The sequence below is a fragment of the Harpia harpyja genome, chromosome 6, assembly GCF_026419915.1.
Source record: "Harpia harpyja isolate bHarHar1 chromosome 6, bHarHar1 primary haplotype, whole genome shotgun sequence".
In the NCBI taxonomy this organism is placed as follows: domain Eukaryota; kingdom Metazoa; phylum Chordata; class Aves; order Accipitriformes; family Accipitridae; genus Harpia; species Harpia harpyja.
Window position 1 is genome coordinate 21,131,840 of NC_068945.1, and position 241,334 is coordinate 21,373,173.

General features: G+C 43.7%; 7 protein-coding genes and 1 long non-coding RNA gene across 23 annotated transcripts; 4 read left to right on the forward strand and 4 right to left on the reverse strand.

Moving 5' to 3' along the window:
- Positions 1-4,944: 4,944 nt before the first annotated feature.
- Positions 4,945-11,677, forward strand: MRPS33 (mitochondrial ribosomal protein S33). Of its 3 annotated transcripts, none has more exons than XM_052790352.1 (3): positions 4,945-5,041; positions 7,602-7,857; positions 9,607-11,677. In XM_052790352.1, the coding sequence occupies exons 2-3, from the start codon at positions 7,643-7,645 to the stop codon at positions 9,710-9,712; spliced, it is 321 nt and encodes a 106-aa protein (XP_052646312.1). In that variant the 5' UTR covers positions 4,945-5,041; positions 7,602-7,642; the 3' UTR covers positions 9,713-11,677. The 3 variants fall into 3 exon arrangements, with proteins under 3 accessions (XP_052646312.1, XP_052646313.1, XP_052646314.1); XM_052790353.1 differs by lacking the exon at positions 4,945-5,041 and adding an exon at positions 5,307-6,540; XM_052790354.1 differs by lacking the exon at positions 4,945-5,041 and adding an exon at positions 7,071-7,339.
- Positions 11,678-21,518: 9,841 nt separating this feature from the next.
- LOC128143386 (uncharacterized) lies at positions 21,519-22,750 on the reverse strand. Its single transcript, XR_008235741.1, has 2 exons — positions 22,646-22,750; positions 21,519-22,349 (listed from the first exon to the last, which is right to left on the reverse strand). It is a non-coding gene; the product is annotated as an uncharacterized LOC128143386 (long non-coding RNA).
- Positions 22,751-23,239: 489 nt separating this feature from the next.
- BRAF (B-Raf proto-oncogene, serine/threonine kinase) lies at positions 23,240-112,401 on the forward strand. 2 transcript variants are annotated; one of them, XM_052790880.1, is made up of 20 exons: positions 23,240-23,543; positions 40,459-40,560; positions 51,517-51,780; positions 68,110-68,213; positions 68,957-69,059; positions 70,360-70,508; positions 71,647-71,766; positions 80,313-80,472; positions 82,077-82,113; positions 83,531-83,650; positions 86,356-86,492; positions 87,198-87,315; positions 88,473-88,557; positions 90,871-91,047; positions 92,549-92,595; positions 93,160-93,278; positions 94,066-94,197; positions 96,872-97,006; positions 97,873-98,026; positions 104,463-112,401. In XM_052790880.1, the coding sequence occupies exons 1-20, from the start codon at positions 23,397-23,399 to the stop codon at positions 104,483-104,485; spliced, it is 2,433 nt and encodes an 810-aa protein (XP_052646840.1). In that variant the 5' UTR covers positions 23,240-23,396; the 3' UTR covers positions 104,486-112,401. The 2 variants fall into 2 exon arrangements, with proteins under 2 accessions (XP_052646840.1, XP_052646841.1); XM_052790881.1 differs by lacking the exon at positions 83,531-83,650 and having other exon boundaries at positions 23,242-23,543.
- A 700-nt stretch (positions 112,402-113,101) lies between these two features.
- On the reverse strand, positions 113,102-114,462 carry NDUFB2 (NADH:ubiquinone oxidoreductase subunit B2). Of its 2 annotated transcripts, none has more exons than XM_052790882.1 (4): positions 114,341-114,462; positions 114,108-114,252; positions 113,933-114,030; positions 113,102-113,194 (listed from the first exon to the last, which is right to left on the reverse strand). In XM_052790882.1, exons 1-3 carry the CDS (start codon positions 114,409-114,411, stop codon positions 113,956-113,958), a joined length of 291 nt encoding a protein of 96 aa, XP_052646842.1. In that variant the 5' UTR covers positions 114,412-114,462; the 3' UTR covers positions 113,102-113,194; positions 113,933-113,955. The 2 variants fall into 2 exon arrangements, with proteins under 2 accessions (XP_052646842.1, XP_052646843.1); XM_052790883.1 differs by having other exon boundaries at positions 113,102-113,466.
- Positions 114,463-114,947: 485 nt separating this feature from the next.
- On the forward strand, positions 114,948-134,654 carry LOC128142929 (uncharacterized). 6 transcript variants are annotated; one of them, XM_052789646.1, is made up of 12 exons: positions 114,948-115,169; positions 115,373-115,732; positions 116,962-117,053; positions 117,237-117,414; positions 118,561-118,789; positions 119,383-119,951; positions 120,869-121,008; positions 122,195-122,439; positions 124,036-124,199; positions 124,923-125,169; positions 125,495-125,735; positions 134,486-134,654. In XM_052789646.1, exons 1-7 carry the CDS (start codon positions 114,981-114,983, stop codon positions 120,899-120,901), a joined length of 1,650 nt encoding a protein of 549 aa, XP_052645606.1. In that variant the 5' UTR covers positions 114,948-114,980; the 3' UTR covers positions 120,902-121,008; positions 122,195-122,439; positions 124,036-124,199; positions 124,923-125,169; positions 125,495-125,735; positions 134,486-134,654. The 6 variants fall into 6 exon arrangements, with proteins under 6 accessions (XP_052645606.1, XP_052645605.1, XP_052645608.1 ...); XM_052789645.1 differs by lacking the exon at positions 134,486-134,654 and adding an exon at positions 128,062-128,815; XM_052789648.1 differs by lacking the exon at positions 134,486-134,654 and having other exon boundaries at positions 124,063-124,199; positions 125,495-126,796.
- On the reverse strand, positions 128,818-139,927 carry ADCK2 (aarF domain containing kinase 2). Of its 3 annotated transcripts, XM_052789642.1 has the most exons (8): positions 138,991-139,927; positions 138,129-138,275; positions 136,458-136,586; positions 135,706-135,801; positions 133,412-133,663; positions 131,850-131,978; positions 131,184-131,237; positions 128,818-129,952 (listed from the first exon to the last, which is right to left on the reverse strand). In XM_052789642.1, exons 1-8 carry the CDS (start codon positions 139,891-139,893, stop codon positions 129,809-129,811), a joined length of 1,854 nt encoding a protein of 617 aa, XP_052645602.1. In that variant the 5' UTR covers positions 139,894-139,927; the 3' UTR covers positions 128,818-129,808. The 3 variants fall into 3 exon arrangements, with proteins under 3 accessions (XP_052645602.1, XP_052645604.1, XP_052645603.1); XM_052789644.1 differs by lacking the exon at positions 135,706-135,801; XM_052789643.1 differs by lacking the exon at positions 131,184-131,237.
- A 1,772-nt stretch (positions 139,928-141,699) lies between these two features.
- On the forward strand, positions 141,700-203,363 carry DENND2A (DENN domain containing 2A). 5 transcript variants are annotated; one of them, XM_052789014.1, is made up of 22 exons: positions 163,196-163,359; positions 164,527-164,644; positions 165,131-165,380; positions 166,796-166,894; positions 168,638-169,849; positions 170,902-171,056; positions 174,398-174,519; positions 176,959-177,156; positions 179,250-179,343; positions 180,629-180,679; positions 183,701-183,888; positions 184,636-184,745; positions 184,957-185,026; positions 185,658-185,735; positions 186,235-186,375; positions 188,549-188,697; positions 196,677-196,854; positions 197,647-197,688; positions 199,531-199,648; positions 200,294-200,533; positions 201,620-201,706; positions 202,641-203,363. In XM_052789014.1, exons 4-22 carry the CDS (start codon positions 166,824-166,826, stop codon positions 202,670-202,672), a joined length of 3,336 nt encoding a protein of 1,111 aa, XP_052644974.1. In that variant the 5' UTR covers positions 163,196-163,359; positions 164,527-164,644; positions 165,131-165,380; positions 166,796-166,823; the 3' UTR covers positions 202,673-203,363. The 5 variants fall into 5 exon arrangements, with proteins under 5 accessions (XP_052644972.1, XP_052644976.1, XP_052644974.1 ...); XM_052789013.1 differs by lacking the exon at positions 165,131-165,380 and having other exon boundaries at positions 163,197-163,359; XM_052789012.1 differs by lacking the exons at positions 163,196-163,359; positions 164,527-164,644; positions 165,131-165,380 and adding an exon at positions 141,700-141,843.
- A 7,775-nt stretch (positions 203,364-211,138) lies between these two features.
- LOC128142667 (uncharacterized) lies at positions 211,139-238,382 on the reverse strand. Its single transcript, XM_052788896.1, is given in 20 exon segments — positions 211,139-212,372; positions 215,284-215,372; positions 215,809-215,975; positions 216,673-216,810; positions 217,631-217,745; positions 219,229-219,357; positions 220,968-221,062; positions 222,225-222,291; positions 226,523-226,582; positions 227,829-227,953; positions 229,035-229,120; positions 229,403-229,523; positions 230,077-230,203; positions 231,035-231,141; positions 232,145-232,256; positions 232,864-233,038; positions 234,359-234,473; positions 235,003-235,106; positions 238,092-238,174; positions 238,176-238,382. Coding segments are annotated over 20 exon segments (2,331 nt in total). The 5' UTR covers positions 238,296-238,382; the 3' UTR covers positions 211,139-212,176.
- Between the last annotated feature and the right edge of the window lie 2,952 nt (positions 238,383-241,334).

Sequence of the window (241,334 nt, forward strand, 5' to 3'; positions counted from 1 at the left end):
CCTTCAAATGCCCAGCCAAAGTCTGTCAGTCTCTTAATACAACACCTTATCTCCAGAGGGATTTGTACTGCTAGATGTCTCCATGGCTCAGCATGAACTGCTGCGCAACAAAATACAATTGAAGTTCACCAATTAATCATGATCACATAAAAAATGAGTAACAAATCTATTCTAAACACATATGTAGCCAATGCAGTTTTACCAAATGCTCAGAGGCTCCTTCTATTTGACTCAGATGAAGATAATTTTGTTCCCTCATGTCAATATAATAAGAAAATGTTAAGAGATCGTCTTACAGCATGAGATGATAGTTCTAGGCATAAGACTTAGGAGTGAAGTTGATTACTGTGTCATACAGCAACTACTCAGATACCTCATTTCCAAGATCAAATGAAACAAGTTCAGACTCTTCTTTCCTCTAAGTGTCAATAAAGAAGCACCAATGAGCAAACTGGCACCCTGATCTTTTTTTCTTTCTGGGTATACCTTTGCCTTCTCAGGACAAACTCACAGTGGCTCAAGTGCTGCATTTTGCCAAAAACCTACCTGAAGGCTATTCAACATTCAGTTATAACTAAAATATATACACAAGAGGAATTAACCAGATAGGGAATTCCAAATCACTACTGATCAAACGAAATAATTCCAGACCAAACTACTGCCACCTATTTGTAAAAACGTCTTCCCCGTACTTTATCATGAGGTCTCTTCCTCTTTTTTGGCTGCTCTGCACGTGCTCTGTGGCTGAATATGAGCCAGCAGTGTGCCCAGGTGGCCAAGAAGGCCAATCGCATCCTGGCCTGTATCAGGAACAGTGTGGCCAGCAGGAACAGGGAGGTGGTTGTTCCCCTGTACTCGGCACTGGTGAGGCCGCACCTCGAGTCCTGTGTTCAGTTTTGGGCCCCTCACTACAGGAAAGACATTGAGCTGCTGGAGCGTGTCCAGAGAAGGGCAACCAAGTTGGTGAGGGGCCTTGAGCACAAGTCTTATGAGGAGTGGCTGAGGGATCTGGGGTTGTTCAGTCTAGAAAAGAGGAGGCTGAGGGGAGACCTTATCGCTCTCTACAACTACCTGAAAGGGGGTTGTAGTGAGGAGGGTGTTGGTCTCTTCTGTCAGGTGTCTGGAGATAGGACAAGAGGAAATGGCCTCAAGTTGAGGCAAGGGAGATTTAGGTTAGATATTAGGAAAAATTTTTTTACTGAGAGGGTTGTCAAACATTGGAATGGGCTGCCCAGGGAAGTGGTTGATTCACCATCCCTGGAGGTATTCAAAAAGCGAGTGGACGGGGTACTCCAGGGCATGGTTTAGGGGGCATGGTTAATGGTTGGACTCGATGATCTTGAAGGTCTTTTCCAACTGAAATGATTCTATGATTCTATGATTCTATGATTCTTCACTCCCTTGATTTCTTTCCTTCACAACAGTGCCCATGCAGAGAATGCCCATATTGTCTCCCAGCCCCACGTCAACTCACTCTCCTTTAACTCTTTTCTAAGGTTTCACTTTTTTCACTCACCTGTCTGCCACTGATTTTCTTCTAAATAATTGCTGACAAGTCGAAACACTTTATTTACAACAAAAAGCTCAGAAGGATCTAACAACATGTCCATAGAATTCATCTCATTGCAAGCCCGTTCCTGTTGTCAGCCTCCGCTGCTTCCTTCCATTCCCTGTTACTACTATCCTTTAGTGCATCAAGTCTAATCTGGACTGTGAAAACCTCAGAGCGGGGACATTATGTGTCCAAAAGACTCCACACACACTTACAGCGCTACTTAAAGAGCATTACATTGGTCTAATTAGACAGGTGGATCTGCATAGCAGTGTAGATACCACCAGCTTCAGGAACTGGAGGTCTAGCTCTTGTGCACCCCATCTCCGTAACTACCCCATCTCTGTAACTACCCCATCATGCTGCACTAGGGTGAAGGTGGATGAGCTTCACAAAGATGAAGGAGTGGAACATAAATGTCTTCCACTCCTGTCACCTTCCCATGGTGACAACTAAAATAATCAGCAAAGGAATACCTTCTGTGACTAGAGGCACAATAATAAAGAGCTTGGACAGCAGTCCAGCCATCATCCTGAACATTAAGCACTAGCAACTAAAACAGGAGTGCAGCCACCAGTATACCGCTGATGGTAATTATTCGCAGGGATACATGTTACAGCACTGCTAGGCAGCCAAACTGGCCCGTCTAACCTGTTCTCACGACAGGCATCATGTCAGGGAGAGTGATTTGGACAGTGTCCTCCACAGTGAAGCACATCACCAGTGAGTTAAACTCCCCAGCAGAATCTGGGGAGACACAGTCCCTCAGATGAGGTGTGCAAGACAATTTATGGCTACACGGATTACAAAGCAGACCATGCTCCGCTTCTGCAAATTTGCAGATGTGTTGAGTTGTCACTTTGTTGACTGTTGTGACCTTGATATTCTTTCCTGAGTGTCTGTACGCTGCCTTACTGGCTAATATGCTGGCTAATGGCTGGGTGCTTTGCAAGCAATTCTCCTCATAATCACAGTAATAACAGCGATATAATAATGAAAATACGCTCTTGTGAGTGCACGTTTACTTTATTGCTGACCTCAGATTTAGTAATATTTGCATGCTATTGCACGGCTGATAGGAGAAACAACTGATTTTAGAGGAAAAAAGGCAGAAGAAATTAACTATATGCAGAGCTGTTCATACATGTGTGCTTCCATCACACCAAAAAAAGCCATGCTGGAGCCTGCAACGTGTAGGCAACAACACTGGGTCTCTGAAGAGAAAATCTTTGTATCGTGACTACTTCCTAGTGATCCAGACCTGTGATGCGTAACTACGAATGACAAAGTCAGTTTGCCTACTGCCCTGATAAGGAACAGCCATAATTCTCACATCAGCCTAATCCACTAAATGTCTCTGGCCTGAAACTCAGCAGAGTAACTTTAGACTACCAGACCCCAGGGCAATAATGTTGCAGAAATCCAGAAATGGAACCAGAGCCATGCTACTGGGTCCACTTTTAGGTAAATCAATGCTTTGAGGGAAAGAGGAAGATGTGTTTCCATGGTCTATATGCCAAATTTCTGAGTGTGGGTAAAATGCAAGAAGAATTGGATATTTTCATTGATGAGGAGAAATGAGATCAAACTGACATAATTAGTAAAGCAGGCAGCATGATTTACCAAACTGGAATATTAAAATATTTTGCCACGATCCTTTTAAAGAAATAAAGAAATTTGAAGATGTGAGAAGGTGAAAGTACATGTTAAGCCACCACCACCATTATTTTAGAGGTGCAGAGACAGTAACTTGTCCCAATTAACCCTACTAAGGAGGGGTGGAATGGAGTGGAGATGGCTACTGAAAATTAGACTGCTTATTCCTCAAAAAAATTCTAGAAAAAATGTGCTCGATTTGGAGCTGTATGAGAAAAAAACCCTAAATAACCAGCAGCCATGTCTCATTAGATTTTCCAGAACTTATTTTCTATGACAGAAGTTATTCCAGTCTATCTGGAATAAGTATTTTGGAACTCATAATGTTTAAACAATTTAATCATGGGACAAAAAAAGCGGTGGTTGCTTAGGAGCCAGCAATCACAATTTGATTATAACAAATGAAAAAGGACAGTCCCAGCCAAGGAAATACTCTCCTACACACACAGAGATGCTTCAGGAAGACTATCTCCATCAAGATGAGAGAAATGATGACAAAAATACGGTTCAAAAATAGAGGTAGAAATGTAAATGAGAATTCTTATGCTCTTACTCCATACTTTAAGTCATGACTGCATAATTAACAAAATGGCCAATTTTGGCTGAAGGACAATTTTGGCTCAGCAGCAGGGTGAAGGAATGAAACACTCAGAAGTTAAAAGCATAGTATTGCACAATGTGGAAAGGCAAAAATATAGGAAAAAATGTTCTGGAGTATACAAAAAATGAAGACTACAGAAAATGCAAGAGTAATGTGACCACAGACAATAAAATGGGGAGTGCAACAATGCTGAGGTATACGACTAGGTAGAGATGGCAAAATATCACAGAAGTGGCAGAAATGGTAAAAACTTCTATTCCCTCCTCAGAAAGATTAAGAGGCCCTTTATTATCTAGTAAAAAAAAAAAGCACTTTTCAGTCCATCAGAGAATAATGAAGATGGTAAACAACATCTACTGGAACAAACATTTTAAAATCAGGATGTTTAGAGAACTTCCGTATAACAATTTTTGAAGAACCGGCTAAAGAAATCCCAGGAATGTTAGTTTTTAATAAATCTTGGAATATGAAAAAAATTATGGAAGATCATGCCAACGTTCAGAAAGGGCAAGAGAGGTGGCCAGGGTGCCCAGGCCGCGGGGCTGATCTGCCCAGGACAAGCATGGAAAAGGTGACAGAAAATTAATCAAGGAAGGACAAAGGAATAACAACATATTTAATGCCAGTCAAGCGTATGCTCTTCCAGAAAACAGATCCAGCCAGACAAACCCGATTTCATTCTCTGATGGCGTTACTCATTTGGCTTATAAATGTAATCACATAATTGCCATTTACTCAGATGTTTGCAGGGAGTCTGATTTAGCACCTCCTGGCACTGATTAAAAATTAGCATAAATCGAGCACCGGGAAGGCTCACGTGAAGTGGGCTTGCGGGGGGCCGGGGGCCTGCCACTAAGCGGCAGCGGCGGGGGCGGGGGCGGGGGCGGGGGGGAACCGGCTGGGGACTCGGTGCCCGGCCTCACGCCTCACGGTTTTCCCGCTATTCCCCTGGGCCCCCACTCCAGGGCGAGTGACCAGGAGGCGCGGGCAGGGGACCTGCATCGCCTCCGAGCACCCCGACAAAAGGCCACAGGGTGCGGGGAAAGAAGAGACCGGTCAGCTCGGCCAGGCGGGACGCGCCGAGCGGGCGGCGGCTACCCCCGAGCCGCCCCGCCCCGCGCCTCACGGAGCCCGACGTCACCCGCCGCGACGCCTCGGCGGGGAAGCCACTGCGCATGCGCCGCCGCGGACGCCCTGCCGAGCCGTGCTGCGCCGCGCCGCTCTGCCCGCGGGTCAGCCCGGGGCGCTGCCCGCGGGTAGTGAAGCAGAAAGGGGGGAAATGGGCTCCGGGCGCTCGTCCCGGGGGGGGGAGTTCGGCCGAGCCTGCGCCGCCTCCCGGGCCCTGGGGCGGGATCCCGGGCCCCGCTGGGGCTGCCGGGCGGGTAGCGCGGGCCTCTGGCACCGGGGAGGCGCCTGGGGCCACCCCGAGGTGCGGTCGGAGCCCGCGGGTGGGTTTCCCGGCTTGCCCTCCTGGAGGGGAGCGAGGCCGCCGCGGAGCCGGGGGCGGCAGGGCTTGCTGGAGGGCGGCAGTGGGCCGTGCCCGGCTCGGGTGCCCCTCTGGCCGGGCGGCGGCCCAGGGCGGCCTGCTCTTCCCCGTGTGGGCACGGAGCAGCCAGCAGGAGTTCTGGAAGCAGAAGGTTCTCCTGGCATATGCAAAGTGAGAAGGAAGCGGTCTGAGATGAGCTAGCGGATCGAGAGGAAAAATCCCAGCCTAGGACGGGAAGGCAGGGCTTTGGGTAGCAGTAAGGAGTGGGGAGCAGGTGAAGGAGCAGCACTGCGTGGTGGTTTTGGTTTAGGGGTGTTAATTACCAGTAGGTGATCCTGAAAATATCATTGCTGTGAGTGACAAGAACAAAACTGTTCTTCTGGTAGCATCCACAGAATCAGAGGTCACCCTAAAACAGGCATTGGATAGCTCTGGCACTGGGGAGTTTGTAGCCTTCACCTTTCTTATGTCTCAAACGTTCTTAGACTGGCCAGGATTAATGGAGGTCTCCAGCCTTGGCTCGGGCTATTTGGATTCCTTTAGCAATTCCGAAGTGAAAAGCAGGTCCCTCAGACCACTAGTTTGCATTGTTTAGGAGCCAAAGGTATTTTCATTTTAAGGCTGCAGTTGGAAGAGGTTAAGCAAGCTTTGCGTCCGAGTTGAGTCTGGTGATATTTTCAGAGTGATGATGTGATGAAGAGTTTTGGGGACAATTTGTTGCTTTATCTCTGAATGTAGGAGTTAGGACTGGCTGTTCTGAAATGGATGATTTAGCAAGACTTGGTGATCATTCCCCAATGTAATAGATGTTCACATTGAAGTGCTGCACTGCAATCATTTAAGAGCTTCTATCTTCTCACACTAGGCCTGCTGCCTTAACTGGAGGTCTCTGACACTTTGCCTTCCCTTTAATTACTTTTCCCATTATTCTCTTTGACTCAGATTACTCGTATTGTTTTCATGCTTGATTTTTTTTTCCTGCTTCCTTTCTAGTGCTTTGCTAACAGGAGCAAATCTAAGTAGACAGTTGTACATCAGGTCCTCCAGTGGGCAGACATAGTGAGGTTATAAATACTTCAGATTTGTGTTACTAAACAACAGGCTCCCTGTTGTCATACTAAAATGGACTTAGCCCTGTCCTGCTGATTACTCTTGTCCCTGCTCCATGCTCTTTAATTTTTTTTATGCTCATCTTCTGGAATCAGCTGTGCAATACTTCTTAAAACGAGAATTTTAAACTTTAACGTAAGTGTAGTGCACTTGAATGAACCCCACTTAATTTCTCTGGAGACTTAAGTCATCACTTATTCAAAAAGGCACAGTACAGGCAACGTACAGCTTCAAATACAGGATTATGGGAATCTTCTTCTTGTCTATTACATCCTATTCTGCAAAGAAATAATACAGTAAAGATTAAAAGAGCAGCAAAAATGGGGAGGGCTAGGAAACCTGAGAGAAGACCCTTCATGATCCTTTAAGAGAGTATGGATGTTGTCTCTGGTGGCCTAATAACAGTGGTTTTGTCCGCAGAGCATTTTTGTTCCAGAGGTGTCTTTAGGTAGGAAGTGGCTGAAAGAGAATGGGAAGCTGCTGATGTGGGATTTTATTGGAAAAAAGAATCTAGCACAGGGAAATGATTTCTGTCTTCTCTTAAAAAGAATCAGTCAGGAGAGACTGAAAAGAGAATGGAGAAAAAGCTGATGGAAATGATCAAGGGAAGGGAGTTGAGATGGGAAAGATCTATATGATTCATATAGAGAAACGATTGATTTTATTTATTTTTACAGTTAATAGGCCATTTTTGCTAGGTGGACTGTAACAATGTTCATACTGTGTTTTAAATAGGCTGAGACATTTTCATGAGGAAAAACTTCCAGATTGTTTCCTCAATATGTTTAAATGGTGTCTTACTTTGTGCTTGCGTAGAAGTCGGAGGCATTGCAGTTGGCACCATTTTTGACAGAGTTCACACCATAATTTTTCCTGTGGCTGGAGTTTAAAGGTAGCCTTAAGCAAGCTGAGTGGGATCTGCTAATAAACTATGGTAAATTATCTTTCAGTGTAGATACTTTTATAGTCCGTATTGCTGTCTGTAGTGTCCTAGTTAGGCTGGTAACTGTACCTTAGTGTAGACATTCTTTATATGCAGGATTATGTACTAAGAATTAGACTGATTTCATGCAAGGTGTGTGTGACTTCAAACATGTGATCAGTGTACGATGAGTTGTTTTGTTTGCCTTAATTCTGGGATACCTTGCAATATCAGTCATCTTAGAGTTGTGGTTCCCTTGTGTTTCCTTTTGCAGTAAGGTCCATCTGTCTATGTGTGCCTGCTCTTCCTTGGGAGATGTCTAATGTTTCCAGTTATGCCCTTCGAATGGCCCGGCTGAGCGCTCAGATATTCGGAGAAGTTGTCAGGCCAACTGACTCAAAATCAATGAAAGTAGTGAAGTTATTCAGTGAGCAGCCTTTGGCCAAGCAGAAGGAGGTCTACAGCTGGTATCCTCCTCACAACACCTACTATGCCCTCATGAAGAAACTCCGTTACTTTGGTCTCTACAGGTAATATCTGTGCTTGTAGGGTGGGAGCAGGACTGAGGGTGGGAAAGGGGTGGGTGTGAGTTCCGTTACAGTTTTTTTTCCTTAAAGGAAAGGGGAACATAGAAAAGAGTTTAGTTAGAATATGGTGCATATGGCAAGATGCACTTGATTGTTGCACTGAGGGCAAGGAGAGTAAAATAAGTGACTACTGTCTAAGTAACTTTTACCATAATTAGAACCTTTTGTGAGAGACTTTGTATAGTTATGGGCAACCAGTTATATCAGAAATAGTTCTTGCTTTGGCTTTGTGGGGAAGGGTAAGAGAGCTTCCTCGTATACAAGAGATGGGTCTGTAGTTCTGAATGTGGCAAATGAATGTGCTACAAAAAGACGATGCTACCTTAACTCAAAAATTGCGCGAAGACAGTCTTACCATATATTCCTCAATCACTTAACAGCTAATATCTAAAATTTAGAAGAGAAGGAAAGTCTGTGTTAGGCTGGAGGAGCTTTTTATCCTTTAAAATAAATTAAGTTAAATTAAATTCAAATGTGATTTAAATAGCCTTGTTAATTCCAGCTTCATCCAAACCAGTTGTCTTAATTTCTAAATGAATTTCCACAGTCTTGAGTAGGAAAAACTGCTCTGCTAAAGGAACATCAGGAGGAGTCAAATGCAGTTCATTGACTTCAGTCAGGTAGCACTAAAGAAATCCCTTAAAAGTGAGGCTGCTGACCCTGTAAAGTCAAAACAGATTAATTTCTATTGCTCTATCACAATATTGACCATCAAGGATTGCATCCAGGATGCTCTTGGTTTAGGTGAGCATGCAGATATTTTCTAGAATAGCTGTTTGTTGATACAGAAAGCCTCAATGACATGATAACGTTCTTTACTCTTCTTCCCCTCCTAATCTCAAGTTCCTTCTCTAGCTGCTTTGTATACAAAGAGCTTGTAGAGGATCAGGTTTGCTGGTCAAATATATAATGAAGAGTCATAGACTAATAGGGGCTGATAATAATGCACAAGCTTTTTGTTTCTTTTTAGTGAAGTTGTGTTTAAAAATAGCAGTGCAGCATCTTAGGCTACTTAGGATGCAGGTGTGATTTTTTGAAAAACACCTTAGCACTGAAAAATACAGGGACAGAGATTAAATAGAATTTATTAGAACATCGTTGAGGATTCATTATCTCTGCCAGCCCCTCTATCTTCCTTCCTGTTTTATTCTTCTGTTAAGATTCTACCAGTAGCTGATGCCTTCTTCATAACTCATTCTTGAAGTCACCTGAGAGCAGTGTCATGTACTGTAATTACTGCTCAGTGTGCCCCTGTTTTCTTAGAAGCTAATGACCTGAACTTACTATCTAGCACAGAAACACAATGTGCTATTGCTAGACTGCTGAGCTAGATGAGGAGGGGGAAATTCTCATTCTTGTCTTTTTGTGATTTTTATATTTTACTGCTCATTCAAACACAGTGGATCGATAAATGCAATGGAAATAATATATATATGCACACACCATTTGTTGCTGAAAAGGGCAACCTTGTTAGTTCTGAAAGTAGTGGAGGAAATCTTTCATGTTATTCAGTCCAGAATTACTGCTAGCAGTAACATTGAATACATTGCAGTGGGTTTCAATATGGACTTCACTGTTAGAAAAAGTTTTGAGGGTTTTTTCATTATTATACAGTTCAAAGAACCTTTCACATCTAGGTATTCCAAGAAATAGAGTAAACTTTTTTTTTTCTCCCCCCCCCCCCCCCCCTAGGGATGAGCATCAGGACTTTAAGGAGGAGATGAGGCGATTGAAAAAGCTCCGTGGGAAGGAAAAACCAAAGAAGGGGGAAGGAAAGAGAGCTCTCAAGAAGAAATAGTACCACTTGGGCAATATAATGAACTACTCTGGAAATGCTGGAGAACAGCTGTAACTCAGGCTTTCTGTTCCCAGCTGGAGAGGGCTTGGCATGTGAGCTGTGTGTGGGGCACAAGAAACTGAAATACTGGAGTCCATCTTGGGAGTGCACTTGGGTCTTTGTGGTTTTATTGGTTTTGAACTTCTGTAATTTAAATATACTGTATATTGTAGCATGTAAGAGCCCTCTCTTACCCAAGTAGTAAAAACAATAGTAAAAAAATAAGTGCTTAGTGTTTTTCTTGCAAACACCTGTAGCTGTTTCAGTTTTCTGGATCTGGAAGATTGTTTGATTTTCATTGTCTGTTTTACTTTCTTGGATTAATATCAACACTGTTTTGCATGTGGCCACAAAAAATTAAGGTTTCCTACTTCTACTGCTGCTTGTCATCTTGCCTATTACAATGAGTTTCACTTCAGGTAGCTTTAGTGGGGTTTCTTTGTTTGGGTTTTCTTTTTTTTTTTTTTTTGAAATTGCTGTTAGAAACTATTGTTCTGCATTCTACACTGGACAATACTTCATGCTCCATCGCCTGCCCACAGCACTTTCATTGTACCTTGAATATTTAGATACTGCAACAGAAGAGGGTGAAATATGAAGGCTCAAACTGTTTTCCAGGTTGAGACCACCCACTAATTAAAATACAATATTGTAAGTTTACTGTAATAAAAGGATTTTGAATTTATTTTGATTGCCTGGAGGACATGTGTGAAATACTTCATAAGGTGATGAATAGTTTTACTGGTGTTCAGTATATGGTTTTATCACTAGGCTCCTTCAGTGTTGCTAATATTAATGATTGTGTACATCTACCATTCTCGCTGTCAGGGAGTAGAAAGTACAGAATGCAGCTGTGCTGCTCTGCCTGGCCAAGTGTGCATCTTGCCTGTGTATGCCCTCAAACAGCATCTTATAATTTCCAGACATGTAAGCTTAGAGGAACATCCTTGAGGTAGTAAAGGAGAGCTATTAAAAATGTAGATTGACTGGAGCAAAAAGTATTGCACAGTTATCTTGCAGTATGCTTGATTTTTGTGTACAGAGGCATTCTGAAGTAGGGAGGAGTACTAACCTACTGACGTTTCTAAACCAAGCTTGTTCAAATGTAAGTGTATTTGAAGGGATCTGTGATCATTGAAATGAGTGGATCTACATAAATTTGTAACAGCTCAACAACTGTACTTCACCAAGGTTATTAATTGAAGAGGTGCTGATTGTATTAAAGATGTTTCTGGTGGGCTGTGTAGTTCTTCATGTTCCTTAGTGAGTGTCACCTGGTTTTCTAAGCTCTAAGAGAAGGTGATTTTAGGTGATCTGTGGTGTTGTGAGAGAAGCACCTGAGTTCTTACCACTACAGTACAGAGCAGATATATATTTTCTTAACTTCCATAGCATTTTGTTGACTGTGGTAAGATTCTCTTTCTAATTTAAAATCTTTTTAGTAACTTAAAACTTTGCTCAACTCTAATGTGCCTATGGCATTTTAGTGTTCCATGTGTTGTCTATGCATTGTGACCTGACTGGTACTGAAGTATACAGAGCCTGTGATGGGCCCTCTGAGAAGTACTTGGTTCCTGGGATGTGTGCGCGCAGCCCAGGGGAAGCGGTCTGGTTCCCTTGAATTCCTCTTCAGGAAGAAGAGCAGCATGGAGCCACATACTAGGCAGGAGAGGGAATTGCCCATAATAAGAAGGTTGCTGCTGCCTGACACTGTGTTTCTGGCTATGGCTGCGACGGGTGAAGTTGCTCAGTTGCTTGCTTTGGTGGAGAGAAAGACCGGTTCTGAACCTCTTTAGCAGAATTAACTGGCAGCTTTGGACAGCTGGTGATTGTACTTACAACAGCTTTGTAGGCAAGAACTTGATGTCTTCTAAAATTAAACCAAAGATAAATAAAAATGTTTTCCCTGCAATTTAAGATGAAAAATCATCTTTTTTTTGTTCCTCTGAAACACTTAAAGCTTTGACAGCATGAACATGCAAGAGAGAGAAAGTGTGCATGCATCAAAAAGTGAATTATGGTCCTGCTCCAGTAAAGTAGGTATGCATGGCCTTAAACTGTGTGTGTGTGGAGACCTGGTTATAAGTATACATGTAATGATATATTAAAGTACAGCGTGACTGGCCATGCTTACGCTTCTGAATCCACTTTTAGCCTACTTAAGGACTGAGGATCTACGGAGCCTACTGAGGGCAGTGAATGCTACCGGTATTCTGCATCTTAGTGTGCCACCTTGCTAGACATAGATATGGACTCAGCAGTGTAATATTAGATAATTAGGCTTGGGGATCGGATCTGTTTTTCCTTGTCTACACCAAGCCACCTAGCTATTTATGGATTTTCAAGAAGTTCCTGTCGTGAACAGGAAAGCGAAAGGCTTGTTTGTCTACTCATCTATAATGATCCCCTTTGCAACCTGCCAGAGCAAACCTGCTCTAGAATCAAAGCATCACCCTGGGGACATACTTTGGGAAGATAGTTACAGGAGCATATCCAAAAAGGGAGAGAAACTGACGGAAGTGGCTGTGAAGTAAGCAGATGTGAAACAAGTGGACTGAATTGTTGATTTTCATCTCTTCTTCACAGCTTTTGCAAAAGCAAAGTGGATGGAGTAGAAAAATGTTAACTTTTTAAAAGAGCAGTATAAGTACAAGAAAGGTTCCCCTGCCTAATTTTTCATGATCCTTCTTCTTTAGTACTCATTTGCTAGAACTAGGTCTTCTCAAAAATGGCTGTTTCCCCTCCCCTGAGACTTCATAAAATAACAATGATTCAGCTGTTATTGGAGTATATCCTAGTATTAGGATAAACCATTGCTTGCTTGGAGTGTTAGTGTAACTATTTTGTTCCAGAAAATACAGCCTTCTCCTCTCCATAGGTGGGACAGAAATCGGCACTTTCCTACCAACCCGTGCTCTGTCATTTAGGAATAGACACTGCCTGAAGAAGGCCATGTTTTGTGAATTGCAGGGTCTAGACAAATTGGAAGTCAATCCTGAAACATCATGCCAGGTATTAATGCAGTATGTGTATTGAGGAGGAGAAGGAGAGGTTCAGCCATTTTCTGAGGGGTAGGGATATGCTTTACACAGCTATTGGTATAGTGGCACATCATTTTATGTACAAATTATCAAGGTCAATTAGATTTTTATTTTTGGCTTTTCCTTTACAATGATTCATTTCACCATTCAAACTCTGGTGTGTTTTGTTACAAAATTCACTCTTTTCCTGAGGGTGTGAGCTGACTGTCCTCAGCAGATGTTTAGTTTGATGTTTTAATTCTTGATCAGAATAAACCTGGTTAGCTGATCTCCAAGGGACTGAGAGTCAAAACCCTAACCTCTTCCCAATCCTGAACAGCTTTATTAAGTGCCACTGCTTCCTTATTTTATATGGCTTTATGTCTGTGTTTAATTATAGTCTGGTATAATATCATCATAGCTGCTGAGTACTGCCTTGATAATCACAAGTTGTTTTGTAAACAGGCTGACCCAGGTGCTGTATATATCCTATAGAGAGCACAGCTATTGCTAGAACCTCTTACTATTGAAAATCCTGCAGACAGGCCAAAGTTCACTTGCATATGACCATACTTTGTAGTGGTGGAAGGAAAAAAAAACCCAAAGCAGTCTTGCTTTCTGGCAAAGGAACCAGTGTGTTAAAATACATGTGCTCTGCTCAGGAAAGTATTAACTTGAAAAAAAGTTTCTCCTAATGTGGAGAGAGTTTATTCTACTTATTAAAGCAATGCACTGAGTTTACACAGGTCAGCAAAATGCACCTGAGTTACTCTATGGTTTTAGATGAATGTTTTGTCTTACTTGCCTACGTTTCCTCAGGAGTAAAATTAGAATAATGATTACTTAGTGAATAGTGTCATGAGGGTAAGCTGCTTCTAGGACAGGAATTCACCCCAGAAGAACCTTGTATAAAGAGCACCTTGTTCTTGCTATGGTAGGACTTCTACCTCTGTGTATTTCAGAGCTTTATTTCAGAGAGATGATTGTATGCAACAGTTGATGACGTTTTTAACACATAAAATAAGCTGTGGTAAGTTACTGTGTTCACTGTTCTGCTTTAGATGTTAAGAGACTTCAAATGCTGAAAAAAATCTTGATTTGGTCAGAAAGTAAAAATTGAAAAGAAAAAAATCACAGATATTTCTTAAACTGTAAAAGTTTTTTAAATTTTAAAGTATCTGTGTGCATATTTCTCTACCACTTTGAGTTTGAAGGCCATTTTAGGATCATTTTAAAAAACAACAATCAACAAAGTCTATATGTTTTGGAAAAGCTTTAGGAATCCGAAAGGCTGCTTTGATGAGGGAATAACTGTGTTTTGTATGTTTTTTCTTTCTTTTAAAGCCCAAATGATAATATGCAAAGAAAACAAGTGCTATGGGGATCTCAGATCGATTCCTTTAAACACAGTTCTCCTCTGTAACTGTTTGATTGTGACACTGCTTGTACAATCCCTTGGGAGTAGATCCCGGAAACAAAATCCTTCAAGAGGACTCTCTCTCTTCATCATCTTGAACAATACCCTTATCATAAATCCTGGTAAGAATTAAATGATGTGTGTGGGCCAGATATTTAGAAGGATCTTTCTATGTCTGCACAGCTGGGGTAGCATGAAGAAAGGCATTTTAGTGTCTGCACTTCTTTCTCCTCTTCACTTTTCCTTGTCCTTTTCCTCAAGTGTAATAATGATGTCTTGAGTATAGAGAGGAAGGAACAGACATGAAAACATCTGAAAGAATTTGCTTGTGAAGGCTGAGTCACTGCAGAGCACAGCTATAGTGTGTCCAAATGGTGAGAAGCATGACTGTAGACAGGTGTTAGAGGTATATCACCACCACGCTGGCTGAGAAATTACTTAGGGTTGTCTAAGGGGATAAATAGGAAATCAACAGTATAACAAGCATGATATTGAACTATCTTTATATATACTGCATTGAATTGTTCTGGGTGGAATACTGGGGAAAATTCCACAAAGTGAAATATTTAGAAAAATTGAGAAGATTCCCAAGAAGTGAGTTTGGCTTCTGTTGTCTGAGTCAGGCAGAGCTAGGCTGAGCCAAGTGTTATAAAACATAGCACTGGGACCACTTCTGTCCTGGAAGAGGAGGAGGCAGACTGGATGGCCTCATACATTTTCTCATATCATAGCTAGGTCTGTGAAAACAAATTTCACCAAGAGCTAAAAAAGGATTTTTATACCCATTAGGTTTTCTGTCTATGCTTGAAAGTACTTTACTTCATCCCAGGGCTCCTAAAGCTGTTTGTAAATATTTCATGGAGTTCAGAGGGTCTCTCCCACTTCAGTTGTTGCTTCTGCAGATCAGATGTTTGCCTTATGGGCTGTTTCAGTAAATAGGCTTTTAATGGTATTAGGAGCAAAAACCACCTGAGGTCCAGAAAGTCTAAAAACCATTCTAGTGCCACACACGATGGTGTGTCACTGCAAAGACGTAATTGCAAATGCATCGCATTCCTCAGTTCCCACTACAGTCTTGCCTGGATAAAAATGAATGGGATCACTTGCCCCCAGACTTTCAAAATGGATGTCCAAAATGTGATTCCACATTCAAGCAGCTACAGAAGTGGTCTAATTTTAGAAGCTGTGTGAATATTTACTATCTCCAGCTGGTATCAATGGGACTTACCTTTGAATAACAACTAGGTAAATCCTATGCCAGCATACAGGGTTGTAGTCCCCTTTAGCCTTTGGCTGATAGTGGTCTCTTCAGGACAGGACTGATGAAACATCATCTCTCTAGAGACTCTGTTATGCCTATGCATGTGATAGCTTCTTCGCCAGTGATATTCAGTGTTGATCAGAATAATATTAGGCTGTCTGGGTACCATGCATTGATTTCTGTGGAGAAGAGAGCTGCAGGTGGCTTAAGAAAAGCCTCATCCCCAAGAGAGTGGAGCAGTACAGCTGAAGTGTGCCATGCTGACATCTGGGTGATGCTGTCTTATTTACAAGCAACAGTCATTATGGACAAGGAGCAACATTTCTGATTTCTATACTTGCATGCAAAGGAGCATGTGTGTGACAGGCAGCATCAAGCTGCTGTTCAGAATATTTCTGGGGGAACAGCAGGCAATGATAGAGATAATCCAGGAGGTGTGAGGATATTGCATTCAGTATTGAGCTGGCTAGTTTACAGAGATGTTTATTATATATTGGGGGGGGGGTAATTATTTCTGAGATGTCAGAGTTTATGCTGGCTTTTTATTTAAGTAGAAGAGATATGACCGATGTTTCAGCTGATGTTACTGAGTATTATGTTTAGTTTGCAGGCACAGGAGCATTTACATGAAGGCTCCAACCTAAAGCGGTATTCAGCTGGCTTGTCCAAACTGGCACATTTGTATCGGAGAGGAACCCGTGAATGAGGCAGTGCAGATGCCACCTAGACAGACGACATTTCTCACGTGAGTGGATGGGAGGTGACTGATACACAGGCTGCATGTGAGGCAGCATGTGTTATTTCTTGGCTGTCTGTCCTGGGTGTGTTTGGTGCAACTAATGTGCAGGTGAGCATTGTTCGCAAGCTCTAAACTTCACAAATGCTTTTTGAATGACCACTATAACCCAGAAGGTATTAATTAGGCTAGGGAATATCAGAATCGTTACTGATAACTATAAAGTAACACTGCAGCCTCTTTATTTTTCTGCTTTTGCACTTAGTCATTCTGCTTATATGCTGTGACGTTTGCCAAAATACTGCTCCATTGCCTGAAACCAATACAGCTAACAGTGTGATGTGTCTCTATGTTCAAATTCAAGTTGTTTGATAGCATCATCAAGTTTATTAATAAATATTAATGCCCTCTGAGGACAGATAGTAGGGTATTGACTAGGCATGCAAACCACTTAAAAACAAGATAAAACAAAGATCTAAGCTGGAGCCTTGCAGAATTCCTCCAGAGCGCGGGTAACAGAAATTGTGTTCATTTACCAAAGCAAATGTGTCTTCTGGAGAGAGAAATCATATCATATTAAAAAGGAATAATGATGTCCGAGGGCCTTTAGCATAACCACAAGCTTCAAGCAATCCACAGCATCAAAAATGTTGAGGCCATTGACCATTGCACCAGAAATTTTGCCTTTGGCCAAGTGCATACTCGCAGGAATGATGAGAATATAGCAATGTGGTTCAGAGACTGTCCGAATTCCCACATGCTTGGCAGGCAGCTTGCCTTTATAGCAGAGACTAAATGTCTGTGAGGCTTGTGTTGTCTCGGTGGTAGTGAGGATTAAAAGACAAGGATGGATTATGAACTGTGATACTGACTCTGTCAGCAAAAGACAGTTATGTTTAAATACGTAAGATGTGTATATGTATATTACAATATAAGCATTCATTTTAAAAGGTTATCCATCCTATTTGACCTATCACTGAAGAACAATAACTCTTAAAACTCCAGCAATGTGGGATATTGCCCTGAAAAACCACGATCGGTCACCGTGTTCTCTCTGTCCCATGTCAAAGCTGCGGTTTCTGTATTTGATTCATATTATTGATTTAGCCTTTTTGGACTCTTAAAGTTTCCTTACTCCAGGCCAATACCAACCCTAATGGACTTTTTCTGCTCAGTGAAGAGGCTAGAAACTGAAAGGTGCAGTTACTATCTAAACTGTTATTAGATCAGAGATGTAGAGAGTTACCAACATGTCTGTAAAGTGCTGGAGAATAAAATTACAGCAGGTACTCAGGCCAGGGGAAGCTCAGCTAGCCTGAGTATTATGAAGGAAAATCCTAAGACTGGAACATAATTGAACAGTCATTTTCTGAACAGCAAAATAACTTGTTTGAGGTGGTATCCTTTCCTGCCCTTTCTTGGAAGTCACTCAATTGCGTTAGTGGGTTTTTGTGCCTAAACAGGATGGTTTTGAGTTATGAATGTGATTGTTCTCATTGGAATAATAACGTGAGGAATCTAAAACTATTTAGTCCTTAAAGCTGATCAGCTTATCACTGTCTAACACAAAGGACTCAGAAATCAGATATCTGAACAAGCTGAATGCGTTAAAGGAATGATGAGGAATGCCAAGGTAACAGGAGGGTCTTGACTAATCATCTCAAATGTGCGATTTGGTCCTGGTTTCAGTAAAGCACGTCAGGCAGGAAAAATCAGTGCTCCTTACTCCTTTGTTTCCCTATTTTCAACTGCTTCTCATTTCCCAGGAGAGCCACATCTCCTCCTCCAGTGTCTACTTCTACTACATTCTCTCTCCATCTAGTCTTTTGCCCCATCCCTTCCCCTCCTTTTCCACTGGCTGATACTTTTGTTCTCTTAATAGTGGTTTCAGGGCTCATGCTCTCTCTTCATGGTCCCATATATGCCACATCTGTCAGTATTTACACTACTGTTCAATAAAACAGGTAGTTTTCTCAGCTTCTCATGCTAGTAAGCGAGTGAAGACAGGAAGCCAGCGGAGAGAGAGGCAGAGCACTGCGGTGCAGCACATACATTGCTGGACCCTGAAGTCGCTACTCAGACGAGGAAGGAAACAGGTTAGCATTTTGTTCTTGTGATGCTGAACAATGTGCAGGGTACAGAAGGGACCTATATGCGAAGTCACTCCCATGTCCCAGTCCCATCACCTTTCCTGCTCCCTGCCTCCCACACATTGCCTCCAAAGGAAAATGATTTGCTTTCTACCTTCTGAAGGTTTGGGCTGTGGTTTAGGGAGAGAAGAGAAACAGCTTTATAAGTAATGACTCTAAAATAAATTACACTTGAATCAAATAAAAACTATGTAAATATTTCCAGTATCATTACAAGAAAATCCAGAATACGTTATTATTTATATATATAAAAAAAAGCATGTTAGATCAACATTTCTTTTAATGGTAGAATGAAAACTGAGTTAAGAACCTGGTGGATTCCCATTTTCTTCCTTTCTTCCTACCTCCTTTTTTCTCCTAGTCTTCACCCATCCTCATCACTTCTGCTCATGTATTTAATTCAAAGGCAAAGAACTATGAAGTCTCCATCAACTGAAAAAAAATATGAATGAGATTGTTCACCTGCCAAGTTCAAATCACTACCTGAGTATTACCTGATTTCTCACTGAAGGTATTAATGTTTCAGGTTCAGCATTGTCACAGAATGGTAAATCTCCTGAACTAGAAGTTCTCAAGAAGGTACCAAAGGAAAAAATATGTATGATCTGTACAGGAATAGTTTAAAGAAAAAAAAAAAAAAAAAGGCAGCCTTGCTTTCTCTATTGCCTCACATTGAAGCAATCAGACAGTGATCACTAGAAGTATGAAAAGATGTATAGTATATCATAAAGTGAGTGGGATAATAAGCCAAAAGGTGCTAAAGAGAAGTGAAAAAAAAAAAATCTGGGTTCTCTCCTCAAAAAATATCTTCAACATTCTTTTCCTGGAGAGCAAAGTAATTTTCTTAAGTATGTATTATTCTGACTAGTAATCAGAAAATGACTGAACTCTGGACAACAGCCTAATTTTTTTCTGCTTCACATTTTCTGGCCAAGATAACTGGGAACATGACTGTTGTCACTAGTATCTGTGTTCCATCAACATCTGTATTTCCGCTGTTAAGATTGAGGATTAATCTGATATACAAACAGTACCATTGCCTTAGACAGATGAAGTTGTGGACTTTCACTTCATACTACAGCATTTAAAAGTGACATGTGTATTTTAACGTACTTCAGAAGATCTGTAATTATTTTCTCCTGGTGCTGAATTTAATCCAGCATTTTCAAATGTATATGGCCCAAGTGCAAATGCTACAATGTATGGGACAAATACTATCTGTCCAGTGTGTGAAAAGGCTAAGCAGTTTTTGGAAATTTGGACAAATTTTAAGGGCACTTTAGACATCCTGAGTTTAAGATGTGTAGAATTTTCACACCACTTTAAAAAAATCAGTTTCTATTATCATACCAATATGCAAATTATGTAATTTTTTGATTAAGAAACTGGAAGGCTGGGGGTTTTTTTTGAGATAGTCTTCTGTTGAAAGAATATCATAAATGAGACCAATATTAGGTTTCATCTAATATCTCTTTTGGACATTCTCATTTTGGAGCATCTCATTAAGATGAATTCTTTTTTTGGGGGAAAGGATAAAGACGTGTTCAAATGCTCACAAGACAGTTGCTGTCAGGCAGCCATATTATTTTTTCTACTGACTAATTAAAACATAGTTCTCTGGAAATTCAGGTGTTGATTAGATCAGACAAATGTTCTGGTGGTGGGCAACCTAGCTGAAGAGTCTTTGTCTTTTAACAGCTGGACTTGTTTTCTGATCTGAATTAAAATAAAAAAATTCTAAGGAGGATCAAACCCCAGTGCATAACTAAGAGTTTGATGGGAGGTGGCAGGTTTTGTATTTACAAGTATGCATTACCTGCTGCAATACCAGATAAACTGGCTGCGCTGCATTGTAGGAATCAACCAGCCAGTGCCCCAAGTGGCCTCTGGATTTGATAGCAGAAACCAGCCTGTCACATCTAGGTAATAAGTTTGATTTTGACCTATGTTGATTATGAAAGCTAGTCTCTGTAAAAGATGATGATGACATCAATTATCAGTAGATGGGATTTCATATCACCAAGAAATAGTTACAGCTATTAATGATTTATCTTCCATCATGATGGATTAAGCAGAGACACCAAAGATGCCACCATGTGAAGGAGTAGGAAATTCCATTTATCACCAGGTGTGGATTCCGCCAAACAAAAGGGAAGTATAGCATATATAGTAGATTTCTGTCTCCCTCCTACACAACTATCTTTTAAAATAGTATTATGTTCTTTATTTTAGGTGGAACACTGGTTTTTATCTCATGTATTTCAGGTGGCAACTCTTCTGTGTTCCCAGTCTTGGTCATCAGTTATCAATATTAGAGTTTAGAATTGCAACTCTTCAGGTGGTACATCAAATGTAATAAGGAAGTCTAGCAAATATATTTTATGTGAATGCAAATCTTCGGAAAAAATCAGAAGCTCAGGAATAAAGGCACGCAATATTACTAAAAGCATTGGGAAAGGTATTACAAGTTACAGATTGATAGCAGTCAACTAAATCCACTGCTAGAATTATGCCCCAGACATAAATTGCTTAGGGAATAAAACAAGGGCTATGACTACATTCTGTACATTGAGACTAAATTATCCCTTGGTATAAATCTCATTGAAAAGAATGGACTTACTCTATTAGTTAACCCATATTACTCTGTTGGCTTTTCCACAACAGGCTGTGTGCTGGGAAAGCCATCTCATATTACCTCTGCCGCCTCTTCCTTCAAAGATAAGAGAAATTTGTCCCAGCGTTTAGTCCTCAGCATGTGTGTTATTTTCCAGAGTCTGTGTGCATTTTTCACTGCCATTACACATTCCCATCGCATAGCAGGAATCGCTGATAATTATCCTCTTCATTAATGTGGCTATTAGAGAGACATTTCTAAACTTGGCAAGCTGCTTAGTTTGTTCATTTGATTCTCATATATTTGTGCAGCCCTTTTGTTGACTGCACTGCAGGCCACCAGTCGTAGGAAAACCTAGGCTCCTATCTCAGGAAGGCATAGCCTGTCAGATAATCAATTAAAATCCATTTAAACATTAACTAGATTATTTTGCTTATTTCTGTGTTCAGGAGGTGTTTAATACTGCATAGCTCTCTACAGGGAAGACCCTCAGCTAAATTCATGCCAGAGGTTCCTTCCCTCCATACCACAGTGTCTGGTATTCCTGACTCCATCGTGGTTTTGCTGTGTCTGTACAGTAAATTGATGTTGCATTTATTTGCCAGTTACACTGCCAGTATCAAACTGAATTTGAAATGCTTTTACACACCGATGGCCCCAGCATGAAAGGTGAAATATAAACCTCAAATCTATCATCAGGATTATTACATTAAGAGTTATATGGTTACATATTCACAACTGAAGTGAAACAAAGATAAGGATGTTTGCACTTGCATGTTTCAACTTAGTATTTCAACTGACTACCATAAAATATATCAGGTTGACATAGAACAGCCTTTACCTTCTGTGAAATCTTGCTGCTGTTCTGGCAAGTTAGCTTTTCTTTGCAATGCATTAAGATACTGTTACCAGTTTGGCATTTATCATAAAGACCTTTTCAGCAAGGAAGCAACTTAACACACCTGATTTACTGAATGCTTTGTGTGTGTAAGCGGCATTTTGATGCATGTGGCACACAGGGATGTGACACAGGTCAATTTTTTACTTTAAACGGGGGCACTCTGCCACTTTTGGGGAAGATGGCCGTGGACACTGGGGACATGGCGGGAGCAGGCTTTGGGGGGCAGCTGTGGCTGCGGGCTTCAGCTCCTCCTCATTTCCGAGCTGGAGGGAGCAGCATTTCCCAGTGCACCCTACCTACCCCCTTGGTTCTTCCGTCATTGACACCAGAGGACCGAAGGCCACGGCAGTCCCCCGGCGTAAGCCCACCTTTTTCTCCCCGGTAAGCCAGGCTGTCGGGGAAGGCGGTGCACATCCCGTCACGCAGAGAAGGTGCAGACAGGAAGGATGCTAGTGTTCAGAAACCAGGATCCGCTCCCAGGCCTCCAGACTGGACAAGGCTGGCCAGAGGGTAAGAGAGAGGTGTTACCGAGGAGAAGGAAGAGGTCCCGGTTCCTGCTGAGCTCGCCGCCAGAACCTTCTTCCCTCGCTTGAAGCGCCCTGCGTAAACGACGCAGGAGCCTGCGGCAGCCCAAGGCCTAACTGCCGTCAATGGAAAAAACCAGGGAGGTTTCGTCAATCCTAGCGATCAGTTATCTTAGTTATTACTAGAGTAGGCACAACATTTTCAGAGGAAAATGTGACTTTTGGAAGTATCGCTGTCACTGTCGCACGGCAGGTGTTTGTAAAGATTTACCTCAAAACGGCAACGCTACTGTTCGTCAAACGATGCCAGACCGGCCGAGGGTCTGGCGGTCCCTCTCCCCGCCTGGCTATTCGCCGCGCTCCCGCTCCAGCCCGCGGTCAGCCCGCACCGCACGTCAGACCCCGCTCGCTTCTCAATTCACCCCCGCCGGCACCCGGGTCCCGGGTTTTGCCCCGCCCGCAGTTCGCGGCGTTCCCCGCGCCGCGGCTGAGGCCGCTGCTGGGAGGGACCCGCAGGGCCGGGCAGCGGTGGGATCCCGCCGCAGACTGCCTGGCGCTTTGCTGTTCGACCCCGCTCCCCCGGCTCCCGCCGGCCGCCAGCCCCCGGGCCCGCCCGCTCCCGCGGCGCCGGGCCCGGCCGGGGCGGGGGGGGGCGCAGCGCGCTGAAGCGCCGACGTTGCTTCCGCGCCGCCAGGGGGCGCTGCGGCGGCGGGGGGCGGGGCAGCGGCATGGGGGCGGAGCCCGAGCCCACGTTCGAGTTCCCAGGGCGACGGGTGGTCGCGCCGTGACGTCAGGGTGTTTCCCGGTGACGTCAGGCGGCCCATGCGCAGTGGCCGCGGCGGCGATTCTGGGTGACGTCACGGGCCGGGCGTGACGTGCCGGTGGCGCGGGCCGCTGGGAGCTGGCCGGGATCCGCGCTCGCCCCCCTCCCCCCCCCCACTACGGGTCGCGGCTGGGGGCGTCCCGGCGGCGGGGACGCGGCTCCCCCCTCCCCCTCCCTCGCCCCAGCGCTTCGATCCAAGATGGCGGCGCTGAGCAGCGGCAGCAGCGCGGAGGGGGCCTCGCTCTTCAACGGGGACATGGAGCCCGAGCCGCCGCCGCCGCCCGCGCTCGGCGCCTGCTACGCGGGGGGCAGCGGCGGCAGCGGCGACCCGGCCATCCCGGAGGAGGTGAGGCCACACGGCGGCTGCGGCGGACACCCGCCCCCCCGCCGCCGATCGCGCCCCCGCCCCCTCCGGCCGGCCCGGCCCGGCCCGGGCGGTGGCGGTGGCGGCGGCGGCGGCGGCGGCGGCGGCGCGGGGCTCGCCGGGGCCCCGCGGGGCAGGGTGAGGCGCGGGGCCGGCGGCGGGGGGGATCCCCGGTCCGGGGAGGCCCCGGCTTCCTCCTCCCCCCACCACCATCCGGCGGCGGGGACGCCGCTCGCTCCAGCCGCCGGCGGTGATGCGGTGTCGGGGCGGGGAGGCTCCGCGCCTCGCCGCGGCCTCGCTGCCGCCGCGCACCGCCGCCCCCGCCGGCGCCCGCAGGCAGCGCCCGGGGCCCGGGCCCGCGCTGTCCCGGGGGTGGCCACTGCCGTGCCGTGCCGTGTCGCCGTGAGGAAGCGGCGCGCCCGGACCCGCGGGGTTGTGGGGGGGGGACCTGGGGGCCGGGGCTTGCCCCGTCCCGCCGCGCTCCGGCCGGGGAGGGGTGGCGGCGGCGGCGGTCACGGTCTGGTTTGAGACGAGCCCACTTGCGCGGCCCTGCTGCCAGGCTGGCTGTTACCTGGCGGCTGTGGCCGGCAAGGCTTTTGTGGGGGGGGTTGTAGTCGGTGTCCCCCGACGGCTTTGAAACACTCGGAACAGATTTTAAAACCGGGGTCGGGCACGGTTGGTTGCTTTTGTGGGTGCTGGCCTGGCTCACCGTTTCTGCACGAGGAAACGTTAGCGGACGGGGCACTCTGCAGGCACTGAGGGTGTCAGGCCTCTGGTGTGTGTGTGTGTGTGTGTTTCTCTTACATACTTCCTGTGTTTTGGGGCATGTTACTTAACTTCCCAATCCTACGGAGAACAGGCAATACTACCTGTTTTGCTAGGGTTAAAGTGTAAGTTGCTAACGCTTCTGAACCCTTTTCGGAAGGTGGAATAAAATGTGCCATAACAGCACAAGGTATTTTGCAGATTCGAGAACTGTAAGCATCGAAGTCGGAACGAATTGCCAAATGCCATGCATCAAGTCTTGTTCTGGAGGTAAATACAGATGCCAGAAGCTCTGCCTTCTTGTTCCGAGCGTTAGTTGCTGAAGATTATTTTGGCTCAGCTTTCCCGAGTGTGCTTGTGTAATCGGTACAGGACCTCTCATCTGTGAGCAGAGTCTCATGGCCCTGTGAGGTGCCGAGCCTACCAGGTAACGGCTCCTTGCTGCTCTGGGGGGAGAGCCTCCAGCAGGGAGAATGAGCTGGCTTCAGTCATCAGCTCACAGAGGGGCCCAGTTTGTCTCCCAGCTCACTAGAAAAAGACTTATCTTTTTATCCATTTTGTTTATAATAGCATAGTGGATTATAGTGGAATTAATGAATTGAGGAGTTTGACAAGTACTAGATCTCATGCTGGGTAGATGACCAGAAAGGAGAAATAGGGAAGGAGTCTGCCCCTATCGATGCTAGTGAGAGGCGAGATTGATTCCCGCATCTTAAGGAGCTACTGGCTTACTTGCTGAAGGCAGGCCAAACTCAGCAGTATATATGTATTTTACACATAACCAGCAGGGTGATTAAATGCTTTGAGTAATGCAAGTCCAGTCTTAAATTTCCTGAGTAAGGAAAAACTCTCAACTGGTTGAGAAACCTGAATACCTCAAGAGTGGGGTTTAGCAAATGCTTTCTTTTAGCGGCAAGATGAGGTTAAAAAGCTTCTTGCTGACTTTTATCACCCAGATTGTACTGCTGCAGCTGTGCATGGAACTGAATTTCTGTTATTTCTGCCATAAAAACCCAAATCTCTGTGGAATTGTTTCAATAACTGGTTTATATTGTGGCCCTAGAAACAGTAATATCAATACAGCTGACCTGGGTAAATAAACTGCAGTGCAGGAGAGAGGAGAGGGGAAAGCAGTGGCAGGAGGCAAGAATTTTTTAAAAAGACCAATTTTCATACCAAGGGGAATGTTTGTGAAACTGCCATAAGTCACTTGAACTTTAGAAATATTGTAGCCTGTGTCAGTTATTAGATTTGACTCCAAATACTAAATCCGTCTCCCCCTGCCCTGAATATCTTGCATCCCTACATGAGAGATGGAGAGAGAGGCAGTCTGGCATCTGGAACACCTGCCAACCAGAGAGGTTGGTATGTTGCAAGTATGGGTGCGTATATTCAAGGTTAGGAAGCGTGTAGGGGTATTCTTGTATTATTTAACAGCAAACTTCTTATACATTGGAAGTACTGAAACACACAGGTCTAAGGCAGAGCTGGTGCTAGAATTTTTATTTTCTTATGTGGTTTAGTTCTTTAGTTAGCTAGTTCTTTCTCAAGTCGTAAGTAATTAAATCTTGTTTACTGTGTAAGTATACCCATTACTTCATCTAAACCTGTACTTTTAATAAAGTTCAAGACCAAAAAATTGCTGATACAGTTAAAATGGAAACTATCCTTAATACTGAAACAAGCCAACCTAAAGTGTAATGCAAATGCAAAGTGACATAAGTCAGAAAAATACTGAAGTGCTTCTGACTGACTCATGGCTCTAATGAAAGTACATGTTCTAGTGTTTTGTTTCATTCCTTCAAGACAAGGTAAATCTGAGCTTTAAAAGGAACCTGGCTGTGGAAGCCTGTCAAGGAGCATAACCTCACTTATTTTGAGGGGATACCTGGAACGATTTAGTTCCCTATAATCTTTCAGGAACTGCCATCCCAATATCCAGAAGGAAAACCTTCAGTTCTGTACTCAGTGTTTAGTCTTAAAAGAGAGTGGACAACAAGAATCTCTGACAGACCTTGAAGTAGTCTTACACAAACTTGTAAGTTGGAGCCCTTTGGTAAAGGAGGTATTCTATATCAAGATTGTAATCGAATGCTTCTGTGTTGGTTAAAACTACCTCAACATTGCTTATGCATTCAAGGGTTGGGGTTTTTAGAAACAAGTTTAAGCCATATCATTCAACTCATGGCCTGTTTTTAATCAAATAATGGATTTAGTTCTTCAGAAGTTGCCTCAGTACCCTAACTGCTGATGCTAAAAATCTTCTTCCCGTAACAAAGTCATTGCATAAGAGCATAATAATTGCTAAAGCATTTTTTTCTGTATTACAATTCAAGATTAGTAAGAGTAACTGCACATGAACTCATATAGTACATTTAAGAAACAGATACTTCTTGGAGGCATAAGGATTTGAAAAGGGTAGGGGCAAGTGAATTTAGCAGAAATTTTCCTCTTCTGCTCACTGTTCAGTTGCTGGTGTTAGGAAGCCTAGGATGAGTGCTGGCGTCCAGAGGCACGTAGGTTGGCTTCTTCCCCAGGATGAATTCTCAGGACAAGAGATTGTTTGGATGGAAGGCTTTCAGAGTGTTACAGGGTTGTTGATATAGTAAGGAGTTGTGTGACAGCTGGGAGGAAAGGCTCTGTTCTTGTTGCTAGAGATTATTTACACCAATATTAAATAATTCAAATGGGATTTTCTGTACTCGGACCTTTGTGCCCCGAACTGCTCTTTGGAAGACAAAAATTACTTTGAAGGCTGTGAAGTGAGGGCCTGAGCTGTTGGACAGTCGATAGTTTTCTAGATGGCAACGCTGGAATTTGTCCTGCATGAGTATTAGTTGTATATTTAGAAACCTTAATCTTATAAAACAGGTTTCAAAAGAAGAATAAAATGCATAGAATGAAAAGGTGCCTGTAACCTTATAATATGAAGTAAGTGGTGGGTTCTCATAAAGTAACATAGGTACACCGAGGAAAAACTGGCGTTGTTTTTGTTGCAGTAACATTTAGGGAACCTGTCATGCTAGGAATTAGAATAACTTTCCTTTTAAGTTTCTATTTCTCTGAAGAGTTTACAATTAAACGTGCTACTTACTTGGAAAGTTGAAACAATATAAGCGTTTTTTTTTACTTCATTGCTTTTGTAGTTTTGGGAATACATTTTATGTTGAATCTCAATTATGTTTCATTGCATTTGTGTTCAGTGATTGAGCTAACTTTATAGTCTGTGAATGACATCCTATTTAATTGTGAGGACAAGTTAAACTTTAGCTACAAGATGCTTCATAACCAGCTAATATTCTGCAGGAGTATATCTCAAAAGATAAGTTAAATAATTCTTTTGTTTTGCACAGCAGAGGAAAGGCATTAGCTGAATACTATGTCTGACTTCGGGTCACAGGTTCTGGAAGTACATGGTCTAGTAGGGGAGAGCCTAGAGAAGAAGAATAGGGGTGATCTGAAGTCTAGAATATCAGAGCTTTGAGGAAAGACTGAAAAAAAAAATGTGGTTATTTAAAAAAGAAATGGAAGTTGTCAAATCTGATGCAAAGAAGAATTCAAATTACTTGTTCTCGAGGCTTGTGGCAATTACTACCAGAAGTACCGCGTTTAAATGGTAGCAGAGGAGATGGTTGCACATTACTATTAGACCTTTTTCTTCATAGTGAAGCATGAAAATAGACTCTCTTAACTCATTTATAAAATGTCCGTTAATAGATTCCATCACCTCCACAGGCAAACATATGTCGGGAGTGATGGGGTAAAGTTGATCTAAGTGTAGAAAAGATGATGGCTTTGATAACCTCTTGTCTTTTTTTCCTTAGGCTTTTTATGATTTATTTGTGGCAAGATAGATCGAACGTTAGAACACAACCTTGAAATACTTGAGTTTAGCAGGGATATTAAAGAGATTTCTGCTTATGATGTTTTTCCCAAAAGGCAATAGGATTAACAGCTCTGTCCTGTGGTAGCTTTGATTACAGAAAACTTGCTTAATGGAGTAGTGGCTCCTTCTGAAAAGTTTTGATGTCTTGGGAGGCTTGTTTCTTGTCTCTGTGGATATCTGCAAACTGGTTGGATACAAAGTGTTTGGTACTGAGTTTCTTGTTAATTTATGTTGTTACTTAAGCCAGTAATGCTATTCCCATTTTTATTTTGTTGTAGTTGTTAAACTCAAAGACCTCTTATTTTTAAAGCTGTTCTAATAATAGCCTTCTTGACACTTGTTTAGCCAGGAAAGGCAATTCTTTTGTTGCATGCAGTTAAAAATACTGTAGACCAAATAAGATTTGGGTTTTTTTATGGAGATATCTTTTGATGGTAGCTGTTTATAAAAACAAACTGAAAAAATCCCAGATTTCCTTAAAGCTCCAATATTCCACTATGTTTTGTTAGTTTGTAACAGATCTATAGTTCAGTTTTATTTTTCTATCTATAGAAAACTTGACTGCATTAAATATTTTGGAGGGAATTTCAATTAGAAGGAAATATAATTTTATTTGTACTTCCAAGGGAAACAAAAGAAGTTTTCAAATGATCATGAAATTGCTAATTCTTTTCCAATCCAGCCTTACACAGAAGCTGCTTCAGGTTTAAGAGGTTTTTTTGGAGATACTTTTTGGCCAAGTGTAAGTTTTATGTCAGTTTTATTTTCAGTTTGAACCACTCACTTTTGGTGTAGGGTGGTGTAATGTACAATATAGTAGAAATGCTCTGTCATAACCGTAGTCGCTAACGGTTGCTCCTGCTCCCTATCCCTGCAGTTACACTGAACTCAATCAAATGGTGCTCAGCCACCCAGAGTGGGAGGTTTTGCTGTTTCCTGTGCCTGCGTCGGGCCGCTCAGCCAGATCTACTCCCTTGTGCCAAATTAGTACCACGTAGGTCCTTTCCTACGCTGATTCAACTCACTAATGCTGAAGAAAATTGGCATCGCTTTTGCCAGGTTAGTTTTCTGCAAGCTTAGCGAACTGAATCTCCTCAACATGGCACCCAATGAGCTCTATAACTCTTGCAAGGTAGGAGACAAAAAGGAATGTGGTTAGAGGGAGTAGTGGTAGTATGGTGGGGGTTTTTTCCCCCCTCTTTTTTTTTTTTTTTTTTTTTAAAGATCATATTTGTCCCATGAAACTGCACTGGCCTTCATTTCATTTTTTATATTTGAATGATGAGTCTTGTTCAGCTGAGGCTTCCTTAGCTGGGCTTGCCAGGTTTAGATCCTGATGCGTTAGATCTTTATGGTCTTGAGCTTCCCATACTAGTTTGTAACAATCTTACTTGGTCTCTCTGGATTGCTTCTGAGCATACCTTTCACAAAAATGTGATTACATGCCATAGTTTTTCCAGTGTGCCAGGGATGTGGAGGTCCTCTATGAGGTTCTTGTACAGTAAGTATAGTTTTCCAACAGCTTTGACCACATGAGAGTTCTAGGTACAGTATTTAGTTTTTTGAAGTGTGAGGTGGTTTTCATAATTTTCAACTGTTCACACATCGGTGTGTGTGAACGCAGCTACTTTCTCATAGCTAGCGCAGGACACAAGTCAGTATGCAATATACGTGTTTCTTTGCTTCAGCTTTTTTATTCCAGTTGCTCTTGATCTTTTTGGGCGTACAGTGGAATCCTCCTAATCTTCCCTTCTGTGCACAGCTTCTTTCCAAAACGATAGAATACATATTTGTGCAACTGATTTCCTCTTCTGTGGCCAGTGCTAAAGTTAAACAAGGCTGCCTGATGCAGAATTACATGCCTTTTCTTCTTTTTTTCCTGTTCGGACCCCTTGCTGCAAGTTTTTGGCTTGTTACGCCACCTTTTTAGCATTTGTGCGTTTTGAAGGAGGGGCAACAGTGCCTTTCTTTATTCTGTTTCTGATGACATTTTATGAATGTGGACCCTAGCAAAAAAAGGTGAAACAGGCAAAGGTCTAATTTTTAACCATTCAGGCAGGAGTTTTCAGGGAACAGTGCTGCCAGCTGTCATCACACCATGATACTCCCCAACCAACGTGAGCATTAAAGATCAGAAAACAGAACCTGTGCTCTTTTCAAAATGGAGCTTGTTGTGCAGTGCAGGTGTAGTGCTCGGTATCAAATGGATTCTCCACACTATTGATATTGAATTCAGGAGATCATAGGAATATGTTTGGGCACTGAAGGAAGCTTTTCGTTTTCTAAGGTTCTGATCAAGGGAAATATTTTTGTGGGTTCTCCCAGTATACCTGCAAAAAATTTAGTATGAAGAGGCAGTTCAATTTCTACATGAAGGGTACCAACTTTCTTTAAAATCTTTCTTCTAGGAGGCAAGGAAGTAAGGTTGTTAATGAACAAAATGTACTTACTGTTTGAAAATGTGTTGCGTAACTAAATGGCTAGGAAATTTTTTTACTGCAAAAAGGGGGATAGCAGCTCTAATATCTTCATCTGTTACTTAGTGAGGCTCCTTAAACAGTATAGTCATTAGTAAAGCTGTTGTTAAATACACTGATAAGTAGTAAATACTTTTCAAATGCAGTTACACTGTGTTCAGTCAACATTTTCTGACATTTGGAGCACAGACGTGGTAACTTTTTTTTTTTTACTTTATTTCAGATAAAGGGATTGTTTTGAGGGTAAGCATTTCTTAAGTCTGAGTAGTGTGTCTAGTTTTTTTTAATCTCTCTAGTGCTAGTTACTCACTAATGGTGTTTGAAAAGCACTATAAGATCAACATGAAATAAAATACATCATTATGACTTCAAGAAGTTGGTAGTATCTAGGTGTTTGAAACTGGATGGTTGTATATTGGTGCCTCAATCTTTGAACTGGTTTTGTGAAATTATGCATTAAATCTTAATAGGTCAAACATTCTCTCTAATTAGTTGTAAGTAATGTAGATTTAAATGTGTAGATTTAGCATCATCTGAGGTAGCTTTCAGAAAGGATTTCTTTAAGGAGTCTCGTAATTTTGCTAGAATACAATTTGTAAGTGCTAATAAAGTCTCTTATGACATTTTTAAGCTTATGTACATCGTTGAAAATTGATGTAACTTTTTCCAGTCTCTTGATTTGGTAGTTATAGGTTATAAGTCTTGCAGCAGGTTTTATATACTAAATAGTTCTCCAATTTGATCAGCTGAAGTTTGACTGAGTCAAAAGAAAATAGCTTTTTCAGCGGGATTTGGATTTTTTTCAGTTTTCTAAACTAGAATGTTTTCAACATCCTTCCATGGTAGCTGTTGTATCTTGGTTTGGATTTTTTTTTTCTTTAAACTCTCGAACGCTACAATGAGTGGAAGGGAGCCAATTCTACCTTTTAAATGATTTCATTTTTCATGTTGGTACTAGGGTTACTAAGGCAGCATGGTCTGCTGAGTAGAACATAGAATGCCATTTAGGAGAATGTGGTTTCTGTGGCAGTTTCTATTTGTGACTGTTTTCTGTGATTGGGAGCAAATTACTTGTGTTTTACAAATAAAAAAAAAAGTACGTTTGCTGTATTTCAGGTTTTGAGACCTGTTTGTGATAAAAATGGGATACCTCAGTTACTTTATTGGATCACAGATATTTCTGAACAAACAGAATGTATTTATACTTGCCTAACAATTCCAGCTGTCTCTTGCATTTTCTAACCGGTTGGTGGAAAACATATGCACAGTGTAGTAATAGTTTAGTGGTGGAATATTGCAAAGTGTATAACAAATTATTTTATGGATTGATAACATGAACTTTTAAATAGGTGCTGATTATCTTTTCTGGATAGTCTAATTAATTGTGTGCTCTGGCAAGGAGAGAGCAGAATAAGTTCTGTAGTTCAGCCGAGACTGAGTTTATTTGTTTTGTCATTTTAATTAATGTGACCCAAGCTGTGTAAGAGCTCTGCTCAACTAGCGTTTGCTTCTTATAGGCAATTATTTTAATTAGCTGGTTGGCTGCTTGCTTTCCATCACAAATATGACTTGTCTTTGGCTTAAGGTGTGTGGAGAAATAGTCTGGTGTGTATGCACAATAGTCTTTTTTCAAATTTCACTGCTGTATGGATTTAACACATCAAGAGTCTGTGGTGGTTACCTCTCTAAAGCAAAAGTGCATTCTTAAATAAGTTAGGAAATCTGGATAGGGGTGTTTCTCCCTTTTTTTTTTTTTTTTTTAAACCTGTGACAGTCTAGGAAGAAATTGTTAAATTCATAAATATAAATACAGTGAATTGTACAAGAACTTGATCTGTGCATGATCCTCATGACTACTGAATTAGTACCAAAGTGAATAAAAGAGACTAGTAGTAATGCAGCACAAAAGCCTTGAGGAATGTGGAATTAAAGATTTAGTTAGATCAAAGCAAGCTGTGCAACTGGTGGTTAACGATTTAAATGAAGGATACAGACACCTTTTATTTTTCACACTCTGCTGTTCTACTGTGGTAGAAAACATTTGTTAACTTTCCTTTTTATAGTGCTTGGAGGCAAATTCTACTTAGCAGCAAGCAGCAAAGATGGCAGGTGATGGAAAAAGTCAGGGAATGAAAGAGAATTGAAACTTAAACTGGAAGGCTGCTGCTTCTTCATGGTAGCCTGAATCCATCTAACTGTGGGCTGTAGAGAAGAAAGGTGACTTTTTGCACCAGCTCAGGTGGTCGCTGGGTCCTTTGCCAAGCTGTTTCAGCACATTGGACTGGCAGAAAACTAACCTTGACAAAGAGAACAATTTTCTGCTTGTTTAGTGTACTGAAATATTTCAGGCGAAGGTTTAAGTTCTGGAGAAAGAGTAAGGAAAGGAACAGGGGTAAACAGCCAAGGACAATATGATAATTGTACCCACCTTCTAGGTTGATGTCAGCTGCAAAGCAACCACTGCCTAAGACTCTTGGTGACTTTGTTTTTATAGAGAAACTGCTTGGTTATGTTACAAGGGTAGACTTTATTAAGCTTTATCCTTTACAGATTATCATTGTATTTAAAAAAATATTTTTAAACACTTGTAAGAAGTGAGGAACATTTGAAGTCTGAACTCCTTTTTTTAAAGAGGAGGCAGCCTAAGAGGCAAAGGTCTGACAGACTGAAAGGATATTTATTCTGCTTTGAGTGGAGCTGAATGATGAGTAATTCAATTTGCGTTTAGAATTAAACAAAAGAAAATAAATAGATTACTCTCAGCTGCAACTGATGGTTTGCAAATAAATGAAAGATGCAAGAATATTAAGTAAAAACTAAGTGTTAGTAATACAAGGATTTTGTGTGGTGGAAGTCCTCTGGTAAAGAAAGCAAGTCTTTACTGAATGTGTTTGTCTTAGAATCACAGACTTAGTCTTCCACTTATTTTTTCAATAGAGTTTCTGCTGCTAACTCCTCAAAGATGATACTCTGATACTTGAGCCTTAACTTGGTCAGATGTTTCCTAGTTTTTTGGCATAGGGAGAGAGTTGCTGGATGTTTGGTTTTGGTGGGGTTTTTTTGCTTAATGGGAACAGTGTCACAACAGACAGTTGAAAACCTGCATTACTCGTTACAGGAGGTTAAGAATTGGCCATTCCGTCCTAAAAAAATGTTACCTGTTAAATGGAAAATAGTTTTTATCTTAAAGCCTTTTTAATATTTTACTAGCTGCTGTGCTTACAGCAGGTGCCTGCTGATCACATTACTGTATTAGCTGACCTAGTTATGATCCTAGTCATTAGACAGGATGGTACAAAAAATGTTGTATCTTTTCTTGAGGATTTTCTTTCTTGAACCTACTATTATACATCTTCACCAAGGCCATTCTTCATCAGTCTGGAAAGAGATTTTTGTGGAAAAAGAGGTGCTGGCTCCTTTTTCTCTTGGCTACAGTAACTTCTGTGGATGTTGTTGTCAGTAACTAATTTACTGTTCTGTGATGGTAAATTTTACTGGACTCATTCTGAACTGTCTAGCTAGCCAACAATGAAAATACACTGTCAAAATTTGTATCTCAGACATCGTAAAGGAGCTGCAATAAAAATGATTCACCAACATTAATAAAAAGTTGGGGAAGATAAACTAGGAAAGGCAGCCTCAATGCTGATGGTCATGTCACTTGTGTAAACTCTGATGTGAAATCCATTGCAATCTGGTTTTCAATTCAGTAAAGTTTTTCAGCTGTTAGTATTTTTCACACATGTTTATTAAAAAGTTTAATTACACTGTTGAAAACATGGTAAGCATAAAGAGCCAGCAGAGAGTAGGAAAAATGCAAAAATTAACACAGTGGGTGTGCGAGTTGAGAGAAGCTTCCACTGAGAGACAGAGAAGAGCTAGAGCCTGAAGTATAGGAAGAAGGAAAGGACTATCCTTCCCACTGTATGCGCATGTTCCAATGGATGACTGCAGAAAATGAAAAGCAAGCTTTGTAAGAGGCAAGAGGACTAGCACCATTCAAGGTTGATGGGGGGGGTAGAATCTCAAGAAAAGATACCAAATGTGAGGAAGAGGTAACAGTGATTTTCAGCAAAGAAAATGGAAGATGCAAACTCTGCATCTTGACATGCGAATGCTGAGGTGGGGTGCTGAGTTATTCATATGTCCTCTTGCCTCTCATTCACTCTAACACTTCACTTTCAAGTTAAGACATTAATCCGGCTAAGAACGATCTCATACATGACAGCTTTCTGAAGCATTTTCTGACAAAGTGTATCCTAGCTCAGTGGACCAAACAACTGAAGTGGTTATGTATGAAAGAAGCCTGAAGGGACTGATTAGAATAGTATTGGATAGGTATTGATGATTTTGTCCTACTTATAAAACAGTTTCCAAGTCAAATGGTGAATTTTTTTTTTTTTTTTTTTTTCAAATTACCTAGTTGGTTCTATCAAAGTATTCTCCATCATCACCAAGTGTGATAATCCAAATGCAGGAAATACTGTGCCTGGACAAATAATGGCTTTTTTTTCTTTACAGAATAGATTTCAACTCTCAGATGTCTTCTACCAAATGTAAATCATACAGCTTAGAGTTGGGATGAGCTGCAAGATTTAAGTACTGATGCCAGGTGCAAAAAGTATAAAAGATAGTTTGCTTTGTGCTGTCTCAGGCACTGTGTATTTTGACAAGCAGCAAAGGATGCGAAAATAACTTTGTGGCTTATAGCCTTGCACTTGTGGAGCCATAGTCTTCCCTGAATAGAATGGATTTAGGCTTCTACTGTATCTGACTTGCCTCTGGCTTGAAATAGGTCATCATCTTTATTACATTGCAAGGGAGTGCTTATTTGCAAAATTAATGCATGGTTATCCACAATAGGCAGATACAAGTTGATATACTGGAATATATCTGGAATGTTTCCAGACTTCTGGCTGCCTGTGTCCATGTTAGCCTGCGTCAGCTTCCTTCTGTCAGCAGCACTAAAAGGAGAATCAAATCTAATCTCTTGTGAAGGAGAATAACCTTAACCTAATGCTACCAGATAGGACAGAAAAATTTATTTGAGGCTTTTTTTGGAAAAATGGTAAGGTTATCCAAGCTCTAAAGGATTCATTACTTTTTCATGGAACTACAATGAAACAGTGTGTCTCTGTCCTGGTTTTGGCTGGGGTAGAGTTAATTTTCTTCATAGTAGTTTGTATGAGGCTGTGTTTTGGATTTGTGCTGAAAACAGTGTTGGTAATTCAGGGATGTTGTTGTTCCTGCTGAGCAGTGCTTACCCAGAGCCAAGGCCTTTTCTGCTCCTCACCCCACCCCACCAGCGAGGAGGCTGGGGGGGCACAAGGAGTTGGGAGGGGACACAGGACAGCTGACCCCAACTGACCCAAGGGATATCCCAGACCATAGGACGTCATGCTCAGTATATAAAGCTGGGGAAGAAGGAGGAAGGGGGGACGTTCGGAGTGATGGCGTTTGTCTTCCCAAGTAACCATGCTGGAGCCCTGCTTTCCTGGAGATGGCTGAACACCTGCCTGCCCATGGGAAGTGGGGAATGAATTCCTTGGTTTGCTTTGCTTGTGTGCGCGGCTTTTGGTTTACCTATAAACTGTGTTTATCTCAGCCCATGAGTTTTCTCACTTCTACCCTTTCAATTCTCTCCCCCATCCCACCAGAGGGGAGTGAGCGAGTGGCAGCGTGGTGCTTAGTTGCTGGCGGGGGTTAAACCAGGACAGTCTCAAATAGCCATGCTGCTTCCTGTGGGAAGGGACTGGACTTGCATGTGGACAGTACTAGGTGCATTGCAGATTTACTTCAGAATACATTAAGATTTCTAGCAACTGTCTCTTAGGCTGGCATTGATTTTTGTTTTTCTGCAAGATACTTGGCAGTTGTGGTTTTATGGTTTTCTACAGGTGTGGAGTTTCCTAAGTGTAATGGAGTGCTCATAAGAGTAACAAAAAGTAGGTCTGTTCTTTCTTAATGACCAGCAGGTTTCCTTTTACTTCTAGAGGAAAGTGTGGATAAAGGGATTACTGTGAGATCTTGAGGAAGGAATGGTATTAGTGTGTATGCATTTAACTTGAAAAACTTGGTTTTATTCTGTCGTCTAGGAACGAGGTCTTTGGTCCAGAACTGATTGCTAAAAGGATTCCATATTTCATGTTTTTGCCGTCTCTGCTGTTAGGTTGTTCTTTGCTGCTGTCCTGGAATGCATGTCCTTATGGGGAATGAGACGCTTACTAAAATCCTAGGCAATTTTTGTACACTTAGGCTTTATTTGGACAGTTGAAAGAAACCTGTATGTCTGTGAGTGCTACTGAACTCAAGAGATTTAATTCTTAAGACCTAGTGTTTCAGGTTTTTTCCACAGAGATGATGGGGTTATGTCTTGGCTCAAAGCCTGTAAGGCTGGGCTGGTGCACATGATGCAAACTTAGCTGAGATGAGTTATCTGAACAAGCAAGTCTGCAAGGAGAAAAGACAGGCTGAAGTTGCTGGCTCTGCTGGCTGTGTAAGTGCAGCAGGTATGGTGTATTTTTTGTGAGACGGAAGCTGTGGGCACTGTGGTGTGCAGAAGCAGACATTTTCAAGTCACATGAGGTCACTTGCACAAAGCACCAGTTCCGAATTCCAGTTAGGAAAAGGCTTGAGTTCCTTCAATTGAATTGAAGTAGTCATAGGTCCTGCATAGTAGGATGCAATATATTTGCACAGGGGTTGATTGTCAAGGAGCTAGCTAGTTAAGGGTTGCTCTGGACCACAAAAAACTGTAAAAGTAAATTCACTGATATGGGAAGCCAGAAGGTAAGTTTTCTGTAAGTAAAAATAAGTAGAAGTTGCCACGTAAAGGGAAACCGTGAAGCTTGGAAATTTGCCATGGCATCTGTGTTCTTGTGCGTACTTGATTAGAGATAGAATATGCTAGTCAATACTAGATTTGTGAAAGTTTCTTCAGCTTGTCAGAAGACTTTTGATGAATATGGCACACAAAATAGGTTTTCCATTTCTGTGAGCAACAAGTAATGATTTGGTGCAATGGTTGACTTTGATAAATTTCCTTCTGCCTTCAGCGTACTTTAAACTGTGTGAATAGCGTTTCTAAGATGATAGAAATCCATATTAAGTTTGGCTGTAAGATTCACTTGTGGAAGGGCGCTTGGTGTAGTGCACAGATGTATAGCAGGTAATTCAGGGCACTGTTTTCAGCTCTTCTGAGCAATGTTGTCTTCCATTAGACTTTAATTTCAGCTTCTTCAGGTGAAGACATTTTTTACCATAGCCTGGCAGCTGGCAGTAAGTTTGACTTTTTTTTTTTCTTTCTTCATTTGTCACTCAGTTTTTGTTCTTGTCATGATATTAACTTAGCAGGAAGATTTCTGCCCTCGTTAGAGGCTGTTTGAGTCTCTTGCCAACATCTCCTAAATCACATGCTTCCGTTGTGCATATTGCTGTTGCTCAGTTATATTTGTTATTCAGTGTCTTTATTGTAAAAGAAGAGAGAAGCAAGGTTGTGGTTATGGACACAAAATAGAAAATAATGTACAAGCAAGGAAGCTATTCATTATCGATCTTTAAAAAAGTATTGGGAAACTTATCTGACAGGTTCATTCTACTCGGCACTGGTGAGGCCACACCTGGAGTGCTGTGTCCAGTTCCAGGCTTCCCAGTACAAGAGGGACATGGCTATACTGGAGAGTGAAGTCCAGTGAAGGGCCAGAAAGATCATTAAGGGTTGGTGAAAGGAAGACAGGTTGCTCAGGGAGGCTGTGGAGTCTCCATCCTTGGAGATACTCAAAAGCCATCTGGACATGGTCCCTCCTGCTTGAGGAGGGGGTTGGACCAGATGACTTCCAGAGGTCCTTTCCAACCTCGACCCTTCTGTGATTCTGGGTTACTTTGTCAGTGAAGCATCTTCCCTCCCCACCTTCCCCATTGCCAGGCATTTAAGTATAGTAAATTGTTGACACTGGTTCTGGTACACTACATGTTGAGGAAAACTTTTGGTGGGTGAAATTACCAGAATGACCAAATAATAGAAGTTGTGTTAAGTAGTAATGAAACCTGTTTCTGAAGGTAATCCTGAAGTGATTTCTTAGTTTGCCAGAAATTTTCTGTATACACGCCCAGGTTAACAGCAAGTTACCAGTTACACAGTAACTAAACATCCTAAACTCTTATAGTAAACTGATTAATTCTAGTGTTGATTCAAGCTTGTTCTTTTCACCAAGCATACTAGTCCTTGCCATCTTGGGAAAAACTAGCAAAATACAGAAATCCTTCTCTTTGCTGCTGGTTGGCAGTCCAAGCTTCAACGTGATAAATTGATTGCAAGTTGAGAAGCAAGCTGACTTCCACATTTGCCTCAAGGGAATTTACATACAGAATATGCAAATAGGACTGTCTTTGTTGGGCGTGTCCCCCTGCTCCCCTCACTCTTTGTAGTTTGGGTTGCTTGTTCCTGAGTAAACTATTTTCATATTTGATGAAATCTTTGTTCTGGTATCTGTTCTAAAACTTGGGCTAGGAGTGAATTGATTATTAGTTTACTTTAGGAAATTGCTGGCAAATAACTGATGTCTAGAATTAGAAGGGGCAAATAAGGTGGTGTGCAAAATGTGAGTTCTGTGTTTTAGAGTTTGCTTCTTTGTGAACTTCTCAAGTTACATGGTAAAACTTGTTTTGATCCAACTTGGATTGGATGCTATTATTGGTGCCTACTTTAGAATATGAAGTTATTTGCATCTTCTTTTTAAAGAGGTAGGTTGTCACAATTTGTAAATGCAGACCTGGTCTTGAGGCTGTATATATTATAATCTGTGAAGCAGAAGAGAGTTAAAACTGAAAAAGGTAAAGGGTATCTTTAAAATACCTTTGTAAGAAACACTCTTTATACTATCTTCATTTCTTCCATTGTGAGCCTAATAACTCTGACACAATAATTTTTTCCTGAGAAACAGTCTGAATAACAATACCTATGTAGATGACATTCTCCTTTCTTCCTCCCTCTTCCCCCACTATAAATTTCTGACTTTGATTGGACTGAAGTAGCTTCTTAAACAGTGTAGCATTATTGCTTTAAATGTTTGGGCTTGTGCGTCGCTGCCTTTTTAGGTATAAATTAGGGTTTATAATACTGTTCACCTACAATGGTCTTAAAGTACTAAAATTAACTCTTTCAAGATGTTGTGAAGAATGACTAACAACCTGAGTTGTTTCATAGTACAGTGCCTAGTCTTCTCTGTGCACTAGAGGTAAATGTCTTTTTCAGATTGTGTCCAAGGTCTGTAAGAAAACTTGTAGGGTAGACCAAGTATAGAAGTCAGGGTATAGAAGGTGCTCTTTAAGATCGAGACATCCTATTCCCATGCAAATAAAACACTGGATCTAGGTTTTGTGAATGTTGTTTACACAGATTACTTAAGGTTTGATAGAACTCCTTCACTAAACTTTGTAATACTGTAGAAATTGGGCTGCAAAGTCTTGCAAGGAAAATACTTAATATGATTTTGATAAACATGAAAAATAAACCATTCTTAAAAGTTGCTTATTCAATGGTTCCTGAATTTTAAAACCAGATTTAATTTTTCTCTGTTTATATCAGAAGCAAGCTGTGTATTACCGACAGTGGATGAACAGGATGGCTTTGTGCACTCTTTTACTGATAATTAAAATACTTTTATTACGGACTTCTGTTATTAAATACCAAGAAAATGGAATTTTTTTGTTTTAGGACAGATTCTCTAGGCTCCTTTTGATTATAAAAAATTTTGATTTTCTGTTTTAGGTGTGGAATATCAAACAAATGATTAAATTAACACAAGAACATATAGAGGCACTGCTAGACAAATTTGGAGGAGAGCATAACCCACCATCGATATATTTAGAGGTAAGTTTACATTCAAATCAATGTGGTTAGATTAATGGTGTGTTGTCTTAATCTTATGTGAAGTGTCTTACATTAAAACTGAGAATATCTGTAGTAGAAGAGAATATTCTCCTTGTGTATTAGAAACTTAACTCTTCCCCTGGAGATAGAAGGGAACTGTGTGGGATTCCTGATACACATCTGTAGGGGAGGATCAGTGGCATGGTCTAATAGTTATGTTGGTGCAACTGAAATGTAAAGCATCCTTTTTAGGTGTGGAGGGGGGGAAGAGTGTGTGTGTATAATAGAAAAAGGCACACTCTGTTCTTAAAAGCAAATATATACACACACACATGAAAGCATCTTCTAAGACTAACATTGCCTTTAAAGCAGTTGACTTCACTTTTTGTTCTTTGAAAAATAATCATGTAGAATCCAAAAAATGATATTGGTAGAAGGGAACTTCTTAAAGAAATACATAAAATTGTAGGGTGGAGTAAGCTGTGTTTAATTTGTAAACTAACTATAAATTAAATTTCTGTATTCTTTCATCACTCCAGATTCATAAAGTTGCATTGACATAGGACCATTAAAAGCATAAAAAAGGACTGCATGCATAAGTTATATCTGTTAGGAATTGAATGGCTATCACTTACTCCAAACCCTTGGTTCTCTCAAGTATTGAAATAACTGGAGGTCAACCAGATTTCTTTTGTAGTCTTTTTAATTGTAATTGCTGCCTAAAGGCACTGGGTAATTAAAAATAAAGATCTCATTATTTGAGGTACTTCTAGCTTTTATCTTAATATGTCAGAACAGGGCAGTAGCTTGATTATACAAATGTTGACATAAGGTCCTTAACAGTTAAGGTCAAATGAGGTCCTCTATAGTTGCTTTACTTATTGCTAATGTGAAATGGGAGTATTGAATGAGTGCTAATCACTCAATGGTATATAAACACATCTCTGTTTTCATATGAACTGGTTCATTCCATATGTCTGGTTTTAATATTGCCACATGTATGTTGGTTTCATTAGATTATATATCAAATTGCAATAATAATGAGCTTAATCTGTACTAAGTCTGGATTTGAGGTAGTGAAATTGTTAGTTCATTACAGCCATTTGTCACTTGCTTGTATCTAAAATAAACCCAAGATCTCTACACTGGAAGCTTTTTGATTATTCTGTAGTTCATTGATAGGGAAGAGGGCATTTGCAGTCGTAAATGTGTACTAGGAAATGATTATGATAGTGTAAAGAGTATGGTAAGTCTGAAATAGTTAGTGACTACGAACCATGAACCTTAAAGTAGATTTGCAAGTTCAATGGTTCCATGTGCCGCTGAGAGGAAACTGCAACTCTGGCTCATCAACATGGTAGGGAAGCCCTGCAAGATGGAGCAAGGTGTTACTCTGCTGCAGTGAGTTGTGCTGGATCGTGAAGCGGTTCTTGTGACAAGCAGTGCTGCTTTTTCAGTTGAATTATCCCATGAAACAGTGAGTCCTGTGAAGAGAGCCCGCTGTCATTGAAATGAAAAGCCTTGTTTTTCCCAGCTCTTTGCTATGTGGTTCCTCTGCTTCCTTTGTTCAGGTACTTGCAGTACTAGTAGTGACTAAGCCACTTCCAATCACTAACCTGTAAAGAAAATACTCTGATTTTGTTGGATGAGTTTGCCATCCTGTGAGTAGATTGAACTTGGTCATGATGAAGTCCAGTGAGCCCCAAAGCTGTGGTTAAAGGTTAGGGAAGGGGAAGAGCTTGCAGCTGTGAGCCAAGAACCTAGACAGTGGGCTGAGAGAGGAGAGGAGAGGAACTTTCTATTTGGATGGTCATTAGCTTAGATTAGATCATCCTCAGATGGATTGATTGAAGTGAATAGGATTAAATGCTGCAAACCTGTCATTTGTTTAGAGTGTAGATTTCCTGTGGTAGAACTAAAGTGTGAAAAAGAAGAAATATATTACAGAGTACCTGGTACAGTCAGAAGCAAGATTACCGTCTACCCTTTACTGTTCATTTCAACCCGGCAGCCGTTGTCTAGTGTGTCCTTTCTGTGCCTTTTCCCAAATTTTGGCTGCTTTTGGCTTGGTCAAGAACAGGGATTGCTTTCTATTGTCAGAATTTACTTTGCAGCAATTTACCTGAGTCTGATCTGTCACTGCTAGAGCTAACATTTTGACTTTCTGTATTCCTTTACCTGTCAGAAAAAGGACCAGAACAACCCTGGTTGCAATATGGAAGGACAAAGCTATATGTAAAAAGCTCTGAATGTAGTATGATAAAGTGTGGAAGAACACATTTGCTTCTAGGAAATGTGGAACTAAGAAAACGCAGTAGTTTTGATATGAATAAAAAGAACAGGAGAGTATGTAGAATACATGTGGGTAGCTTAAGTGATTCAATAGATCACTTGTCTGTCTGACATCCGTTAGAAATGGCAAACTCCATATGTACAGAGTTGCTGTGCGATACTGGGCCTGTTGTTCAAGTTCCATACCTGGGCATCATCACTGATTTCTATGCGTGACCCCTTTTTCCCTGCAAGCTTTCACATCCAGGCTACGTCTAGGTCTTGATGCTATGGTCTGTGTACTATCTCCAAAGTGCTTGAACAGGAAGGTAATGTAACTTATAGTCTGTCCATCCTCTTCTGATTTTTATATTTTGGTTGTTTTGCTGAAGTCTCATTTCTGGCTGTAAAGTGCAATATTGCCCTGCTTTTACACAGAATCTGTATGGGTAATTTTGCTAGTCTGCTACTTGGACTGCATCACCCTTCCCTTTGTTTCCTCTCGCTGCTCTGATCTCTTTGCATCTTCCATAAAAAGTGAGTGACTCTTAAGGGCTTCTGTAGATTGTGCCTGTTGATCATCTCTTGAGTGCTATCAGCAAGCTCTTGGCAAAAGTTGGAATTAGCCAAAGCTATTGTTAGATAAGTACCTGCGAATAAACACTTTGCTTTCGCCCATACTGCCTTTCACTGTTGTAAACATCTAGTTTGTTATTGTAATGCTTTCTGCAAAACCATGGTTTTTTGTATACCTATGAAAAGCTTGACAGCTATCCATCCATCTTCTGGTGTGTAGAGTTTCAGTACAATAGGGTTTGTTCGGTTCTTTTGTACTCCTGTCTGGCTTTATATCCTTCATTTCTTAAGCATCTAACTGCTCACATTCACAGAACTTACAGCACTCTTTGCACTGGCTCCTGTTCTGTGCAGGAGCTGCCTCTGTAGACCTGTCCAGTAAAGTTGTGGTGGAACCTGGCAACAGAATTGCATTTCAATTATAAGTGGAAAGGAAGGGGTTGGGGGAGCGGAAGCGTGCAAAGGAAAACTGAAGAATTGAACAAGAAAATTAATTCTGAAAATTGAGCATGCAAAGGATGTAGTAAAATTATTTGTGCATTGAATATAAAACATACACCTCATTTAAAAATAAAAAGGAATTTATGCCTTAGTTACAGTTGCTCAAGAAAATAGAAGCTAACAAGCTTCCCCCCCCCCCCCCCCCCCCCCCCCCGTGCTCATATAAGAGTAAGAAGACAAAATGGGGTTTTTTTGTAGTAGACACTTTTTTAATTCTGGGGGGTGTTCAATGTGTTTTACATCAAAAGAACTTTAAAACTGACAGCTATTGTCACAGCCATCATTTCAGGATTCATCAATTGACTATGAAAGAGGAATGGATTTCTTGAAATATCAAAAGTGATTGACGTGTGCTGTGTTGAATTCAGCATATATTTAATTATTCCTGCAAGATGGGGTACTCGGATTCAGGGATATCTCGCTGCCTTGATCCCATCACTCCTCAGTGATGGTCTTAAAAGGGTGACTGTAGAGGAGGGGGAGTAGAGCCTGCGCGCCTGGGTGGGCTCCTTTTTTGCAGCTGCCTAGGGTAGAAAATGTAGCGTGAAGCTGGAGGGCAGCAGGTAGCTTGTCTCTCTCCTCTCAGGGCAGGAAAGTAGAGGCTGAGGAAAGAGACCAAAGCTGCAGAGAGACTTCTGGGCGTGTGTGTAAGGGACAGGGGTAGGAAACAAAACGAACAGAAGAAAGAAAAGACCGTTTGTCATTAACCATGCAATTTTCTTCTAATTATTATAAATAGTACTAGCTTCAGGAATCTTATCAATGTTCTCTAATATGATTACAAGAAAAAGTTTTCTGTTTGTTCCATCTGGAAGAAATAATACATGTAGCAAGCAATGGCTGTATTAAAATATAAAAAATGGCTTATAGCTAACATTCTTTCTTAGGTAATCCTAGTTCTTAACTTTTTCTATCTCCTGTGTGTAAGCATGTATCTCAGATCTAACAGACTCCTGGAAATCTCTGTCAAATATTCAAAATAACTGCTTGACTCAGTAGATGTAGAAATATCACTAATAGCATTTTTCTTTTCTTCTGGAAAAGAGGCTGCAGGAGCTCCTTGGTAGGTTTTACCACACTTTTTGGAAGCACTCTGTATCACAGCAGCTGAAAACATCAATGATTTTTGTCTTCCCACATAATTTCTTAGTGCGTTATATCTGTCCTTGAAGTGCTGTTTCCCAAAATACACAGTTTGTGATTCACTGTGGAAAAACCCTTTTCTTAAGGGTTTGTCTAAGCATTGTAAATATTGGAAATCTTTACTGTGAAGAAGTCTAATATTATGATACTGGGAAAAGCTGGGGTTCAGTTAGCAAAAATGCTTAAAATATGCAGTTGCATATTCTTCTATAATGACCATCAAAATAATTTATTTTATTTAAATTTTTTTTGTCTCTACCAACAAAGTACTGATGAAAAGGATAATCTAAGTTAGGGAAAGGAGAATAAAGATCTATGCATTTCAACTTAGTGTTGGCAACAAATGCTGTTTACAAACTGAAATGTGTTGTACAGATCCAGACTGGTCAAAAGCAGTCAGTTCAAACTTAGAAAGGAGAGATTGTGCTTAAATGACTTAATCAGATTTGTTAGCCTTTGTAGACTCTTAATGACTGTTCAGGGAGGCCTTACCTATTTAAACTTCCAAAATGCATTTTGTGTCCTTGCCTCATAGTTATGTGTACAGAGAACACTTCATCTGTGAGAACTTAATTGAACGGTATTAGCCCATTCACATGTAAATAGTTCCTCACTTGGTGTGAAGTTGCATCCTGGACCTGTATGTTGTGTCAGTTAACACTACAAGAGTAAGCTGCCTGCTTTTTTTTTATTCAGACTCCACACAAAATAAAACAGTATACAAATGCATAGGTAGAATGATAGTGGTATCAAAATAAGTTTTAAAACTCAATTAGCTTTCTAGTGTTGTCCTGAAGGAATCCTCCTCCTTCCTACTCCTACTGTTGGAAGCAATTTAAAATGAGAATCGTGGGGGCAGAGGTATGTTTGTCCCCAACTACCGTGATTTTTATTTTTTTTCCCCTAGCTTTCTCTTTTCCTGGGCTATTAAACGTATTTTATTCGGCAGCCTTCCTGTTGCTATTTTTAAGAGTTTCACTGTTGAATTTCAGGAGAGTGTTTCATTCCTTATTCCTGTATATCTGAAGAATCAATGCAGGGGGTCAAATTAAAGAAGATTACCTCTTTGCTGCTCTAAAGTATGCTCACTGCAACAGCCGGCATATACAGTCTGAAATGGATCTCAGTGTCGAATCTCAGGTTGTTTCAGACTGTTTGTGGGATTCCAGGAAAATGCTAATCCTGAGTACAGGTGCTGGGAAACGGGGTGGTTCTCTGGGGAAATTCAGATTTTTACCAGGCTTCTAACAGATGCTGATCAAATATGTTGGACCAAAACTGGAGTGTCTAAAGTTAGACTAAGTACAGATTTAGGAGTCTTACTAAATGAAGAAATCCTGACGTATGTTATGTCTATCTTCAGCTCCCATTTAACTTAGCGGGATTTGCATTTGATCAACAGCCTAAAAGGTCAGACATCTTTTAAATAGAAACACAATCTCAGTTTCAAAGACCAGGAAACTGTGGTTTAGGCTTTTAAGAGTCTTGCAGTATGTGGATCTTATCTAATATTGATTGAGGAAGGGAGACAGAACGGTAAAACCAGTTGGTCTGCTTGAGTTTAGACTGGGTTTCTAACCAGATGTGGTAGGGGGCAGGGAAAAGGAGAAAGTGTATTTTGCTACTTGGTTTTGTCCCAGATTAATTTTTTAAAAAATATTTCACTTGTTGCTTTTTGTTTCCTTAGATGTTATTACTAGAATGTATAGCCTGGTTATGGCCCAAGAAAGCAAATTTCAAATATAATATAAATAATATGTAATACAAAAATACACATTTTTGAGAAAATCCCTTATCATCTTGACAGCAGAACTCTGTTGGTACATCTATGTAACATCATGCAAATTCTGTTGACTTCTGAGGTCAATGTTTATATTGTCAATCGGTTGCAACATTTAAGAAGTAACTAACTCTGATGCTCCTGAGTGAGCAGCAGTTGTATTATGGCATGTAGGTACATTGTGTATAAACATGCCAACTTCCTATGCTTTAGATGGACTTGGCAGCTTATCAGCCCTTTGTACATTTTACTTAGTTGAAGCCTCAGAGACTATATTATGTTATGCATACATACTGATGTGCATTATAATTAAAATTAACTTTTTGTTCTATTTTAGATAGCCATAGAGTTATGTGTAGATTGACAAGGTGTGTCAATTTGAATCTAATAGCCAGCTTTTCAAATATATTTTTTCCTTTAACTTCGTGAAACGCTGTAAATTCACACTAAATTGGGAGCCCTGTAGCGATACAACAAACAGATACATTTGTTGAGGATAATATGTGTTATTAAAGACAGTCTGGTTTTTTGCAACTAATGAACAAGCTGGAGGAGTTGAAGAACAGAAGCCTCATGACAAGAAGCAGCACAACAACAAAGACGAATGCGGCACCTTGCACCTGCGACAAGGCGGCTGCCCGTGGGTGCAGGCCGGCGGCTGGCTTGGCGAGCAACAAGCTGAGCTGTGGGTAACCCATCCGCACGGTAACTGCAGGCTGGGCTGCGTTAGCAAGTGCCTAGCCAGCATGAAAGAGGGACCCATCTACTCACTAGTGTGACTGCGTTCGAGCGGTGTTTAAAGTGGAGAAGAGAAGGCTAAGGAGGAATCTGCAGGGTCTTGCAACCTAAAGAGAGGGCCAGGCTCTTTTCAGACAAGCACAGCAAAAAGGGAAGAGGCAATGTCACAGACAGCATCAAGTGAATTTCACAAGAGAAAATTCTTCATTGTGAGAGTGGTTTTAGAGCCCTGGAACTGGTTGCCCAGAGGCTGTGGAGTCTTCATCCTTCAAGACTTTCAAAACATGCTTTGGCAAGACCCTGAGCAACCTGATTGAACTTAAAAATTATCTCTGTGTCAAACAAGTTTTGGACTAGATGACTTCCAGGGTTATCTTCCAACCTTTTTTTTTTTTTTCCCCCTCCTGTGATTCTCTATCAAGCTGAAAGTAAGATTTAAGGTTTTTTGTAGAACATTATGCACTTCTTCATGGGAATATGTAAACTGAATGGATTTCATTCTAGATTTCATAAACTTTTCCTTCTGAAATACCTTTAAAATCCTTAATTTAATGAATTGCTTGAATGTTCAGCTTAATCTTCTTCACGTTGTAGATGCTGTACAAACTTAATTTTGAACTTTTGTGTTTGTTTTTGAAAAACAATGTTAGAAATCAACCTTATAGTTGACCCAGAGGGCCTTGACTGATTTGAAGGTTTGTGTAGCTGTTGATGCCTGTCTGCTAATATGGCTCTGCTGCTGCAGGTCACTGTTGTAGACAGACCAACTCTATGGCATAATCTTTCTTTTAGCTAGAAATACTTGCCATAGGTCAGCTTTGCTCTTGTAATACCCTTTCAATTTAACTCCATGGTGTCCTGGTTTTGGCTGGAATAGAGTTAATTTTCTTCCTAGTAGCTGGTATAGTGTTGTGGTTTGGATTTAGTAAGAGAATAATGTTGATAACACACTGATGTTGCTAAGTAGTGTTTATAGCAAGTCAAGGACTTTTCAGCTTCTCCTACTGCCCAGCCAGCAAGGCGGCTGGAGGGGCACAAGAAGTTGGGAGGGGACACAGCCAGGACAGCTGACCCAAACTGGCCAAAGGGGTATTCCATACCATGGGACATCATGCCTGGTATATAAACTGGGGGCAAAGCTGGCCAGGGGCTGCTGCTTGGGAACTGACTGCGCACCGGCCAACAAGTGGTGAGCAATTGCATTGAGCATCACTTGTTTTGTATATTCAAATTATTTTATTATTATTGTTGTTACTATTACCATTATTTTCTTCCTTTTCTGTCCTATTATACTGTCTTTATCTCAACCCACAAGTTTTACTGGGTTTTTTTTTCTGATTCTCTCCCCCATCCTGCTGGGGGGAGTGAGTGAGTGGCTGTGTGGTACTTAGTAGCTGGCTGGGGTTAAACCACAACACATGGGATAATTCTGTGTTTTGACTTGGTGCTGTTGGCTGTGTAAGGACTATGGGTGCTAGTCATCAGCTGAAACCAATGTCTCACCGAAGTACTTAATCTTTGTGACAATGAGATTTTTTGGAGCTATTCTGTTAATGCTGCATGTACTGTTGCTCCTTCTCTGTAAAAAGAATTTATTTTTTTAAAAGAGAAGAATGTATTTAAAGTCTGCTGATGCATTTCTAGTTCCATTAAGTTTTATTATGGGATCTTCTGCTATGACATTGAGTAACAGTATAACAGTATAATACTTGAGAGCTTTTGTCTCCATTAAAAATAGAGCTTTTCATGCAGAATTTAATGGTATAGAACCCAAAGCCAGCAGCAGCTCCCAGTTTTCCATGCTCATTGTTTATTCTCTTAAGATAAATCATTTGACTTTGAGTTTGCATTAGTGACAGATTAAGCTGCCAGTGTAAACATTGTAGGATTGAGTATTTTGAAGGATGTGTTTAATTTTGTGAAGGAACTAAGCCCACAAGTATCCGGAAGCAATGTAATGTTGCATGTGTTCAAATAATATTTTGCAATGTTCATGAGAAAAGGAAGTAAGTATTTAGAAAAGTATTGGTGAAATGGTAACAGTTTATGATTCTTACTTTTTGTTTACTGAAAATAATTCTTGAGACACAGGGCTTTTACTGGAATTTACATGAAACGTTGATCCTGGAAGTAGGAGACACACGTTTGTGTTACTGTACAGCCAAAAAATGCCATTATTTGTAATTGGGTAACCTTTCAATTTACTTTTGACAGTAGAATTGGGCTAGAGTGAAAATGTTTTGGTTTTAAGTCTCTGAGTTTGGGGTCTATTTGTGAAATGCTAGATGTCTTCAGTATTTAAAATAATAGTAAGTAGTAGTTCTCAGTTTCCTGCAACTTATGTCCATTTATTAAAAATGGAACCCATAAAATTTAAAGTTTGAAATTGTGATGTTCACTGCCATTCTTTAAAATGCTTTTTTTTCTTAGTCATTTTTGTGTCAAATTATCATTCTCTTTGTTAACACTGTAGGGATGATGACACAAATTTTTAACATGGGTCCATCCTGGGGGATGCTAAACCTTCATAAAAAGCAAGGGGCCAACCGCTGTTTACTCACCTAACCCAGGCTGGTTTTGTTGAACCTGCATGTACAACCCAGAGAAATAAATTCATAGTAAAATGTAGTATTTGTGGCAGCACTACTGAATGCTGGTTATTTTTTCTCTTAACTTTGATTTTTTTTTTCACATGTAGACCCTGCAGACTTTTTGCTCGGTTCAATTCTCCTATAACTTTAATTAGCAACACATTATGCACAGAAAACTTGAGGAAAGCAAATTAAAAAAAAAAAAGTAAAAAATCTTTCCCTAACATGAATATCTTTTGTGGCATTGAAAATGTATGCAGCTTGGCATAGATCTTGGTCTTGCTGGAGAGCTAAGTAGAAAATTCTGTTCCCTACTGCTTAGATGTTAGGTTTGTAAGATCTTTGTTTCTTCTTGTCTGTAAAGGTCTAACATGTCCTTGGTTAACACTGACATGCTTATGTAGCATGAAACACGTGTTCCTTAACTGATTCAGATTTTTGAAGGTACTCTGTACTAATTTATGTGCTGAAGAAATAATTCTGATACTTGGATACAGATCAAACTTTTCTTGTTATAAAGACAAAGTTGATGGAAACAAACTTTAAACAAAAATATATACCAATTATGTATTTGTATTATAGAGTTTGGCAATGTTTAACTTGGCTACATTTAATAAAAACTTAATGGGCAAATTTAATGTTACTGGATTTTTTTTGTTTGTTTAAGAAACTTGATCAGTGTGTAATCAGGTTTTACATAAACTTGGTAGAAAATAGAATTAATCTTATACAGACATTAAAAAAGTCTTCCAAAGGGTCACTTTTACATGTTTATGGATGACTTTGTAACAGGGAAAACTTAGTTGTGTTCTAACTGAAATAAAGTTTTTTGTACCGTCTGGTATGAAAAGATGGTGCCAGAGCTGAAGGATGCTAAACAATGGGCTAGGTGAGTTGTCTGATACAGATGTTAAAAAGCAGATTTCAGCTTTCTCTTAGTTATTGCATTAGATGTAGTTAGCTGTCATTGCAAAAGAATGATAAATTTAGCTGTGGCACAGTAATTTGGCAATGCAGCTGACAACATTTATTAAAGATTGTGGTCGTCTTTAAAGTAGTTCTGAATTAGACTGTTTAGTGCAGGTGCTTTGAAACTGTGACTTACGATTTCTTTTATGCACTTATCCATTTAATCTATTAAAAAATTAGTTGTCGGTTCAGAAGTTTTAACATAATGAATTGAAAGCCATTTCTTCTTTGTGTCCTACTGAAAAATTTCACCAGACCATTTTGTTCGTATTACTGGGAAATTTGAATTAGTTTAGAATGCGTTTTGTTTCATGTTCATTCTGAATTTAGATTTCGGTTTTTGTCTGAGGCTACTACAGCATTAAAACAGCTCCTGCTCTTTCACAGGCCTATGAAGAGTACACCAGCAAACTAGATGCGCTACAGCAGAGAGAACAGCAGTTACTGGAATCCATGGGGAATGGAACGGATTTCTCTGTCTCCAGTTCGGCTTCAACAGACACAGTTGCATCATCTTCGTCCTCTAGCCTCTCTGTAGCACCTTCATCCCTTTCGGTTTATCAAAACCCTGCTGATATGTCACGGAATAACCCTAAGTCTCCACAGAAGCCTATTGTTAGAGTCTTCCTGCCCAACAAGCAAAGGACTGTGGTGAGTCAGTTTCTACTCACATACTTGTAACCTCAGTATTTCCTGTATCTCTCTCTCTCTGTATGCAAAAGTTAATTTAGGAGCTGAAAAAATACCTGTGAAGGTCAAAGAGGTCGTACGATCACTATTTGTGCTCTGCGGCACTCAGTTGTTTTGATATGTTGAATGTTTTCTACAAGATTAATACAAAGATGTCCATTATAGCAATAATACAGAATACAAAACTTTAAGGAGTTTTGTAACAATGAAGATACCTCAAGAAATATTTTTCTCGAATTGCCTTTCTCAGATAAATAGTAATCTACCATTGTACAGTGGTTAGGAGGGGGCAGGAGGCTCTGGTTCTTGTATTATACAAAATTATTGATTAGTTTAGCAGGGCAAGATGGGGGAAAGTAAGTATTTTCCATGTTGTCAAAGTTACTAGCAGCAGTGAATGCTTTAGAGCAAGCACGCAGCTAAGGAGGGCTGCACAGAATCACTTAGTTTCTTTTTTTTCTTTTCCTCCCCACTCACTGTGGTGAGTGTTTCATGTTGGGACCCTGATGCTATCAAGCCCTGTGTAGAGAACTGGCTAGGGGAGGGGCAAGAAGTGTTGCCTGCAAACTGCTCAAAAACAAGTGTTTATCAGTTTTGACAATGTTACAGTGATTCCTGGAGTCATGGAAGAAGAGTTGACACTTTTTGCTGGCTATTTAATTGTCTGTTATAGGCAGAAATTTTTTATCGATTAAGAGCTGCCAACTGAAGAGCCTTGATACGTGCTTTAGAATAATACACTGCAAACTGTGATGCATGAAATTACTGACAAGCCATAGTCTAGGCACTGTTTTGCAGGGGAGCTGTGGATCCAGAGAAAGTGGGAAATGAATGGATAGCACAGCCAGCGTCCATGTGAAACCAGTGCTTTTCATAGCAGTCGGTCAGGTATTGGCTGTCACTGGACTGTGACTGCCTGTGGAAACTGGGTTGCTGGCAGAGAGAAGAAAACCTAAACTGAGTAGTCCTGGGCATTGGGAACATGTCCTCTCCCTTCCCCTGCCGCTTTCCTTCCATCCCTCCCTCCCCCTGACCCACCAAACAAAAGAGATCATAAAACTTATAGTGGGAGCAACAGATTAAAAGGGTGGTTGTTTTCATCTGATTTTTTTTTTTTAATATTGCTTAATTGTTAAAGATACCACTAAAGATTGATGGTAGTATTTGGGTTTTGACCTAGAGAATGGGGGTTTAATATAAACTGTGACCACTGTGCAGATGTACAGTGTTAAGCAAGGTGATTTTGTTGTCTGCCTGTGAGGTATGGCTAGGCACGTAGTACCACCCATGCTGAAATTTGGAGAGACTCTGGTTTCTTCATGTCTTCTATCCCACCCTGTGTGGCTGTTGTAGCTGCAGCCCCTGTGATGGGGCTGTCCCACAAGTTGTTTTTGTTTCTTTCCTACAATGGGTCAAGCATATTGCTTCCTAGATTGTTCTGTGCATTTTCTTTTCTGTCTCTGCTGTGTGTTCTCTCGTTCTCTAAGCCGTGTAGTATATTTCTACTCTTTTCTCCTCATCTGCAATATTGCTGTTCTGCTCCTTTCCCTCTCCTCTTTTTCATCTCCTTCTCAATCCTTTTATCAGAGGTGTGGTAAGGCTTGTCTCAAGTCTAAGCTCTGTTTTGCTTTTGAAGGAATCATTTTATATAAAGAATAGTTCAGAATTATGAAATATACTACATCAGACTTGTAGGCAAGAATGAATTTTTTTTTTTACGTTCAAATGTGTGTATTTCACCAAGTTTAAGTTATTTCTGAATATGCAATTCTGATTACAAGTTAGGAAAAAGGCAGCTGAATTTCGGTGTGAGCCAGGTGATACAATTTTGGGCCAGTACAGAACTGTCTTGCCTCATCTGAGACGTGGTTTTGTGCATGTTGCTGATCCATTCTAACCAAAGTAAAAGAGGTTGTCTGCAACCGATGCATCTTTAAGTTCTTAAGTAACAGTAACAGATCAGCTTGGTATGTTCAAAAACATGTGTGATACTGTGCTTTTCCAGACTAGTATACCTTCTCACTTTTATCCCTAAGCTTTGGGGTTTTTGATGACTGTTATGATACTGTAGTATCAGTCATGCTCATTAGGAGCTTGTAGATTTAACCAGAGAGATTAAGTGCAAGGATGCCAACTTGTCTGTTGCCATGTCTTGACTAAGAGTTAACTTTCTAGCTTGAGGACCTGCTGTCATTTGATGAGGGAATTGTAACACTTAGCAGTAGTACGCAGTGACTGCCAGCAGGGCGATAGGAGTTTTTTCCAGCACCGAATCTAGATGCTCCTTCCTGGCTATGGGAGGCAAATGTGGTTTAAGTTGGGTGTAGTCAGGGAGAGGCTCTTGCTCCTGTCTCCAGCTCTCTACTGGATTCTAAACACCATTTGCCTTACCAGTCTAGCCCTGCAGCTTGTTTCCAGCTTGCTAAATGTGAGACACTAAGAGTAGAGCTTCAGGAAAATCTGTAGTCTTATGCTGTGGTAGTTAAGAAAAAAAAAAACCAAAGTGATACAGACAAAAGAGTAGGAGACAGGCTAGTGGTGGAGGGAAGGGGCACGTCCTTTTAGTCTCAAATCTGGTATAAGTGTGTCTGTACATGCACTTACATAAAGAAACAGATGCTTGCAGATTCAGGGAGGCATGAGCAACACATGGGATTGCCGGCTGGAAGCTCAGGTTGACAGGATTTGTCTTCATACACTGTATAGCAAGGTGGAAGTCAGCTCCAGTTCTGCTAGGAGACACCCATTTTTGGTTGAAATTATTATTCTAAATAAGCAGTTGGAAATACATACTCAGGTCTGGTCAGCAGATACTGCAAACCAATGGTTCAGCTTTGCTCAGGGATAGAGCTGACTTCTTTTTACTTCAGTTTTACACATTGCTTGGATCTAGTTCTGTTACTAAGTTGAACTTTTTTTTTTTTCTTTTTAATAGACCTAGTACATTATCTCTGTTTTAGAGCTGGGAGATGGTGCTTATAGGAACTCCAAGTGTTGGGGTTATTAGCCTTGGAGCTGAAGTTCATTTCTCTGAAACTTGAAACAGTGCTCTTGTTACTGAGCAAGTCAGGAATTTCTTGTATGGTGATTCTTAATGTAGTTACTCTGTTTTCAGTATTCATTGATCCTATACATAGTCTGTTGAAAACTAAGGAAATTCCAGAAACAAACCCAGTTCAGAAGGAATTGCAGCTTACAGTGCAGTTTTAACTGCAAGTAGTCAGATGATAGGCTACCTACCCAGCAGTTTTCAGTGAATACTGAGGTTACTTGCTGTAGTACACTTCCTTTGTTCTCCCAATGGATAGAGAAGTCTTGTACATGTCGTAGTCTTCCTTCATAACCTCTGGCTTTAAAACCAGACTTATGGTGTCTCACTTGTGCCCATTAACTGAGCCATTTGCTTACATAGCCATGATGGTGGTTTAGGGTTTTCAAGTATACAGCATAGCTTCAGATGTGGCGGGTTGAAGTAGGAAGGAGATTCCTTGTGAAAATACATGGTACCTGCCTTAGGGCCTCCCCCTGCCAGGTCCCCATTCCACGTGGCTGTTAAAGTAAGGATAAAATGTGTCCTACAACCAAGAGCGTAGCTGGGAAAGGAGAGTTGCTCTTAAAGTCGCAGTGTTGCCACAAGCTTCCCCCCACCCCAACCTTAACTGCTTTCAGTTAATAGCTACTTCTGAAAGAAATCTTTTTTTACTATCACAATACTGTTTTCAGTCTCTACCTCCAACCACAGACCCACTTCAGGAGGCGAGAAATCTTGTCAGATACTAGGGAGTCTTTGTATATTTTAATCTGGGAATGCAATGACAGTTCTTAAACTGACTTAATTTAAAGTGACTGGAATTAAATTGGTAATGGAGAACTACCCTCCTCATGTATCTTTGATTGTACTCTGAAGTGGTCCCAAGTACTACAACAGCCTTCTGGTACTTGTTTAGAGCTGTTAAAAATGCAGGAAATGGCGGTGGCGGGGAGTGGGGGGGAGATGCTTACATTTTTGACTAGCAACTGCCTTGTTACTTGAGAGTTGTCTCTGTTTTTTGTTTATTAGTAGTATTGTTTGTGTGTAGGATCAGGCAAATACATCTGAGCTGGCTCCAACTAGAAATACTATGTGAGGAAACTGATGGAGTACAAAGAAATAAGACCACATTGATCAGTGTGATTTTGGTGCATAGGGAGTGTAGCTAATTTCAAGTTTCTTTGTAGGTGCCATCATAAAGCAGAGTGCTGGATAAAAAATTTTTCCTAATGTCCGGAATGGCATGAAGGTGCTTCCTTGAAAGTGTAGCGAGTGAGTGGCGAAGCCTACTGCTGCTGATCAGTTAGCAGTTGAAGTCGGCATCTTGATTCAGCCGGCCACACAGCAGGCTTAGAATGTAACTTTTCTGAAAGCAAACCCAAGTTTATCCCCATAATGCAGAGAGATAAATGTCTGAAATACGTATACTTTGTCTTTCCTCAGTGGCATCATTCAACTGGCAAGTTAAATGTCCTTTGGAGAAGCATCCTACATAGATGTGACCACGATAAGTCTGTGTGGGTTTTCTTGTTTTGTTTTGTTCTAGGCCAGAGAAGGATGTTGAAATAATAAAAGTGCAAGATGGTAAAAGTCTGCCAGAGATTGTCAGTTATTTTGCAGAACAAATTGATGAGGCTTACCCAAACTGTGGGTGGGGAGAATGTAAGGAAAAAATAAGTTTAAAGCTTGTTTGGGTTAAGGATCTAAATGGCTGTGGGGTGGATAGTAACAAAACTGCTAATTAAAGGAGAGCTTTTGGATGGGAGAGGGATGTAAGAGCTCTGACCTCGAGCTGGCTGCTAGAAGTCTGCGAGATTGTTAGATGCTGAAACTTGGTTTTGGTGAAAGGGAGATGGTCTTGAATGGGAAGTGGATGGTAGTGTGTCAGCATAAAAGCAGAGGTTACATTTACCGATGAGATTTCTGAGAGAATGCATGGAGCCAGAAGAGAATACAACCTTGTGGGATACTTAGATAATTGTGTTGTGGATTAGGATTTTTTTTTTTCCAAATTACATGATTATATGATTGAAGGTGCAAGCAGAGAGAGAAAAGAAACAGAAGATACTCGTACAAATGAATGGAAGGAGGCACACAGCTGGTTGTTGGGGAGGGGTAGTAATCCAAGGAGAATGAGGATTAACAACTGATCCAGAGGTATGGGAAGAAGTCATTAAAGATCTCAGTAGGGTAACTTCAGTTTAATGTAAGAGGCAGAAGACAGTGAAAAAGTTGAAAATGAAATGAAGAGGAGGAGTTCCAGGCAATGAGCATAAACAGCTTTCTACGAGTGTAAAGATTACAGGAATATGGTATTTGCATATAGAACAAGATTTAAGCATTTTGGTGGATTGCTTCTAGTAGTGTGATTGTATTATTATTATTATTATTATTATTATTATTATTATATTTTATTTATTTATTTTTCTTTGAGATTTTGGGGGGGTATTGTTTTTTGAGCACCTGGGTAAAGTATCTTTTGCATGTCTTTGGGACTACCAATTTGAAACTGGTAGGTTTGGGATAAGGAAAAAATCCCCATTCTCAGTTGCAAGGACTGTTGCAATTTTTGCCTTCCTTTATAAAAGTTGACAACACAGTTAAAATTATTTATGAATTTCACCTATTAGGTTGCTTGGTTACTGTAAACCTTAAAACATTAGTAAGACTTTCTAGACAGGTTTCCTGTGGCACATCGCTTGTGGCTGGTCCCTTGCAGGAAAGTGTTCTGAGACCTTGGGTGGAATAAATATTTTGCGGATGTATCTGGAGTGTATCTCTGTCGCCGTGAAAGAGTACAAGAATGAGGCAGGCATGTGTGATATTTTCCCCGAGTTGTCTTCCAAATTTGTGCTATTTGTCACCCAGGAATTTTATGAGTTTAAGTGTTTTCTATGTGGTAACCCTCCATCCAGTCTCCATTAAACCATTAAATACACTATGGATACTAGAAGTTTGTGTCTTGTGGTAAGGAATTCCATGGGCATGATTATTTGTGGTGTGAGTAATCATGTTCCATGTTGCTCTTTAAATCTGCTACATGCTAGCTCTCTATACTTTATATTGGAGGAATAAAGGCTTCTGACAAAAGCCATTTAATACAAGGCCTGGTACAACAACAAATGGCTAAAACTAGTCATAACTTAGGAACAATATTAGGAGGTTTCTGATGTTGTAGTGAAGCCTGGTAGGAAAGAAGAGAATGGAGTGGAGGGGCTTCTAACTCAAGTACTTTATGAACAAGATCATATAACTTGCTTATATTTGCAGCCCTGAATGATTTTGATTACCCAAGAAATCTCTTCCAGCCAAGTACTTACAGTGTGGAAAGAAACAGTCTGAAAGCAAATGAGCAGCCCTGAATGCTGGTATGCTTGAACATGGAAAGTTAGAAAAAACTGGTGGCTAGGTGTAAGAAATGATGGGGAGTTGAAAGGCATCAGGTGGTGATGGTTCTTGCTCTTAATCTGTATGTAACCTGTTGCTGTCTGCCACACACTGCTAGCTTCTAGAGATGTTTGCTTCATGTCCTCTGACCATCAGCTGTAAGGGTGGTAAGGAGTCTCTGCTGCTCTGCTCTGTGAATTTATAGGGGTCCTTTCTCACAGCTCCAGCATGTGCTCTCTTTCTGTGAGCATGAACAAGGAGTGGATTGGGTAGTTTTGAATTTCATTTCCATCCGTAGTGGTCTGAGTAGTGACAGTGGAACTAGGAGAAAAGGGGGGGGGGGGAAGAGGAGCAGATGCTGTTCCTGCTTTGGGAAAGCTTAGCAGCCTCCAAGTACTTCAGCTGTCTGCAGATTCTGGATAGGATCAAATCATTGTGTGTTTTCACCCACCATGAGGTCTAAAAGCTTCCTATGGCAGCTTCTAAACCAAAAGTAATACTTCGGTAAAAAAAAGTTTCCTTTTCTTCTGTGTTCAACTATAGAAGATTGTGTGTGGTTTTGGTGGTTCTTTGTTTTGCTTTTTCTAAGTTTAAGAGTAATTAGAGGCGATTTGTGTGAAAACTCAACATAAATTTGGGCCATTAAAGTTATTTTCCACTTTATTATGTGTTGATATGCTTCATATAAGTGTCATAGATATATGTATTAGAAAGTTCATGAAAGTTCTCAAAATGCAAATGTGAGACTGGACTTTTCAAAGGGAGAATTTGTATTTTTAAGATGTACAGAAACTGAACAGGGTTGTGAATGCTGTGCATGGGGACAACTCTTCAGGTTTCTCACTCTTGTCACACCTTCATTAATTAGTACATCTGTCTTAATTAGACAAGCAATCATGTGGTCTTCTCTGCAGTCATGAAGGCTGGAAGAATCAGATATTTTTACCCTGCCTAAATTCTTAGCATAAATTAATTCATCATGCATGCACAACTGGGCTCCTTCAAATGTTCTGTTTTTAAATCATTACTTGATGCATTTCTTTTGACTTAAGATTTGCATCTTACTTTCTGGAGTTTATGCTGTGAGTTTGTGCCTGAAGCTTACCAGTAAGCACTGGATTTCTACAGGCATTCAAGCTGTCCTACCAGTTTCACCTGTCAGCTATAAGGAAAATTCAGAGAAGGGATGTTCAGGTGGCTGAATAAGCTAGTTTCTTGCTTCTAATTACACACCTGGTTTAACATGATTAGGTTTTTCTAATCAAAACAATTAAAAATTCTCATGTCATATCAAACATGCAGCAGAAATGGAGTTTATTTGTAGCCTGTGCCAATGGATGCTTGGTGAATGTATCTGCATGTTTTGGAATTTTATGCATCATATGAACAGACTGGTAGAATGAAGTAAGCAGTAGCTTACTTTCAAGTAAGCTTTACCTGATACATTTCTGGTTTTTTTGTTTGGTTTTTTGTTTTTAATTCTTAGAACATTGGGGAGAACTGTTGGCCTACCTGTCCTACTGCTGAAAGGGAAAATCAAATTAGAGACTAAATTACCAGTTTTCATTGGGAAGAAGTTTAACTGTGGAAGACCTCTGTTAGTCTGTCAATAAGCAAACAAAATTTTATTACATTGCAGGAGCTGTACAATGAAATACAACTTTACAGCTGCCATGAGTAAGTCCTTCATGTCTAGGAAAGCCTGAAGAATGCGTCTTTGGGAGGTGTTTAGTGAAGCAAGGTGAACAGTAGTGCTACAGCAGACTGTACCGGGGTCTTGCTTGAGTGGAGTTAATTTTCTTAACAGCAGCTCATATGGTGCTGTTTTAGACTGATGACCAAAACAGTGCTGATAACACAGCAGTGTGTTAGCTGTTGCTGAGCAGTGCTTGCACAGGGTCAAGCCTTCCCTGTTCCCACTGCTTCTCCCAGCAAGTAGGCTGAGGAGGGGGCACAGCAGGGAGAGCTGACCCCAACTGACCAAAGGGATGTTCCGTGGCATATAACATCATCCTCTGCAATAAAATCGAGGGGAGTTTTTCCAAAGTTGCTATTGCTCAGGGACTGGCTGGGCATCACTCTGCTGGTGCTGAGTGATTTTTCTGCATCACTAGGAAAATTTCTTCCCTTCACTTTTTAAATTGTCTTTATCTCGACCCAGGAGTTTTCTTGCTTTTGTCCTTCTAATTCTCTTCCCCCATCCCACTGAGGGGGGAGTGAGCAAGCAGCTGGGTGGTGCTTAGCTACCTGCTGGGATTAACCCACCACATGGGCTAAACTCAATGCTGGATAAATTCAAAGTAGTATGTGTTGAAAAGAGAATAATCTAATCTACTTCAGTTTTATTGACACACAGTCTTAGATTGCAAAGTCAAACTATTGAAAACTTGCCATTATAAAATCGATGGCTTGTCATCTGGAATGCCTTGTGCAAATGGATCACTGCTTTTTTAGAATATTCAAGTAAGGAGAGCTTAGTGATTTCTTAAGAGATGGAAAGTCTATAGAAAGTAATGAATGACAGAGAAAAATATTGTTTGGAGTGTTTCCTTTACCTCATGATGTGCTAGGCAGCCACTCGATGAAATGGAATGCGAGTCACAAATTTGAAAATAATTGGAAGAAACGTTTTAATTCCCTGTCTAGTAAGTCATACTTAAATGCATAGCTTCTTGTGTTGTTTAAGTAAACTAACCAACCAAAGCTTTAAGGTTTGTAGAGAATGTGTATACTACCTGGAGATGAAAGTGCCCGTTTGTTTTTAGGATCAGTTGCAACAGTTTAGAGAGCGATGTGAATTCTAGCCCTTCTGTGGTACAGTTTCTTGCCCCCCTGCCTTTAAAGCATTTGGACTGTGATCATCTGAGACAGGATACTATGCAACTGGTCTCTGGGTCTGACCTATTAGAAGGAGGTATTTAAACTGTTTTGTAACTTAAATTTCTAATGCATTTGGGTTTTGGTTTGGAGAGCAGCCAGCTGACTTTTTTGTCACTTGAACAGAAACCTCAAGGTCCTGGGTTTTGATTCCTATATAGTGGCTACAGATATTTTTCTAGATGAGCATTTCTCTCACGTCTGAAGTCTAAAGCCGTATTTTCCAAACTTTTTTTTGTTAGTGGGTCACTATCAATCTTCACAACTTCTGGCACTGGTATTCACCCTAACTAAAATTTTAAGATGGTGATCCTGCTGTCTACTATCACCTTACAAATAATCAGTGCTCTTCTGAACAGAGTTTGGGAGCTGTCCCTCAAAAGCTTGAAAAATGGTAGGGTGGAAGCTGCTGTTGACTAGGCACAGCAGGTTTGATCCAGTGTGGTTTAGGGATGGTGTACTTGTAAGCTAATATTTCTGTATTGACATAAATCAGTCCATTGTGTTCTACAAATGAGTACCCCTTAATTGCATTGGAGGTGTGAGTGGGTGCTGGTAACTGATGTCTTTGCAAGTTAAATGGGATGCATTTGATGGAATGGTAACAGCTTTGTAAAATGGGTAAATTCTGTCCAGCTTCCCTTGGAAACAAGATTTAATGCAATGGAGTTGTCTCCTATTTGTCTTACTAATGTGGTCCATTAAGAATGTATATTATTAAATGCTGCTTTCTTCTGGAAATCAGTCAGAGTTTCATGCCCTGAAATCCAGAACAACAGTGTCTGAAAGGCACGTTCTTCATTTTATAGAGGATGTGATGTTTAGTATCATCTTATGTCCTTTTTGCCACGGAGGGGTTTAATTTTATCTCTAAGTGCTGTAACAAGTGGCTGACTGATTTGGGTAAACATTTGTCCTTCATACCTAAAATGAGAAACTAAATGTGGATCTCATGTTTCGATTTTTACCATAAAGCCTAACATGTTGGAAGGCAAAACTAGTTATCTGGCAGAAAGATAGCTTAGCTTATTTTCCTCCCAACACATTGAATTCTGTGAGCGTGTTGCTGGCATTTTTAGTCATATAGGTACCAGGGGGAAAAAAAGTGTGATCTTTCAAGCTGTATGTGTTGAGGTAAGTAATTCAGTACTTTGAAGTGATATTTCAAAATCCATACTACTTGGAATATTCTCACTGTTGTACCCAGTACTCTTTCACTGTTTAGAATTTTTCTGAAGCTCTAAGGTATGTTACACATACCTTACATATATACATAACACTTGGCTAAAGTGAGCTGAAATACAGTGCTAGGCTGAGGAAAAAACGGAACCAGCTGACTAGTTTTGAGAACTATAAGACTAGATATTCAGAGTTGTCCGGCCTCTCCACTTTCAGAGAATACCTTTACATTGATTTTTGAAGGGCCTCTCAGTCTCTTCAGTCTCTTCATTGCTGTAAAATACTGGAAACTGAACTGGTGTAAGGAAGCATTTTTAACTTACTGAGACTATGCCAGTTTCTACTCTGATGTTAGAAAAGTGATGTAAGAGTTATTTAGGGATGTAGCCCTGAATTTCTTACTGAATCAGGAATGACCTGATTTACAGAAATAAATGATTTATTATGCATTGCTTAAATGCTTGTGGCTGCAGTACTAAATATATATCAGCAATGTTGTTATGAATACTTACTGTCCATAGAAATAGTTTACATGAGTAAAAGAAATGAGGAAATTAAGTGCTATAGTTCTGTTTAATTTGTCTAGGTAGTAAGACTGAGAATTTTTGGAATCTGGAATAATTTTCATTCATTTCCTTGGAACTTCACATTTGCAAAGTTGAACATGTGTTTTGGTGTCTTCCTGAATCACTACTTGCCTGATTGAAGATGCACGAGTATATTACTTTCTCTGGTATGTTATTAAGCTACACACTGGACACATCTTGCAGTCTGTATTGGCAGCTTCTGTACTATCCCTTAGTATTGTATAGCCCACACTCTTTCATGCTCTTTGCTTTTGAAAATTGAATCAACTTTCAAATTGTTATAAAAACAAACCTTTTCTGATCTACAAATCTTTTAAAAAGAAAACTGTTAGCAATTAGAATTTGGAAACAGATCTCCTAATTCAGTAGCATGAATTCCTAGGTGGTAACTGTTACAAAACATATTTAGATTCTCTCTTAGTTACAAAGCAAAGGGATCAAAAGATAATGGATGGACGTGGACAAAACGGCTTTGAAATAATGTTAAGCGTTCTTTGTTTCAATAAAATGCAAACTTTGTTCAGTTTACTGGATTAGTCATACAAGTGCATGTTTTGGAGTAGATCAGAAATTTTCTCATGGGGAACCGATTTTGTCAAAAAATGCTGATGTGATTCAGTTAAAATGCTCTGTGGGAATCGTGTCAAAACTCTTGATGGAATTGATAAACCCACCGGGGTTCCTGCCTGCCTGCTGTGCTGGAGCTGCCGGCTCCAGGCAGGCAGCCCAGGCGCTTGGTGGGTCGGAGGGCTGCGCCATGCCGGGGCTCCTGCTCCCTGCGTTCCCAGGCTGCGGGGGCTGCACGCCCTCCCTCTGGCTGGGGGTGAGTACAAAGCTGTTCTGAAACTTCTGCTTCAGGGAGCCTGTCTGTTAGCCGGAAAAAAATAATTTGTTTTGGTTTTTTTTCTTAAGATGGAGTCTCTCTCCAAATCACTTTCTTGGAGCGGGATTTTTCTTTAATTTTGCCACAATTTGGGTGTGAGAAGAGGATGGTGGGGGGAAGAGAAGCTTTAGAGGGAATGCTTTGCAGGGTGAGATTTCTGCTTTACAGCAGGTGCTGGTAGGGACTGAAGGAGGGTGCTGAAGGGCTACATGCACAGATGGTGATAGAGCATACTGTACCAGTCTGGGAAAATGATTAATCAATACTACAGGGATTTATTCTAGTATTTAGTTCTTTTAATTTAGCTTTGTGTTTCTCTGCTCAGGAGTTCTGTAAGAGAATGTTCTAAATGTGATGCTGATTCAGGATCCTGGTGATTTTTGAAAGTAATCAAAACAGTTCCTTAACTGCTTTTTAGCTGCATCTTGTTGCAAATGGCAGTGAAGAGAACAAATGTTCTATCCATGGTTTCTAATTGCAAGTTGCATAAATACGGCTAGGATTTTGATGAAGGGGACTTGGGGAAGTAATACTGAGGAATAGCAAATCATAAGTGAGCAAGATGCTTAATGCACATTTTTCATAGTCCTATTGCACTTGAGTTGCTGTGGGCAACCTTCATTCTGATACTTCCCAAGTTTTGAGAGCTTGCCTTTCTGACTTTATTGATCTCTTAAAAGGAAGCCTGTAACTTCATAAACCTTGTTTTCAGCAAAATTAACAAGAAAAAAAAATAAAAAATTACCTGAAGTGGCATTATTTACACCAGTGTAATTAATTAATAGAGTTGAAGCTTTTAGGTTCCTGATGCAGATCTTTGCTTCATGAGGGTGCTGGAGATTGTTATTGCCCTTTATGGGAGATCAGTGCTGGAGGAAGAAAATGTCTTCCAGTGAGCACAAGGCTCCTTCCCTTTTTCTCTTCATCTCTTCTTTAATGTTGGTCACCTTTTTACTGCTTGGCTTTCCCTCCTTGTCCTGTTCCGTTCCTTCACCCAGGTCTAGGCTCTACTACCCTGGTTTCTTTTAATACTTACTGCCTTGAAGTTTTCTGCCTATGCTAGAACCTCTCCCCTCTCTGTGCTCAGTTCTAATGCTTCTGTTAGGCACTCCCTTGCCCCTTGTGCTCCTTGTCTAAAACAAGGTGTCTTTTTTCCTAATCACAGCACGAAAGCTTCCTGATTGGGATGTGCTTCCATTGCCTTCCCAGCTGTTTAAACCAGTTCTTCCCTACATGGTAGTTCATCGTATCTTTGTTTCCTGCCTTCTGCCTCATTTAGCTCTTCAGTCCGTCTTTCCTCTGTCGTACTTGGTTGTTTCCCAGCAACCTGCTGATGGCATGCCCTCTGCCAGTATACACGTGCCTTCCCTGGTCAGTTCTTAAGTTTGTCCTGCCCCTCTCTTCCCATTTCTCCATCATGCCCAACCACTTTCCTGGCTCTCTTTGTTCCCCGTTTTCCCGCCATGGTCTGTCTGTTACCCTCTCAGTATTTGAATTTCTTCTTCCTTTGTGGATATCAGTGGTGAAGTAACTGAGGTTGCTGGAAAGGTAGACCTGAAGTGTCTGGGGGGGCTTTACTTCAATCCAGTGGGAGCTGTACGTAGAGGAAGAATAGCCTTGAGCCAAAGAATGCTTGCTTGCCTCCATTGAAATGGCTCATGATTGGACCTGATGTGTGTGGGAGGTTGGAGCACAGGTCTGAAATCCTCAGAGATTTTAGTCAAATTCTTAAAAATATGTACTCTGTATTTGTAAATACATATATGTTGGAGGCAGGGAGGACTTGTCACCCAGCACTGAGAGGATAGACAGGTTCTTTTAGGGATCCTTGGCAGAATGATGATGGTACTAAATTGTAGTTACAATTAAAGCTTTTATTTTCTTGACAGGATATTATGATTAGTGTAGCATAGAACTTATGATTAGAATGGCATAGGATTTCTACAAGCAGAATCAATATTCTACAATTTATAAGTAGCGCAATACAGAACTTGTAATACAACTTAACTTACAATTTCTAATCACCTGGACCCTCTGCAAATCAGGTCAAATCTTTAATACATGGTTTGATGTATCAATATAACAATCATAACCTAGACTTGAAATTCATATGAAAGAATACGAGTCACTCCCTCAATCCTCGGAGGAAGCAGAGGACGGCAGAGGCATCCCTGGCCACGGCAGCAGGCCCCGGGTCTCACTGTCCAGCAGCAGCTCCGGTCCAAGTTCCCGCCTTAGGACCGGGAACTGCTCGGTTTTATAGACAGTGCTCTGGGTGCTGTTACGCTTCCCTGTTCTGTGGCGGGGCCATCACCACCGCCTGGTAGCCCCGGGCACCTGGGACCTTCAAGGACAGCAAGGGAGGGAGTCATCGGCCTGGCACCCAGGAACCTTGAGGCCGGTACGGAGGGGAAGAAGAAATCCGTTTGGTTTGCTTGGTTCACAGGACCTTCAGGGCCTGATAATGAGGAGAAAGAGAGCGAATATGTGACCTGCTCGGTCACAGAGAATGGCTGCTTGCCTCCTGAAATGGTGCTAGTTATGCTAACCACATTGCCGGGATCAGGAGCAGGGGGTACTGGTCACAGAACGACCCTTTGAACAGTTGGTTTCAGTGTGAACAATGAGTTTGGTAGCGACTTAAGCAGCAGAGGGCTGAGTTTTACAGTGGAAAGTTGTTGACTATATTGATGATAATAGGTGCTCCCAGGCTCCCTCTTAATAGCGGTGACAGGCATTAGTAGCAATTAGGGTTGTTTTATGCTGGAGGAATGACCTACAAGTGATTGAAAGCCAGAATGTTAACTGCTAGGACGGGAGGAAGTTACTTAGATTAATAAAAAGATGCATTAAGAAGTAATGGAATGCGTAAAACAAAGTCACTTAAGGCAGAATATCAAGGTTGTAAAACAGTATGCTATAGGATGTTTTTTCCAAGGAATTAGTAGAAATTCTTCTTCAAATGTTTGTGTATTGACCAGATGAAATGCACAAATACCCTGTAAGAAGCACTTTCATGTTAATGGAAGATTGTGAAGCAAAATACTCCTTTAATTTGTCTCTTCTAAGAGAGCACGTTTGAGTTCTAGAAACGCAATATATAGCATAACCTCAAGTGGTGTTCACAAAGCCACTTGAAATAGACTGCTACTTTTCACTGTCATCCTTAAGTAGGGCATAGGGCCCCTAAATACCCATGGAAATCTAAGTGCAAGGAGCAAAAACTAGGCTCTGATCCAAAGCCAGCTGAAGCTGATTACGAGACTGCTTTTGGTGACCGAGGGCTCTGGCTTAGGCCACTAGCAAGCTAGAATTGAGTCTCAGGTGTTCAGACAGACTTTTTTGGTTAGTTAAGTCTGTGGGTTTTTCTTTTGATTCACATTTGAGGTGCTGTCCATGATTATAGGAGGTGTCCCAGTATGTATACCACCTAAAGTGTTACATATTTTCACTATTGAGTTTTAGAAATAGTAAGTGGGTAATACTCAACACCTTAACTACACTTAATCACCAGATTATCTATTGTTCTGTTTTTATGGCTTGACACTATACACTGTTAAATCACAGGTATACCTAGTGATGATATACTTAGTCCTTTAAGATATGCCTACAGCTAGAATAGAGTATAGGCAAGGGAAATATCTCTACTTTGCATAGTTTGCAGGTTTTTGTTTGGCTAGTTTTAGTGTGCTTCTCCATTCTTCCCCTCCTGTTAGATACTTAAACTTTTCAAATAGGGAAACGGAAGAGAGGACTATGTTTTTCAAATAGGAAGTGTCTGTAGAGTTGCAAATATAGGTTAAAGTGAGAGGTGATGGTCTGCCTGACTCAGATGATTGTTTTATTTTACTTGTTTGCATGCTTATCTTCTATTTTAGAAATAGAAAATAAAATGTTTACATTTTATCATAATGTTTTTTTGAATGCAGTCCAAGTTAGTTCCTTCATTTTATTTCCACTTGGCACGTTGCCCCACTTAGTTTTACAGCTTGGCCTGAACTTTTTATACATGTACGTAGTTATTAGTTACCTGTGTGCTGTGTCTCCACTTTCTTCAAGTTGAGAAGAGTTGGAAAGTCACTTTTGGAGCTGGGACGAGATTTCATTCCAAAAGTTAATAGAAATGAGAGCTTGTTCTCTCTTCTAGCTGAGATAAATTGCTTATATACTATTCACCAATAAGATTTTCCACAGTACAAAAAAAATTTTTAAAAACTCTTATCTAGTATTCTGTAAAGCATCATGAAAAGTGGGTTTTAGCACTTGAGGGTCAAAATGTTTGCATTGGTTTGGGGAGGATAAATTGGAACTTGTTTTAATTAATTTCTTTTATGTTCGACCTCTAGGTTCCAGCAAGATGTGGAGTGACAGTCCGAGACAGCCTAAAGAAGGCTCTGATGATGAGAGGTCTTATTCCAGAATGCTGTGCTGTTTACAGAATACAAGATGGGTATGGTTTGTGTGTGATCATTTTTGTTCTTAGAATCTTTTCTTGGAGTTACCCAGTATGGCCAATTCTATCCAACATTGTGGAAGTTGTTTCCAAAGTTCAGAATGATGTGATACTTTGCACTAAAACAATTTGCGCCTTGAAGACATGTCTAAAAAGAATGGTAAACTCCTAGAAAAAGAATTAATCACTTCAAGAACAGGTATAGTACAGAGTAATATGCTGTATAGACTGCTGGCAAAACACTCGTTAATCAAACTCATGCTAATCAAACAAGTATTAAATAGGTTTTGTTAACTTTTTTGGTTTTATTTGACTTGGTTATAGTGCATTCTTAACTGAATATAGGGTTCCTGTGGGGAAAAAAAATTGAGTTTCCAGCCCAAAAAAGTTTGTAGGTTATCTTACTGCACAAAATTAGCCATCTCTTTGGAACTCTTACGGAACAGGTGCCTTCACAAGCACTTCATTTGATCAGAAAGGTACCTGTCACCTTGGAACCAAGAAATCAGTCACTACTGGGGCTGATTGAAAAAGTGCATTTTGTTCACATAGTTTGTCCAGGGAAGGTGTGCTTTCCTTGTTATGTGCTGAGCTTAATGTCTTGCCTTTAAAGTTTCTTGCGATTAGAGACTGGGTAGCAAACCCCCACAGTGCAACTTTCTACCTGATCTCACATCTTCAGCAAGAGACCTGCAAGGGCTTGTGCACTGGTGCTAACGAAAGGCTTATTTACACTTTAGAGAGAAGAAGCCAATTGGCTGGGACACTGACATTTCCTGGCTCACAGGAGAGGAGTTGCATGTGGAAGTCTTGGAGAATGTGCCACTCACGACACACAATTTTGTATGTACTGGTTTTTGTGTGTACTGGTTGAGTAGGGTTAAATCAGCTTTGTACTTTCAAGTTCATATTAACAACTTTTAATAATATTTTGTATCTGTGGGATGTGGTGGGGGTTGCCAAAGAAGTTTTTAATCACGATAGCTTAAGTGAATTAGATAGACTAGTAATCGAAGTAAGTGATGTTGGAGTACTTGATCATCCTTAAAACTTTCACATCTGGATGGAATACACCCTCTAAAACCTATAAATGTAGGGGGTTTAAATCAGCACTGCATTGCAGAGCTGTAATAATAATCTACTATTTTTGTATTGCTGTATCTATAAAATGTATTCTGGGCCTCCCTGCTGGCTCTGCAGCAGCAATTAACTAATGAACTAACTATTCCCAGAGCGGTGCTGACATCATCAGTGATGCTATTGCACAAATATGTTTTGACCTGATAAGGCACCAAGTAAATGGAAGCTGCTAAACATAATTCATCTAAATGGTTCCAGCTACATACCAAATCCTGGAAATAATGTTTGTCACATTGAGAAGAAAGACCTTTTATTTAGATAAAAAAACCAAAATTCTATTTGCAAGCTATTTAAACTATTTTACTTAAGCTGGTTTGGCTATGGCTAGTTAGCTGAAAGTCTAGTAGGTTTAACGTTTTTTTTTTTATATCCTTCTGAAATTTTGATTATTACCTGTAGTAATACAACTATAATGTTTTTATGCCAAGTATTGCTGAATTTGAAAATGAAACTAAATCATCCCCCCCCCCCCCTAATATGGGGATAATTTATGCTCACCCTTTTGCAATTTTAAATGTTTCTGAGTTTCAGTAGTCAAAATTACAACTATATATGTAACCATATAGAAAAGCCATATATAAAAGCCATGTGAGTATTTCCAGTCCTGTGAGTGTTGAATAGAAATGTCACTTGGCTCCTGGAAAAATAAGATGATGAGATAATCTTTCAGCAGCTTTTGTTTTTATAGGCTGTATCCAATTAAATTCTGAATGTTTGTCTCTAGCATGATAATAGTGCGCTGTTTTGCTTCAGATTTGTTGCTCTTTTTCTTACTGCTAGTGAAGTGAAGCGTTCATTCTGATAAATAGTTGAAAGAAAATTTTAAAGCATGAAGACTATTTCAAAAAGGAGACAATCTTTTATGTTAAATCTGCTTGCTATATAAAAAGGTAGCTCCAGCATCAAAAAAGAGGCTTGTAGGTGTATTTGAGGGAGATAAAAGCAAATAGGCTATCTTAGGCTTACAGAAGGACTCTAATTATGGTTATTTTTGACAATGTAGGTACGAAAAACATTCTTCACGTTAGCATTCTGCGACTTTTGTCGAAAGCTGCTTTTCCAGGGATTCCGGTGCCAGACATGTGGCTACAAATTTCACCAGCGTTGTAGTACAGAAGTGCCACTGATGTGTGTTAATTATGACCAACTTGAGTAAGTAATCACAACTGGTTTTAAAGTTGAGCCTTTTATTAAGCTTACAACTGTCAGTGATTTCTTATGTTAAATCTGTAATTCAGGAAGTCGGAGAAGGTGCCTGAAAAAAATACAGGAGTTGAACTGTTCTTGTGAGACTGCATAATTCATATTCTTTCTGTGCTAACTCAGACAACCAGTTCATATTTTTTTGCTGGACTATGAAATGCTTTCTTTGAAGCATGAATGGGGTGGCTGAGCACTTGACTGTATCAGACAGACTTCTTATTGTTCACAGTTGTTATTCTTAATCAAAACTGGTTCTTTATTATGTGATGGCTAGGGCCCTGTTTAAATGTTTAGATGTGGGTTTAGATGCGGGTTTGTTCTCTTCACCCTGAAAAAAATGTTAAGAGACACTAGTTTAATATGGTGAAATTGCAGTTGGTTTTACAGTGATTGAAGATAAATCCATTAGTGAGTTTGATGCCTGGGTGAGAAACATAAGAGAGTGTCCCAAACAGTCACGTGCTCTTGAATTTAATTATTGATCTATTTGTGTAAGTCTTTGAAGTAGGTTAAGGATCTGGTGTAAACTGGCTCTGTGTTCTATTTGATCGGTTTCAGCAGAGGTATTAAGTCTTTTAAATAGACTTTCATGTAAGGAATCACTTAAAATGCTAGTTTTTCCCCCAAGAATAAATTTAATTTCTGCTTATGTCAGTATTTGTAACTGTTTCCTTGGGCATCTCTAGAGTTTGTGCTCAGGGCTTATGGACAACAGTTGTATCCATTTAGCATTTGGTTTTTGGCATTGCATCGGTGCAAACATTAAAATAAGTTTGTGTACTCAACATATAGGTATGAGTTGTGCATTCTTGAGGAACCAGATGTTTGCGATTTCAACTAAGAGATTAAAAAATTACTTTCTGCAAAAGTATGTTTAAGGCATGATCTTTTGATCCTTTGTTAAGTAATATTTTTAACAGATCTTGCAGATTAATGTTCATGTAGTCTATTTAAAATTTAGAATTTGATCAGTGAGGGGTTGTTTTTGGTTTGTTGGTGGGGGTTTTTTCAATATTTGAGTGTTATATTGTGAAGCTTCTGGGTTTTGCACAAGTTAGGTTGTTTTTGTTTTGTTCTTGTCTCACAGTTTGCTGTTTGTCTCCAAGTTCTTTGAACATCACCCCATATCACAGGAGGAGGCCTCCTTAGGAGAGACCACCCCAGCATCTGGATTGTACCCCTCAGTGCCCCCCTCAGATTCTGTTGGGTATGACCTTATTCCTGCTGTTTAATAACATAACATTTCAGTACTGTATGCTTAGAAACACTCAAAATACTGCTTTGCAACTCTCTCTACGTTTTTGTAATCTGGCTTGTTGTGCAAATATATCCACCTATGCTTAACTTCAAAGAAGGGAATGTTTTCATTAACACGAATGATATAAATCAGTAGTAACCTAAGTTAAACATGTGTATAAGTGTCTGTAGAATTGGGGCCTTACCTGTTAAACTGATTTCTTCTGCATTGTAGCTGAGACCTGGTCTAAACTGGGAAGATTTTATACTTAAAATTAATACAAACCAAAACTATATCCTCACAAATTCTTTTAGTTTGTGTTATCAAACTACAGTTTATTTGCCTTGAAGTGACATACCTCTGTTTCAGAATAAGCCATGCCACCATAAGATTGGTGTGAACAGATGCCAATTCCAAGTTCCTAATACTGCTTTAGTAGCTTTTCCACATACACATTGCTTTAGTGTCCTCCAGACCAGCCGTCTTCCTCCTATTTAGATGTTGGGATATACTCATAGCATGCGTTTGCTGCGGATCCCGGTTTTGTAAAATTAGACTATTAAAAGTTACCACAGCCTCCATCCCCTGTATTTCCAACAAAGATTCTGGACCCTGTCTCTGTGAAGAGATAAGTGATCATATTCAGATTATGTTCCCAGTAGCTAAGAGATCACTGACACCACCCAGCACTAGATAGTTGAACAAATCTCCAGGAAAGAGTAACTCAAGGATGTGTATCAAAGTCAAGAAACCTGACGCAGAGTTATTAAGAACACCAAATACAAAAGCCTTCAGAAAAACATTCCTAGGACAAGTGTGCTGCATGGAGATGAGCTGAATTTGACAGAGAGGCTCTCTTGGAATAGTGAGCATTGTGCCCCAACTAAAGCAGAAACACATCTGGAAGCTACACAGGCACCTATGGACTCTAACTAGAAGAGAAATTCCCTGGACAGCCAAGACTATTTTACGAAAGATCAAATATGATGCCTTCCACGAAAACAGACTGACAGTCCTGCAGAGGGAACTTCATTTGGTAAGTATGAAGAGAGGTGATGTTCTTATTTGTACTATTTTGTGCAGTTTCAAGTAAATTTTGAAGTGCCTCTTCCAGGTAGTGGATGTTGCCTCTACATCCCATGGATGTTAGTACAGCAGATTGTGGACAGGGCTGCTGCTGAGGTTCTCTAAGCTAAGCAGGCTCTGCCTTTCTTATGGTACAGCTGAAATTATAACCATGCTAGAACTATTAATCTGTGAAGAAACTTGTTCATAGCAACTGTTAAATGCCTGCAGATGCCAAAGGCACTATATAGCCCCAATCCTAATACTAGTATATGCTAAATTTTCCTACTTTTCAATTGCCTCTGCCTCACATTTGTGCTTTCTTACCAGTTTTCAAAAGATACAACAGGATGGATTAACTTAAGTGATACATGCACTACTTCAGGCAGTCTTAGTTTTGTGAAGTAAAAACTGAAAGGAAAACTGAGACCAAAGCTGGTTAATGCCTTAAGGTTTTTAACTTCACATATATAAAAATATTAACATCTTAATATACTTGCCAGTTGAGGTTAAGGAGCTTTTCCTAACTGTCGCATCTGTAAATGTTTGTGGTTGCAGGAGCTGTAAAAGGTTTCTAGCTTTCTACTTTTTGCTTTTTTGCCTTGCTGTACACCTCATTATTAAATGGGGAAAAAAAAAAAAAAAAGACATACATCATGCCTTCAAAATTCTGTTTTGAAAATCGTTTATGTTTATCAGCTGGTGTTCATAAGTAGTATGCATGTTACAAAGTCATGCATTTTCCCCCAGCATCTATGTTTGTAGTATTTCTTTTCCAGAAGCAGCTCAGATGCTATTGTATGAGCACATAGCACCATCCATACCTTTCTCCAGTTACCCTTTGCCTTTCTTTACTAATACGTCTCTGCTTTTTAAAGACATAACTGTGGAAATATTAATTTATCTCAATTTTTTTTAGAGTAAAAAAAAAAAATGCAGGCCTTTTCTATGAAAACATATACTTACCCATGGTTTTGTTAAAGGGTACTGCTACCATATGGGACAACAGTTCAGCTGGAATAAAAAAAAAAAAAAGGTCTGACATTTGAGGTTATCTTGTCTGGGAGGAGATTAAGGGATTGAAATTTGAGAGTTGGGCAATGGGATTGAAAATATGAGGAACTAGCGCTTTATTAAGAGTTATTAGTTTAATAATTGTTCCTTTCATTTCTCTGTTCTCCTAGCATCTTGCATGGCACAGCCCACAGAGGAAGGGATGTTACTAATCGTTTGGTAAACGTGAGGAAAGAGAAGGCAAACATCCTTCTTCATCTTTAGCCTTGTGAAGGGATTCCAGCAGCAGGCAAAGTGCTCAAAGGAAGGAAGAGTTTGTGTTGCAAGACAAGCTCAAGAGCAAAGGCATGTATGACATGCTGAGAAGTTCTCAAGAGATCAAATGGAGAAGTTGGAAAGAGAAAGGGACATAAAGGAAAAGACCATTGGACATGATGCAAAAGCTGCTAAACATGCTGGAGAACTTTGTTTCACTTTGCTCATGTGTAACATCCTAAAGCAATCCAGTCCTGTAGCCTTTCATTCTTCCAACTGTAAGCCATAGGCAGTCCCTCCAGATGTTCTTCCCCAAGAGAAGGGAGCAAATACTGTCCTGCTTGTGCATTTCTGAATCCCTTATAAAAATGTGTCCAGCCTCCACATCAGGTCTCTTGTCCCATTTTAGTTTTTTCAGTTTGCACTATCCTGTTGTGCCAAAGCAGTCATTTTAGCTATAATCTGCACTTAACTGGGAAGAATTTCTAAAGTGTAGGTCTCCCTAATAATAGCCATTTGTAATAAAATTGAAGTACGCAAACTATATATAATACATTGTATTCATTTCATTCATTGCATTATCATAAAGTTTCTTCTGTATCTTTGCTCGTAAAATATGAGCACAGATTTTCTGTGAACCCAGTTCCCTGGATCTTGCAGATATATGAAAAGGGGAGAGATTAGCTATTCAGAATATTCCAAAGTTGTCTTTTTCAACTTCCATCTGTTCTCTCAGATGTTGTGATGTTGGGCAAAACTCAGCAAACTCATGAGGCAGATGTTATGGCAGGGTAAGTAACCTGTGGAGTGGGTGGTAAGGGGGTGCATGGTCAGACTTTGAGTAGCACAGAGGCAGGTTGGACTTGATAGAAACTGAAAGTTTCTGCTTTGCTTGGGGCAGAACACTGCTAGTAAGCAGGTTGGCAACATCTTGGCTCTTTGAAAAGCAACATTTCCCAACACGCTTGATCTTCTAAATTTGAGGAAGAAAGGGGGACTGTCTGGTGCACCATTCTTGGAAGCTTGCCAGTCCCTGTCTTAGAGCAGGCTCCAGCCTGTGATTAAACACCTCTGCTTCCCTTTCTGTCTTCCAAACGTTCACTGATCATTCTGCCTCAGCTGAAGATGTTGAAATGTCTAGAAAAGCTTCTGAAAAGCCAAGGAAACAAAGACACAGTCTTACAATATTGTATTTAGTACTACAACACCATTTAGATCCCCGTATGTTTTAAGTGGTCAAAACCTTTGTGTTTCATTGCATAAAACAATTATGAACTTTTCCCCTAAAAATCCGGGCACCAGACCTTTTCCAGACCACTCAATGTAAATGTTAGCAAACTTCCTACAATATCCAGTTTGATATGCGTTCTTGCTGAGCAGAAAAGGCCTGGTACCAGAATCTTTAGAAAAATCATCTGCAGTCTGTACAGCAGGTGAAGGAAACCTCTTGGTCCCCAAGACTTTATTTGCAAAAGCATGCTAGTGAACTGCAACCTGGTTTGGAGAAGTAAGGACAGCTGTGGGGGTTCTCTTGATAGCCCCTGGTATATGAAGCTATCGGGAATTTTAGGAAAGCATTGCTAAGCTTTGATCTGGGCCCAGAGGCCAGTATAAATGCACACTGTTGTGATAATCCTGGCAGTTGTTTTATACCTAGAAGACAACATGGATGAAAACAAGTTATGGTATAGAAAAATGCACTAATCCGTATGAAGTTATGACTGTTACAGATGTGTCCCATGATGCTTTTAGACTGACTTCACAGGATGCTGTAAGAGTGATCTTCTCTAGCTTGTAGTTACAAACTTGTACTGCTATCCTTTTCCTCAAGTCAGCATTTGATTTGGGGTTATTGACAATTTCCAGGCTGCAGAGGTGGGGAAAGAAAAAATTTACTTTGTTTTCTGGCAATGTCTATGGAGTACCACAATAATTAAATTAGAACATGTTCGGCCTCCAAAATTTACAGATTACGTGCTTGCTAGTGGAGCAGAAACACCATTGTATCCCAGATCCTTAGCAGTCCTTAGAAACTGCTTGAAAATGGAAGTGCGCTGTGTTCTTCATTAACAGCAGTAACAAAAACCAAAGCCAATCATACTCTGGTGTAAACAAACAAACAAAAAAAGCCTTGGTATGCATATTAGCTTGCAATAGGTTTGGCTTTGGTATGAGTGTGCAGTCTACCAGGTGGATAGTGTGTACTACACTGAGCCCTGTGGCTAAACTGAGATGCAGTTGTTCAGACTGGGAGGTGGAGAAGAAAAATCTCAGTCCAGTAGAGATGCTGTCATTTTAAAAGGGAAATGGTACACCCTATAACTGAAGCTAGGTGAATGTGAATTTTCAGTTTAAGTATTTGCCAAACTACAGCAAAATAAAAATCCAAGCAAAAAATCTTGAAGCCTAACCAACACTCTTAAGAAAAATCTTTCCTGAGTAGACCAGCTCTTAAATGTATGAAATATCACATTGGTGAGTTAAAGGAAATTGAGGAAAATCTGTATTAAATTTTTCTTTTGTATTTGTAAAGTAAACTAACTTCTGTCATTGCGAGTTCTAAGATCCGGCAGAGGTTTTATAAAATTATTTGTTTATATATAACTTAACATGTGTGGGCACTCTTCTGAGTTACCTTCCTCTTTCCCCTGGACGCAATTTTGTAGACACATTGACACTTGCTGTGATTGGCAAGGTGTAAAAATGTACATCTGTCTGCAATTACTCTTGTCTCCTGACAAAACCTCTTTTCTATTTTGTCTTGATAAAAAGGGGGGGAACAGTGTGCTTATCCCAAATACATGGTCCAAGGAAAAAGCATGCTCTGTCATTCTAGCAGGAAAGGTTATAACATATTAAATCGAGATTTGACAACTCTTATCAGCTTGTTGCCTGGGAAGCTGAGAATCATTTGTTAAAGGAATACCCTCATCTAAGAGGCTGGAAGAAAGTGTGCAAGATGAGGTGGTATAACCTCTCTAATATGTCAGAATATTGACGTTCTTATTTGTAGAAGGTCTCCTCTAGCTAGCAGGTTGGCTGTTAACTGCTCGCAAAGGCCACAGGAGCAACAGAAACTTGGATTCTGGTATTTAAACTGCTGCTCATTTAAGCTCTGGCCTGCTGTATGTGTATGCCACAGTAAACAGTTCTTTGCAGTAGTCGTGTTCTGGTCCTCTTAATTTTTTTTTCTTTTTGACAATATGTTTGCTGGCACAATGTTTGCATAGCCTACAGAACTAGTTTTGTAACTTGACTGGAATAGACAATGTCACCCTTTTCCAAATGATGATGGTTGGTCCTTTTAGTTCCAGTGTCCCTTCTACCCTCCTGGAGTAATTAAAATTTAGGAATACTATAAGAACAGGCTTTTGTAGCTAAGAGGATTGCTGCATTCTTTGTGGTGACGTGTTTTCTGTAAATCACGATCTTGATGCAGATCAAGATACAGCTTTTGCCACACAGGTAGAGGCTGGTGGTAATCTCTTCCGAGCTTGTGATCTCAGTAGGCGACCTTGGCTAGCAAACTGCTTATGTCTTTCTCCTCACTAGTTACCTTTTTCAAGCAAAATTTCCATTTAGCAAAAATAACCTACCATTTTGTAAGTGTCCTAAGGACACCCATTAATGAAATCCTGATTGTATAGATGGAGCACACGGCTGACTGCTTATGAGATTCCCATCTCTGGATTCTTTGGTGTCTAAAGCTCAGAGATCCTCCTGATAATAGTTTAGAGACTCCAAAAAAGAGAGTTCTTTCTCAGCCTGTGATTGTTTTCTAAAGATCTGAACTTCCCCCAGTTAGAATTTAATGAGTAGAAAAAGCTATTCAAATTGTTTTCAAACATGGTATGACATAGTATGCTATCTGTGCTAGCAACATGATGGGCATGATGACCTGTGACCAGAAATACAGAAGTATTTGCAGATTCCCTTACCAGATGACCAGTTATGACTCAAAGGAGGATGTAATTGAAACAATATTTCTGCAGTTTGGTTTTCTCTCCCGTGGCTTACTCATGATCACAGAAAATCTGATTGCTTCTGGTTTTGTGTGGCAGAGCTCAAATGCTGTCTCACTGTCACTCCCAGTGCAATGATCTGATGTTTGTTGTTACACATTTCCCTTAATTTCATTATTACTGAGAGCCCTCAGGAAGTTTGAGAAGGAGTTAGCTATCCCAACAGTACTGGCCTGACTGAGACACTTTTTAGGCTTTTCTTCTGAAATCTTTCTGTGCAGCTTCTGACATGCTTGCCTTAACATGGAAATACAGTGCCTTAGAATGTCAACCAAGTCCTGCACTTGTATCTGTGCAGTGTCCCATGTCCTGATGTGGGTTCTAGTTGCATGATTTCCTTACAAAAATGTTCAGGAGTTCAAAACTTCCTCATCTACAACAGAAAAGATTTTACCCAAAGGTACTTGTTAGCAATGAATGAAAACTAGCTTATGAATATGTACATCAGCTGCATTTAAAATAATGGTTCTGAAATTCTGAGCATCTTCTGAAATGCTGGGCTGTCCAAGGCCCTCTTTCAGAGATTTGTCTATTGGCAGTTTCAGTTCATTGCTTCCCAGTATCTTCCCAATATTTATATTCTGTCATGTGACAATAGGTAACTTTTTAAAGAAAAGTTGAGCAGTGTTAAACACCCCATCTATTCTTTCCCTGCCCCACTTCCCAAACATAATCTAAGTTATTTTATTACAAGACTTACTAGACTGTTGAATTAATTTGCAAGCACTGATTTGCCATTCTCTATTGTGAAACTGTTGGCCAGGAAGGAAAAGATGACAGGAACTTAGGGTAGGGATAGCACTGAGTTCTGGGATCAGTGCCAAACTGTATAAACCCTTCAATGAAAGGTAGAGTAATTGTCTTTAAAGCAGACTGGTTTCTGAAGAAATGTCAAGAGATCCTGTTGAAAATAACAGTTGCCCCTAAAGATCTTTGGAGAGGCCAAGGAGCATTCACTTACAGGAGGCAGCACCAGGACCTATTGCTGCTATATGCTGCTGTATGGTTTATTTCTGAGGCTTCTCCCTGTGGACATTGCCTTTGTGGGCATGGTAACTAACCCATGAGTAACTGAACAACTGGAGGACTCTGCTCCTTTCCTAGGAGTTGTATTTTCTGTAAGTTCTGAAAACCTTGTTGTCAGATATCATGTATATTTTAACATAAAGGTTTTTTCCTACAAAGGTGGCAAATGTTTCTCATTGACCTTTTGCCTTATATCCATTAAATTGAGTCATTAGACTTAACAGTGACTGACCTTGACTTGAGTAAGAGAGAAATGCCAATTTATTGTATTTTAACAAAATAAATGGATAGCCAAAGAAGTGACATTCTGCCTTCTTGCAAATGAAAAAGCAACTGTTTAGATTTTCTGTCTTTTAAATATATGATTCATGTTACCATAAATTAAAGACTATCTACATTTGTGACTGGCAGCGTTTGCATTTCTTCAGAAAATTTGTCTGTATAATCTGAACGCTTATATTTCAAGTCAAATCTATTGCATTGCCTAACTGTAGCACTGTAAATAATGTTTGAAATGTTGCACTATTTAAAGTTATTTCTTAAAGGTTAAGAGGTGATATGTTTATTTTTAGTATCAACAATTCATATTATATTGGCGATAATATTAATCAATTATGTTGAGTGACCAGCATGTAATTTTTAGTCTTTCTTCATTGAACAATAATCCTATCAATACAATTTGTTTTGTGACATCTTCTGACTGTAATGTTGATGCAAGATGTTAAGCATTTTTAGTTCTTGATGGGTTGCCATTAAAGAGTGTATTGCATTAACTCTGAAGTGAGGAAACTGCAGAGTATCTTGCTATCTTCAGTGCATGTTGGGCTACATGAATTTTTCAGATCAGGATTTATTATTACTATTTCGGTATGGTAATGTTAAGGTTTTTGTTTTGTTTTAACTCAGAACACTTCACAGCCATGTAATTAGGTAGTTTGCACAGCAGAGAGTTGTTGCAATTGATCATAGGGGAGTAGAGATAGTTCATTATAAATTGTTTTTATGCAGGCCTTTAGATCAGGTTTTTTTAACGTACGTATTATTATAGTTGAAAAGGACTTACCACACCCACTATGCAGTATTTGAAGCCATTTGTAGACCTAAATCCTCTTTTTCCTTGACTTTGTTTCTCAGACCACCAATTCTCCCTAGTCCTTCTCCTTCAAAATCCATTCCAATCCCACAGCCCCTCCGACCAGCAGATGAAGACCATCGGAATCAATTTGGGCAACGCGACCGGTCCTCTTCAGCTCCCAATGTTCACATCAATACAATCGAGCCAGTCAATATTGATGTAAGTATTAATAATGTTTGGATCAGGAATAGTAGACTTGATGTTTCCCTTATGAATATCAGTGTGTTAAATTTAACATGTGTACACGAGCGCTTTGTTTCTAAGCTAATCCTTGGTGGTCTGTCAGAGTCTTCATAGATCCCACATAAGACATTTTTGCTATTGAGAGCTGTAAGAATGCAAATAACCCATTCTCCAAAAGCAGAAACTGCCTTTTGAAAGTCCTGTGCTTTCATTTTCAAAGAAACAGTCTACCACAAACGACTGCTCTTTTTTTTGTTGTTAGTCCCAAGGCTCATGCTGCTAGCTGTACCACAGCATTAAGAATATGAGAGCCAGTAACCACTCTTGCAAACCATTTTATGTGTTAAGCATATTTCTTTATATGCAAGACAGGGATTTTTAGTATTTGTAATTCAAGTAATATTCCTGGCATTGAGGAAAATTAAATTATTGCTGTAAGCTGAGTTCAGATTTACTGAATGTTCCTTAGGATTTCAAGATCCCAGTGTATATTGTTCTGAGCATTCTTTTGGAGTGTTCAGAAACTGCTACACTTAACTTGTTTTCCACATTTTTGAAATTTATGGATGCAGAATCATAAATAATAATAATGGTTGATATCAGGTATAAGGCCAGCTAGGACCATTCAATATGTTGGTCACAACAACCTCTTTCTAATTTTGCTAACTTATACAGCTTGTATTTTACCCTTAAGTCTACTCTCTAGAAATTAGTCATTTGTCAGGTGAGCAGTCTTGAAGTCTGCCTGGACACTGAGGCACAAAATCTGTTTTGCATGTGAGCTGAGCGAAAGGTGAAATGTTAGTTGAGTATTAAAGAGTGTGGCTGCATAGACATTTGCATATGGTATATGGCAGTGATGCATCTGAGAGGCAGGACCAGTGCTTTCAGCAGCAGTGCAGGTGTATAAAGGAATAAAATAATTGTGTAATCGAAAAAAAGATGGAAATGGACATACAGAGGGAGACTGCTAGAATTTTCTAATTTTCTTCTGTTTAGAAAATCCTTAGTGTAGTTTGGTTTTAGTCTGGATATGTTGTAAAAGATACTCTCAGTTCACAATGGATTGCAAGTGAAGGAAACCTTTTGCAGTTAGTCTTTTCTGAGAAGAACAGAGTGCGCCTGGCTATGCAAATGAGGTGATTTGTTACAAGAGAAAATGAAGCAGAACTCATTTGACTGATGTACCTCAGTACAGGAAATTGGTGTCCTAGCTTCTGATATAACAGTTCAAATAATTTGTGCCACAAACACTGTAACTAGAATGATTAGTTCAATATTTCTTCATGCGTTTTGGCCAACTGCATGTTTAAATCAATATTTTCATGTCAGCATCTATTTTGGGTGGTGTGCATTTCACTTTACTACTGAGAGATGCTGTTTTAAAGCAACTAATTTTGAAAAGTTTAGTAGTTGTTATAAATAGTTCTTTGGAGTCGCTGCTATTAGTAAGCCAAGGTAGGAAACAACTTTTATTTCATGGACAACCTATGAGGTTATGGATTCTCAATTTGATCTGTCTCGATTCTGGAATGTAAATTATAATACCTAAATTAAACACAATTTTTTTTTATTTATAGGACTTGATTAGAGACCAGGGTTTACGAGGAGAGGGAGGTAAGTAGCATTTAAACTATCTACTGTGCTATATTTAATTAAACAACTGCTCTGTCCCTTCCCTTTGTTCTACTTCCTTCTACAAAACACAGACGCAAAGGAAAATATGACTAGAACAAAAAATGAATTTGCATTTGCTTGTCCATGAACTTAATATTTGTCTGACAAAGGTCTGAGTCATTTGCTGGTCATTCTGGGAGTGGGGGAGACGGAAGGAGAAAAAGTTTTGAAGTGGTATCTAGTTTTTTAGTTTTAAAATTATCTTGCGCCATCACTTTCTTGCTCTCGCACGCACACACTCATTCACTCACATGGCTGCACACAGATACGCTATAACTTCCCAACTCTCTCTCAAAGATTTTTATGCCTGTTGTTACCTTTTCACCCATGGAAACAACGGGGGTTTTCATTGAAAACCATCAACGTGGTAGATAGACCTTCCATACGAACTGCTGCATCCTAAAGCAGCATGAAATACTCCGGTTCTTCTCCCCCTCTACCCCTGCTGAAGATGCTGCTTTGCTGTACTGCATGCCTGTGCTACTCTCGGAACCAGGTTGTTAGGACCTTACACTAAAGCCAGGTCTTTTTATGTTTCCTTCAGTAACACACAGCCCTAATTCACAGTTAAGTCAGCACTAGTGCCAGAAGGTTTATTTGTCTTCCCATGTTATGCGCGGGCCTGTGAGGTCACTTCTCCCATTGGCTGCCAAGGTCCTGAGAGGGCTTCTTATGTGCTGTATTTATTCCTATGAATATAATAATAATATAGAATAATAGAAATAAAGAAATAGTAATTAGGGCAGGCGTATGACAGTTTTTCCACTCCAAATCATTAACACAGTCGTCTCCTACTAATTATAACTTGCTTCAGCCATTAGTAAAGTCTGAATTACCTTAGTGTGCTCTATCCTGATCTCTAAGGTTTTGTACTGTGGGCTATGACTGACTTTGTTTCTCCCATCCAAATCTGGTAGTTGGTAGGATGGTACCTACCTACTGCGCTGTGTTTGATGGAGCTGTTTTTCTTATGCCAGCAATAGAATGCTTTTTACAAAGAAAATTCCTTTAATCCTGCAAGCCTACTAATTTAAAGTTGCCAGTTTTAGCTATTTTTGTATGTGTTGGTAGGTGTAGCTCTCCACAGTTTTGCCCATTTTGTCCAGCATTTAAATGTTGTGCTATCATGTTGGTTTTAACTTTTGATCATAAACTGTCTGCTTGGCATCTGAAAACAATTGGCTATTCCCAGTCCTGAAACAGTGTTATTAGTAATTGACTTTTTTTTTTCCTTCAAAGTACAGAAACAATCTATGAATAGGAGTCAAAGCATCCTAGTTATTTCCCATGACTTCTTTCATTTCTTCTATGTGTCTGTCTTTCTGTCTCTGCCTGCCCGTCTCTTTCTCTCTAACAGCCCCTTTGAACCAGCTGATGCGCTGTCTTCGGAAATACCAATCCCGGACTCCCAGTCCCCTCCTTCATTCTGTCCCCAGTGAAATAGTGTTTGATTTTGAGCCTGGCCCAGTGTTCAGAGGTAGTTGGGCTCTTCTTTCTTGTTTTCACCCAAACAAAATAAGTAAAACCACAGATGCTGTTTGTGCCTCACCCTCACACCGTGTGTATGTAAGTGTGTGAGTTTATCAAAACACCTCTGTTTTTTGCTTGGCCTGGCTGGAATGCTTTGAATGTGCTTTTCACACATACTCACTTTCACCTTTACACGCTTGAAAATTACAATAAATAAAGTCTGACTTAAATCTTCAAAAGCAAGGAATTTCATAGTTGAGGTTTTTATGTGGACCTTAACATATTTTTTCTAAACAAAGGTCGTTGGATTGCATTGCAGTGATTTTAAAGACAAAGTGATGTCCTTAACTTAGAATTTCCTTGACTGTTCAGTTTAAGTCAGTTCAGTGCTTTAACAGTTTTCTATATTTAGTATTCTTTGTTTTGAAAAGTAATTTAGGAAATCAAATTTGAATTACAAACATTTCCATTGATATCTTGTTAGGTCTCAAGTTTTTCAAGTAATGTTGAAAGTTGACATGATACAAATACTTTATTTTGAGAATGTGTTATTGATGCCACATTGGGGCTCTAGATGGTTTTAGACCATGTAGTTTTTATTTAGTTAGTAAATCTTCAGTGAAACGGTATTTGTTTGTGTCCTGTACCGTGTAAAATAAGACTCTTCCATTTTCATGTCATTGACTCTGGGGGTAATTCAGGCCTAAAGCTGTCAATGGATCTGTTGTATTGCACAAAATCCCCCAAAACTCTGTGGGATTTCACACACTGGAGAAACCAACTATTGAGTCATAGCATGAAATGTAAATATTTGTGTCTATACCTATACATGTAGAAATGGGTAGTCCAATGCATGTAGTGTGGTTTTCCAATGCTACCGTTTTGGCTGTTTCAAAGACTTTTGTTTCAGAATATATCAAGAGCAGTCCACCTTATGAACTTGTAAAGTTCTTCCAGAAGTCTTTGTAAGAAGACAGGTGTTCCCAACAAGCAAACTGGCTACAGAATGGAATACGTTACGTACAGCTTCAGAGTCCAAGCTAATGACTTAAGTCCAACATTATCTGAAGTATTCTGCTCTAATAACTTGGAAAACAGGCCATCTGGTATTATTATGAACAGATTAACTATAATGTTTTACCATGCGCTGTAAGCGTTTTTGGTGAGGGGTGAATATTGGGCTAGTGTTTCTGTATCATGGTATTAAAATTTAAGTAGGAGACTTCAGTTACCTCTAAAGAAAACGCATTCAAGTAGAGCTTTGCTATTCCAGAGAAAGTCTGTAACCCAGTAAACTTTTGGAAAATTGCTTGTGTTCTGGGATCATCATACATTTAACTCCATATATGTATGATTTCAGACCAATGATATAATAAATATATGACAGTGTAGTGACTGTAACAGGAATATGAACAAAAGTCCATCCTTCAGGTTGCTGGCTTCCAGCTGCTTGTAAGTGTAGTTAGGATGCCCAATATGCATCATTATTGTTGCTTTGGCATGTGGGACAAAGTTTATGGATGCTGCGTCCCATTTTTGATGTGTTGGTATGTCATTATTTTGTGCCTTCCACTTCTAAATATATGGATTTTAGTTCAGTGAGGACAGACAGTGATGCATATATATAGAATCTGATAAATTAGCACGCACTGAGTGACTGAACTTGAGCAACAGTATTAAAAGTCACAAAGTCAATTTTTTAACTCAAGTTGGCATTAGGAGACACTTTTTTGTTTAGAAGGGGGCTTCTAAAGGAATATGAGGAGGAGTATTGTCGTCTAGCACATCCCAGAGCACTGATGTGAGGGAAAGCGTTGGAACGTTGGAGGTCTTGTACAATGACATACATTGTTTAACAGAGCAGTGTGAATTTAATTAACAGTTGACCCTATTTTATGTCCTTTGCATTGGGAGGGTCAGAGTAACCTTGTTATGAATAATTATGGTGTATTTTAAAAACCAGTGTCTAGTTGAAGTGCTCTATTTGTAAAGAGCCATTGAGGCTCTGAAACACAGCTCTGATAGTGACATTTTCCTGTGTAGATTTGTTTAGATAACGTATAGGCTACAGATTTGCGGTTCTTTCTGTATCTAATAGAATATGCTTCAAATAGGTAACTGAAGTACTTGTTCTTTTTTAATCCTTTCTACAGTCTAATATTTACTTTTAAATGAGAGCTCTCTGGTAACAGGTAGCTTTAAAACAGCCAAATGGTTTTCAGGTGGCACTTGGAGACTCAACTAGAAAACGTTTCAATTTTTTGCATTTAGTCTATTTTGATTGCAAAGTACAGTATTTCAGCTATTTATTGGGTCCCTAAAAGGTTAGTTACAAGAAATATGAGAGGTAGCTACTGCTAACTAAAATGCTACTACTTTTCTTCTCAAAGAAACTGGTGGAATTAAAAAATACTCCCCCCCCCCCCCCCCCCCATTTAAAGAGACATTGTCCTTCTGATAATTCATGAACAAGAGACTGGGGACTATCTGGTGTACAGGGATGTTTGCTATAGACTTGTCTCTTCCTGAAATCTAAGACTTGAGCACTAATCTAATATTAGGACAATATTCCTAGTATATGTTTGTTCCCTCTTAACATTTACATTGATGTTTGGAGATACTGCATCTTAAACACAATTCTTGTATCTAATATCAATACATTCTTGTAAGCTGGCTTCTTATAGATAAAATTACACTGTTTCTGAAATTTAGGTTCAACTGCAGGTTTGTCTGCAACACCTCCCGCCTCTTTGCCTGGGTCACTCACCAATGTGAAAGCGTTACAGAAATCACCAGGACCCCAACGGGAACGGAAATCATCCTCATCCTCAGAAGACAGAAATAGAATGGTAAGGGAAGGATCAGCTATTTTCATTGATAGCATGGTATATTCATAGTACAGAAATACTACACAACCATGTTCCTCTCACTTTTGTTTCATCAAAGCCTTCTGAATTATTTTGAAGATGAGTATGGTAATGATCAAGGACTTTAAGCCAATAGGTAATGGAATATTGAAATTCTGGGACTGATACATAAATCATTTAAATAATTGACTATACTCACTTTTACTCCATTGCACCCAAATGTCTTGGTGTGCTTCATATTATAATGCCAGTTTCCCTTCTAATAACAGCTTAACTTTTCCCACCGTGATTCATGAACTTTGCAAGTTCTCTAATGAATGTCGAATGTAACAATACATAAGAATGTCTGCATTTTTTTTTAATTCACAATGTAGCATTATACTTGAGTAAGAACTGAAAAATAAATAAGACTTTCTTTTTGGTAAGAGTTTCTTAATATTTACTGGTTTTAATACTGCCAGAAACCTGCGGCAAATATTTCATGCCAGGAAATAATTTAGTATACCTGTGTGTTGAATTTTGTGTATGGCCGGCTTGAAAAGTCAAATGCAATATCTGAAAAAGAAAGTTCTCTTAGGACTTTAATGATATGAAATGCTGATACCAAGTCTTTAACAAAGGAGCTGTTTTCACAGACATTAATGCACTTGCTTTCTTCCTTTTTATTGTTTATGCATATATGTAAAGAAAACCCTTGGTCGACGGGATTCAAGTGATGATTGGGAGATACCAGATGGACAGATCACAGTTGGACAAAGGATAGGATCTGGATCATTTGGAACAGTCTACAAAGGGAAGTGGCATGGTATGTGACCATCGTGGCAAACAGTTATTCTTAAGCAAGTAACATTGCCTGCTGGGGGCCACCCAGCTAGAAAGCAGCTTTGCTTTGTGGGTTCTGGTGGGCACCAAGTTGAACATGAGCCAGCAATGCGCCCATGCTGCAAAGAAGGCTAATGATATCCTGGGCTGCATTAGGCAAAGCATTGCCAGCAGGTCTAGGGAGGTGGTCATAGAATTATAGAATGGTTTGGGTTGGAAGGGACCTTAAAGATCATCTAGTTCCAACCCCCCCTGCCATGTGCAGGGACACCTTCCACTAGACCAGGTTGCTCAAAGCACCATCCAACCTGGCCTTGAACACTTCCAGGGATGGGGCGGCCACAACCTCTTGGAGCAACCTGTTCCGCTGCTGCACCACCCTCAGTAAAGAACTTCCTTACATCTAATCTAAATCTACCCTCTTTCAGTTTAAAGCCATTACCCCTTGTCCCATCACTACATGCCCTTGTAAAAAGTCCCTCTCCAGCCTTCTTGTAGGCTCCCTCTAGTACTGGAAGGCTGCTGTAAGGTGTCCCCAGAGCCTTCTCTTCTCCAGGCTGAACAACCCCAACTCTCTCAGCCTGTCTTCATAGGAGAGGTGCTCCAGCCCTCTGATCATCTTCAGCCCTCTGATCCCCTCCCTCAACACTGGTGAGGCAATGCCTGGAGTGCTGGGTCCAGTTCTGGGCTCCACAGTATGAGAGAGACATGGACATACCAGGGAGAGTCCACTGAAGGACCATAAAAATGATTTTGAAATTATAAGTACTGTGCTGAATAGGTAATGTTAGAACTTCAGACTGTTTAGAAACTCAACTCTTGTATGTTCTTCTGAATTTAGTAATTATTAGGGTAAAGATGAAACATAGTTACTAGAAGGGCTGAAATATCCATCTTGATGAATGAGGATTTCAAATGTGTATTTGGAAAGCTTTGACTTGGCTGCGATTTCTCAGAGTAAAATAAAAACAGTGTTTATACATTTTACAGAATATTGACTTATTTTAATATGGTAGTGGTTTATTTCATGAAAGCTAGAAAATAGGGTAGCTCAATATTTCTGATGCTCGCTCTATAGAGCATTTTCTCAATAGAGGAATATGTATCAATGGCACTTATTAAAAAATTGCTATTTTAAAGGTGATGTGGCAGTGAAAATGTTGAATGTTACGGCACCTACACCTCAACAGTTACAGGCTTTCAAAAATGAAGTAGGAGTGCTCAGGTAAGAATATTTTTAATGGTATAAAATAATGTGTGTAGATTTATGCTTCATTAATCATTGAATTTTAGATTGCCATTGGAACACATTGGTCTTACTCCTCCATGTTGATACTTTGGGCAGAAACTATAACTTGCCATTTTAAAATATTTCTTTGCATCCACTGCTACTTCCTTCCCGTGGATGTGTTTGTCTGTGCACCTATGTTGTGAATATATGTATGTCCAAATACTCAAGACAGGACTGGTTTTTGCTATTGTACTACCCCCAGGGCACAGTCAAGCCTAAGTGTGAACTGTAGACCTTTCTTTCCTCTTATCCACATTTTGAGATTGAAGGAGAGCATGACTAATTGTTGGTTTTGAGCTATAGCACTGCCCATATTATCTGTTGTTTAATAGTTTCTGTTCAGTAGCACTGACTTCTCTTTGAGGTTTTTTTTAAAATGTATTTCTCAAAGTCACTTCTTGATTTCCTTTTCTCATGTCTACTGCTTGTACTTTCTCAGAGGAAGTATTTGTCTTGGGTTCAGCTCTTAAAAGAGGATCCATCAACATGATAGAATAGAATATTTATTGGGGAAGACCATTAGCATCCAAGTACAATCTTGAGCAGTCTTGAGCATAATTCTGTTTTAAGAAACAAAATAGAAGGTTTTTGCTTCTGGAAAACTGTTGAGCTGGACACCTGTGCTGGAGGACCATCCCCAATAAGCTATGTAGTAAAAAGGGGATGGTCAGCCTTTTTCCCCAGGAAATGTTAGTTCCGACTCTAAGTCCATAGTTGTGGCAGTAGAGGCTTTCTGGGGTATGCTACTTTGGATATCTCTGCATGTTTTTTGCACACCTGCTCAGGTATTTAATGAAATAAAAAAATCTTGTATTTCATACCTATTCCAGATTTCTGCTGGCAGTCCCATAGCTGGAGTCCAGCCTTTCTCTGTTGTTGATCATTTCAGCACTTAGAGTAAATAGTCAGTTGTCCTATCCTTTGACCCAAACAAGCCAGATTTACCCGTAGTTGTGCCTTTTCCATTATGCTTCATCATTACTTTCTTAGCTTTGAGGTGGCATTTGCAAGAAACCACTTCTTTTTTGTTCACTCAGCAGTCACTTGACAAATCCTTGAACCTGAAAAAGGCACAGTCACGTAGTGTAGAGCTGTCCTAGTCTGCATTGCGGAGAGGACAAAGGGGTTCACACTCTAGGCTCCCGCGTTAGTTTTTTCATATAAGAAAACCTAAAGAGCTCTGCCATCTTCAGCAGCAGCATAGATTTCAGAAGCTACCACAGGTTTTAAGCTTGGTCTGTCAGGTTTCATCAACAGTGAGCTGACTGCCTTCAGTACCGAGCTGTGTTGGAAGAAGATTGCCTTTATTTTTCCTCAGTGCTTGGGAATGCTAGGAAATACTCTCAGAATTCTGAGGTGCCACATCTTTGTAATATCTCATTGTTATGTTTGGAGGTGTCTAGTTCTTCATGTCCATTTGATGACAATAAGAATGTGATTGACTTTCCCTGGAGGGTGAGGACCCTTCAGATTTCGCAGTGTATCAGTAGATTCTTTCAGGCCTTGAATCTACTGGGATATCTGCTGAGATAATCCTCTCTGCATTGTTCGTTGTGAAGTTTTTCTGTCTGGAGTTGCTCCACCTTTGAAATAGGTTTGATTTAATCTGGCCAAATCTCTGTGGTGAGCTCCAGTCTCTCCCAGTGCTGTTTGGGAACAAGTTCATAGCATAACCTTACTGAGGTACAGTTTTCATACCTGTTTCCATCCTTTCTTGTATGCTAGCTCCATAGAGAGTACAAAATTCCTGTCAAATAAAGCACTAAGAAAAACTGAAGCCTTGTCAAGGAGGTGTGATGATGGCTTCTGAACAAAAGATTGTCCTTCCTTGAAAGCCTCTGAGACTGGAATTTCATTTTGGATGTCCTCCTTATGGGCAGCAACATCTCATAGCTGGACTGGGGTTACACAAAAGCAGACCTGCCTGCAAACCATCACTGTCCCATGGGGACCTAGTGTTAACAGCATCTTCTGCGCTGTCCTGTGCTGGGTTGTTTGCAAAAGCAAGAGGAAGCGGTGCTTACCCCAGAGTAGCTATTCTGTGTCATTATGATAAGAAAGGCTAACTGCTGGAATAATTCATTAAACTGAATCTAGCAACAGGTTAACATGTTATCTTAGTAAAAGTTGAGATTGACCCAACAACTTCTGTTTGGAAATATCTCTTCAGACTGTGATAGATCTGTCTGGGTTTTTCCTGATTTTCTGATCCGCCTGATTTCCTCCTGATTTTTTTTTTCCCCACAGGAAAACACGCCATGTGAATATCCTGCTTTTCATGGGTTATTCGACAAAACCCCAGTTGGCTATTGTTACACAATGGTGTGAGGGGTCCAGCTTATATCACCATCTACACATCATTGAGACCAAATTTGAAATGATCAAACTAATTGATATTGCACGACAGACTGCACAAGGCATGGAGTAAGTATTGTATTGCTTGTTTACAAATGAGCATTGGGGCAATGTTTACTTATCCTCTTCACACTCTGACTGACATCGGCAAATAAGGCCAGCTATCTGCTCGCTTTGCCAAGCCCAGGGTCCTGCCTTGATGATCAAAGCATTTGGTGAAGTGTTTATTATTTTGATTAGTAAAATAGACTTTGTTTTCTTTTTTTGGAACATAAGGAAATACAAATCATCAAGGAAATACAGTGTTAGTAGAATAAAGATAATGACAGTGTAGTTAAACTTAAAATCCCGAGAGCAAAGATTTCTGTTTCAGGCTTTACAATCTTCACAGTGCAGATAGTCTTATGGTAGGAGGTAAAACATAGTTTAGAAAGAAACACCCTGTGAACAAAAGGACAGAATCCTGTAAGATAACGCAGAAGGCAGACAGCCCTGCTAGCAAAAAGAATTGATTTTTTTTCTGCTTTTCTTATAAGTATTGTAGCTGTCTAAATAATAGATTTCAGCATTTGAAGAAAACATACCTATTTTGTTCTAAGGGCTGTAAGTAATCCTTACTCCCATAGAGGGCAATTGCGTGAGTTAGAATTTACAAAGCTAGCCCAATACTGTGTGTCAAAATCAGAACACTGATGTAAGATCAGAGAAATCACCCTCCAGCTGGAAAACCACTATGATGATTGCAGTTCATTGTGCCATTTTTCTACTAAGCATTCTATTACATTTTCAGTCAAGAAGTGGGGAGGTGTTCGCAGCAGCCAGCCTCAGCCTTCTGTTAGCCTGCTCATCTCCCCTGGCTCCCTCTGTAGGTAGTGGAGATGCAGAAGCTGTTCTATGAGTGTGATTCAAAGCAAAGACATACATTGGGGCTTTTCCAGCAGGTTTGTGCCAATCTCGTTGACTAAACAAAGAGCCATGAGAGACTAGTTGCCTAATTTAGGCTATTTCTATGCTGTGGGGCAAGTACTTTCCTCTGTGTTCCCTGCAATCTATTTATCCAGTCTGCAATCAGGGGATCTTTTTTCCAGTCCCATACTAAAAAGCAGTCAGCGTACTTGAGTACATGCTGAGGCTGGGAAGCACATTTAGCTCCCACAATTTAAAATCATCTTACCTAAAGCTGTGACTAGTCCGCAAAGTGTCTTGACAGTCACCATTAAGGCTGGGAGGCAGAACCTTCAGCACTGAATGGCATGTCAAAAACTACTGAAGTTCTTTTATTTTTATTCTGAATATTGAGTTACAATCAAAAAGCAGAAGTTGGCGCATAATTGTTACTTCATTCTTCAGTAGCATCAGGTTTCAGCTGAAAATCTAAGCTTTATTTTATTTTTGTTTTTTTCCTCTGACTGTTGCAGGAACTGTCATGGGTAACTGAAGTTTTGCCACCCTGATAAATATGTGCAGTTTGAATATCTACAGAATTTGTGTTTCAGTAATACAATGAATTTTGAGTCATTGATTAGTGAAATACCATTTAACCCACCTAATCTATGATGTTCCTTTTCAGTTATTTGCATGCCAAGTCAATCATCCACAGAGACCTCAAGAGTAATAGTATCCTTTCTCAGAGATGTGATTGTGGAACGTGACAGCGTTGCTGATTTTTTTTTTTTTTTTTTTTCTTCCAGAAATGAACTTAGTGATGTGAAAAGCTGTTCACATGTGAATATTTGCTGAGTTAAAATTCCATTGAGAGGGGGTAATATCACTAGTAGAGAAGTAAGGAATACTTACTATGTCTATTGATGTGATAGCAATAACGTAGTGAGTTTTGTTGTGGTATCACAAAGATTTTTGCATCATTTGGTTTCTACATGTAATGAAAGATTATGCCAGTTCACTCATGGAATATTTTCAGCTTTTCTCGTACTTGGCATTTCAAGAAAGCCACTTGGGCCGTGGTCTGTTCAGCCCTTGCCCAGTCATTACTTATGTAACCCTTAAGTACCATAATTCACCATGCTGGCTGCTTAGAACCTGTATTATATGAAAAACTTCTTCATTGATGGTGGATGGTTAAAACTGTTATGTCTAATGTTGCAAATTTGTAGCTGTTTATTGTTCTTGTAGGACAGGACCAGTACCGCTTGTTTGTTTTCCCTTAACATTTCCCCTTAGATATTTTTCTTCATGAAGACCTCACAGTAAAAATAGGTGATTTTGGTCTAGCTACAGTGAAATCACGGTGGAGCGGATCCCATCAGTTTGAACAGTTGTCTGGATCTATTCTATGGATGGTAAGCAAGGGGGAAGTGGTGTGTTTGTTTCAACAAATATAATTGCTTTCGGCCAAAGTTTCTAAGACTATCCCTTCAGCACACTGACACATACAAGCTGTCTTAAGCTGGAGAAGACAAGCAGTAATATGAAGTACTAAATTAATGCTTTTCAGTTCTTCTTTAAGCATATGTTTTCCAGTAGTCAGCAAAAAACCTTTAGTGTCTTCATCCCTTATTCTGAGGTTTAAACTGAAAAGAAAATGGTGGCTATGGAAAAAGGGTATGGTTAATCCAGGGTTGAGGAGAAGATGAGAAAAGCCATGGAAAAAATCCTGCTCGGCCAAACTAGCTCAGCCACAAGTAAGATGCACTTAAGTTTTAAGGATTCAAGCATGGCTACTCTCAAGAGGTTGTACAACTTGCTTAACTCTTAAGAATTAGTATAGTTACAACCTCCTGTGCAACTCCGCTTTCTCCTTTTCTCCCTAGAAAAAACTGAAGGCTCTGTTAGTTGGCATTATTTTCAGTGTTGTTTTAATTCTAGTTTCAAAATAGCTTCTCGGCCCGGGCAAGGTCATTTTGCTCTGTTGTAGAGGAATAAAGAGATCACCAAGCTAAAATGAACCAATGGATTTTGAGATTCATGTCAACATCCACTCTACATTAGGACCCAGTAACACCTGAAGGCAAGAGTGGGCCTTTTGCATCTGCTATAGTCTGGACAAGTCTGTGTTTTGTTCCTGGTATGTGAGGTGCAGCCTGACGTGGTGAAATAAAAACTTAATTCTTTCCTTTTATGGTACAGGCACCAGAAGTTATTAGGATGCAAGATAAAAACCCATATAGCTTTCAGTCGGATGTGTATGCGTTTGGGATTGTTCTTTATGAATTGATGACTGGACAGTTACCATACTCAAACATCAACAACAGGGACCAGGTAAGGGAAGGGAAGTGATTGTCTTCAGTCAGCTGTGGGCTGAGACAGAGATTGATGCAGCCTCCTGAAATCACATCACATTCTGATGTTTTGTGTATTTGATTTGTGTTTCTGATTCTGATGTTACGAGATGATGTTTCTACGTTTTCTAGATCTGCCTCAGCCACGTAGCACCAATTTACTTATTTCTCTTGAGGTTGTTTTTTTTCTTTTTTACTTCAAGTATAGATTTTCAGCTTCTGAGCTGGTTGCCAGGATACTTATTAGGGAGAGAACAGGTTACTTAATAGTAGTCTAGTTTAGAATAGTTCTGCAAAGGCAAAATGATCCTCCATATGTTCAGTTATTCCTCTCCCCCCCCTCCCTGCCCCTTGCATTGAATAATAGTTCAGCAACAGGATTGACAAAATGGAACAGTAATCATCTTGCTGAATGTTTTATATTCATTTCAATCCTGAGAAATGCATGCACTGTCTAATTGAATTTCAGGATATCAGCATTTCTCAAATCCTGCTTGATGGAGTATATGACTTTCCAGAGTGTGTGAATCCTGTAAGAAGATTACTTAATTGTGAACAAATATTCCTTAAGTCTAACGATACCACATGCCTATAATATATCTCCACAGGATAGGCACGTTTGCGAAGGCATATCTGATTCGTTATTTCTCTGTCTAATCTGAAAATAGTATCTATGCATCAAGATCTTTGGTGTAAACTATTCCATGTCTGGGCGGTGATATATTTATGTTGTTTCTGCGTCCGCATCCCTTGTTTTTTCACTGTCAGTACTTGAGAATTGCAACCATAGCAACGTTCATCTGTGAATGCCATTTTATAAGGCTGCTTCCATATTTGACAGAACACTTCATCCCAATTCATCAAATTTGGAGTGACTCCTTTTTTATTAATATTATTATTTTTTTTATTTTTAATTGGTTTTGCCTTTTGAAAGAAGGGGAAATGTCCAGATTCCTGGCCAGATGGATATAGCCTTCTACAAGCAGTATTCGGGCATTGTTTTGTTTTTACATTTTGAGATTTGAAAGATGAACCCAGTGATGTGAGTGCTCACAATTGAGTGCTGAAACAAATTTTAAATTGCAAGTGAAGCCAACATATAAAATGTGATCTAACGTCTTGAGTTTTGTCACTCCCAGTCTATTGTCTGAAAAGAGGTAAATATTGCTCACTCTCTGTTGGTGCATCTACATCAGCTACTATGACACAACTGAGATTCTTAGTGAGCAAAGTATTGTTCTTGTTACACCTCAGAATGTTTCTCTCACCATAACAGATTTTTCTAGACAGACTAGGACTGTTCTTGTAGTGATACTCTCTTTTCTCTAGTTAAAATAAAAGTTTAATCCCTGTATTATTTGTAAAGATTGTATCGGAAACATAAATAATAATAATGAATTTTGAATAATTTCAACTTAAGTAGTGTAACTATTTAGAAGAGTACCTTCTAGATGACGGTAAGTCTCACTGCAGCAGAGGTAAGGGATGGGGTAGACAAGTCTTTACTATGAAATGCTGCTCTGGCACATGGGGATTTCTAAAGAAACCATATGGGAGTTTTATACTCCTCCTTGATGCCAACACAGATGCAACTGAATCAGACAGTTAAAAAAGGACCAGGACTGTGTTAGTATAAATAACATGTATAGCTTGCATGAGATGTGGGGTTTTTCTGTTGGGTTTTTTTGCCAGTGTCAAGATATGAACTAGTTACACTTCATTAAATATAAGGTATGATACACCTGGTGGGTCTGTCTGAGTATTCAGAAAAGGCAGTGATTATCTGCTGCAGCATGAATGGATCTTTGATTAGCTAGTTTGAAAGGGCTTTTTAGTGTCAGCGCAACTGCAGTACTCAAACCACATTGCATTTGACCTTGGCTTGACATGATGATGTTTGGTTTTTTATATATCCAAGAGAACATTAACCATATTTATGCTTTGCTTTCCTGCTTTCTATTAGTTTGTTTTATGCTTAAGTTTTATCCTTAGGTGAAATATAAGCCTTCCATGTTAAAGGAATTACTGTAAAAATACAAAGCCTGTCTGTCTCCTCTTCTACAGAGGAGAGGCAGTTTCTCTTCTTCTTTTGTGGGTTTTTTTTCGGGGGTGGGGAAGGTGTTCAGATGTCGAGAATAAGCTTTTGTGGTACAAAAGTATATGAAGGAATTTATTCTCACACGGTAAGGGGTTTTAATATCTGAAGTCCATGTGTTTCTTAAAACACCTTTCAGTGTGAACTTGCTTTTGACCTATAATATAAAACAGAATTTTTATTTTTGCAGAATATTTATTTTTAGGCATTCTGTTCCTGCCACAGAGTTCCTTATTCTTGTTTTTGTCACAGTTTTTGACACCGAAGAACCACTCCCTTAGATGGTTATTGCTGTAAATGGTAACCATTTACTAGTGTTCGAGTTTCACAGAAATGTCTCTTAGGAGGAGGAGGAAAAATCTAATTTTTTCTCTGTACTGAATAGGTTAGCAAGCGCTACTCTAAGAAACTTGGCAATTTCAATACCAGATAATGTTTCCTGGGAGCAGAAAACTTGCTGCTGGGACTAAAATTGTCTAGCAAAATGTTCATCTTTTGTTACTGCTTGTTTTATGGACTCATCTTCTTCCCCTTTCATCTTTTTCCCCATTAAATAAAGATAATTTTTATGGTGGGACGAGGATACCTATCTCCAGACCTCAGCAAAGTACGGAGCAACTGTCCAAAAGCTATGAAGAGACTAATGGCAGAATGCTTAAAAAAGAAGAGAGATGAGAGACCCCTTTTTCCACAGGTGAGAAATGTTCCTCTTTAGTTCTCAGTAGACTTTACAATTCAAATATTAAAAAAAAAGAGCAGTTATGAACTCACAGGCCCATTCAAAATGTTTTTGATTAGTGCTATAGCATGGAGTACTGGTTCAGGACCGGGTTAGTGCTGTTTAATTAGAAATGTTTATTTTCAACTCAAAAAGCAGGTATTAAAATGACCTGTGTAGTTGGAAAAGCACTTATGTGTTGTAGAAAGTTTCAAATGGGAGACAGTGAAATTAATAATCACAATTAGACACACAAATTAAAACTTGGTGTATGTTCTCAGAAATCTTTATAGCCCCCTCCTTGCTTTCCCCCAAGCTTTATGAAGGGAAGCTGATAGTTTTGTCACAAAACTTGATTTATCGTGCCTGCTGAGGAAGGTTTGGATTCTAAAAGCTTGGGGGGGACACCTTATTTTTTTGTTTGTTTTGAAGGTAAACCAAAGCATTTTAAAAAAATAAGGAGCTCCCCCTGCTGGCTTTTGGTAAATGGTATTAAGCAAAGTGCTGGCAAAGCTGTGGTTTTTTGTAGCGATGGTAGGTATAGGTACTAGTGCATAAACAAGGAGGCAAATAAAAGGCAACTATATTCATTATGCTTACAGAGGGAAATCAGTATGCCCTTTTAAAGGGGGAAATGAGATGGTTTCTTCCCAAAATGTCATCTTCAGCTTTTTGAGGATATAAACATCGGAGTGCAATGCAGTAATCTATTTTTAAAAGTTTCTGTTTAAATTTGTGTATAAATATTTTTCTGTAGTTAACTGATGTTCTGCCTTTGGTTTTAAGAGAGTGTTACAACTTTGGAACAACAGATTTGATCGCTTATTTTCTTCTTGTTTTAGATTCTTGCCTCCATTGAGCTTCTGGCCCGGTCATTGCCAAAAATTCACCGCAGTGCATCTGAGCCCTCATTAAACCGGGCTGGCTTCCAGACAGAGGATTTTAGTCTATATGCTTGTGCTTCTCCAAAAACGCCCATCCAAGCAGGGGGATACGGTGGGTTTCCAGTACACTGAAAAGAAATGTGAAAGCATGTGCCTGTGTGTGTGTGTGCTGGTGTGTTCCTGTGAGTGCAACACACGTGTACGTTCTCAGTTCCTACCAGCTATGGTTTTAAGGTTTACTGAGGGAATGAAGACTCACTTCCTAACACTGGGCATTGAATGTCCTGAGCACAAAGTCTGTGTTGGTTAGGAATGCCCTGGGAACAGCTGGCACAAGAAGAATTGTGAGGTCACATAAGAGAAATGGGAAAAGTCACTCCAAAACAAGCAAAAATCCTCTTAAGGTCATTGGGTGTCATTTTTGCTTGCCTGTGTCATTTTTGCGTAGTTTATTGTGATTGGAATTAGTTACTCAGGAGTGTATTTTATTTTAATCTACTCAAGCGATGGTGGGTTTTGTTTTGGTTTTGGTTTTTTACTTCAGTTGAGGTCATTATATTTGAGCAATAGGCTTTAGATTCCTCCGTTAGTAATGCTACTCATATGTGGGCAACAATTGGAAAAATAAACTTCGCTTCAAGGCTGACCACAGTCAAAACTTCTTGTGGTCAGCAGAAGTGAGCAGATACAACACAGAATCCAAAGAAAGATCTTAGTGACACATGACTCTTATTTTGAAAGTTGAAGTTTAAAATACTGCTGTTTAGAGAACATCTCTTCCTGCAGAGAAGTGGTGGCATGGGGTTTTTTTACTTTTTATTTTTGTCTAAATACTCTGACCTGCTATAGTTTAGACCATCTCAAAATGTTCTGTTACAAAGCAACATAGAAGAAATTCTGAATCTGTTTTTGCTGAACTGCAAGAATATTGCTGGTAACGGTGCCTGTATCCTTCAATTAGCATGGATTTTGAAATTAAAAAAACATTTTAGATCTTGAGCGTAACCAAATACTTTAAGAGAAAAAGGCTGCTAGCACCTGTAATAGGAAAAGAGGATTTGAAAAAGCAGTTGTTCTCATGGAAATCAGTATTATACCATGAATTCTGTTAAGATTAAAGGTTTTAATTACTTTAATAATACCAGTGAACATGCTTCTGTTTAGTGACAAATGGGTTTTTTCACTTCCATATAAAAGCTGCTAGTTTGACTAGAAGTGAATCAGTTAGACTAGATATCTAACTGACAAAGCTAGACACCTTACCAAGATCCTGTCAGCTCACTTTATAGATGGTGGTTTTCTCTGGAGCATTCCCCTGGAACAGGTGAATCGGAGTAGTGGTTCAGGTGATATCAGTCTTTGATGTCAGATATGAAAACAATAATGTTACTGACTGTGTCCTTGCATATTTTGAAATTAGTTACATGGGTTTGTTTGTTTTAAACTGCTAAGCTATTAATTTTCACAGATTCTTCTGCATCGGAAACAAGCTATTGCTGCTCTTGTTAGGACTTCAAGGTCCAGGACTGTTCTTAATGGCTACTGATCTGCATACTTACAGAGAAGTTTGCACGTTGCTAGTAATAGGTTTTTGAAATAGATCGGGAATTCAAAAAAGGTTTTCTTTTCTGCTCTCTGTCAGCTGAGCCTTTTAAAACAGGAGGCAGAGTTAGAGAGCTTGAAGAGATGTAGGCAATTTCTACATTTTCTGGCCAGATTCTAATGGTCTTTTTGGCTTCTGCAGTTGGAACAGTTTGGGAACTAACTTTTCTCATTTTGTTAGTCAAGAAAATTCAGCTGTTGAAATCTATCTCTATGGAAATAGTTACGGAGGACGAAAGTTGTTATTGTTTCAGAAAATCTGTTTCCCATCTTTCTGGTATCTTCACCTCATTTTGGCAGGCTTATCTTAAAATGAAAACAGGATTTAAGTGGTTTTTTTCCCCTCTTACTAATTTTTTTTTATTCTAGACAGTGAGGAGGAATGCTTCTTAAGCTTTGGGGTATGGTATTCAGTACAGGCTACAATGCCCATCTCAGTAAGAGCAAGAGGATGCTGCTGGGTCTCCTGCAGAATCCAGAAATGTGGCATCCCACACAGAAAAGGCTTAACCACACGGGAAGTCATGGAGAGGGCAGAACCATCATCACTGTCCTGCCCGGGCTTACTCTTTTTCAGGTCTGCCAGATCAGTTCAAACAAGTTATTCCTTGGAGTAGTGTTATCTTGCTTGTTGTTAAGATTGTTCTTCTGTGCAATAGGAACTACAATTAGGGGGGGAAAAATGCTGCCATCCTTAGACACATTTGGCCCCATTTCCTGCTGTATGGTCAGTGCATTAGACTTCTTCCTGTGTCACCTGTTCTTACACATGGAGCATGGTTTGGGATCCATGGCCATAATGTGATCTTAGCTTCTCACCAAACATTTTATGAAGCCTAAAAGGAGGCTAGTTTTTGTGGATCATAACTTCTGTAGTTTGTAATTGCTGCTTCAGTGAGATTTGGGAACATACGTAGGATGAAGATGCCTAAATACACCTGTGGATTTGGGTCAGTGTTCTCAAAGATGCAACTGAGCTATATTGTTTAGAAACAGATACCTATTGGTCCTGAAAACAGGTCTGTAGGATCCCAGGCTTTTCTGGAGCGGTAGTTTATACTACGTGAGATTCCTTTTTTCTTTACTTCCCTGCATTTCAGTATAGAAGCAAAATCTGTCTTAGTACCTTCTAGAAGGACCAGATCCTCATAAACACTGCTGTATATTCTTCTGAGGATACTAATTATCCACATCAGTGTACGTTCCAAGTTTTTATATAGCCAGCGGATGGTATCCATACTAGAAGATCAGCGCAAGATCCAACAGAAAACTGCCGCTTTGTCATACTTTTTTCTGTGTCTGTGAATGTAATCCAGACAAGGTGTTGGAATTTGGTGTTTCCCTTTGATAAGTCAGTTACTCTCTACTTCAGTAGACAAGGCTGGCATGGGCCTGGAATGGAACCATTCTTCTCCTTATGATTCTTCTGAGAAACGTGGCATCTACACCAGGATAAGGACTACAGTTAAGATGTTGTGTTATATACCTTAGTAACCTCATGAATCCAGGTAACTTACAAACTTGTGAGAGTAGAGATTGGTAACTGCATCTTAAATCCTTCCAGGAATCAGGGGCAGCAGGTTTGCTCAGAACATGCCCTAATAATATATTGTTTAGACACAACATGAAAGAACTTTATCATCTTTTTAGTATAGATTTTTTGAAAGTGTGCATTTAAAATAGTTTCCACTTGCTTTTGCATGTGATGAGCGTGAAAAGACTGTAACAACTAACTTGAAAGGGCTCTGTAAGGAGTGTAGATTTTCAAATGCTATCCATCCTTTGGAAAGGAATTTCTTTGTTACCAGTCAAAGCACGTATCCAAAATTCTGCTTGGTAAAAAGCACATCAGATGTCTGGCTCACAATGAATAAAAATGTGTGTTGTTTTTTTTTTTCACATCCCAAATCACTAAGTATGTGGTAAGCTGATCTCATTTGGAGCAGCCATGGCCCAGCTCCTTACTCTGGCAGATGCTCTCCAATTCCACAAGTCCATTCCGCGCAGTTGAGCAGGTTCCCCCCCACTGTCAACAGAGCAGCTCTCCAAAATCTGGTTAGAAAACTTTCCTTGCCCACCAGCCTGAGCCTGCATTTGCTAGGTCAGCTCCTTGAGCCACGTTGCCTCAGGGACAGATAGTGCTGCTGTGGCACAACGGGCAGGTCATTGCTCTACAGCTCAGCTCAGGAGGGAGAGTGTGACTGCAGTAGTCCCAGTTTAGATTAGCATTGGCCGTTAGTCCAAAGACTCAGCACGGCAGAATCAGGACAATCCTGTTCCTGCAGGTTAGGGCATATTGGGTCCTGTTCCTAAAGCTGTCTTCATTTCATCCATTCATTGCTCTCAGGCAAGACCTTCCTGTCCCTCTAGAAAACAGTGAATTCACGGTTCAAGTTACTTTATTTATCTGTATGCATCTAAGTCTCAGGAAGAGGTTGCCTGTGCTCTTTCTCTCTCTCCTACAGATGGGCTTTCTTTCAGAAGATAACAGAGCCAGCTTACAGGTATTTTACATCTTCAGAATAGAAAGGGTGACATAAAGCATTCTAGTTACTCCTCAGAAAGTCCTGTTGACACCTAGCACGATGGAAGATTCCTGTACGTGGATAGGTATAGCCATCTACGTTCTTCATCTAGGGAAAGCTGTTACTGGTAACTGCATTTTATACACGTTCAATCAAGGTATTCCCATTATTAGATGAACGTGTTACCTATTTTGGTCTTCTATTGGTTTGAGATCGGATTAGCACCTGAATTTTGAAAGAGGAGATTTAGCATTAGCTTGTCAAAGAAAATTTCTTCGCTAAGGTTTTATTTAAATGGCAGAAAAGTCTGAAAATCACCTTTTTATAGCTACCATTCTCTCTGAAATGCTTCTTGACTTCTGATCCTGTTTTTCCATTGCCCTTTCCCAATTAATGGTTCATTTTTTATCTTCTGAAATCCCTGTATGACTATTAAAAGGTGAATTATTACCAGAAATGGGCAGAAGGACAAGATGAGTAATGAGGGAGCAATCTCTTGTTTATAAATTGATCTTTAATCAGCAGTTTAGGAAGGCAGACTGAAAAATAAATTAAGTAGAGCATGTTTTGAAAGTGTAGCTAAGCGTGAATGTCATTCTTAAAAATTAGACTCACAGGCAATACTTGATGACTTTTTTGTCCTCTTAAAAGAAAAAAAGTACAAAAATTGAGGTGTTTCTAGAAGATACTGTGAAGGGAGTTGGGAGATTGGTGAAATGTGTCACAGAGAAGCAAGAAAAATTATCAAATGTTTAGAGTATTTTAGAGCAAGGGTTTTATCTGTTGGTAGAACTAGTAAAATAGGCAATTAGACCCATTGTGAAGTTCTTATTCTTTTGTTGTTATAACTTAAACCTACCACCACAGTCTATCAAGACATGCAAAGCTTGAGATCTGTCAGAGTCCCCTGTGCCAGCCACCCTTATTTTAGGCCTTGGGTGTACTCACTTCTCATTTCGTATGACACACAGAGCCCTCTCCCTTCTCCCTGCTTTCTTCATGTTCCCTTAGAGCAGCTGGATCGGCTGTTCCTACCAGGCCTTGTAGATGCCTTTTCTTCCCCCTCCTTGTGCTGACTGCTGATCACTTTTCTTGGTTCTTTTCTTTATAGAGCAATACATTCCATGGAATTAATGCTATCAGCCTAAAATTCTGTTTGCAGGGATGTTTCTGGTTTGTTTCCAATATTCAGAATAAGAATCTTAAGAAAAAACAAAGCCAACAGAACACTTGCTCTTGAAAGGATGGAAGGACACCAAGATAGGAAACAGTTGCTTCGATGTAATGGCATTCAACACGCTTCTGTTGAACAAAACAAAGGGGCTCTTTATGCATGCTTATTGTTCCTTCATTATTAGGAGGACTCTGAGGAGTGCTGTCAAGGAAGGGGCATAAACTAACCCAAAATTCATGTGAAACCCAACACAGGGAAGTTTTATGTATGTTTCTTTTTCTCTTGCTCCCAATTCCTTTTCGTTAAGCATAGTTGGACACCCCTCCCTAAAAATCCTATAGAATACAATTTCTTTGTGGGTAGCAGGGAAATCTTTTGGCTAATGTGTAAGATTAAGAGGATGAGTATCTTAGATTCAGCTTCTGTTCAGTGTTCTGGCAAACTTCTTAAGACTTTGGGCAGTGATTTTAGTCTATGCCGTAGTTTCATCATCTCTGAAATGGGACTACCAGTCTATCTCATGGCATGCTGATGCTAAATAAACTATGTAGAATTTCAGGAGATAATTGCATGTGAAAGCACTGCATAGCATTACTGCTTATCCAGTAATTCTGAAGGAAGCATGGGATTGCTTTATTTGTTGTGCTCCCTAGTAGCGAGGCCTAATTCCTAGTCTGGGAGTGAGTAGACAATCTCACTATTCTTATTTTTCTCACAGTAGGTTGCTCTGTTGATTTCTAAACCAGATCCTAGCATTCTTTAATACTGGCTTAATATTCAGGCACTTTACTGTATAAAGTCTTTAAAGGTTAATGCGTGTGTCAAATAGTTCTCTGTTACGAAACCAGTTTTACACCAGAATAGAAATTAGTTTGCAGTCTGACGTGTTTATTGCAATTGTTGCTTTTCAGGAGGATATATGTGCAATAAGGAGTTTAAAGTGAAATTAAACTGACACATTTTATTTTCAAATGCATGATGAATTAGACTTTGCTTGAACTTTCAGAATTCTGTCTTGGGAAGAATGGGTACAGCTTGCTTTCAAGAAATTCTTTTCCGGTAAAATATGCTGGGTCTGTGTTCAATGTTCTCTCACTATGTATTCTTTTGTGCTTTAATTTTAACAGTTTGCGTTTTTTTAACATCTTTTATATTCAACCTAATGTTCGACTAGTCGGGAGAAAATCTCTGACCACCTAGTAATGGAAATCACCTTTTTAAACTAAGCTCTTGTCCTCCCTCTACAGGAGAATTTGCAGCGTTCAAGTAGCCACAGCACCATGGCAGCACCCACTCTGTTATTTAAGTCTTGTGTTCCTACAGTTTCTTAACATCAAAACTCTATTCTGCTCCACAAAACCTAAAGTAATTTAGAAAAGATATCCATAAGCTTAAAAGTGGAGCAGAATGGAACTGCCAGTCCAACACAATGGGAAAAAGTACCTTTTTGGGAACCAGAACCCTCTGCTGCCAGTGTTTCTCCTTCAACACAAACCACCACATGCATTCGGAGACCCGCAGTGGCTGCCTGTGCCGTTGGCATCATTCCCAGGAGAGAGGAGAGTGCGCTCATGGTTTGACTGTGGTGCTCGGGCATGAGGGGATGGAACTGCTGCTGCAACTTAGGAGACTTGCTTTGGATGGTCTGCCAGTCGGCTTTCTCCCTCTAACAATGTACCATCAGAGGCTGAAAATCTGATGAGTGCTAATTTAAAAGAATCATCCTCCATTCCGATCTTTTTTTTCCCAGTGTACTCACTGATTTGTGGACAATGCAGTATCCCCTTTTCACTGTATTACAATGTCAAACACCTAAATCTGTCTATATTATTGGGTTTTATTCCAGTAAAATTAAAAGTGCGGGGTGATGGGAGCTGGAGAAGATGTTACTCAAAAGGCGAAGAGGTTAATCTGAAGGAAAAGGGGATGCTGCTGCACCTTTTTTCAGATTTACTTTATCACTTCTTCAAAAAACAAACAACAACCACCAACCTTAACCTTTTTCCTTTTCCAGTATTTTCTTGGTGTGTGCATATACAACATCTTTTAGAAGGATTAGGTAGATCCTTCTTTTGTTGGTCCAGCAACAAACTGAAGTTTAAAAAAACAAAAAAATGTAGCGAGATTGTCCTCTCTGTTTATTTTTTTCTTTTGTATCATATGATACAATGTGTTTATCAAAGATGCTACTGCAGCATCTGAAGTCTGTAGAATTCCTGATACAGACTGTGAATGGTGTATGTACCTACTTTAAAAGTTTTATTTTAAATGAGGGTGCAGGTTAATGCCAGGTACCTTACCAATATGTAATGTTTTCATAAATGGGAAAAAAAGTTCTCAGGTTGAATTGAATAGAAATACAAAACCCCCTAGAATTAGAGATTCCGAAAATTATGTTTTGGTACTTTCGAGAGCTTTTTTTAAAGGATTTTTATCCTGTTAACTAAATGTCCTCTGATAAGTGTGTGTGTAAATGTGGAGCATCTTGTCCTAATGGCAAGTTGTTAGATCAAAACAAAACGGTACTTGCTGGATCCACGCTGACTACTTCTCCTGTCATTGCTTTCTTCCCTGTCACCTCTTCCCTCCCGTTTGTCTTTCCCTTTTGTACACTTTGCAAACTAGGATGAAGGTGGCGGTATCTCCATGAGAGTGCTTTGTTTTCCTGTCCTCCAATCCTGGTTTTCAAATGGTTGGTAGCTTTTTGACAAGTTACCCAGTCAGGGAAAAAACAACTGGTAAAGTTCTGCACATCATTTACCTCTAGTAGAATATCTTGTGATGTGATCTGTTTGCAGAGTTCTCTGGTATGTGGTATTACATGTAAATTATTTGTACAGAGGCAAGTCAGACCACATTAGAAAGAAATTCAAGCTCAAACAGAAGTTTTCAGAATTTGATTCCTATCTGCCCTGTACCACTCCAGGTGAGGCAGGAGAACCGAGCCCCCTCTAGCGGGGAGGTTCTTGCTGGGAGGAGGTGGGGGTTGTTAAACAAAGTCATGACAAATAAATGAAGGAGTTAAATGTGTGTGAATGTGGTGTCTGTGCTAAACATGGGTGCATTGGGTGAGGACACTGTCCTTCCCTCCCTAGGAGAGTTGGACTGTTTCTGTCTACAGAAGGTTGCTCCCAGGCGAAGGGAGAAACGCACATCGGTAGTGGAACGTGCTTTTAAAACCCTGGAGTTCTGCGGTGTTGCTGGTAGTCTGTTATGTTTGTCAGTAAATATTTACTGGGGTTATAGGGACTGGACTAATCTGAAGTGGGAATTATAACTGAAATACTGTGTATTCATATTAATTCCACAAACATTAGCGAGACAGCAATAGTGAATGACTTAATAGTCACTACAAGAATGAAGTGATTCATGTTGGTACATGAATAGAATTGATTTTGTGTACAGGATGCATTTTAAAAAAAAAAAAAAGCACAAATTTTTTCTTGTCTGCTGTGGGTCTTCAGATGCTGTAAGATTTTTTTCCTTATTGAGATTGGCAGGAATTTAAATAGTAGCAATAGCCACTTTCCAGTGTGGAGAAGGTAATGAGGGAGCGGTGGTGTGCAGACGGGTGAAATCAGAGTGCTCCCTGGTGATCATCTGAGGCCAATACCTAAGAGGTGGAAGGAGCCTGGGACCACTGGGGTCAGCAGGCAGGTGAGAGCATTTACAGACTCCCAGAGGGTGAAGTGGTCACTGCTCATTCTCATTCCACCCTGTGCGTTGCTCCAGCCCCTGTATGGGCTGTAGCCTAATTTGTACATGTCGGGCATACTGGAAATTAATGTTCTCTCAAAAGAAACTGTTATCGGAGCAAGCATGTACAGGTGGTTCAACAGTCATTTGTTTCACAGAGCTTGTTAAAAGCCTTGGTTTCCTTCCACAAGGTCATGCTGGCAGAAGATTGTCTGCTAAAATACAACTGTTAGGAATTTCATTCCATCTTTGCTTAAAATGAACTTACTTTTGTGAAGATTCATTACCCATTAGTCTACAATATGCTTCTTGAGCCCATAAGAAAAGCACAAGGAAAACTGCTATCCTTGTCCATGCAAAGCACTTTATAAGTAACACATGATCTCTGGGGTTTTTTTATTGGGGTTTTGTTTGTTTGTAGTTTTGTTTTTCTGTTTTTTGGGGTTATTTTTCCCTGAGGAATGTGCAAGTTGTTTGGCTGCTGTTTAGAGAAGTCCTTTCAGGATGCATTTCTACTGGTTTTCACGTTTGTTTGTTTCCCTCCAGATAGCTGTAGTAATGTGTGTTTGTCTGTAAGAGGTCCCACATAATACTCATGCAAAACTTTGGAAGAAACTTGGTTTGTAAATAATCGGGATTATTATTTTTTTAATCTTTTCCTTCAGGAGTTTTTCTGGATGTCTTGCATGCCATCAGAACCAGTCTTAAAGGTGCCCTGTAGATGTTTAGTGAATGGGAGATAAGAGTAGACAAGAACTGAGTGCCCTGTATAGCAGTGCAATGAAGAAAGTAAAGTGAAATGACCAATACATTCGTGTCCATTACACTAAATTTCTTAAGCTTCTCTGTGGTGTCCCAACCACAACCTCATGGCATAGTATGGAAATGCTAGTACATATTTTGTGTACGTGTGTTGGGACAAACATCTAGACACTCATACTGCTTTTAGCTCTGCAGTATCTAGTATCTAATAATTATTTGCAAACCTACCAGTATCCAATCCCAGATATTCATGTCTTTTATTAACCACACATACACCTTCCCCTCTGCCTTTCCTTTTCCATACAGTTAGAAGAGGCCTGTTATCTGTTACATCTTCCCTGTCAGTACATGATTGTTTCCTGCGGCGTATTTGCTGGAACTGGAACATTGTAGTGGAGCTTAAACCAAATGGTATAAGTAGAGGCCTGGTTATTTTGAAAGTAATTTTTGCGTGAATTAAGTCCTACATAGGCCAGATACAATTAGTCCACTCATTTCTTTTTTGCCAAATTCATGTAGGTCATTAATTCTGCTTTTTATGCTTACCTAAAATCATCTTTTCTTGTACTTGAATGCTCTCACAGCTGGTGATGATGATGCAGAATGTTTGAGGCAGAATTTGGCCTTCATGACATAAAATGAGTGAAATGCTGACTGTTGATAAATACCATGTCTTTCCATAAATGCCCAAATCAGAGGAAAAATTACACTGAAGATGATGCATAAATAGGTTTGCTTCTGTGTTTGCCTGGTGATGTAAATGCATCCAGCATTTTCCAGAAATTCTGGGGAAGCCAGATCCCCAGAAACCTCACAAACAAGTACAAGTTGAAGTTTTGATAGCTGGAGGGGCTAAATTTAAGGGAGAAGCATGTAGACATTTCACACTTCTGCAGCCTATAGATTTCATTCCCTTCTTGACTGTGAGTGCAGCATGTGTAGCACAAACTATTCATTGTACTGTAGATGTGTCTTCTGTCTGTGGAAAAAAGTATCACCAGTAGCACAATGTGACAGGCAAAGCTTCTAGGTACAGCCAAGTTCAGTTAAAAAGCAGTTGCATGAGTGGACTGTTACAGCATCACTTTGAAGGTGCTGGGTGTTCTGGTTTTCTGTTAACACATTTTACATAGAAGTTTATGAAACAAACTTTCTGTTTACTGCAGCCTTGTTAATATGCATTTGCACTTCGCATTTGTTTTGGCATGCATTTTAAATATCTATCTTCATTGCTTCATTGCTTCTTACCTAGTAAATAAAATTATCAGAAGAGCAGAGCAAAGTTGTTAAAACTTTCTCTTTGCATTTAAGTTTCAAGGATGCTAACACAGAAGCTACCAAGTCAGCACCATAACAGCAGTAAATAACTACGAAACTGTGGAAGGAGGAAACTTTAAACACTGCAGAATATAGAGTATACAAAGAACAAATTCAGATGAAAACTAGCATATCTCTCCTCTTTAGAAGAGAGAGCTACCAAGACCCTCTGTTAAATGGTTTACATAGGGATCCCCCAAAACAGTCTTTGCAGTTTGCCAAATGATCATGTGCCTTCGCAATCTTAAAAAGTACAACAGAATGTAAACTAGGTGCTTTGTAACTAGAGCAGTGGCTTTGGTTTACTTCTGATGCAGTAGTTTTGTATATAGCTATTACTATAGGTAGGTAGTTTGGGGCTGGTAAATGTCTGTAAAAGAGCAAGGAGGGCAGAGAGCATTCCCCAAAATACCTATGATCATTTCAAAGCTGGGAATTGAAGGATACCTAATTCAGTTACAGTAAACCTGCTGCTTGAAATCTGCTCTATTGAAAGTTAAATGAGGTTCATTTAATTTAAAAATAAATAAGCCCTCCTCCCCCTCCAAAGACACAAAGATCTTATTAAAAGAAAGCTCGTAGAAGGCTCCAGAGAGGCCCAAAGTTACACTGTCATAGCATCTCAGAATGAGATGGCGGATGAAAAATGAGAGCTAGATGAGGAGAAATTGATGGCTAGTACTCATGTAATCAAAGTCCACATATATCAGACCGTACAATTAATTCCCTGGCCCAGAAAGTACAATTAATTTTGTTTTCTGGAATATGAGCAGATTTCCTTACTTCTTCCTTGGGTCTCTTGCAGTTACTTTTCAGTGATCGCATATTGTTATTGCACGTTAACTGTGGGAGATGGTAGGTGTCTAGTCAGCTGAGGGACAACCGGTGTGTTTGAATTTGATCTATTCAAATTTCAAACCGGTTACATAGACTTCTGGCAGTACCTACATACCAGTGTCATATTTAACCTAATTGTCCATAAAGGACAAAATAATGGGTTTTGGTATTAGTGCTTTTTCAGGTCTTTTCCTTTCCTTCTTTGGGGCAAGACTTTGGGCATAATTGTAAATTACAAAGTTATGTCTAAATGTACAGTTCATACGAAATATCAGACCAATTTTAATTTGGTTTTGTTCCTTTTAGAAAGCAAAGTGTAAAAACTAATGTTCCAGGAACTATCTGGAATCCTACCACCTACCCCAAATTCTGCACTAAAAGTACTAACAGTAAGAAGATGGTATTTTGTCCTTTTTAAAAAAAAAAAAAAAATCACAAAGAAACTATTTCCCTAAGAGAAGGTTGTTGGTGGGAGGGTTTAGAAACTTCTAAGCTACATAGGCATTTGCTTCATAGCATCACAGCAGCAATGTGTTCAGCTCATCCGGCCTCTTTAAGAGCCAGCAGTGGCCTGTCTGGTCATTTTTGTCTCGTTTGTCGCGTTTGCAGCAGCTGTACTTCAGAATAAGCCTTGTGTGACATTTACTTTTGAGTGAGTAAACCACAAAAAATAACTATGTTTTCTTTTTTGTTTGGGTTTGGGAAATGGTTGGGGTTTGTTTTGATAAATGTCATTCTGTGTTGCATTTGTGTATTCACCCTAGCTGAAAAGAAAATCTGTGTGTTTGGGAGTTCAGTGGAACATTAGCAGAAGAAATGAAGCCCACCATCTGGGCATGGATGTTGGGTCTAGGGGGCAAAATGGACCAAACTTGGGTGTTGGGTTATTTTGGGGTGGTGGGGGGTACAGAGGGCATAATTTAAATTAACTCTGTCTAAAATAAAATGTAAGTGCAATAAATGTGCTTTTTTTTATTCAAAGCTGTGAACCTTTAGAAAAAAAAAAACACACAAAAAAAATCAACAAAAAAAAAAATGCACATCATTCCTTCATGAGCCTTGTGTCCTACCTGCCTCCCCTACCTCCCCCCCCATCTCCACACTTCTCCTCAACTGACAGAAACCTGACAGTGGCCAACTTGCATGTGTTGGCAGCCGAAATTAATGTTGCTTTTCTTCTGATCTCATTTGTTGGAATTGGGGAAAGTCCTGCCCCCTGCTACCCTTGAAATCCCTCTGGGATCCAGTGCTGACCTGTGCCACTAGAGCAGGGTCTACTGCTATTTGGGATGTACGAGCCAGCCCACCTGCGCTGTGGTCATCCTGACTGCAGATGCAGTGTTCCTCCTGGCCCTTCATCCTCCAGTTCTAACTTTCCTCCCCACCTCGTGTCAGGTGTAGTGATGGTCTCCCAGGGCTGGGCAGGTGACATTTTTCTTAAGCAATTGCAGAAGTAATCAGTCATCAGCTGCCTAATTGGATCCCTCTTCCCCTTTGTCAGACCACACATGCAGGCTGGCCACTGTTGCCTTCTGTGACTCTGCCTTGTTTTGAAGGAGCAGGTATACATGTTTGTAATCTGTTGTGCATTACTTGCACTGTCTGTCTTTCTTACTTGAGCGCAGGCTGCTTTTCCTAGATTAGGAAAGGTGCACAGGTCTCTTGGGGGGGTTTCCACAAGAGGCGCAATGCATATGTTTCATTAAGAAGTGATGGAAGGTGTAGCACTCAGTAGTTGGACCCTATGGGGGAGTAAGAGAGGACTGGCTTGTTTAAAGTTTATAGATACACAGATCTGTATCCTTTAAACTTGATTATTTTTATATATAGTCAAGACAATGGCATTACCTCATAATACAGAGGCTTGTTTATGAGAGGCAAAGTATCTAGTAAGGAGAGGAAAAGGAGATTTATATACAGATTTGATTTGTTTGTTTGTTCCTTAGTGCAATGAAATGTATGCCCCACCAATTTAAACTCTGTGCTAACACAACATTCCTTTCAGCTGTTTTTTCTGGTTTTTTTTTTTTTCTTTGACCACCAGAGGTCTGTGAGGGGCTTATGACTGCAAAGTAGAAGGTCCAGTCTGGTTACTTAAAAAAAACAATTGTGTTAGTAGATTTCCATAGCTGCTTTTTAAAATCTACAATGGAGTAATTGTTTTGAAACTTGTATTTATTTTTTAATTCATAACAAAATGTTTGGTTTTGGTTTCCTGTTACATAGGTCATGGCAACTCCCCTTCTTTCCTTCGCCAAGTTTCCCCTGTAATTGCCAATACAACTTATTTTTCTTGTTTGTTCCTTCCCCCTTTACTTTTGTTGTCCCTTCATTTGTACTTTGGAATTCTTCTCATGTAAATTTGTACAATGGGAAATATTGTCCAGTTTGGTTAGAGAGCATGGAGACTTAAAACATTAAAATTTGATAGCTGAATTCAGATTGAAGAAAACTATTTCTGTGTAAAGTTATTTAAAGAACTCTGTATTATATAAAAGGCAAAAAGTTCTATGTACTTGATGTGAATATGAGAATACTGCTATAATAAAGATTGACTGCATGGAAAAGCCTGAAGGAGATTGTTTATCATGTAATTCATAACTCGTCACCATGGAGTTCCAGAGGTGCAACTAAGGTGGTTAAGGGGAGTGAAAAATTTACTTTGATGTTGTTGCTTTAGAATGTAACTCTAGAAGGAAAAAAAGGGAGGGGGGGGAACGACACAAAAAACCACCATGCAATGCCTGGAGAGTAACCCACCTCCCTTCATCTTCCTTACGCTGGACCACTGCGCCTTGGCCCCAAGGCATTTTTACCATTGCAGAAGGTTTCACTTCACAAGGATTATTCTGGACTTTGCTAATACCAAAGGGTGACTTCCCCTCACCCTGGGCAAAGCTTGGCACCAGCAGGTCTAGGTTCTCTTCAGGGTAACTTCCCCTGCTTCTATGGCAACTGTTACTCCAACTGCTACTTGGTGACAAGATTTCAGTGAAATGTCTTTCAGTTAGCTTCTCTGCAGCTCTAACGCAAGTTTTATTTCTCCCCTACCCTTTTAGTAATTATTTGCCAGAGCTTTAATTATGGGATTCTTACCTACTGTGCACTTGTGGAAGTCTTAAATCATGGATAAATCACCTTATTTCTTGGGGGCAGCACATTATATATCAAGCAAACATTACAGAAGCTCATGTGGACTCAAGTACCCCACCTCTACAGCCATAATGTTCAGCTTCCAGAAATCCTACAGTAGGTACTCAAAAACAAGGTACAATTTAGCTTAGAGTTTGTTTATGGTTAACTTTTATTGAAATAAGGATGGAGGAGCCAAAGCTTTGGTTCCAGGGACCTCTTTAGTTCCAGGGACCTGCAAGTGACAGAAGAGAATCCTGAGAACCTTTTCACCTGTCCTTTTCCCACCACCAAGAGCAAGGGAAGGACCTCCTCAATAGCACCCATGCTGCCTTCAGCAGTAGGTGAAGCTGTTTTAGTTTTAGAGCCATAATGTGACACAGCAGCTTAAGAGAGAGGGTAATTAATCAGAAATGAGCAAAAGCCTCAAACCTTTAAGGGGAAAACTGCACAGGTGTCTCTCTAGAAAGAGAGACAGCATGTCCTTAAGGTTAGGTAATGCTGGGTCTACAGAACAGCACAAAAAAAATAATTTTGAACTGCTAGCAGTTAAGCTGCAACTCCTCAAAAAATAGGTTGTTACAGTGGAGGCTTATATTGCCAAAACTCGACTACCCTGACTCAAGCATTCAGGTACCTGAAAAGAAGAGTGTGTGAAGGCAATAAACAGTGCAAGCAAACACCTGCACTCTGTGCAACAGTGGTTTGGCACATTAACCTTTGGAAGCACACAAATAATTGCTGGAAGTAGGGTACTTCTAGCAGTACCAAGAGAAGGCAGCCAGAAAGCAGGGCCAGGCACGATGCCCCGGCGCCGTATCACAGCCGGGAGCTTTGAAGCAAAGCTTAAAGCATGCTCCAGACTGCGTGTGGACCGGTGACTGCATTTACTGCCCTTTAAAACAAAGCCCAGCCCGGCTGCAGCCCCCGGGGGCCGCCGGGCCCGTGCGAGGAGGGGCGGCAGCCGGCGTACCAGTGTACCGCGGCCGGCGGCGCCTATTCCGCGTCGTCCGGAGGGATCCCCAGCTCCTCGTCCGTCCAGGCCGAAGGGTCGGGGTAGGGGAAGTGGCCCTGGCAGAGAGGCACGGTCAGAGCCCGGACAAGGCCCCGGCCCCCGCTCCCCCCGCCCCGAGCCGCGGCGGCCTCACCAGCACCGCGTCCGAGCTGTGCCAGAAGTGCCAGAAGATCCAGAACCACATGAAGCCGCTGAGGAGCTCGCTCCGGATCACCTGCGCCCGCGTCAGCTCCGGGAACTGCCGGTACCGCGGCTGGATGTGCACCCCGTCGCCCGCGCTGCAACAAACGCGCCGCTGCCGCCTCACTCCCGGCCCCGCCGGCACCCGGCCCGACCCGCCCCACTCCCCTCGCCCGCCCCACTCACTGCCGCAGCCCGGTCGCGCCGCTCCCGGCCCGCAGCAGCCGCCCCGCCGACCGCCCCAGCGACGCCAGCATGATGGCAGCTCCGCCACCGCCGCCCCCCTCCAATGTCACCCCCGCCACCTCCCAACAACAGCCGCGGCGATTGGCCCGCCCCGGCGCCTACCAACTCCGGGTGCGTTAGGGGGGAAGGGGCACGGGGGGAAGCGAGGCAAAGCGCCCAGGCGGCGGCGTGGCGCGCCGACACGGAGACACTTCTGCTGCCCCCGACCCGCGGGTGGGCCCGCTGTGGCTGCGTGGTCACCCCCGCCTCCCCTCCCCCTCTGGCACTTGGGAGCGGCGGGACGGCTCCAACGCACCGGCGGGGGGTTCCTCGTGAGTCCCAAAAGCTGGCGGTGCCCACGGCGGGCGCAAAAGAGGGAGAGAGGGCGACGTCCCCGGCTAAACCGCTCCTTTCCGAGCGGGGAAAGAAGACGACGCCGGCTGGTCGCCTTTACAGAAGGGGCTAAAGAAATAACCCGCCCCGCTTTCCCCCCCCCGCTCCCTCGGGCGGCCCGGCCCACAGCGTCCGGTTGCGTAGCAACGGGGCCCGCGCGCGGTACCGGCCGCGGCCTCCCGGGCAGCCCCGGCTGCGCCTCCCCGCCATGGCGGGCCCGGCCGGGCGGGTCCCGGGCCCGGGCCCCCGGGCGCAGGGCATCACCTTCGTGGTCGGGATGCGGGCGGGCGCGGGCTCCGCGGCGGGGCTTCTGCGGGAGAGCCTGGTGCGGAGCCTCTTCCTGCTGGCCGGCGGCCCCACCGGCGCCCTCTTCAACGTCGTGGCGTTCTCCGGCCAGGCGAGGCGGGGAGCGGGGGCGGCGGGAGGGTCTCCTCCGAGGGCCGGCTGCCGTAGCGGGGAGGCAGGGGCGAGCTACGGGACGCCTAAGAGCAGAAATGCCCAATAGAGAGTCTCACGCCCGGCCCGTGTTAGCGAAGACCTGCACGTGTGAGGGGGCTTCTGTCGCTGATTTCTTTCTTTCTCCTTCTTTTCTTTGAATAGGTGTTAAAATGGCGCAACCGCCTAGTCAGGTGTTCGCTCAGCAGCGTCGCTGAAGCAGCAGCCTGGATTCGATCCCTGCGGTTTGAGAATGGCACGAACGCTGCGAGCGGCTTGGCCGCGGCGTTTGAGGACCCAGCCTGCCAGTCGGTGTGTCTGTTCACTGACATACTGCCAGAGCAAGAGTCAGAGGAAATCTGCCAACTTCTTATGGAGAACAAGTTGCATCCGGTACACGTCGTCTGCCTTCTGGGAGATTCGGATGATCATCAAAGAAGCAAGCAAAAAATAATGGAGAAAATAGCCAGACAATCAGGGGGGTCCTTTCAAGCGATCAGACTCCCCCCTACTGCTTCTGAAAAGGTATACCACTAATATAAGATTAATGCATACTAATTAGTTCCTCCTGAATCTTTACTGGATGACATTTCACAAAGTAGAATGCATTTTCAGCAACAGTTTACAGGGAATAGTGGCAAACTATTCAACCATTGTTTTTACTTAACACACTACTAATGCAACACAAGTTTATCTTTTTCCATAAAAGCCAAACACTTCAACATAAGGTTCATAGTTTTTACTCCACCTCCCAACTCCCTTGCATTTTGTCTTTCTCCCTTCTCGTAGTCCCTGGCATATTGTTCCCTGGGTCATTGTTCTCAAACATTTCACGTTTTCCATCCTGCTCAGGCCAGATGGCTCCACTGCTGGGTTTGACCTGCAAAACCAGCTTTGTCTTCCTAGACTCAATCCCAACCTTCTTCATTCTTTCTTGACTTCAGCTCCTTTCATTAACTTTACAGCTCTTGCTTGCTTGGGGAGTTTGGATAGCTGTGTAACAAGCAGGGTACAAGAGGAGGCAATGCTCACTGGCTGCCCCTGGGCTACTGTTTGAGAGCCAAGGGCAGACTGACTGAGAGGAAGCCAGCAGGGCTGATATGCCTCCGTTGCTCCTGGGAATGGGAGAGGCAGCTCCGGAACCCCCACCCTGCCTCCATTCTGCTGCCTGTTTCCAAGCTGTGCCTTGTCCTGAGAAATTGGTGTATTTTCCAGGTTCAAAGCTCTTTACTAAAATCAATTAACTAAAAGTCGTAATTAGTAAGAAAGGAAAACTGTTCTGATTTAAGAATCACATGCTCAGTGCTTCCTTCACAGTAGAATAAAATGATGATAGGATCTGAGATGGGCCAAAATGGTATCTACTATAGCTTTGTGTATACTTGAAATGACACATTGTCCTTTGAAGAACACAACTCATTGTGACTGAAGAAACAGGGGTACACCTGCTACATATCTAGCAGCTGAATAGAAGGCAGGTGAAATACAAGGGGTTTTTTATCATCTAGTTCTTATATTTTATTTTTTTATATTTCTTCTTTCCAAGCTTGATTTCTTAAAATCAAACCATTTGTGATGAGCTTACAGATAAACAGCATAGCACCACAAGATACGATGGAAGAATTAAAACAAAGAGAGAAGGAATATACTGGAAAGTAAATTTCAATTTTATAAATAATATTCCTGCTTAAGGATTTAAGTGTTCAATAAATCATGCTCACCTTCTGCTTCCATCTCCTCCTTCCCCCCTCCAGGTAAGCTCAATGTCCATCTCGCATGTCCAGTGTTGTCACACAGCTAATAAAGATCCCTGTGGCTCTCTGCTGCCAAGATGTCCGGGAATATAGTAAGTTCAAAATCTATAGATGGGTCGCTGGAAATGCAGAGAAGAAAAAAGCTAGGAAACAAAGACAGTTATTGCAGAGTGGGGTGGGTGTCCCATGTGGATTTGGTTTCTTTTCATTGCAGCAAGTTGCAGAAGTTCTGTTGCCAGGGTATTCAGTACTTCTTATATTTTTGATTTCCACAGCTTTCCTGTTTGTGCATGGAACCCAGATTCCCTTTGTATGCCCTTGATATCCTCAGCAAAAAGGAATTTCATTGATTCATCCCCAGAGGCTTTCACTTTCATGAGGGGGGCTCGTGTGTTGGCAAGGAGAGAAGCTGATGGCTATTACTACCTGGGCCACATTGCCCAAGAGGTGAAGGTAGCTATTTATCGGGAACTATGCTGCAAGAGAATCTGTGTGTCTTTTCCCTGTTCTTCCCATGCCTCAGCAGTCCCATGCCCTTGCTGTGGGGTGGGTATCCTGTGATACAGTGCACTTCGTAACCACTATTGTCTCCCCACATCCTATTTTCATCTGTTTCCTGATGATGACTGGCTGGTTACTGTGAGGAGTCCTACAAGCAAAAGCAGCCTGGAAATCAGTCCATTTCAGTAGTTATAATAAGTTGTTATTCAGAAGCAATCAAACAAAACAGGTCCCTTATCCCTATCGTCTACTTCCGCCCAGTCTAGCAACAAAGTCAATTAGCTAAACAGCACAATAGTAATCCAAAATGTCTGCCTCCAGGGACCACCTCCTCTTTACCGAACTGAGAGCTTTCCCCATTCTCTTCCATCTATGTTTCTGGGATTCGTGAGATGATTTTGGATGCCAGACAGAAAATCCCCCCTGCAGGCTTTGTTTAAAAATCTAGTTCATTTCACAGTTTGCAGGTTAGTTAAATAAATAGTGATGCTAGTATAGGTGAGGGTGGCTGTAAGCTCCAGTGTGGGGTGGAACAGATGGGGACAGCTAAAGGCATGAGTGACATTAGCTGGAGTAGGAGCTGACAGCATTATTTGTGTAAGTGCACTTGTAGATCTGCGGAGAAGGCTGACATTTGGGTAATAGATCTGCCCCACACCCATTGCTGAAGGCTTAAATTAAAGCATTTACATTTATGACAGTTATGACAGTTTATGACAGTTTACTGGTTTGTTACCCTTTTGATTACTATGTAATGAACTGCATCATACACCGCAGTTTCTTTTGGCTACTCTTTCTCTGATGGGAGGTTTTCCTGGTAAAGTTCTGCCTTAGCGTGCTAATTGTGTGCTTAATAAAATCTAAATCCAAAATCAAAGGAAGAGAAAGGCGGTTAGCCCCTTAAGCCCCAGCTTTTTAATTACTTTTGAAGTCCAATATGGACACAGTACAGTGAAAAATCTGGTAGAAGAGGAAAGCTACACTCCCAGATCACATTCCGCTTCCTGGGATTTCTGCCACTTCCCTCTTAGCACTTGTGTTTGGCCATTAATTGGACCCAGATGTCTGTCTTGCAAACCGCATGTTTTACTCTTGTAGGGCTCCAGGGAACGCTTTTTAATTGAGTTTGACAACAGTCGCAGTCTGAAAGGCAAGGTACAGCTTCGCATGCAGGAAACGCCTCTCTACGACATTCTCCACTACGAAGATGCCAGGCAAAAGCCTCTTGCTCCAGGAGACAGGGTCTTGGCACCATGGGAGGCTAGAGCTGAACGTTTTGGCCCAGGCACTGTGCTAAAGGTTACAGAGAACAAGGAGGCACGTTTAGGTACGGGATATTGGCTTTCTTAATAGTGCTAGACTCACCACGGTTGCAGGTCACTATACAGAAAAGAGAACAGTCTCAATCATGGAGAATTCACCACCTGCTGTTTGGGTTCTCTCATCGTCTTTGTTTTGTTTGTTTGGTTGGTTTTTTGTTGGCACTAAGCAGCCTTTTCTTTTTCAGTGCCAGAATTAATGCAGCTCCCAGAATTAGCTTTTGCTTTGTTCTGTGAGCGGAGACTTCCTAAAAAATTGGGGGGGGGGGGGGGGGGCATCCTCCCAACACAAGGAGAAAAATGTTCCTAGCCCTCATAAGTATTCACCTGATTATCTTAGTCTAGTTTCCAGGTTTTGCAGGGTAAAATCCTGGCTTGCTGTGATGAGTGAGAATTTTGCTATCTGCTGTCTTTTCATAGGAAGTTCAAAAGAAGGTCAAATTTGAAACCTGTAAAGAAAAAATCATGGAAGTTGTTACAGAATTGTCTGAAACACAAGCTGTTACTTTTATCACCTGCTTTCTAAGAGATAAATCACACAGGATGACATGCTTCTGATACATTCTTTGCCTTTTTTTTTTTTTTTTTTAAATACGCACAGCACACAATGGAAGGGGAGTGCTTGTGAATTTCTGGAATGGGCAGATTAAGGAGGTGTCTTCTGACCAAGCTCTGCGGATCCCTCTGCCCTTAAGCGAACGCATCATCCTAGAACTGCAGATGCCTTTAGCAGCCAGGCAGATGGTGGTAGATTCAAGCTTGGATTACCCATACATCGTGACACCGGGTTATAGAGCCTCAGGCCATTACAGACAGGGTCACTCAAACCTGGACTACTGGCCAAGGGGTTGGTATTCGACTCAGCCATGTGCAAAGTGCAGCTGTAGGTGTAACTCACTTCCCCATTGCTGCCTTGCAGCCTGGGAACCCACATGGCCTACAGGGTGCAAAGTGCAGCAGAAAGATGCCTTCATCCCAGGAACGAGCTTGACTAAAGAAGAGCTCAGCAAGAAAATAGAAGAGCAACTGTCTGAAGTGAGTATTTCATCTTCAGAAAGTGTTTCCAGAGAGGAAGAGAAGAAGGAAAAGAAGAGATTGAAGACGGAAAATGTTCCAAAATATGTTCAGTCTTCTTTGGAAGAGGACAATGAGGATATAGAACCTAAGAAGGTAAAAAGTGCTTCACCTTCGCTCTTCTGTTAACATGTGGTCTGCTATTTGTATAATGTCTGCTTTGTTACCTCAAGTTTTCTGCTCTTGGTACCAAAAAATTACTAGATGTTTTAGGCCTGGCCCTTATGTATGCCTGCTAAAGAATGGAGAGACTTTGCTCTGCACTGTCTTCCTGATCCTTTGACCGGGGAAAGAGCTAGAAGCTGTCATTGTCACTGGCTGGAGCAGACTCCTAGAACCTCTTCCATGGATGCAGAACATGAGAAGTGTCACGTAGCCCAGTTCCTCTACATCCTGCCTCTGCATAAAGGAGGTAAAGGCCAGAAAAAGTGTCAGACAGAAGACTTTACACTGGATAAGGATTACAGTAAGGGTTGCTCCATACCAAGGCAGTCCCTGGCATATTTCTATTAAGATATTTCTCTACCCTGTTAAAGGCGTCACCTCTCCCAATCAAAGACCAAAAGAGACTTCTGTGATCCTCGGTAGTTGATCTGGTGCTTGTGAACAGGGCATTGGCTGAGGATCAGTAAGGAGGAGGTTAATGTGCACCCACTACTGCCAAGCTTTTCTCCATTACTCTGCAAGGGTTAGAATCCTGATTTCTGGCACGTGCCAGAAACTCCTTTCAGCCAGAGCTCCTCTGGCCTGATCTCTTTTGTAGCTGTTTGGACCCTTCCAGGCAGAAGTACTGCCGGTTTTAGGTCATTTGAAGATGTAGAGAAACCCACAAAGTGATCAGAAATTACTCTACTTAAGAGTTGTTTCTTTACTAAAGAACTCCCCCCGAGGTTTTTTTTATTCTTTCTTAAACTTCAGTTGCAACTTAAGACCTTACGCTGTGAGTTCATGAAACTAACCTAGTCTTTTCCTTATCATGTCTGGATTATGATTGCATTTCTTGTTATTTCTAGAGTCCACAGAGGGAGATGGCTCATGATGGTTGATACTGCTGTCAACACAGACAGCTGGTTAATGGAGACAGTCCACAAGGAGGAAGCCGACAGTCGACAGCAGGATGCTGAAACTGAGGCTAATTTTAAACATGAACACGGTATTGAAATTGTAGCTCTTTTATCCAAACACAAAACTTGCCACACAATATCAGTGAAGCAGGCCATCATGTCTAAGATCTGTTGCCACAGTTCCTGATGTTTCAAAAGAAAATACCATAATGCCATGCTGTGAATATAGCCACCATAATGTAGTATCGTTATATGTAGGTATTAATGGTAGCTTGAGAAGTTGTTCATCTTCTTCTCAAGGTGAAAGTATTTTCAGATGGAAGTTGGGATTTTTTGGCTTTTACAGCTACTGCAGTAGCAGCTTTGGGGGTTTCTTAACCTTTTTCATAATGCTCACTATAAATATTATTTATTATAAAATTTCCTCATTTTAAAAATTAATCTGTAACATTAGCTATGACTGCCTATAGCAAAAAGATTTCACCAGGACTGTTCTGCAGAACACTCCTTCTCTTATCTGTGCTAAAAATGTTTGCTTTATAATGTCATTGAGTAAACTTTTGTTCCCTTATCATCCAAAAGGGGCTGGATCATGATTTTAATCAAATTGTTGCTGTTCTCATTTAAGCTAGCATTGTGACAATTGCAGGCATTAAAGTGAGGATTCTGAAAGCCTAAAGCTTTCTCTGTTGCAGCTTTGCTCTGTGTCGCTGCTGGTAGAGGGAGAATGAAAAGTCGAACAGGAGTGCACGTTTCCCCCCAGCTGGTGTTCCAGCATCATTCCATGCAACAAATGCCACTCAGGCCCACGCTGTCTTTAGCAGAAAGGTGCAAGCAAACTCTGCTCATGTTCTCAGTTACCCAAAAAAACTGCATCTCAGCAGGATGTATAGTTCCGACTTTGCCCTATCAAGAAATTTATCATTTTTGCTCGTTTCAGAGCATTGGCAGAAGCAGCTCATGCCTGTCTGCAAAATACCATGTAAACAATCCCTTAGCCTGAGTAGCTGTAAGCGCAGTCAGTGATCTTGTTTTATCAGGCAAAACTCTTGCTTCATTGAAATGGCAAGCTTGGTTTTTGAAAGCTGGGATCTATTTTGTGGAGACTAAAAAAGGTCCCACTTCCTCAGAGGAAAATTTTGGTACTAAGTTATAAAAGTCTTGCTTGAATATATTTTATATGAGAAGTCCTTTTTTTTTTAAAAAAAAAAAAAGTGCTTTCTTTTTCTAAGCTGCCTGTAACCTCATATGTCCCTGCCCTAATTTATTTGGAAGGTCTTTTTGAGTCCAGAGCAGCAGAAGCTCCAATCCAGTATTCCCAAAGGAGCCCTTCCCTGGGAACCAGTGCTTTGGTTCCCTTCAGGCGCCAAAGCTTCTTTAACCGAGTGAATCAATCGCTAGAGAAAGACAGCCTGATCATCAAATCAGCTCTACGTGTACAGAGACCACACAGTACCTCCAATGTGCAGGCTAGGAGATCCACAAATCTTCTAAATCTTCTAAAAGACAAAAGCATTGCAGTAAGTATTTGGTCCAAACTAGATTTAGCTATTAGGATCAAGCAATTTGTTTATGTCATGTGAGAATATACTCTCCTTTGATCTCTTTCTCAAAGGTTTTTAATGCAACAAAAATTATGGCTATGTAGAATAATAGCCATGCATAAATAGAAATGTAAGGTTTCCACTTGGGAATCAGTGTGGTACAGGAACAGGGCACTTGTGGTATTTTTACTCAGCACTTTTGATAGAGTTTTTTATTTCAGATCTAATCTTTTCTAAATAAACCTCTCAGCCAGCTCTACTAGATAGCAAAAAATTATTCCTCTTTTACAGATACTGAAAGCAAAACAGAGAAAGTCTGGATAGCCAGCTGAATCCCATAGCAGAGAGTGCATGTCAGGGCTGGAGTGGAACTTCAAGTCTCCTAATCTTTAGGCCAGTCCTTTACCTGCTAGATAACACCATTTGTTCACCTACCACCTATAGAACACTTTTGATTCTTTCTTTGATCTCTCCTTCTGTATGTCATTAAACACAAACCACCCACAAGGTACAGTTTTTGCAAAGAATAGCAATACACTGGAGAACAAAGGTGTTCACTGCCCCTAGGAAGCCGTACAGATCAGTGTGTTGAAATAAACCAGCCAAAATGCTACATGGGACCGGCAGGGACATTATTTGAAGGTCCTGTAGTGTTTTTCAGCTTGTGGTATTAGAGATGTCCTCAGGAAAGAACTGGAAGGAGACATTCTGTTTGCAGAGAAGCAGCTAACGGCAGGAACATGCTAATTGCAGCTGGGAATAGGAAAAGGGAGAATGCATTTGAGAGAGGAAAATATTTTGTGGAAACTCTGTTCCAGCCCCAAACAGTTCTAGCAATGCGAACTGGAATGCATGTCTAAGTTTTGGTGATGTTTCCTTGCTCCTTCCCTCATACAGGGCACTGTAAGGATTACAAAAGAAATAAATATTGCACTATGGCTGTGAAAAGAAGCATTGTAGGTGCTCCTTCATCTCTTTACATAGCACAGTGCATTTGAAAATGCAAATTAGGAGCACTGTGCAGCATTGAAATGCAGCTACTACTGAAGAAAACACAAAGACTGGTTGATCATGGGTAGACAACAGGAAGTGAAGAGTTAGTACACCTGCACAGAACTCCAGGAAGATTTTGTGTTTGGCCAGAGAGAGGCAGTTATTTCTCCTTCTAACAACAGCTAATAAGGATCTGCAATATGATATGTGGTCAGAAACTGTGTTTTTCTATCCAATCCAGAAGCTGACACAAAGGTTGGGCAGTTTTAAGCATTGGCTCAACACTGGAACAACCAGAACAGCACAGCCTACTGACCTACGAAGAACTCTTAAAATTGGATTTTCAGGCACCCCTTTGTTGGTTAAGCCTAATCTTTTGTACAGGTTTTAGCACCATACTCAGTGGTTTCATGAACAGGAAGTGACACTGTAATATTCATGAGCCAGTGTGGCTTCCAGAGCTCAGGAGTAACATTAGAAGACTAAGCTGTTCTGGTTTTGTAGGTTTACAGTTTACATTAGAAAAATATACTGATGAGATGATTAAGGGTTTGGTTTGGTTTGGTTTTTTTCTCTTAGAAATCAATCCTTAATGGTGCATCTCAGGAGAGATGGAAAGAGATGGACTTCAACAGAGCCAAGACTGAGCACAAAAGCTGGCAAGAGGAAGAGAGGCAGCTGAAGAGGGAGCAGCAGCAAGAGGCAGATGGCATCCGACGTCAGCTGTGCCGGGACAACCAGAGGTGATACCTAGGAGCTAACTGGTTTTTGTAGTAAATGTCGGAAGGTTGGTAATGTCTGCTCCCTGGTGCTCTCATTCAGTCTCTGAACATCATGCACTGTGCCTCATGCTAGTCTCTGCAGAGTGGTCATGGTGGTTTACTAATGGGAATAAAATCAATGCTTGAGGTATGGGTGAGTGGGTATGCATGGATCCATAGCCTTTAGCATTTCCTCCAAGGGCAAATTCCCTTCAATCTCACCCTAAGGCCCAAAGTCCTTTTGCCTCCCAAACCCCTGTTCCCTGCCCCTGGCCCCACATTCCACTTAAGCTTAGCAGGTTCTTGCCCCCATGACCCACCTCCTTCCATCATCTCTTACGTTGCCCCTGTGGTTCCACCACCAATACACATAGCCACTCAGTTGTCTGGATTAGTCCTACAGCCCTGTCCGCACAATCCATTTCCTTGGTTCCTGGTCTTCAGGGCCAAGAACACATGGCCACACCAGGTTATGTAGTCGGGTGAGCAGATGACTGCAGTTAGCTGACATCAGGCACCAGCCCCTTTGGGGTTTTTGCCACCTCTGTTTAGGACACAGGTTTAATCCTCATAACCTAACAAAGAGTCCTGGAATATTAACTGAGCACTGATTGCCCGAGTATCTGCTTTGTGTCTTATGCGGTGTCTTTTTCTTTTATTGCTCTTTCTTTCTGAGAAATTTGAGAAATTTTGTTTTGGAAACAGGCAGCAATTGCGTCAGAGAACATTGCAAGGGCTGGAGAAACAGCTGGAACACAAAGACAGAGCTTTGCAGCACATGGCACTGCTCCAGGCTGCTGGGGCAGAGAGGAGCAGGAAGGAATCCTTCTTGCCAGAGGAGAAAAGGAAGGCAAGTCAGAGGCTGCAGTCCTTAAAGACACAGCATTTGCAGAGAGAGGAGTTGCAGGCAGAATGCAACAAAAGGAGCTTTGAACAAGAGAAAGAAAGGCTGGTAAGGGCAATTCCAGAAATGTTTTCCCTGTACTACCGTGTTTCCAGCAGTGGCACCACCCAGAGTATTTGTCTTTCGCCTGTTTTATATCCAATATCATTATATCATTTCAAGATAAATAAATGAAAGGTAACATTTTTTGATGCATGTATAAAGATGAAAGTTGGAAAGTAAAATTCTCCATCTCTGTGGTAGAGTCTTTCTGCATGCAAGGAATGAATTTCCATAGATTATACCCATTTCTGACTTCTGCCAATGATAATTGTGGATGAAATTCAGCATGAAAGCTGAGTGTACAATTGTAAATGTCTTTATTTTTATGTAGGATTTTCTCAGGAGCAGAATGCAGTCACGGCAGGAAGTGTTGGAACGAGAATCATGGGAGCAAGACAAGCAACAAAAACAGTACCAGGCTGCCAAAGGCAGAGGGTTCCAGAGTAGAGACCGTTCACGCCAGAAGATGGAAAAAGAAGGCCAAAAACTCTGTGACCTCCAGAAGTACCTCAGAGAACAGAATCTTTTGATGCTCCGGGCATCACTGCTAGCGTAAGGAAGCTGCAGAGTGGGTAAGCAGGCCCTTGAGCAGTTCACAGACCTGCTTTGTATCTTGTAGGTGTGAGTCAGTGTGCTGGCGTTTGGGTGCTTGAGTGCAGTTGTGACAAGTGGAATTATGATTCCTGGAGAAGTCTTTAATGTCTTTTTCATTGCAGCCAGAGTGCATTTTCACGGCTTCATCCTTTACATGCCTTTCTTTCTGGAGTTATTATTCTAGTCCACCTCTGTCAAGTGAAGTGGTGCAAGCACAGGCATAGGTTATGTCCTGCTAATACAAACCTGCAGGGAAATTACATACAGGCCTGAAAAGGCTTCTGCTGCTGGATTCTGGGAACTTTCTGTGTTTCTTCCAGAGCAGCACCAGAAGAGCACATTTCTTTAAGGTCAAGGACCACATAAAATAGGAAGTGTAGTTACGTGATGCTGTCATATGACTTACCTTGCTATGTCAACGATACATGAAATATGGGGAAGGATAGCGAGACACTAGCTGGATGTTAAAAAAAATGAAACTACTGCAGCAATGAAAATGTACATGCTAAAATACAATGTAAATTATCCACTGCAGTTTCCATTATTAACAACTGACTCTTGCAAGTGTCCCATTGCACGTGAGTTGCAGAGGTCCCTAGGGAAGAAGTCCCCATACATATGACACAGTTGTGCTGCTTCCTGCCAAAACTGCTGTAGGCGGCAGGGCAGGGATCCAGTGACATGAGAGGTGCTTCAGAAAACCTGATAAGACAGCTTGGAACCCTCCAGCGTGGGCTTCAGGTAAGTGTAGATCTTCTACCATCAGGGCGTACATAACTGCTTGGAAATACATAGGCTACTCCCCTAGAGGAGGAATGACTTACAGAAGCCCAAAATGCAAAAAAGATTTTTTTTTTTTTGGTGACGAGCCCCCCTTTCTAGGCATTGTGATGAGAAAAAAAGTCTGTTCTCTGAAATACCTGTCTTTGGAGAATCACAAAACCCAGTGGTGAGCTTGGGGGCCTGTTTTGCCTATGATCTTGCTTTCAGGTTGGCAGTCTCCAAAAGCAGGTAATCTTATGTCAGAAAGATACTCAGATATCTTGTTCACCATGAATAAAAGAGGAGAAGGCTACAAAAACAAATGAATTGGTAAATTGACAGTTAACAAATTGTGTAAGAATCTGAGGTAGCCAGTAGCGCTACAGGAGAAGAGTTCCCTATCCAGGCTGGAGAGTAAAACATAGTTACCACCTGGAGTCCACAATGCAACTTGCTCATGACTCCCCTGATTTTCTAGAAGTGCATTACTGACCTTCCTTAGTGAAGCATGTGGTGTCAGCCGCTACTGTGGACAAGCTACTGGCTTCTCCCCTCCCCTCCCCTGAAAGGAAACAGTAAAGCACATCAAGAGACTTTTTTCTGCAACAGGAAAGGAAAGAAGAAGTTTTTTAATGCATTGCACTCTGATTAGTGGAGGTGCCTTCATTCACAAGGGGGAGGAGGAGTTTATGCTTGTCACATCCTGAAGTGCTGTCCCTCTTCCTCATATCACCAGAGGTGGTAAAAAATACAGCAGCTGTGTCACAGAGAATGCTATTATCAGCTTTGGGTAGCCAGAAATGTAACTGTTCTTTTCACGTGGGTATTCAGGAAAAGAGAATGGACATGGCACAATTTATTTGCTGCAGCAGCCAGAGAAGGATGTTCTTATTTTACACAAAATTATGCTCAAATACATATATTTGCAGTACCTTGTTTTAAGCAATACCTAGAATCAAACTAGATACAAAATTTCAATGTTGTTGCCTGACATTCTGTGTACACTTAGAAACGTTACACATTTTCTGGCATATCACTCAGCAAAAAGCATATTATAAAAATTCACCCCTTTTAGAGGAACACAGCACCAGTGATAACAGCAGTTTCTAAAAAAAAAATAATAAAATTAAGAAAACTTGTAAAAGGGAGCTCCTTTGAAATTCTGCCAAATCTTTTGAATGGCCAGCAGTTTCTTAGCAATAAGTCTCAGACTGTGTTCCTCCAGAGATAACTAAGAGGCTATGCCTTCAGCTTTCCCCAAAAAGACAAAGTTAAGTCTCTCATCCAGCTGTTTACAAACTAAACTATTCTAAGGCCTTACTAGCTAAAAGGAGTATTCTTAACTTTAGGCTCCATAATATGCATGAACCATCCAAAGATTTTTGTTTTAAAAAAAAAAAAAAGGGAAAAGGAAAGAAAGATGAACCTATATATAAGGTGAAATCTTTGACATTTTGTTTGTTTGTTTAAATTAAGGTCTGAAAAAATTATAACTTGCTGCATATATGGAAACTGCATGCGAAACATGGTTTTGCATTTCAGATGTGGAATTCTATCACTTGGTTTAAGCTCTGTTTAGCCTCTGGAAAAGTTGGCTGAAATTTGTTCAGCAAGAACACAGGTGGCTGTGCCCAAGACCTGCCCAACAGACTTGGCCCAGGCTGTATACGCTGTGGAATGCTGTGTCTGGCACCTCTACCCCCCAGCTGGGTGGAAATGGGAGGGGGCACACTACTGAGTGAAAATGGGTGCTGGCACCACACTGAGATTTTCTTTAGTGTCAAGTTTCAGGGTTGCTTGCTTTGCTTCTTTTTTGAGTTCTCTTTTATGCAAAATCATGTGCTAGTTAGGACAACAGTGTACCTACTTACAAGTTTAAGTCTAGTTAGACTTACAGAAACAAGCCTAAAACTTCAAAGATATTAAACTTAGCTGCTGCTTTCATCCTTAAGCATTTGGAAATGAAATATGTAATGATTAAAGGAAAGTACATGAAATATATTGAGCAGAGTCTAAACTTATTTTTCAGACTTCATTTATATATCATTAATCATTATTTTATAATCACCATAAAACAGCAGATTGTCTGCTTATGTACTTCCACTTCATTGCTTAGCCATCTGAAAACAGACCACTGCAGCCACCCTGTGCTGCGGCAATTTCGTGTACAGTATATCTGGGAATATATTTAATATTACAGTATTTCCAATAATTCATAGAGTGTGTTTCTCACTATTTAAATACAGCCATAAAATAATTCTAATACTACTATTAAAATAACTGACTGTAAAACCCATATATGATCTAGATCTTTTGCTGGCTTTATTTAATTTTAAACATTCACAATGTGTTTTCCATCCATTAGGAAAACGCTTGGTCTTCTTGTTTTGCAAACCACTGGAAACAAAACCCAAGCATTTCCATATTAATTAAGGTTTGGAGTTGACTAGGGTAAGCCTAGGAGAGCAGGGTGGTAGGAAGGAAGCACACAGAGGGGAAAAAAAAAGGGAGACAGGTTTTTTTGAACCTTAAAAATGAAAGACCAGCATAAATATTCCCAAAAGTTGTTTTTATTATGGAATTAGTTTTTCTGCCTAGACAAATATTTTCTTTTGCTGTTTATAATCCAAACTGCTACAGTATTGTGCTAGAGTATGGAAGTTTGAAAAATGAGATTGACTCATCTGTTTTTATCATCCAAAATGACTAAGAACAGACCACTCCATGCAGGATCTCAGAGCACTTCTACAATAAATGTAGATGTTAGAAGTACAAAAGACAAAAAAGGTTTATTGGCTTTTTTCAGCCTGAATTAACTGCTTAGGTGGTGTTAGAACACCATTTCTCATACCACTGTGACAGCTAAGTCATAAATTAACTTTAAATATTTAACCTGATATATTTCAAAACAGACTTGATCAATGAACACCTTTTTAAAGACTTTTAGACAAGTAAGACTGCTTTTCTCATCAGGCTGCAGCAATCTTGTACACCTAAACTATATGGTATGTCAGTTTAAAAACTACCAGAGCACATTAGCTCATGGAACTGTGTAATGAGTCAGAACTCCCCAACTGCACAAAGTCTTCCTGGTCTCTGGAAGAGACCTTCTAATCATCCCATGCCTGGTGCTTGGCTGAAACGACTGAAGGAAACATTAATGGAGAGTAACCACTGCATGGCATTTCCCCTGAGATACATGTGACTTCTCACCTTCAGCTTCTTTCTCTGTCAGCTCACAGGTGGCACAGGTAACCCTGCACAGTGGGAGGGCAGCAGCCACAAGAGTCTATTCAAGGACAGAAGCTGCAGTTTTGATGAGCAGTGGTTTAGCTGCCTCTAGGATGTCCAGTTCAGGGTCCAGTGAACGACCAAGACCTTCCAGAACCATGATGGCAAAGATGATGGAAGCAAAATTGCTCTCGAGCTTCACCTAGAACCACAAGCAACTGAATGAACTCAGCAGACTTTTTTTTTTTTAATTATTTCTGAGCTCATTCCACAGAGGTACCAGTTCTAGCTAGGCTGAGAGGGAAGAGCATACACACATCTGAAACTATAGTGTGACTCCAACACTTGTAGTTTCAGAACACACTGAAATCCAGCAGCAGGCCCAAAAAGAAGACAACAGTTTCAGGGTAAGTGCCCTAAGGGAACCCAAGAGTTTGATTCAGTTCCAAGAAGGGGAATGGGATTTTTTTTTTCTTCCATACTGGAATAGCAGGAGCTTAGGAGAGCTCAACATTGCTAGTGTAGTTACAAGCTACAGTAGTATCCAATGTACTTGAACACATGCACTTGCATGAGGGGGAGCTCACCTACTGAATGGCCACAGAAGACCCCCACAGCTCACAGAGGAAATGATCCTCTGCTCTGCATGTGAACAAACTACTCCCCAGTTCCCAGCCAGGCACCAGGATTGTTTCAAGGCATACCAGGGCATTAAGAATTCATGGAGTTGGGAGGACTTGCTTTGTAAGGGCCTAAATTACATTTCACATTATTAGGAACCAGCTTAATAAGGCTTAATGATAAAAACCTCTAAGGAATGTTTAGGGGGACCCTCTGGAGGCTGGGCAGCCCTGTGGCTGACAACCTTCTCATCCCCTCTAGTTCAGGCCACCATAGCTCTGTTGATTTCCAAAGTTGTCTGCAACCATGGAAACTCGTCCCCCAAATACCATCAGTTATAAGAAGGAATCTCTGTTCTGTGAGCAGCTCCTCACTTTTGAGGCCTCGTAACAAACCAGTAAAATGGCCTAGTACTGTTACATAACCACATATCAGGAAAGAGGTCCAGGGAAGAAAGCATGCAATGATATACACGTGGAACATATATTAGATTTCATTTTCTGCTTCTAAGGGACTACTTAAAAAAAAGGTATGTGTTACAGCAACATTCCTTTTAGTAAATAATATCAACCATTAAATGCAGTATTAAGACAAAATCCACCAAAACGGAAATTGGTCTTGGTAGGGCCTTGTGTATCAAGGCCCGAGAAACAGTGTGCCTGCAACACTTGGACGCATTCCTGCAGTCCCCCTCCTAGCAGTTCATTTCAGAATTCACAGTCCCCCTCCTTGTCAGGCCTTCGTGTTCCCAGTTGTTATCCCTCCCCAAATGAACTTCCAGCTATTGAAGGCAGACAGTGACAGGACCTCACCTTATGGGTCATCAATAGTTTAAAGACATTCGAGAGGAGATTGGCCACCTGAAGCTGGAATACAAAAGAAGTTAACAACTGATCAAAAAAACTGTGGTCAAGACGACTGAACCATGTGAGTGACAGGCAGGATTCTTCTAAGCGTTTGTCAGTATTTGGTTCTGGTGGTGGGACAAGATTATTGGGCTGACAACAGCCAACATCAAGGTATGATCCCCCCACCCTGCCCAGGATAAGGAGTTCAGCTCTGACCCAGAGTTCTGCTTACTTGCCAGCCCCGGAAGGCTGAGAATGTCTGACCTCGCAGCAGTACAAAACATGCACTAATTTGCTCAATACCACCATGCTACACTCTCTGAAGTGCCCAGGCTGGCCTTAGCTAATAGGATGCAAGCTGTAACATCAGGCTCAGCAACCCCTCACAGTGAGCTGCAGATGTTAGATTTTAGAAAAAAACAAAACAAAAAGCCCCAAACACATGCGTTTTTAATTAGAAGGAAATAAAGGATTTTATGGACTTTTGCTGCACCTAAGAGACTAAAAGTGCCCTGTACTGGTTGGTGGTGCTGATGGGATCAGAGCTGGCCTTTCCACATGAATCATTCTGAAAGCCAAGTTGCACTGAATTACAGGTAAGTGAGGACGTGACATTGTTTGTGCACTTGCCTTTCCTAGGGCAATGGTGTTCCTCCGGACCTTGGTCACTAGTTCCGCCATCTCAGCTTTGAATCGCTCAATATCCTGGCACTGGTTAGCACGGGCATGATGAAGGATCAGTTCTGCCACTCTCTCCCCCTGTGAAACAAGTTGAAAAGGAGAATCAGAACTTGATCACTTGTGCCTGGAAGGCCTCTGCTGCATAGGTCCCTGGAGGAGGCATACTGCAGGGAGAATTCCCAGGGCCATGCTTTCCCATTCCAGCAATGGAGACACAATGAATGAACAGAAGCAGGCGCAAGAAGAGCAGAACTGGTCCAAAAGTCTTAGCTGGTATCTGGCAAAACCCTGCTTATTTTTCTTGCAGGCCTTGTAGGGTAGAACACAACAAAGGTATCTCTCAGACAGTCAGAATTTTCAGGGGGAAAAATAAACCCCACAGGATTGGCATTTTCTTCTTAGCAGAGAAGATAACGATGTAAAGAAAGCCATATATTAACATATGGGCCAAGTCCAACCTTCCATTTGCAAACTGTGGAGGAAGAGAGAGCTGATTCTACACCAGCAGATGCTTGGTGAGAAAGCAGGGGAGCAATATGCAGGCTTCACTTGTGAGAGGCTTTATAGCTCTTCTTGGAAGATATGTCTGACAGCAACATACAAAGCCAGAGCCCCAAGGTACAGCAATGAGACAGTGTAGAAGTTTTTCACCTATAGATCATAAATTACACCCAGCCTGATCCATGAAGGACTTGACTTGCAATCAGATGTTTGCAGTTTTTGCTTAGCAGGTGAGAAGTAAGTCTGGCAGCACAGGATGGGCCTGAATACAGTTTAGCACTGACTCCTCGCTGTGCTTCAGAAGATTAAACAGGCCAAGTTAAAACATATCCCTCTTGAGATACGCTGGTGAGCCATCCAACCCACAGCTGAGAAACAGCAACATGCAAGTATGAACACAGATGCTTGTTCTCAGAATGAACAGGAGACATCAGCACTGGATTCTCTAGTCCATCTCAGAGTGTATTTTAAATAAGTGGGAAGGAGGATAAAGTAGTTCCCCTTATACAGAGGAGCCTGGCAGAGGCCAGACCCCCCCACCCGCAACTGTTTTGCTTCCTCTTCTCTACAGATGCTGACACAACAGCAGAATGGAGGGTAGCATTATGGGCTTTCCAGTAGCAAGGCTGCAGAAGGGAACATGTGTGGAAGACCAAGACATTAATCCATTCCCTCCTCTTTTCTATCAAAACCTGGCAGATTCTGCAACAGCCTCATATGCAAGTGGCTCCCAAGCAGTCCTAACTTGCATTAGAAGCACTCCTAGCCAGGGATTGACAGCCAATGCTTCCCATTTAACACCTTCCATTTCCTGGGCCACTGAAATCATTCGACTCTGGCAGCCTCCTTGCTGTAGCTGAACATCTTATCCCTGTGTCTGGTATAGCTTCCATGCTAGCAAGGCTCCTCTCCCCTCTTAGGGAGGATTGTAAGGGGAAATAGAAAATATCACTTTGACCATCTGACTCTCCAGCTGTCTCCCTTCCCCAGCCCCATGACAGAAGCCTCACCTGGCCCTGGACCACAGCCGTGAAAACCGCCCGGAAGTTCTGCATGTCGGTGCTCTGCAGCTCTGCCACGATCCCTGCATCCAGCAGCACCAGGCAGAGCTGCCTGAGGGGTGGCTGCACTTCCACCACGAGTGTGTCACACAGGTCCACGATGGCTGTCTGCTCCTTGCAGCTGGTGCCAACATGGGCCAGGCCTTGAACCAGGATGTTCCCAGGGTGCAGGTCAGCATGGACAAAGTTGTCAACAAAGACCTAGAGGACAGGCAAGTCTTAGAGCAGCTCATTCCAACCAAAACTCCCAGGCAAACAGCAGAGGTTTGTTTCTGGTCTGTTCACTGTCATTACTAATGTGCATCACCCTAGGCAGCAACACAGCAAACGGCTTCTGCTGGAGACCAGCTGTGCTGAAATGGCATGGGTGCTACTCACTAGGGGAGTCAGCAGAGCTGTGTGAAGCAATCCTGTGTGTTTGCTAGAGGTCAGGTAGGACAGCCAGGAGTTCCAGCAGGGAACAGTAGTGCTCTTTGGCAATGAACCCTAAACTGGGGGCACACTGGTGAGCCTCGGCAAAGAGTAATGCAGTAAGAATAGGCCATTTGCCATTCAGTGGCATGGGTTATAGTGAATGGTTAAGTTTGTCTAGTCCGGGACATCAACGCACATTACAACTGTATTGAAAAGTAAGGAAAACAAGAGAAGAGGAAACAAATGTATGTAGCTCTTCCCTGCCTCTGCTAGCAGTTAGCACCAGAAAGGACTAGCAAGAAGACAAGCACAAGACAGTACTTCCCCACTAAACCTCCTGGACACCTGGGACTGCAGGACTTCCTGCCCCAAGGAGATTATCTTTGTATTTCATGGATTTCTCGTACAAATTTGTCCAGTTGCCACGTAAATAGTTAGAGCTGTGTGAAAAAAGGAGATTTTTCTTTAGGTGTTGCCTGAAAAAATTACCTCTGATAATTTTATGTCCTTCTCATTCTTCTGTTTTGAGAAACCATATACAATAGATCCATATTCACTCTCACACACTCATGATCTCTGTCATAAGCTACTCATTTCTCTGCTTTCCAGAGTTAAGAGTCCAAATTATTTCACCACTCCCATATGGAAGCCATTCCACACCAGTAATCATCCTGGCTGCCTTCCTCTGCACCTCTTCTAGTTCTATTGCAGCCCTTGAAATGGAGGGTCCCGGACAGCAAGGGACTAGAACTGCACAGAGTATCAAGAAACAGGTATTTGTTTTAATTACAGCCATAATGCTGTTTCTTTGCTCTTTAATTCTTTTTTACTCCTAAAATACGGGGGTTTTGCTTCGCTCCTAACCATTGAATCCAATGCTAGCGTAAAACTGTTCTAGTTCCACCATTGCTTTTCTAAGTGGTAAAAGCTATTTCAGCTGTCATACTACTACTAGTCTGTCATACTACACGGAGTCAGAACTGCAGGCCTTGCCATCACCCTAGCATGATGTTGCAGTTATCAACTGAATTTCATCTGATGCTCACTGCCCACGCACTTGATACTGTGAGGTTCTTTTGCAACTCTTCCCTGCTAGTTCTCATCGCTCCTCACGAGACAATTGTGTCACCCTCTCAACACACCCTTCCAGATCATTTGTGATTATTTCAACCACAGGAGAACTAGACAGACAGAAGCTGAATCATAAGCTGAATCTGGCCAGGTTTGTTTTCTTTACTCCATATTTAGTTCTTCCTTAAAAAAAGGCAGTTCCAGAGGAGGAGTCAATAAATGAAGAAACCATCTAGCTGTTTTCCCTGTGAGTTGCATCTATAGTCTCTGCAGAGAACATGGTAATTGCTAATTACATTGCACTTTAGAGTACTTGGGCAATATGTGAATATTGATTAAATGGATTAGTGGGTTTCCTAAGCAATGCACTGATCAAGTTGCATAGGATGACCCTACTGTGTGCAGGCAGATCACCCTTCTGCAGTAGAAGCAGCTCCGTGTCAAAGTCTACAGTAGTGGTGTATCTAGTCCAGGCTTTACTCAGACCTTGTGTTACATTGCACATGAAGTACAGACCCTCCCTCTGCCAGTTCCAGAACTGCGCAGTGCCCTAGTGGCCCAAATGCTGGGTCACTGCGAGATACCTGGCATCCATGGGTTTGCTCCAAAAGACACAGCTGTATCTTTGAGTCCATGGGAGGAAGGGTAGGAGACGTGGGAAGCAAACAGGTTCTCTTTAGCCATATTGTCTTATTACCCCAACTGAATAGCTTCTGCAGGAAAACCACCTTCACTTCCAGCCTCAGCCAAGTGCCTACCATCTTTAGGAGCATGTCCATGCCCATCTTTGCAAGTCTCTGCCTCAGCTCTGTGGCAATCTCCGCATGCAGGTAGTGCGAAATAGGCTCACTCTCCTGAAATAAAGATGGAGCTGGAGTCAAACACACCCTGGGTCCTACCTTCAACCACACCTTTACCTAGGTGCCCAGAGTTGAGGGAAGGTGATAAGAATACCCTAGAAAGGACCTGCTCAGTAGAGGCTGTACCTACTGTGATGGAGAACATGAGAGAAGCAAGGGTTTGTTCTTTGGAAAGGCAGTGATACAGCCTGGGGCAAAAATATTCTTGCCAGGATCACATGCACAAAAACTAAGGCTGAGAGTAGCTTTGGTCTGTGACTCAAACATCCACAAGGGAAGTGAGGCAAGCATCAGAAAGTATCAGATTGCTGAGCTCCTTGCTTTGACCCACCACAGAGGAGAGCTGAAGCGGTGTTGGTCTGCAAAGCACAGGCAAGCACATGGTGGCTGGACACACTGCTGGTCTGCATGGTTTCAGGCCAAGTGTACACTTCTATATGGAGTTGTCTGCCACCTGTCTTCTGGGATGCACTGCTTACAAACAAAGAGAGTGGAAGAGACAATGAGGAAGGACACCAATCTCTTTAAGCAAATAAGAGAAAAGCATCCTTCTGCCTCTCATCACTCCTTCTCAAAAAAACACCTCCTTGGCTTGTTCTCCTAAGGGCTTTCTCACCGCTACCACCGCTCCCAGAACCTGCAATTCTTACCTCAAATGTTTCCACTAGAACATCTGTCGTTACCAAAGGCCAAAGGGGAGTTGGAAACTTCACAAAATCAACATCTAGGAAATTTTGTCGGAAGCGCTCCAGATTTCTGGCTTCGTAGCGTAAGTCAATCTCAAGGGAGAAAAAGAAAAAGCAGGCTGGAAATTAGATGCAATTAGAACTACATCTTCAGGATCCTGTATCAGGATATGACTATACAGTGCAATACCAACAAAACTAGTCAGAAAGCCAGAATGAAAACTAAATAAGAGTGCTGCTTCTTACATGGTTATAGCTTTCTTGATGGAAGAGTAGAATAACAGACTGGTTAACGGATGGCCCACAACCCAGCACCTTCGAAATACAGGTGACTTACTATAGGCATGGTGTCTCAAAAAAGACCAGGACTGCATTATTTTCAAGGGTAAGACAGATCCTGAACCAAAGCTTACCATCCAAATAGCAAGGCAGGCAGACAGGGTAGAAGAGCTGCAGCCCTAGCCTCACTTTACAGATAGGCAGCCACAGCAGGAAGAAATTTAATGTAACACGTACAAAATAATCCACTATGCAAAGTCCTGGCCCCAGGTCTTCAGTGATCCAGTGCCTTGACACATGACCATCTCTCCTGCCCACTGCTGCTGCTCAAGGAGGCAGGATAACCTTGCCTCACCTCCCTCATCTGGCAATGGGAAATATCCCATGAATACTTCTTGTTCTTTCAAAGAGAAATGAAAGGAAATTACAACAAGGTTATCAGATGTTCTCCTAATCCTCACTCTTCAGAGCATACACCAAAAGCTCTGCTGAACTAAACTGGTACTAATGACCTTGAGTCACATCTGAATACACTCAACAGTTTACAACATGGATTTACTGTGCAGATTTTTTGCAACAGTGGAAAAGAATTAAGGCTTTCAAAAGCTTGTAACAGACTTCAGACTCTGCAATCTAGACACAAAAATGAAATTAGCAAATAATAGCTCATTTTAATAGAAACATAAGCCTAATTAAGCCTGTAGTGAAATCTTTGTAAGTTTAGTAGTAAGGACATTTCAGGACTGTGTCTTTTTAAGACTAGCAAATCAGGACATTTTCAGATCTATTTGCAAAGCTTAACTTTACCAATACTGATGAATCTGATGACATTACAATATAGAATGTATTATTAAGTTATGTAAAAGTATATTACTTATGCCAATATATATACCTCAGTGCTAACAAACATGACCAGTGAGTACAAACTGCACACATATGTGTAGGATTGAAGAGTAAAAACACATATCTGAGCACTTGTTTGGAGAGATTCTTTTCCTAAGGAGAGGTCTCTCACCAGTGTTTGTCTTTCACAATGCTGCAAAAAGGACTGCAACTACGGCTAGCTAGCTGTTCAGGCTGTTCACTAGAAAACATACTCAAATAGAAAACAAAGTCTAAAAATTATTTTAAAATCTAATATAATTTTTCATCGCTTTGATTTTTTACTCTGTGAGCATATAAGCTTTCCTGCAGTAACATTATGTGACTGATTAGAATAAAGAATGTAAGTAAAGAGCAAGCAAGCCTTCATCTAACCCTTTAAAAAGTAGCAGTATGAACAGAATTAGAACCAGCCAGCAGCAAGACAAAGGCTAGTTTTGTTCCAGTACGTGGGGACCGTGGCACAGCACGCACCTGTTGAACCATAAGCTTCTCAAACTCCTCCACGATCTCTGTCAAACTGAGCCACTTGAATCCAGGGAGAAGTCCAATGATGTAGCTACCCATCTTCATGAGAAAGAGATCCATCTGGACTTGGTGGACCAGTCCAGGGTGCAGGACCTGTACAAGAATGAACAGTGGCAAGATCAACTCCCCCAACACTCCATTTCAATCAGCTTAAGTGATACATTCCAAATAGACAGAACCCAGCCTATTAGACTGGGACCTAAGACGGCTTCCCCAGCTAGTCCTCAGAATTCACATTTTGCCATGGATTAAGTTGTAAAGAAACATTTCATAATTGTCAAATGGAATATATCTGTGCTGGAGACTACAGTCTCACCCAATGCCATTTTCCACTGCTTTCACGCTCCCGCCCTCTCCCTGCCACGTAGTACTGACTAGTATTTGGAGCAGCTCGAATATAAGATTTCTTTAAATAAACTTTGCTGGAAAGAACTTATCTGTTCCAGATTTCTTCATGTGAGCAGAGAAAGGGTTTCATTGTCTGAAAGGTGAAACCAAGCTTAATATTCATTCTTTTAATGTAAACTGGGCCCTTGTAGGCATCTCTGGTATCCACATGCCACATCAAATGGCGCCATAAGCAGTATGCATACTCAAGCTCTCCAGGCTGGGAAGAGCTGGGGCCACTGCAAGTCTGCATTGCAGCTGGCTGGAACCAAAGTGCTGAGAAAAGACACTGATGGAGACAAGCATCACTTCTCTCATTCTACCTGGCCCTAGCCAGCTACTCCTCTCCATGGGAATTAAAATCTGATCGGCCTCATCCAGCATGCTCCATTTTCACACATCTACCGGCCAGATGACTTACTTTAATGGCTACAGGCGTGAGATGTCTGGCTGATGAAGGATTTGCATTCAGGAGCGGTTTGGCCATCTGCTCCATAAAGGACATCCCACTCAAAAGACTCCTCCGGGAGCAGTCTGCTGGGCTCGGCTCCTCCCTGCTCCTCTCGCTCTTCCTCCTCCCCAGCCACCTGAGGAGGCCTCTAAAGCCTGACACTTCCCACGCTTCAAAAGCGGACCTTAACTCCGAGTGTCGCGCTAGCTCCTTGGCCTGGGAGCCGGCAATAGCCGTGAGATCAGCATAGGCTTTATACACCTGGGCGACACAGCCCGAGCCGACCGGCTCCCGGCTCTGGAACTTGAGGATGCCTGTCCAGTCCTCACCGAAGGCCTTCCTCAGGAGCTCATCGGTGTGGCCCCACGGGTGTGGGCTGACCTCGACGTGCAGCTTGGAAAACTCATCGCAGAAGGCCTCGGAGAAGAGGTCCCTCCGGGTGCTGGCCCACTGGCCCAGCTTGACACAGGTGGGGCCGGCAGACTCGGCCGCCCTCCGCAGCAGCCGCAGCCACAGGGCGCCCAGGCCGGGCCACAGGCGGCTCAGCGGGTAGAGCAGCAGCAGGGGGCCGAAGCGCAGCAGCAACCCGCAGGCCCGCAAACCCAACCGGAGCACCAAACCCAAGCGCCGCAGCAACCTCCGGGGCGGCCGCTCGGGCCCGCGCTCCCCCACCCACACCGGCCCCCGTTGTCCCGGCCTCTCCTTCCAGCCGGTCCCAGCGGGCACCGCCAAGGCCACCGCGACCCAGCGCCCGGCACGCAGCCCGCCGCGCCCCGCGGCCGCCCAGCTGGACAGGGTCCCCCTCGCCCCGGCTGCCCGCCCGAAGAGGGGGCGCGGAAGCGGCAACAGCCGCACGGCACCACCCGCCACCATTGCCCGCCCGCCGCCGTTAACGGCTGCTAACGGCCGCCCGAGGCGGGAGGGGGGAGGGGAGTGGGGGAGTGGGGCCAGCCAATCAGCGCCGGCGGGCGGTGGCGGCCCGCCCCTTAAAGGGCCAGGAGCGAGATCCTCGAAGGAACGTGAGGTGATTCTTCCCGCCTCGCAGATAGCACCTGAGCCCTCTGAGGGGAAGCGTCTCCTCGGGTTCAGGCTATACCAGAGGAGGATGAGGGGCCCCTTCCCTCTTGTCGCCGGCGACAAGAGGGAAGGGATCAGTGCTCGGGCTGGGGGGCCTTCACGTCTCCATCCATTTTGACAGTTGAAGTGGGTTTTTGCCATCTTGGTTTGGAGCCTACCAGTGTGGTGGATCAAGCTACAGGTGACATGAGGTGGCTGGCACATGTGGAGTTACTTCAGCCATTGCAAGGTGGCAGCTGCCTCTCCTTTTTTTTCCAAAGCTCGTGATGACTTTTTTATTCTTAAGGAAAAGCCGAGGCTTTCTAGTGGTAGCCTGGTGCTGGCAGGTGAAGTGTTGCGATCATTAGTGGTTTCCTTAGTGGGGTATTAATGAGTCAGTGCTTTGAGTAATAGAAGTATCTGGGGGCACATGATGGTGCATCACTGCTAATAAAAGAAATTAAAATTAAAAGCAAAAGCCTGCTGAGGTGATGATGGTGGTTCAGTAGAGCTAATGAGTTGTTTCATCTTCCAGGCTCGCTCTGAACCTTGGGCTTTCTGCTCCACAGAAGGGCAGCTGATGGCAGTGCTGGGTCTCCTGCTTAGTCCTGAGTCAGCTGGCAATGTATTAACCTCATTCATAATTACACAGCTACAGCAAATTGCTCGTTTCCTTTGCAAAGGACACATGCCTTTTATAAATCGAAACTAATGCACCTGCTGCTGAGGATGCAGCTGATGACAACATCATCTGTCTCTCCCCTTTGGAAGCTTTTGTGTATGTGACTGGAACCCGTCAAAGAGCGTGTTTTAGGGGACAGGCACTGCAAAGGTGATGCTGCAACTCGTGTTGCCATCACGGCTGTCCAGCAAAGCTACTGTCTCGTGCAGGGAGGCTTTGGGCTGGGAGCTGTGGCCTTTCACACTGGGAGTTTGGTTGGCTCCCAGCTTTGGGTGTGTGTGAGTGACTGTATACTTCTACTCAGAGGAAAAAAAAAAAATCCCTTTTCTGATATTTTTAATGTACCCCGGGGACCAAAAGCCTGTAGGAAGAATTAATCCACTTTCCAATCCAGATCCCTCCCTCGCTTTAACGGGTAGCTCAGATCTGACCAAACAAATCTCTGTACCAACAGGGAGCTGGATTATGGCCCTGCGCAGGTGAACGGCTCAGCTGATGGAAATCCTTCCGCAGGCTTGAGGCTTTCCTGGCCAGCTGCTTTCCCGTGAAGCGTCTGCGAGCTGATCAGATGCCGCGACAGGTTCCTTCAGCAGCGGGAAGCTATTGGGAGTAACTGGTGCTGGTTTGGTAGCAAGTAGGGACTTTCTGCTTTCCCTCGGATATTTCTGTTTGTAACCGGAAAGGCGTCTTGCGCACCTCATCCCTTTTTTTAATTTCTGGCCCTGCCACCGGCAGCCCCCCTCACCTCCGTGCAGCCCCCTTCCCCGCCCTGCACCCCCCGCCCCGGCATTGCCTGCCGTCCCACCGCCCGGGGTGGACGCCGGCTGGCCGGCAGCGCAGGACACGGTATTCCCCTGGGGGGGGCGGGGGCGGTTGCTATGGCGGCGGGGCGGGGCGGGGCGGCGCTCCCGCCGGAGGGCGGCCGGGGCCGGGGCCGGTGCCGGCGGGGGGCGGCGGCAGGCGCGGCGCTGCATGGCGCGGCGGGCAGGGAGCCCCCAGCCGCGCGTCCGCACGCCGCCAGCCCGGCGCCGGGCGCCGCCGCCATGCCGGGACACGGCCCCCCACCCCCGCCGCCACCGAGGAAGGTAGGGGGGGGCGTGGAGGGGGCCCGTGGCGGGGCCGGGGCAGCGGCGCGGCGTTACCGGGGGAGAGCGGGCAGAGGTGCCGGGAGGCAGCCTGCCGCCGCCTGCAGACCGCTCGTCTCCCGTGGCGGCGGTCGGGGCGCGGGGGATCGGTGCCGCTCCAAAAAAATCTCTTAATTCCTTTTTCCCTTCAGCCACCGAATTGGCTTTTCTTCCCCCCGGTACTGCGTTCGGCTGCAGAGACGGAAACCGGGGGGCGTGAGCCGAACCCTCCCCCACTCTCCCGGCCGCTGAGGGCTCCGCCGCTCGCCCGTCCCCCGTCCCCCCCCCTCCGCTTTCCCGCCGGGACGGGGAGGGCTCCTGCTCCCTCCGTCCCCGCCGGGTGCGGGTGGGCCGGGTCGGCTGCCGGAGCAGCTCTCGACCGCGGGCGGGTGGGAGAAGGGCCGAGGGGACGTGGGGAGCTGCTGAAAAGCCGACCCAAGCGGTTCGGGAGCGACGGGGCGGAGGAGCAGAGGCAGCCCAGCCACCCAGCATGGGGCCTCTGGGTGAGCTCAGCCCTGCCTGGACTCCGGCGACAAAAAAGACGAGGAAACGCAAATTCTTTGGGGGAAACCGGGGCCCTACTGGAGCAAGCAGCAGAGTCCTCCTCAGTTTCAGCAAAGCCCTGAATCCCTCTGTGATCGTAGCGCTGCATTTCTCTCTCTCTGCTCTGGATAGCCTGCTTTTCTCTTTACTTTGCCTTCAGCAGGAGGAAACGTCTGCACTTGGGTACAGCCTGTAGCTTAACAGGGTGGCATTTCTGACTCCTGTTTGGCATCCATGAGAATATTCACCTGTCCTGGGGAAGGAAATGCCAGCTTGCCTTCCCGCTGTGGTACCCAGGGATGATGCGTGCTAATGGGTTAGGTATGGAGTTGGTGGAGGGGAACGGTGGTTGGGAAGGGAACAGGGAAGAATTTACAGCTGTCTGCTGCTGTGGTCCCAGGGTGTCAAATGGAAACTGTAGGGTAAACTGTGCAAGGTGTATCTGGGACACTTTCAGAGGATTTGATTTTATGAGTCTCCAAGGAGCCTGGCTGTTGTTGCCCAGTGCTGGAAGAGGGATGGTCTAGTGGGGATTGAAGCTTTCTGACTGCTGGGGGCTGCACTGGAGCCTCGCAGGAGCAGGCAGTAAGTGCTAAGCACGGAGTGCTTAATCATGCTCTTTACAAGAGCACAGTTTGTTTCCTGGACAGGTCAGCAAGTTGTATGGGAGCTGTTCCTCACCCTGAGGTGTTCCTGGCCACTTGCCATTTAAGCAGGTTGTTGCTTTTGGAGAGTAACGTCTCCAGCCTGGAGCTCAGCTGGGAGGATAAGGACAGGGGCAGAGGGATTTCCATGGGGCTTTCATTTGCTACTGGGAGGGGAGCTGCTGGTGTTTCTGGTGGATTAAAAAGCTGTTTTCTGTGTTGGCTGCCACCTTACTGACCACTCATTCTTGGTGTGTGGTAGCAAAGTCCAATAAAGTGTACTGGCTCCATTTCTGAACCATCAGAAAGGGAGTCGTTACTGCATCCTGCCAGAGGAAGGGAGTGCGTTTCCTCGACCCTTGTGTTGTATTCTGAATTGTTGTCATCGCGGTAGTGTTTGTGGGGTTTGTTAGTTGTTGGTTTATGGGCTTTTTTTGTTTGGTTGTTTGGTTTTTTTTAAATAATCCAAACAGTGTTTCAGCATGTGAGAATGGGTATCTACCATGTTGGGACAGACTTGGAAACAACTGAAAATGCTAAGTATGGAAATGAGAGGAAAGCCACAAGATTTCCCAGGGTAATACAGCACCTCTTTGAGAAACAGAAGAGAAAGCACTGAAAACAAAGGGCGCTGGAGTGACCCAGGATGTAAAAAGCAGGCTAAAGATTTATGGCTCAGCTGGGACCTCTCTTTGCCTGTGGGTGAGAAGGTTGTACGCTGAAGCCTGGGCTGGCCTTTGGCATGTCCCTGTCCTGACAGTCCTTGCAGAAGTTGCTCCCTGTTCGTCAGCTCAGATCCCCAAGCACAATACTTCTTGTAGACCGCAAGTGCATGTGCAGTGTCCCAAAGTGCTGCTTTCAGTTGCGTACCCAGCTCGCTGCCTTGGGAAATCTTTTAGGACATTTTGTCTGCAGAGACAACCACGTGATGCTTTCTGTTCTCCAAAAACAAGAAGGGCATTTAGATCCTTTGTCAAGTGCTTACAATATGCTTGTCTTTCTCCCATGCCTGGTGTATTTATGTGTTAGAAATGTTCATTTTGACAAGGAGATGATAAATAAAGACCACATAAGCTGCAAGGCTGTGGTTTTCAGAGATGATCTTAATCTAGCAGGAGCTTTTCCACTGAGTTATTCTTAATATCAGCCATAATAACTAATTCACATGGACAGGAGTTAAAAACTCTGTTTTGCTGGGCTATCTGGGGGCACAGAGGCAAATGCAGTCCTTGCCCCAAGTTTAAGAAATTTGCCAGTGAGATCTTCGTGCAACAGAGCCAGATGCTTAAACATGGAGAGATGCTGGGCATTTCAGAAGTGCCTGATAAGTGTTGTGTTCTTTTGGATCCCCCTGAATGCATCATCCAAGGCACCTGGTTCTCTCTTTCTTTTGTAGCACCTGACATTTATTTCCTGACTGGAACTGTGCTGAAGCAGCTCCTTCCTAAGTGGAGGCCAGACCAAGGGGAAAAAAGGCTCTGTAGTGCACCATTAAGCCCATGAGAGTGGAGAAGAACTTCTCTTAAGCTCTTGTTGAAGCTGGTTAATTGTGATGATCAGCTCTCCTAGGCATCCAGAACTGGGGTATAAGCTCTTTAGGGAAGCATTTTTTAGCGGAAGGATTTAAGTACTAGTGATACGTCTGATATGTCTGTTGGCAGGATCCCAAGAGCTGGCTGGAAGAGGCCTCTACTATGAAGGAAATGCTGAAATAGGACTTTTAATGAACTTGCATAGCAGTCCCTTAAGGACTGAGAAGACTCTCCACAGGGAAGAAGGGAGTGGGATGTAGCTAGAAAGAAATTCCTTGTTGCATTCAAGTTCTGACAGTAAATGAGTGAGCCGGGTTTTGCCTAGATACAGCTCAAATAACATTGTATCTGAGGGGTACCGATCTGCAAGCACCATTTTACCCAGACAAGGCTGGAGAAGAGACAGTGTTTTCTTGATTGTAGCTCTGAAGTGCAATGGAAAGGACAATAGCACGTTTGTCTTGCTTATGGGATTTTTCTCCAGTTTTTACCTCTAGGCAGCTTTACCAACTACTGGAAAGGAAAGCAAAGGCTGAAATGTGTGAATAGGCATGCCATTTGGTGGTGGTTTCAGCCCAGGTTTTAGTGAAGACCACTTTTGTTCTTGGTGTCTGTGCTCAGCTTTGTGTACACCATATGATTGAACTGCAGGCTCCTAGCTTCATGAAGGCTGTGCTTTTTGAAGGCTTTCGCAGAGGCCTTGGGTGATCTTGAAGTTGGGTGCCTAAGACAAAGAAGCTGGAGTCCCTGGAGCTGCTGACTCTCTACAACCTGAGTTTTCAACCGAGGGCCATGTGCTCTGCGAGGGCCAGGTGGAAGTCTGGCACAGAACAGGCTGAGGACCAGTTCAAGGTCTCTGTTGTCAGTATAGCGCTAAAAGGCATCATCACTGTCTTACATAAGTAAATACTTAAGGTCTTGTAGGCCAGTCCTATTCAAGATCTGTCCCAACCTTTACGTGGTTTGCCACCTAATTGGGTCAAAGTACTCTGTGTCTGTAGACATAGCACTGATGAGGTGAAAGTCATAAGGCCCCAGTCCCATTCCTGATAGGAGCAATGGATACTTGCCTGCTGCTCATGTGAGTCTTCACCAGTTCATGTCTTTTAATGAGCCAGGAGCTCGGTGCAAACTCACAGCATAGACCTGTGCACTGAAACACCTTTGGGGCTCTGCCATCATGATGGTCCTGTCCCTTCTGTGGCAAGATGGCTCTGAGCAGCTCTGAACCATATAATGTGGTTCCATCCCATTACCGTTGCAGTTGCCAACAGAGGTTGTGCTCTTGGGATGATCCTGGTGTGATGGCCAGAGTAATCCTATGCTGAAACCCCCTGGGTTTGTACTGCTCTGAGGTAAATATGTCGCCTAAACATTCGGTGATCAAATGTGGGGTGCCGCATGTGTGCGACAAAGACCCCCAAAAGGGGGCTCATGAGAAATCTTCCTTGCAACAAGTTTGAAACACTAGGACTCCTTTCTTTAATGCAGATAACATATATTGAGAGCCTTATTTCTGTCTTTTTTGCAAATAGTACTGTCCCACAGTAAAACTGAGGGGAAGTCAAGCATAGCTGGAAAGATAGAAACTAGAGAGAGTAATGTCCTGGTGGAATGAATGCTGTGAGTGCTGGTATAATCTTCATTCTTTTTCAGTGCTTCTTCCCCTACCCAGGTTAGGGAAACCAGCTGCAGCTGGCATACTGTTAGTTCAAGGGATTTAGCAGGGCAGATTCAATAGTTACAGTGGTGATTAAAGGTCAGTTTTTACTAATTAAACTTGTTACAAGTTAGTACATCTCTGAGGCCTTCTTGTACATTTTGGGCGAGGTCAGCACCCCATTGCTGGGACACTGCCAGCCAGGTTTGCTTGGGGTCCTTTTTTTTTTAAAAAAAAAATTGGTCATGCGAATGAGAATTTGGCTTGAATGTTACCTGTTATCCTTATGTGCTGTTACACGTGTCCTTTGCTGAACATGAGATACATCTGTGTTCAGAATCTGACAAGCAACTCATGGGCGGTTGGGGTAAAGCCTTGGGTTGCTCATTGGGAGCAGGGGGGCCAGGAGAGGAGGTGGTTGCCCTGTGGCCAGGCTGCTGTGTTCAGCCTGGGCAGGAGTTGCTGGTCATCAGTTCCCCTGCGCTGCAGCCAAAGCTCTTGCTTAGCCCTGTGCTCCTGGGCTGGGACCTGGCAGTGTTTATGCAATGAAAGAGAGCAGAAGTTGGCTTTTCCCGAGCACTGCCTTTGCCCATACATGTGCTGGCCCAGAGCCAGGATGGAAACTCTGTCCTCATGAGCAGAGAGGGGGAGATGGGAGGGGCGAGAGACAGAGAGGGGCCCAGAAGCAGAGGGAGTTAAAATAAAAACACCAACCCACACAGAGGAAAACCTCTAACAGATGGGCCTGGCTATCCCCTGGGTTCTTCACGCAGTTGGCTTCACGTGCAGCGCTGACAAGGTCTCATCTAGGAGTATGGGTATGGGGCATGGATGATTTTGAGATGCGTGATGGAAGATCAGAGTAAAAGGCAAAAGGAAGGAAGCTAGACGGGTAAGTTAGTTGTTGTTTGGCTCTATCGGTGATGCCTGAAGTAGGATTTGTGAGTTGCTACTGGTGCTGTGCCACTAATAAGGCAAATGCTGCTGCATGAGCTGTTGGAGGGGCGTTACTTTGTTTTCAACTGTGGCATCCTTTAACTGTGGCAAGTCTTGTCTCCTCTGTAAAATAGTATTGCTAATGCTGATGGAGGTTTGTTTCACTGGTCTTGTTCCTTCTAGCACACATATAGCAGAGAGCTATCGATCTGGATTGAGACTAGTGTAAAGATAGGTTCTGCAATTAGATGCTGGCAGCTGCATTTTCCTATGCCCAGCTCCTCATTAGGCATCATGGTAAGTAATGAGATTTGCTGAACCGTTCAGCACATGGGGTGCCGACCTTGCTTGGAAGGGTCTTGCCTTGGTTAGATATCTGTGCAGGAGGCTGTGCCTGGCAGAAAATCTGGTCTCAGAGAAGCAGTCAGAAAAGTTTGGCTCTGAGCTTGTTTGAAAATCTGGCCCAGACACTTCAAATGTCGAGAGCTGATGATGGTTAGGGGCAGCTCGAGTGGGGAAAGGTGCCACCTCACTTGGAAGAGTACAAAAGAGTTCTGGGTGGGATCCTGCCAGGCACTGAGACTCCTGATCCTGCAGATCCCTGAGAGTAGATGGCTCCTGTCCAAGTTCAGGCACGTAAGTTATGTTTCCAGAAACTTACTGGGGACTCTGGCAATCCACCAGAGAGACTGTTGCAGGGGGCAAGGACTTACTGCTCTTTGTAACCAGAATAATTTAAAATGGCTAGATGCTCTGAGTTTTAATTAAATTTCCCTTTGGGAATAAAAGTGGTGAAGTGTTTCTGTGATCCTGCTACACTTAATTATTCTGTACAGTGCCCCCAGTTTGGCAAATCGTTTAAGCAGACGTGTAGGTCTAAGCACATGCTTAAATCCAGAGCACTTTGGCTCCCAGTGCAGTACCTCATTCCTGCTCAGGGAAGTTTGGACTGGACTTCATGCAATCTAATTGAAGATAGTGGGCTTTAAGCATAGGCTTAAAATTAAACACCTGCTTAGGTGTTTTCCTCATCACAAGCGGTCTCTCACACACCCAGTTGTATTCTGAAGAATCATTTTACATTAGCGATATCCTTGAACATTGCTTTCCTCTTAATATCCTGTGAGACTTCTTGCCAAGTGCTTGCTGACAAGCTGTGTTACTGTGAGCAGTTCAGGTGAGATGCTGTCACAGCCCTGGTATTTTGCTAGCATTGTGAATAGCCATGCATATGTGAATGATTAAATCAACTCATCAGGGTGTCATCTGGAGAGGAACAAATGCTGAGCTTGCTTTGCAGGCGGGAGGAGGATGAGATCCCCCTCTGTATTTTTTGCTGAAAGCTTTTTCCCTCTGCAGATGTGCAGCTGCTGTAGTTCTTTGCCAAAAGCTGGCCGTGACTTTCAGAGCTGAGAAACGTGCACACATCTGTTTGCAGAGGAGAGCAGCGAAGGGGCTCTTGTCCCCTGTCCTAGGGGATTATGATCTCGTGATAGATAGTGCTGGCTGTCATGGAGGGAAATGGCAAATTTCACAGGGCACTGTGAGGGCCCTGCATAAATATGAATTTGCTTGCCAGTGTCAGCCAAACTCCACCTTGCTAAATTAAAAAGGAAAGAGCTTCCAGAAACTTTTCAGACTATTGGAGCTTTTTCTTTAAAAATGTCAAGCCCCCCCCCCCCCCCCCGAACATGGGTATATTATCCATGTACTAAAATACACAGTGTTTCAGCTGCAAAGTGTGATGTGAATATAGGCTTCACATTTTCTTTTAGGTAAGAGTCGAGTCTTGGGTTATTCAGACCTCAGAGTGGCATAGTAGCAAAGGGAAATAAATGCCTCTTACTAAAATCGAGATGGATGTCTTCTCCAGCGTATGTAGCACTTCAGAAATCAACAATGGGGCCAAAACCAGACCCTGAGGCATCCTCCACAGTCTACTGAAGTCCATGGGAGCTTTTCTGTGAATCCAGTGAGCTTGGGATCATGCTGTAATTGAGAATCTGTTTTTCCCTGCCTTGGCATGCTAGGCTGTATGTGTGGTAATCTGTAGTCAAATTCTGCAAGAGAATTTCTTACTGAAAAGAGATGTATAAAGTATTGAGCTTTTTCCAGATGATGTAAGAAACCCTGATCTAACTGGCTGCCATTTTTCAGCTTTCTCAAACTCTGAGAGAGGCCTGAGAGGTTTCCTACTGGGAAACCAACACATGGTAACTGGTTTTTGCGTCAGATTTCTGTCTCTGTCCCCCAAGATTACTATGAGTGACTCCAAGTTGAAGTTTTGCCATGGTGTCACCTCTCACAACAGACCTGTACTTGTGTTGGTGAAGGATAGTGACAGCTATCACTACTTGGTCTGTGCTACAGCTTGCCCCATCAGTATCCTTTTGTTTGCACAGTAGGAAACTTTCCTTGTAGGATGATTTAGTGTACACAAATTCAGTGTGAAACCAAGGTTTCCCCTGTTAAATTCCTCCACTAGTCAGAGAAAGACACTTTTGGGTGTGTTTCAAGGAAAAATAGGATCGCCTCTAAAAGGTACAAATTTTTGAACTAACATTCTGACCTGTAATATATTGCTTCATGTCCCACTTGCTTAATGTTTGCTTTTGTGGGGTAAAATTATTTTTCTGATCCAAAGGAATCTGGAAACATTATCAGAAACAGAGGACTTGCCCTGTCAGAGCAGTGAAGGACTTCAACTCTGACCAGCAATCACTGCAAGAATAAAAATTCTAGCTTTTCTGTGCTTCAGACCAAACTATTCACATACGGCAATCCCAGTCCCTCTGCTCCTTCATGCTCAAGGCAGCCTTCCATTAGATTTTTATTATTATTACTGTTAGTAGAATAGAATAGACTATTTCAGTTGGAAGGGACCTACAACGATCATCTAGTCCCACTGCCTGACCAATTCAGGGCTGACCAAAAGTTAAAGCATGTTGTTAAGGGCATTGTCCAAATGCCTCTTAAACACTGGCAGGCTTGGGGCATCGACCACCTCCAGTGTTTGACCACCCTCTCAGTAAGGAAATGCTTCCTAATGTCAAGTCTGAACCTCCTCTGGTGCAGCTTTGAACCATTCCCACGCATCCTGGCACTGGATCCCAGGGAGAAAAGATCAGCACCTCCCTCTCTGCTTCCCCCCCTCAGGAAGCTGCAGAGAGCAATGAGGTCACCCCTCAGCCTCCTTTTCGCCAAACTAGACAAGCCCAAATGACAATGTGCCTTCCAGCCCTTTCACCAGCTTTGTTGCCCTCCTCTGGGCACATTCATCAGTAGTGTTTTATTTTTACTTCAGGCTCCTGGTAAAGATCTGCTTTTTGAAAAATCAAACCTGACCTTGGATTACATTGATTTTTCCTTCTTTCTGTTGTCGAGTAAAAAGAAATTTTCAAAAAAGCCTGGAAACAGGTAGTCACCAACCCATTCTTTTTTGCTGAAGGACTTAAGAAGTTCACCCGTCTCGCTGTCTCTGTTCAACACGTAACTTTTTTCTTTTTTTTTAAATTGTGAACATTATTTTGCAATAGATGAGATTTTTGTGTGACTTGCCATTAAATCCTTGAATGCGGAATTAAGCAGAAAATTGTATAATGCAACTTTTCATAAGCAGTTGTTTCACAGAGTCAGCATAACTTGGCGAAACACTGATGAAGCACAGTGAGATGTATGTGGGTGAGATCACCAGAAAAACAAGTGGTGTCAACTGTCATTGCTGCATTAACTTTAGCTGAGCAATGACCTGGAAGTGAGGTTAAGGGCTTTTTGGTGCTTTGGAGGAAAATTCTGTGGTATTTCTTTTTCAGTTTTGTGGTTGAATAAAAAAATGATGTAAATAACTACTTGGAGAAAGGTGACAGGGTAGCCCCATCTCTTCCCTTTCCTCCTTTTTTCCTTTCCAAAAAAAAATGTGGTGGGAAGGAGGGGAAGCCTAAACAAAGCGTTTCAGCTCCTTGTGAAGGGAAGGTACACACAGAGACGCACACATGCTGGGTAATGTCGTTTCACAATAAAGAACCTGACTCTTGTAAGCTTCCTTCAGATTACATCAAACATTTTCTTGCAAGTTTCTCTCTCTGTTGGGGTTGGTTGGGGTTTTTTTGGCATACTGAATTTAGATCAAACTTGGCAAAGATTATTTCAGTTGATCAGAAACCATAAGTAATTTACTCATCCAGCAACACTCAAACCTGTTTGTGTTTTATGCAAATTGAATTGCTGAGACCATGCAGCTGTATTTCAGGTATGTGAGTGCATCTTGCCCACATAAGTTAGTTTCTAGACCCTTTGTGATCAGGTAAGAGAAACAGGCACTTTTACAGCACAGTTCAGAGTTTGTGAGATGTTTGCCTCGGGGAGAGAGAGTACTTCTAGAGCAAAAATTACCTTGAGAATATCAAAGAGGCTAAAAGAGTAGCTCACATGGACATCAAGAGTTAGCTGAGAAGGGTCGGCTCATTGTTCCAGTTTAGTTCCTGCATAAAATATTATGTTAATCTGAGGTATCTGGGAGCATATTTGCCATATAAACTGCTTGCTCTTATCGCAGTGTACAATATTTTCAAAAGTCAGTCTCGCCAAACATAGGACCCGAGGCAGGACTGATTTCTTATTCATCATCGTTTTTACCTGTCATCAAAAGTCAGATTCCTGTGAAGAAAGTCTAAAGAAAAGTGATTTCTTAGTTTTATATGATAACTGTATTTACAAACACTATACATCTCTAATATTCTTTTTTTGCTTAGGAAGGCATATAAGGAAAGATAACTTCTTGCTAACCTATTTCTAGAGCCAAAATTTCTCCTCTGTCTGTCTTTTTAATAGGAATGCAGTGGACCCATTTGGAGAAGTGGATGACAGATTTTTATTAAGTAAATGCTATCCAGTCTGAATGTTTGAGTTACTACATGTGGAAGAGATGGGAAGAAGAATGCCTACTTGAATGCCAAACATTTTTCTTACCAGCCAAAAAGTAAATCAAATATAGCATTACATAAGCTCTTCTTGCACCTCTTCTAATAGGAGAAAGGGAATTTCCCCTAAAAGATCGAGTTTAGGTTTAGTTTGCCAGTAATGTCTGTAGACATTCTCTTTTCAATAAAGGAAATCTAGTTGTTATCAAAAGATCCATTGTGTTCAGCCATGGATAATTAAAGCAATGTAGTGCAGCTTCTGTCTTTGCATAAAGAAGGTGGTTCTGGTGAGGAATATCTAACTGGCCTGTTCACAGGCTATCTAATCTAGAGAACATGTGCATTTGTTAAAATCACCATCTTCTGTGGGGAGAAAAGCATTTATGGACAGCCTCTTTCCTGAGCCAGACCTTTAGAGCTGAGTGTGTAATACAGGTATTTTTGGCGCAGGGGGGGTGGAAACTTCACAGAGGAACCTGCATATCATCAGGGTGTTGTACCAGGTAGGTCACTGGTCTGCTAGTGCTGGTCATCTACTGTGGGAAACCTCATTTCTCACCCTGCAGGAAAACTTTGTATCTTTTTAACATGGCATGAGAACCTGTAAGACTTGTCCCCTCCAGAGAGGTTTTATGGACTTGAGCTGAGGGACTCTGCTTGGGTTTCTGTAGGTAGACCTGTGTTGGTGAGGAGCAGAAATGAGGTGAATGTGGAGGGTTTGGTGGGTGAAATGCAAACCACACCATAATCACTAGATGCAAATCAATACCTTCAGTACAGCTAGGATTTTGCCTTGCATTGCACTGGAAACAAGATGTTTATGAGCATTTAAGATGAAAGGAGATGATGTTTATTAAATAGTTCCGGGGACAGAGCCTTCCACAAAGGGTTTGACTCCAGAAGACTCCTACTTTGATAGTTCTAGGTCCTGTAAAATGTGCCCTTGTGAAATGCATTCAGTGCTGGCTGCTTTGTAGTAATGAGTTTTTCCTCTGCACAATAAACAGTACCGGGGCCCAGTCCAGGACAACATTCAAACATCTTGGGTGGAGTATGCCCTTGTGGTTACCCTGGAATACAAAACTTGGATGCATGTTCTCTGGGTTGGAAGCTTCTGTAAGAATAGCTCTGCTTCAGTTGCGAGATAAGGGCTCGATGGAGGAAATTGTACATGGGTGCTCTGCTTCTGCTCTGTTGCCAAACAGTTTGATGTATATGAAAGAAAGTAAACAATGGAAATTTAAGTCCTCTAGACTATGTATTGCCATTAGCACATCCCTTGGAAGAGAGTAGTGAACAATACGTGCTTGTTTGATAACTCTCCAGTGTCTAGATTTTCTGCCATGAGAAGCCCAAAGCAAAGAGAAAAACCAAATCTCCCATAAAAATGCTTCCAGTATTTCTCAGGGTTTTTTTGGTTTTTTTGTTTGTTTTTTTTTTTTTTAATTTAGTTATGAAATAACTTTAAGCTTTTCAAAAAATTGTACCCTGATCTCTCTGAAAGTGGAATGAATTTGGGAAGAAAATATTTTCTTTTTCTAATAGTGAGAATTTACAGCACTTGTTAGTATTTGCCAAGGCAGCCTTGCTGGTAGATTCATGGCCTCCCTAACAGCTTCCACTGAACTGTTGAAGTTTGTTAGGCACTATGGAATTACTAGGGACAAAATACCGTAGAAATGTGTTAGGGACAGCACAGTTGTGTATCTTGTTTTAGCAGCCATTTTTTGCTGCTTGCTTCCTGGTCAGTTGGAGAAAGGTAAAAAATATCTCTTGGGGCGGAAGAGGCGCCTAATAATAATGTTTTGAAAGGGATTTTTTTTGCAGTTTTGGGGGGGGGGTTGGCTTGTTTTCCACAGAGAAAATGAGAGTGAATTCTCTCTTTTACAGTAATTAAAGACAGGTTATCATAGGATAATCCAGGTTGGAAGGGATTGCAGGAGGTCTCTACTCCAGCCTCCTGCGCAAAGAGGTTCAGGTCTGAGCTCAGACCAGGTTGCTCAGGGCTTTGGTTGGGTCTTGAAAACCACCAGTAATGGAGACAGCAGGGCTGTTCCAGAGCTGTATTAACCTTGTGGTGAAAAAAATTTTTCCTTATATCAAGTCTCTAAGTTGTTTCCACTTGTTCCCATTGTCTCTCATCCAGCCAAGAGAGAAGCAGCCAAGGAATTTGCTTCAGGTCACACACTGTGCTACACCAATGATTTTGTTTTTATGAGAAGTAAAATGTTTTAAAAGTCATGACAGAATGTGGAAACCTGAGTCTCGTTTCTGAAAGGGACTGGGGCGCGTGGGTGGCAGTCCAGATCCGACCTGGACATGCTTAGGTGCAGAGCATCACTGGGTCAGTCTGTCCATCTTCTGAGCCGCCAGGACACGAGGAAGCCCTTTAGACCATGTCTGGATTAATCAGTTCTTCTGGAAGTGCTTTTTTCAGGACTGTGACCCATTATGTCCCATGTTAGCAAGTTTTGCCGGCTCTGTGGAGGTGGATCTGGCACCTGGTAACTGCCAGAGTTTGCAAGCTATGTAGGTGCATGAAGATGCAGAAAGATATTCTCTTAATTTTCCCAGCAATACCTGGACTATGTCTCCTGTTGCAATCGGTAAAAAAGGAATGCATGCTTACAATTCTTTGAAAATGTTAGCTGCTTTTACAATGTTTGTTTAAAAAAAAATCTGACCCTCAGTGGGTTATGAAAATGGGTCTTAAACTTCAAAGTCGTGTCGTCGCTTCTGAAAATTTTACCTTTCTCTATTTATTTTGTTTATTTATTTCCCCGGGGCTTTTCTGCCACAAAGGTGGCAGAAGAATGTGCCAGCAAGCCATTGTGGTGTCTTACCAGCATTTTTGCCTGACGCTACCAGAAGATGAGATCTTTTTTCCCTCCTGTTACACAGTTTTCTTTTATGGCCAGAAGCTGTACCAAAGCCCACGGGGGAGAATGTATGGATGGTTATATGCAATAGATTTGCTCCTTACGCTCTACCCTTGTCTGGTGGCTCAGGGAGCCAAAGAGCAAAGGGTCCTTCCTCAAGCCGTTTTGTGCTCAGGTTGCTAAATGCCAGGTTACTGACAGGGCACGGGCAGACAAGCAACATGGTGATGCGAGTTGATTTTCTGTTTGTGTTGCTTTCTTGTCCGGGGGTGCCAGTGTCAGCGCAGGGGAAAACCCTTGTGTTTCCCCGGGACCATTGCCCTCCTGACGCACTCCTCTGCCGAGCCCCTTCCGTGGTTCCTGCGCTCGGAATCACCCTAGGAGGGAGAGGCTATCGAACCGCATGTGAGAGTGAAAGGGGTGGAGGAGGAAGAGCGATTTTCCCTAGGATTTGGGGGTTTTGGTGAGGGTTTTTTTCGCCACTTTTATTGGCGGGGAGTGCAATGACCGCTTAACCACATGGACGGGGCTAGCTCCCTCCCCCACGCTTCCTCTCCCTGGCAGAGCACAGGCTCTCAGATTTCCTCCCAGCGCGGGCGGATGGAGGCTCTCAGCTACATTCCTCTTAGTACAAAAGAAAAGGAAAAACTGCTCTCCACACGGGCAGATGGCCGACTGTTTCCTGGCAGCTCCGCTCCAATGTCCTTTTTCCTATTGTCCTGACAAACACACACACGCATGCACGCACACACCCACAGAGAGCAGCTTTCCTCCTGGAAAAATAAATAAATGCAAGCCCTCTTTGCAGAGGTTTTTCTTCTTTGGAGCTGTGCAAGTTTCTTCCTCGTGATGGGTAAATCTTTGGCGGCTCACGTGCTGCCTGGCCCTGCTCTCTGCTGAGGAAGGTTGAACGAGGGGATGGTGTGCTGCTCTGTGGTTGAAAGATTTCGAAAGGAGTAAGATCTGCGATAAGCAGATTCTGCGTTTGTGATGGCTGAGATATGTGGGAGAGTGAGGGTGGGAGGAAAGAGGAGGTTGAGCAAGGCAGGGGGAAGCAGGGTCTCCAGAACCAAACAGCAATCTACAGGTGACTTTTTGCTTGAGCTCAAGAAGGTGATGCTTAATAGAGACAGACTGTAGCGGCAGCTCATGGAGTCGGACCTGGTACAGGAAGGTCTCCTGGAGCATGCAGCTACCAGGGTTCTGCAGATGGTGCCCCAAGGTTGTAGTGATGGACACTTCAGGAAGCTGTGTGCTAAATCCTCATCAGGAGGGGCAAGAGTCAGCATCCTGCAGGGTGAAGGCCACCAAAGAAGAGATTTGCTGAGGCTCCGTTTGTCTTCCCCGATGATAACTTATTTTGGAAGAAGTTGAGGTTCTTTGTTTTAATGCTCTCATTTCCTTTCTGAATGTGAGACAATTTGTCTTCCTGCCAGGAAACTCTTTGCAGAGTTGCTCCTCAAAGGGACCTTTTTGGGTCCCATTTGTGCTAGAATAGCAGAGGTTATCTGACCACATCGAAAATGAATTCCAGTGTGGCTCATGAGCTGAACACTATATTTTAGTGGCAGGTTGTTTCCTATGCTGTCAAATGTTTGGGTTTCTTATAAGCATAATAATAACCCTGAATTCTTTCCAATTCTTTTTACACTAGAAGTGATTTACTGTTGTAGTAGGACTGGTATATTTGTAACACAGCATTTCTATCACAGGAGAGAAAGTATCTACACCAACTGGCTACACTGGTAGAAATGCATATTTGCCAATGTAGTTTCGTCTTTGTTGGGGACTGAAGCCAGTTCTACTGCATCTGCTAGGAATCCTGTCTCGGTGTGGCTGATAGACGGTTCTGCTGGCAAATGTGTGCTTGTGTAAATCTGGTCCATATTTCTTTTGTTTTATTCCATATTGACTACAGTTGTCTTGTATGTGGGTAGTTTCAAAGCCAAAGAAAACAGGTATGAAACGCCGGCTCCACTGATGTCATCAGCAAGCTCATGTTCGCTTCAGTAACACAGGATTCACCGCTAATGTCTTCTTCAGCCTTGGCTTAAAGGAACTGAATTTTCATTTATTAGGCTGCAAAGCATAAGTAAATATTATCCCACTTTGAAAGGGGCTGAGCAACCCCACTGTGTGCACACATGCACTAATGAAAGATCTAAAACACAAGGAGATGATCTGGTATTGCCAAGAACCGTCACAGAAGAGCTGTCCTCTACTCCTGCCTTCACTTCCCAGGGTCTTTGTTTCTCCGTCTGGAATTACATTTTTTAAAATCTTTTGTTCATGACTTCCTTGTAGAAAGCTTATCCTGAAACATGTCATTCCACTAAAGATTGTAATTAGACTTCATTTTAGCAGCCAGATTGGGAAATACTGAATCTCTTCCTTCCCTTTGAATTTTTTCTTAATATTTGTTAACCTACCTGCAGGAGCGAAGACTTATCATGTCTCTAAGCAGTAATACAAACCATATTTGGCACCAGAAAGAATAACAGTATTTACCTTCTATACATGCAGGATTTAGCTGTACTTGTGAGCAGTGAATTAGAAAAAGAGCATTGATGTTTTGTTTTATATGGTCATGTAACATCCCACTGCTAACCCTGGAAATGCTGTGTTTTCCAGCTGAGGGTGTGGTTGCCTGAAGGAAACTGGAGGGATGTCGGATACCCTTTGAGTTGTTGAACTTTTTTTCTGTTTGTTATGTGTTTAAAGGGAGGAACAAAGGGAAAATAAGACAATGGGAAATGTGGGGCAAGCTTAATAACAGCGGGTGCAATGAGCCCCACCTTTAATAGAATACAATTCACATTGTGAGACCCTGGTTTTGATTTCTGTCTTCAGGTCAATTTTTTTTGTTTCAGTCTGAAGTTTTCCATGCTGAGCATTGCCTCTGGCTGAATTACTTTTGAAAGCCTTCAGCCAAAATGTTTCAGCTGTTTCAAAGAGTGAAGCTAGGGGATAAAAATGTGCTGTTTTCCCTGTGTTAGAAAGTACATCAGGTTTTTCTTTTGCTAAGACTAATCTTACACTTTGAAACAGAAGTGTTAAATGCTGTTTGGACCAGGAATTTGTCCTTTGCCACTTCTGTGTCATCTCTACCTTAACTTCTCCAAGGCTCTGTGGGAAGAAAATTTCATCTGGTACATGGTTGGCAGAGGTTTTTATTTTTGGTAGCCACGATCTTCAGTAGTTACCTTGTTCTTGAATGTGCCCTCCTTACAGCTCCCTGTGCCAGGCAGGTGATGCTGGTGCTATCCCTGTGGAGCTTGACTACAACCTTCAGCAATGGGTGGTGGAGGGAAGTAATGGACAGGAGGTGAGAGTAGTTTCTCAAGGGTCCAGCTGCTTTACTACAGAACAGGGATGGCCTAAGGATGCAACTGAGACCCAGGGTGACCCACCAATATTGCCCACAGCAGGTCCTGCTGGCTCCCCTCTTCTTGTTGCTGAGGGTTAGCTTCTTTCCAAGCAGAGCCTTGTTGCCAACCCAGTCCTAACACTGGTCCTATAATAAAGCCCCAACCTGGGAGTCATATGAGGATGGATACATGCCATCTGCAGTTCAGAGCCAAAGGCTGGCCGCCTAACTGGTGGTACAGAATACGTTTCTGGGGTTTGGTAGGACCTCTTTGTAAATCTCTGCCCAGGAACAGTGGACTAGACTACTAGGAGTTTGTTTCTCCTGTGCCATTGATTATCCTGCTGGCACCGTAGCAGAAAAGAAGCAGAAACAGCTTAATTTACTAATATCCAGAAGAGGCAAAGCCTGGACTAGGAAGGAAGGAAGGAAAAGGTCCTCAGTCCTAGTCAAGGTCAATGATTTGGACATAAAGATGCAGTCATTCTGCTTCTAAAGAAATAACTGCTACACTGTGCATGCGTGGGTGTGCAATGAGGGAGAGGTGTGGGATCCACTTAGGATGTTGACAGTGGAAATGCATGTATGGAGTCCAATGTTTTCAATGCAGACTGTCCACATAGGGCAAGTTGTCTCAGATAAGCACTGTGGATATGCAGAAGCTGTATCCAGGATTTCAGGATGTTTGGTAGCCAGGAGAGAGCTGTAGTGGATAAAACCTGGGGAAATATGCAAGCTCCTCAAGTTCTGCCCTCTAAGGGTGGGCAGAAAGGAGGTGCTCAAGCCAATCTGGTGTCAGGTGGCTTTGTTTTGGTGATACCAGGCCTGGGGGCAGGTAAAAAAAAAAAACCTGGAAACTGTAGGGAAGCAGTTTTTAAGGTAGCAGATTGAGTGGTGGAGGCTTCCTGAGGCTGGAAGTGTGGAGGGGAGGCTGCTTCTGCTAGAGCAGGGAGGTAGGACAGCAGTGGGCAATAAAAACTAAGGCAGGGCTAAGGGCTGGGATGATCTGGGAGAGCCTGTAGTTTTGGCAGGGAGGGGGAAGTGAGCAGAGGAAGAGTCTGCAGCTACAAGCCATCATAGAAAGTCCTTAGGATGGAAGGAAGGTATTTGGATGAGCTATGGGTAGAGAAGGACTGGCTAAGCAATGATTTGGGGGGGACAAGTCTGGAAAGAGAGGAATACAGGGAAGTGGTGATGGCGGGGAGGGAGAGCCTGGCTGGGACAGCTGATAGTGAGTGTGAAATTAGCAGTGGGTGAAGAAACTGGGACTCGAATCACGACCTTGGAGAGCTAAACCTAGGCTATCTGGGCAAGGGGAGACCTGAGAAGCATGGACTGGTATTGAGTAGGTGAGGAAGATGGAATGTAACAAGGATCTAGTGTGAGGACGTGAGAGGACAGAGGTGGGGGCAGATCAGAGAACTTTTTCGCAAGATGGGGTCAAACTTAAAAATAACTGTCAGGCTTGACTGGGTGGTCACAGTCATCTGTTTGGTGCGTCTGTGATCTCCTTCAGTGCAACAGAGGGGACCTGCTCTGCAGGTGAATCTGGGTAATGTAGCAAGTGAAATAGGTGTCTGCAGGGGTTCCTTGCTTAATTTGGCAGGTAATGAAGGAGAAATGGCTAGGAACCTACTCACCTGCCCTTCCCAGAGCTCACTGCCATGTTGGACAAACCCTGAAAGTGGAGGTTTTGCCAGCTGCAGCCAGCTGTGCGTTCCCTGGCCTGGGTGCCGGACGTGGGGCTGGCCCCGTGGCTGCTTGTGAAGGCAGCGGGGGTTGCACTTGTAACAGTCTGAAAAATCAAGTCTTGCTCGCCCCTGTACTAAGAGCAAATTGTAGTTTTGCCTGTAGTCTGTGCAACCCAGTTTATGGTTATACAGTGAGCAGCAAATGTCCTTGAAGGGAGGCAGTGAGGAGAAAGCAAACTATTCAGTGAATCTTTCCCAGCAATATGATTTCATCCCTTCCCTGTGCTTCAGTGCTCATCAGGTGTTCCATGACATGTGACTGATGTCACTATCTGAGCAGAAAACTTTTTGCTTTTCCTCCCTTTTATTTCTTTGCTGTTTTAGTGAGTTGAACTAGCTAGCTTGCTAGCCCTTGCTAGCTCAGAAAGGACTTTACAATCACTGGAGCTGATACAAAGGAAGCAGGAGCAAGAAGGGAGGAAAGAGTAGGCACACCCTTAGTCAATGGCAACTATTAGATCTGATCAGGCATGTCCTTTACCAAGGACAGGGATGAGACCACATTGCTGGCAGTCAAGGCAGGAGCAGGGGCCCAGGGAGAGGGAGAAGCAGAGCAGTCCCTTTAACCATAGTAATCCTTTAAATCAGGTTAGTGACATGTAAGTGGGCAGAGTTTGTTCTGTGGACTTAGAGAGGGAGAAGGTCAGTAGAACGAATTCTATCATAAAATTAAAGACATATCATAACACACAACACAGCTTTTCTGCACACGGGCTGAATGCCGACACTGTGAGTTTCTGCATTCCTTGCGTTGCAGCTTTGTTCCTCTGACACAGGGTGCATGCATGAAGAGAGAGGTTGTGGTATGTCAGTTCCACCTGGGGTTTTTGAAAATAGTTTGTTCTGACACATGGGATTCTCCTGACCCTTGTGTAAGTCCTGTGGTATAAGATATGATAAACCAAAGGGAAAAGTTAGGACGAGTGGGGCAAGGGGGGTAGGAGGCTGTGTGGGATCTGGCTCTAAAAGATATTGTAGGAGCATATCGCTTCCCAGTCATTGGTCCTTCATGGATATGTTTACATAAGTTTATCCTGCTTTTTTTTCTTTAATATATGACTTGAGCCTGACTATCTACAATTAGGATCCCGTTACGAGTGTGATTAACTGAACGATCCTGCTGTTAGTGTCTTCAGTCTCCATGGCCAGCAGGAGACTCGCGTGGCCAGGACAATCGGTGCCTGCAAAGAGGTGACAGCTACCCTTGCCCCAAACTAACTGTGCCCAGCACAGAATGGCAGAGTAGCTGAGGTGGGAAGGCACCTCTGGAGATGGCCAAGTCCAGCCCCTTGCTCAGAGTGGGGTCACAGAGCAGTTTGCTCAAGACATTGTCCAGTTGGGTTTTGAGTATCTCCAAGGAGACAGCCTCCACAACTTCTCTGGTGCTTGGTCACCCTCTCAGTAAAAAAGTTTTTTCTTGTGTGTAAGCTGAATTGTCCTTTCACTGGATGCCACGGAGAAGCCCTGCTGTTGCAGAGGTGGCCCATCCTCCCAGACCTTGGTGTATGCTCATCTGCAGGGCTGACTGGGAGAGGAAAGAAGTGGACTTCATGGAAGTCCTCTGAGGAGAAACTGTTGCTGCTGTCAGCTAGGGAAGGCTCATGGCACATGTTGCAGAGCTTTGCGTCAAACACCCTGAGCTCAAGTTTCAGAAAGCCCTTGCCTTGCTGCTGGGTTGGCGTTGGGCACCTCGAATCAGTGACTCCCCCACTGCAAACATCTTGTTTCGATGAGGGAGCCTGCTCTTGGGTCCTGTTGCCCTTCTCGGCTCTAGCCACGTACCCGCTCGGCTGTTGTCCTCCCTGCTCTGCAGGGGCTCACCCCTGAGGTCACGCTGCTGCCAGGGACCTCGGGAAGGCAGCATACTCATACCCAGGCCCAGGGACACTGCCCGGTGCTGGGACTGTGCACAGGGGCCCATGCAGCGGCCTGTGTGTGTGTGGTTGTGCACAAGTGCACATCTTCATGCCTGCTTCTTCCCCCAAAGGGAAATGGGCTCCAAACAGAGCAAGGGCTGGGGGAGGGAGCCTTGAAGGCTTTAACTGTTGGCTTCCCCTTACTCATGATTTTCCTGTTAGTGTTTTGTCTTCTTGGCATCCTTCCTGTTCTTTATATATGTATGTTATATATTGTTGTCTCGTTGTTCCTGTCTGTATGTTGCATCCTTTGTTCTGTAAAGCACTGGAGCGGAGAGGTATTACTTGCAGGCTTTGTCTGGCTGCTCAGGGTTACTTGTGAAAGTAACTGGAGAGACTGTTTCTGTGAGCACCAAAGAGAAGAAATGCAGCATGTGTTTTTTCTTCTTGGAGGAGAGTTTGACCAGCTGCAGGTTGCTCCTGCTGCTGTGAAGCCTTACTGTTTTTATGCACCAGTGGTGTGGCTAGTATCCAGTTACGGACTTGTATCCGATTTTTGTGCGAGGTGCAGAGTAAACAGAGCAAAGAAAATCTTGAGACATGGCCTCCAGCACGCGGCAATGATAATACCCATCCCCAAACCACAAGACCCTTTGAGGTATGCTTGGTTTATTCCCCACAAACAAAATAGCAAAGAAGGGAGGCCTGGGAGGCTTGCTGCCATCGCTGCCTGACCTTATCAGAGGCAAGACTCCACGTGTGCAACCCGCGCGCTGGCTGTGTACGTTTCTTGTGATGTAGACTGCAAGGCATTTGGTGCTCCTCTGGCTTTTGTCATCGTCTGGTGGCTGCACCAAGTACAGCGGGCAAAGCTGGTTTCTTGCTCTCCCTGAAAGAGTTTAGCTCTTATTCCTCTGGAAGACTTCTTTGTCCTTTGGGAGTGGGAGCGTGCCTACTGTCAGCGCCTCTTTTTTATTCACTGGTTGCTTTGGAAACATCGTGTAGTATCTAGTGCCCTGAACCAGATGTGCATACTCCAAAAGCGTTTTGATTGGAAGTGGGGGAGAGGGCACTGGGGAAGGGGGGATGGGAGGAAAACTTAAATTAGAAGAAAGCCAAACAGCTATTGCTGGAGACAGATGATTACAGCTCATTTCAAGGCTGTTTCCTGCATGCCAATGGTAGATCAGTAAACAAACGCCTCTTTGCGAACACAAAGCAGGCAGGAACTCTGTTTGGAAGAGAGAGGTCGGGGTAGGTCTCACTTTGCTTGGTAGCAGGAAGCCCCTATCACATGTCCCTGGGAATTGTGAGGCCGGGTGTGTGTGGGAGATACGACGAGAGGCTTCTGCTGGGAGACTTAACATCCTTCCCAGGGTCCGGCCAACAGGTTTGAGAGCTGCCTCCCCTCCCTCTTTCCTCCCACCTCCTCCCCTGTCCTTCCTTTCCCAGTTTAGTTTTGAAACGATATCAGATGACTGCTTTGTTTCCCCCAAACAATGGCAGGGATTACTGAATAAATTGCAGTGGCGAGGCTCTCCAAATGGGGCTCAGCATCTTCTCTCCCTTTTTATAGCCTTGCTGCTCCAGGATGTACATGCCAGAAGCAATGGCCCTGGGCTCAGGTTGCCGCAGGGCTGTGCCTCCCATTGCCGGTAGAAAGTTCTTGTGTGGTTTTTAGAGAAAGCAACGATTGGTCAAGAAGTACCAGCTTGATGTATGTATGTCCTTCTCGGGTTGCCTGCTAACTGAACTCAGCCCTGCTTGTTTCTTCTAGGCAGTTTGTAGGGCCCTCGTGTCCTGGTTTCGACTGGGATAGAATCGCACAAGAGGCAGGAAAGCAGAGCGTTTTGGATAACACTTCTAAGCTTCTGGCAGGTCTCCCTTCGCCATCCCTAAATGCAGAGTCTCTCGTGCTCTCTCTCCCCACTTCCCTCCCTCTTTCCCTCCTGTCCACGCAGTCGCATCACCTCCCTTGGACCAGATCGGGTGCATGTTGGACCCCTTCCATGAGCTGCTTTGTCTAAAACTCTCAACGAGCTATAGCAGGTCACAGAGGTCCTCCAAAGAGAGCCCGAGCCAGCACACAATCAGGGTAGTGTGTGGTCGATTGTAGCAGAGATGTGGGGAGACAGGAGGAACGGGAGTTCCCCCTGCCCTTCGTGGTGAACTGTCATGTTAACTCTGGGTGCCTTGTGGAGCCAAACCTCGGTAGAGAAGACCTAACTTTTATTTTCCTACTGGAGGCAATTTTCCATCACTGCCATCCCAGTTTTCTCTTGTCAGGCATTGGCAATGCCTGTGGGTCAGGCCTGCAAGTTGTTTCTGGTGACCTTATTAACAGAAGAGGTGATCCCGTCACCTTTGAAGTTCATTTGGGCTTGGGATTGGCCCCAAGCAAATTATCTGACTGTTGGGCTGATTGGGAGGTACTTTATTATTTTCTGCTATTTTATTCCAGAGGTGACTCTCTTTTTCCCTCATGTCTTCCAGTGTGTTTGGAAAAATGTTTACTATTTTGGGCAGGACCAGCTAATGTGCTACAATAATCCCCTAGGTGATGCTGAGGACACCCTATATACCCTGCTGCTCAAGGGTGAAGGCACAGCACTCTGTGTATCTCCTAGGGATGACTTTACTCCCCTAAGTGGCATGTGTTGTCAATGGGTGTGTCGGTAGGTACCTGGTTGTTGTCACGTTGCAGCATCTGATGTGTTGCTGCTTTGGACGCTCCTGGCCCGCTCTTTAATCTGCCGAGTGTGAGTGCGTTGCTTTGGTTACTTCTGCCACACGTGGTGGCTGGGGAGGACAGATGTCCCTCTGGTCTTGGCTCCAAGTCATGCTGATCTGCTGATTGCAGTGGTGCTCCTTTCACAGGAGTCTCTTTTGCAGCACTCAGCAACTGCTTCGTGCCTTGCTTCTGCTCACCAAGGGTGATGGGGCCTGTCCCATCCACTACAGATGAAGAAACGAGTGCACCTCTTATTCTGTTTTATCTTCTTTTTGGCCTCTCCCACAGGAGAGGCACATGACCGTGCTGAGCACCAGCACACATTTGCTCATACCCAGATGTTCGTTTTCAAGGCAGTGTTTGCTAGGGGGCTATTGGAAAAGGCTGAGGTATGGAGTTTCCTGATGGGGAAATTGTGTGATTTTATCAGGACAGAGGAGCTCATCCCAAGCGAACATTCGGTGTGGCAGCAGAGCCACAGGGGTTGTGTGTATGCCGACTCCCATTGTTGTCACGTTTCTTACTGCTAAAGGCAGTGCCGAGGAGCTCCAGCCACTGACCCTGCTGTGCAAAGCACTAAATGAGTGATGAGTGAAGAGACCCCTGCTCTAAGGGTGTTGTAAGCCAAGTGTAGAGCAGCCTCTGTTGCAGCTTTGCAGGAATCTGCTTTGGCTGCCTGGGTGAGTCATTCTTTGGCCGGGTATGGGAGCGATCGTTAGTTTTTCATGATTCTCAATCCATAACAGTTAACGGATGGATGAATAGATTTTGTTCCTTGGGCTGGTAAATTTTCTTGACAGTGTTGCAAGGCTACTCTGTGTCTAGAAGTGAAGTGGGTGTTTGTTCCAGTTACTAATGAGGAAGAGAAGCCAAGGGGGTTTACTGTCTGGGGAAAGAGAGTCCGCTAATGGTTAGCAATGAGCTGCCCTGAGTGTGTACACATTGAGTTGACCCAGAGTTCACTCCTCGCCTCAGGAACGTTGCCAGTGTGGGATAAAGGGAGGGAGAGAAAACTGCGAACAAACAAGACTGATTTTTTTAAATTTTTTCCTCTCTCTGCCCAAAATACTTAAACAGTGGAGACAAGAGATCCTTTTGTTCTTTACTGTTTCTGGTGTGGTGGGTTTTATTTTTTTAACTACAAGAACCTACTGAATTTCCCAAGGCACTCTGTCTTGTTGCCAAATGGTAGGCATGGTGGGGCAGCATCTGGCAGACCAGCCAAGTGGACAGATTTGAGAGGCTTCAGATTTTGCAAGTATTGCCTACAAGATGGTGAGCCTGTTGTCATTGAAATGCTGCAGAGCAGGCAGACCACCCTGAGAAGTGAGGAGAGGTGGTGCTGCAGAGTAACAGACCGATGCTTTTATTTTTTATTTAACAAGCAAGAGTATTGTGGGGCAATAAAAAGAGGACAGAGTCTGTTGCATTGACCGGGTAGCAGAAGTACTCAGAAGAAGAGAGGGACAGTCACTCCATGAATGCTAGAAATCATGAGGCAAACAGAATGACTCACTTTCGTGACTGATTTATCTTACCCCCAAGAGGAATTGTCCTCTGAAATCAGATCAGTAGCAGCCTAACATGGCCCACCAGAGAGAAGGGAACCAGTGGCTGCAGTGCAATGCCTCTTCAGCCTAAAATGTTTTCTGTCCCAAGCTGGGGACGTTGTGAGAGCATTGCATGCACAAGGAACCAGTTCAGTCATGTGGCCTTAACACAGGTTGTTCTAAAATTGTTTTTGTTTTAGTCTTCTGTGAGGGAAAAAATCTAAATCCACTGAGATTTTTGCAACAATAAAAGCCTTCATAAAACATGTTCCATATTCAAGTCACAGTACAGCAGTTGATGCGGAGTCAAATAAAATTTTTGCCATCAAAACCTGTCAACTCCTCCCTGGGCTTCTGAGGGGTAATGCTATCACCTCTCTTCCCATTTCGCAGAGAAGGAAACTGAGGCTGTGCTCAGAGAGCTGTCATGTCTTGCTTCTGCTCTTCTCCTGGATTTCAAGGAGAAACATGCATGTGTTTGTGTAGAAGGAAGAGAGAAGGATGCTGAGCACAGAGCAACGCCTCTTCCTTGTGTCTGTCTGCAGGTAACCTGCTGCCCTGCTGTGTGCTGACATGATGACAACTAGCAAGGTGGCCGATGTGAGCAGCAAGTCTGAAAGCAGTGTCTGCAAGTCTGTTGAGAGGTGAGAGCTCTCCATGTTTCAGTGCCAGGTGCTTTGCTTGTGTTTGTTATCCCCAACAGAAAGAAAACCAAAGGAAGGAAACATTCTCTCTGCTCTGCAGTGTCCCTCTCTCCTCACACCTTAAAACGCTCCCCTGCAGGTCTCGGGTGGTTTCATTGCCATGTCAGGACTGTGACGTTGTGCGTTTTAGCATCCAGTCAGACTGATAATGTCCTAGACTCACAGTGCTAGAAGAGGTCTGCCCCAAGGCAAGACTGTGCTGATGATATCCCTGTCAATGCTTGCCCCACCTGCACTTGAAATCTTCAACACTGGAGACTCTGCAGACTCCTCAGACAAGCCCTACTCTCCCCACCCATTGCAGGTTTTTCCCGGTGTCCAACTTTGGTTTTCACTGTGCAGTCAACCACCAATGGAACTGCCATGCCCTGCTCCTTGGGAAAGGCCACGGTGTTCACAGTGCCAGCTCTTAACCAAAGCATGATTTTGTCACTGACACAGCCAGGAGTTAAATATCTGTGAGACTAGGGAAGGACAGCATCTGGCTTTGGTCCCATTTCTGCTCAGAAACCCATCTCAGACTCAATTTGCACTACAACTGAGTCTGCAATGGCTGCCAGTGTTGCTTAACTCCAGGACAAAGCTCAAGGCCTGGCAGCACACAGGGTATCCATGTGGATGCTCTTACAAGAGTGCTAAGTTCTGGAAGATGCACACTTGATACATTTAAGTTAATGGAGCAATCTCCCGAGTTGAGTCTCAGTGTTGGGATCGTGGTTAAATGGGACTAATGATATGGGTTTGCATCCCAGTAACTACCTTGTGTTGTCCTGGTGCTGTTTCCCAAGCACAGGCAAACCCCAAAGACATGGGTAAGTGCTTTGGTTCAGAAACATTTTGTGTTGGAATAACTGTCTGTTCAGCTGGAACTTTACTATATTGATAAAATATCACAATATTGTGATATCACACACTTGGAAATCCCTAGACTAAATATATTAGGGATTTTTGGTGCAGTTTGGACTCAAACAGTGAAGATTTTTAATCCTTTGCTCTGAGAATGTTGAATCTGGTGTCTGAGTGCTATGTCATGTGCTCTAGGCTGAGAGAGTGTGCCCAGGGTGCATGGGAGCCCAAGCCCACGTGTGGCCTGGGATGATACAGCCATAGAAATATAATAATAAAACTGGAGTCTTTGTGTATTAATATGCATTTGGGGAATATTTGGATGGACTGAGAGAAATCTCTGAGCAGGCACTAGAGGAATGCAAGCTGTATCATATGTTTTCTCCTCTGTTTAACAGCAGCAATTTTGCTATTGTTTGCAAATGATCCATTTTGCATTTATTTGCGGTGGACCTGCTTAATGCCCTGATAATGTCAAAAACTGTACTGCACTTCTGAACATAAACACACACACAGACACAAACGCTGGTGAACCTCTCATTGATATCAGCATGTCTGATGTACAAAAAATACCTCTCTCACCTGCCACCTACTTCTGCCACAGAGAAAGGCTTCATTTCAAACTGCGTCTTAGTCGTAACAAGAGGAGACTGTTGTATTCTGGCTAGAAGGACCTTTCCCTGAGTGTCCTCCCCCATAAGCCTGTCTCTCAAGTGCTTGGTTTGAGCATCCTTTGCTGTTATCAGCTTTACAAGTAGAGCTTGTGGAGCTGATGGACTAAACCAAGGGTGAGCAATGGTGGTGAATGTTTCTTCTCTTTTTGTCTTTGGTGTGTAGGATCAAGCTTGCAGATAAAAGCAATACAGCAGCTGTGAAGGAATTAGAAAGACCTTTGTGTGGATTTTTGAATGAGAGATGTTCTGAAGGTGCCTCTGTCACCCTGGGTTTAACACCTGAAGCTGAACCACTTTCTTCTGTGGTGAAGAATCCCCTGGGAGCCTTGGAGAACTTGATGTTGGATCCAAGGCTAGACTGCTTTCAGCAGAACATGCTTAGTCCCAAAATGATCATCAGTGACCCGTCTGTGGATCTGAACGTTAAAGAAAACAGTAAAATCATCAGGAGACAGATAGGAGGCACTCAGAATATACGGTCACCTGGAAAAATTGCCTTGAGGAATAAGTCCTTCAGCATCAAGGACAAAATTTCAGAATGGGAAGGGAAAAAGGAAACGCAGTCTGCTCCTCGCAGAGAGGAGGAGCAAGGAGTTAGAGAGGAACACAAGGTGCCCTGTGTAACTGAGAAGACGAGTGGGGAAGCACTGGTGACTCGGAAAGTCAAGACCAAGAGACTTATGAACTGGGAACTGGAGTGCAAAGGGGCAGGCAAAGAGAATGAGCGGAAAGCAGGAACTCAGAAAGGCACAGGGCAGGCAGCAGAGCAAAAGGGGGAAGCGCAGAAGGATGAGGAAGTGGAGTCCAGCCCTGCAAAATGTAAGGAGGTGAAAGGTGGGAAGTGGGAGGTCCAGAAGGAGAATCTTTCAGTGCTTAGTCAGGTCAAGAAGCTAGAGCAGGCTTTGAAAGACGGCTCAGCAGAGCTGCAGCCACAGTTGCCTGGTACTTACTATTCCCCACAGTGCTTGCAGGAGAAGGCAGCACAAGGACACACTGCTCCCGAGGGCCATGAGAGCATATGTGGGGCTGAGATCAACAAAAGGCTTCTTGGCTTGGACTCTGAAATCAGTGAGCCAATTTTTGGGACTCTAGAAGAGGTAAGAACTTCTCATGCGAAATCCAAGGACTGCATGGTGGAGAACGTGTACACGGAGCCAGGGGTGCCGGAGAAGAAACCCTTCATCAACCCGTTGCCAAAGCCCCGACGGACTTTCAAACACGAGGGGGAAGAGGACTGGGTGCCAGCAGCTAGGAATAAGAGAAACTTACCTCCTCTGCCATCCATTCCTCCCCCTCCCCTCCCCTCCTCTCCTCCCCCGTCAGCTGTCAGCAGGAGGCTCTGGAGCGGGAAGCACAAGAACAACGCCGACCACAGGTATTCAGGCTGTGTTTCACAAAGGTGTTGGTCTTCATTGTGGAGTCTTGCCTTCCCATATCTCTCTGGGAGGGACGGATCTTCCCTGGTCACTTATGTTCCCCAGAGAGCCTTGCTGGCCATAACCAGCACTCAGTCATCTCTTAGGACGTATGAGTGGCCAGCACAACTTCACAGGGTAACTGTGAAGGGATAAGTCATGGCAGATTTTGGCTTTAAGGTCACTCCATTACATGGCTTAACCTTCAAGCCCAAGACTGAGGGGTTTAGGGTTTTGTTATGTTAGCAGAAAATCTGTTTAATTACAAAATGACTACAGCTGGTCTGGAACGGGGTCTGGAATGATAATCTCTAGACTGTACCACAGCATTTTCACTGTTCATAGTAAACCTATTCCTCTAACTGAATTTGATGTGTATATATTCTTCTGGAGTGCTTTCTTGCCTTTTCTCCCCTCCCACATAATTGTCACACATTTTTGGGGTGGGGAGCATAAAATGCACAGCTGTTTCTAATGCTGCTTGCATAAACTGTCACCTAAAAATTCCTGGCTTGGGCACAGGAAGGAAATTGAAACTTTCCAGGTTTGTTAGTGGAGGACACTTAATTGTTTTTACCCTTTCTACCATCCTGTATGCAAGTATTGCTTTCCTCGACTGCTCAGAGAGCTGATTTTGGGGCTGCCCTATTCTGGCCAAGGGCAGGATCTGTGCTGTGAATGGGACCTCTCATGGCCTAAGGTTCTGTGCCATGTTGCAGGCTGTCCCACTTAACACTTGCATCTTCACTGTGTGCTATTGCCATGACAACCCAGATTATCTACAGCATCCCCAAAATGCCTTTATTTCTGTGGCTGATAAAAATAACCAATTTCAGTGTTACTTTCTCATGCTCTATATGGGATGAGGCTGTGAAACATTCTTTTCTCACTATTTCATTTTGCCAGCTGTGTGGCATGTTGGAGAAGTGAATTAGCTGTGATTTGGTTGTAAATGCTGGTTAACTGTATCACTCTCCTCTTTGCTCCTTCTCCCCTCCCATCAATGGTGCAGGAAGTCGTATGAGTTTGAAGACTTGCTGCAGTCATCGTCTGAGAACGGCCGGGTGGATTGGTACGCGCAGACCAAGCTGGCCCTCACACGCACTTTATCTGAGGAGAACGTCTATGAAGACATCCTGGGTAGGAGCTTTGGACAGGACATACTGGGTAGGAGCTTTGGACGGGGAAGGGATTTGACTGCTAATGCTTGAGTAACTGAGAAGACTTGTGGTCAACAGGCACTCACCAGAGGTGCTGAATAAAGTATGTTTATTATCTAAATGCAAACCAAGACACATTTTACACACATTATTGGCAAGTAATAAGAAAAAGGGATGGAATAATTCAAAACTCATCAGCTTCAAAGATGAACCTGAGGCACGTGGGAACTAGCTTTTTTTTTTTTTGCTGGCATCTCTCCTCTGTCTTCCTTTTGTCCTGTGGACTAATTCTCACAGCTCTGGTCTGTCCATTGTGGTGAGCTTGTCACTGCTGAGATGATGCGAACAGCCTGAAAACATAGCCTTGAAGTCAGTTCCGCAGTTCAGAAATAGGATTGTGTATGGCTCCAGGTACCATTGAAATTAAGAAACTATGTCCCACAATCTTTGAAATTGAGTTTTATTTCATTCTCTAACTTTGAGGGCAGATCAATGCCATTTTAAAGATTATTTCCTGTAATGCTTTCAATTTATATAGTGTTTTTAAATATTTTGAGTTAGATGGCCTTTTATGGAACACAGAATAGAAGCATCCCTCTTGAAAAAGCCTTAATAAGTTTTAGTAGCTGTAGGCTGGTAAAGCTCTTGGCTGAGTTTAGCAGGATAGGAAAAGAATAGCTGCATCAGCTCTCACCATGCAGCTGTAACCCTACAAAGGTGGTCTGTGTTGTTCGGCATGGGAGGAGATGTGCTTTCTGAGGAGCAGGTCAGGCATTATTATTTTGATATGAATAAAAATGGATCATACTTGATAAGAAAGATCTCTCAAAGGAATTGTGTTCCTTTGGGACTGATGGCAGACAAGATGATGCCAATCTGTCCTTTTTGACATTTTGAAGCCATCGGCCTCGTTTGTGGAGCTAGGGGTCTCATGTTTGCTTTTTTCTTCTCTTTAGTTGGGGGGCCAAAGGAACAGGGACTGCCTGAGCAGCTGCTGCTGTTTTTTTGTGTTGGGGCGTGGTGGGAGGTCTCAGAAACCACTGAGTAAGGGTCACCTCGTCAGCTGGAATAACATGGATAGCATTACAGAGTGGCTGTATAGGCAAATCCATCCATTCAAACACAAGCACACCCCTGTGTCCCAAGCTTGCAGGGAACTCAAATACCAGGCTGAAATTCCTCTCCCCTCCAGCTTTTAGTTGCAAAGATTAGAAGAAAACAAAGTTATGGGTAATTGTCAGCTAATGGGCCATGTTTGGTTTTTGTTTTCTTGCTGCATGTTTAGGCTTTGCCTGGAGTCAGTGATCTTTAATTGGTTCCTGCAGTCCTGGTGGTGTTACCATGGAAGCTTGGGAAAAGGAGGGGTCGACAGGGATAACTGGGGAAAAAAAAAAAAAAAAAGCTACAGTTTTGTTTTTCACAAGACCACAGGCGAGTGTAGTCCACAAAACAAACAACATGTGGAAACCACACCAACAGAGGGGGAACCAAGACTTCAGCCACAGGACACTAGTGCTGACCCACAGATAATCATGTGTGTCCATCAGGGCATGCAAGCACACACATACACCGCATATTCACATGCGTGACTTAGGGGAGGGTTCAGCTATTGGTGGGAGAACCATTCCTTTTCCCAGCAAATCACACAGGGTCCCTTCATGCACCATCTTTTTGCCCATTAGCCATTGCTTACCTGGAATATTGGAGATTGTAATGGGCAGATGGGTGACAAGGTTTATTTGTCAAAAAGAGAGAAATGGTGTTTGTTCTTCTAGACTGAGGCTAATTGAACATGCTGCCGAGCAGTTTGAGGATGGGATAGGCAACAGAACCCAAGCTTGTTCTTTTTTCTCCAATCTACCCAGTTATGTGACAGCTGAAGTATATTTTCAGTACTGAAGTGTGCCATTGAAATTAGAAAGTGGATCCGCTTTCAGGGACAGGAGCATGTTTGCTGAGAAAATGTTCATGCAGACTTGCTTTGCTGGTGTCACACATGCTTACTTTCTCTTCCTTGGTGAATTCAGATCCACCACTGTAGTGCTGGGTATCACCAAGCCACAGATAGAAGACAGCGCTGGAAAAGATTTGGGTTTCTGTCCTTGTCTGAAGACTTCAACTGCACTCCTGCCCCAGCAGAGGAGGCAGGTGGGAGCATGCCAGTTAGATCCTACAGCTGTTACTGGTCCCTGCTCCAGAGGCCTGCAGCATCAATGACCTCCAGTCTTTGCTCTCAGCCAAGCATTACATTACAATAAGAGAAAGGCAGTTGCTTTGAGTCCCAGCTGTCCACTGGGATGGCAAGAAATGATGGCAATGAAGAGAGAAATCTCATAACAAATTGCCTGCCCATGCAGATGCTTGGGCTAAGCCTTTGTCATTGGTTTCTTAGATGCTCAGATAGAGGTGTGACAACATTCTTTTTCAGAGTTGTGTGTTCTTTTTGAACACGCTTGTGTTTGCATTTCCCAGCACTGCTGAGGAGTGGAATCTAAGAATTTCATTATATGTAATTTTGGGTGTTTAAAACTCAGATTAGTTGTGTGCCTCATGTCTAGGATCAATGGAAAGAAATGGACACCTCTGTGTGGTCATTCAAGCCTTGTGTTTTTGAGCAGATCCTAGGTAAGAATGAGCTGAATGTTACTTTAGAGGTGTCCCTCCCCCCTCCACACCCCCTCCAGGGAGACAGCATCCTGACTTTGGATGGCCTAGGTTAGGTGAGGTGAATCCTTTCCTCTTTCTAAAGTGGGGCATGTGAGATTGAGGCATCCATGGTTGGTAGATGTGTTTGAAAACCTATGTTCTGTGACAGACATCCATGTTCAGAGAGTGGATTAAATCTTTATGCAGAGTCAGCCCAAGAGCAGTGCATCGCTTCACCCCCAATTAAATAATGACCAGAGGTCCCCCTAAATGTGGGGTTTAAACAGAGGAGAGAGGACCCTTATGCTAGCCTTTAGCTCACAGTTTCATTTGGAGACAATTCTAAGCAGAAGACTGGAAAGAAGGAAATATAATTATGGACTGATATGCATGAGAACCTCACAGCTCCTCTGAAGACAGGGAAATGAACTTGAGGACTCACTGCGTCTTTTCCATCTGTAGTATCTGTTATATGTTCCTATGGCTGCATATGTCAGTGTCAGGGTTTGGACACTGTCCAGCAAGCAGCTGGAATTCTAGGGCTATGGAGACAATTAAGCAATTGCAGGAATGCTTGAGAACAGGTCTTTATGTCTGATGTGGGAGGTGGGAGAAGGCCAGCAGATCCCCAAACAGATTTTTATGGCAAACCTCAAGGATTTTCTGCACTTACAATCTTTTGCTTGTGGCTTTTTGCTGCAGATCCACCATCGAAGGAAAACCCTTATGAAGACATTGAGACCAACAGCCGCTGTTTGGGGAAGAAATGTGTCCTGGCTTTCCCAGCATCTCCCACCTCTTCTGTACCTGGGACTCCCACTAAGGTACTTTGATTTGAGTGGCCACGTCTCTGGCTCCAGAAAGTTTTTAGGTGAAATCCAGGTTCTGTGTGGAAAAAGTGGAATTTTGCTGATTTGACCTTCTTCATGTTGAAGTTTTTTCTTTCTTGTCTTTTACCACTGGTCAGAGCACAGTTCGATGAGAGGGTATTTATTGCCCTTTAGCAAAGTAAAAACCAGTATTCCCTTATACAAATGGTTTGTTGGCTTTTACCGTTTTTCACACCAGAGCTACCTTCCCCTGGTAGGGGGGAAGACCTTTTGTTAATATAGTGCAAGAAAACTCTTCCTGCCCTCAAAGAGGGCATTTAAGTGCTTGGGTAATCAAGCCCTGCAGTCATCTTGGCTCAGTGTCAGTGGGCAGTACACAGTCTGCCCATGCTGATGCCAAGATGCCTCTGCAACCCCCTCCCTTAGGGTGCCTCTTTTGCTCTCTCCTTGGTGAGACTGGTTGCTGGTAACTAATGCAATGCCAGTCCCCTGGTTAGGGGGCCGATACTAAAAGGATGTCCCCACCAGCAGCACAGCTCACAGCGTGGTGCCATTTTCTTCCTTGGCAGTGAAACCAAAAGAAGAGGTAAAAAACATTGGTCTGCATCTCTTGCTCAGGGCTTACGAAGGCCAGCCTTGCTCTCAGCCTCCCAAGCTGTTTTGGTTGGTTCCTGTTGTCTGTTTAGATAGTCCAAGCCTGGAACAGCAGGGGCAATATGGCAGCAGAAGTCATCTTCGCAACAACTGCATTAAGAGTGGATAGCAGAGATCTAAACATCATTTTCCTGACCAAAGGGTTTTCCCATGCTCTCCAAGTTGCAGCTATTATTAGAGCTGTTATCCAATGTTTTCAGAAGTTTGACATGCAGCATTTCTTGCCATGTTGCTCTTTTCCAACCAGCTTAATCAGCAACTGAGGTTTCTTTGGATAATTCAATGCTTAAAAGTGAAAATTGTTCTGTGGTTCTTAATCCATTCTCCTTGTTGCTAGTTAGGTCTAGAGCAGCCAGGGTCTATATGTGAGTGTTGGGATGAAGCTGATTTCCCTCAGAGAGCTTTGCAATCACCTGTGCACCCTGATTTCCCACCTGTGCTATCAAGAGGGGGCTGCAGTGTTATACAGGAATGCCTTTCACCATAGATATGGTTCCCAGCAGGAGGCACTTAGTAAAGAGCTGAATAGGAGTAATTATGTTACACTGCAGTGATTTGACATCTAAAAGCCATGATCTGCATCAGTCAGAAAAGAAATGCTGCAGCTCTCTTGGCAACTGATGGGTTTGCAACTGCAGTGTGAATCACACTGGAGAGCCTGGCCAGGCTAGAGACTGATGGGTAATGGGTGTGGACAGACTTTCATCTTGTATCGCTAGTGCAGGATGAGATTCTTCAGTGCAAAGGCTCTTCCCAGCCTCATTTTAACGTGTGACTTCTTTGTGGGTGGTAAGCATTTTTGCGAGTTGAGCGTCTTCTGCCAAACCATCCAGAGGCACCTGAGCTAACCTGAATGAATGAATTGGTCTGGCTAATAACTCTGCTGAGTGTGTCTGTTGATGGATGCAGATCATTATGCTGCCTCAGGTATGGTGCTGCTGTGCCTTGTTCAGAATTAGCTTGGAATACCTCTCCCCCACATCGCTTAGTGCCATGTAGATACATCCCCCGGGAGCGCAGCAGATACAGTGCTCAGAAAAGGTGTGACTTAACCTTGTCATAACTGCTGGGAAATTCTGTAGGAGAAGATAAAAAGAGTTCTTATTGAGCATCTTTCTGGTGAGAAGTGGTTTCCCCTTCTTTATCTGGAACTGAGCTTTCTGCTTCTCTGATGCTGTTTTTGGTCAGGGACTTTTAAGAACTTTACTCTGGTACTTAAATGTCTACTGTTGTGCTCCCACTGAACTTGCCAATGAGCTTAGGAGGAAACCAGTCTCCATAATTGTCTATCATGGCATTTCTCGTACCCTCCTCTGAAATATTTAATTCTGGTTACTGTCAAAGACAGCCATACTGACAGTGCTTTTTGTCTGGTCTCACTGCTCCTCTGTTCCTCCTGGCTAGCTGCTCCTGATCCCAAATGCTTGTGGTTGGCTGGTTGGTTAGTCTTGTCCTGTTTACAGTCCCAGCCTGTGGATTACACAAGTCCTGGGAGATTTTTTTTTCACACTGGAGCAAGGCTTCTTGGCCAACCCCTGAGATTGTGTTCTGGTCTGGAATGAATATGGCATGGTTAAATTGCTGGTCAAGATAGTCCTGGTCTAGCCCGGCGGCTGGGTGAGTTCCTTGCGTGTGCAGAAATCCATGAGTGTTCTCAGGACTGTTTTGCCAGCTGAGTGCTGTGGCTGCCCCACTGGATTTACCGCCATGACAGTGTTAGCAGTGAAGCAAAGGCAGACGAGGTCCTGTGTTCATTCATGCCTTCTCCTCCATTTCCAGTTACTTTCCAAGCCCATTTTTTTCCGACAAAACTCAGAGCGGCGAAGTTTCAAACTGCCAGACATACGGAAACTGAGCCGTGATGGGACTGGGTCACCATCCAAAATCAGCCCTCCCTCCACCCCCAGCAGTCCAGATGACACCTTCTTCTCCTTGGGAGACCCTCAGAATGGCAAGAGGAGAAGGAAGATTCCCAAGGTAAATCTAGGGCTTTATCTCTTTTGCTTGGCTTCTTCCACACAGGAACATGAGTATGAGACAATGTTTTCTTTAGTTTCCAGTGTGGCATCCCTGCAAGATAGCTGTTGTCCTGGCAGTTGACTTGACTTGTGTTTAACCCCCTTTCTGCCTGAAGGAGAAGGCTCACAAATATCTCTGCAAGTTTTGAGGAAATTATTTTTCTGTCTGAGATATGATTGTCAGAAGAGATAAGAAGAAAAAGAAAAAAGCATTTTAATTTTTGGATAAATGTTGAAGTTTGTCAGAGGGGGAAAAAACCCAATATTTTTGCAAAAGACATACCCCATCATATTTTCTTCTTTGCTTGATGGATGGGACAGAAATTGTCTGTGTGTTGTGTTGTTATTCCCTCCTGGCAATCTGTTGTTCTTTCCTAGGTCTAATTCATGCATTGGCTGATTCTAATTCAAGGTAGGGTGTGATTGTAGGTGAACAATGAAAATATTGACATTTGAGTGACAAAAGGAGTTGTCTGTAGTCATGAGCATTTTCTGGAGTAACGTTTCCTACTTCGTATTTGGATACGGCATGACTGTTTCAATTTTATTTTCTTTCAGATCTGTTAGGAAATGTATTCAGTCCAAATGAGGTTTGGCAGCAGTCTATCTATTGAATGTTACAAAAACACAGTTATAAAAACACAGTTGCTTATCCTAGTCTTTGCAGGACAAGCAGAGGCTACCAGGGACTGTCTGTGGTGATTTTTTTTTTATTGAACCCACAGTTTTCATTTGGGGACAAAGGGATGTGTTTGTGTATCATCTTTGTTTCCTGGTTGCTAGATCTATGTTTGTGTTTGCATATCTGATTTTTTAAATGCTCTCTTTGTATACCTCAGCTCTTCAGGAATGAGCCAAAGGCTACAAATGTCTAGGGTTTTCTTTCCCAGTATGCCTACACATCTGTGCACATGCTTGAGCTCTGTCAGTGTGTTCACACATACTTTTATTTCAACTGAAGGGAAGGTTATGACTATATATTTACCAGGCAGTGCCACTGAGCAGTCTTGCAGAGCAAGCTCAGAACTGAGATTTACTGTGTTAGTGGCAAAATCAGCCTGAGACTTGAGCTGGGCAGCTGGGTGAAGGCTGCACTTCCACATCAGAGCACCCTGCCTCTCACTTAAATATTTGGATTCAGAGTTCCCTGACCAAGTGTGTGGTGGGTCTGTCTTACCTTGAGCTCTCAGGACATGTGTGCAGGGATCCCAGACTTTCTGGAATAAATCTGAATGCTGTGGCCATGTCCTGCTGCTCCTGCCTGGGACCTTGACAAGGAGGCAGCTCTGCTCAAGGAGGCTTGGGAAAGTCTGGCATGGTCCTTCTGCAATTCCACTCCCCTTCAGGGATGGATAGGGAGACCAGAGGCACTGAATGAGCCACTAAGCCCAGCTATGCCCAACAGTGAAATGTCCTCCTCTCTTCTGGCCAGCTGGGAGGCCAGGGATTAAAGGATTTGCAAAGAAAACCACCAGTGTAAAGTACTTCAGCATCATTGGCTCCCACCCATCTCAATTTCTTCAGCGTTCCTTGTGTGATGTGTTTCCCCCATGCTTGGTATGAAGGCTTTTCCAGCACATCCCGCAGCAGACATTAAAGGCATAAAGACATTGAAGTTTTCTGTCATCTTCCAGCCAGTTTTCTGCTTTCAAACCTGCAGACCAGAATAGGTTCCCAAGGGACCCTCTGGATGCTCCCTGGAGCGTGGACCATGGTATGGAGAAGCCAAGGTGGGCACCATCAAGCTCGTATGGCCTCACAGTGTGGAAATGCATTAAGGCCTGGCCTTCCATCAGGGCTTGTTACCTTGGGCTCCTGCCATGCCAGCATGACTGTACTGCTTCTGTACCAGAGTGAGTGTGGCTGTTGGCAGCACAAGTGCAGGTTGCTGTGCAAGGTAGATGCTGGTAATTGTCAGTTCTGGGCCACCAAGTGAAGAGTTTCAGTATGGCCAGGGTTGGGAAACAGAGCACTTTGCATGAAATTCTAGCTTGCTTTCTTGCCTGAGGAGGAAAATAACCTTGTTTGTTTGTTTGTGTGTTTGATGAGCAGCTTGTGTTGAAAATCAATGCCATTTATGAGGCACGAAGGGGAAAGAAACGTGTCAAGAGACTATCGCAGTCTACAGAGAGCAATTCAGGGAAAGGTAAAGGAACTTTGAATCATCATGCATCTAAGACTTTTTGAGGACTTCTCTTAGAGTTTAGGCTGGCTTAGTGATTTATATGATGTTTTCTAGTGCTTCTTCCAGTCCAGAGTGAGACTGAGTTGGGGCTTCCACACTTTCTTTTGGGAAGATAAAGGCTATTCCTCTGCCCAAAAGACTTTCATTAAAACAGAACTTTTTTTGTTTTTCTTGCTTCATTTTCATTCCATGGCTTTCCATGATAACCTTATAGGTCACACCAAAAATGTCCTCCCTTTTTGATGTTTATTTCTGGAACAGGCTGGAAGCTTTGGAGAGGAATGTTCTGTCCAAAGAGACTGATTTATTGAGATCAAAATATCTTGCGGGAATGTGTCACTTTAGTGAACTGTCCAATGGAAGATAGTAGATTTTGAAACAGTCCTGGTTCGTTCAGCATCCCAATAAACAAATACCTCAGTTGGGAATCAGGGTTTCTAGACTAGACTGTAGGACCATCTCCATCATAGCAGGATTGAGACTTTCAGCCTCCCATTGTCAATTAACAACTTGCCAGAAGTGTTCAGGTACTTCAGAGCAATTACTTTTAAACGTCTCATCTCTGTAAAACTTAAAATTATGTCTTTCCAATACAGTATTTTTTTCCAAAACACCCTAATTTCCAGTGAAAGGTGACCACCAGCTCTATTTGTTTCCTACAATTGCTCGTTACTGTTTATCCTATTTTATATAGGATATACACCCACAGAGTGGATGAGTGTGTTTATATGAACCTTTAGGGGAAGCATCCCAGATTTGTCTCTGCATGATTTTTTATACCCCTCTCTGAAGCATCTAAGGCATCATTGACAGAAACAGGCTATTGGACCATATAGACCTTGAGTATGACTCAGTCTGGCAATTGTGGGGTTTTGTTTGTTTGCTTGTTTTTATCCCTTGTCCCGCAAACTACTGCATATTAATCAGTGTTTTGCCTTGGTGTTGTGCTTATACAGACTTGGGTAAAATACTGGTCTCACATTTTATTCTTTAGGCAGCTCTTTTGGCTGTGCAAAATTGATTTTGTTGTTTGGGTTTTTTTATTATTCCCTGAATGAATGGGAAGATCCCAAGGTTGGTAAGCTAAATGTCTGTGATGTGCACCCTTGAAAAGAACAAGGCCCTTGGGATCTATACTGTCTTCCCCCTTGAAGTTGCCAGGCCTGGCTTTCTCATGCCAGTGATAAAAAATGCACAGTTATAAATAGGCTTTACTTAATTCATCTTCCCCTTTCTTTTTTCCTAGTTACAGATGAAAACAGTGAATCAGACAGTGATACTGAAGAGAAGCTGAAAGGTAAGGCAAATGTGTGAAGAGAGCAAATGGCTCCTGATAAACTCTGCTCCGAGATCCTGGGTCAAGTTCTCTCCTGTGTTCTGCCTTTGGAGAAGGAGCTTGTTTCCACTCAGAACACAGTGAAAAACAAAAATCTCAATACTGCAGAAGAAAAATCCGTGGGCAGAGGACTACAGGAGTCCAAAACAAACATCTCTTCCAATTCCTATCAAAGCTCTTTGCACTGACTTTCCTAGGAGATGGCTTGGACACTCTGGAAATACAGCGAGGTTTTTCTAAGTACACAGTCACAAATTTGTGACCAGAATGACAGAAGCAGTATTGCACAGGACACGGTGTTCAGAAACCCCACTATGCATTTACTAAGGGAGAAAAACCACCAGCCAGACTGGCTAACTAGGAAAACAGAATCGCAGTGTATGGTTTATTGCTAGTTAAACACTTCTGCATTGGCAGAGCAGTGATAAAGCGCTTCATTGCTCACTTCGCGCCGGTAAAGCTATATGGTATACTGGTCTCCATATTACTCTTCTGAAACCTTCTTGTACTGGTAATTAGCCCTGTGACATACTGGTGGCATTACAATCTTTTGGGAATTTATATGGTAAATTCAAAGTCCTGGCAGACTTAGAATGTAAGATGCAAACTCCCTCAGATTCCAAAGTTTCCTGATGCACATGCACACCTGATCTGGGTAGCAGGTCAGTTCCCAAGCTGAAAAACAGGCATAAACAGCAGTTCCCACTCTGTGTCAACCACAGTGCGTTGTGCTTAGGAGTGTTCATCTTTACCCTCTTTCAGGTTTTTAGAACAGAAACCTCAGACTCAGTTCCCTCTTGTGTGGGAAGCTGTGCTTATGGGAACTATTGTATACTCTTGCTTTCCTCTGCATTGGGAAATCTTCTATCTGTACTGCTGCGTTAGCAAGATCAAGCTGAAAATTGCTGCCACCGCCTACCTTTTGACAGGTTCTCAGGCTAGCCTGGAGATAGGGAGAGAGGGTTTGCACCCAGATTGTGCAGAAATTACATTCACAACTGTCTTGAAACATGATGTTGTAAAATACAGTCCATGTTCAGATGTAGCTGAGAAAGACAGTGTAGATGTGGCCAGGAAGACTCAAACCTTTGCCTGTTACTGGTTGCCATAGTGAATCATGTGCATTGCTGTGGGTTTCTCTGTAACATCTGTATAACTGCAGCTAGGAGCTGCCGATAGAGGGGATGATGGAGATCATGTGAATTAACCTCAAATCCAACAGCACCAGACTCTGAACAATATCCAGATCCATACCTGGATCTGAGTGACTCTGCAAGTCTATATAACTCTGAACAGGAGCTCTGGCACTTGCTGTTTTCTCTAGCTACACCTGTATTTTGCTTTATGCCTTGTTCAACTGTCAACTTTCCTATTTTTAAAGAGGAAAGTGAGTTGATTTAGCAAGTCTCTTTTATCTAGGACTTTTGATTTTGTATGTTTTACTTAACAGACCAAACACACCAGCCAGTTACCTCTGCTTAGCAAGTCACTGTACCTCATCTGAGACACAGTAAATCATCAGACCGCATGTCAGAGCCATAAGAGCTGACCCTTGGGAAGGAAAAATGTTCAAAGACAAACTCTGCCATCATGACAGCAGTAAAATCCTGCTATCTCTAGTAGGTTGCACAGAATATAAACAATGTAGAGCTTGAGCAAGCTTTTCAGAATATAAACAATGTAGAGCTTGAGCGAGCTTTTCAGAAGTGCTCAGCATTGCTGTGACACTGCTCCTTTTGAAGTCCCTGGTAAAACAGAAACCACTTCTGAAAACTTTTGAAGAATTACAGCCTTAGAGCAAATAGCATAAGAGGTGATGAGAGAAAAGAGTCTGAGCCATCTTTCCAGGGCTTTAACTGTTTAGGGGTTGCTACACTCTCTGATTTAAGAGGTACCTCAAGATTGCTTTAAATTGTATTGTCTGGAATAGTCCATGAGTGGCATAACTTTAGCAGACAAAAGGTCAAGTGTCTGTCCTAAAGTAGATACCATCTCTCAGGAAGCTCTGTCTCCCAAGCAGATACCTTAGGTATTTGGATTTCCTGCAGTATCCCTGTGGTTGTTGTTTCTGTCAAAACGTTGTGTTGCCACCCGCATTCGCAGAAAGCACAGTTGGGAGAGTGTGCTGTAGTCTCTGCTTGTAGTTAATACTTTATTTCTTTTGTAGTAGGGGCAAGGGAGACATCATGGAGATTTAATTTGGGATGCGACTGTAAAACAAAGCAGGGGGGTGGTCTTAGCAAATCTCATCTGGTCTCTTCTCAGCAGGCAGCTTTTCATTACTTTCCATGCTGGAATGTTTATTGTCCCACAGCTCATGTGTGTTGCAGTTACAGCTTGCTTGGCAGTTTTTCTTGTTTTCCCATTGTGTTGGGTGAACTTGTAGAAACATGGTCCTGAGAGATTAGTTTTAGGCACAGGAAGGACTGGCATGAGCCAGCCTTTTTCATTCGCACCTCTTTTTGCATTTTTTTTTACTGTTGGCCTACAGCCCAGCCTGCGTTACTGAAGCTGGGAGTCCCCAGTGTTACTCAACCAGTGGAGCCCTAGCCTGACCTAAATGCTAGTCTTGTAAAACCGTGGGGATCGCTACCCATAGTGTCCTCTGAACAAAGGTGATCAATCACCTAACTGCTGGCTTTGAAAGATGCATAAATGAATGCTAGGATGAATGCCCAGACATTATCTGTCACACCATGTCCCATATGGATATCAGTTTGGGTTGTCTTCAGCTGTAAAAGCTATCCCTGAAATCTTTCGGCTGTCAAAGCTCTTCAGGGTGATGGCACTCACAAGATTACGTCCCGTCTCTGTCGATATTTGTAGTGCAGCTACCAAATGGTTCCCACCTCTTACTCAGCCACTGACAAAATAAATGCAGTGAAGTGGTTTTGAGTTTATCTGTAAGTCTGTGCAAAGCACTGTTGGTGCTCTGTGCAAAGAGCTAGACAAAGTCGCAATCTCTAATCTTTTTCTTCGTAGCTCACAGCCAGCGCCTGGTGCATGTGAAATCTCGCCTGAAGCAAACCCCACGGTACCAAACCTTGGAACGGGACTTGATCGAATATCAAGAGAGGCAGCTGTTTGAGTACTTCGTCGTGGTGTCACTGCACAAGAAGCAGGCTGGGGCTGCCTATGTCCCTGAGGTTACCCAGCAGTTCCCGTTGAAGGTGCGGTGCCTGTCGGGAAGGTCTGGCTGACGTGTTTCAGATTGTGTGGTGCACTTGCACAGCTGGAGAAGCCACAGCTGCTCTGTTGATGGCATGTAATATCAGTAACCCCTCTGCTGTGTCAGTGTTCAGTGAGAGTGAAGATAGAGGGGCTGCAGTCACCACACCACCACCACCACCACCCCCACCACCCCCGCCCCGAGAATTGTCATGGTATTCCTCACTGTTGAAAGAACAGCTGATTTAGATCTTTTGCTGCCCTTTGCTATGACTTTTATGTAGCTATTCCCTTTCTCCCCCTTTTCTCTTTAAAGAAAACTGACGCTTGGGAGAAGACACGTATTCTTAAAGGGAAGGCACAGCTTTCACCAACAGTCTAGCTCAAAATGGGGAACAAGCAATGGGAGAAATACAGAGCCAGTGTGACAGCGTGTTTGTAAGTGGGGTGTAACCAGAGCTCCCCTCAGACTTCAGTTCTCTTGCCGCTTGCTGGAAGATGTGTCCTAGATTAGAGGCACAATATAGCAGGGACAGGTGCTGCAGGTGCAGGGCTTGGTGGAATTGGGTGCATAGAGTTACTTTAAAATATCTAAAGATTAGGTGAGCCAGAATCACAGAAATTTTAATATCTTCCAGGCAGAAGCTTAGCCTCTGTCATCACCTCTTCATTTGTCACAGAAAAAATATTTGAAGTCATTCCATCCCCACATGACTAATTGGAAACATTCCTTCTCTCTGTTCTGCTAGCTTGAGCGCTCATTCAAATTCATGCGCGAGGCAGAAGATCAGTTGAAAGCTATTCCCCAGTTTTGCTTCCCTGATGCAAAGGACTGGGCCCCCATCCATCAGTTTGCCAGGTGAGTACTGTACTTCGTATCCTGATTCATGAGAAACAGATTTATATATCAAGCTAATTAAATATGAGAGCTGTTATGGTAGAAAATTGGGCAGAGCCCTGACAGGGGTGTATTGGAAATGCAAAAATATTTTGGGTTTATTGGGTTTGTATGTCAGAGACTTTTAATGTGGATGATGGGTATCTTGTCCTTCTGGTTTCTCTTTCTGCAGTGAGACGTTCTCATTTGTCCTAACGGGGGAAGATGGAAGCAGGCGATTTGGATACTGTAGGAGACTGCTGGTAATTATCCCTATTTTTTTTAATTTCCTAGAGATGCAGCCTTCTATGGGGTTGGTGCTACTGGCACCCATTCTGGAAAGTGGAAAGCTGCTGCTCTACTCTTTCAGTGTGGAAAGAAAGAGCAGCAGCAGAGCAGCTTTGCTCTCTTCTGCTCTGCTCAGTGCCAAAGTCCCTCTCTGAGTACCATCCTCCACTCCAGGCATAGCTCTTTTACCGTTTCCTTATACCACCACTTAACATTATGAGCATGGACTGTTGTTTCACCACTAAGCTGAAGATAGGGTTTGTCTCCCTTAGGTTTAGATAGCTACTAAGCAGTTGTCTAAACCTGTGCTGGTCCTGTAGGCTCAGAGTTGTCTCTGTAGAGCAGTCTGCCCTGCCTTAATCATTTGACTTAGGGAGGTTGGGATCATACTGTGGATGTGCCTGCTTCTCCCCACTGTTTCTAGTGTACCAGTGTTTGAGCCAGACTTAAGGTATTGTCATCATCAGCATGCTGTCAAATGTCTGCCAGTTTCTGAGCCAGCCAGTGAGCTGCACAACTAAGACCACTCACTCTATCTTTGCAGTAGTTATAACTCTGACATTTTCTTGATGTTTTTTGTCTGTGTATTTGCATTTGTCTTGAAAGCCCAGTGGGAAAGGGAAGCGTCTCCCAGAAGTTTACTGCATTGTGAGTCGCCTTGGATGCTTCAATCTCTTCTCTAAGGTGAGGGGGGAAGAGAGGGAATTTGTGCTGTAGGCCAAGAGGGACCTGAAAGTAAAGTCAACACAGAAGAATGGGGATCGGGGAAGCTGATGACTGAAGAAAGGGCCTGAAATAGTGTTGGCAAGGCAACCACATGCTAATTCCAGAACCTAGCAAAGACACAGTTGAAAGGAAAACTGGATTGTCAGCTGTTGCCTTCTTGCTTCAGCAGAACTACCAGAACACAAGCACTGAGAGATTAAAAGGCGGAGTCCTGACTGCAAGAGTGGTGGGGCATTTGCAAATTGTAAGCTTTCCAGTGACCTCACTGGAGCTGGGTTTCTCTTGCTGAAGGAAATTAGGGGTCTTCAGTTGCACCTTTTACCTTCTTCCTTATGATTCAAGGCTCCATATTGATGCTGGGTTAAGGAGAGAACGTAGATGCTGGTGCACTTCATTCCTGGTGTTACTTCCCTCCTCCTGATTTACATGTTTTTGTATCTTCATGCCTTTATTTCAGATCTTGGATGAGGTTGAGAAGAGACGGGGCATTTCCCCAGCCTTGGTGCAGCCTCTCATGAGAAGTGTCATGGAGGCACCTTTCCCAGCTTTGGGCCGGACGATTACAGTCAAGAACTTCTTGCCAGGCTCAGGAACAGAGGTAAAGACACCACCCTAGAGACAGGGAGACCTAGGCCAGCAAACTGGCAACTGGAAGTTGAGACTTGTGTTGTAGCACTGAGGATCTTCAAGGACAGATTGTCTGGCAGCTGTGGGGCAGGGGAAGCTAAGGAGTAAAATAAGGGACCCAGAGGGGATGGCACGGAGACTTTTCCAGTGACCATCAAAAAGGAAATCATATTGTAAAGATGAAGGTGAGGACACATTAGCTGTGCTGATATGGCAGAATGAAACGAGGCATTGGCCTTGAGGCCAAGTGGCACAGACTGGTGGACCTTATGGCATAGCACATGATCTTGGATCTGCTCGAGGCCCCTCACACTTAACTTCCTGAAGACAGGATTCATAGCGTATGTTCCAGCATCCTTAATACAGAACCACTGTTCATGTAGGACAGGGCGTGGGCTTCTGGTCAAAAATACCTGAAACCACACAAGGGCAATGTTGCAGCCTTTCAGAGTGGCATTTTCACAGCATGGAGTTGAGGGTATGTATTGCACCTCCCACAGCGTGGTGTGAGGACAGTAGGAGGGGTTTAAGAGTGCAGAGCTTTTGCAGGTAGCATTGAGGGCGGGTGAAGGGAGCCAAACTGAACGTAGTCTTGTTGGGCATGGTATGCCTTGAACGTGAGAGAGAAGAAAGCAAGTTGGTAGAGGTTGTTTCTGAGGGCTTTCATTATAGCACTACATGATGACATTCTCAACCAAACTGAAATCAGTCCAAACTAAATGCAATTTTGCAGAGCACATGCATAGCTGGTTAAAAATCTGCACTCAAGGAGTAGAGTCCCAATGGTGTGCTGTCAGGCTGTGAGAAAGTTTTGGCTGTTTTGTTTCTAGGATCCTTAACATTCATTAATTATCTGGTTGATGGCATAAACCCCACATTTACACAATGGGTAGATGACAGCATTGGCATGGGTTCCAGGCACTTTGGAGAGTAAGGGATTAAAATTCAAAACGACCTTGCTAAATTGAAGGTTTGGTCTGAAATTCAATATGGACAAGAGCAAAATGCTGGGAAGAAAAAATGAGTAGTCTAATACAACATGGAAGTAACTGAGTGAGCAACAGTAGTTCAGAAAAGGATCTGGTGGTATAGTAGGCCATAAAGTGAGCAGAAGTAACAGTATGGTATTATTTAGGCAAACTTCTGCATTGTGAAAGACAGTGAAAGGATGAATAATAAATAAATGCAATTTTTTCTGCTTCCCAGCATTGGTGGAAATTTATTTAGAATATTTTCTGAAGAAGGCAAACACTAGGAGAAAGCCCCAGAAGAGTAGTTCCACTTATTAAGTGGTTTAGAAAATACAGGCAAAGCTTGAGAAAATTGTTTGCTTAATATAGAAAACAAAGGACAAGGGAGGACACGTGACAATAACCTTCCAATATATGAGAAGTTTCCTGCAGGGGGGAAGACAACCACTTGCTCTGAGTGTATACTGTGAGTAGGACAACAAGTAGTTAAGTAATTTGCCACTGAGATGTTTCAGCTGCAGGCTTGGTGTTGCTTAGGGTAGTTCAGAACTATAGTAATTTTCTTGTGGGATTTATGAACTATCTTGTGTTGGAAGCTTTCAAGAACAATTTAGATAAGCATCTGTCTAAGATAAGGAGTATGAAGTGCTAAGGTGCTGTGACAGGAATTATTTAAGTAGATATGAACAAAAGAAAATGCTTACAGGATGCTCTTTTCTGTAACTGACATAAAAATTTATAGTCAGTAGGTCAGGCATCCAGATTCTTGCAGTAAAAAAAAATAAATAAATCATAACTGTAAAAATAAGAGTGCAAATCTGAAAGGCTCCATGCCAGCCTGCTGCTTGAATGCCAGAAAGGCTGGAAAACACTCATAGCTGGACACAAACTAGTTTTCCTCCTTATGAAGAGCTTCCTGTCCTCAGTCCAGTGGGGAGAACTTGTGGTTGGTCTCATGCTGTGCCCATTGGAGTGGACTCTGGATTGTCTTCATCTGGAAGCAGGATTTGTGGCAAGTCTTTGGAAAGACTGTGTTTGAGGGCTTAATGCTGTGCAGTGTTCACCAGCACAGTCAGTAAGGCTTGTGAGCTGTGAAAATACCTGCTGGGTCCTTGCTTGCCACAGTATGGGTAGACAGCAAGAGCTCACCTGTGGTCTTTTTCTCTCCGACAGGTCATCGAGCTGCGGCGGCCTCTTGACTCCAGGCTTGAGCATGTTGATTTTGAGTCTTTGTTCACATCCCTCAGTGTGCGGCACCTGAGCAGAGTCTTTGCTTCCCTGCTTCTGGAAAGGAGGGTGATCTTTATCGCAGACAAGCTCAGGTACCCTCTTGCATTTCTTTAAACAAAATGCTGCCAAGGAAGGGAGGCTGAGAAGACTGCAGTGACTGATCTCTCTGCTTTGTTCTTTTTTTCTTCTCTGGTCTTTTCCAACTTCCTGTCTGATGTGAGTAGGGCTGTACTTCCCAGGAGTGGGGAACTCAGGCCGTGCACCATAATTTCACTTTGCAGCTTGCAAAAAGCATACTGCTTCTTGTCCCCAAGGAGAACCAAATTCCCTTTCCTCCAGACAGTTTCAGAGCATATCCCTGGTGCTAAGGAAGCAAAACGCCTCCTTTTGCTCCATGATGCTGCAGTGTTCCCCACTGAGCTGTGCTGGAGTTTCCAGAGATCAAGCCTTGGGCAGAGATCACTGTCCCTTCTGGGTTGTTCCCTGATGTCACAAAATCTTAAATCTTCAGCTTGTATTTTAATATTGGTTTCTAAAGACCTTTTCTTGTGAGGGATGAAAGTAAAGGATGCAGTGAGAGGGAATGAGACAGAGGACTTCTCCCTTCTATTTTGAATCTGCTCAATTTTCTTTTTTTTTTTAATATTTTTGTTTGCTCTCCTAAATTATGAAAATGGGCCCAGGTTTCTTTAAGATCTTGTGCAGCTGGTCTCTGGCAGCTCTCCAGCCCCTGAAGCACTTGAGGATTCAGGGAGGAGAGTTCCCCAAGGCTGGAGAAAGAAAAGCTGCCTGGATGAGTAATGACACTTAGGAGCACGCTCAGGTTTCAGGAGTGTACAATGCCCCTAAGCTGTCTGTTTTCACAACTTCCAGGCAGCAGGCTGCAGCTCTGGGACTGGACTGAATGCTGGGGCAAAGAATGGGGAGGCCCCTTCTACAGGAAAGTGAAGGGAAAAATTCATCCTGCAGGGATCCGGGGCTCTCTGCGGGCAGACCTCAGGCAGCCTCATCACAGGAATAGGAAAGCTGGAGAGAGGGGAGCTGTAGCATCCAGGCAGCACTGGCTGCTTGCAGTTTTTGGCAGCTGCCTTGGGTCAGAGGGGGGAAGATTTGCATCTTTATAGTCACTGATACATAGATACTTAGTATTCTGGATACTTAAGCCACACATTTCATGCAGAGCATTCAGACTTGCATTGAAAATGGGAGAATTAATCCAAACTCTAGATTTCTATGTAGCATATATGATTTATGTGATAATTTATGATGACAGGCTTTGTTTTCAAACGTTTTTCTTCTCCTCTGTAGGGCAAATTTTACATTTTGAGAAAATCTGTTAAGGACACAGATGACATTGTAATCTCTACATGAGGGCTGGGTGGTAAGAGTAAATGGTAGGGAACTTCTTTTTTTTTTTAAGGCATCACTTTAGAATGAATCTTTATTTACCAGATCTTTTCCTATCACATCTTTATATGACAGCACACCACCATGTATTCTGAGCATGATGTGTGTTACAGAGTACCTCTAATTCAAAGCACTTTGATGGGTTTTGGTGTTTTGTTCCCCGTCCCCTCACCCCTGTATCTTTTGTCAGTATATCCAGGGTCCTTAGGAATGAGTCCAGCTGCCTAGGCCTGTAAAAAAGAATGGGAGAGTGCTATAGAATTATAGTTTCTAGAATCTCTAGATATACCATAAACAGCTTGCTTCTGTGAAAAAAAGAATTGTCACGTTTTAAAGACCCAGGGTCTGTTAGGCTACAGGGCTCAGATTCAAATATTTACCGTAGATTTGCCAGCTCTCTACAAGACTTCTAATGTTTGATGTTTCTGAGAAGACCTTGCTCTGAGCAATTTCAGGAGAGTCTTTTTCTTTTCCTGTAACAAAATATGAAGTTTCTCTGGCTCATTTTTGTGGAGAAAAAACTTGAAAATGACCCTAAAGGACTGTAAAAGCTTGAAAAACACAAACCAAAGAAAATAACCCTCAAAATTAAGTAAGCTATTGTACTTTAATCCAGTCCACTGACTTGAGTGCACTGGATTGGTAAGCCTTTCATAAGGTCAACAGTCTCTTCTACTTGTTGGTGGAAATTCCATGTTTTAAAAACTGATGGTACTGTAGATGCAGGGTCTTCTGTCCAAATGATACTTTTCCTGGGACAGGAACACATTGAAGTCAATGAATATTAAGTAGTATTTACTTTAGGGCTGGAAATGCCAATTTCAGAGGAAAGAAAAGAAATGCTTTTTGGCAATAGATTAAGAGAAGAAAAAAACTGATAAAAGCAGCTGTTGGAAACTGCTCAGAGGTTAGGAATGCTAGAAGTAATCCAGCTGAGATGGATTAACGGGAAGAGTGCAGGTGACATGGTGAAAGATGCATAATAAATTACATTTATCATTCATCTTTGCAGTTCTTCATGTGGGCACTATCAACAATCTGTATGTGTGTGTGAAGGTGTGTCTGGGTATGAGTGACAGAGAAAATGATGTATGCAATTTATTTACATCTTTTAATTGCTATAAGATCAGTCTGTGGGAAAAGAAAGCTGAAAGGTCTCTTGCCAAATACTGTGTGAACTGTGAAATGTTTTCAAGCTGAGCCAAAAAATGCATCTAACAAGTGTACAGCAAGTGAAATACTTTGTCTTTTCCATCTTTAGAATGAACATTGAGTGTTTTTTAAAGACCTGTCAATCCAAAGCTTGGCAGCGGAAAAGGAAAGAATTTGGTTTATTAGTTTTTGGGTGGGTGGTTGTGGGGGGTTTTTTTCCCTCTATCACTATGGAAACTGGAGTATACATTGCCTCGCAACCCAGGAAAATAACTTTGTTAAAACTATGTTGGTCTCTGTAGTCTTTCCTAGTTTTTGTTCACTCCTGTACTGTAAACTTTAGTCCTGGGGCAGCGGAGGCTGTGGCGTGGGTTAGGCTCTGCAACATTAGGGCTGCTTTTGTTTCCAAGTGATACTGCCTGGCATGCAGTTCGAGGCACTGTTGACCAACCTTTTAGAATGCATCTTCCAAATAGAAGTGGCCTGATTTCACAAGGTACTTAGAGCTGGGCAGTTTTTACCGGCCTGCGGGGGAGATGTGTTAGATTCAGAGTGCTTTTTAAAACAGGAAAACTTACACAGGCTTAAAATCAAGGCACCCTTTTTCCAGATCTCCTCAAAAGCCTGTTGTGGATCTGACCAACTCGAGCAATTGCCTCTGTCCCTGCCAGAAACCACAGCTGTGTCAACAACACAAAGTGGTCATTGTTATCAAAGGCAGATCTGAAAGAATTAGAGTAGACACTTTAAATGTGGTCATCCCCAGTAAAAGGTAATTAATCATCAAAAAGAAGTCTTTTCCATGTGCTACAAAAACAAATCTGGGACTGCGAATCCCAGCCTCCCAGGTTTCTCCTTTTTGTATTGTGGTTAGGGAGAAGAAGAAACCCAAGGATGAAGTTTGGATGTCGAATAATAGCATTGTTTCTTCAGAGCATCTTAATGCTTGCTTCTTCACCTGCACTAACCTGCCATGTCAGTGGGAGGCAGTGACGGTCCCCACAGCTGGTGGAACTTGGCATCCCCCTGGCTGGATTTGCCGCAATGCTGTGCGAAGTCACGGGGCAATGTTTGGAAGCTCCTGCCCCTGTTAAATGTTGTAAACCAGATCTGTGATCCATCATAAGTAAATCCAGATGTGACACGGTGACAGAAACCCAAAGGTGTTTGTAAAATTAATCCTACTGTAGCAGAGCTTATAAAAAAGAAAAGAAAAACCCATGTAATCAAACCATCTTAAATTGCCAAATGCTAGCATATTTTCAGCAGTTTGGTTAGTGCAGGGAGCAAAGGGCTTCCTGGCATTAAACTCCAAAAGGCTGATTGAATCATAGTGTTTTTCAGAAATTGTTAAGTATCCTAAACCCAAAGAGGAATTCAGCTTGGGAGCCTTTTTAGCATGGGTGCTTGCCTCTGAAGCCGAAAGCTGGAGACCCTGTAGTCAGTCTAAAGTTCGGGGGGAAAGCAACCAAACTGAGCAGCCAGTATCCTTCCTTAGAAGCAGTTGCAAGTTGTCAAGGTGTCTTTTTAGAGCAAGTCAAGCTAGTCTTGGAGCAAGTTTTCCCAGGAGAGGAAGAAGAGTTGCTGTGTAGTTGCAGCTGTCATGTTTAGTTTCTGTATTGGCCACCTCTGTTCAAGGTACCTACCAAGAAACAGCAGCTTCATAGGGTGCTGTGTGGTAGGTTTTTGCATAGGATGCTGTGTGGTGGGAAGGCCTGTTGTTCGAGCAAACAAATGTCACAAATTGCTGCAATATCACTGCTCTGACCAAGGGAGTGCTCAGCCAGAGACGCTTGTGTGTTGGTCTACGTCCAAAACAGCCCTTTAGGGAGGGATCTGACACGGTTCTTTGTGTACATCAATACTTTTTAACCTCTGTGTTAGCAATATTTCAGTCTCTCCTGCAAGCTCCTGTGCAAGTGACATCAGACACTCAGCTCAGCCACGTTCCCTAGAGGAGGCTGAATGAACCCATGAAAATGTGCTTGGTATCTTGAAAGTGTTCTTTAAAGACCTGCAGTATTTTAAGGATTACTGTTGAAACCAAAAGCCTTAAAAAGTGGTGTCTGTGTCCCATTTGAACAACTGGCATTGAACTTCTGTGGCCTAAGGGTAGTGCATGGCACTCCCCAGAGCATACTGCAATCACACTGGGTAGATCTCTTCGTTCCTGGTGGCATCTGGAGTGCACCAAGGAAAACGCAGCACCCTGGGTCAGTATTATTCCAATGGCAGCAGTCGTCATCATGGTTATGGTGCATGTGTCCTAGGATATCAGGGTTTCAGTGGGGACATTGGCTGTAGCTACCCAAAGGGATTGGCTGCCTGTTTGGTATAAGAGCCCTCAAAGGGCTGACTGACACTGAAATAGTGCTTTGAGAGTGCACTGAACTGTTCCGGTTGTGTTGTGCACATCAACTGTAGTTGATTCTGTGCACATCTCCTAGAAAGAGGCATCCAGCTTAAGCAGTGCCCAGAACTTCAGTGGCCATATTCACCTTCTACACAGATGTACCTGCGGTATTATGACTGAGGTATAGTTTGGGCAGTCTCCCCCATTGCTGCTGGCTGAAGAGCACAGAATCACACAGATGGCATAAAAGGAATTTATCATACTGGATTGTTTCGCAAGGCTCGGTAGCCGTGGTGTGAATCAGCAGTTCCTTAGTGCTCGTTGCAGCGCTGTATGCAAGAGAAGGAGGGAGCTTAGGCTTGAGTCATTCCAAAGGACTGAGGTTCTGCTGGGCTCCTGGCAAGCTGCAGCTCCCTGAGACTATCTGCAGAGTAAGTCTGACTGAATCACATGTGGAAGAGAGACCTCAGTGTTACCTCCTCGGGGTCCATCTCTGAACTGCTATGCCTTCAAAGGAGGCTCACAGATCTCACTCCTTTCAGTATTGTTCCCTCAAAATGTCTTCCATGGTGAGAAATGTTTCAGAGCAGAGATCACTAGGATTCATCCTGGAGGCAATGAGGCATTCACAGATGGAAGGGTGGAAGGGGAAGCTGTCTTTGCTTCCCACTGCGTGGTGCATACAATTTCAGACTTGCACAGCTCTGTCTGTGACTTCCACTAACTGGACCTCAGCCATCTTTCCTCCCACTCAATCTCTCACGTACCATGTGTACTTGCTGGGACTTGAGAGCAGGGTTGAGGGAAGAACAAGCCACCATAAATATAGCAGGAGACAGTATGCTGTAATATCTCACCATGCCATAAATAACCACGTACTTCAGCTGCTCACTGTTCCTCTGTGGAGCTACCTGGAATCACAGAGATCTTTTCCATTGGTTTTCAAGTGCTGTCTATGAAGTCAGTTCCCACCTTTAGGCAGGAAAGTTGGATGCGCCTTCAAGATCGAGGATTTGTGACAAAGGTGAAACTTCTAACACTTCCACATTCAACCTCTCCTCAAAGAAGGGGAAGTCCAGTGGTGGTTGTCTAAGAGTAATGCCACAGTGCTGCGCACAAGTAATGAAAGGAGGAGTTCTTTCAGCTTTCACCATGCTGCTGCTGTTATTACTGGGGCTATTATCAGTCAGAAATTGAGGAGTGGAAAATATGCTCTGCAGTAATAGAGGGGAAGAGAAGCCTCTGCTTTTGCATCTGCTGACATGGCCTGAAATGTATGGGTATGCAAGTAGCGCAGCCTCAAAGGAAACAGTTTTTAAAGGATCTCATTAACTTGGAGTGCACTTTTAAGATGGCACATTCACTTCTGTTGTAGTTCCTTTCAAGATTAGCTTGTATGAAAGGTACAAGAAAAATAATCTACTCTGATACTGTTCCTACTTTTTTTCTGGGTGTTGTTTTTTTTTTTAAATATTCCTGTTTCTTACTAGCTCTGTGTTTTCTCATTTTCATTTTGTTTCTCTTGGATTTGTTATCTACCTTGCATGTGTGGTAAAGACAGCAAGACGTGGGCTTGCTGATGAAGGCAGGCACAGCTTGAGAACAGCAACAGAGGGGCAGCCAGCAGGAATGAATATGAAGAAGGGAGGGGGATACGCTAAGACCTTCCTAAACAAGTATGTGGAATGGAGGGTGTTTTCCCATTTAAAGGCTTAAAGCTACCAGTCTGAAAGACAAGCCTCTGGGAGCGCAGGGAGAGGAAACTGTCCCCATCTTGTGAAGAGACTTTCTCAGCGCACACATCCCAGGCGTCCCTCCCAAGCACGCATTCCCTACCTGTTGCAGTCCTAGATAAAATTCTCATGTTAAGCAGATTCCAGCCTCTCCCCTAGGATTTACTTATCTCCAATAGCGTCATGTGTTTAATGATGTTTACTGCGTGATTACTTCATACGGTCACACCGATGTCCTAGCAACCACAGTTGTGTTCTGCTAAACTGAACTTATCTGATGAAAGCCAGCCAGCTGTAGCCCAGCCATGCCACTCTGCTAAGTGTGTGTTAGCGTTTCAGCACGGGGATTCAAATCCACCAGACTTAGCTGGAGTGAGGGGGGGAGGGAAAGCAGGCTTCACTTTTCAGAGAGAGCTCTAGTCCATTCCCATCAAACCCCTTCCCTCTCAAGTCAGCAATAAACTCCCAGATACGGGTTGCTGAGTGTAAATTCCCCTGTGGAGTTTAACAGGAGCCAGCTGGGCGTCCTTCCTCGGGGATATGACTCCTCCTAGCCGCACCAGCCTTCCTCCCCTCCTCCAGCCTTACAAGACCTGGATGCTAGTAAAATAAAATTATGTTATATACAGGGATTATAGTGATGAGCCTTCCTCCTCCCTTGACACGTACAAATGCTTCCAGACCCAGAATGGATGAGTAACTGGTGCCCTGTGGCGAGCTCTGCTGTGTCTGACTGCAGACCCTGCCTGCCTCCTGCCAGAGAGCTGATGGTGTTTCTGGACAGACCTTCTTGGAATTTGTTAGCAAAGGCGCTTACAGCTGAGCCGCTGGTGGCATTTGAAGGGGGAAGACAGAAGGCTGCAGTCTTGTGGGCTGTGGGCAGCTTCCTACAGAGGCCAGCCGAGTGCTTCTCTCCTGGGATTTCACTCTCCCATGGTTCTGAGTAGCCTTGGCAGGCTCCACAGGCTGCGGGCTGCCTGGATAGCCTTGGCTGGAGATTGCTGCCTTCCTCTTTCCCCCATGCTCTGCCATGGCTGCTGGGAGCTATCAATATGATTGGGACCAATAGAAAAGCTTGGCATTGCCCTGTGATTACTCCAGCTAAGGGTTGCCCAAAGGCAAAGCATATATGCTGCACCAGGTAGCAAGCCAAGGGGCAGAGGAGCAGGGCACTGGAGTAGCAGATGCTGGATTCAGGGGAACCTATCTCTTGTCATGTGTGTGGGCCAGGATCATCTTTCATAACCTGGGCTCCTACCTCAGGTCATTGCCTCTGAAGCTGAAAAATGGGGTCAGAAATCTGGGAAAGCCCCTGGTAATTACAGAGATCAATCAGGGAACGTTTGAAAGAGCCCTGTTTTCTAGGAAGCACCGTTCATGTCCTGACTGACCAGCCATTTACCCTTGGTTGCGTTTCATCTTCCAGCACTCTTTCCAAGTGTTGCCATGCCACAGTGGCCCTACTGTACCCCTTCACCTGGCAGCACACCTACATCCCCGTGCTGCCACCTTCCATGATCGACATTGTGTGCTCGCCCACCCCCTTCCTCATCGGCCTGCTCTCCAGCTCCTTGCCTCGCCTGAAGGAGCTCCCAGTGGAGGAGGTGAGCCATGCACCCGCACCGCAGCCTTGCTCTCAGTTGCTTCCAGTGGGCCGAGTTGTCTGCTGTCCCAGAAAGGCTGCTCTCGAGAGTCCGCCTTGGCAGCTGGCAGCATGAAGGAGCCGAGCTCTCGTCCTCTGGCTCCTGCGAGTGTGGGGTGAGGGAGGAGGCGGACGTCCCCCAGGGAGGCAGAGGTCTGCGCTCTGCCTTGTCCGCAGCTTGGGAAGGCAGGGGGCTGGGATCTCCCACCGTGGGGGCTGCTGCTGGTAGGAGATGATTTTATTAAAGTTTCTGTTGGTTTCCGCATAGTGCTGTCTAGGGGCTAAGCACAAAGTCTGCCAGGCTTGAAGTATGATTGCTACAAATTGGCCAGGGTAGCTGCTCCTCTAATTAATGGAAGGAATTAAGAACCGGATTCATGATACACAAGGGTGAACGCAGCAAGGCTGAACGTGGTTGGGGGGGCATTTCCCTCCCTGCCCACCCAGGCGACAGCGGTGCAGTGCACGGGGAGAAAAGACAGAGTTGGGACCCTGACGTGGTGGTGAGGAGTGGTGGTCCGGGCTTGGAGCACAGCCTCCTGCTGTCCGAGCTGTTCTGTGGTTTGCGGCGACGTCATTAGAAAGCCGCAACAAGGGCTCTGCTCTTGGCTCACGCTGGGTGCCTCCTCCAGCTGCGGTGGTGGGTAGGAGGAGCAGGGGTAGGGTGCGTTTCCTTCAGAGCAGTTACCGGTTAAGATACACTCCGATGATGGAAATAACGACTTCCCCTTTTTTCTTGCTCTTTTGTTCTTAGGTCCTAGTCGTTGACCTTGTAAATAACCGGTTTCTGAGACAGGTGAGCAGACCTATTTTGTATCCTTCACCTTCTCTCCCCTTTTTCCACCACACCTTACCTCCATCTGTGTTTGCTCACCTGCCTGGCTGGCTGGATCACTTACTCCCCACACAAACTGAGGCAGGGTTTGTGGTTGGCAGCATTATAAGGGTTGCTGTGTACATATGTAATATCAGTGTCCCAAACTACAACTGCTGAGGACCAAATCATTGTGCATTATCTCTCCCTCTGGGTTTTGTTTTTTTTTAAAGAGGGGAAACGGTGGCACTTGAGCACTGTGGGTCCTTAAGTGGCACCCTGGCTGAGGGTAGAGCTGGAAAGCCTCGGCTCAGCACTGTCTGCTGGGGAGCAGCGCGGGCTCTTCCAGCCTGTGTCTGTCAGTCCACTTCTTGGAGCGAGTCCAGAGGAGGGCCATAAAGATGATCAGAGGGCTGGAGCACCTCTCCTATGAAGACAGGCTGAGAGAGTTGGGGTTGTTCAGCCTGGAGAAGAGAAGGCTCCAGGGACACCTTACAGCAGCCTTCCAGTACCTAAGGGGGGCCTACAAGGAAGCTGGAGAGGGACTATTTACAAGGGCTTGTAGTGATAGGACAAGGGGTAATGGCTTTAAACTGAAAGAGTAGATTTAGATTAGATGTAAGGAAGAAATTCTTCACTGTGAGGGTGGTGTGGCAGTGGAACAGGTTGCCCAGAGAAGCTGTGGATGCCCCATCCCTGGAAGTGTTCAAGACCAGGTTGGATGGGGCTTTGAGCAACCTGGTCTAGTGGAAGGTTGGAACTAGATGATCTTTAAGGTCCCTTCCAACCCAAACCATTCTATGATTCTATGATCTCCTATCACATGCCCAGCCCTCGGTGGGGAAGGGAGCCTTGATGATTTCTTCAAATCTTTCCTGCCCGAGGAGCTTGTGGTTCCTCACTCCAGTCCTTGCACTGGATGGGTCATAAGTAGGAAGCTGGTACACAGGAGCCTGTATGTTGCTCTGCAGACAAGATTGCCTGCTGATTTTTACTTCTCTTTGTTGTGGAGAGGAGGAGCAGGATATTGAAGGGGAAAGGACAGATTAGCGAACATAATCCTGGCCCAGGAAGCTAGTTTTGCCCCAGAGCTCTTTGGCAGGTCGCTGAGGAGCACTGGCTGCATCGGTCTCTGCCCTGCTTGAAGTCCCATGGGTAGAACGGGACGAGTGCACCTCCTGCTGCAGGCAGTAGTGTGTGGGTGAAGGCCACTCCTTCAGTGCAGTTCTCGCTTGCCAGCTGCCTTAGCTGCAGGGATATGCTTTACCTTGGACCTCTCTTTTGGAAGTTTAAGCTAAATCACGCTGTCTCAGCCAGGGCTGTTAGGAGCTCGCACACAGTCACCGGCAGTTCCTTGGCTTCGTTGCGCTACGGGAACTCGTTACGCCTCCGTAACACAATCGGTGCCTGAGCAGAGCTGAGCAGGGGGTTGTGCTCACCTGGCTGCACGCCAGCATTGTTCAGATTCATCCTCGTCCCCTTTGTGGTGGTGCGAGTGCTCACAGGCAGTCAGTGGGGCAACGGGTGAGCCCTGCCCGGTAGCCTCTTGGGTCAGACACCTAAAATTTTTCCAGAAGAGGGGAACATTTGGGAAAAGACACCCCCTTTCTCCTTCCTCTTGTGCTTCTTGATAGTCCTGCACTGGAAGGTGCTGGGGACGTGCCAAGCATATTACGCCTTCTCCCTCTCCCTCTTCCTCTCCTCACAGTTCATTTTTAGTGCTCCCCCTGCCATGCTGGGGACAGGATAGGAGCTGGTGAGGAGAAGGGCAGGGGCCAGCTATGTCCTGGCCCCAGGCCCTGAGGAGGTGGCTCTGTCTTACAGATGGAAGATGAGGACTCCATCCTGCCCCGCAAGCTGCAGGCCGCCCTAGAACACATTTTGGAGCAGAGGAACGAGCTGGCGAGCGACAAGGAGGAGGGGCCTGTCAATGGCAAGCAGGGTAAAGCACGGTGCCTTTCAGCTTAAAACCACATCTTTTCCTGCCCCTTTTTCTCCTGTCACTTCTTAGGGGAGAACTAGGCTTGTATTGAATTTAACACCACAGAGATTGGAGGTAGGTCAGGATATTGGTTGAAGCTGTATTAAACATTCCATTGCACCAGGGACAGTTCTCTTTGTGTGAAGAGAAACAGTAGTTACCCCTTCCCAGCTCTGTCCGTCCTTCCCTTACAGCTCCAGGGAACACCTGGACTCCTTTTTGGAGGGGGAGGTTGTGTTCCCACAGGCCTCTCTCTGCTGCTGACTGTGTGGGTGATGCAGGCTCCTCCGGGGGACAGTCCACCCACAGAGCTGCAGTCTTGGAGGCAGCCATGTGGCTCACAGGCGATTGGGCTGAGACAGCTCTTTGGGAGACAGCATGGGCATCTCCTGCTTGCAGGGGAGCCAAGACAAAGCTTGGTGGCTTTCAAAGTAGTAGCAGCCCAGTCCTCTTCCATGGCAAGTACTTCCTAGGATGCTGTCTCTCTTGAGCAGCTTTTTCTGCTCAGGCTGGATCTGAAAAAAGCCAGGGAGTTTGTACCCAGGACGTTTCCTAGCATGTCCTTACAGCACTGTCCTTACCACTGCCTCTTTGTTTTCTCCTTAGAGACCAGCCCTTTGAACGAGGTCGTGTCCGAGGCCTTTGTCCGTTTCTTTGTGGAGATCGTGGGCCACTACTCCCTCTTCCTGACCCCGACCGAGCGAGAGGAGCGGACCCTGCAGCGTGAGGCTTTCCGCAAGTCCGTCTCCTCCAAGAGTCTCCGACGCTTCCTGGAGGTCTTCATGGAGACACAGATGTTCGGGGGCTTCATTCAGGAGCGGGAGCTGCGGAAGCAGGGGGTCAGAGGTGAGGGGCTCTGCCTGGGCTCTGCTGTTGTGGAAACTGCAGTTGCTCCTGTGAGAGCTGGGAGATGCTCACCAGCCGCCAGCTCCATCCCCAGCACCATGGCTGGAGGCTGCAGTGTCTGTGCAAGGACACCGGGAGGGAGGTGGTAGGGAAGTGCTAGCACAGGCTGGTGGTTTGTTCTGACACCCCTGCATGGCCTTAAAGAAGTCACTTGGGGATTTTTGGCCTCTGTTTCCTTATCCTGCCAAAGGGGAGCGTCGCCTCACAGGAGCGTGGTGAGACAGTTTGCACAGTGCATGGGCACTGGCTGCTGGAGAACAGGGGCTTTTTGTGTGTGATCTGGTAGTTTCTTGTTGAGGTTGGGGTTACAGGCACCCTTCACCGCTGCAGTAAGGGACATAAGCAGTATCCTCCATGTGTGTGCCTCTTCTGTTCCATGTTGAATTCCCATCAGGACCATCACAGAAGGGGTACACTGCCGGAATGACATTTATTCTTGCAGTCCCTCACGTCCCCTTCCTGTGTCTAGAGGAAGAACTGGCTGGATTGGTTATGGCTGTTTTGGTTAGTAGAAAATATGGATGCTCATGTCCTTCCCAAAGCTGCTTCTGTTGTTTCACTCCTGTTATCCCACAGTCCCAAGGGCTCTACTGGCAGCTGAAGTTTCTCATCCCTGCTGCTGCTCGGTCCTGGCTTAGCATTTTCCTCCCCAGCACTAATGAGCAATGGACACTTGAATAGGTGGCTGAGTAAAAGAGGTTTTGCAGTGTGGTAAATCCCGCGTGACGATTCCCCGGATGATCTCACTCTCTGGACTTAGCCGTATTCGTAGCAGTATGAACGGAGGTTTTGTCTCTCCCTGTGCGAGGTACAAAAGCTCAGTCAGCCTTGCTGTGGGGAGGGAGGAGGAGGACCAAAGCTCCAGTCCCACATCCGGGCTCAGCGGGTGGAGGAGGTAGGGCGAGTTGTTCCCTCTCGTGTGCAACAGTTTATTGGTAAGCTGGGACAGTGTGCTTTCAGATGGGCGTTCTTACTTTTATTTATAGGGAAGCAAAATAGAAGTTGTTGACTTCTTTCTTTCTGCAGGTCTGTTTGAGGTACGGGCTCAGGAGTACCTGGAAACACTTCCCAGTGGGGAGCAGAGTGGAGTCAATAGGTTCCTGAAAGGCCTAGGTAAGGAAGCAGCAAAATTCTTGGCTTCTCAGGAGGCTTAGGCTTCTTGTGGCCTTCAGGTTTGGCAGCAGAGAAGCTGCTGAAGGGTGGCAGGGCTCTGCTAGTGACCGTGTGTGACTTCCTGCAGAGCAGTACCCTGAGCCTTGAGTGATGGGTGCCTGGCCGTGTATCCCTGCTCTGGCACGCTGTTGGCTCTGCCCTCTGATCTGCCACTTGTCTGGAGGCAGGTGGAGAGCCAAAGATTGGGCCATGAGCTATGTCTGTGTCTGCCAAAGGAGACGGGCGGGTCTGAGGAGGCAATGGAGCAACCAGTGACTTGGGGGTGGTGGATGCAGGTCCTGATGGGGGGAGTGACGAGAGTCTCCATTGCCTTCAGGTTTGCCCTTAGGGATCAGTGGTGGGAATTGCCCAGGAGTATCCTAGGGTTGAATCCATTTTCCACTGTAAGGGGAGCTAGATGAGAGCTCCAGACTGAGGTTAGAAGTCCTTGATAAGTCACTGGACACCATGGCTAAGAGAGTTTGATCTTCTATTCAGATTGCATCCCTGGCCCTCTTGTCTTTTCTTAGCCATTTAAGAGCAGCAGTGTCTGTGGGGGTGGTGTGCCCTGCCTCTTACCCACACACGCTCTGGCAGGCGAGCTTAGTAATACGTTCACCTCCCAGGACCGCTGGGCAAATGGGCTGTGGAGGGTGTGCCTGGGCGCTTGCAGAGTCCCAGCCTGCAGTGCTGCTCCCAGGGGGTGGGCAGAGCTATGGCCTGCTCTGCAGCCACCTGCTTCCAGCTTTGCAGGGCAGTTGGCCGTGAATAAGGCCCCAGGGCTGGCAGCAGGGGCGATTCTTTGCATAGGCTTGCTCGGCCAGGGGTGGTGAGGAATGGCGCTTGTTTTCCCTGTCACTGTGGGGAGTCCACTTTTCTTTCTCCATCTCTCCAGGTAGCAAAATGAAATTCCTCCACAAAAAGTAAGAGCGAAGTACATCCTCGTTCCACAGAAGAGAATGGCTTTACCATTTAGCAGCAATAAATCGGACTATTATCAACCGTTCCCATTCAGCCTGATCCCAGGAGCCAACAGCCTTGGCCGAGCTGACCACGGCCGGGACGCGCTCACACAGACGTGTGGTGCCGCAGGAAGATTTGATGGCTGCGGGGCTGCTGGGACAGGTTTCTGGATATCTACAGTACCATGCACTGGACCAAGCACTCTCTGAACTCTGCACTAGCACGTTGCAGGCATCCCAGCAGATTGGATCTCTTAGCTAGTCAATTCTTTGTTTTGTTGTATTTTTCTATTTATATTGGGGTTAGAACAATTATTAACCAATGACTCTTGCCCTGCCTCCTCTCTGCCTGGTGCTGCAGGAGGCCAAAGCGGGACTCCCACAGGACTGAGCAGGCAAAGCTCAGGCATGGAGGAGGGGAGGAAGAGAGATGTATGGAAATAGGTCTCTGCAAAGCGAGGACACTGAGGGCTGCAGGGACGAAGTGGACTGACTAGGAGGAGCTTCCAAGCAAGCGAGAAGGGTGAGGGGGAACCACTAAACCTACTGAGGACTTGATGGGCCAGCCAGCTCCCCGGGTGGCTGTGCCAGGGGGTCCTGGCATGAGGAGAGGCCTTTCCTTATGCAGTCTAATTAAAAGCGAGTGGTGTAAAAGATGTGCGGATCCTTGGTGTTTTGGGGAGGGGGACGAACTGTGTCTGCCCACCGGCCCACCTGGCACGGAGCGTGAGCCGGAAGGGACATCTAGCAGCTGAGCCCTCGGCTTGGCCAAGCCCTTGGCTTCCCCGTGAGCCTTACAGCCCGGGTGGCCTCGTTCCCTTGCCTGGCCGCTTGCAGGGGGAACCCAAAGTGGAGCTCACCTGCTTCCCGAAGGTCAGACGGGCTCTCCTTTCCCATCTCGGGTGTTGCTGCCAGGGAGCACAGTAGGAAGCAGACAAGGGGAGAGTGCCTGCTGCTGCCTTCTGTGCTCCCTGTTGAGGAAGAGGTAGGACCTCCTGCTCGCCTCTCGTCTGTCTGTTTTGGTGGGGAGGAGAGGTGGGGAGGTGTCAAGGGGGACATGTGGAGGTTGGGCGGGGGGGTGAGGGCTCTTTTCCAGCTGGTGCAAAAGCCGTTCCCCTTGCACCGCTTGTGAGGGCAGAGTCCAAGAGCAGCTGGAGCATCCTTAGGTCTCCCCTGCTGTTCAGAGAGGAAGCCAGAGGGTAGCACTGCTATGGCTTGAAGGGAAAACTCTTCCCCAGCTACTGGGGGGTTGCAGGGTGAGAGCTGTGGGCGGGTACCTTTGCTGTGGGCAGCCCTGCTACATTGGGCTACACAGGGCTGCCAGAGGTTTTGAAAGTGGTTGGGGTGCCCCTGTGGTCAGTGGGCTTTCCCAGGCGAGAGGGCCTTGTTGACCAGCAGTGGGGTTCAGAGGAGCTCACCTCCACTTGGTAATGGAGTGGGAGCTGTGGGTCCAGTGCTGCTCTGTGTATCTTTTGAAACCTGCGTTTCCAAAGTTTCCTACAGTGGCAGCCTCTTCCTGTGCTGTGTTTAGGGACAGGGGAAATGGGTTGTGACGGGTGGTGGCAGGAGCGAGCAGCTGGCTGGGTGGAGAGGTGGAAGGGTGAGCGCTTAGAGAGATGGTGCTTCGCTGGATCCCGGTGCACTGGGGCTTGTTATGTCTGTGACATGGCCACTATCTGGGGACCAGATAAGGTGGGCAGATGACTCTAGGTGGCCCTGCTTCAGCAGGGCTTTGTCCCAGATGACCTCCAGAGGTCCCTTCCCACTTCAACCTCTCTGGTTCTGTGGTGAGCACCATAAATGCCAGACAGCAGTAGTGCCACGCCAGGCAGGGGGCAGGTAGGCAGCACCTGCAGCTCTGCGCTGCCCAATGCGTGTGCAGGGACAGTTGAAGCAGTGATAGAGGAGGTCAGAGAAGCCAGCAGCATTTATTCCCCCCCTCCTCCCCAGGGTCAGTCTCCTGCAGGGGTGACCAGGTGAGGGGTGTGGGGTGCTGTCCCTCAGGTGTGCTGAGCAAAATCGGCACTACTTAAAGCCTCATTTGTCGCAGGAGGCAGTGGTGGCCCACCAGAGGAAACTGCAGTGGAGTTCAAGGTGAATCAAATGCTGTGTTTTGATTCTCTTTTTTAAAGGTGTTTTTCTTTTTAATGGTAGCAAAATGAGGTTTTGCAAAGCTGGGATGCACCCACACACGCAAAGGCGGTCAGGATGCCTGCAAAGCTTTGTGGGGTGCTAAATGAAGCTGATCTTGTGGCTCAGCTCAGACCTCCAGAAGCAGGTGACCTACGTGGTCCCCTGCTGACAAGCCTGTTCCTGGGGCCTCCGCGTTCCCCTTCTCAAGTGACGTTTTCAACAGCGTTGGACTTCACCTTCCTCGGCGGCAGCCGTGGTAAGGAGCTGGGAGGGTTTCCTGGGATGCCCGATGCTCACAGGCTCCTTAGCTCAGTTTGAACTTGGGTGTGAGCATGCCGAGATACTGGCAGCTTCTACTTCAATATCCTAATAGCTCAAATTAAAAAGGGTTGTGAAATAGCCCCGTTTGTCTCATTTGGGGGCTCTAAGGGGGCTCTGCCAGCACGGGGCTCTGTGGCCACTCAGTGCTTTCCCTGGCAGCTCTCAAGAAAGTGGGAATCAAGCCTACATAGTGTACAAAATCCAAGGGAGGCATTAAAAAGCAGCAGCATGAGAAGTGCAGTGAAAGAAACGTTTACAGCTGTGTCATGAAGGATTTAAAATGAAACTCTGACAGAGAGTGTTGATCTCCAGCTGCAGGTCAGCCTCTCCAGCTGCAGGTCAGCCTCTCCAGCTTTATATCGAGCCCTGTTGCTCTGGGCAGAGCTGGACCCTGTGTCCCTTGGGGCTCTGGATGCTTTGGAGGAACCCACCTGCAAAGAAAAGCCGTAAGACCAGCTGTGCTGGGTCTGAGCACAGGTCCATGTGCCCTCCCATGGAGGCTGCTGACAGCAGATGGCCAGAGAAGACTGTGAACAGAGCACATATGCTGGGTATGCCCTATATGCTATATATATACACACACGTTATATATGCTATACATACCCAAAGCGTTATACTTGCCTACTGTACATCTCACAACCAGGGGTTTCGAGAGCTGGTGTCTGTGTGTTTAGGAGCCCTGGATGAGTTGCTCTTCCATGACTCTGTGTTTGAGGGTGTAGACAAATGTGCTAAGGCAAGAGGCCAGTCCAGGGGCAGTACAGATTTACCGAAGGGTACTGAGGAACTGGGACTGGAGAACTCTGTGAGATTAAATGTTAAAAGCTGCGATCTCTGCTCCCTGCCGGTCCCTGCTTAAACAGCTTGCACACGCCGATGTAAGCAGCTCTGCAGGGCCTGTGATGCCCAGGAGAGCTGCACTTGCTGACTCCCAAGCCACTGGCTAAACCCCGAGCCCCATACCCCTCCTTGGCTTCCCCGCACGGGCTGTTGGTGTCCTGCAAGAGCTCAAGGCACCGGGCAAATCCAGCTCTTACAGAAACTTACGGAAATGTCCCATTCACCATGCAGTTGTTCGTTCATCACCGATGGTGGCCAGTGCTGGCAGGACAGACAAGAACCCTGTGCAGTCAAGAGACAAAACCCTGCCCTGCACAGGGTAGGTCTGATTTGAATTTGGAGGGGTGTAGCTGAAGGGCTGTGCTTGCAGGTGGCTGTGTGGGGGGGTCCCTGGTGCCGGCAGCTGAGGGGCTTCCAACCTACCTCTCTGCCTGGAGACGGCTTTCAGGTCGCAGATGCCAGTGGGCAGCCTGCAGGTGTAGAGCCCCAGGCAGCCGCCGCAGTCGGAGGGCTTCCGGCAGGGCCGGGACTGGATGCTGTGGCAGGAGTGCTGCGGAGGGAGGGAGATCGGTGGCTGCGGTGCCGGTGTCCAGCCTTTCTCGGCTGCTGGCCCGGGACCCCCTCCCAGTCACAGCCGTGTCATCGCTCTGTGCTCACACTGCTGAGAGCCCCAGCCCCAAAGAGCCTGTGCCATAAGCAGTCTTGAAGACATACTTTCTGCACAGGCTTGGGTTGCCTGAGAGCAGCCTCACATAAAGTCAGAAGGTTTCCTTTTGGGGTGTGCCTTCCCCACAGCCAGTCAGTCAGTCGTTTTGGGGTGACGTGAACTGCTCAGCCCCAGGACCATGCTTGCCAGGGGCTGTTGGCTCTGGCATGCTCAAGCTGACAGTGGGGCGATGCCTGGGGGTGAGATGAGCTCAAAAGAGCGTCTTCAACTCCCCCAGATGGGCAGGCTGGAAGGGTTCTCATTAGAAAGTATAGCCAAGTTGCAGAAGATTATATGATATAATGGGTTGAGTGTTTGCTGCTGTATGTTTGGTTTCCATTTAATATGGTAAAATAATGCAGTAAAACCTGCAGTAGCAGGACAGGCTGCTCACCAGGCTATAGAGCAGCAGCTTCATGCAAGGAGGTGGAGAAGTCGGGGCCCAAGGAAGCAGTTTCAGGGGCAGCTGGGGCCAGTACATGGGGACATGTGCAGCCAGACCTGTGCTCGCCTCCTGACCAGCTCACCACCTGCGTGCATGGCCATCGGTTCTGCTCTAAGCCTCGCCAGGTACCCCATGGGGTTTTAGGGTTGTCACTGCCTGCCTCCCTTGTCTGCACCACAAGCCAAACAGTGCTGTGAGGCCGTGTTGTGGCCGGCTCTTTCACACTTGGCTCATGAGGAATGGCCCGAAAGCGGCTTTTCTACTCAATGTTTGCAGGGTCATGGCACGCTTGACACCCGCTCCTGCTGCCCTCAGTCCTGCCTGATTTTTATGTCCCCACGGTGCCGCAGGGACTGCCAGGCAGCGAGGCTCTGCGCAGGGGTACTGGGGCTCAGGTGTGCACAGGGGACCCAGTTTTGAAGCTGGAGAGTTGGCTGAGCTGCTCAGGCAGATACCGCCGGCGTGAGGGCAGGCGGTAGCAGCCATGGGTCACGGTGTGGGTGCAGCAACCCTCTGCCTGGAGGGGAGGTGCCACTCCAGTCCTGCTCTCCGAAACCCCAGCCTTGGCTGCCTGCCATGGCTGTATAGCCAAACAACTGCAAATGCTTGGGTGGTAAAACTGCTGGGAGCTCCAGGCATGGGGCTGTGCCGGGAGGATGCTCTCCTTTCCCTGCATTGCCGTGTGGCGGTGCGTTTTGGGGCTGTCCTGCCTGATTTTGGTGTCTCTGCACTGCACAGATGTGCCAGAGCCACTGCTGGCTCCCTGTTATAACAAGCACCAGGGGCCAGCGACACCCTGCCCACCCTGGCGGTACCCACAGAGCTGGGAAGTGGAGGGAAGGACCAGTTTCTTTGGCCCCATCCTCTTCATCAGGTGCTCGTAATGCCATTACACACAGCCCCTCCATGCCCAGCAGACGGGTCAGCAGAAGGGGCTCACCAAGCTGCCCGACCCCGCGGTCTGGAGTGGGGGCTGGCACCTTCCCTCGCTCCCGGTCCCCCTGCAAACCCCCCGTGCAAACCCTCATCCTCACTCGCCAAGGGCAGGTTGTGCTTACCGTGTCCCCGTTGAACTTCCCGTGGCCCTTCAGGTGATGGCTCAGCCCTGGGCTCCTGCTGCGGGAGAGCTGCGGTGGGAGCCTCCGGGGCTTGCCGGGGGGGTCCTGCTCACCACTGGCCCGCGGGATCTTGGCCATGGCCTTGCTGGGGGACCCAGAGCCGGGGGGAGCCTCTCCCATCACCTCCCATGCACTGGCCAGGAGGCGGCTCCCCTCCGAGCCCTGCCCAGGCAGGTCATCCACTCCATCTTCAGGTGGCCAAGAGTCTTTTCCAGGGCCCCCAGCTCCTGGCTGCCTCTCCGGGGTGCCAGCCCAGCCCCCCAGTGCCTCAGATGGTGCCAGGGCTGAGCAGAGCAGCACCAGGAGTGCAGTGACGGTCAGCGCCTGGACCTTCATCCTCAGGGTCTGGCTTTGCTCAGGGTCCTCCTGCCCGGACAAGGCTCTTGGAGGCAGGAGCAGAGGTGGAAGCTGCCTCTCCTCCCCGCCGCTGGATCCAGCTGAAGTCATTTTTATAGCGCAGGGACCTACCCCGGGGGCACAGCCCTTTTCCCCCGCCCCTGCCGTGTCCCACCTCCCCGCTTGTGAGCAAACCTGGCTGCTCGCGTGGGCCCCCGTCCCCCTCCCTTGCACTCCCAAATGCCCCAGCACCCTCCTGCCACGGCCACCCCGACCCCGCTGGGTGATGGGTACGTGCATGCCCGTGCGCGGGTGCGTGGCATCTCCCACTTGCGGGCACGGAGTCTTTTAGCTAAACCACACTTGCAAGCAAGGTCTTAGTAAAGGTGGGGGGGGCTGCCGGTAAATGTTTGTGCGTGGAAGAGGGGATGTATAATATCAAAACAAGTCCCTTCAGTCTCTGAAAAGGCGGCCGTTATATTCTTTGGTTGCCTAAGGAGGTAGTGCTGATGTGATACAGCTTTATCAGTTCTCCAGCCCACCCCTTGTGCCTTCTCAGCTCTTCACCCAGTTTTAGCCAAATCTGATGGAAAGGCTGGAGGCTCAGAGGTAGGGAATTGCTACAAGCCTGGTGAAAGTGGTCTGGGTAGAGGGAAGATACCCAATTAATGCCTCCATCCATTGCAGTGGGAGCTCACTTCTTATTAAACAGTAGAGCCCACCTGGGAGAGTTGTGTCAGAGCTGCCCTGACCAAGCCTTGGTTGGCTTTTGTGCCATGGCAGATACCAGTGATCTGCTCCTCAGGCAAGGGTCCTCACCGATGGGTGGCCTCTGTATGAAATGGAGGGTGAGTCTGTGCTCCAGGCTTACTATCAATCAGGTTCAAAAACCAACCAGCACCAAGACCCAACTCTGCTGGAAATTAGTTTTAATGAGTTTTGGTGTTCACCAAACTGTTGGCACCTGCGGTTGCGTTCTGTGCACATCGCATGCTGCGAGAGAGGAGAGGTGACCTTTCCTCATTGCTTCCACAGGAGATGCCCTTGCTCCCAAATACTTGTCTGTACTTGGCATCTCTCTTGAATGGAGAAGGGATGGGACCCTCCACCACATGATGACCTCCCTATCAGCACCCTCTTGGCTGAAAGGCTGTAGTCACAGTCCTGAGCACCAGGACTATCCCCTTCCCCTCAACCCCACTTACTAGCAGGGAGGGTCACCTCCAGAGTCTTTTTCCACTGAGTCCTGTCTCCTCATCCACCAAAGGGCAACATCTGCACATGCACAGAGCTGGGTGAGAGATGCTTTTCGATCAAAATTGTTCTGTGTACTTGCTGAGGAAGGGCTGACAACACTGGCTTTAGACACAGCATTGGGGTAGGATGCGGTTATGGTTTCCAGCCAGGGGATAGCTCTGAATTAAAGCGCTGGGCAGGACGGGCAGCAGTTGCACCACTGCAGCCTCCACCACCTCCAGGTGCTCCGAGGCCAGATATCCAGTGTGAAAAGTGTCTGTGGTCCTGCCTGCTGCGCTGCATCCTCCTGGTGGGAGGAAGGACTCTGGAGGGTGTAGTGAGTTGCCAGCCCACCCACCTGGCTGTGAGCAAAAGGAAGGCAGGAGACCAGAGAGCTGATTTCTACACATCTGCTGCTATTATCTTCTGTATAGACAGCAAAGGTGTACTAGCAAAACACAGGTATTTTCATGCATGGCTGTTGCGATGATGAACTTGGACACCACAGCTGGTGTAAGGCTGTAAGGGAGAGGGAGGCTGTTTCACAGATGCTGTACCTGAAGCCCGTGCTGGACCCTCTCTGTCCTGCTCTCCTCCAGACATCATTTTGGCGTTTGTAATTGCACAGTGAGCGTTCCCCCGTGGACCAGGGATGATTTCACGTGGTCACTGGCCGCCTTACCTCTGATGTGGGAATGGCTCAGCAGCCTTGAGCCAGCAAGCATCCCCGTGAGACCCACACAGACGTCTCCTGCCACTCACCCACTGCCATCCCCTGTTACTCCCCTGTCAGCCACTGATGGTCCTGCATAATGCCAAAAAACCACAGGCAGAGCTGGTGCCTTCCCACGCTCAAGTTTAGTCACTCGGGGTCTGGAAGATATCTAGAAGAGGTATCTCTGGGAGAAAAGCTACACAACAGAAGAGCAAGAAGCTGATTTCCATAGCCAAGCTGGCTACACTAGCTAATTTTCAAAAGGCTGTGGACCAGACTTAATTTGTATAAAATTGATCTAAGTGAAGATGTCCTTGCTAATAAAGATGCTGGAGGGGTTAAAGGCAGAGGGATAACTATGCAGCTCTAGCCTGGACAGGGTCAAGGAAGCTCTGCTCTGTTCCCATCTCTGTGATGGACTCATGAACTTGGCAGAGTCACTTGAGCTACACTGCTTGCGTGCCCACCTGCAAACAAGGGCTGTGCCTCCCCTCCTCCCTGGAAACAATATCCTTAGCTTGAGCTTCTGTGATGGTACCAGGACACTTCTTGTTCTGAAGGGAAGGTGTGACTGAATGTTTTGGTCCCAGCACGCAGTGCTCTGTTAGGATCGCATGCCTGTCAGTGCTCCTCTCCAGCCAGCCACGTGTGGGAAGTTTTCTCTGTCAAGTACCCAGTGGTTTGCCAAGTGGTCAGTAATGGAGGCGTGGGGAGAGGGGCTTGCTCTCTTTTGCTTCAGATTCAACACTCTGGGCTGAGGAGGAAGGAAGCCCCAAGTTCAGAGGAAGGTGTGTGGAACAAGGGGCAATCATCTTTTAAAGGCCACCAGCTGGCCCCTGGTTACCTCTCTTTGATCAGCGTTGCCTGCTTTCTCCAGGGCCATTGGACTTCAGAGAAAGAAAGCGCTGGCTTGGGAAGACCGATGAGGCTGTCCTACGGTGTTATGTTCCTGCCGGCTGCACCTTGCCACAGGTTGTGGTCTGTGGGACCTCCTGGATAGAAACCAGGAGTAAGCAGCAAGAGATGATATTGCTGCTGGGCCAACCTGAAGAGACATGGTCCTGAAGATCTAGGAGTTGATGATAGAGGAGCTACTGTGATAATGGACAACAGTGACACAAGGTGGAGGAAGGGAAAATTCCCTCAACAGAAAATCTAGAAGGACTTGGAGGTTCAAGGAAGCAGGAGCTCTGAAAGACCAGAAACCAGCTTTTCTTTACAAAGAAGAAGTTGCCTGGGTTGGGGCCTCCTTCCCGGAGGGTTATTCAGGAATAAAACAGATGAGTGTTCCCATTGGGCAGGGGGGTGAGATACACTATCAACAGGCAGTAGACAGAAGAACCAAGCTGTGGTTGCTGTAACCCACCAAATAAAAACAAACAGACAAACAAAAGGAGAGGAAACAATAGCAGACAAACAGAAATGAGAACAGTGCAATACAAGTTGTCACCAAATGCACTCCACTGACACTTCACCTCCCAAAGGGTAGTATGCACTGAAAGTCTAAGTCCTCTGGTCAGCAGCCAGCTTTTGAGCTCAAAGCTCAAAATACTGCCCAGTTCCTGGAAATAGCAATGCTGGGAGTGCAAGGAGGTGATACATAAGAAAGCCATGGTCCTCTAGTCCATCTTCCATACCTTCACCTCTGGCCAGCTCCTGTTCTTGACTTGCTCCTGGCTGACACTGGAAGTGCTGATTTCTGGGGAAATGGGCTCATAGGAACGGAGAGACAAGCTTGCAGCAAGCAGGCCCATCCGGACACAAGTATCTGTGTCATGTTTAGCAAGCATCCCTGCAAGGATTCCTGCCATTAAGCTGTGGAGAGAAAGAAAGGCAGTTTTGAACCCTGTGGGAACGGCTTTGTTCTGGGGAACATGGCTGTTCGTTTGTAAGAAGAGCACTCATTTGGACCCAAACCAACACTTACAGAAGCAGAATATGTCACACAGGAGGGGTGAGGTTATAATGAAAAGGTTTTGCTTTTTTATATTTATTTTTGAATTTGGAGTAACAAATAGTGCTATTTATTTGCATTTTATTTGTTTCTCATCTGAGAAGTTGAGGTACTTTCCAATTCCACCACATTTGCTATTCTCCTCAGTATTCCAGGTGAGGCATGAGAAAAGAAAGGAGTCTAAGAAGGGAAGAACCTATTTTTCCCTTGCACTCTAATTATTTTGTCACTTCCCTGCTCCTTGTTGGTGCCTTATTACATTCCCTCCTTTCCCCAAAGGGGTGGATGGGAAGAGAGGTAAAGTTTTCATATGTATGTGAGAGGGGCAACAGACACAGCTGGAAAAAGAAATCCAAAGCTGAAATGAGCTTGTAGATTCAGATTTTTGTAACCTTTCACTGTGGTTTTCCATTTGAAATTTCCCAGTAAAAATGATGTGAGCGCTTGGAACAGCAGTCACGCACAGGTCCTCACAAGGCACCGAGGAGGCCATCATGAGAAGGGGATGACTTTGCCATCTGCCTGGCCTGCAGGGGAAGGCTCTGTTGAGGCATGGATACGTCCAGGGTGGTGTTTGTGATCGACTCAAAACAACTACTGTTTGTTCATAGCTAAGTAGAGTAATGATGCTTGGAAGCTAGGAAAGGACAAAGGAGGAGTGAAAGAGAAGGGAGAAGATACTGACATTTGAGAGGCAGAAGCACGGACAGGAAAATGTGACGGCAGAGAGGATTAATGAGCAAATCTATGGGGAAGGGAAAAAGATCACTTTTTTTTTTGTGCTCTAATTACCTCAACATCTTTTTATCCATAACAAAGGCACATAAGATTATGATTTCCATAAACCATTCAATCTCTCAACAGCTCCAGAAGTTCAGCATAAATATTTGGGGGAGCATCCCCTAGCAATGCCGTGTGCAGGCACGCGGTGTTATGTTGTCACGGCAGCCAGGTGCAAGGAGCAAACAGCCGCTGCTCCCTGCACACACGTACGGCTCCTTGGGCAGCACCTCTGGAGCTGTAGGAGAGCCGTGGGGTGGAAGAGAGGCGTGAGGTGTCCTGGATCGCTGTTTCTGGGTGCGCAGTGTCCCCTGAGCAGTGCTTCAAAAGTGCGAGGGTTCACGGGGGCTGAGCCGTGAATGTGTTATAGCCCTGGGTTGTCCCCTGCTGCACAGTCCTGTGAAAGTGCCATCAGGCTGGGCTTGGGCAACTTGACCAGTTTATGTGCTGTGGAGATGGCATGTATGTCAGTGTAGTGTTCTGGCATTTGCAGCCTGTTTTGGCACTCTTTCTCTGTAGAACAGGGATTTCTGCAGCTCAGTGCAGCAGCCGAGGTTACCAGAAAGGACATCCCCGGATGAACAAGAGGATGTGAAAATTCCTACTTGGACCTGGGGACGCTGGGGAATGGGATTTCCAGACCAATATTACTTCAGCAATGGGAGCAGTAATGGGCCCTTAGCTTTCATAGTTTTAGAAGGAAAAATAAATTTAAAGTACTCCTGTGTAACTCAGTGGAGGTGTTTGGCAGCGGCACACTGTATCTCACCTTTGCTCTTTCTTTAAATTAAGCTTTTTAAAAGGGAAAGGAAAAAGATATTTACCTTAGCCTCTAGAAAAAATTGTCCTGTGGTAAGGGGTAGTTGTGTACCAAGCAGATGGTGCAGAGAGGAGGCTGTGTCCCTGGAGGGACTGGCAGAGGTTGGGCACATCTGCCAGAAGTAGTGAACAAATTAGTGAGCAAAGCTGAGCTTTCCTTAGGACAGGCTGACCCTGCGAGGTTCCTCCCAGCCCCCATTCCTCTGCTGTTACGCTTACTGCTCCAAATAATATTTTGGTCTTCTTTGGAGAAGACCAGCTTGCAGTTGCAGCAACTCATCTCAGAGGTGATTTGGGACACAAGGAGTGTGTCCTGGTGTTAAGTGGGTTAACTAGGTTGGCATGAAGTTACTGATTGATCCTAACTCAAATATTGAGGACATTGTAAGTTTAAAAAAAAAAGACTTTTCATTCTGCCCACTCAGAAAAAAAGAAGTGTTGCTGTTGAGTTATTGGTAGGTAAGAGTAGAAAAATAAAAGGAAATACTGGTCACGTACAGCCTTTTCGTCTAGCCCAAGGCAATGAAAGGATAGAATCAATTATAGTAATGTATGAAGCAAGAAGAAAAAAAACCTGACTACTACATATAGTTTGACAAGTTAACAAGGGGCATAATAAAATATTACTCTGACAGACTGAGAATTGATCAGTGGGGCTGGGAATAATACCTGTCATTTCCTTCTCCTATGTACAGCGTTGTGTGAACAGCTAGGTGAATTATACAGCAGACTCTTTTGAAGCATGAGCTATTGCTAGAGGCAAATGCAGAATGTGATGAAATGCTTTTGTAGGGCGATTTTAGCTACTGTGCGGCAGTCTGACTTCCATTGGAGAAGTCTGGAAGTAAAGGAGTTAGTAAGACAGCTTTGATGTAGGGTGGTTTGCTTTTAACAGCTAAGGCCAGACTAATTCAGAACTACTAGATCGCCATGAAAGGGTTGGATCTAAAAGAAAAGCAAAACTAATAATGGCAAGACTGGTTTCCAAGATGCATAGGGGGACATTTTTAGCAAGCTTTGCAAGGAATTACAGTAACCAGTCCTGTTCTTGTGTCCTTAGTGTTTGTTCCTCAAGCAGCAGAATGTCGTTTGCCTTTGCAGTAGAATTTCAAAGAAATCTGATTATGGCCCTTCCACATTGAGCTGGAGAAGACAAAGTAGTGAGCAATATACCTGTCGCCGGCTCCCGAGACGTTGACTATCTCCTCTCTGCTGATGTGGATGGCAGGGTAGTGGGTAGCGCAGAGGCTGGCAGCAGCAGTCTGCGGGGGAGAGAAGGGAAGTTAGTGGGAATTGCCCAAGCTGATAAGGCCTGATGTGGCTGATGCCATCCAGACCTGCATGGATGCCAAAAAAAGAAAAGGGAAAAAAAAAGGCAATAATCTTTTTTCACACTTTGAAAGAGATCAGCGATTTAAATGAAGCTTCCTGAAAACGAAGCTTGCACTCATGAATATTCATGGTAAGCACATTTAAAACTAGCTGACTATAAACACTGCTGCTAGGAGCCAGCAGTACAGGGACAGACAACTTGATTTTCTTTCAGAGCTGTATATTGCACCTCCCAAACATGTACATTTGCCAGCAGTGATGCCATGTTTCCCAGGACTGCTGCCATGCCACCAGAAATAGCAGTGGTGCTGTGTGGTCCCAGAAAAAAGCAACTGAGAGCTCAGAGTTTGTTTTCCATGCCCTTACCTGTTCGTGGGCTCCTGGACGAAGCGAGATGCTCCCTCCCAGGCTGTTGCCACACAGGAGGACACCGTGAGCGCCGAGGGTCACCACCACACAGCGCAGGTGGGCCAGCAAAGGGCGGGCCAGGGCCATCGCAGTCTGGACAACATCCTCCAACCTGGACGGCAGCTCTTCAGACAGTGGGGAGGAAAAACTGTGATATAACTTTTAAAGGTCCTCGACTGGCCTTTTTATGGGTTGGCAGTCTATTTATGAGCAACACTACTACTATTTATGAGCACTACTATTTATGAGCACTTCTGAAATGTGGTTGATATAATTTTTTTTCTTTAAGTCATGGGAAACATGGAATTCTCCAACGTTAGACTTCCATACCATACCTCTATCCTATGCTGAAGAAACCACCCCTCATGGGACTAAACATGTCATGTAGAGATCAAAAAACTGTCCTGAAGCATGACTTCCGTGTCTTAATACTGTTGGATTCCCACCTGCATGTGGTGGGGTATTTAATTTCTGCAAAGAGTGGTACTGTTGGGACAGGTGCCCTCAAAGCATCAAGCTTCAGAGACATGTTTACAAACCAGAGCTTGTTCCTGTTTAGCTGATGAAGTGAGGCAAATGGGGTCTTTGATTTTGGACAAGGAGCCATCCCAGACCTACTGTGCTCTCTCTAGATCATCAGTCCAGCCTGGGCAGTACAACCCACGCAGAGAATGGCTGTAAGGTGGAAGACACGAAGAGCACTTATGAATCCCCACTGTGTTATAATCCAATTTGCTTGAAATGGGGGCTGGAGCAGAAAATGCTCTTCTCCATGATCTAGGTTATCTAAAAGTGTGACTGACCCTTCTGAGTATTCAATACCTGCTGGCAGAGGGTTCCCGAGGGTCCGATTTATTGCTCTTAGCTCTTGCAGGTTGGGGGAAATGTATGTGAGCGCTTTCCAGCTGTCTGAGAGGAACGGCTTAGAGGCCTTGTTCTCATCTGTTGGCTCATAGCACACTTCAAAACAACATTGCAATTGGTTAGTTAATTAATTCATTAGTGGTTCATCTCTACGTCAGAGCGGGATGCAGCGTAGAAGGCTTAGCGTGATCTACACAACTGGGGTTATACGTGTAATCTATTAGAAACTTAAACACTATTTCCCCCATGCCTGGGACAAGGTCTCCCAAGATTTCCTTTCCAGTGCTCAGCAATGAGCCAGTTGCTTCTGGCTCTGGAGTGATATAATCAGACTCCAGTTTTGTTACGCCTCATAGCTGGTTTTGGAGCCTCTGCCAAGTTTTAAGAACATTGTCTCCTTCTTCAAGATTTGCTTTTAAAAATGAAGGCATAACTCCAAAGGTTTAGGAAGCCTTGTGAAGGGTCCCCAGCCTACCAGGGGAGGGAGCTATGTATTTTATGGGAAGTGGGAGAGAAATCTCAAAAGATGCTTTAGCACTTATTCTGAGAAGCAAACTACATTGCTGCTCAAACTGGCAGAAGTACACACATTTGTGCTTGCCTTGAGATTAAAGGCAAAGGGAGCAGCTTTCCCTGGCTTTCTGGCAGTGCCCAAGGGCTATAGCACCTACGCTACAGGAAATGTGATTTAGCTGCAGAATGACAAAAACTCAGAGAAAGCAGAAATGTTTCATCCATTTGAAACAGAGGAGTAGAGTACAGAAAGGAGTGCTGAATAACACAGCATGTCAGACAATAACTGGGTATCTCCAGCATGCAGCAGCGGAGAGCTCTCAGGGTGTGCGGAGTGTTTTGGCACACATGCTGTTAGGAGCTGCAGCCCTGTTAGGGCCAGGGCTGGGCGAGTTCTCCTTACCTGCTAGCTGATGCTCTCTAGCTAGTTGGCAGACGTACTGAATAGTGGAAAGAGGCACGTTTCCATCAATGCAAACTAGCGGGGCCTGGCACAGGTTCTGCTTGAACTGGGACACCTAGTGAAAATCCAGGACACAGAGTAGAGACAGCTTGAGTCATTGCAGAGGGACAAAATAATTGCTAGTCAGACTCGGGATGTAGGATTTTCACTGGTATTGCAGCCCTTAGGTACAGGCATGAACCTAAAAGAGTGATTCCCTAAGGAAAACAGATTTTTCCATTTGCCTCACCTCCTCCTTTTCTTCTCCTTCCCCCGCTCCCTGCCATCAAGAGCTGGACTCAACTGGCAAGGCCCCTCCAGCAGACACAGATAGTTGCTGGTCCTCACTAGACCACTTTGGTACCCGTGGGTCAGTCAGAGACCTACAGGGAAAGGGAATGCTGCTAGTTAATGCCACTGTAGGATTCCCTGTGCTATGCCTGGCTTGACTACGTGTTTGCTTGCTGCGCATGTCATTTAGATGTCCACTGTGCACAATGCCTCCTAAGAGGTTGTTCATCAGAGTGTTTTACTCCTGGGTCCTACGGAATGGTGTAGGGATGGGGGACAGTGGAGCAGCGGAGTGGGGAGCTGCCGTTCCCTCCATCGGCTCTCTGAGGCTGCACGACCACTGCCCGAATGCCAGGCCAGTGCTATAGGCTCTCATGCAGCATCCCTCCCACGTCTCTGCTAATCCTGGTGGAAAGAAGGGCTGCCAGAATGCACCCTGCAGCAGAAGATTGGTTCAGAGTTTCCACTGGCCACAAGTGTTTTGTAAAGCTCAGGAGAATTAATCTGTCAGGTAGTGGTTTTCTGTGCCAAGGCTTGGGAGAGGCAGGGTGGGGATGGAAGTGGAAGCAATGACCGTATTTTTCCCTAGGAAGTCTCTACCTCACGGGGATCCCGCTGGTAAGTAAATTGCACTTAACTTCCATGTCGCTGTCAGTCATGAACCACAGGCTTTTGTTCTGTTGACAAAACAATGAGTAGGGAAGGAGGGCGCAGGGACGGGGCTTTCACTGAATCAGTCCTTAATCGCTGCTTCCATTAGCCCTGACATTTTGAGGGTTTGGATGTGCTGAGCAGCAGTGCCTGTTGATACAACTCAGCATGTAGAAAAAACAGGGATGGTGGGGAGGGGATGGAACAGGAAAACTTGCTTTCATCAGCGTTCCGTCCACTTTTTTTTGTTTCTCCCTAAAGGGAGAGATACCATTTCTGCAGGTGGACTGGATTTATTGCTGGCTTTAAGGTGCCAAAAATTATAGGTTAGCTGGGACTAGTTAATGAAGAGAATTCTGGCCTATACGTCATGGATGATAGTAGTGGTGATACTGTATGGAGCAGAAACAGAAACTTCATCTGGGTCAGCAGCAAGAGAGCTCTCGTAGCTTGCCATGCTGCTATCTCAGAGGCCAATGTCTGGGGTTAACTTTAGCATTTCCCATATTCCCTCTGCACACCCATTCCCTCCTGATACAGTTTCACCAGTTGCATTTTGTCATATGTCCACGCTCTTTCTCATAAGAAAAAACTTACAAATCAGATGGTATGCATACGTATTGCTCTGTTATCTGCTGGTGGATGTTCATATCTCCCAAGCCGACGCTGAGCTCCCCAGCACTAGTGATCACAGCACAGTAAGTGGCTGTGCTCTTCCCCTCCAGCTGGAGGACGGCGCTCATGTCCTAAAACAGGGAGGACAGTCATACATGGAGCACGTTTCTCTTCCCTGCCACACGAGGCTCATTCTTTCTCTGTGTCCACCTGATCGATAGCCCAGCTTGCTGTTCTTCCTTCAACCTCCCTTCTCCCTTGAGATAAGCAACATTTCAGAAGTACCTTGCTCTAGACAGTGCTGGCAGATGGCTATTTTTTAATATTTGCAATGCAACAAATGCCACAGGTTAAAGAAATCATTTAGTAAATGAGAGCAACAGGTCTCTGCCATGCAGTTCCATAGATTGTGTCTGTTGTAATGGAAGAGTGGTCTGCAGCCCTGCCTGCTCCAGCCATCCATTCTCACAGCCTGTGACACTTCAATGGCCTGCTGACATGCTGGCCTGTCTTGGTGGCATGCTCCAGCTAGCGGTTATGTTAGCCACCTCACTGACTCCACAGCCTGATTCTGAGGGCAGCCTTGGAACCATTTTTACAGCAGTGTCGCAGACATAGCTATGAGGTGTCCTTCCTCTGTGGGTCCTGTGAATGATCTGCTTAGAGAACTCAGAGCATTTCTTAGGATATACATGTGGACAGAGAAGTGCATCTGCCCCAGTAGTTCACAGGGAAGTTGGAGGTTTTAAGGAAAGGGTCCTCTCCAACACTTAGTGGTAATGTTGTTACAGGCAAGGATTGCACGGCGGCTGGCCAGCAAGTCCATCTTCCCCTGGGAGACTGCTCACTTTGATGGCACAAACTGTGCTGTACTGTGTAGAGGAGGAATTATAGACCTGCTGCTATGAAGCCCTGATAAACCAAAAAAGAGTTCATGTTCTTATTGCTTCATTTGCTGAGTTGCTCAGGTAGCCAGAACCAAGGTCCCGTGTGCTCTGTTTGGATACCAGGACCCTGAGGGCACTAATGGGCCTTAATGGCCTTGACCAGCCTCACCTGGGGGTTCCACCCACACCCCTGGCTTCTCTTCACCCCTGCCTCTTCCCAGTGGGGGTGTCTGATGCTCTGGATCAGGGCTGTCCTCCTGGCTTTCTCTGCTGGGGTGGTGATGCTCTGCCTTGTTGTCCTGGGGAGCTCCTGCTGCTCCTGGCTCCCTGACCTCGGTGGACAAGCTGCTCCTTCAGTCAGGTATTCCTCTGGTGCGCTGTTAGGGGCATATGCAGTTATGTGGAGGACTTTACTCCTTTGGCTTTGGGAGATGTCCAGCCTGGGGGCCCAGTTCCAGGTCTTCTCTGTCTTATGCTTTACCCAAATCAGGCTGATTTTGGCATTGCTTTGTCTATGCTGAGGGTCAGGGTTTACTTATTTCTGGCTGCGCTTAGGCCTTACTAGAATTTTTTGTGGTTCCTCCTGATTTACCTCTCTTTCTCCTTCAAGCACCACTCCCTGGAGCTGAGTTCAGACCCCATGGTTCAGACTCCAAAGGGTACACACAGCTAGACTGTGTTTTGGAGGGTGGCTCCTTGCCTTCTAATTGTCTGTAACTGAACGACCATTGAATTATTCCTACTTTTAGCCTGATGGAAGGTCGCTTTTATGTCTGCCAGGGTTGAGAAGACTTTTCCCTCTACATAAAGTCATCGCTTCCATGCTTCTGAGGTGCCACTACTGTGCAACGTACCATGTGGTGACAGTAGTGCAGGATGGACTCTGAGTGTTCATCCTTCCCCACGGCTGATAAAAAGAGAGGAGTCCGTCCAAGACGGCTTAAGCAGTCTAAAAAGCAAATAGAAACAAAAGATATTAATAAATCCATCAGAGTACTGTGAACACAGCGACAGCCTGTGCAGGATGAGTGTCTGTAGGAAAGTGCTCTCCTGAAAAACTTAATGCCCATCAATCCTCATCTAGAAGGATGTTCAAGATGAAACTCAGCCACAGCTGCTGCAAATGACGGGCTGGGGTTGAGTGGGAGGATCTATGTCTGCCTGCTGCACCAGCACTTTGAATTCTTTGAATTTTTTTGGAACATCTGAGAGTGGAGGAAAAGAGAAGAAGGGGGAAGAAACTTCTGTACTTCCCTGGCATCATCTCCTTTACCATCACAGGCACATGGGCTTTCCCACATTGCTTCTGTGCACGGCCATTCCTGCTGCTGGCCTTCCCACACTGCTGTTCCCACCATGCTATCTTACTAGAACCACTGAATCTGAATGGATTCACAGGAAACCCTTCCTCCTCTCCCTTCAAGTTACCACAAATTATACCTCAGTGGGTGGCATTTTTTTTCTCCCCCTCAAGCTTCTCCATTTGTGATCTGAAGTGACAGTAGATTTGTGTTAGGAAGATTTGGGAAAGGTTAAAAAGCCAGAATAATCCCAAAATAATATTGTAATTTGCCTCTCCTAATTTCAGTCCCCAAACACTGGTTTGCTCCTGCTTGTGGTGGAGCACCAGGTACAGTGTGATCCTTTCCTGTTGCCAAGGACTGCAGTCCTTTCTCTTCTACAGTAATTCCTGTGCCCCAGTTCCTCTTGTCCATGGTGCATGGATGATCATCTTTGAACAAGGTTATTCTTTTCAAATTTTTGCTCAAAACATAATTCTATTCTGACTATAGCCTGGCATTAATTCAACACTGAGGGCCAGGCTGTTCAGTGGTCATTGGAGATCACTGATGCTATTTAACTTTGATTTGGGGTCACTGTGCTATATGGTAGTTAACTTCATATTTGTGGACCTTTCTTTTCCTGATCCCAACTCCCTCCCCTCTTATTTCTTGGAATAGCCCCTGCCTTTTCCAGGCAGTCTGCCCACTGGTATATTGCCTAATGTGTCCCAGATCTTAACAGCATTCAAGAGCTCCTGCTGTTGAAGGAATACCAAAGGACAAATCACAGCTGGCATGCACCCACAGGCAAACCCAAGAACTAGGCACCTGCCAAGTTTCTTCCAACACCGCCAAAGGTTCGTCTCACTCTTCCAGCGTTTGTTTGCCCACCGCCCTGGAAGAATAAATTGTTAATTGGCAAAACTGGGAGGGCTGCTTGGCATAGATGCTACGTCTCCATTAACATGTGAAGTGAAGTTGATGTTGCTGAAACATAGGTCAGCAATTAGAGGGAGCAGAAGGCATTTAGCTATCAGATTGAGGGCAATACAAATTTCTACAGCCATCTACAGACTTCAACCCTGATGACAAAGGGCTGCTTCCTAGGAGGGGAGATCTGCTTGATGTCCCTATGCATTGCTATTTTGGTCTTTTTTGCTAAGACCTCTTAGAACAATGCTAACAAGTGTTTCAGTTGGTACGAGCAGCCCTCTGAATTTACCCGCTTACAACAGTGCTGGGACTCCAGCACTGCTGACCCTGACCTGATGGGCTCTGCAGCTGCCTTCCAGGCCACTTAGCTCCCCCCTTAAGCAGTTTGGGGTTTGGTTTTGTTCTGTTGGGTTTTTTTTTTAATTTCTTTTATTTTTCTCTTTGAAGGTAAAATGAGATTTGTTACCTTTGCCTGTACTGCCTCTGTACTTTACTCATGGAAGGATCTGTTTCAGTGTCCGAACACTTTTTCACTCACCATTCTCTTCCCAAACATCTCCCTCATCAAAAATAACCCTGCTTCTCCACCTGTGTGGTTATCAACTTCTTTTTTTCTCTTGCCTCTGCCTTCCACTCCTCTGTCCATCTGTCAGTCTGTCACAAACAACCGAATTGTCAGAACACAGGCAATCCCTCACCCATCTCCTCCTCCATCTAATTCTTCTGCCAGAAGAATTACATCAGTAAGTTCTCAGATCAGTTTGGGCTTCATCTGACTATCAAATGGTTTTAAAGCTCTTGTTTCATAAAATTCTGAAACATACTTTCCATTTCTGAAGACAGCTTGCCACTGGCGGTCATAATGATCTTCACAGTTCTGGATAATTTGGAGCTTTCAAGAGTATGTTGAGCATTTGGGTGGCAAGTGCTGAAGTGTGTGCATGCCCATGCACAGCAGCTCTTGGCCCAGGCTCTCTCTGCCCCATGTTAGCCCAGGTGCACCAGAATACCCCTGCACATACACATTCTTCTTGCTTGTAAACACCACGATCTATCCTAAACAAGTGGAAGTATTGCCATCTCACAGTAAGAAATATTCTGCCTCCAACCCGTCACTGTTCTTGGGCGTTCCCCAAGGACCTCTCTTCTTCCCCCATGCAAAGCTGTACATCTGTCCTTTGCACACAATGCTTTCTTCTGCATCCAGCCCTACAACTGTAAGAGGCTGCTCTCCCATCTAAATATGCTCCTTTATTACTCCCTTCTGACCTCCAGGCTGGTGGTTTTTTTGCCCTGACTCTCCCCAGTTCTGTAAGATTTGGTGCTAATTCTTGATGCCTTTGCTTTTCTGTCTGGCAGTTCTCCAAGCCCTGAACTGCTCAGACCACCTGAGCAGAACTGCTGTATATAAGCAACCTATGGCCTCTGTCCATCTTTCCACTACTTGTCACTCCTCATTAACCCAAATGCCCCTCCATTACATTTGCTCGTGCTCCCTGGGAATTGCCACAGTATTGCCAGGAATAAGGATATTTCCATCTGCAACTGTCTCCTGTTGAGTGCTGCAGATTTCAAAAGCACTGAGCTTGGCTATTTTAACTCTGAAGCTCACTAACCATAACAGAGGCAGCCAAGGAAAAAAAAAAATCAAACCAAACACTCCGAAGTAAAAAGCAAGGGTACTTGTTTAGGCAAGTCAAACAACATGGCTTTGAACACTGGCCCCTATTTCAATATTAAAAGAGGGTACTAACTGCCATCAGTAATGAGCACAAACTCTATTTTATGCAGTTCCACTATCAGTTTTTCAAAACTGATGCCTGCAGGCATGTTGCAGTACTCATGAGCTCCCTTCATTGTCTGGCGTACTGATCTTCCCTCGGTCCCCCGCACGTCCCAAAGGCAGAGTTTCAGGTTTTTTACCCCAAGCCTTGCCCTAACAGCAGATGTACCAGCCTCCTGCTCAGGGACCCAGCTGTGGGTGACCTCTGCTGTTGTACAACCTCACAGGGCCCTAAAAGAAATGAAGAGGCTAAATCTCTCTTTAAAGTAGCAGGTGAGTGCAGCAAAAAATTAGCAGCCTGCTTCTGAAGAAAAAGAAATGACTGGCTCTCATCGCACCTTGCTAGCTCAGCTGGTAACTCCAAGTCTGAGCGGTACTTGGGTATCATCTCTTCTGTGTTGTGTTCAGGTGGGGCTGGCTGAGATGAATGAACTTAGATGAAAATGGGCTTGCTGAGGTGATTTGAAATAAGACTGGGCTGATGCTTTCTGGCAATGTTTCAGAGAATTGAGAGAGTCTCCGGGACCTTCTTTCACATCTTAAGAGGTTTGAATTCCCAATGTAAAATGAGACTCTGCTCAGCCTTTGGGTATCCTGAGAGAATTATAACCATAATGCTTCTTCTGGCACCTTTCTCTGAGCAAGACTGTGCATCTTTCTCTGCAGGTCAGATATAGTTACTTATAAAGCACTTTTTGCTTCTGGGTAGCCTTGAAAGACACGTGGGAATTACAACCAGGACAGAATACAGCTGCTTGCTTGCTGAGATAGCATGAGGTGTGAGTGGTACCCCAGTGCTCTGCAACAAATCCAGCGTGGATAAGGGTGGGGCCTGCTGGGTGCTGAGCCCTTTGGAAAAAACTGTCTTTAAAAGCCAAAACAAAGCCATGCTGTTGAGAGTGCCTTTTTCCTCTGTGCCTAACCACAGCAGCTGTCAGCAGGAACGTTTTGGCTGTCAGTTCCCAAATCCTCCTGCAGCTTGGCATTTGTGTAGCTGCCATGATGGACTTGCTGCTATACTGAAGGGCAGCTAATGCCTCACTTTTTCATGCAACATTAAAATCACCTTTTTCCTTTTCCCCCATCGGCTGTTCCCAGCGGTGTCTATAGCTGCCCTTGGCCGCTCACTGTGCTGTGGGTGGTCCAGGGATCTGCACTCAAATCTGACACACCAAAGGTGGCTGCCCACCCTTGGACATAGCTTAGCTCCTTGTCCTGATAGCTGAGTGTGGGTTATGTATGTTATCAGTTAGATCACAGCTGAAGCAGTTAAACTTTTGGTTTTGCAAGCCTTAATAGCTGATGGCACAGCATGTGTCACCCTCGACCATTATAATATTGTTTGGCCTCTGCCTCTGTATCACTGAATAGCCAACTTCCTTAAGGACAGCTTCCCCAGCACGTCTTTTCCTATCTGACTGAGAGGTCTCTACAGACTGCCCCATCTGACGGCCGGAGTTTCCTGCCTCGGCAATCAGTGTAGAGTAATTCGAGACACGAAGCAACTTCTGAGCAAGCTTCACTGCCTCAATCTGTAGCACTTCATACAGCTCAACAAAAATTGTATAGGCCATGCAAATGGCTGTCATTTGCATGGGGAAGTCCCAGGTTTGTTCCACTTTAGCTTCTTGGTTGTTTATTGGTCAAACCAAATTGAGAGAGAGAGGGTCTGGTAACATTTTAAATGTTCTATTTTTTTAAAGCAATCTTTTCCTTTTTTTTTTTTTTTTTTTTTTTTTTTTTGTGACTCAAATCCTTTATGACTGAGGAAGCTGGCTCTCTTGTTTAGCTGCAGCTGTGTCAGTACTACTTTTCTCAAAGGTTTCTTTCCCCCATGGGTACTCTGCACAGAGACTTTTGCTCCTATTCATGCTGGCTTCCATAGCTAAGACAGTCCCAGGTAGCCAGAGCTGGCTCCTACCTGGGGATTTCCTCCCTATAGAGTCTGTCCTTGAATTAGAGGTTGTCATAGCACAGTGAGGGTCTTTACCCATTGTTTCTAGCTCTTTGCATATGTGCTTCGAGAATGCCCTGGGCAGCTCTTCTCTTAAAAGAGCTCTTTGGGCTTATGGCATCAGAGAATAGCCCCAAGGCACCTTAACATAGACTGTAGAGGCCAGAGTCGTATGTGGAGATTGTAAGTATGATACATTGCTCTGTCCCTCTCTTGAGGGGTAGGGATAGTGACTTTCAGCACAGGAACAGAGTAGGGCAGTATGTATCATTCCATTGCCCACCTAGACAACACACCAAATATGCAGCACTACTCCTCCCAAGTTTGTGCACGTGTGCGCATACAGACATGCAGAAATCATGCACAGATATCACACCCCCCCGCTTTGGCTTGGCACTCCTGTAAAAGTAGCTGGAAATGGCAGTGGTGCTAAGAAAACTGCTATAGATACAGTACCAGGATGACAGGGTTCTGTGCCTTGGCTATAAAGTCAACATTGATACCTCCAATCACCACCTTTAAGAGGGAAGAAAGAGGTAAAAAGTGGTTAGAAGGACTTGAGGAAAAAGTTTCCAAGTCTTCTTTGCTTTTCCTAGTCACTTTTCCCACCCTCTTGAAAGCTAATTCACAGTGTGAAGGCCTGTGCTTCTTTTGGATGGCTAGACACAGGTTTGTACAATCCCGATTAGAAAGAATCAAAATCTCTTTTATATGTTGCTTTCTGAATTATGCCTGCTCATAGCCAGCCCCAGCATGGCAGGTGGGATGTTAGTGTGTACACATATAAGTGCTGGCGGTTTCTCTGTGTGGTGACAGAGTAATATAAGAAGTTGCATGCATCTGGTCATGTCAGTGCCCTTGAAGGGATCTCTCTTAGGACAATTTCTGACACACCAAACCTCAGAAACATTCAAGCACTGCTGTGTAAAAAAGCAAAGAAAATGGGAAAAAGTGGGCAGAAAAATGCAGTCATTTCTTGCAAGCTCCCAGGAGAAACTGTGGTACCCAGTGACACTTTACAGATCACTGTCTTATTGTCCTACAAAGCCAGAAAAAGCAATACAGCTCCACAAACAGGAAGTTTCCAGATACTCTGGGGACATACAGCTGTGTTTTCTCATTCCATCAAATAATGGAGTCACTGCCCTCTTTTACATTGACAAATCCTATTGCAAATGTGTTTTAGAAAATTTTTCAGCTCTCTAAAGACTACCTAAAATAGATTTCCTGTAAATTATGTGGCGCACACAAAATCCAAGATAGTGAATAGAGTGTTAGGATTATAATGGCTCTCATTCAGGATATGCTGTACCTCTTGTAATTTTGGCAATCACGAGCAGGAGGCCAACAAAAAGAGGTATTTATAAAATGTGTACTGCTTAGCAGCTCAAAATATCTCCCTCCACCCTCTTCCAGGTCTACTCCTGTAGTCATGAGTTCCCTGGCACTGAGAGCAATACAGTTGAAGTTGTACATAAAGGCACAGTAAAAGGTGAAAAGGTGATTAAAGTTTTAATGGATTTGATGGTCGAAGAATGGGATTAGGCCACTGTCAGTGTTTATTCCCTGTAAATGTGGATAGGGGGAGAAGGAGAGGATATTTATCTGAGAAGAATAAAATACACCAAAGAGAAAATGTCTGCCAGTGTAAAACAGAAAGATTGGTCTCTGGCTGAGTCACCTTTTACTTTTGGGAATAGATATAAATTTATCCTGTGCTGTCAGCAGAGAGGCATTATCTGGAGGGCAGCAGGGAACTCACTGGCTGAGGTGGGGTTGTGTCCTTTCGCTGAGGTAGTTTCCCTTTCCTTCTGGCTTTCTGTAGTTTGCTCAGCGCCACTGCAATGCAGCTGCCCACTCTGGCATTGTTCTGGATCAAAGCAAGGTCTGTTTGGCATTTCTTTGAGGAGAAAAAAAAAATACCAGCAAGATCGACCTGTCAGAAGCCTATATAGGAACTGCCTAGAGGGAGAAAGAAGAAAATACATGCTGTGAGACTTCACAGATTTGATCCCCCTATACCATAATCCTTTGGGGGCACATATACTGGGTTACAATACTGCATGAACACCCTGAATTTTTAAATTTTTTCACCTGCCTCCCCCTGTGTCCATGGAGAGGAAACCTGTCATCTCCATTTGACCGATAGGGAACAGAAGCAAAGGCTTCACAGAGAAAAGAGAAGGTGAAGTGCTTAAACTAGAGCCAAGAGTCTAAAAACCTCAGAGGATCTTGGCCAGCTTTTCCAGAAAGAGATGCCTAGTGAGATTTTTGCCAAGTCTCTGTAAGCAATTTTTTTAGCAATTTCATTGGGAGCAGAGTATCAGAGGCTTTGAAAGCCCTGCTTTGTGGCTGCATACAGCTCTAATATCCACAAATGCCTTTACCAATCTGTGCTGACTGACCAGGTCTCCTAAAGGGCTGGCAGCAGAGACTGGATGTGAACCCAGCTCTCCCAGATCCTACACTGGCGTCCCAGCCAGTAGATCTGCTTTTTTCTTGCCTGTGCAAGAGGATTCCTGCTCACCCAGGGGTGTTGTCCTCCCAAGTTTCTCTTACTCTGCACCCGCATGAAGAGTTGGATAAGGCAGTGTGATGCACAGCGCAGTGCTCTGGGAAGCTCAGGTACCTTCCAGTGTGCAACCCCACCATGGACAACAGTGTCCTGAGACTCCATCACAGAGCAGGCAAGCTCAGGGATCAGATGTGAGGGATCTCTTTGGGCTCTGGACCACCTGCCATCTGTGCTGGTGTCCAATTTTTAATGCAAAAGTGGATGAGGACAGTAAGGGTGCTCCTGAAAAAGCAGGATGCAGTCGCTAAGCTCTCATCTGTTTGCAGATACTGAAGCATTTGCCCCTTGCTAGACTGTGAATAAAGGGACAGTGTTTTCCACCAAGAATTATCAGAAGATATATGAAGTACACTGGAGTACTTCCCCCCCCCCCCCCCTTCAGTAAAAGGATACTGGAGTCCAGCGATTTCCCGTCAGTTAATTCATTGAGCTTCTGTAACATGAAAGGGGTCAGTTCTTTGCCTGTGATCCCTTTTGACCTGCAAATATAAAGAAAATGCCTGCAGATGAGCAGGACTGAGCTGAAACAGCATCAGAGAGGAAGCACTGCTGCTAGCAGATAATTTATCTCCATAACCACATACTATAAAAAGTTCTGTAAACAAGCTTCAGGTTAGATAAAACTACGGCTGAAAGCATGTTGTGGGCTCACCTGTGCCCAAGGTTAAGCTGTGTTACAGCCCCTGCAGCAGTGTCCCAGAAGTCATTTACTTCTGCAAGACCACCAGGTGAGCAAAGGATGGACTTAGGTTGCTTCTCACCTGGCTTTGCTGAGAGCTTGCTGGATGGCCTCTTCGATGACCTGGCCTGAGGCAGCTCGCTCCTGGGGACAAGGCACTGCTATCAGCACCCCACTGCTCAGACCTAGCCCCAAAGCACTGGCTGGGAGAGGACAGGTAGATTGTTAGTGGTTCTCCTTGGATAAATTAAATGCTGAAAGAAAAGGATAGAGGAGAGTGGGTGTGGGGTGAAGGAACCCACATTGCTGGAGCTCCTGTTCTTAGCTGACCCAAGGACAGGGTCTCTTCCAGCTACCAATCAATTTACATCTGCCTATTTATTGCTAGTCTGTCTGTACAATAAAAGGGGCAAAGAATTTTGTTTTTTTTTAAAGAAAACTGTTTCTACTTCCAAAGGCCCAGAAGCTGTTTTTGTAAGCACATTAACATACATGTTCCCTCCACTTCACCAGCATGAACAAAATGTGTATAAGTATGCCAAGGTGGCTGCAGCTAGCCAAAAAGCTTGCTGTAAAGACTGAATTTTCCTGCTCCTTTATTTTCAAAGAACTGAAGCAGGAATGGGGGAGGTGGGATGGCTTGTTTTTTGGGACAAACTCTTCTCCAAAGTTAAAAAAGAAAGTGCCTTATTCAAAGTGAATTTTGTGTCCCTCTTTTCTAGGGCCCTACGTGGGCCTTTCCCTTCTGAAACACACCAATGAGTTCAGCTGCCTCCTCTTCATCCCGGACGTGATACGGTGCCTGGAAGCCGCTCTGGCGTGAGAAGAAGGCTGGGAACTCCCTTGACTCTCCAAAGGCAGCCACGCAGACTCCCTGAGTCTCCTGCAGCAGTGGAGGTGAGACAAGCAGGTAGTCAGTGGAGGGAAAGGGAACCCACCAAAAGAATGGGACTTTTTCTTTCTACGCAGCTAGAAGCTGCCTTTGTTTAGCACAGGATTTGGTTACTTTATACATCCCATTCTATTCCATTCTATCACCAACATTTTTCAAAGCAAAGAGCCAGACATGGTAACTGGTTAGACAGAATCTGGCTTACTGAGGCACAGGAGATATGCACGTCCTTTGCTTGTGCTCAGAGCTGGTCAAAAGCCATGCAGCTGTCATTAGCACAATACTGAGTCTAAGGTAACAACCTGTGATCTGAAGGTATGTCTTGAGTTGACGGGAATATAAATGAGTTCTGTTTGTGATTGAGAAGTATTGATGTTGGCTGTAACCTGAAGTGCTGGCCCTGGTGGTTTCCAACATACCAAACCTTAAAAAGTGACTCTACTGAAAATCATCTTGGTTTTCATTTTAATTCCGATTTTATTTTAGTGTTTGATGGGTCTAGCTTGCCTGATCCATCAATTCTGAAGCATTCTCCCAGAAAAGCAAGTCTAAGGCCAGAGAAACAGGGCATGGCTAGCACTGCCTTTGGCCTCAGTTGGAATAGCTGCTGGAACAGCCCCTTGGGCATGGATAGATTTATGTTAGGGAGTAGCCCAGTGCTTGTATAGCCCCAGGACTAGGGAACTATAAATATGGCTTCATGTCCTCTCAACACTAATTTCTGAAAATTTTGTGCTTTATACCTGCCCCAACACTACTGGGCATTCTGTACACAAAGTACAACATTATCTGCTTTCAGGCTCAGCAGCCCATGCTACCTACCAGATATTCCAGTGTCCTGCCAATATCAAGGATAGACTTGACTCCTGCAGATACAACAGCAACCGGAGTTCGTCCTAGCTCTGTCAAGTCAGCACTCACATCCAGAGCTGTCAAGGGACAAGCAGCCACTGTGTGGGTGATTGTGTTGTACTCCAAGCTGATGTGATCTGCCCTCTTAAAAAGCCGTATTTGCCTAGGATGCCCCTGCCTGCTTTTGTAGCCATTTAGATCCACAAACAAATATTAGAGGTTTAGATCACACCTTCAGGTGTTGAGATTGAAAGAAATATTGACAAAAAGAAGTCACATGGCTTAGGGCAGAGGTGCAGCCTTGCACTGTAAGTCTCAGCTCTTTGATCACATTGATAAACAGCATGCAAAAAATTGGTAGAAAAGAAAGAAGCAAGTGTTATAAAGCAAGGACAAAGTTCAAGGAGATGGAATATAATTTAAGTAGATTTTGATTTTGGTATTGACATCACTGGCAAAAAAGGTGACACAGGAACTTTGCTGACCTCAGGGAACTCCCTGGTCTGGAATTTACATCACATCTGAAAGGGATGGCATCCAGCAGGGCAGTGCAGTTATGCTATGCTAGGAATATATAAGGCTAAGAAGAAAGAATGTACTTAAAGGTCACAAACTACAATGCCAAGGCTGGGCTGTTTTCCAGAGAGGGGCACGCAACTCTAACACAGACCAGGGCCTAAGTGTCTTTCGTGGTGAGACTTTCCTTCTCCTCAGCTGAGAGAAAGTCTGTAAGAACACTGTGCTCAGTAGCCAGTAAGTATCAGGTTATCCAGCCATTACAAAGTGGGAGAGGTACAGTCAGATCGTGTTGCACCAGCAAATGATATCCATATAACCCCGTGCAAGCAAAGGATAAAGAGAAACTCCCACCCTCTTAACAACTGGCCAGTGCTCAAGAGGAATACTTTGAAGCTTCTGGAAAGCAGACACTGGAGAGAAAACAACCACAGTATGGTCAAGAGGAATGATAACTTTCCTGAACAGACAGTTACTGCAGGACAGACTGGGAAAAAGGAAAAAGATGGAATTAAATAAAACAGTAGTGACATAGATAAAAATAGAATGTTTTGATTTTCTTACTATTCTCTCCTCCGCGATGGACGCCTCCTATGCCGCCTGTCACAAACACGGGGATTCCCGCTTTGTGTGCAGCAATCATTGTTCCAGACACGGTAGTGCCACCAGACAAGCCCTATCAGGGGACAACCAGTTGCAGTCAGCACCCAGGGTGGCCCAGAGAATACCACATGCAGGCAGCTATGGTTGTGGTCTATCACACAGCAATGTCACAACAGCCTGCTATCACCAGCTGACAAGTGAAATTCTGATACAAATATTCTATTAGGCAAAACTGCAGAGGAATCACTGTCCCTGCTATGTAAGCTGTTCTTGCCCTGATGATAGTAAAGGCCTTCGTTCTCCAGAGCTTTCCAACCAGAAGGCTTCACGGGCAGCTAGGGTCACCTTAAGCACTGTGTGCATTACTTGGGATGGCTTGTGTGTCACATAGTTTACATGTAACGTGATGATGCCTTATCATGCCAATAAGAATATTCTTAGCCAAGTGCTCATGGCTTGCCAGCCAATCCAGAATGACCTTTCAGGAGCTCTATTTCATAGTTGCTATTCCCTTACTCTGTTGTATTTTGACTCTAGATAGGACCAGGTTTGAGCTTACCAACAAGATACCACTTTACATTATATTTTCAAGAGGTTTAAAAGCCACCTGGCTTGAAGCTGGAGAGCACTATACTATTGCTGTATAGAAAACACCACAATAGAAAGTCTGCATACCATACCTGGCTGAGGACGTAAGGAAGATCTCTCCGAGACACTTTAACTACGTTTTTACTGCTTGCCAAGAACTCAAGTTCCTCGTCCGTGAGTCCCACATGGATTCGACCCCTTAAAATACCTACAGTGGCTGGCACTGCTCCATTTGTTGTTACAATTTCTTCCACCTCTCTGGCCATGCTGCAATAAGATAAACAAGACAACAATCACAAAATTAGTGAGGCAAACAATCAGAGAAGAAAACTGCTGTGTTTTATGGCCATCACCCCCAGTTTCCAGTTTTATACAGTTCTTGTGATTTCAGCTAAGTCCAGTTCCTCTTCTGTATCTTCCTAACGGCAGAAGTCTTTGCATTTGAATTTGCAGAAGTGTGGAGCTCCCACTTTCAGGACAGCAATCTCCAAGCTCTGTGCTTCATTTTTGAGAAAAATCACTTGGTTTACAGGCAAATCTGGTTATACAACATACTGAAAATAGGGATCCTCTCAAAATAGGACCTTTCTGTATCTATTACCCGTTATTTCTCTGAGATCACAGAACTTCACAAAAAAACCAGGTAATTCAAGCCCTGCTCAACTGACCGGGATATATTTTTCACAATACAGGTAGTTAGATCTAGAGTAACAACAGTGTCAAAAAGCTGCAGCCTGAGGATACTCTAGGGCTGCAGACTAGGTCTTTCTAAGCTTCTCAGGTTTTATACTTGATCATTTGTACACTGTCCTTTTTAAGAGCAGCTTCTTCTCCCTTTCTGAGCTATCTGTACATACACTAGGCAGTCTTTAACTACTGAAACTACCTCCTCCCCAAACCCGAATTTTTAGAGCTTCATTCTAACACAGAATGTCAGGCAAAATAATGGCCAGGTAAAAAGCAAGATGGAAAATCAATACCCAAACCTTCCTGTGCTTTCTGGAAGCAAGGATGGAGAGGAAAGTGCAATGATTTCTGGCACTGTAACTCAGTGAAACACAAATCTACTGAACATCAATAAATAAAGGGTAGAGGTGGGTTTTTTTCTATGCAGGGCACAGAAGGCAGTGAGGGACCTGCAGCTCTCACAGTAGCTGCTCTGAGTGGCACTAGGGAACAGATTTCACTACTGTGTTCCAGTCCTTTTTGCATTACAAAAGATATACGAAGAGAAACTGCAGAGTGTTTTCAATGTCTGCACAAACTATGCAGCTGACAACACTGGTAGCTCTGTCTTAGAGCAAGTGATGACATTATCTGCTGCCACATTTTAAAGGAAGCCAGGAATTTAAGGTGTTGGATAAGGAGATAAATAGGTACCCCATACGTGTCATATGATTCTGCTCTCCTTAGAAATTCAGATATAATTGGTTTACACCAGAGCTCATATTCTGCATGCCTAGCAACCTGATGTTTCCATTTGCTCTTACAAGGGTTTTGGGTTGACCAAGAATACTGATACTGATCCACCGGTTATATGCCTTGCTCTTACAACTTTGTTGAACGAGGAACATCAAAATCCACCACCTCAGATTCTGAGGATAGGTCATGCCATGTGTAATGATGGTACTTTCCAAGGCTACAACTGGTCTCCCCTCCATCAGCGCTTCCTGTACAGAGGGCTGAATCTTGAAATAAGCACCTGAGGATAAACACAGAAAATTGAATTATTTGCATGGGTATTTGCAGTAACTACTGAGCAGTTTTATAAAAGGCAGACTGGCATCATCACAATAAATTTATTCCCCTCTTCAGCTGTTCTTTGGGGTGAATTCACAACTAACTTCATGAAGACTAAAGCTGTGTTTCATGTAAGTGAAATATTTGCAAAATATTTCTACTGTTAATACAAATAATAATCCTCATCATCATCACTAAGCACTCCTCTGCCACCATTTTTGCAGCTGGGTTGTCATTGGCTCCAGTAACATTACTTTAAATTAACGTTACTGTGAACGAACTGAGCCTTGCAACCATGCCCAAAAAATATGTTTTAAAAGAGTAGAAGCACCACGGATACCATAGTAACTCCATATATTATAAGACTATCATGCATCAAGACTATTGTTGCTCTTCGCTTTGCTCCCAGAACACTGCCAGCAAGGTCCCTGCTGCATTCAGATGAGAAAAATGCTTTTCACCCAGGAACTGTTTCAGAATATGTTACTCACCATGCAGAAATCTTCTCACCTGGGTGGTCTCACATGCCACAGCGGACACATGTCTTCCCAGGCTGTAGGTTATCTTCCTAATCATCTTGTGTATACGGATGGTCCTGAGATAACAAAAGTCAGGTAAAAATGAAAGAAGTAATTTAGCAATGATGTGACTGTGTGAAACTAAACATACCATCTTTTGCCTTGATCTTGGAAGGTAAACAACCCTTGCCCAGGAGATTGCCTGGAGACTCCTGGTGTTTCAAGCATGAGCCAGGGTGTCGAAGCAAAATGTTAAGCTGCAGAAATGGAGTTGGAAGAGTTCACCTGGTCCATTGTCAATGCTGGGCTGAAATCATGGTGGAACAGAGGAAAGGATAAGGAGTAACAAACTAGAGAGAATTTAAAAGTAGACAACCTTTTAATTTCCTAAGCTACTTGCTCACGATAAATTGCAGACTCGGGCACTGCCACCTCCAACCTGAAAGATCACAAGGAGAAATCTACAAGGCAGATGGAGGCAGAGGAATGCTATAAAGAGATGAACCTGGTCTTTGCTGGTGCCCAAGAGGAAACAAGCAGTTCAGTAAAATAAAGGAGCTGAGAACCAGTCAACCAGGCTGTGACTACAAGGAGGAAAGAGCAGCTTTCCATAGAGCCGGGAGTGCTTTATGCAGGCTCACGCGTGGTGGTGCAGACCCCCTGGGCCACGTTGTGATGTCAGGACCAGCCAACATTGTGTTCTTGTTTTGGCTACAAGTGCAGTGAGTTGGGACAATCTGGTACTTTCTTGTCCTGGTTATGGTACAGTGAGTTAGGACAATTAGGCACTCCCTAACCATACCTGAAACTCCTGCTGCCTGGATGGTGGCCCACCCTGGAAGGTGCCAGAATTACCTGACAAGAATTGTGGCCAGAATGGAAATATACTGACCAAAGTCAATCATCTTGCGATCCTATAAATAGTGATCCTACGTGAGACCCTTTGAGCTCTCTGGGATTGCAGCAGGCTGTGACCCAGCATCTCCCTGAGTTGGGATGCCTCTTGGTAGATTTTGCAAGGATTTCAGAGTAGATTTCATGAGGATTTCAAAAAGTAGATTTCGGGAGGATTTCCAAGATCATCTGCTGATAGATGCCGATGAAGAAGAAGGGGTCAAAGATTGTCTGCTGACAAATGCTGACGAAGGAGAATAGTGAGTAATTCACTACAATTAGATTTTGCAAAGTTTCAAAGATCATTTGGTACCAATAATTTACTACAATTGGCAGAGAGAGAAAAATCTTGAATGTAGGTTAAACTCTGTATCTCTGTGTGTGTGATTCAATTTAGGAAACTTTGTAGTGTTGATTATAGAAAATTTTATTCAATCACTCTGATAATTGCCTGCTAAGTATTGTTAAAAATCATATAACCTAATCTTGTGATTTACCGTAGTGTTAGAAATCTTAAATTGCTGCTACCTCAAAGTCGCGTAGGATCCATAATCACTCATTCCCCGACAAATTGGCACAGTAATTCAATGGGTGATTTTCCTTACCCTTTGTATCTCTTCTGTTAGACAGAAACCATTGACCAACTCTGGGACTAAGTCTGGATCCAGCTGCACCTAGACTCCTCCCTGAGAAGGAGTTTAGAAAGCAAGGGGGTCCACTCTGAACCTCGTGACTCAACGGGAGGGTTTCCCTGACAGTTTTGTGTCTCCCGTCTCTGTGTAAATCATTCTAAATTGATTCTAACTCCTTTTTCCCTCATATGTTTCTTCCATGTAATAAGTAATAGAGTGAACCTTGCCATTGAATTTTGTTAAGTTGCACTTTTACAAATTCACATGAAAATCACCTTTTTTGCTAATATCTTTGATGGTGATTCTTTAAGTGATCTAAATCACTCATTTGTGACATCATGTTACATCATCCTTAGTGCAAAGCGTGGAAGCAGAGTAGCAAATCAGCCGCAGCAACAAACTCCAGAACTCCTCTGGTCTCCTAGCAACTCCTATTCACTTTAATTAAATTCATTTCCAAACAGAGAAAGAGGGGGAGAGAGTTGTAAAGGTTGAGACTGGTCTGCTCTGGGCCTTGGGGCAGTTTCACTCAATGCCTGGCTGCTTCACATATTTTCCCTGGGCATTTGGCCATATCCCTCAAGCCTTTCTATTTCTCACCCCTTCAACAGGAGGAAAGGATTTCTTTCTTCAGTCCTTTGTACCCATTGTTAATTTAGATGGCAAATTAATTAAATTACAGTACTGTGTTCATGTTACACTTAGCAGAACATGGCTCTGATCTCAGTAAGTGTGTGGCACTACAGCTATAGAGAAACAACTTATACCCAGCAAGAGTATTTTTGCCCAAGTCTAAAGACTTAATCTATACAGGACAGCTTGGGCTGTGTAACGCAAGAAAAGAGGGACTGGTTCAGCTAGATCAATACATACCTGACCAAACCAGTAAGGTTTTCCACTTTGCAAATCCTTTTTAAGGACAAAAAACTTAATTAAGTTTATGGAATCATATCATGACACAAAACTGGGAAAAGCTCTTAATTCACACTTACAATCTCTGCCTGTGCGGTGCTAAGCTCAGCAGCCTGAGCTGTTCATGCAAATGTCCTGGTATTGCTCCATGGGTGTGTACACACCTCTCGCTCTCCGGGGCAAAGTCATCTTTGGAATAAATTCATTAAGCCAACAAGGTTACACCAAGAATCAGTTGAGCTGCTCGAGTTGTGTTCTGAATTTTAACAAGCCCCCAAACTCTGAAGCGCAACAGCCAGGAGTGCCCAAGCTGTGCTGGCCAGTGGATAAAAACCAGCTGGTCACCACCTGAAACCCACTACGAATTAGCTGATGTTCGCTGGAAACTCAGCCAACTCTCAGCCTGAGCTGGCTGAAAGATTTTTCAAGCTTGGCAAGTTTTGCAGCGAGACCCATCCGACCTTTCGCCTTGTAACGAAACTTTGCAGATTCCTGGTGGAAGTTTCAGGCAACTCAAGCCCAGACCAGCTTTCCTCCCTCCTCCAAACTGTCCCTGCTCGCCTCCCCTCGTGATCGATCCGGGCCATCCGACCTCATGGAGCAATGGCCTGGCGTGTCTCTTACCTCTGGGCGTCCGTCTCGCGTAGGGAAGCTGGGTGGGTACCGGAGCGGTGCCTGGGCAGCCCTGGGAGAAGGCGGGAGGAGGGGGGCTGGCAGCAGCATGGGGGTGCGTGGGCCGGTGCTCCTGGCTGAGAGAGCCCATTTATTATTAACCACAGGCGCAGCTGAGCTCTGCAACTGCTCGCTGCCTGGGGTGCAGGGGGCCATTTCACGACAGGGTGAAGAAAGCTTCTGTGATTATTTTTGTTCACACGGTGCCAGATTTTCCCCTCACTCTTTAAAATACTTTTCTAATTTTTCAGATTCCTTTGCTGTTAGACTTCTTTTTTAATCAGTGAATTCATTGCTTACTAAAACAATGCCTCTGCAGACTGAGCCCCTTTGTACTTATTCCTAAAAAGCAGAGGAATTGCATTCATGCCTCCCCCCCAACTTTGCCAAATACAGCTGTTAAGCTCTTTCTTCTCAGGGTAAGAGCTCTACTCAGCTGTTGGCCTTCCCAGTGAGGAACGCTGTAGGTCTAAAGCCAGTCATGGCAATACTCCGTACGACACAGGTGCCTAGCTACACCGTGAACACAAGCTGGATTCGCAGAGAAAAACTATTGTAGTCTCCTACTGTAAAGACAATCTACTCTAACAGGTTTAGGGTGGCTTTGAACGAGGACTTTGAAATTATAAATATTTGTCCCTTCATAAAAAAGCAAGGATACTTTGAGATCTAATGCACAGATATTATGCATGTTTTGATATTATAATCTACAGAAAATATCAGAGGTCAGAGTTAAATGGCTGCCCATGAAGGAATTGCTTTACAGGATAAAAGACAAGACATGATTCTATGCAACTTCCATGCATAATGTAAAACTTGCTAAAGTAATTGCTAGTGTATTGCTGAAGTAATCAGTGTTAGGGAATTGATTTTACTGCAATCCATTAATCAGGAAATTGTAAAACATAGGTTGTTAAAGCAGCATTCACACTTTACACTAGTCCTTTTCAAAAGAAGTTTCCTGCAACTTTTGTTTAACTTGGCAATCATGACTGTCATCTGATTTTCTACATCCTTCCAATCTTTTCAACTAAGCACATTCAAGGAAACTTCAAACAAAGCTTGCTGGGTTGCAAAGACAATCCACCTCTGACTTCTGCTATGGGGTCTGCAGGGAATTTAGTTGCAGGAATGATAGATTGCATCCTTAGATACAATAAATGAATGCTGAAGATTTTGTGAATGGTATCTTCTTCCTGGGGGGGATGGGTGGCCAGATGTATTGAAAAGAAAATGGGTAGGCAAAATTACATTTTTGTAAAATATACACAAATTATAATGGCATCATTTTACTTTCAAATAGATGTATTAGGAAAGACTAATGTAGGAATGTAATGTAGGAACCTATCTGGGCTATCACATTTTTGGCATGCTACCAGATGACGATTTAGTAATCAAGCTGGTCATTCAGTTTCCAACTCTCAGGATCATGATCATTTCAATATGATCCTACGCAGTGGGCACCCAGTTCAGTCTGCCATATCAGATCAAGTCAGGGGTAAGAGCGTGTTGCCTTGTTTGCCATTTTTCTCCTTAAAACAAGTGGAAAACCAGCCTATTGGGTTTCTAGCTCAGCTTTCCAATATGAACCTGTAGGTCTCTCAGACAAAACAGGGCCGCTCAAGCAGCAATGAGGGCACTCCTGCAGTCTTGTGCACATCCCAAGTTTTGGATTTGTCTTTTGGATTTATTACAATGAAAATAAGAGCTTATACGAGCAATTTTCAAAGGCTAACCCCATCTTTTGCTCTACCAGAAAAGCCGCTGAGGCTTGCTAAACCCGGAAGAGAACGGGCCAGTTTGATATCTGCTAGCCCCTGAGAGACTGGCTGGCCGTGCTGTTCCCGGGATATTTCTGAAATGGGATATATGGCTGATGATGGTATAGGGGCTAGGGTGATAAGATCACAGTGTGTAGGTAACTGGGAGAAGAGAAAGCCCCGGAGAACTGCTGGAGACAGTTTTTGTAAGAAACCATGGTGGCTGCATATAACTCGCTCCTCTGCTTGCTGCGGTGTTAGCTGACTTTCCAGTCCTGCCTGCCTGCAGTGACCCAGAGATCTTGCTGCTGGTACTTCCCCCTCCGGGCCTCAGAAGTAGAGGTTAATATTAAACAGGTTGCTGGGTAAAATGGGAGCGGCTGGGAACAAAGAAATCGCCATGGTAAATTCCTACTGCGTGCTGGGAGCTGGCCCCCCCGGGCCGCCCTTGCATTTTCATCTGTGAGTGATTCCTACCCGGGTTACCATCTCCTCTGAAACCTTTTCTCTCTCAGGGGCGTTACTACAGAAGGCATTAGGGAAATGAGAAGCTCCACATTAATTTTGTCTCACTGGCACGTCTGTCTTGGGACAGTATTTTCCTTTCCCTGTGTACCTGATTTCTAAGAGTCTATTAACCTGCAGCAGTTCTGTGAGCTGGAATTTGCTTATTGGTGTTTCTCTGTTGTGAAGCTTGCTTCTAGGCCACCAGTATCCAGGAGATGTACTAAGGACATACAGATACATATGGAACACACATTTAACTGTTTATTTATTTTACCTTTCTGTGAACTATGGTGCCTGGAGCTGGCTGTCTTGCCAGGGCTGCTATGCAAGGCAACGCTCTAACCCACACAAAGGCCTGATGAAGTTGCTCTTTAGTGATTTAGCCTGTCCTTCCTTAAAGGCTTACATCCTTGTACTTTTATCAGCAGATTTCCACGATTGTTCCAACGGTTCCAAAAAAACTTTCCAGATTATCTTAATGGCTTGGTGACAAAGTATTTGATTAATTTCTTTTTTTTCCTAATACGAAGTATTTTTTTCTCCAGCTATTTCTAACAGAACGTAAGACTGAACATACAAACCTGGTGCGGTTTTTGAACTTCTTATGTTTCAGTGTTGGAATCAGGTGTGGAAAACGCTTCCTTTTTTTAATATGAACTTTTTAAAAACAGCTTCCTGATTCTCACAACTCAGTTTTCCATTGAACATCCCGGCCTTCTCATAATATAGATTTGTGGAACCAAATTTACAAACTAACCGGCATTGAACACTGTGCTGCTGATCTCAGGAGGGAGTCTATCAATGCTGCATAGAGAGCCTGGATCAAGGTCTTTATCTGATGCCAGCTCCATATCTTGGGTGAAGGTTGGTCTTACACAACCAACCATGTTAATTCCCAAGAATTAAAAGTCTCTGTGCCCCAACCTCT

What these genes read in the sequence shown, in the direction of transcription:
- MRPS33 (XM_052790352.1), top strand. Translation starts at nt 7,643, where the DNA reads ATGTCTAATGTTTCCAGTTATGCCCTTCGAATGGCCCGGCTGAGCGCT. An exon ending in CGTTACTTTGGTCTCTACAG is followed by an intron (nt 7,858 to 9,606) that starts GTAATATCTGTG and finishes CCCCCCCCCTAG; the next exon opens with GGATGAGCATCAGGACTTTA.
- BRAF (XM_052790880.1), top strand. Translation starts at nt 23,397, where the DNA reads ATGGCGGCGCTGAGCAGCGGCAGCAGCGCGGAGGGGGCCTCGCTCTTC. An exon ending in GTTTACAGAATACAAGATGG is followed by an intron (nt 68,214 to 68,956) that starts GTATGGTTTGTG and finishes TTTACACTTTAG; the next exon opens with AGAGAAGAAGCCAATTGGCT. An exon ending in TCGAGCCAGTCAATATTGAT is followed by an intron (nt 80,473 to 82,076) that starts GTAAGTATTAAT and finishes TTTTATTTATAG; the next exon opens with GACTTGATTAGAGACCAGGG.
- NDUFB2 (XM_052790882.1), bottom strand. Translation starts at nt 114,411, where the DNA reads ATGCTGGCGTCGCTGGGGCGGTCGGCGGGGCGGCTGCTGCGGGCCGGG. An exon ending in GGCGCGACCGGGCTGCGGCA is followed by an intron (nt 114,253 to 114,340) that starts GTGAGTGGGGCG and finishes CGTTTGTTGCAG; the next exon opens with CGCGGGCGACGGGGTGCACA. An exon ending in ACAGCTCGGACGCGGTGCTG is followed by an intron (nt 114,031 to 114,107) that starts GTGAGGCCGCCG and finishes CCTCTCTGCCAG; the next exon opens with GGCCACTTCCCCTACCCCGA.
- LOC128142929 (XM_052789646.1), top strand. Translation starts at nt 114,981, where the DNA reads ATGGCGGGCCCGGCCGGGCGGGTCCCGGGCCCGGGCCCCCGGGCGCAG. An exon ending in CCAAGATGTCCGGGAATATA is followed by an intron (nt 117,054 to 117,236) that starts GTAAGTTCAAAA and finishes TGATTTCCACAG; the next exon opens with CTTTCCTGTTTGTGCATGGA. An exon ending in GAACAAGGAGGCACGTTTAG is followed by an intron (nt 118,790 to 119,382) that starts GTACGGGATATT and finishes AAATACGCACAG; the next exon opens with CACACAATGGAAGGGGAGTG.
- ADCK2 (XM_052789642.1), bottom strand. Translation starts at nt 139,893, where the DNA reads ATGGTGGCGGGTGGTGCCGTGCGGCTGTTGCCGCTTCCGCGCCCCCTC. An exon ending in TTCTAGTGGAAACATTTGAG is followed by an intron (nt 135,802 to 136,457) that starts GTAAGAATTGCA and finishes TCTTTATTTCAG; the next exon opens with GAGAGTGAGCCTATTTCGCA. An exon ending in CGGCTGTGGTCCAGGGCCAG is followed by an intron (nt 131,979 to 133,411) that starts GTGAGGCTTCTG and finishes CTTGTTTCACAG; the next exon opens with GGGGAGAGAGTGGCAGAACT.
- DENND2A (XM_052789012.1), top strand. Translation starts at nt 166,824, where the DNA reads ATGATGACAACTAGCAAGGTGGCCGATGTGAGCAGCAAGTCTGAAAGC. An exon ending in GATACTGTAGGAGACTGCTG is followed by an intron (nt 185,027 to 185,657) that starts GTAATTATCCCT and finishes TTGTCTTGAAAG; the next exon opens with CCCAGTGGGAAAGGGAAGCG. An exon ending in GCGGAAGCAGGGGGTCAGAG is followed by an intron (nt 200,534 to 201,619) that starts GTGAGGGGCTCT and finishes TTCTTTCTGCAG; the next exon opens with GTCTGTTTGAGGTACGGGCT.